The sequence below is a fragment of the Anolis carolinensis genome, unplaced genomic scaffold (assembly GCF_035594765.1).
Source record: "Anolis carolinensis isolate JA03-04 unplaced genomic scaffold, rAnoCar3.1.pri scaffold_11, whole genome shotgun sequence".
NCBI lineage: Eukaryota > Metazoa > Chordata > Lepidosauria > Squamata > Dactyloidae > Anolis > Anolis carolinensis.
This window is the reverse complement of record NW_026943822.1, coordinates 2084084-2347995: the sequence shown is the minus strand read 5'-3', so window position 1 is coordinate 2347995 and position 263912 is coordinate 2084084. Positions and strand designations below refer to the sequence as shown.

General features: G+C 44.5%; 12 protein-coding genes and 1 long non-coding RNA gene across 32 annotated transcripts in view; 6 read left to right on the top strand and 7 right to left on the bottom strand.

Annotated features, from left to right (window-relative positions):
• Positions 1 to 4050: 4050 nt before the first annotated feature.
• Positions 4051 to 22058, top strand: unc45a (unc-45 myosin chaperone A). Of its 2 annotated transcripts, none has more exons than XR_010000979.1 (19): positions 4051 to 4293; positions 4397 to 4433; positions 8516 to 8691; positions 8896 to 8988; positions 10223 to 10390; positions 11377 to 11548; positions 11760 to 11930; positions 12801 to 12972; positions 13155 to 13455; positions 14914 to 15008; positions 15439 to 15580; positions 16821 to 16961; positions 17222 to 17349; positions 17658 to 17724; positions 17822 to 17935; positions 18682 to 18797; positions 18893 to 19010; positions 19086 to 19257; positions 20286 to 20426. XR_010000979.1 is itself a non-coding variant. In XM_062963532.1 (19 exons), the coding sequence occupies exons 1-19, from the start codon at positions 4099 to 4101 to the stop codon at positions 20547 to 20549; spliced, it is 2826 nt and encodes a 941-aa protein (XP_062819602.1). In that variant the 5' UTR covers positions 4053 to 4098; the 3' UTR covers positions 20550 to 22058. The 2 variants fall into 2 exon arrangements, 1 of the variants encoding a protein (XP_062819602.1); XM_062963532.1 differs by having other exon boundaries at positions 4053 to 4293; positions 19102 to 19257; positions 20286 to 22058.
• Positions 22059 to 25517: 3459 nt separating this feature from the next.
• On the top strand, positions 25518 to 46412 carry rccd1 (RCC1 domain containing 1). Of its 2 annotated transcripts, XM_062963540.1 has the most exons (7): positions 25518 to 25962; positions 37977 to 38133; positions 38241 to 38362; positions 41571 to 41678; positions 41772 to 41909; positions 43659 to 43688; positions 45855 to 46412. In XM_062963540.1, the coding sequence occupies exons 1-7, from the start codon at positions 25533 to 25535 to the stop codon at positions 46034 to 46036; spliced, it is 1167 nt and encodes a 388-aa protein (XP_062819610.1). In that variant the 5' UTR covers positions 25518 to 25532; the 3' UTR covers positions 46037 to 46412. The 2 variants fall into 2 exon arrangements, with proteins under 2 accessions (XP_062819610.1, XP_062819611.1); XM_062963541.1 differs by lacking the exon at positions 43659 to 43688.
• Positions 46131 to 69870, bottom strand: prc1 (protein regulator of cytokinesis 1). 2 transcript variants are annotated; one of them, XM_062963539.1, is made up of 14 exons: positions 69658 to 69870; positions 65916 to 66048; positions 63054 to 63176; positions 61991 to 62230; positions 61734 to 61904; positions 60505 to 60654; positions 60038 to 60185; positions 57213 to 57349; positions 57017 to 57112; positions 56780 to 56926; positions 53857 to 53967; positions 53567 to 53677; positions 49722 to 49824; positions 46131 to 47272 (listed from the first exon to the last, which is right to left on the bottom strand). In XM_062963539.1, the coding sequence occupies exons 1-14, from the start codon at positions 69702 to 69704 to the stop codon at positions 47244 to 47246; spliced, it is 1746 nt and encodes a 581-aa protein (XP_062819609.1). In that variant the 5' UTR covers positions 69705 to 69870; the 3' UTR covers positions 46131 to 47243. The 2 variants fall into 2 exon arrangements, with proteins under 2 accessions (XP_062819609.1, XP_062819608.1); XM_062963538.1 differs by having other exon boundaries at positions 49645 to 49824; positions 69658 to 69867.
• Positions 69871 to 71408: 1538 nt separating this feature from the next.
• Positions 71409 to 89392, bottom strand: vps33b (VPS33B late endosome and lysosome associated). The gene is made up of 23 exons (XM_062963523.1): positions 89157 to 89392; positions 86463 to 86543; positions 86310 to 86371; positions 86167 to 86216; positions 82759 to 82826; positions 81654 to 81699; positions 81319 to 81413; positions 81077 to 81181; positions 79838 to 79934; positions 79481 to 79558; positions 79271 to 79344; positions 77168 to 77254; positions 76990 to 77080; positions 75987 to 76061; positions 75748 to 75812; positions 75581 to 75635; positions 75442 to 75488; positions 74339 to 74471; positions 74141 to 74214; positions 73950 to 74051; positions 73790 to 73865; positions 73104 to 73214; positions 71409 to 71542 (listed from the first exon to the last, which is right to left on the bottom strand). The coding sequence occupies exons 1-23, from the start codon at positions 89385 to 89387 to the stop codon at positions 71463 to 71465; spliced, it is 1983 nt and encodes a 660-aa protein (XP_062819593.1). The 5' UTR covers positions 89388 to 89392; the 3' UTR covers positions 71409 to 71462.
• An 80-nt stretch (positions 89393 to 89472) lies between these two features.
• On the top strand, positions 89473 to 94008 carry LOC134294000 (uncharacterized). The gene is made up of 2 exons (XR_010000978.1): positions 89473 to 89672; positions 92194 to 94008. It is a non-coding gene; the product is annotated as an uncharacterized LOC134294000 (long non-coding RNA).
• ngrn (neugrin, neurite outgrowth associated) lies at positions 91548 to 108813 on the bottom strand. Of its 4 annotated transcripts, none has more exons than XM_062963530.1 (5): positions 108662 to 108778; positions 96898 to 97026; positions 95756 to 95811; positions 94099 to 94339; positions 91548 to 92338 (listed from the first exon to the last, which is right to left on the bottom strand). In XM_062963530.1, exons 2-5 carry the CDS (start codon positions 97013 to 97015, stop codon positions 92208 to 92210), a joined length of 546 nt encoding a protein of 181 aa, XP_062819600.1. In that variant the 5' UTR covers positions 97016 to 97026; positions 108662 to 108778; the 3' UTR covers positions 91548 to 92207. The 4 variants fall into 4 exon arrangements, with proteins under 4 accessions (XP_062819600.1, XP_062819598.1, XP_062819599.1 ...); XM_062963528.1 differs by lacking the exon at positions 108662 to 108778 and adding an exon at positions 101647 to 101795 and having other exon boundaries at positions 96898 to 97055; XM_062963529.1 differs by lacking the exon at positions 108662 to 108778 and adding an exon at positions 101647 to 101787.
• Positions 108814 to 109131: 318 nt separating this feature from the next.
• ttll13 (tubulin tyrosine ligase like 13) lies at positions 109132 to 126530 on the bottom strand. 4 transcript variants are annotated; one of them, XM_062963511.1, is made up of 15 exons: positions 124807 to 126528; positions 121425 to 121749; positions 120630 to 120667; positions 120404 to 120522; positions 118418 to 118548; positions 118105 to 118261; positions 117798 to 117941; positions 117420 to 117505; positions 117058 to 117283; positions 114853 to 115037; positions 113331 to 113519; positions 113054 to 113210; positions 110716 to 110916; positions 110042 to 110387; positions 109605 to 109896 (listed from the first exon to the last, which is right to left on the bottom strand). In XM_062963511.1, exons 1-15 carry the CDS (start codon positions 125081 to 125083, stop codon positions 109754 to 109756), a joined length of 2724 nt encoding a protein of 907 aa, XP_062819581.1. In that variant the 5' UTR covers positions 125084 to 126528; the 3' UTR covers positions 109605 to 109753. The 4 variants fall into 4 exon arrangements, with proteins under 4 accessions (XP_062819577.1, XP_062819578.1, XP_062819580.1 ...); XM_062963507.1 differs by having other exon boundaries at positions 109132 to 110387; XM_062963508.1 differs by lacking the exon at positions 120404 to 120522 and having other exon boundaries at positions 109132 to 110387; positions 118344 to 118548; positions 124807 to 126530.
• Positions 126531 to 126818: 288 nt separating this feature from the next.
• On the bottom strand, positions 126819 to 130989 carry gdpgp1 (GDP-D-glucose phosphorylase 1). Of its 2 annotated transcripts, none has more exons than XM_062963525.1 (2): positions 130851 to 130989; positions 126819 to 129549 (listed from the first exon to the last, which is right to left on the bottom strand). In XM_062963525.1, exon 2 carries the CDS (start codon positions 129496 to 129498, stop codon positions 128428 to 128430), a length of 1071 nt encoding a protein of 356 aa, XP_062819595.1. In that variant the 5' UTR covers positions 129499 to 129549; positions 130851 to 130989; the 3' UTR covers positions 126819 to 128427. The 2 variants fall into 2 exon arrangements, with proteins under 2 accessions (XP_062819595.1, XP_062819594.1); XM_062963524.1 differs by having other exon boundaries at positions 130803 to 130940.
• cib1 (calcium and integrin binding 1) lies at positions 130897 to 140125 on the top strand. The gene is made up of 7 exons (XM_062963526.1): positions 130897 to 131035; positions 131146 to 131180; positions 133483 to 133585; positions 135021 to 135174; positions 137217 to 137335; positions 137421 to 137509; positions 139657 to 140125. The coding sequence occupies exons 1-7, from the start codon at positions 130910 to 130912 to the stop codon at positions 139676 to 139678; spliced, it is 648 nt and encodes a 215-aa protein (XP_062819596.1). The 5' UTR covers positions 130897 to 130909; the 3' UTR covers positions 139679 to 140125.
• A 1630-nt stretch (positions 140126 to 141755) lies between these two features.
• Positions 141756 to 172714, bottom strand: sema4b (semaphorin 4B). Of its 4 annotated transcripts, XM_062963514.1 has the most exons (15): positions 172233 to 172384; positions 171117 to 171314; positions 155583 to 155743; positions 152435 to 152497; positions 152222 to 152320; positions 151685 to 151796; positions 149946 to 150062; positions 149693 to 149841; positions 148314 to 148492; positions 148035 to 148185; positions 146527 to 146728; positions 145760 to 145878; positions 145462 to 145622; positions 145296 to 145375; positions 141756 to 143115 (listed from the first exon to the last, which is right to left on the bottom strand). In XM_062963514.1, the coding sequence occupies exons 2-15, from the start codon at positions 171124 to 171126 to the stop codon at positions 142382 to 142384; spliced, it is 2337 nt and encodes a 778-aa protein (XP_062819584.1). In that variant the 5' UTR covers positions 171127 to 171314; positions 172233 to 172384; the 3' UTR covers positions 141756 to 142381. The 4 variants fall into 4 exon arrangements, with proteins under 4 accessions (XP_062819584.1, XP_062819583.1, XP_062819585.1 ...); XM_062963513.1 differs by lacking the exons at positions 171117 to 171314; positions 172233 to 172384 and adding an exon at positions 172644 to 172714; XM_062963515.1 differs by lacking the exon at positions 171117 to 171314 and having other exon boundaries at positions 172233 to 172375.
• A 552-nt stretch (positions 172715 to 173266) lies between these two features.
• Positions 173267 to 191960, top strand: idh2 (isocitrate dehydrogenase (NADP(+)) 2). The gene is made up of 11 exons (XM_003229897.4): positions 173267 to 173446; positions 179484 to 179575; positions 181006 to 181171; positions 181285 to 181445; positions 183324 to 183467; positions 185000 to 185136; positions 187107 to 187258; positions 189026 to 189138; positions 189241 to 189338; positions 190152 to 190244; positions 191550 to 191960. Exons 1-11 carry the CDS (start codon positions 173341 to 173343, stop codon positions 191635 to 191637), a joined length of 1350 nt encoding a protein of 449 aa, XP_003229945.3. The 5' UTR covers positions 173267 to 173340; the 3' UTR covers positions 191638 to 191960.
• A 142-nt stretch (positions 191961 to 192102) lies between these two features.
• Positions 192103 to 217516, bottom strand: znf710 (zinc finger protein 710). Of its 6 annotated transcripts, none has more exons than XM_008124184.3 (7): positions 217363 to 217516; positions 212630 to 212744; positions 203753 to 203908; positions 194631 to 196130; positions 194082 to 194273; positions 192951 to 193125; positions 192103 to 192823 (listed from the first exon to the last, which is right to left on the bottom strand). In XM_008124184.3, exons 4-7 carry the CDS (start codon positions 196098 to 196100, stop codon positions 192645 to 192647), a joined length of 2016 nt encoding a protein of 671 aa, XP_008122391.2. In that variant the 5' UTR covers positions 196101 to 196130; positions 203753 to 203908; positions 212630 to 212744; positions 217363 to 217516; the 3' UTR covers positions 192103 to 192644. The 6 variants fall into 6 exon arrangements, with proteins under 6 accessions (XP_008122391.2, XP_062819587.1, XP_062819586.1 ...); XM_062963517.1 differs by lacking the exons at positions 212630 to 212744; positions 217363 to 217516 and adding exons at positions 208021 to 208134; positions 210283 to 210716; XM_062963522.1 differs by lacking the exons at positions 212630 to 212744; positions 217363 to 217516 and adding exons at positions 193749 to 193872; positions 210283 to 210729 and having other exon boundaries at positions 192649 to 192823.
• Positions 217517 to 245497: 27981 nt separating this feature from the next.
• anpep (alanyl aminopeptidase, membrane) overlaps positions 245498 to 263912 on the top strand; it is a 43365-nt gene continuing 24950 nt past the window's right edge. Inside the window, exons 1-5 of one of the 2 annotated variants that reach the window (XM_062963071.1) lie at positions 245498 to 245636; positions 257207 to 258078; positions 259795 to 259937; positions 262808 to 262947; positions 263030 to 263156. In XM_062963071.1, coding sequence (XP_062819141.1) covers positions 257408 to 258078; positions 259795 to 259937; positions 262808 to 262947; positions 263030 to 263156 — 1081 coding nt within the window. In that variant the 5' untranslated portion in view covers positions 245498 to 245636; positions 257207 to 257407. Of the gene's footprint in view, positions 245637 to 247554; positions 247693 to 257206; positions 258079 to 259794; positions 259938 to 262807; positions 262948 to 263029; positions 263157 to 263912 lie in introns of those variants that run through there. The other variant, XM_062963072.1, reaches the window with a different exon arrangement.

The window sequence follows — 263912 nt, the reverse complement described above, 5'->3', positions numbered from 1 at the left end:
CCACACCAGTGAAACAACAGAGTTCAATATAGTCACAACTATTGGCTCTTGCAGGGGCTGTTCGCCCAGCAGCTGCTCTGGAACAGAGCCAAGCCCTCCTGAAAGCTTCCTGGAAAGGCTCCTTTATAAATAAAAACTCTCAAGAAGCTGATGTTATTTTGTAGCCAAGTCTGCCCGGTGGGGCACCCTTTTCTTGGAAGGCAACACTCATCAGCTCTAGGAGGGGCTGCAGGCTGCCAGCAAGGGTGGGAAGGAAGCCACTTTTGGAAGGTGCTGGGAGGGCTCTGTTGGCCTGACGGAGGTGAGGTTGGGCCAGTGCACCTCTCTGTTAAACTGCTTTGAAACAGTTATGGTTGGACCCCAGCATCCCTTGCTCATGGGACTTGCGCCTGTTCTTCCAGGAAGGGGTTGCTAGCCTCCAGGCTAAGGGTGGGAATAGGGTGGCTCTCCAAATGTGGGACTGCAGGTCCCATCAGCCTTCATCACTAAAGGCTGCCCTCTTTGGTGATGAGGGAGGGGCATTAAAGCTTGTGCTTACCAGGATGCAGTGAGGGTGGCTCTCCTTCAGAAAAAAAGGTGCGTGCCTTCCCAGCCTGGGCCAGGCCTCCCTTTCCTCCTCCTCTTCCATTAGTGGCCTTCCTTCCTCCTGTAATGGATCCTTGGCTTGCTGGCCTTGAGCCTGGCAAGTTCCCTGCAGAGGGGAGCTCTAATGCATCAGTTGCACCGCAGACCTAATGGCTTTGGGGAGGGAAGGAGGGGGGCGGTAATGGAGGGGGAGATGGGCAGGAGGCTTCCTTCCCCAGAAGAAGGCAGAGAGAAGGAGACAGAGCTGCTTCTCTGCTGGGAAGGAGGAGGAGGAGAAGATGCCATTGTTGCCGCTGCTGCTCCTCTTGTGGGCCGTGACAGGTAGGAAAGTCCCTCTGGGCTGCTCCCTTGCTCCCGCAGGCCTGCTCCAAAGGCCCTTGGCTGCCCTCAAAGTGGCTCCAAGGCAGCAGGAGGGGGCCAATATAACTTTATTTTTGTACCCTGTCAACCATCTCCCTGCAGGGACTCAGGGCAGATTACAATTGGGACCAAGCCCAGAACATACAACAAAATACACCAACTAAAACAGAGTTAAAAACATAATACAGTAGAGTCTCACTTATCCAACAGAACATTGGATAAGTGAATATGTTGGATAATAAGGAGGGATTAAGGAAAAGCCTATTAAACATCAAAATAGGTCATGGTTTTACAAATTAAGCATCAAAACATCATGTTTAACAACAAATTTGACAGAAAAAGTAGTTCAATACGTAGTAATGCTATGTAATAATTACTGTATTTACGAATTTAGTACCAAAACATCACAATGCATTGAAAACATTGACTACAAAAACATTGACTATTAAAAGGCAGGCTGCGTTAGATAATCCAGAATGTTTGATAAGCGACTGTTGGGTAAGTGAGACTCTACTGTAGCATATAAACAATCCCATTAAAACAATTAAAAACACAGCAGGGTATAAAAAAAATCATTAAAAGTAAAACTCAACAACCAAAACTGGGATTAGGGCATGATTAGACTAAAGAAGGCTGGGCATAGACTTGTGCTAGAGCGGAATTTAGGACCAGGGCTAGGTTAAAGTGCTGAGTATAACATTATCGGTAAATAGGGGTGGGTAGGCTGTTAAGAATGTTGGGAGTTGAAGTCCAAAACACCTGGAGGGCCCAAGTTTGTGCATCCCTGATCTAGCACTAGACTCCTCTGGATGCAGCCCAAAATCCCATAGGCTTTTTGAGCAGTCGCATAACACTCTTTATTTATTTATTTACAGTATTTATATTCCGCCCTTCTCACCCCAGAGGGGACTCGGGGCGGATCACAGTGTACACATATAAGGCAAACATTCAATGCCATATAACAAAGAACAGAGACAGACACAGAGGCAATTTAAACCTTCTCTACTCTTGACTCATGTTCAACTTGTTGTCCATGAAGACTCCAATATCTCTTTCACATGGACTGTTACTGAGGCAGGCATCACCCATCCTGTATCTTTGTATTTCTTCCTTCCTTCCCTCCCTTCCTTTTCTGTTCTTTCTCCTTCCTTCCTTTCATCCCATTCTTCCTTCCTTCTTCCTCCCTTCTCCCTGTAGTGAGGGCCCAGGAAGGGCGCCTGTGTGAGGCCTTCCGGGACCCCAAGGGCCGCCTCCACGCTGCCTTTTTCTGCCCGCGCCTCTCTGACCCCCCGGGACACTCGTTCTGCTGCCGGGGGACCCAGGAGGGGAGCCCTCACCGCTTCCGCTCCTGCTGCACGCGGCCAGATCCTGACGAGGAGGAAGCGAGAGTGGCCAACCGCTCGGGAGGTCCCCTCCAGTGAGTAAAAATACTACATAGTAGGTAACTGCAGTAGGCAAGTCCTGTCATGTCCAACTCTGGGGGTTGGTGCTCATCTCTATTTCTAAGCCGAAGAGCCGGCCAAGGTCATGTGGCCACTGGCATGACTGCAAGGAGCGCCGTTACCTTCCCGCTGGAGCGGTACCTATTGATCTACTCACATTGGCATGTTTTCGAACTGCTAGGTTGGCAGAAGCTGGGGCTAACTGCAAGTGCTCACTCCACTCCCCTGATGGCGTAGTGAACTAAAGCCTTGTGACTTGAAGGTTGGGTTGCTGACCTGAAAGCTGCCAGGTTCGGATCCTACCCAGGGAGAGCGCGGATGAGCTCCCTCTATCAGCTCCAGCTCCATGCGGTGACATATGAGAAGCCTCCCACAAGGATGCTAAAACATCAAAACATCCGGGTGTCCTCTCGTCAATGTCCTTGCAGACGGCCAATTCTCTCACTCCAGAAGCGACTCAAGTTGCTCCTGACATGAAAAAAAAATTAAACCTGCAACCTTTCGGTCTGCAATATCAGCAGCTCAGCGCTTTAACACGCTGCGCCACCTAGAGCTCTATCTAGTACCCTGACCTTAATCTGAAGTGTCCTACTTCTAGCATCGACTGCTGTTTGATACATTGAATAAATAATACCTTTCTAAGAGCAAAGGCTTTTCAGTATCAGCTCTGTTCTAGGAATGAACAAGACATTGCATTCAGTGTATAGCACTGTTGTATTATTTATATTAGAGTCTCACTTATCCAAGCCTCGCTTATCCAAGCCTCTGGATAATCCAAGCCATTTTTGTAGTTAATGTTTTCAATATATCATGATATTTTGGTGCTAAAGTCGTAAATACAGAAATTACAACATAACATTACTGCGTATTGAATTACTTTTCCTGTCAAATTTGTTGTATAACATGTTTTGGTGCTTAATTTGTAAAATCATAATCTAATTTGATGTTTAATAGGCTTTTCCTTAACCCCTCCTTATTATCCAAGATATTCGCTTATCCAAGCTTCTGCTGACCCATTTAGCTTGGATAAGTGAGACCCTACTGTATTATTATTATTATTATTTATTTGCAACATTTATATCCCACCCTTCTCATCCCGAAGGGGACTTAGGGTGGTTTACAAGTATATATACATACAATATATTATATTGTAGGAATGCATGTCATTAGAAGTGAATGTAAATATCTTTATAACACTATTTTAGTCTACTAACCCTAACCCAGCTCTAACTTTACCTCAGGCATGGGCCAATTTGGGCCTTCCCTTGAGTTGTTTTGGACTACAACTCCCACAATTCCTCACAGCCTCAGGCCCCTTCCTTTTCCCCCTCAGCCGCTTAAGCGGCTGAGGGGGAAAAGGAAAGGGCCTGAGGCTGTGAGGAATTGTGGGAGTTGTAGTCCAAAACAACTCAAGGGAAGGCCCAGGCCTGCCCTAAGCACTAACCCTATTCTGAGGTGAATTATACTCTTCCTTCCTTCCTCCCTCAGCGTCCGGGCCCTGCCTGCTCCGCCGGCCCTGGCAGCCGGGCTCTACGGCGTCGTCCTCCTCGCCCTCATGGCCCTCGACGGGCTCCACTTCTGCCACAGCCGACGCCGCTTCCGCTTCCGGCGCCTCTCGCTCCGCCTCCGCTGCTGGGCCGGAAGTGGCGCGCGAGTGGAAAACAACAAGGTAGGGGGCGGGGCCTCGAGGTGGGCGTCATCCGAGCGCGCCATGGCGGAAACTGTGGCGGCTTCTTCGGCCTCGTTCTCCTCAGAGCTTCGCCGCGAAGGGAACGAGCTCTTCCAGGCCGGGCGCTACGAGGAGGCCTTGGCCGTCTACGCGCGCGCCCTCGGCCTGTGCGCCCCGGAGGAACGCGCCGAGAAGGGCCTACTCCACCGGAACCGCGCGGCCTGCGCGCTCAAGCTGGTCAGGGCCCGAAGGACGGGGAAGGAGGGTTGGGAAGGCGAGGCCTCTCTCTGGGCCTGCCTCCTCACCCTCTCCCCTTCTTTCTCTCCGTTGTTTCCGGCAGGAGGACTATGCCCAAGCGGAGCGGGATGCCTCCGAAGGTAAGCCCAAGAGGCTGGATGGGTGTGTGGGTGGCCATCTGTCGGGAGGGCTTTGGTGGTGCTTTTCCTGGACTGGATAGAATCTGGTTTCTACAACTTTACCTGAGAGTAAGTTACTTCAAACTATATTACATATAAAGAAATTACCTTCAGAGTATCAAAAGTAAAGTTACAATTTCCAGGGGCCGGGCTGTGGCGCAGGCTGTTGAGCAGCTGCCTTAAATCACTCTGACCATGAGGTCATGAGTTCGAGGCCAGCCCGCGGCGGGGTGAGCACCCGTCAATTAAAAATAAAAAATAGCCCCTGCTCGTTGCTGGCCTAGCAACCCGAAAGATAGTTACATCTATCAAGTAGGAGATAAGGTACCACTTATAAAGTGGGGAGGCAAGATTAACTAATTTACGACCTGGAATGAGGAAGTGCCATCAGTGTGGATGATGAAGCAGCTGCTCCCCCCTGTGGCCAGAATCGAACATCCCCTCAGAAGAAGGTTAACTTGCCTCTGCGTGTCTCTTTCTGTCTCTGTTTGATGTGTTTATGGGCATTGAATGTTTGCCCTATGTGTGTTATAATGTGATCCGCCCTGAGTCCCCTTCGGGGTGAGAAGGGCGGAATATAAATACTGTAAATAAATAAATAAATAAATGTCATAATCCAACAATCTATATATATAAAAGAGTGATGGCATCACGGCGACCGACAAAACAACAAAACTAAAGGCTCTCCAACCTCGAAATTTGATAACACAACCCATCATCCACGCCTCCAGGTTGATACAACAAAAAGAAAAGAAAAATAAAGTCCTAATTAGAGGGAGAGGAAGACTTGTTTTTATCCAATTGCTGCCAGTTAGAAGGCTAAGCTCCACCCACACATGACCTTGGAGGAGTCTACGGACAACGCCGGCTCTTCAGCTTAGAAATGGAGATGAGCCCCAAGCCCCAGAGTCAGACACAACTGGACTTAATGTCAGGGGAAAAGCTTTACCCTTTACCTTAACTACCACCAATTCCTCAGTACTTTATTTCCCATACCACCAGACTTCGCCACAGCAACGCGTGGCCGGGCACAGCTAGTATATATATATAAAAGAGTGATGGCATCACGGCGACCCACAAAACAACAAAATTACAGGCCCCCCAACCTCGAAATTTGACAACACAACCCATCATCCACGCCTCTAGGTTGATACAACAAAACTAGAAGAAAAATAAAGTCCTAATTTGAGAGAGAGGAATAATTGCTTTTATCCAATTGCTGCCAGTTAGGAGGCTAAGCTCCTCCAACTTGGTCTCCTAGCAACCCAATAAAAAATAATAAAAAACCCTAAAATTAATTCAATAAAATACTATAATAACAGAAAATAACTAAAAATTATACAAGAAAATAATAAAATATAATAAAAATATAACTTACAATAAAATTAATAAAAAAATGCAAATAACGTCAAATAAAAATTACACAACAATTTTTAACCAATACCACCACCACTTTGCCACAGCAACGCGTGGCCGGGCACAGCTAGTAATAAATAAAACATGTATAAGAAGATAAAAGGGTGTAATAGAGAGATACGTAGTAAAGTTGTAATGGAAAAGTCTAAAACTGATAAGAAATATGCATAAAGATGTTTTGATTCTGATTTTTCTTTATTGTTGGATTGCAAACAATGTGATATGTCTGGGATACTGTAAAATGTGGAAAGAATGTATACTTATACATTTTGAATTATAAATTAATAATAATAATATTAAACATGTATGGGTAGATGAAGGGTGTGTAGTGGAGAGATGTATAATGAAGTTGTAATGGAAAAGTTAAAAGACTGATGGGAAATATGCTTGGGGATCTTCTCAATTTTTTTTTGCTGTCGGATTGTATGCAACGTGACGTGTTTGAGATATTGTAGAATGAGGAAAATGTGAGCTTGTACATTTGGACTGATAAATTAATAAAAACAAATTTTAAAAAAGCCAACAAAGGGTATAATGTTCAAGGAGTAAATAACAGACATAAAGAAACAACCAAGTCCATATTATTCCTGGAGCTGCGTGAAATCGTGGGCCAATGTCAATCGTAGTAAAGAAATTCAGTCTCCAAGATAGCCGCTTCAAAGAAATTCTTCGTTTGATATGCAACACCAAGACTGGTACACAACAAGGTCTCCCGGGTTGTTATTTATTTATTTACTACATTTATATGCCGCCCTTCTCACCCCGAAGGGGAGACAGAGCAGCTTACATTACAGTTTACAAATTACATTCACATACAGTACATTATATTATTAGCATAGTACAATACTAGCATTAAATAATTATATTGTACTATATCATTATATTATAATATTATTAGTAATATTACATTTAATATATAACATATAATTAATATTAAATTGTATTATTATCAGTATTATATCGTAATACAGTATAATATCAATATTATATGTATGTAAAATATATAATATTATTATTTAATATTATAAATTTAATTGTATATTATATAATATATATATATATATATATACAATGGGGGGAAAAGCATCCAGCCAGACACCAATTGTACAAGCTCTCCCACTCAAAAAGATGAGAGAGGCCTCTCAATTACAATTGTTCCCCTTGTTTCGGTGTCACTTCTTCGGGTGTTATGCCTGTCTTTATCTTATTATGCTTTATAATGCTAGATAAAGGAGTGAAACAACATACAAACAATAGATATATGAAACTCCCCAAATTAACATTGCTAAGAAATACCCTTTGTTGGATTATGACATGGAAATTGTAACTTTACTTTTGATACTCTGAAAGTAATTTCTTTATATATAATACAATTTGAAGTAACTTACTCTCAGGTAAAGTTGTAGAAACGAGATTTGTGTTACATTCCTTGTGAGTTACACAAGAGTGTATATACACATACATTATTGTTCTGTGTTGTTATAGATATTTGTGCATTATCCATTGGATTGGATGGCCCTTGGGGCCTGTGCAGGGATTTTTTTTTTCGTGTCAGGAGCGACTTGAGAAACTGCATGAGAGAATTGGCCGTCTGCAAGAATGTTTATTTATTTATGTACGAGGGTTATCCAGAAAGTAGATTACGTTTTGGAATTAAAAATGAACAAAGTATAGGAGGAAACATTTACCATATGCAGTTGAAAGCCACACCCAAATACCACTTCTCAACATAGTTGCCATTCAAATCTAGGCACTTATCATAGCGATGAATGAGCTTGGCAACGTCTTCCCCACTAAACTCTGCCACTTGTGTCCTGGATCGCTCTTCTAAGGTTTTGCAAATGCTTTCAAACAATGTCGGCAAGGAAGGTTATGGTGACCGTTTTTTGGGGCAGGAAAGGTGTGCTTCTTGCGGACTTTCTGGAACGAGGCATGACGATAAACTCAGAAAGGTATTGCCAAACAGAAGAGTGATCCAGGACGAGTGTGGGGGAAAGTTGAGCGCAGGGATTTTGCTGTTTCATGGGGACGATGCAAAGCTGCGGGAAGGGGTGACTGGCTGGTTGAGGGCGCAAGTTGAGGACAGTGAAAACGGCACGTGTTTTCTGCCAAATTGCATATTCCTATTATTATTATTAGCTGCTTGTGATTCCTTTATTTCATCACTTTTAAACTGATTTATTATGCAGTGCTGTTGACACAAAATAAATAAATAAATAATTATTATTATTGGGCAGAGGGTGGATGGCCATCTGTCAAGGGCGCTTTGTGTTTTTCCTGCCTGGCTGAAGGAGGTTGGACTAGATGGTCCACGTGGTCTTTTCCAGCTATATCATCTTCATTGTTTTTTTAATTGCTGTTATTATTGAGGGTAGATGGCCATCTGTCTGTGGAGGTTTTTATTAAATAGATTTTTATTACATTTCTTTTCATTTCATTACAAAAAATCTTATCTACAATTCATATAGTTATTTTTTCTCCTTTCCCCTGTTGTACACAATGGGTACCGCAATGTCTGGGGGGCTTTGATGGTGCTTTTCCTGCATGCAGGCAGAAGGGGGTTAGACTAGATGGCCTGTGGGGTCTCTTACAACTCTGTTATTCTGTGATTCCTTCCATTTCCCTAGCCCTCAAAGTGGATGGGGGGGATGTCAAGAGCCTCTTCCGCCGCAGCCAGGCCCTGCAGCAGCTGGGACGCCCGGAGCAGGCCATTCTGGACCTGCAGCGCTGCATCAGCCTGGAGCCCCGGAACAAGGCCTTCCAGGAGGCCCTGCGCAACCTCGGCAGCAGCATGCAAGAGAAGGTAGGAGCAGGCGGGTGAGCAAGGCAGCGGCTGCTGCAGGGAAGGAGCAGCACCCCGTGAGCCACAAGGGAATCCCTCTCCACAGCCGGCCCTCCCTGGCCTTGCCCAAGGGGCAGGGAAGCTCCAGAGAGGGGCTGGCCTCCTTCCCCACACTCCTGCAAGCCAGACAGAGGAAGCAAAGCGTCTTTATTCACTTTGTCTCAGATGAGAAACATGTCCTGCACCGACTCCAAAGTGGAACAGATGTTCAAGTTGCTGCTTGACAACGAAGAGAAGGATCTGGACAAGAAACAAAAGGTGGCTGTTCTGTGGAGAAAGGAGGGGCATGAGGCATTGCCTCACGGGGAGGAGGCTGGGACTGCGCTTGTGCAGACCTGTCTAAAAGCTGAAATTAGGCGGGATTGTGCAAGGACTCGACATGCAGCTCCAGAAGGATATGCCGCTTAGTCAGCTTTGGGTGGATACTTCATTACGCATAGTTTTGTTGCACTGTGATGGCAGAAGCAGCATGGCTGGGGTTCCCCAAGCGGAAAACCTCTACTCTTTCTGGTTTCTCTCTGTTGGTTCTGGAGAAGCCCAGCTCATGCTGCTTTTTGCCCTTGTCATGGATTCCATCAGCTGTTACTGATAATTTCTGAGAACAGCCAGTTTCAAGGCTAGAGAGAGATAGCACCTGAACATCTGCAGGTCTTCCGCAAGAAAAAGACTGACTGGAGCCTGAGAAAGGAAAGATAGTAAGAACTAACAGAGCTGGTTGACCTCTGGTGAACTCTTAAGGGAAGGGGAAGGATTCAAGGAGATAGAAAACTAGAATTTTGGCATACGATCTTCATTCGCAATGATAGTTGAGCTGTAGATATTTTTTCCCGAGAACCTGTTGTGAGTGATTCTAGATTGCTAGAAAGGTTATGCAGTACATCACAGTGTTCTCTTTAGTGTGAACTGTGTTTGCATGTCTTTGCATGGGGGAGGCATGTTAAACCGGGCTGTGGCGCAGGCTGGTAAACAGCTGCTGCAATAAATCACTATGACCATGAGGTCATGAGTTCGAGGCCAGCCCATGGCGGGGTGAGCACCCGTCAATTAAAAATAAAATATAGCCCCTGCTCGTTGCTGACCTAGCAACCCGAAAGATAGTTGCATCTAACAAGTAGGAAATAAGGTACCACTTATAAAAAAAAAGGTGGGGAGGCAAGTTTAACTAATTTACGACCTGGAATGAGGAAGTGCCATCACAGTGGATGATGAAGCAGCTGCTCCCCCTTGTGGCCAGAATCGAACATCCCCTCAGGAGAAGGTTAAATTGCCTCTGCGTCTGTCTGTCTGTTGTCTCTGTTTCGGTTCAATGTGTTTATGGGCATTGAATGTTTGCCCTATATGTACATAATGTGATCCGCCCTGAGTCCCCTTCGGGGTGAGAAGGGCGGAATATAAATACTGTAAATAATAAATAAATGAATAAATAAATAAACGGGAGGCTAGGAAGTAAGTGCAGCTTGCCAGACTGAGCAGCCCTTCTCGTCCTGGCCAGGCAGCTCAGAACCTCATCGTTTTGGCACGTGAGGAGGCCGGGGCAGAGAAGATTTTCCAGAATGATGGCGTGCGCCTGTTGCTGCAGCTCTTGGACACAGGCCGGCTGGACATGATGCTGGCAGCCCTCCGCACCCTCACTGGTCTTTGCCAGGGGCACCGCTCCCGGGTGAGTGCACACAGACACAGGCCTTTCAGCAGGTTCTCTGGAATTATTTAGAAATGTGTTGCAGTGACAGAATAAAAGGCACCCTTATCTAATTGTCAGAATAGGAAGGATAGCTAATACTGCAGATAACAGGATCAGAATTCAAAATGATTAGAGAGCTGATTGGCCAAAACTAACAAAATGAATTTCAACAAGGACAAATGTAAGATACTCCATTTGGGCAATAAAAATGCAATGCAAAGATACAGAATGGGTAACGCCTGGTTCGACAACAGTCCATGTGAAAAAGATCTTGGATAACAAGTTGACCATGAGCCAATAGTGTGGTGCAGCAGATGAAAAAGCCAATAGGATTTTGGCCTGCATCCAAAGGAGTCTAGTGTCTAGATCAAGAGCAGTCATGGTGCCTTTCTATTCTGCTTTGGTTAGACCTCACCTGGAATACTGTGTCCAATTCTGGGCATCTCAAAAGAGATTCCATCAAATTAGCACAGCACACCTGTGCTAAGGAGTCAAGAGGCCTTATCCAGACCTTTAGCTAAACACAAGGCAACATAAGTGCAATTCTAGGCTGTGTTATCAGAAGTAGTGTCCAACGAGGGCAATATCAGAAAGGCTATTCTGCTTAGACAGCATCTGTACTGCTGTATCCATTTCGGGGCATCAAGAAGAGCAACTGAGGGGACTGGCTATATATTTACCTTGGAACAGCGAAGTCTGAGTGGAGTGTTGTGTGGTTTCTGGGCCGTATGGCTGTATTCTAGCTGCTTTTTTCCCCTGCTATTTTGCCTGCATCTGGCTGGCATCTTCAGAGGCATGATAGTCATTTTTAAATACTCGAAGGGAGGTCATGTAGAAGTCGGAGGAAGCTTGTGGTACCTTACATCTGTAAGATCCGGTCGTTCTAAGATGCAGACTCCAGACAGGGCAGAAGGACAGATAGCTCTAGCTGATTCTGATTGATGGCTGTCCTTTTCTTCTTGCAGACAATGGCAATCCTGACTGAGCTGGGGCCTGAGCGCCTCCTTGCAGTTCTGGAGATGGAGGCTGAGCAGGTCTGCTTGGCTACTTACAACCTGCTGCAGGTTGTGTTTGATGCCCTTAAGGAGGGTCTGCAGAAGGAGGAGCTGAGCAAGAAGGACAACGCCTTGGTGCCGGGTGAGGTCTTGAATGGTTCTTGGCAATGGAGGGCAGGGCTCTGCTTCAGCTTCTACCAACTGAGCAGAATGGTCCTCTTTTTCTCCTTTTGAGGCCACCGGCGAGCCAGATTTCTTAGTGGCTGTTGGCTATATGTTTCAGGAAGGAACTGCGAGAGTGTCCCTTGCCAGTTCAGACATTGATAGCTCCTTCTTTGCTGCTGCTTCCACAGATACAGCCAAAGAACTGAAATTGCTGCTCCGGCGGCTTCTGGAGGCTCTGACCAGGGAGAAAATCTCTGGCTATGGCCGGGACAGCCTCCTCAACTTGCTGATCAACAAGGTGCCCCGGAAGTCCCCACAGGACCCCAACAACTGCCTGACTCTCTGGGTCATTGACCAGGGTAGGTGCACTGTATAGGGCAGGGGTCCCCAAACTAAGGCCCAGGGGCCGGATGCGGCCCATCGAAGCCATTTATCCGGCCCGCATGGCACAAGGGCAGAAGAGGGTTGGGCTAAATGATCCAAGGGGTCTCTTCTTCTCTTACAACCCTTTTATTATTATTATTATTATTATTATTATTATTATTATTATTATTATTATTATTATTAACATTGAGGCTGGGTGGCCATCTGTCAGGGATGCTTTGCTTGTGCTTTTGGTGCACAGAGGCAGAAGGGGGTTGGACTAAGGGTCTCTTTCAACCCGCTTTTTAATTATAAGTATGACACAGCAAACAAGATAGATTTGCTGGATTTCGTTTCACAAAATCACAAGTCGAACACTTCCCAAGTGTCTAGGACTGTGTGATGTATTTTTGGATGATGCATGCAGATCCCAGTAGGGTGGCCTTTTGCAGTTGGCAGATCGTAATTTGTCAATGTCTATTGTTTCCAAATGCCGGCTGAGAACTTTTGGCATGGCACATTTATTATTATTGTTGTTGTTATTATTATTATTATTATTATTAACATTCAGTCTGGGTGGCCATCTGTCAGGGATGCTTTGTTTGTGCTTTCAGTGCACAAAGGCAAAGGGGATTGGACTCAATGGCCCAAAGGGTCTCTTCAAACCCTCTTTTTTATTATTATTATTATTATTATTATTATTATTATTATTGCTCAATGGCCAACTATAGTCCGGCCCGCCAACAGTCCAAAGGATCGTGAACTGGCCCCCTGTTTAAAAAGTTTGGGGACCCCTGGTATAGGGGATTGTCTCCTTGTCCTTTGACTTCTCCTGAGCCTCCCAGTGAGCACGCTTCTCTTTGCAGGTCTCAAAGACATCCTTGAAGTGGGGGGCACTGTCAGTCAGAGTCCCGAGGGGCTACAGGTGACTGAGAACACCCACATGACCGTCGCCGTCCTCCTCAACAAGCTCTACGGAGACCTGAAGTGTGATGCGGAGAGGGAGAACTTCCACCGGCTCTGTGAGGATTATGTCAGGTGGGACTGGGCGAAGGACGTGCGTGGTGTGTGAACTCTTGGTGCATTTCTAAGAAGCTGAGCACCGCTGGGGAGCTGGAGGTGCTTCAGCTTCCTCTTGGCCTGCAGCTATAGCGGATTTTGGTGCAACGGGACATGCTAGCAGCCTGCAGGCCTTGAGGTGTCCCTTGTTTCCCTCCCAGGGGCTGGTTCCAGGACCACGGGGTTCCGGGGCAGCTTAGGGCCATCCAGACGGTGTCCTGCCTCCTGCAAGGTCCAGCCGAGGCCGGGAACCGGGTTCTGGAGCTGAGCGGCGTCATGGAAGGCATGTTGGCCTTGTGTGCCTCCTCAAAGGAGGTGGAGCAGCTGGTGGCGGTGGAGGCCCTGATCCATGCGGCAGACAAGGCCAAGCGTGCCACCTTCATCACCACCAATGGTGTGACACTTCTCAAGGAGATCTACAAGCACAGCCCGCGAGACACCATCCGGATCCGTGCCTTGGTGGTGAGAGGAGGGGAGGGTGGGCAGGTGGAGGGTCTTCTGCGTCTTCCCTGAGAATGAGTGGTAGTCCTATGGCAGTGCACCTGTTGCGCTCTTTAGAAGGCTGAGTTCTGAAAAGTGAATTTTACACTAAGAAATTTATCCGTGGGTTAAAGAGAGGGGAGGAGGGAGTAACGAGTGAAGGGATTTGGGAGAGATAAGTACAGTAGAGTCTCACTTATCCAACATTCGCTTATCCAACGTTCTGGATTATCCAACGCATTTTTGTAGTTATTAATCTATATATATATATAAAAGAGTGATGGCATCACGGCGACCCACAAAAAAACAAAACTACAAGCCCCCCAACCTCGAAATTTGACAACACAACCCATCATCCACGCCTCTGGGTTGATACAACAAAAAGCAAAGAAAAATAAAGTCCTAATTAGAGGGAGAGAAATAATTGTTTTTATCCAATTGCTGCCACTTAGAAGGCTAAGCTCTGCCCACTTGGTCTCCTAGCAGCCCAGTGTTAATAAAAGAATAAAAAATAAAATAAATACAAATAATACAATAAAAATAATAAAAAACACTAAAAAATTCAATACAATAAAATACTATAACAAAATAACTAAAAACAATACAACAAAATAATAAAATATAATAAATAAAAAAGATAAGTTACAATAAAATTAATTTAAAAAAATACAAATAACGTCAAATAAAAATTCCACAACAACTTTTAACCAATACCACCACCACTTTGCCACAGCAATGCATGGCCGGGCACAGCTAGTGTTTTCAATACATCGTGATATTTTGGTGCTAAATTCGTAAATACAGTAATTACTACGTACCATTACTGCATACTGAACTACTTTTTCTGCCAAATTTGTTGTATAACATGATGTTTTGGTGCTTAATTTGTAAAATCATAACCTAATTTGATGTTTAATAGGCTTCTCCTTAATCTCTCCTTGTTATCCAACATATTCGCTTATCCAACGTTCTGCCGGCCCGTTTATGTTGATAAGTGAGACTTTACTGTATTTCCAAGTACCGGGGAAGAGATGTGGGTAAAAGGTAGAGGAGAGATCCAGATGACCAGAAGGAGATGAGAAGAAGAGGGAAAACTGAGCAGAAGATTGTTTTGAGAAGGAAACGTTTTTCGAAACAAGATTGTTTAAAGAACAAATAGATGCTGAATTGAAGAATAGAGCGGGCAGGGAGAAGGAGGGAAAAGTGTAGACAGGAAAGGAAAGGGAAAAGGAGATTTGATTGCATGTGTGCGTGTTTGCGTCAGTCTGGAACTATACAACCCTTGATGCAGGGCAGTCAAGGGTGGTACTCCACTTTTGCAATTTGGCAATCGTCCTTTAGTGTTTTTCTACAGAATTGCTGTATTTTTAATCTTGTTTCTAATTGGGAATTGAGACTAGAAATACTTGGGTACTGTGCCTCAACACTCTCTGTTTGCAGGGCCTCTGTAAGCTGGGCTCAGCGGGAGGCACAGACTTCAGCATGAAGCAGTTTGCTGAGGGCTCCACCCTGAAGCTGGCCCGTCAGTGCCGCAAGTGAGTGCATATGAGGATATGGAGGGAGGTGATGTCTTTGCTGGCTGCGTTGAAGCCTGGCTCCCTTCTGCATCCTGCCTTCTGGGCCATGCAGTGAAGACGGGGAGGTTTTCTGTCCAATAATAATAATAATAATAATAATAAAACTTTATTTATATCCCGCCACCATCTCCCTACGGGGACTTGGGGCGGCTTACATGGGGCAGTGGCCCAAACAACATAAGAACAAAATATAAGCAACACAATAAATCACAATATAAAAAGATAAAACAATAATACAATATATCAATATAAATATAATCCGCTCCCTGACTCCATCTCTTTTCCCTCTTGGGTGGTGTTACTGGGGCTGCTGGTGGTGGGGGTTGTGGGGGGGATTGGGGGAGCGAGAGACTGGCTGTAACCTGGCTGCTCCCTTCCCTGTCTCCAGGTGGCTCTGCAAGGAGGCCATGGACCGCGGCACGCGACACTGGGCTGTAGAGGGTCTGGCCTTCCTCACCTTGGATGCCGATGTCAAAGAGGAGCTGCTGGAGGACAAGGCGGCACTGCAGGCGCTCTTCCACCTGGCCAGGGTGAGACTGGAGCTAGACTGAGAGCCACCACGTCTGCTTCCAGATTTCTGCTCCTTTACCTTTGACACAGCTGGGAACCACGCTCTGCCCAGTTGTTGTAGAATGTGACTCTGAGGGAGTTCAGCAGTTGTAGAAGGGGTGTCTCTTTCTGCCCTGGTTATCTCAGGAGTGGCATAATTGCCTCTTCAGAGCCTGTGGGAGATCTTTTCTTCTTACAACTGGCAAAACAAGTGTCTGGTTTTTCCCGTTGTCAAGGGTTGGTGGGTCATGTCCTGAGGAATCCCTCCTCTCCCCCTGAACTGCATCACTGGTAAATTAGTGCTCCAGGGAGAGACACTGGCCAGGGTCTCCTTATCCTGAGCTGTTCTTGCTTTCTCTATGCAAAGACTCCTTTGGTATCTTGGTTCCAATTTGCAGTCCAAACAGGAACAGCCAAGTTATGAAGTGAGATAGAAATACAGGCCAAAGCTGTTTCATTGGCCATTGAACTCAGGCTTTTTTGTCTTGTAAACTAATCAGGAAAGAGCTTGACAAAACGTTCTTGATGCGCTAACCTCCTTATTGCCAACAGCTCAGGTACCGTTTCTGAAACATGTTTGAGGGCTGGCCCACCCAGGCTAGGACGGCTCTCTAGTCTTTAATATGGTGGAAGGGGGTGTGATGATTCCTGGGCACCCCAAAGTAGTGAATCTGTATCGCTTCCCTCTCTCTGCCCCCCCCCCCCCCAGGGGGCCGGGCTGTGGCACAGGCTGGTTAGCAGCCAGCTGCAATAAATCACTCTGACCAAGAGGTCATGAGTTCGAGGCCAGCCCATGTCGGGGTGAGCAGCCGACAATTAAAGATAAAATGCATCCCCTGCTCGTTGCTGACCTAAGCAACCCGAAAGATAGTTGCATCTATCAAGTAGGAAATTTAGGTACCACTTATATGTGGGGAGGCTAATTTACGACACCATAAAAGTCACCTAGCTGCCGTTGGAATGAGGAAGTGCCATCGCAGTGGATGATGAAGCAGCTGGTCCCCCTGTGGCCGGAATCGAGCATACCTTCAGGAAGCTGGAAGCTGTAGAAGGTTTAAATTGCTTCTGTGTCTGTCTCTGTTCTATGTTAAATGGCATTGAATGTTTGCCTTATATGTGTACAATGTGATTCGCCCTGAGTCCCCCTCAGGGTGAGAAGGGTGGAATGTAAATATTGTAAAATAAAAAAATAAAAATCTTTGCTTTCTCAATCTTCCCCAGTCAGAAAACCAGAGCTCCCTCTTTGCTGTGGCCTCCACGCTGGTGAACTGTACCAACAGCTATGACCATGAAGAGCCGGACCCTCAGATGGTGGAGCTGGCCAAGTATGCCAAGCAGCACATCCCTGAGAAGCACCCGAAGGTGACTGGGCCGAGGGGGCGGGTGGGGTTGGGGGGCAAGCCTGGGCTTCATCTCTCCCTGGGCCTCTCTGACTTCTTCAGGTGAGGACAAGATGCTCCTTCAGGGCCTGGGCTGCAGAAGGGATGCACATGTGTCCGTCCAAGGCTTTGCATTGGGGCAACTGCTGGAGAGGGATCATGAAACCTTGGAGTAAAGGCAGGGGGTGGGTACCAGCTACCCGCAGGACTCTGCTCTCATTCTGGATCCCTCTTGTTGCGTAGGACAAGCCAGAGTTTGTGCACCGGCGTGTGAAGAAGTTGCTTGGTGCTGGCATGGTGTCAGCCCTCACTTGTATGATGAAGAAGGAGACCGCAGCCCTGAGCCCCGCCTGCCGAGAGCTCATCTCCAGGTTAGGACCCTGCCCTATTGTGGGCTGCCTTGGAATAGTGGGACCAGGAGTGTCCCAGGGCCATCTATTCCAGTCTCAGGGCAGCGTTAAGGAAGTTTAGACCACCCTCCAGCTGTTGAAAGATTGCTGTGACATTGACTCTGACTGCACCCAGCTCTCTCAACTGGTCTGGAGCACAATCTCTGTGGGACACCTGGTGCAGCACGTTCATTCAATGGGGGGTGGGATTCTGGCCTCAGGGGCCACTTCGTGTGGGCACCTGCCAGCATTTGGGGAGAGGCCTCAATGTGTGCCTGCTCTGTGCCTAGAGTGTTCCTGGCCGCTGTGGAAGATCCGGAGGACCGGGGTGCCGTGGTGGCTGCTGGAGGAGGAAAGGTGAGCACCAGACCCCACTCCCCTCCCCCTCCTTCGGCCGGTGTCACTGCCATGCTGGTGCTGCCATGTGACCACTCGCTTTCTCCCTGACCGCTAGGCTCTCATCCCTTTGGCCTTGGAGGGCACTGACGCTGGGCAGACCAAGGCGGCCCAAGCCTTGGCCAAGATCGCCATCACCACCGCCCCAGAGATGGCCTTCCCGGGAGAGCGGGTTAGTATGGAAGGAGGGGCTGTGCTGCCCAGAGAATGTGTCTCTGTATGGCCATCCCACTAATTAAAAACTTTCCTTTAGTGAAGGAAACTAAGCTGGAGTGATAGGAAACACCATAATGTTTTTGGACTGGAAAAAAATACAATATGATCTGACATGATGCCACAAGAACGTGAATGTATATTGTTGCTGTTGTAAACTGTTCATTGAGCCCCGGTGGCGAAGTGTGTTAAAGCGCTGAGCTGCCGAACTTGCAGACCGAAAGGTCCCAGGTTCAAATCCCGGGAGCGGAGTGAGCGCCCGCTGTTAGCTCCAGCTTCTGCCAACCTAGCAGTTCGAAAACATGCCAATGTGAGTAGATGAATAGGTACCGCTCCGGCGGGAAGGTAACGGTGCTGCATGCAGTCATGCCAATGGCCACATGACCTTGGAGGTGTCTACGGACAACGCCGGCTCTTCAGCTTAGAAATGGAGATGAGCACCAACCCCCAGAGTCGGACACGACTGGACTTAACGTTAGGGGAAGCCTTTACCTTTACTTACTTATTATCAATGTATCAATGGATGGTTGTTTACATGGTGTTACTGTGTTGTCAGCTGCTTTGTGTCCCGTGAGGGAGAAAAGCAGGATATAAATAAATGATAATATTACCTGGCAGACCACTGTTTGGGTGGTGGGCCCAGCGAGCGTGTGAGGGTCAGGGCCCCTCTGAGGCAGCTTCCACCCAAAGGCTTCCCTTCTGCAGGTGTACGAGGTGGTCCGGCCCCTGGTGAGCCTCCTGCACCTGAACCGCAGTGGCCTGCAGAACTTTGAGGGGCTGATGGCTCTCACGAACCTGGCCGGGACCAGTGAGCGGCTGAGGTGAGGAACAGTGGGGCCAGATGGGACGTGAATCCTTCTCTGGTGGTGGTGGGGGCACTTTGGGGGTCCCTGCTGACGGATCTTCTGGGCTGCAGGCAGAAGATCATAAAGGAGAAGGCAGTGCCCATGGTCGAGGGCTACATGTTCGAGGAGCATGACATGATCCGGGTGGCGGCCGTGGAGTGCATGTGCAACCTGGCCCTGAGTCCCGAGGTGAGTGCGGGGAGGGGGAGGCATTGGGGGGGGGGCACCGGGAGGGCATAGCTTCACTTCCCTTCCTTCACTCAGCCCGCTTCCCGCTCAGGTGGGCGAGCTGTTCCTGGCCGAAGGCAGTGACCGGCTGAAGCTGATGGTTCTCTACAGCGGAGAGGAGGATGACCGGCTCCGGCAGGCCGCTTCGGGGACGTTGGCCGTCTTGACGTCGCTGATGCCGGAGATCTGCACCCGCATCCCTCAAGTGGTGAGTGGGGCCTTCCTCCCAGGCGGGCACAACCGTGTTTAGCAAGGGAGGGGTCTGTCTCCAAAGGGCCACGGACCTCACTGGCACATGACCTCCCGCTGCAGCTGGCGTTCAGGGACAGGCAGGTGGGCATGGGGAGACTGCTCATTGAGTTTGCCAACTCTCCGTTCTGTGCCACTCCAGTTGGCTACTGTTGAGGCCCCAAAAAGTGCCCCAAAATCTCTAATATTTTCCAATCAGACACTAGGGATGAGATGACTTATAATACAACTAGCTATGCCCGGCCACGCGTTGCTGTGGCATTGTCTGGTGGTGTTGGTGAGAAATTGTTGAGGTAGTGGTGGTATTGAATGTGTGTTGTATGGTTGTCTTTATGTTTAGTATGCATTTGGTTGTTTGTGTACTGTGAAAGTGGTGAGGGTAGAGGGGGTCTATGTCCCTGTGTAGTATTGTATAGTATTTATACGTTGTCCATGTGTTGGGAATGCTTGGATTGTGTCCTGCTGCATAGTAGAAAGGGTTGGGCTGGATGGCCCTTAGGGGTCTCTCCAAACTCTTGTGCCTGTCCCCTGGGCTGAGTGCGTTGCTAGGAGACCAAGTGGGCAGAGCCTAGCCCTCTAACTGGCAGCAATTGGATAAAAACTATTATTCCTCTCCCTCTAATTAGGACTTTATTTGTCTTTTCTTTTTGTTGTATCAACCTAGAGCCGTGGATGATGGGTTGTGTTGTCAAATTTCAAGGTTGAGGGGCTTGTAGTTTTGTTGTTTTGTCCGCTGCCCTGATGCCATCACTCTTTTATATATATAGATAGTTTAATCTGCAGAATAACAGTAAGGAGTGGGGTGTAATAGAAAGAGCGCCATGTTCAACTGTTGTGCAGATTATTATTATTATTATTATTATTATTATTATTATTATTATTATTATTATTGACTAGACTCAATGTCAGGGGAAACCTACCTACCTAAATAATAACAATAATAACCCACATCTCCTTCCTCCCCTCCTCCCTGCACCTTGCTGTCAGACGGAGGCTTGGCTGGAGATCCTGCAGGCGCTCCTGCTCAGCCCCAACAGTGCCCTCCAGCACCGGGGCTCAGTGGTGGCCAGGAACATGGTGGCGGCGGACAAGGAACTGGCAGCAAAGCTGATGGAGACAGAGACGATGGAGATCCTGTCGGCCCTCTGCGGCCTGAAGGATCAGCCCCAGGTGGCTCAGGCGGCCCAGGAGTGCCTGGCGCAGGCCGTGGGCCTTGGGTTGATCAAGCCGGGCACCAGCGCCGGGGAATGAGAGAGGTCATGGGACTGTGGGGCACAAACGCTGTGGGGCGGGGGCTTTTTGCACACCTGGCAGTGGGGAATGGGGAGGGGCACACTTCCTGGTCTAGCACTGGCCATGCCCTTTGCCTCCTTACCTCCTTCGCTCCCTCCTCGCCTGCACTTTGGGACCATTGTGTTGGGGCTCAGTGAGTCCCTAGTATGTTTTTCCTTCCAATTAGACACAGGGGCTCAAACTACAGCTTTATTTCTGATCAGAGCAAAACGTGAGGGTGACCAGCAAAAGAAAGAAATTCTGCCACCCAATCCGAGGTGCAGCTCAGTCCTTTTTATAGTCCAAAGCAAAAACATGCGCACAGAGTTTTGTTATTCTTATTTAAAATCTGTCCTTTTTGTCCTTCTCTCTGGTGCCTTTTATCTAAGCCATTCCTCACAACATTCCCCCTCCTTTATTATTATTACTATTTATTCATTTCTATCCCATGGGTAGGATTCAAAGCGGTGTACAAAAGTGTACAAAACACAAGATACATTTTATGTATAAATCATTACATAAAAGACATAATCAACTAAAAAAGATATGTTGTCGAAGGCTTTCATGGCCGGAATCATAGGATTGTTGTGTGTTTTCCAGGCTGTATGACTATGTTCCAGAAGTATTCTCTCCTGATATTTCTCCCACATCTATGGCAGGCAACCTCACAACCTGCCGTAGATGTGGGCGTAGATGGGAGTAGACCCTGTGTCTAATATCCAGGTTATCTGCTTTGAGTTGGATTATATGGCAGTGTAGACTCATATAATCCAGTTCAAAGCAGATCATGTGGATTATCTGCTTTGATAACCTGGATTATATGGCAGTGTAGAATGGGCCTAAGACTCCTGTCGTGCTCTGTTCTGTCTAGCAGAGTTTCAGCTTTCTTTTTTACTTGTCCATTCCTCCCTCCTGTCTCAGTCTTACTTTTTTCTAATTTCTTAAAACTCCATTTTTATAAAATCGTATAAAATTCCTATTTATAAAATTTCATTCTCCGCAATTGCATGGAGGGACTCCCACCTCATTGCTGCACTGGCCCCCCATTTCCTCCCAGTTTTGGCTTCTTGCATTCCTTGGCTACTAAGCATTCTCTGCAACTAGCCCGGGTTTCTTTGGGGAATACTGCTGATAGGGGCAAAGGATGTATGGCTGGCCTTTCTTGTAATGCGGGTTTTGTTCATTTCTCCAAAGACTGATATGAAATGGATATGAATATGCAATGGTGCGGAGCGGGGTAGAGGGTGCCCAAGTGCCTGCTTCTTTAGGTGCCCACCGACCAGAACAGGGAGGGACACACTCAGAGCTTCACAAACAAAGCACAAAATATGCTGCAAGCAAACGCATTACAAAAAAGTGTGGTCGGGAACAGTTTACAGGCCGTCGTGCAAGACTCTTTGTGAAACGTGTGTAACAATCTTTGTTTGCAGAGGCCTCTAGTCTGTCACGCGTCTGTCTTATACAAATAAAGGGGCACTTTTTTGCACACTTGCGGAGCCTTGTCTGTTTGGGATAAGTTGCGACAAACAAAATTTGAAAAATGTTCTGTTCCTGGTTTGGAAGTGTTGTTTCCTGTTTTAAGTGTGCAGTCCTTACTTTGAAAGGAGTTGTTCAATTCCAGAAACTTCGTTTTTGTGCCTGCCACAAACTTAGGTTGGTTGAGACTCATTAACTCAAATCCAATGCTTTTCCGTTTTCATATTGACAACATGAAGTGTTGTTATTATATTTATTATTATAATATTTATTATTATAACCCCATTTCCCCAAAAATAAGACATACCCTGAAAATAAGACCTAGTAGAGGTTTTGCTGAATTGCTAAATATAAGGCCTCCCCGAAAGTAAGACCTAGCAAAGTTTTTGTTTGGAAGCATGCCCACCAGGGCATGCAGGATCGGTAAATAATAATAATAATAATAATAATAATAATAATAATAAAACTTTATTTATATACCGCCCTATCTCCCGGATGGGACTCATAAAAGCAACACAAACATTACATAACAACATAGTACACATTATTAAACAAAGTAAAATAATACAATTACAGTAGAGTCTCACTTATCCAATGTTCTGGATTATCCAACACATTTTTGTAGTCAATGTTTTCAATATATTGTGATTTTTTGGTGCTAAATTCATAAATACGGTCATTACTACGTAGCATTACTGCATATTGAACTACTTTTTCTGCCAAATTTGTTGTCTAACATGATGTTTTGGTGCTTAATTTGTAAAATCATAACTTAATTTGATGTTTAATAGGATTCTCCTTAATCTCTCCTTATTATCCAACATATTCGCTTATCCAACATTCTGCCGGCCCGTTTATGTTGGATAAGTGAGACTCTACTGTATAACAATAAATCACACTTACATGACCAGATCAAGGGGACCGGAACCATAAACCTAATATATTAAATGCACGTACCATAGATTGTTGTACATGGAAATAATGGCAGTAACAAGAAATTCTTGATAGGATTCACAGCTTGTCTGGTTATGCTGGTTTGGGATGACAACTCCTGTACAGTATATAATAAACGTTCCTTTTTTTTTTTGTTCAACAATAAAGGTGAATTCTTCTTCATGGAAAAATAAGACATCCCCTGAAAATAAGACCTAGCACATCTTTGGGAGCAAAAATTAATATAAGACACTGTCTTATTTTCAGGGAAAGACGGTATTATTATTATTATTACAGTAGAGTCTTGCTTATCCAAAATAAATGGGCCGGCAGAATGTTGAATAAGCGGAAATGTTGGATAATAAGGAGGGATTAAGGAAAAGCCTATTAAACATCAAATTAGGTTATGATTTTACAAATTAAGCACCAAAACATCATGTTTTACAACAAATGGACAGAAAAAGCAGTTCAATACACAGTAACATTTTATAGTAATTACTGTATTTACGAATTTAGTACCAAAACATCACAATGCATTGAAAACATTGACTACAAAAACATTGAACTACTAAAAGGCAAGACCGCATTGGATAATACAGAATGCTGGATAAGCGAGACTCTATTGTATATGCATTATTATATTTTCCCCATGTTTTTAGGATAGAACCAATTAGGAAGTGACATCTATAGCGCAAGGACCAAAATTGTGTTACATAGAGTTATTATTATATGTACAGTAGAGTCTCACTTATCCAACATAAACGGGCCAGCAGAACCTTGGATAAGCGAATATGTTGGATAATAAGGAGAGATTAAGAAAAAGCCTATTAAACATCAAAATAGGTTATGATTTTACAAATTAAGCACCAAAACATCATATTAGACAACAAATTTGACAGAAAAAGTAGTTCATTACACATTAATGCTATGTAGTAATTACTGTATTTACGAATTTAGCACCAAAATATCGCAATGTATTGAAAACATTGACTACAAAAATGCGTTGGATAATCCAGAACATTGGATAAGTGAGACTCTACTGTATTATTATTATTATACTTTCCCCATGTTTTTATGATAGAACCAATTAGGAAATGACATTTATAGCCAAAATCGTGTTATATGGTGAACTGTATAATAAGTTGAATATAATATTATTAATTACATAGATAATGAATATAATAATAATGATAATATTAACAATAAGGTATAATAATAACAGAATAATTACAACAATAATAGCTGCTTTGATTCCCCTTTGGGGAGATAAAGTGGGGTATAAATAAATATAATAGTAAGAATAATAAGGAGCGCCCATAGGCATTGCGGTTTAATAAACATTTCCCATGTTTTTTTATGATAGAATCAATTAGGAAATAATGACATGCTTGATCATATTGAGTTATAAATATTCAGTAGTATTTCTGTACCTTCATATTACATAAGGATAAGTCATGGGTAAGAATGGGGAACAATACTTGTATTGTTCAAAACTATTTAGCTGTTTGTGATTCCTTTATTTTATCACTTTTAAACTTATTTATTATGCAATGCTTTTGACATGAAATAATTAAATAAATACTTGTATTTTGGTATCAAGATTGTATGTTTCCAGACATGAAACAATCAAGGCCAGCTAACACCTCCCAACAAAGGATTCCGCAGGCAGGAAGCAGCCAGGCATTGAAGCTGAAAGGCTATCCAATGCTAATCAAGGTGGCCAAGTATAACATTCACACTTGCCCCCAACAGACAAGAGTTCTATCTCCCACCCTGGACTTCATTCCACTGATACCCTGTTTCCCCGAAAATAAGGCATCCCCAAAAAATAAGACCTAGCAGAGGTTTTGCTGAATTGCTAAATATAAGGCCTCCCCCGAAAGTAAGACCTAGCAAAGTTTTTGTTTGGAAGCATGCCCGGTGCCCGCCAAACAAAACACCAGAGCATGTAGGATCGGTAAATGCACATACCAGTTGAACATGGAAATAATGGTAATAATATATTAATGTTATATTATTTATATTTATACAGTAGTAACAAGAAATTATTGACAGGAGTCATAGTTTGTCTGGTTTGGTTATGTTGGTTTGTGATGACAACTACTGTACAGTATATAATAAATGTTCATTTTTTTGTTCGACAATAAATGTGAATTCTTCTTCATGGAAAAAATAAGACATCCCCTAAAAATAAGACCTAGCACATCTTTGGGAGGAAAAAATAATATAAGACACTGTCTTATTTTCGGGGAAACACGGTATATGAACCCCACTTGCCAAGTTTCCAAATAGACCTCCCAACCTCTGAGGATGCCTGCCACAGATGTGGGAGAAACGTCAGGAGAGAATGCTTCTGGAGCATGGCCAGACAGCCCGGAAAACATACAGCGACCCAGTGGGAACACAAAAACCAAAGCGTCCCATACTGTCTGTCATCAGGCCGAGCCCGGAGGGGTTTGTGGGCCACGCTTCCGCTTCTGAGGGAATCGGGGAGAGAAGCCCCGCCCAGGGAGAGCGCGTCACGGAGCAGGCCCCGCCCCCGCTTCCGGAAAGATGGCGGCGCCCTGGCGGGGAGCGTGGTTCCGGCTGGGCTTCGGCTGGGGGGCGGCGCGGGGCGCGGGGGCGGCGCTGGAGCCGGAGCCGCTGCGGGAGGAGGAGGAGGAGGAGGAGGGAGAGGCCGTGGTGCGCGTGAGGCCCGGCTGGAGCCTGGTGGCTCTCGTCACCGAGCAGGGGGCGGTGGAGCTGCGCGGACTTGGCGGCGGCGCCTCGCTGCGGCTCCCAGGCGACTGCGTGGCGGCGCTTCCGGGCGAGGGTCACGTGCTTGTGGCGCGGGAGGCGGCGCTGGAGGCGCGGGCGGTGAAGCGGGGAGACGGAGCCGGGCGCCGCCTGGAGCTGGAGCTGGAGCTGGACCCGCAGCCGCGCTGGACGAGGCCTCTCGCGCCCACCGAAGCGCCACGCCTCGCCCGCCGGGAAGGCCGCGGAGGTGAGGCATCCCGTCCGAGCCCTCCCGGCAGATGGCCGTCCGGCCCATGAATCATAAGAGTAATAATAACAGAATCCTAGAGTTGGAAGGGTTCCCCAAAGGCCATCCAGTCCAGCCCCCTCTGCCAAAAAAGAAGGCACCATCAAAGCCCTCCCAACAGATGGCCGTCTAGACTTTCCATAAATAATAATAATAGAATCCTAGAGTTGGAAGGGTTCCCCAAAGGCCATCCAGTCCAGTCCCCTTCTGCCAAAAAAGAAGGCACCATCAAAGCCCTCCCAACAGATGGCCATCTAGACTTTCCATAAATAATAATAATAGGATCCTAGAGTTGGATGGGTTCCCCAAAGGCCATCCAGTCCATCCCCCCTCTGCCAAAAAAGAAGGCACCATCAAAGCCCTCCCAACAGATGGCCATCTAGACTTTCCATAAATAATAATAATAGAATCCTAGAGTTGGAAGGGTTCCCCAAAGGCCATCCAGTCCAGTCCCCTTCTGCCAAAAAAGAAGGCACCATCAAAGCCCTCCCAACAGATGGCCGTCTAGACTTTCCATAAATAGTAATAATAGAATCCTAGAGTTGGATGGGTTCCCCAAAGGCCATCCAGTCCATCCCCCTTCTGCCAAAAAAGAAGGCACCATCAAAGCCCTCCCAACAGATGGCCGTCTAGACTTTCCATAAATAATAATAATAGGATCCTAGAGTTGGAAGGGTTCCCCAAAGGCCATCCAGTCCAGTCCCCTTCTGCCAAAAAAGAAGGCACCATCAAAGCCCTCCCAACAGATGGCCATCTAGACTTTCCATAAATAATAATAATAGGATCCTAGAGTTGGATGGGTTCCCCAAAGGCCATCCAGTCCATCCCCCCTCTGCCAAAAAAGAAGGCACCATCAAAGCCCTCCCAACAGATGGCCATCTAGACTTTCCATAAATAATAATAATAGAATCCTAGAGTTGGAAGGGTTCCCCAAAGGCCATCCAGTCCAGTCCCCTTCTGCCAAAAAAGAAGGCACCATCAAAGCCCTCCCAACAGATGGCCATCTAGACTTTCCATAAATAATAATAATAGGATCCTAGAGTTGGATGGGTTCCCCAAAGGCCATCCAGTCCATCCCCCCTCTGCCAAAAAAGAAGGCACCATCAAAGCCCTCCCAACAGATGGCCATCTAGACTTTCCATAAATAATAATAATAGAATCCTAGAGTTGGAAGGGTTCCCCAAAGGCCATCCAGTCCAGTCCCCTTCTGCCAAAAAAGAAGGCACCATCAAAGCCCTCCCAACAGATGGCCGTCTAGACTTTCCATAAATAGTAATAATAGAATCCTAGAGTTGGATGGGTTCCCCAAAGGCCATCCAGTCCATCCCCCCTCTGCCAAAAAAGAAGGCACCATCAAAGCCCTCCCAACAGATGGCCATCTAGACTTTCCATAAATAATAATAATAGAATCCTAGAGTTGGAAGGGTTCCCCAAAGGCCATCCAGTCCAGTCCCCTTCTGCCAAAAAAGAAGGCACCATCAAAGCCCTCCCAACAGATGGCCGTCTAGACTTTCCATAAATAGTAATAATAGAATCCTAGAGTTGGATGGGTTCCCCAAAGGCCATCCAGTCCATCCCCCTTCTGCCAAAAAAGAAGGCACCATCAAAGCCCTCCCAACAGATGGCCGTCTAGACTTTCCATAAATAATAATAATAGGATCCTAGAGTTGGAAGGGTTCCCCAAAGGCCATCCAGTCCAGTCCCCTTCTGCCAAAAAAGAAGGCACCATCAAAGCCCTCCCAACAGATGGCCATCTAGACTTTCCATAAATAATAATAGGATCCTAGAGTTGGATGGGTTCCCCAAAGGCCATCCAGTCCATCCCCCCTCTGCCAAAAAAGAAGGCACCATCAAAGCCCTCCCAACAGATGGCCATCTAGACTTTCCATAAATAATAATAATAGGATCCTAGAGTTGGATGGGTTCCCCAAAGGCCATCCAGTCCATCCCCCCTCTGCCAAAAAAGAAGGCACCATCAAAGCCCTCCCAACAGATGGCCATCTAGACTTTCCATAAATAATAATAATAGAATCCTAGAGTTGGAAGGGTTCCCCAAAGGCCATCCAGTCCAGTCCCCTTCTGCCAAAAAAGAAGGCACCATCAAAGCCCTCCCAACAGATGGCCGTCTAGACTTTCCATAAATAGTAATAATAGAATCCTAGAGTTGGATGGGTTCCCCAAAGGCCATCCAGTCCATCCCCCTTCTGCCAAAAAAGAAGGCACCATCAAAGCCCTCCCAACAGATGGCCGTCTAGACTTTCCATAAATAATAATAATAGGATCCTAGAGTTGGAAGGGTTCCCCAAAGGCCATCCAGTCCAGTCCCCTTCTGCCAAAAAAGAAGGCACCATCAAAGCCCTCCCAACAGATGGCCATCTAGACTTTCCATAAATAATAATAATAGGATCCTAGAGTTGGATGGGTTCCCCAAAGGCCATCCAGTCCATCCCCCCTCTGCCAAAAAAGAAGGCACCATCAAAGCCCTCCCAACAGATGGCCATCTAGACTTTCCATAAATAATAATAATAGAATCCTAGAGTTGGAAGGGTTCCCCAAAGGCCATCCAGTCCAGTCCCCTTCTGCCAAAAAAGAAGGCACCATCAAAGCCCTCCCAACAGATGGCCATCTAGACTTTCCATAAATAATAATAATAGGATCCTAGAGTTGGATGGGTTCCCCAAAGGCCATCCAGTCCATCCCCCCTCTGCCAAAAAAGAAGGCACCATCAAAGCCCTCCCAACAGATGGCCATCTAGACTTTCCATAAATAATAATAATAGAATCCTAGAGTTGGAAGGGTTCCCCAAAGGCCATCCAGTCCAGTCCCCTTCTGCCAAAAAAGAAGGCACCATCAAAGCCCTCCCAACAGATGGCCGTCTAGACTTTCCATAAATAGTAATAATAGAATCCTAGAGTTGGATGGGTTCCCCAAAGGCCATCCAGTCCATCCCCCCTCTGCCAAAAAAGAAGGCACCATCAAAGCCCTCCCAACAGATGGCCATCTAGACTTTCCATAAATAATAATAATAGAATCCTAGAGTTGGAAGGGTTCCCCAAAGGCCATCCAGTCCAGTCCCCTTCTGCCAAAAAAGAAGGCACCATCAAAGCCCTCCCAACAGATGGCCGTCTAGACTTTCCATAAATAGTAATAATAGAATCCTAGAGTTGGATGGGTTCCCCAAAGGCCATCCAGTCCATCCCCCTTCTGCCAAAAAAGAAGGCACCATCAAAGCCCTCCCAACAGATGGCCGTCTAGACTTTCCATAAATAATAATAATAGGATCCTAGAGTTGGAAGGGTTCCCCAAAGGCCATCCAGTCCAGTCCCCTTCTGCCAAAAAAGAAGGCACCATCAAAGCCCTCCCAACAGATGGCCATCTAGACTTTCCATAAATAATAATAGGATCCTAGAGTTGGATGGGTTCCCCAAAGGCCATCCAGTCCATCCCCCCTCTGCCAAAAAAGAAGGCACCATCAAAGCCCTCCCAACAGATGGCCATCTAGACTTTCCATAAATAATAATAATAGAATCCTAGAGTTGGAAGGGTTCCCCAAAGGCCATCCAGTCCATCCCCCCTCTGCCAAAAAAGAAGGCACCATCAAAGCCCTCCCAACAGATGGCCATCTAGACTTTCCATAAATAATAATAATAGGATCCTAGAGTTGGAAGGGTTCCCCAAAGGCCATCCAGTCCAGTCCCCTTCTGCCAAAAAAGAAGGCACCATCAAAGCCCTCCCAACAGATGGCCATCTAGACTTTCCATAAATAATAATAATAGAATCCTAGAGTTGGAAGGGTTCCCCAAAGGCCATCCAGTCCAGTCCCCTTCTGCCAAAAAAGAAGGCACCATCAAAGCCCTCCCAACAGATGGCCATCTAGACTTTCCATAAATAATAATAATAGGATCCTAGAGTTGGATGGGTTCCCCAAAGGCCATCCAGTCCATCCCCCCTCTGCCAAAAAAGAAGGCACCATCAAAGCCCTCCCAACAGATGGCCATCTAGACTTTCCATAAATAATAATAATAGAATCCTAGAGTTGGAAGGGTTCCCCAAAGGCCATCCAGTCCAGTCCCCTTCTGCCAAAAAAGAAGGCACCATCAAAGCCCTCCCAACAGATGGCCGTCTAGACTTTCCATAAATAGTAATAATAGAATCCTAGAGTTGGATGGGTTCCCCAAAGGCCATCCAGTCCATCCCCCTTCTGCCAAAAAAGAAGGCACCATCAAAGCCCTCCCAACAGATGGCCGTCTAGACTTTCCATAAATAATAATAATAGGATCCTAGAGTTGGAAGGGTTCCCCAAAGGCCATCCAGTCCAGTCCCCTTCTGCCAAAAAAGAAGGCACCATCAAAGCCCTCCCAACAGATGGCCATCTAGACTTTCCATAAATAATAATAATAGGATCCTAGAGTTGGATGGGTTCCCCAAAGGCCATCCAGTCCATCCCCCCTCTGCCAAAAAAGAAGGCACCATCAAAGCCCTCCCAACAGATGGCCATCTAGACTTTCCATAAATAATAATAATAGAATCCTAGAGTTGGAAGGGTTCCCCAAAGGCCATCCAGTCCAGTCCCCTTCTGCCAAAAAAGAAGGCACCATCAAAGCCCTCCCAACAGATGGCCATCTAGACTTTCCATAAATAATAATAATAGGATCCTAGAGTTGGATGGGTTCCCCAAAGGCCATCCAGTCCATCCCCCCTCTGCCAAAAAAGAAGGCACCATCAAAGCCCTCCCAACAGATGGCCATCTAGACTTTCCATAAATAATAATAATAGAATCCTAGAGTTGGAAGGGTTCCCCAAAGGCCATCCAGTCCAGTCCCCTCCTGCCAAAAAAGAAGGCACCATCAAAGCCCTCCCAACAGATGGCCGTCTAGACTTTCCATAAATAGTAATAATAGAATCCTAGAGTTGGATGGGTTCCCCAAAGGCCATCCAGTCCATCCCCCTTCTGCCAAAAAAGAAGGCACCATCAAAGCCCTCCCAACAGATGGCCGTCTAGACTTTCCATAAATAATAATAATAGGATCCTAGAGTTGGAAGGGTTCCCCAAAGGCCATCCAGTCCAGTCCCCTTCTGCCAAAAAAGAAGGCACCATCAAAGCCCTCCCAACAGATGGCCATCTAGACTTTCCATAAATAATAATAATAGGATCCTAGAGTTGGATGGGTTCCCCAAAGGCCATCCAGTCCATCCCCCCTCTGCCAAAAAAGAAGGCACCATCAAAGCCCTCCCAACAGATGGCCATCTAGACTTTCCATAAATAATAATAATAGAATCCTAGAGTTGGAAGGGTTCCCCAAAGGCCATCCAGTCCAGTCCCCTTCTGCCAAAAAAGAAGGCACCATCAAAGCCCTCCCAACAGATGGCCGTCTAGACTTTCCATAAATAGTAATAATAGAATCCTAGAGTTGGATGGGTTCCCCAAAGGCCATCCAGTCCATCCCCCTTCTGCCAAAAAAGAAGGCACCATCAAAGCCCTCCCAACAGATGGCCGTCTAGACTTTCCATAAATAATAATAATAGGATCCTAGAGTTGGAAGGGTTCCCCAAAGGCCATCCAGTCCAGTCCCCTTCTGCCAAAAAAGAAGGCACCATCAAAGCCCTCCCAACAGATGGCCATCTAGACTTTCCATAAATAATAATAATAGGATCCTAGAGTTGGATGGGTTCCCCAAAGGCCATCCAGTCCATCCCCCCTCTGCCAAAAAAGAAGGCACCATCAAAGCCCTCCCAACAGATGGCCATCTAGACTTTCCATAAATAATAATAATAGAATCCTAGAGTTGGAAGGGTTCCCCAAAGGCCATCCAGTCCAGTCCCCTTCTGCCAAAAAAGAAGGCACCATCAAAGCCCTCCCAACAGATGGCCGTCTAGACTTTCCATAAATAGTAATAATAGAATCCTAGAGTTGGATGGGTTCCCCAAAGGCCATCCAGTCCATCCCCCTTCTGCCAAAAAAGAAGGCACCATCAAAGCCCTCCCAACAGATGGCCGTCTAGACTTTCCATAAATAATAATAATAGAATCCTAGAGTTGGAAGGGTTCCCCAAAGGCCATCCAGTCCAGTCCCCTTCTGCCAAAAAAGAAGGCACCATCAAAGCCCTCCCAACAGATGGCCATCTAGACTTTCCATAAATAATAATAATAGGATCCTAGAGTTGGAAGGGTTCCCCAAAGGCCATCCAGTCCAGTCCCCTTCTGCCAAAAAAGAAGGCACCATCAAAGCCCTCCCAACAGATGGCCATCTAGACTTTCCATAAATAATAATAATAGGATCCTAGAGTTGGAAGGGTTCCCCAAAGGCCATCCAGTCCATCCCCCTTCTGCCAAAAAAGAAGGCACCATCAAAGCCCTCCCAACAGATGGCCGTCTAGACTTTCCATAAATAATAATAATAGAATCCTAGAGTTGGAAGGGTTCCCCAAAGGCCATCCAGTCCAGTCCCCTTCTGCCAAAAAAGAAGGCACCATCAAAGCCCTCCCAACAGGTGGCCATCTAGACTTTCCATAAATAATAATAATAGAATCCTAGAGTTGGATGGGTTCCCCAAAGGCCATCCAGTCCATCCCCCTTCTGCCAAAAAAGAAGGCACCATCAAAGCCCTCCCAACAGATGGCCATCTAGACTTTCCATAAATAATAATAATAGGATCCTAGAGTTGGATGGGTTCCCCAAAGGCCATCCAGTCCATCCCCCTTCTGCCAAAAAAGAAGGCACCATCAAAGCCCTCCCAACAGATGGCCATCTAGACTTTCCATAAATAATAATAATAGAATCCTAGAGTTGGAAGGGTTCCCCAAAGGCCATCCAGTCCAGTCCCCTTCTGCCAAAAAAGAAGGCACCATCAAAGCCCTCCCAACAGATGGCCATCTAGACTTTCCATAAATAATAATAATAGAATCCTAGAGTTGGAAGGGTTCCCCAAAGGCCATCCAGTCCAGTCCCCTTCTGCCAAAAAAGAAGGCACCATCAAAGCCCTCCCAACAGATGGCCATCTAGACTTTCCATAAATAATAATAATAGGATCCTAGAGTTGGAAGGGTTCCCCAAATGCCATCCAGTCCAGTCCCCTTCTGCCAAAAAAGAAGGCACCATCAAAGCCCTCCCAACAGATGGCCATCTAGACTTTCCATAAATAATAATAATAGGATCCTAGAGTTGGAAGGGTTCCCCAAAGGCCATCCAGTCCAGCCCCCTTCTGCCAAAAAAGAAGGCACCATCAAAGCCCTCCCAACAGATGGCCATCTAGACTTTCCATAAATAATAATAATAGAATCCTAGAGTTGGAAGGGTTCCCCAAATGCCATCCAGTCCAGCCCCCTTCTGCCAAAAAAGAAGGCACCATCAAAGCCCTCCCAACAGATGGCCATCTAGACTTTCCATAAATAATAATAATAGAATCCTAGAGTTGGAAGGGTTCCCCAAAGGCCATCCAGTCCAGCCCCCTCTGCCAAAAAAGAAGGCACCATCAAAGCCCTCCCAACAGGTGGCCATCTAGACTTTCCATAAATAATAATAATAGAATCCTAGAGTTGGAAGGGTTCCCCAAATGCCATCCAGTCCAGTCCCCTTCTGCCAAAAAAGAAGGCACCATCAAAGCCCTCCCAACAGATGGCCGTCTAGACTTTCCATAAATAATAATAATAGGATCCTAGAGTTGGATGGGTTCCCCAAAGGCCATCCAGTCCAGCTCCCTTCTGCCGAGAAGGAAGGCACAATCAGAGCCCTCCCTGCAGATAGCCGGCCAGCTCTTGAGTTATTATAATAATAACAACAACAATAATAATAATAGAAGTTGGAAGGGGCCCCCAAAGGCCATCCAATACAGCAATTTTCGGTCAGGAATTAAGGCAATATCAAAGCTCTCACTGCAGATGGCCATCCAGCCTCTGAGTATTTATTTATTTATTTATTTACAGCATTTATACCCCGCCTTTCTCACCCGAGAGGACTCAGGGCAGCTCACAGAAATTGGCAAAATTTAATGCCCCAAAATATAATTAAGTAGTAGTAATAATAATAACAATAATAATAGAAGTTGGAAGGTGTCCCCAAAGGCCATCCAGTCTAGCCATTTTCTGTCAGGAATGAAGGCACCATCAAAGCCCTCCCTGCAGATGGTCATCCAGCCCCTGAGCAATAATAATAATAATACAGTAGAGTCTCACTTATCCAACACTCGCTTATCCAACGTTCTGGATTATCCAAGGCATTTTTGTAGTCAATGTTTTCAATACATCGTGATATTTTGGTGCTAAATTTGTAAATACAGTAATTACTACATAGCATTAATGTGTAATGAACTACTTTTTCTGTCAAATTTGTTGTGTGACATAATGTTTTGGTGCTTAATTTGTAAAATCATAACCTAATTTGATGTGTAATAGGCTTTTCCTTAATCTCTCCTTATTATCCAACACATTCGCTTATCCAACGTTCTGCCAGCCGTTTGTTGCATAAGTGAGACTCTACTGTAATAGGATCCTATAGTTGGAAGGGTTCCCCAAAGGACATCCAGTCCAGCCCTTTCTTCCAAAAAGGAAGACACCATCAAAGCCCTCCCCGCAGATGGCCGTCTAGACTTTCCATAAATAATAATAATAATAATAATAATAATAATAATAATAATAATAATAATAATAGGATCCTAGAGTTGGAAGGGTTCCCCAAAGGACATCCAGGCCAACTCCCTTCTGCCAGGAATGAAGGCACCATCAAAGCCCTCCCTGCAGATGGCCATCCAGCCCCTGAGTAGTAGTAATAATAATAATAGGTTACATTAATTGAGGCATGGGTAGGTTAAATGTTTTTGAATATTTACATCAAGCTCAATTTTAAAATAAGACTGTCCAACTCTGATCAAATCATTATTCTCATCTTCTTCAATGTCAATGTGCTTATGTGTCCTTTTAATAATAATAGAGTAAAATAATACATGTAATAATAATAAATGCAGGAAAATAATACATGTAATAATAACAGAGTAAAATAATAAATGTAATAATACCAATAATAATAGAGAAAAATAATAAAGGTACCATATATTCTTGAGTATAAGGTGACCCAAATATAAGCCCACCAGGACCCTCACCCGAGTATAAGCCAAAGGGGGCTTTTTTAGTCCTAAAAAAAGGGCTGAAAAACAAGGCTTATACTCGTGTATATACAGTAATAAGGCCCCTGGTGGTGGCGCAGTGTGTTAAAGCACTGAGCTGCTGGACTTGCAGACCGAAAGGTCGCAGGTTCAAATCCTGGGAGCGGAATGAGCACCCGCTGTTAGCCCCAGCTCCTGCCAACCTAGCAGTTTGAAAACATGCAGATGTGAGTAGATCAATAGGTACTGCTCTGGCGGGAAGGGAATGGCTCTCCATGCAGTCATGCCAGTGGCCACATGACCTGGAGATGTCTATGGACAACGCCGGCTCTTTGGCTTAGAAATGGAGATGAGCACCAACCCCCAGAGTGTGAGTAGATCAATAGGTACCGTTCCAGTGGGAAGGTAACAGCGCTCCATGCAGTCATGCCAGTGGCCACATGACCTTGAGATGTCTATGGACAACGCCGGCTCTTTGGCTTAGAAATGGAGATGAGCACCAACCCCCAGAGTCGGACACGACTGGACTTAACATCAGGGGAAACCTTTACCTATATACAGTAATAATTTTATATGATACTATTTTATATTTATGTCCCATTTTATTTTGCGTGCTGCACCTTGTGGTTCTTTTGTAAGCCGCCCGAGTCCCTTCGGGAAGATGGTGGCGGGATTCAAATAAAGTTTATTATTATTATTATTACTAGCTGTGCCCGGCCACGCATTGCTGTGGCGAAGTCTGGTGGTATGGGAAATAAAGTATTGAGGAATTGGTGGTAGTTAAGGTAAAGGGTAAAGGTTTTCCCCTGACATTAAGTCCATTATAAATGGGTTATACCCTGTTTCCCCGAAAATAAGACAGTGTCTTATATTCAGTTTTGCTCCCAAAGATGTGCCAGGTCTTATTTTCAGGGGATGTATTATTTTTCCACATAAATTCAAATTTATGGTTGAATTTTTAAAAAATGAAAATTTATTATCTACTGTACAGTAGTTGTCATCACAAACCAGAGTAACCAAACTGTGAACCCTTTCAAGAATTTCTATATTATATTTTATTGCTATACTGTTTTTAAATTACTGTTTTAAATTTCAGTTTGTATGTAAATTTATGTTGTTGTTGGGCTTGTCCCTGTGTAAGCTGTTCTGAGTCCCTTCTGGGAGATGGAGGTGGGATACAAGAATAAAGTTATTATCATATTATTATTATTTCTTGTTATTTCCATGTACAACAATCTATGGTATGTACATTTACCGATCCTGCATGCTTCCAAACAAAAACTTTACTAGGTCTTACTTTTGGGGGAGGCCTTATATTTAGCAATTCAGCAAAACCTCTACTAGGTCTTATTTTCTGGGGACGTCTTATTTTCAGGGAAACAGGGTATAGCTATGTGGAAGGGCCTTGAGTCTACACTGCCATATCATCCAGTTAAAATCAGATAATCTGTATTTTATAGGCAGTGTGGAAGAGGCCTAAGTGAGGCCTAACTCTGCCTGTCCCCTGGGCTGAGTGGGTTGCTAGAAGACCAAGTGGGCAGAACTTAGCCTTCTAATTGGCAGCACTTGGATAAAAACAATTATTCTTCTCCCTCTAATCAGGACTTTATTTTTCTTTTCTTTTTGTTGTATGAACGTAGAGGCATGGATGAGGGGTTGTGTTGTCAAGTTTAGTGTTTCTGGGATGTGTAGTTTTGTTGTTTTGTCCTAGGCCGAAATTTCATTACCCTTTTATATATATAGACTAGCTGTGCCCGGCCACGCGTTGCTGTTGGTGGTGTTGGTCAGTCTACATTAGGTTGTATTTATGCTGTGACCTTCTTTATACTCACATTAGTAGTAGTATTTCAAGTCTGTTACCTTCTTCAATTTTTGTGTTGATTGATAATTGCTTGAGATCCCTGTTGTCTTTGGTTTGTTGTTAGTTGTAATGTCTGATTCTGCTGAGTGCGGTTTATATTTTTATTGTGGTACAATAGTCCTTTTTTTGTTTTGCCTGTGTAGGTGTTTATTATTATTGTTGTTGTTGTGGTCATGAAGGTTGGATAAGTTAGATGCTACTGTATTGTTTTTTGGAGGCCCAGTGTAGCACTGACTGGCCTCTCAGCCTCAGTGCCTGGCTGTTTCTTGCCTGTGATGGTGTTGATTCTTATTGTTGTTGTTGTTATTGTTATTATTGTAATTGTTTTTTTGGAGGCCAAGTGTGAATGTAGGGATTGGGGAGGTGGATGAGTTGTGTTGTCAAATTTGGTGTTGTCAAGTTTTATATTTCTGGGGTGTTTAGTTGTGTGCCAAGTTTCGTATTTCTGGGGCGTTTAGTTGTGTTGTTATAGTCACGATGCGTTGTTGTGAGTTTTATGGGTCCGGATTGTGGTTTTGTGGTGTGGTTGTGTTGTTACAACCTGGAGGGAAGGCTTTTGCGTTGTGTTGCCAAGTTTTGTATTTCTGGGGCGTTTAGTTGTGTTGTTATAGTCACGATGCGTTGTTGTGAGTTTTGTGGGTCCTGTGTGGTTTTGTGGTGTGGTTGTGTTGTTACAACTGGGAGGCAAGGCTTTTGCATTGTGTTGCCAAGTTTTGTATTTCTGGGGCGTTTAGTTGTGTTGTTATCGCATGATGCGTTGTTGTGAGTTTTGTGGGTCCGGATTGTGGTTTTGTGGTGTGGTTGTGTTGTTGTAACCGGGAGGCAAGCCTTTTGCATTGTGTTGCCAAATTTCGTATTTCTGGGATGTTTAGTTTTGTTGTTATAGTCACTGCGCAAACAACTTTATCATTTTATATATATAGATTGTTGTTGCCTGAGGTAGGGTGATGGTGGTGGTTTTCTCTTGCTTTGCCCCTCCAGCTCTCTCTCTCTCTCTCTCTCTCTCTCTCTCCACAGACGGCCTGCCTCTGGTCCCGGGGGGTTTTGTGACGCCACGACCGCCCTTCTTCCACCCGCTGCCGGCCTCCCTTTGTGCTCGTCGGCTGGTCCTGGGCCACGAACACATGCTGCTCCTGGACGAGGCAGGGACCCTCTTCTCTTGGGGCAGCGGGAGGTGAGTGGCCCCACAGGAGGGGAGGGGAGGGGAGGGGAGGGATGCACACTGCCCAGCCCCATGCCTCTCTCTGACCCCACTTTCCTCTGCGCACGCACGCACGGCAGGCATGGCCAGCTGGGCCACGGGGACCTGGAAGACCGGCCGGAGCCCCAGGCGGTGGAGGCCCTGCAGGGAGTGGCTCTGAAAGAAGTGGCGGCTGGAGGGTGGCACTCTGCTACCGTCAGCGGTAAGCAGCCCTTTCCCAATAATAATAATTATAATAATAACTTTATTTTTATACCCCGCCTCTATCTCCCCGGAGGGGACTCAGGGCGGCTTACATGGGGCCAAGCCCGAATAAAAACAGTAGCAGTGTAAAACACAGCAATAGACAACAACTTGCACAATAAAAAATAAAAACAATTAAACATTAGCCAATAAAAACAAGAACTAATAAAAACATGGATTAAAACTGAGAGATTGTAAAAGTAGACTGGGTAAGGTGCACCATATAAATATTGTAAACACAAGGTGACTGATAAAGTGCTGCAAATTCTGGAAGTGCAAATTGGGATGGGAATAGACCCATCCCAATTTGCCACCACCACTTTGCCACAGCAACGCGTGGCCGGGTACAGCTAATATTATATATTATAATTATATACCCTGATTATATATCTTATATTTTACATGTAATATTACTAATAATACTAATCTATATATATAAAAGAGTGATGGCATCACGGCAACCCACAAAACAACAAAACTACAGGCCCCCCAACCTCGAAATTTGACAACACAACCCATCATCCATGCCTCTAGGTTGATACAACAAAAAGAAAAGAAAAATAAAGTCCTAATTTGAGAGAGAGGAATAATTGCTTTTACCCAATTGCTGCCAGTTAGAAGGCTAAGCTCCTCCAACTTGGTCTCCTAGCAACCCAATAAAAAATAATAAAAAACACTAAAAAATAATACAATAAAATACTATAATAACAGAAAATAACTAAAAAATAATACAAGAAAATAATAAAATATCATAAATAAAAATATAACTTACAATAAAATTTAATAAAAAATTGCAAATAACGTCAAATAAAAATTACACAACAATTTTTAACCAATACCACCACCACTTTGCCACAGCAACGCGTGGCCGGGCACAGCTAATATTATATATTATAATTATATACCCTGATTATATATCTTATATTTTACATGTAATATTACTAATAATATTACAATATATCGATACTGTACAATATAGTAATTTTATTACCTGTATTGTACTATGCTAATATAATATTGTATGTACATTTAATTTGTAAGCCGCTCTGAGTCCCCTTCGGGGTGAAAAGGGCGGCATAGAAATGTAGCAAATAAATAAATACAATAGAGTTCTGGTTAATAATAATAATAATAATAATAATAATAATAATAAAACTTTATTTATATACTGCCCTATCTCCCGGATGGGACTCAGGGCGGTTTACAGTCATAAAAGCAACACAAACATTACATAACAACATAATACACATTATTAAACAAAGTAAAATAATACAATTATAACAATAAATCACACTTACATGACCAGATCAAGGGGACGTGAACCATAAACCCAATATATTAAAATGTATCATTTTAGGCTAGGGAAATCTTATGCAATATATTCAGGCTCAGAAATCGGCGATAGTCCAATATAATTACTCAAAAACCTGCCGACACCACCAGGTCTTCAGTTCCTGGTTATCCGACTTACTGCATTATCTGACGTGCCAGACCACGTGGCTCAGGATGCTTCCTGGAGGGGCAAGACTCTTTTATTTATTTATTTATTTATTATTTACAGTATTTATATTCCGCCCTTCTTTCTCACCCCGAAGGGGACTCAGGGCGGATCACATTACACATATAAGGCAAACATTCAATGCCTTTTAACATTTTAACAAGACAAACATAGGCTCCGAGCGGGCCTCGAACTCATGACCTCCTGGTCAGAGTGATTCATTGCAGTGATTCATTGCAGCTGCTCTCCAGCCTTTATTTCTTTGTTGGTGACATTTATATCCTGCCCTTCTTTTTTTTTTAACATTTTATTATTTTTGATACATCCCAACGATTTACTATTTTTTGCCATAAATAACTTATTTCAGTATACATTGTTCCAAAAGTAACTATTTATTCCTTAAATTGCTTTTTAAACGGTCCCCTGGTGGTGGCTCAGTGTGTTAAAGCACTGAGCTGCTGAACTTGCAGACCAAAAGGTCCCAGGTTCAAATCCCGGGGGCGGAATGAGCGCCCGCTGTTAGCCCCAGCTCCTGCCAACCTAGCAGTTCAAAAACATGCCAATGTGAGTAGATCAATAGGTACCGCTCCGATGGGAACGTAACAGCGCTCCATGCAGTCATGCCAGTGGCCACATAACCTTGGAGGTGTCTACGGACAACGCCGGCTCTTTGGCTTATAAATAGAGATGAGCACCAACCCCCAGAGTCAGACACGACTGGACTTAACATCAGGGGAAAACCTTTACCTTTATCTAGAAATGTATCAGGTTTTTCAAGTCGCTCCTGACATGAGAATATTATTATTATTATTATTATTATTATTATTATTATTATTGTATGACACAGCAAACAAGATAGATATGCTGGATTTCGTTTCACAAAATCACAAGTCGAACACTTCCCAAGTGTCTAGGACTGTGTGATGTATTTTCGGATGATGCGTGCAGATCCCAGTAAGGTGGCCTTTTGCAGTTGGCAGATCGTAATTTTGTCAATGTCTATTGTTTCCAAATGCCGGCTGAGATCTTTTGGCACGGCACCCAGTGTGCCCATCACCACCGGGACCACCTACACTGGTTTCTGCCAGAGTCTTTGAAGTTCAATCTTGAGGTCCTGAGAGCGGCTGAGTTTTTCCTGTTGTTTTTCTTCAATGCGACTGTCACCTGGGATGGCAACATCAATGATCCAAACCTTGTTCTTTTCCACAACTGTGATGTCTGGTGTGTTGTGTTCCAGAACTTTGTCAGTCTGGATTCGGAAGTCCCACAGTATCTTTGCGTGCTCATTTTCCACAACCTTTGCAGGTTTGTGATCCCACCAGTTTTTTGCTGCTGGGAGGTGGTACTTGAGGCATAAGTTCCAATGAATCATTTGGGCCACATAGTTGTGCCTCTGTTTGTAGTCTGTCTGTGCAATTTTCTTACAGCAGCTGAGGATATGATCAATGGTTTCATCGGTTTCCTTGCACAGTCTGCACTTTGGGTCATCAGCTGATTTTTAATAATAATAATAATAATAATAATAATATTGACCGCTCTAGGTCCCCCTGGGAGAGAAGAGCGGCATAATAAATAAATAAATAAATAAATATTATTATTCCTTGCCTCCCCCCCCCCCCCTTTTGCATTCATGCTGTTGACACGCCTCTCCCTTTGTTTCCTTCCCCAGAGGCAGGCGACTTGTATCTCTGGGGCTGGAACGAGTCTGGCCAGCTGGGCCTGCCCTCCAAGGCCGCGTCCGAGAGCCAAGGGGCCGCAAGGGACACGGATGGCGCAGGTGAAGACGGGGCGCAGGCCCAGGCCAGACCCCCTCCCCCATAAGCCCCCTCCTCTCGGGTGGTTCTCGCAGTAACGGCAGGGCTCTCTTCAGGGGACAGGGCGCAGCCGCAGGGCCCCCCGGGAGCCGACTTCATCTCCATCCAGGCCTTCCCGGCACTGCTGGACCTGCCCCGGGGAGCGGAGGCCCTGAAGGCCGGCTGCGGATCCAGGCACACGGCCGCCGTGACACGTAAGAGCCACCCTCCCCCTGCTTTGCCGGCCATTCTTTCTCTGCCCCTGCTTTTGCTCTAGTCGGCTTTCAGGGCTTTGGGCTGTTGTGTGGATTTCAGGCGGTATGGCCATGTTCTAGCAGCATTTTCACCTGACCTTTCATCTGCATCTGTGACTGGCATCTTCAGAGAATCTGATGGTAGTCAAGCCATTGAAGTATATTAAAGGTAAAAGTAAAGGTTTCCCCGACGTTAAGTCCAGTCATGTCCGACTCTGGGGGTTGGTGCTCATCTCCATTTCTAAGCCGAAGAGCCAGCGTTGTCCGTAGACACCTCCAAGGTCATGTGGCCAGCATGACTGCATGGAGCACCGTTATCTGCCCGCCACAGCAGTACCTATTGATCTACTCACATTGGCATGTTTTGGAACTGCTAGGTTGGCAGAAGTTGGAGCTAACAGCGGGCGCTCACTCCACTCCCGGGATTTGAACCTGGGAGCTTTTGGTCTGCAAGTTCAGCAGCTCAGTGCTTTAACACACCTCACCACCAGAGCTCAAACTGGAGTATATATACCTGTGAAATATCCAGGGTGGGAGAAAGAGCAAGTATTGGAAAACCAGACTCAAGACAGTGATTAATGAACGCCACGCAGACACAGGAGGTCTCTAGGAAGCAAGCAATCAAGGACCAGTGAGCACCATCCAGGCTTAGGATGTCTCCAGGCAGTAAACCATTCAAAGGGAGCAAAGGCCAGGCTACTTCTTTAATGATGATGATGATGATGATGATGATGATGATGATAGGGAGGTTGTATATTTTCGGGCTGTATGGCCATGTTCCAGAAGTATTCTCTCCAGACGTTTCTCCCACATCTACATTCACTGCAACATTCACTGGCTTTCCAACTGACAAAGAGTTCTTCTCACACCCTGGACTTTCCACAGATATATATATATATAAACCTTCCTTGCTTAGTTTCTCCATACCTCACAACCTCTGAGGATGCCTGCCATAGATGTGGGCGAAACGTCAGGAGAGAATACTTCTGGAACATGGCAAGACAGCCCGGAAACATACAACAACCTTGTGATCCCGGCCATGAAAGCCTTTGACAACACGATGTTGGTGATGTCTCCAGGCAGGAAGCAATCAAGGCCAATGAACATCACCCAGGCTAAGGATGTCTCCAGGTAGCAAATCATTCAAAGGGAACAAAGGCCAGGCTACTTCCAAGCAGATGCCCTCACTAATTGACTATGCAATTTTCCCACTCAAGACATAAAAATCTAGCTTGCTAATTGCACCCTTTACATACAATGGTTCCTTCTCCCACCCTGGACTTTCCACAGGTCTGCATACCCCACTTGCTTTGCTACCATCAGATTCTTTGATGATGCAGGCGAAACATCATGAGACAGTATTGCTAGAACACATTGGTCATAGAGCCCAGGAACCACAAAACACCCCAGTGATTCCGGCCTTGAAAGCCTTCAACAGTACATTTTCAGGGCTTTGTCTGATGGTGTTGGCATCTCCTATCGGCCACTGAACCCAGGCCCATTCCTTGCAGCAGTAAGAGCCAAATGCAGGAAGATGAGAGGCGCCCGGGTCCTCCCTTCTGCTTGGCACTGCAGCTTGGAAGGCTTTGGCTGAGGGTCTGCCTGTAGTTCTGGCTGCAGTCGACTTAAAATTTCTGGGAGAGAAACTCTGGGCCTTATAAAGGAAGTCTTCAGGGAAGCCCCCTCCTCACATCCTTCTCTGCCTTTCAGGGACAGGGGAGCTCTACACCTGGGGATGGGGTGAGTAAGCAGTTTTGAAATTGCTTTAAAAAAATGAATCTTTTATACCAGTGAAATCTACCATATATACTTGAATATAAGCCTAGTTTTTCAGCCTTTTTTTTGAGGACTGAAAAAGCCCCCCTCGGCTTTTACTTGGGTGAGAGTCCTGGTTGGCTTATATTCGGGTCGGCTTATAATCAAGTATATATGGTACATTTATTATTTTTTTTTCTATTATTATTGGTGTTATTACATTTATTAATTTACTCTATTATTATTTTATTGTGTCACAGCAAACAAGATAGATATGCTGGATTTCATATCGCAAAATCACAAGTCGAACACTTCCCAAGTGTCTAGGACTGTGTGATGTATTTTCGGATGATACGTGCAGATTCCAGTAGGGTGGCCTTTTGCAGTTGACAGATCGTGATTTTGTCAATGTCTATTGTTTCCAAATGCCGGCTGAGATCTTTTGGCACGGCACCCAGTGTGCCCATCACCACCAGGACCACCTGCACTGGTTTCTGCCAGAGTCTTTGAAGTTCAATCTTGAGGTCCTGAGAGCGGCTGAGTTTTTCCTGTTGTTTTTCGTCAATGCGACTGTCACCTGGGATGGCAACATCAATGATCCAAACCTTTTTCTTTTCCACAACTGTGATTATTATTATTATTATTACATTAGGTAAAAGGTAAAGGTTTCCCCTGATGTTAAGTCCAGTCATGTCCGACTCTGGGGTTTGGTGCTCATCTCCATTTCTAAGCTGAAGAGCCGGCGTTGTCCGTAGACACCTCCAAGGTCATGCGGCCGCTGGCATGACTGCATGGAGCGCCGTTACCTTCCCGCCGGAGCAGTACCTATTGATATACTCACATTGGCATGTTTTCGAACTGCTAGGTTGGCAGAAGCTGGAGCTAACAGCAGCTGCTCACACCGCTCCTGGGGCATGAACCTGGGACCTTTCGGTCTGCAGCTCAGTGCTTTAACGCACTTCACCACCAGGGCTCCATTATTTAAATTAGTTTACTCTGTTATCATTTTACTACTACATTTATTTTACTCTATTTTTATTATTAATACATTTATTATTTCACTGATATGATTATTGCTATATTTATTATTTACTATTTATTAGTATTATTACATTTATTATTTACTCTGTTATTATTGAAAGGATTCATAAGCACATTTACATTGAAGAAGATGAGACTAATGATTTAACCAGAGTTGGACAGTTTAAATTAGTTTAATGTAAATATTCATAGGGCCCCTGGTGGCAAAGTGAGTTAAAGTGCTGAGCTGCTGAGCTTACTGACAAAAAGGTCGCAGGTTCAAATCCCGGGAGCGGAGTGAGCGCCCGCTGTTAGCCCCAGCTCCTGCCAACCTAGCAGTTCGAAAACATGCCAATGTGAGTAGATCAATAGATACCGCTCTGACAGGAAGGTAAGGGCGCTCCATGCAGTCATGTCTATGGCCACATGACCTTGGAGGTGTCTACGGACAACGTCGGCTCTTCGGCTTAGAAATGGAGATGAGTAGCAACCCCCAGAGTCAGACACGACTGGACTTAATGTCAGGGGAAACATTTACTTTTACGTATGTAAATATTCAAAAATATTTAACCTGCTGATGCTTCAAGTAATGTAATTTTATTAGTGAGACTCTACTGTACATTTATTTTACTCTATTTTTATTATTAATATATTTACTATTTCACTCTGACATGATTGTTACATTTATTATTTACTCTATTATTATTAAAAGGATTCATAAGCACATTTACATTGAAGAAGATGAGAATAATGATTTAACCAGAGTTGGACAGTTTTATCTTAAATTAGTTTTATGTAAATATTCAAAAACATTTAACCTGCTGATGCCTCAATTAATGTAATTTTATTAGTATCTGTTTTTATTTCTGAAATTTACCACCCTCGGCTTATACTTGAGTCAATGTTTTCCCAGGGTTTTTTTGGTGGTAAAATTAGGTGCCTTGGTTTATATTCAGGTCGGCTTATACAGTAATTCTGTTTCAATGTTTGCATATTTGTAGATTTTAAATTGCACCAAAATGCTTTTAATGTTAGCCACTTTGGAGAGAAAAGAGGGGCAATAATAATAATAATAATAATAATAATAATAATAATAATAATAATAATAATAAGGGCCATCCCTCTCTGCAGGTCAGTACGGGCAGCTGGGCCACGGGGACACTGCCAGCTCGGACCGGCCAAGGAGAGTGAACCACTTTGTGGAACGGGGCCTTTCTGTGGTAGACGTCACCTGTGGGCTGTGGGCTACTTTTGTTCAGGTGAGGAAGCCGGAAGAGACCCAGGGTCCGATCGGAGCAGAGGTCAAGCACTGACCGCTCCAGGAGCTGCTTGGCCCAAGGACCCTGCGCTTCCTCCTGCAGACAACACTGGCACAAAAAGGACTGGCTTTATGCACAGAGACGTGAGTACAGAAAACACCATTTATTTATTTATTTATATTTTTTAGATGAACACAGAACCATCTTGGTATATTTTTCCAAAAAGCAAAATTGCACAAGACAAAACGGGGTTGAATATATGTTTTAAGTTAAGTTACTGATAATACGTACTCAATATCAGAATCGACTGGTTGATTGACTAGTGTAGAGAGGCATGTATACATCAAAATCGTTACCTGACTATATCGGATATGATTTGTTGCTCTGTTAAGCGTCATAACTATAATAAACTGTTTACCAAAAAAAAAAAGAATACTCATTCCTTGTAGAAAATCGCTGCCTTTTTGGCCAGCAGGATGGACGCAAATCAGGGGGGGATTAAAAGCTATTTACAGCAGCAGACAAACAAAAACCAGAACGATTGCTTGCAGAAATAAATAACACAGGACTGTAGTGAAACCAAGGTGCAAATGTAGCCATGATAATTGGTTATGGGCCCGCCTTGACTCCCACCTCCTTTTCCCCCCCAAGAGAAAGGGAGGCTTGGTCTTCCGTGCCCTTTCCCAGCTTCCTCTTCCTTCCTAAGCATCTGAGCAGGAGACCTTCATATTCCCCATGATTTGGCCTGGAAAGGCTGCTTCCAAGGCCAGCCAAACTGGAAGTTGATATTGTTTTATGCTTGTGTGTTGTTTTATTTTAGTGCTTTTGTGAGCCACCTCAAGTCCCTTTGGGGAGACGGTGGCATGGTATAAATAAAGTTTATTTACCTGGAAAGGGCTGATGCCTGGAAGGAGGTAAGAGGCGGCCCCGGGGTCTATGTTCCCTTCGACACCTATCTACTACTGACTGGCAGGAAAGAGCTCACCATGCAGGTGTATAGATTGCCCCCATCCCCATTTTTTCCTCTTTAATTCTCTTTAAAATACAATTCTAGCCAAAAAAATATAAGGTTCATTTCATTAAAGCAAGTTAAAAGTGGCCCTGGCCCCACCATGAAGCCCATGGAGAGCTATGGGGGGGTGGGCAGGTAACTTGTACCCGGGAGCCGGGAGGAGGCTGAGAAGCAGGCGAGACAAAGGGAATCGATCCTCTTCAGCTCTCCAGGTTCGAAGCCGTGGAGTTCAGGACGCGGGAGCCCAGCTCAGATTTGGAGGCCTTTGCAAGTCCATGCTGCAGAGAGAGACAGAGAGAGAAAGCCCAGGTTGTGTTGGGACCAGAACAGGCATTTATAACTTCATTGACGTAGTGGTTGCTGCTCTAGCTTTTGCCCAGTTTGAGTCCCTGGGTGTTATTGGACGACAACTCCCATCCCTTTTCATTACACTATGGAACACAATTTGTATTCCTGAGTGATAAATGTCATTTCCTAATACAGTATATATCATGATATTTTGGTTCTAAATTAATAAATACAGTAATTACAACAGAACATTACTGCGTATTGAACTACTTTTTCCATCAAATTTGTTGTATAACATGATGTTTCGGTGCTTAATTTGTAAAATCATAACCTAATTTGATGTTTAATAGGCTTTTCCTTAATCCCTCCTTATTATCCAAGATATTTGCTTATCCAAGCTTCTGCCGGCCCGTTTAGCTTGGATAAGTGAGATTCTACTGTAGGTTCTTTTCATAGAAAACATAGGAAAAGTGTATTAAACTACAAACATTTTGTTTTTGTATAATGGACACCCTGCAGCACATTTTGCTCTAATTTTCCAATTACCGTATATACTCGAGTATAAGCCGACCCAAAAATAAGCCGAGGCACCTAATTTTACCACACAAAAAACTGGGAAAGCATTGACTCCAGTATAAGCCAAGGGTGGGACATTTCAGAAATAAAAATAGGTACCAATAAAATTACATTAATTGAGGCATCAGTAGGTTAAATGTATTTGAATACAGTAGAGTCTCACTTATCCAAGCTAAATGGGCCGGCAGAATGTTGGATAAGCGAATATCTTGGATAATAAGGAGGGATTAAGGAAAAGCGTATTAAACGTCAAATTAGGTTATGATTTTACAAGTTAAGCACCAAAACATCATGTTAGACAACAAATTTGACAGAAAAAGCAGTTCAATACGCAGTAATGTTATGTTGTAATTACTGTATTTACGAATTTAGCACCAAAATATCACGATATATTGAAAACATTGACTACAAAAATGGCTTGGATTATCCAAAGGCTTGGATAAGCGAGGCTTGGATAAGTGAGATTCTACTGTATTTACATAAAGCTCAAATTTAAGATAAGACTGTCCAACTCTGATCAAATCATTTTTCTCATCTTCTTCAATGTAAATGCCCTTATGTATCCTTTGAATAATAAGAGTGTAAAATAATACATGTAATAAAATAATAATAATAAATACAGGAAAATAATACATGTACAGTAGAGTCTCACTTATCCAAGCCTCGCTTATTCAAGTTTCTGGATTATCCAAGCCATTTTTGCAGTCAATGTTTTCAATATATCATGATATTTTGGTGCTAAAGTCGTAAATACAGTAATTACAACAGAACTTGCAGACTGAAAGGACCCAGGTTCAAATCCCAGGAGCGGAATGAGCACCCACTGTTAGCCCCAGCTTCTGCCAACCTATCAGTTCGAAAACATGCAAATGTGAGTAGATCAATAGCTACCGCTCCGGCAGGAAGGTAACGGTGCTCCATGCAGTCATGCCAGTGGCCACATGACCTTGGAGGTGTCTATGGACAACGCCGGCTCTTTGGCTTAGAAATGAAGATGAGCCCCAACCCCAGAGTTGGTCACGACTGGACTTAACGTCAGGGGAAAACCTTTACCTAAATATAAATAATACATGGCCATACAGCCCAAAAGACTTATTCAACATTCTGCCGGCCCGTTTAGCTTGGATAAGTGAGACTCTACTGTACTTTCAAAGTAAGGACTGCACAATTAAACAAGAAATAACACTTTTAAATTAGGAACATAACTTTTTTCCAAATTGTGTTACATAGTTTTAGCCATATTGGACTGGGGATGATGGGAATTGCAGCCATTGCGGCTTTATTACAATTTATTTATTACAATATTTATATCCCGCCCTTCTCACCCAACAGGGGACTCAGGGCGGCTTACAATAAAAATAAAATATTATTACAATAATAATAATTTTTTAACTGAATTATATTGCACTGTATAATTTTTATATTATACAGTGCAATATAATTCAGTTAAAAAATTATTATTAACTTATTATTATTAGCTTTGAGGATGGGGAAAGGTTAAAAGGCATTTTAGAGTCAGGCATCCTAGCCACAAGCCTTGCATTGAAATTCAAACCCCACTCTTGACTCAACAGAACAAACGGCAGCCTTCCGGATGTCACTGGATTCCAGTTTCCATCAGCCTCAGTCATGATGTCTAATGATGAGAAATGCAGGAGTTGGAGCCCCAACACCTGGAGAAAAGCCACATACAAGGACACGGAGGGCCAGATTTGGCCCACGGGCCTCACCTTGGACACAAGGGCCTTAGAGGCGTGGGTGAGAGGGAGAGAAGAGGGGGGATTACCGCAAACTCGGAATAGGTGCTGGTGGCAGAATTGGTTCTCCCGGTGAGCTGGAAGGGGGGGCCGGGGAAGCACCCACCGCTCAGCGTCGTCCCGTTGAGCTGGGAGATGTTCTCCTTGTTCTCCAGGCGTCTGTTGCGGGGGGTCTTGCTGGCCGAGGGGATGGGCGTCCGGATGGGCTGCTGGGAAAGAGAGAAGGAGGGCACAAGGGCAGGTCAGTGACGGGACGTCAGCTTGGGAAAATAGGACACTGACGGACAAAATACAATTCAAGGTCTCGTGTGCACTGTGGAGCAGAAGGGAGCGAAGAACCCAAAGGAGGGGAGAGAAAAGTTCAAAGTAATAACACACTATTTATTGATTTATTTATTTTCTAGGCATTACGTTTTCATCATCTCGTGCTTGGTCTAACCATATTATTCACAGTATACAAAGAGCCACAAAAGCAGCAGGTTCCATTTACAAGCTGTACCATCATAGATACCCAGGCACAATCAGGCCTGCCCTGGAAGTCTTTAAGAAAAAAATATAAAGCCAACACTTATAATTGGGGCTGAAATTTGGGGGCACACCAATTTGGCCAAGATCGAAGCCTTCCAAGTTAAGCAGCTTTCACATTCTCCTGGGACTTTCCAGAACCACACTGATGGCTGCAGTAAAGGCAGAGCTAGGAATGCTCCCAGTAAAAGCTCAAATTTTAATGAGACCAATTACTGGTCAAAGGTAAATCGGATGTATTCCAGTAGACTTCCTCGCCTATGTTTAGAGCAGGGGTTCTCAAACTTTTAAAGCAGAGGGCCGGTCCACAATCCTTCAGACTGTGGAGGGGCCGAATTATCATTTGGGGAAAAAATGAACAAATTCCTATGCACACTGCACATGTCTTATTTGTAGTGCAAAACAACAACAACAACAATGAAAGAACAATACAATATTTAAAAATGAAAACAATTGTAACCAACATAAACATATCAGGATTTCAATGGGAAGTGTGGGCCTGCTTCTGGCCAATGAGATAGTCAAGTTAATTAGGATTGTTGTTGTATGCCTTCAAGTCTTTATAATAATAATAATAAATTTATTCTTATATCCCGCCCCATCTCCCCGAAGGGACTCGAGGCGGCTCACAGCAATAATAAAAACAGTGACAAATTACACATTGTAAAATCAACATGAAAAGCAGTCATACAATCAATACATACATCACATGTTAAAAACAAGGAGCTAAACAATTCTAGGCCGAAATAGAGGGCTACATGGAGAAGGTAGCTTCGTGGCAGAAGTCCTCAGCAAGGTATCAATAATCATGGGAAAACACTCTCTAATTAAATGGGCAGACAAATCAACCCCAAAAATTAATCTTTGGGCGAGCCTAAGTCATTCATTCATTTACTACATTTATTTATTAAATTTATATCCCACCCTTCTCACCTTGAAGGAGACTCAGAGCAGCTGTATGTACATACAATATATTATATTATTAGTATAGCACAATATTAGCATTGTATATTACTATATTGAACTATACCACTATACTGTAATATTATATGTAATATAGATCATATAATTAATATTATATGGTATTATTAGTATTATATTGTATAACATGATAATATTATTATCAATATTATATGTATATACAATATGCTATATTATTTAAAATGATATAAAAATATTATATTATAAAACTGAGGGCGGGGGACAGGTAAATGACCTTGGAGGACTGCATCCGGCCCCCGGGCCATAGTTTGGGGACCCTGGTTTAGAGGATCAAGACCAGCGTGCCCACAAGTCATCATGGGCAGTGGCCTTAAACAATGAGATGGCTAAAATTGGCCTTCCTTTACAATTTCTGAATGATCTAGGACCTAGGGCAAAACAAGTGCTCTTGCAACACACTCCTGATATCTATGCTCAATTGGACCTAGCAAGCATAGGTAGGTCTTCTGCCACAAAGTTTTTAGCCTCCCACAAAATGAATATTCATTTAGAACACTATTTGACTATTCCAGTTCTGTTACCCTTAAGAAGAATATAGACCAGGGCCAGGTTTGAACAACTCGGTATTATGATGCAAACTGGTCACTACTGTAACATCCCAAGAAATGAGAGATTTTGTGTCTGGGGAGAACAAATCGTGGAAGATATCGAACACTTTTTGATTGACTGCCCAGCATATGCTGAACTTCAACACAGAAGGAATCTAACATCTCCTCAGGAGAAGGTTAAATTGCTTCTGCGTCTGTCTCTGTCTTTGTTCTATGTGTATGGCATTGAATGCTTGTTTTATATGTATACATTGTGATCAGCCCTGAGTCCCCTTCGAGGTGAGAAAGAAGGGTGGGATATAAGTACTGTAAATAAATAAATAAAAATGGGGGTGGAGAAGGCTCAAGAGACAGGGCAGGACTTTATTACTTAAAGAAAAAGGAGAAACGCAGGAAGACGGAGAAATGGCTGTAATGAAGATAGATGAGAGGTGCGCCCGAGAGAAGGGCAAAAATGCAGCCGTGTGAATGAGAAAAGGCCTCTGTGCACATGTTTAAAAACATTAGAAACTACAATTGCATCTCGGCCTAGTGGCACTATTTTTCCTGTTGTAACCCAATAGCTCCGTCTGACTTAAATAAACCTATTGCATTTAATCGCCTCGCCTCTAGTATTTGACTGAAACCGAGATACTAAAGCAGGGGTCCTCAAACTTTTAAAGCAGAGGGCCGGTCCATAGTCTTTCAGACTGTCGAGGGGCCGAATTATCATTTGGGGAAAAAAAAAGCAAATTCCTATGCACACTGCACATATCTTATTTGTAGTTCAAAACAACAACAATGACAATGAAAGAACAATACAATATTTAAAAATGAAAACAATTGTAACCAATATAAACCTGTCAGGATTTCAGTGGGAAGTGTGGGCCTGCTTCTGGCCAATGAGATAGTCAGGTTAATTAGGATTGTTGTTGTGTGTCTTCAAGTCATTTCAGACTTTGGGCGAGCCTAAGTCTAAAATTATTTATTTATTCATTTACTACATTTATTACATTTATATGCTGCCCTTCTCACGCTGAAGGGGACTCAGAGCAGCTGAATGTACATACAATATTATTATATTATTAGCATAGCATTATATATTACTATATTGAACGATACCACTATACTGTAATATTATATGTAATATATAATTAATAATATTATATGGTACTAGCTGTGCCCGGCCACGCGTTGCTGTGGCGAAGTCTGGTGGTATGGGAAATAAAGTATTGGGGAATTGGTGGTAGTTAAGGTAAAGGGTAAAGGTGTGGAGTCCAGATAATCCAGTTAAAGCAGATAATATAAGATTATAAATGGGTTGTATAGCTGTGTGGAAGGGCCTTGAGTCTACACTGCCATCTAATCCAGTTAAAATCTGATAATTTGTATTTTATAGGCAGTGTGGAAGAGGCCTAAGTGAGGCCTAACTCTGCCTGTCCCCTGGGTGAGTGGGTTGCTAGGAGACCAAGTGGGCGGAGCTTAGCCTTCTAACTGGCAGCAATTGGATAAAAACAATTATTCCTCTCCTTCTAATTAGGACTTTATTTTTCTTTTCTTTTTGTTGTATCGACCTAGAGGCGTGGATGATGGGTTGTGTTGTCAATTTTGGAGGTTGGGGGGTGTTTAGTTTTGTTGTTTTGGCGGTTGCCAGGATTCCATCACTCTTTTATATATATAGATTATTATTAATATTATATTGTATAACATTATAAATATTATTATCAATATTATATGTATATACAATATATTATATTATTTAAAATGATATAAAAATATATTATAAAACTGAGGGCGGGGGCCAGGTAAATGACCTTGGAGGGCCGCTTCTGGCCCCCGGGCCTTAGTTTGGGGACCCTTGTACTAAAGGTTTGGGCAGCACTGAACCACAACGTACCTTCCTTCCGGAAAGTGGAAGCCGAGATGTGGCGGCCGCCGGAGAATTGAAGAGGGATCCCCTGAAGTTTGAGCGCATGGTGCTGTTGGGCGTGGACGCGGTGATGTTCAGCTGGGGAAAAAGGGTTATGGTAATGCCTGAGACACAAGGCTTCTTGGCTCCAGTTTCTTTCAAGCAGCAGAGGAGGGTCTTCTGCTCCTTTCGTCCTCCCGCTGCAGCCCCTCGGCAGAAGAACGAACCAGGGCCACACAAAAAGCAATTACTTCCCCGAGTCCCTTTCCTGCACTCACCTTCCGGACCTTTCCGGGCAGGGTGAAGCCCAGCGCCCGCCTCTTGTTGGGGGTCCGAGGGCTGCTCCCGTACTTCATCTCTTCCTCAATCTCACGTGATTTCTTGAGTTGCTGGAAGAAAGAGAAGCAGGCGGTTTTGTTAATCAGGTTGGAGGGTGCTGTGGTTTTAGCTTCCAATGCGATTTTAATCAGTACACCATTGATCAGGGGTCCTCAAACTTTTAAAGCAGAGGGCCAGTCCACAATCGTTCAGACTGTTGAGGGACCAAATTATCATTTGGAAAAAAAAATCGAACCAATTCCTATGCATACTGCATATGTCCTATTTGCAGTGCAAAACAACAACAATGAAAGAACAATACAATATTTAAAAATGAAAACAATTTTAACCAACATAAATCTATCAGGATTTCAATGGAAAGTGTGGGCCTGCTTCTGGCCAATGAGATAGTCAAGTGAATTAAGATTGTTGTTGTTGTGTGCCTTCAAGTCATTTCAGAATTTGGGCGAGCCTAAGTCTAAAATTAATTAATTAATTAATTACTACATTTATTTACTACATTTATATCCCACCCTTCTCACCCCAAAGGGGACTCAAAGCAGCTGTATGTACATACAATATATTAGCATAGCACAATATTAGCATTCTATATTACGATATTGAACTATACCACTATACTGTAATATTACATGTAACATATAACATATAATTAATATTATTATATGGTATTATTATTAGTATTGTATAACATTATATTTTTATCAATATTATATGTATATACAATATATTATTAAAACTGATATAAAATATTATATTATAAAACTGAGGGTGGGGGCCAGGTAAATGACCTTGGAGGGCCGCATCCGGCCCCCGGGCCTTAGTTTGGGGACCCCTGCCATTGATGTTTAATTGTTTTATGGTTTGTGGATTTTAAATTGTATTAAAATGCTTTTAAACATAAGCCCCTTCGAGTCTCCTTTGTGGAGAGAAAAAGCGTATATCTATATATATAAAAGAGTGATGGCATCAGGGCAGCGGACAAAACAACAAAACTACAGGGCCCCCAACCTCGAAATTTGACAACACAACCCATCATTCATGGCTCTAGGTTGATACAACAACAAAAAATAATAAAGTCCTAATTACAGGGAGAGGAATAATAGTTTTTATCCAATTGCTGCCAGTTTGAAGGCTAAGCTCCACCCACTTGGCCTCCTAGCAACTCACTCAGCCCAGGGGACAGGCACAGTTAGGCCTCACTTAGGCTTCTTCCACAGATTATCAGATTTTAACTGGATTATATGGCAGTGTAGACTCAAGGCCCTTCCAAACGGCTATATAACCCATTTAGAATCTTATATTATCTGCTTTGAACTGGATTATCTTGACTCCACACTGCCATAGAATCCACTTCAGTGTGAATACTAAACATAAAGACAACCATACAACAGACATTCAATACCACCACTACCTCAACAATTTCTCACCAACACCACCAGACAACGCCACAGCAACGCGTGGCCGGGCACAGCTAGTGAATAAACATAATAAGAACAACAACTCAGAAGCTCTGGCAGAAATATTAAAAATTAACTAGGTATTTTTAATTACAAAACTGTGAGTTGAGCACTGAAAGAGTTAAATAAACTAGCATTGCCCTGAGGAGAGTGAGTAGGCTGGAGCCTGTTAGAGATAATGGGCCAAAGCTAGTGTTGTCCTAAGGAGTGTGAGCGAAGCCTCAGCACGAGAAGGCCTCATGTGTAAAGCTCCAGTGTGAAGGCTGCTGTGTGTAAACATACTGTGTGAAGCTCCTGTGTAAGTTCATTGTGAGAGGAGGCTCTGCGAGAGCAAAGCTGTTTATCTGCATGAGAAAGAAGCCCAGCGTGGAAGCAAAGAAGGAAGTACAGTAGAGTCTCAATTATCCAACATAAATGGACCAGCAGAATGTTGGATAAGCGAATATGTTGGATAATAAGGAGGGATTAAGGAAAAGCCTATTAAAAATCAAATTAGGTTATGATTTTAAAAATTAAGAACCCAAAACATCTTATACAACAAATTTGACAGAAATAGTTCAGTACGCAGTAATGCTATGTAGTAATTAGTATTTATGAATTTAACACCAAAATATCACGATGTATTGAAAACATTGACTACAAAAATGCATTGGATAATCCAGAATGTTGGATAAGTGAGACTCTTGTATAAAGGACTTTATTTGTGTTATGGAAACTTTGTTTTTGTAAATAGTGGAACCATATTATTTTGCTATAAAGAAAAGCCTTCAAAGGAAGAGATACCATTGGTCTGTGTTTGTGTGTTTATTTTATCACTTTTGGCTTCTGGCGCTGGGTCACGCTGCTGCTAATAAGTTACTCTGCTATACGTTTATGGGGAGAGTCTTTTGTTAACAAGCCCACTCGCCCAACAGCCTCTTTGCCACCGGATGCGTAACGCAGGTTCCCAATATTTACAGTATTTATATTCCGCCCTTCTCACCCCGAAGGGGACTCAGGGCAGATTACAATGAACACACATATATGGCAAACATTCAATGCCAACAGACAAACAACATATACACAGAGGCATTAAACATTTTTTTCCAGCTTCACGATTCTGGCCACAGGGGGAGCTGTTGCTTCACTGTCCACTGGTGGCTGTACTTCCTCATTCCTTTCCTTGTGTTTTGCTGGAAGTTTTATGATGTTGTAAATTAGTTAAATTAGCCTCCCACATAAAGCGTACCTAAATTTCCCTAACTGACAGATGTAACTGTCTTTCGGGGCTGCATAGGTCAACAGCAAGCCGGGCTATTTAATGGTCGGGGGCTTAACCCGACCTGGGCTTCGAACTCATGACCTCTCGGTCAGTAGTGATTTATTGCAGCTGGTTACTAGCCAGCTGTGCCACAGCCCAACTTACACGTTCCTGCCGCTCGCGCTCTTTCTCCAGGTGGTGGAGGCGCCACTGCTCGGCCACATACTGCAGGAAGGGCTGCTCCTGCACCAGGAAGGGCTCCCGGTGCTCCTGCTCCCAGCGCTCCACCCGGTCCTGCAGCTCTGCTTCAAGCTGCAAAGGGGAGAAACAGAGCCTGGTGCTCAGCCTGGCGGCCTCGGGACCCCCTTCCCTGCTGAGCCCCTCCCCTGGAGTGCCACCTGCCTTGGAGAGAGTCTTCTGCAGCTTCACTCGCAGCTTCTCTTCTTTCAGAAGGTTGCCCCCACGGTTGGTGAAGCGGCTGGGGTCCGATGCCTTTCTCTGGGGAGGAGAAAAGGGGTCCGAGTAGGAACATCCCGCTCGCCCTCCCCATGGTCCCCTTGGCCCAGACTCCATGGGTCCCCCTCCGGCCCACAGCTACCTCAAGCTCCTGAAAGTGGCGCCAGCTGTCTTCCCACTTGCGGACGCCTTCGAACAGCTCCTGGTGGGTCTCGTAATACTGCTTCATCCGCAGGATCTCTGCGTCGTGCTGCTGCAGGAGCTCCTCGGTGAAGTCGTCTGGGGGGCAGGAAATGAGCTCACGAGGGCCGTATGGGGTCAAACCCCTCCAACCCAATTTATAAATATATAATATATTGTATATACATATAATATTGATAATAATATTATAATGGAATACAATATTATACTACTAATAATACAATATAATAATATATTGTATTATTACTATTATATTATTAATATTACTGTATATAATAATAATAATAATAATAATAATAATAATAACAACTTTATTTTAAGGTAGTCTCTTTCTAGATAAGGAACAGATAGTCTGTGATTGAAATTCACAGGGTGACTGCAGTTTAAAGCAGTACAACAACAACAACAACTTTATTCTTATACCCCGCCCCATCTCACCGGAGGGACTCGGAGCGGCTTACATGGGGCCATGCCCGACATCAAAGTACAATCACAGCAATAAAACAGTAAAAACAATTTTTCACATCAATAAGACATCAACATCAGTAAAACAGTCATAAAAATCAATATACTGCATAAAATATTAAAAACGGGAGGCTAAAAACAGATCTGGGCCAAAGTGCAAAAGACATCACACGGGAAAGGTAGTTTCATGGCTAAAATAATCAATAAAGTGCAAGTAATTCTGGCCAGGCATCCTATTGTTGAGTGGGCAGATGAATCAGCCTACAAAATTAATCCTCAAAGGCCTTTTGGAAGAGCCAAGTTTTTAGGCTCTTCCGGAAGGAGAGTAGGGTAGGGGCCTGCCTGATCTCCCTAGGGAGCGAGTTCCAAAGCTGGAGGGCCATAACGGAGAAGGTATATAGTGATCTATATACCGTATATACTCGAGTATAAGCCGACCCAAATATAAGCCGAGACACCTAATTTTACCACAAAAAAACTGGGAAAACATTTGAATATTTACATAAAGTTCAAATTTAAGATAAGACTGTCCAACTCCGATCAAATCATTATTCTCATCTTCTTCCATATAAATGCCCTTACGTATCCTTTTAATAATAATAGAGTAAAATAATACATGTAATAATAATAATAACAAATACAGGAAAATAATACATGTAATAATAGAGTAAAATAATAAATGCAACAATAATAAGATCAGAGTGAAATAATAAATGAATTAATAATAATAATAAAATAGAGTAAAATAAATGTAATAGTAGCAACAATAATAGAGAAAAATAATAAATGTAATAATACCAATAATAATATAGAAAAATAATACAGTAGAGTCTCACTTATCCAAGCTAAACGGGCCGGCAGAAGCTTGGATAAGCGAATATCTTGGATAATAAGGAGGGATTTAGGAAAAGCCTATTAGGTTATGATTTTACAAATTAAGCACCAAAACATCATGTTTTACAACAAATTTGACAGAAAAAGCAGTTCAATACGCAGTAATGTTATGTTGTAATTACTGTATTTACGAATTTAGCACCAAAATATCACGATACAGTAGAGTCTCACTTATCCAAGCTAAACGGGCCGGCAGAAGCTTGGATAAGTGAATATCTTGGATAATAAGGAGGGATTAAGGAAAAGCCTATTAAACATCAAATTAGGTTATTTTACAAATTAAGCACCAAAACATCATATTATATAACAAATTTGACAGAAAAAGCAGTTCAATACGCAATAATGTTATGTTGTAATTACTGTATTTACGAATTTAGCACCAAAATATCACAATATATTAAAAACATTGACTACAAAAATGGCTTGGATAATTCAGAAACTTGGATAAGTGAGGCTTGGATAAGTGAGACTCTACTGTATATTGAAAACATTGACTACAAAAATGGCTTGGATAATCCAGAAGCTTAGATAAGCGAGGCTTGGATAAGTGAGACTCTACTGTAAATGTACCATATATTCTTGTGTATAAGCTGACCCAAATATAAGCCTACCAGGACCGTCATCCGAGTATAAGCCAAGGGGGGCTTTTTCAGTCTTAAAAAGAGGGCTGAAAAACTAGGCTTATACATGAGTATATACAGTATATATTATATATTAAATGTAATATTACTAATAATATTACCATATAATGATATAGTACAATATAGTAATTCAATGCTTATATTGTGCTATGCTAATAATATATTGTATGTTCATTTGATTTGTAAGCTGCTCTGAATCCTGTTCGGAGTGAGAAGAGCGGGATATAAATGTACTATTTATTTTTATTTATTTACAGTATTTATATTCCGCCCTTCTCACCCTGAAGGGGACTCAGGGCGGATCACATTATAACACACATAGGGCAAACATTCAATGCCCATAAACACATCAAACAGTGACCGAGACAGACAGACGCAGAGGCAATTTAACCTTCTCCTGAGGGGATGTTCAATTCTAGCCACAGGGGAGAGCAGCTGCTTCATCATCCACTGTGATGGCACTTCCTCATTCCAGGTCGTAAATTAGTTAAACTTGCCTCCCCACTTTTTTTTTTTTTTATAAGTGGTACCTTATTTCCTACCTGATAAATGCAACTATCTTTCGGGTTGCTAGGTCAGCAACTGAGCAAGGGCTATTTTTTATTTTTAATTGACAGGTGCTCGCCCCGCCATGGGCTGGCCTCGAACTCATGACCTCATGGTCAGAGTGATTTATTGCAGCTGCTCAACAGCCTGCGCCACAGCCCGGCCCATAATAATAAATAAATAAATAAACCCTGGTCAGGATGGCAGGGCGATCACTCACCCTGGAAGTAGGGGGCGAAGGAACGCCTCTGTTGCTCACTGAAGAAGCATTTATCCCAGTAGCCGACCAGCTCCGTTCGGATGGCCTCCACCACGTTCTGAATGTTGTCGCGCTTGAGCTGCTCCAGGCGGTCTTCCTCCTGTTGCAGCTGCAAAGGGGGAACAGGTCAGAGCTTCAGTGGGCGGTGGGCAGTCTCTCCAGCCCCGACCCTTTCTCCCCCCCCCCCCCCCCCCCAGCATTGGCACGCTTGGGATCTGGAGCACCCATAAGGAGCCTGAGCGTGGCTTCTGTTGGATCTGGGCCCCAACCCAGTGCCTGCCTTCTCCTCTAGTCTTGCATTGTGCTGCAGTTGGAGGAAGCCAAGTTCTGCAGCAGCAAAAGGAGCAGCATCTCAGTAGAAGGAAACTCAGAGGGACCAAGGAACCCTGTCCCAAAGGAAGAGCGTTGCTCCACCCAGCGTTGCTCACCGCGTTCATGATCTTGGACCCGAAGCCCACCATGTAGGGGGAGAAGGCCTCCCTTTCCTCCGCAGGGACCTGCAGGCGGTTCCAGAGCACCACGACCCTGGAGCGCAGATCTTCACACAGCGCTTCTTTCTGGCTTCTCTTCAACTCCAGCTGAGAGGCAGAAAAAGAGAAGTACTGCGGCTGCAGCACAGGGCTGGGAGACTGCTGACCCCCTCCCTCCCCACTGCAGAGACTGAGATTTTCATTTTTAAAGAAGGAGGTTTTAAGAATGGGTTAAAGCAGGGGAAGAAGCAAGTGAAGAGTGAAGGAATTTGGAAGAAGTAGTGTTGCCAGGCACCGGGGAAAGGCGTGGGCAAGGGGTGAAGAAAGAGCTCAACACGCTATACTATTTTATATATAATAATAATAATAATAATAATAATAATAATAATAATACTTTATTTATACCCCGCCACCATCTCCCCAACGGGGACTCGGGGCGGCTTACATGGGGCCATGCCCAAAACAATACAATGTAAACAGCATATAAAAGAACAGCACAACACAATACAATAAGCAATACAGTAAATAATATCCATTACAAAATAAAACAAGGAGACAATGAAAACAAGGGCAGACCACATGAACATTAAGTTAAAAGTCGGGTTGAGAAAGACATAAAAATAAAAAATAAATATAGTATATACTCGAGTATAAGCCTAGTTTTTCAGCCCTTTTTTTAGGGCTAAAAAGCCCCCCTCGGCTTATACTTGGGAGAGGATCCTGGTTAGCTTATATCTGGGTCAGCTTATACTCGATAATATATGGTAGGTAAAGGTAAAGGTTTCCCCTGACGTTAAGTCCAGTTATGTCTGACTCTGGGGGTTGGTCATCTCCATTTCTAAGCCGAAGAGCCGGTGTTGTCCGTAGACACCTCCAAGATCATGTGGCCACTGGTATGACTGCATGGAGCGCCGTTACCTTCCCGCCAAAGCAGTACCTATTGATCTACTCACATTAGCATGTTTTCAAACTGCTAGGTTGGCAGGAGCTGGAGCTAACACCAGACTCTACTGTACTTTGATCTGAATCTGGTCGACTATAAATAAAACCCATAGTGCAGAACAGTCAAAGGTAGCACTTTCTTGACTTTAGTGCACCATCCCTTAGTGTTAAACTATTGTATTTTAAATCTCGTTGCTAGTGATTGAAAATAAGACTAGAGAGATTTGGGTACCGAGCCTTCCCACCTGCTGCAGGAGCTCCTTGAGGTTGGCGATGTTCTGGGTGGAGAGGCAGAAGGCGTCCTCGTCCTCGCAGACCACGTCCCGCTCAAAGGTGGTCTCGGGGCTCTGCTCCAGCTCCTCCATGCGCAGCAAGATCTGCTGCTTTGTGTCAAGGAACTCGGCCCAGCGCCGCTCCTGCGGGAAGAGAGGCGTCAGCCGCCAAGCTCCTTCTTTCCACACACACCCCCTCCGCACAACTGACCAATCCGACCCACACTGACCTTTTCGGCCGTGAGCGCAGTCAGGTGTCTGCGGAACGCATCCAGCTGGGCCAGGCTGGGCACGGCCTCGGGCTCCTGGGTGGCGGCAAAGGGCTGGGTGCAGAGCAGGTCGCAGAGGTCCTGGTCCTGCTCCTGCAGGGCCTTCATCTCCTGCAGCCGCTCCCGCTTTTGTTTAATCATCACCTCCACTCGGGTGCGAAGGTCTTTCTCCAGCTGGAGGATGGTGGCCTCCTCGTCCTCCTGGGAAAGAGCGGCAGAGGTGAGTCCATCCCACCCAGCGTGTGCCTGCCTGCTTACCCCCTTTCCCGACCCGGCCCAAAATAATAATAATAATAATAATAATAATAATAATAATAATAATAAAAAAACTTTATTTATACCCCACCACCATCACCCCAACGGGGACTCGGGGCAGCTAACATGGGGCCATGCCCAGAGCAGTACAATATAATAAAATATAAAAACAACATATCATAACACAATTAAAACAATACAATAAATAATAATATACATTACATCAAGAAATCAAAGAACCAGTAAAAACAAGGGCGGGCCGCATAAACACAGAGATAAAAACTCGGGGTGAGAGAGACAAAGGAATACACCACAGGGGACAGGGACATATGAAGGTGGAACAGTCTAGGGGATAGATGTTGGAAGGGAGTAACAAAGAAATATATGGCAGTAGTTACTCACCAAAAGCACAGCGGAAGAGCCATGTTTTTAAGTCTTTTTTAAAAGCTAACAGAGTGGGAGCTTGCCTGATCTCAATGGGCAGTGAATTCCATAATTGGGGGGCCACAGCAGAAAAGGCCCTCTCCCTTGTACCCACAAGGCGGGGCTGGGATATAGGCAGTGACGATGTGGCCCCAAGGCAATTTTTTCCCCCATACCCTGAAACTATAGGCATGTCTTGCTTCCAAGATTCCCTGGCAGTAATAACCCTAAACCTAAGATGGCTTAAAAGAGGACGGGCAAACATATTGATCCAAAGTGAGAGAAATCTCACCAGGATTGTCTCATTTGTTTACAACTCGGGGATGTCCTGAATCCTGTCCCTCACCTCGAAGGGGGCCAGTTGCAGCTCCTTGCAGAGCTCGGCCTGCTTCTTGCGGCAGACGTTGATGCTCTGGAGCAGCCGCTTCTTCAGGCTCTCCTCTTCCGCCACCATCATCTCCAGCAAGCCCTGCGTTTGGGTCAAACAAAATAAGATTGGCTGGAGGCATAATGTATGGCACAGAGCAGAAAGACCAGCCGCTCCCACCACGACACAAAGGACCAAACCCAGGTCATATTTTGAACACCATCAGGTGCAGGTTCAGCATATTATGACAGCTTGGGTATCCACCCCTCCCTGATGATACCGACACGACTTGCACTTTCGGCCCAGTTTCTTTTGGAGCCAACCCAAGATAGGGTTTATCATTATATTTATTGTATGTGATCTTTTATGACCTGTTTTATTGTTGATTGAGTTGTTTTATTGCTTTGTTTTTTATATTGTTGATGTCCAGGCTTGGCCCCATGTAAGCCGCCCCGAGTCCCTTTGGGGAGATGGGGCGGGGTATAAAAATAAAATTATTATTATTATTATCAACACAACGACGTTGTATGGCACAGCAAACAAGATAGATATGCTGGATTTCGTGTGCAGATCCCAGTAGGGTGGCCTTTTGCAGTTGGCAGATGGTGATTTTGTCAATGTCTATTGTTTCCAAATGCCGGCTGAGATCTTTTGGCACGGCACCCAGTGTGCCCATCACCACAGGGACCACTTGCACTGCACTGCCCCCCCCCCCCCCCCGCAGGTGCCACCTTGACGTGGTGGGGGGGCTTAGCTGCTCCAATGATGACTGAGGGCTGTGCTGGCGGTAGTGTAACTACCGGCAGGTCCAACCAAGCCAGAGAGGCCTCAGCTGAGGAGCACAACCAAGAGCACCTAACCCATTAGCATTATGGAGAATCAAACCCAAACGAAGTCTATACTGGCTCGGTCGTCGCCCAGGATAAAAAGGATGCTGCTGATTCTGGACATCCATCGACAAGTGGGCTATGGAATCATCAAAACCCAAATGAACAGTCACAGAAGCGGCAAAAATATACAATGCCAGAAAACCGCACTATTATTATTATTATTATTATTATTATTACAGTAAGGAGAAAACTATATAGGGTCTCATGCAGGGGCACTTGTTCACCATGTGCCCAGAGGGACTAAAATAGCCATGGGCCCCAAGGGACAACAACATTGAGGCATGAAAATCCAACCATAAATTAGACCATCCAGGCCCCAAAAGACAAGGACACTGAGGCATGAAAATCAGACCATAAAGTAGAGAACAATTTGCCAGAGAGAGGATGGGGTAACACATACTTTTAGACTGGTTTGTTACTGTATTGTGATCTATATCAATAAAAATGTAATGCCAGTCAGTGAGGGACCTCATATCTCCCAAACTACTCAACCAATTGCTATGAAATTTGGACACGACATAGCTTTCGATCTACTCTCACAAACCTGACACACCTGAGAAAGGTAAAATCATACCCCTAAGCAACAGCCAATCAGTCTCCTCCCCCCCTTAGCTACTGTCCTAACAGATGGCCCCTCCCTTTAGGGACAGCGCAAGAAACGGCTGAGTAGTTCAAACCCAATTATTGATAAAGTGTCTACCTGAATATGGTTGTGAATAGTATCATCTGAAAGAGAAAAATTTGCTCTACAAGACTGATATGTTTTTGTTTTGCAATGCGACCATTAAGTATCCATTTACTCAGGTCAAATTATGTTATATTGTGTGCATCCCCCCATCACCAACTGATGCTCTGGGGCCAATATACAATATAATACACAATAATATATAATAATATAATATATTGTATGTATATATATAGTACTTGTAAACTGCCCTGAGTCCCCTTCGGGGTGAGAAGGGCGGGATATAAATGTTGCTAATTAATAAAAAAATAAATAAATAAATATTGTATATACACATAATATTGATAATATTATTAGGATGTAATACAATATAATACTATAATAATACTAATTCTATATTACATGTTATTTTACTAATAATGTTACAGTTCAATTGTACATATCTATATATATAAAAGAGTGATGGCATCACGGCGACCTACAAAACAACAAAACTACAGGCCCCCCAACCTCGAAATTTGACAACACAACCCATCATCCACGCCTCTAGGTTGATACAACAAAAAGCAAAGAAAAATAAAGTCCTAATTAGAGGGAGAGAAATAATTGTTTTTATCCAATTGCTGCCACTTAGAAGGCTCTAAGCTCTGCCCACTTGGTCTCCTAGCAACCCACTCAGCCCAGTGTTAATAAAAGAATAAAAAATAAAATAAATACGAATAATACAATAAAAAACACTAAAAAATTAATACAATAAAATACTATAACAAAATAACTAAAAATAATACAACAAAATAATAAAATATAATAAATAAAAAAGATAAGTTACAATAAAATTAATTTAAAAAATACAAATAACGTCAAATAAAAATTCCACAACAACTTTTAACCAATACCACCACCACTTTGCCACAGCAACGCGTGGCCGGGCACAGCTAGTAGTAATATATTGATATATACTATCAATATAGTAATATATTATGCTAACATTGTGCTATGCTAATAATATAATATATTGTATGTACATATAACTTGTTAAGCCGCTCTGAGTCCCCTTTAGCAACCGGTGTGGGTGGGGCCAAATACAATTCCTTATATTTTCTTTACCCATTAACTATGTGAATGCGTCCCCCTCAATTTCAACTCCCAGTTCACCTTAATATATCACTGAGTGTATGTGATTCTCTTTTCAGTGATATCATCTGATAAATATCCATGCCATTGGTAATGAATTGGTTCCCCTTTCTTTCCCTTGGCTCTGCCCACCTTGACGTGCTTCCGGACCACCTGGGTGCGCTCCAGGCGCTGCTCCTCCGGGATGCCAATCTCCTCCCAGATGTCATGAAGGTGCCTCAAGGCCTGGCTCAGGCAGGCCACCGACTCATCCGCCAAGATCTCACTGCAGGGAAGCGGAAGCAAAGTTAGGAGGGAGCCCCAAAGGCCCTCTAGTCTGACACCCCTCTTCCTGCTGCTATACAGGGTGCACCAATAAAGCCCTCCCGACAGACGGCCATCCCCTCCATAGATAGTAGCAGTTTTATGGAAGCCATAGTCAGAGAATCCTCCAATTGGAAGGGACTCCCTTCTGTCAAGCAGGAGGACTCAATACAATCCCTCCTGACAGAGTGCCACCCAACAGCTGTGGAAAAGAAAAAGGTTTGGATCATTGATGTTGCCATCCCAGGTGACAGTCACATTGACGAAAAACAACCGGAAAAACTCAGCCGCTATCAGGACCTCCAGATTGAACTTCAAAGACTCTGGCAGAAACCAGTGCAGGTGGTCCCGGTGGTGATGGGCACACTGGGTGCCATGCCAAAAGATCTCAGCCAGCATTTGGAAACAATAGACATTGACAAAATTACGATCCGCCAACTACAAAAGGCCATCCTACTGGGATCTGCACGCATCATCCGAAAATACATCACACAGTCCTAGACACTTGGGAAGTGTTCGACTTGTGATTTTGTGATACGAAATCCAGCATATCTATCTTGTTTACCGTGTCATAATAATAATAATAATAATAATAATAATAATAATAATAATAATATACATCACACAGTCCTAGACACTTGGGAAGTGTTCGACTTGTGATTTTGTGATACGAAATCCAGCATATCTATCTTGTTTGTTGTGTCATAATAATAATAATAATAATAATAATAATAATAATAATAATATACATCACACAGTCCTAGACACTTGGAAAGTGTTCGACTTGTGATTTTGTGATACGAAATCCAGCATATCTATCTTGTTTGCTGTGTCATAATAAAATAATAATAATAAAAACTTTATTTATATACCGCCCTATCTCCTCAAGGGACTCAGGGTGATTTCCAACACAGCAAGGAAGCCATAACAACTTAAAACCATACAGCAAAACATAATAAAATAATAAGCATAAGTACACTAAACAAAGAAATCAATCAATTAACAATAGGCTTGAGAACTAATAACAATATAACTCCAAATTTGGCACTTTCGGGGCAAATGGTAAAACCAACCAAAGTTCAAAGCCAATTATTGATAAAGTGTCTACCTGAATATGATTGTGAATAGCATCATCTGAAAGAGAAAAATTTGCTCTACAAGACTGATACGTTTTTGTTTTGCAATGCGACCATTAAGTATCCATTTACTCAGGTCAAATTATGTTATATTGTGTGCATCTCCCCATCACTAACTGATGCTCTGGGGCCAATATACAATATAATACACAATAAAATATAATAATATAATATAATATATTGTATGTATATATACTTGTAAACCGCTCTGAGTCCCCTTCGGGGTGAGAAGGGCGGGATATAAATGTTGCTAATAAATAAATAAATAAATATTGCATATACACATAATATTGATAATATTATTAGGATGTAATACAATATAATACTAGTAATAATACAATATAATAATATTAATTCTATATTACATGTAATTTTACTAATAATGTTACAGTTTAATGGTACATATAGTAATATATTGATATATATTATCAATATAGTAATATATTATGCTAACATTGTGCTATGCTAATAATATAATATATTGTATGTACATTTGATTTGTAACCTGCTCTGAGTCCCCTTCGGGGTGAGAAGGGCGGGATATAAATGTCACTAATAAATAAATAAATATTGCATATAACACATAATATTGATAATATTATTCTGATGTAATACAATATAATACTAGTAATAATACCATATAATAATATTATATATTACATGTAATATTACTAACAATGTTACAGTATAATGGTATATATAGGATGACAGTGAATAATGCACTTTAGTTATCAATCTATTATGTACCGCTGCTTTTAGTCTAGTACCCACCCATGAAGATGACAGAAACTGTGTCTGGTTGCCAGTTGATATTATTATTTGTTACAATATTGCTGTTTTTATCCTAATTTTATATTGTGAATTGCTTTTTAAGTATTTTTATTTTCTTTGTGTTGTCAGGCCTTGCCTCATGCAAGCCGCCCCGAGTCCCCTTGGGGAGCTGGTGGCGGGATATAAAAATAAAGTTGTTATTATTATTATTATGCTAATATTGTGCTATGCTAATAATATAATATATTTTATGTACATATACAGTAGAGTCTCACTTATCCAACATAAACGAGCCAGCAGAATGTTGGATAAGCGAATATGTTGGATAATAAGAAGGGATTAAGGAAATGCCTATTAAACATCAAATTGGGTTATGATTTTACAAATTAAGCACCAAAACATCATGCTATACAACAAATTTGACAGAAAAAGTAGTTCAATACGCAGTAATGCTATGTAGTAATTACTGTATTTACGAATTTAGCGCCAAAATATCACGATATATTGAAAACATTGACTACAAAAATGCGTTGGATAATCCAGAACGTTGGATAAGTGAGACTCTACTGTATTTTTATTTTCATTGTGTTGTCAGGCCTTGCCTCATGCAAGCCGCCCCGAGTCCCCTTGGGGAGCTGGTGGCGGGATATAAAAATAAAGTTATCATTATTATTATCATTATTATTATGCTAATATTGTGCTATGCTAATAATATATTGTATTTACATATACAGTAGAGTCTCACTTATCCGAGCCTCGCTTATCCAACATTCTGGATTATCCAACGCATTTTTGTAGTCAATGTTTTCAATACATCGTGATATTTTGGTGCTAAATTCGTAAATATAGTAATTACTACATAGCATTACTGCGTATTGAACTACTTTTTCTGTCAAATTTGTTGTATAACATGATGTTTTGGTGCTTCATTTGTAAAAACATAAACTAATATGATGTTTAATAGGCTTTTCCTTAATGCCTCCTTATTATCCAACATATTCGCTTATCCAACATTCTGTTGGCCCGTTTACGTTGGATAAGTGAGACTCTACTGTAGTTCAATATGCAGTAATGCTACATAGTAATTACTGTATTTACGAATTTAGCACCAAAATATCACTATGTATTAAAAACATTGACTACAAAAATGCGTTGGATAATCCAGAACGTTGGATAAGTGAGACTCTACTGTATTTTTATTTTCATTGTGTTGTCAGGCCTTGCTTCATGCAAGCCGCCCCGAGTCCCCTTGGGGAGCTGGTGGCGGGATATAAAAATAAAGTTAATATTATTATTATTATGCTAATATTGTGCTATGCCAATAATATAATATATTGTATGTACATATAATTTGTAAGCCGCTCTGAGTCCCCTTCGGGGTGAGAAGGGCGGGGTATAACTGCAGTAAATAAAATAAATAAACAAGCAAACAAACAAACAAACACCGGACTGCTGCTACAGCTAAAATTTGAACAGAATTGGAGAAGGTTTCGAGCACTTGGCGTGGAATGACTCCACCGGACTCCCAGGGCTGAAAGGGAGCCCTGAAGGCCATGCAGTCCAGCCCTCTTCTTTCTGTCAGGCAGGAGGACACCATTCAATCCCTCCCGACAGATGGCCACGCCAAGGATAGGGGCCCACCTCTCCCCTCCCCTTCTCGCTACCTTTTCCGCATGGCTCTCGGCCTCCTGACCCGCTCCGGGCCCTGCATCCTCCTCTTCTTACGGCTCAAGAAGCAACAGCGGCGGCGGCGGCGAAGGCAAAAAACGACGCTGACCGTTACACGCGCGGCTCCGCCTTACATTCAAACGCTCCGCGACGCTTCCTGATTGGCTCCGCGTCCGATCACGCGCTACTTAGCCACGCCCGCCGCCGAGAGGAAGGCCACTGTCGCTTCTTGATTGGCTCCACCGAGGGAAAGGCGTCCCTTCTGGCCAATCAGAGGGCAGATGCCGGGGAGCGTGACTCCAGGCAGTCCTTGAACTTGTTGTCGAAGGCTATGTTTCAGAAGCATTCTCTCCTGACGTTTCGCCCACCTTATGGAAAGCATCCTCAGAGGTGAGGTCTGTTGGAAAAACTAAGCAAGGAAGGTTTATATATCTGTGAAAGTTCCAGGGTGAGAGAAGGAACCAGTGTGGATGTTGTAATTAATCACCTTGATTAGCATTAAATGGCCTTGCAGCTTCAAAGCCTGGCTCCTTCTTGCTGGGAGAATCCTAAGGGTACTCTCTCCCACCCTGGACCTTCCACAGATATATAAACCCCACTTGCCTAGTTTACAACAGGCCTCACAACCTCTGAGGATGCCTGCCATACGAAACGTCAGGAGAGAATGCTTCTGGAACATGGCCACACAGCCCAGAAAACTTACAGCAACCCAGTCCTTGAACTTCTCAGTTGCTGCCAGAAAAACCTCCCAGGAGGCTAATGCCCCATCCTTATTTTAATAGGAATTATAATCAAATTATATATATACAGTAGAATCTCACTTATCCAACATAAACGGGCCGGCAGAACGTTGGATAAGCGAATATGTTGGATAATAAGGAGAGATTAAGGAGAAGCCTATTAAACATCAAATTAGGTTATGATTTTACAAATTAAGCACCAAAACATCATGTTATACAACAAATTTGGCAGAAAAAGTAGTTCAATATGCAGTAATGTTACGTAGTAATTACTGTATTTAATAATTTAGCACCAAAATATCACGATGTATTGAAAACATTGACTACAAAAATGCGTTGGATAATCCAGAACGTTGGATAAGCGAATGTTGGATGCGACTCTACTGTATATGCATAATTATGTTATATAAACAAAATTATATTATTGTAATGTCATATTAAAATGTTTAAAATCAATGCTTTTGGGTTGTTTTAAGGCTACAGACAATGTGGTCGCTGTTGCCCATTTTTAGTCAAAAGATATTTCGCCACTTGTGCTTCTATTTTTATCAGTTTTATACTAATTTATGCAATGTTTTGGATACGAAATAAATAAATAACTTGTACATATCTATTTAGAATCAAAAGAGCTAAAAGTGGCTGTTGTATCAAAAGAGGAGAAAAGCCATCTATCCTTTCGTTTTAATTATAACTTTATGTCATTAACACCTTAGCTTTGACGTGATTATGTAATTAATTACAAGGAGCTAATTATTTTCTCTAACTGATCAATTCCACATTATGTTACAGCCTTATGCCAAGTAGAGATCTCCAGGCATTTCGCGTAATACGTTTTAACAACATTAAAATAAAGATTTAAAAAATATTACTTTAAAGAAGTAAACAAAGACCAAGGCTTTTAAGATCAAGTCTGGGTCAGCTGTAGAGCAGAGGAAAGGCAGGGTCTACATTCAGTAAATAAATAAACACATGGAGAGAGAGGGAGAGAGAGACAAAGAGGCATGTGCTGGAGGAGTTTGTTGTTTGTTTATGAATTCAATAAATAAATACAAATCAGCTGATCATGCTTTGGCCTCCATTGTGGCCTCCAGCAGCCGGACGCTGTTGGTGATGGCTGTGGTCAGGAACACAAACCGGAGCCCTAGGAGGAAGAGGAGGAGAATAGAATAACTGTATTGTCATTGTAATAATAATAATAATAATAATAATAATAATAATAATAATAATAATAACAACAACAACAACTACTACTACTACTTTATTTTTATACCCCGCCCCATCTCCCCAGTGGGGACTCAGAGCAGCTTACATGGGGACCAAACCCGAAACATACAACAATAAAACGATAAAACAATTATTCCAACAGTAAAACATCAATATCAATAAAACCATCATAATAATCAACATACAGCATAAAGTATTAAAAATAGGAGACTAAAACAAGGATCTGGGCCAAAGTGCAGATTATATCAAAATGGGAGAGGTAGTTTCTCAGTCAAAATAGTCCATAAAGTGCAAAATAGTAGTGGCAGAAAATCCTATAGTTGGATGGGCAGATAGTTCAACCTAATAATTAATCGTCGAAGGCCTTTTTGAAGAGCCAGGTTTTTAGGCTCTTCCAGAAGGAGAGGAGGGTAGGGGCTGCCTGATCTCCCTGGGGAGCGAGTTCCAAAGCCGGGGGGCCACGACGGAGACATTGTACATTGTACAGCAAAATTAAAGCCCAGCCCCAATGCACATTATATATGTAGAGCAGGGGTCCCCAAACTTTTTAAGCCGAGGGCCGGTCCACAATCCTTCAGACTGTTGAGGGGCCGGATTATCATTTGAAAAAAAAAATACAAATTCCGATGCACACTGCACATGTCTTATTTGTAGTGCAAAAACAACAACAACAACAACAACAAAAGAACAATACAATATTTAAAAATAAAAATAATTTTAACCAACATACATTTATCAGGATTTCAATGGGAAGTGTGCTCCTGCTTCTGGCCAATGAGATAGTCAAGTTAATTAGGGTTATTGTTGTTGTTGTTGTTGTTGTTGTGTGCCTTCAAGTCATTTCAGACTTTGGGCGAGCCTAAGTCTAAAATGTATTTATTTATTATTAAGTATTTTATTTACTACATTTGTATCACACCCTTCTCACCCCAAAGGGGACTCAGAGTGGCTTACAAATTATATGTACATACAATATATTATATTATTAGCATAGCACAATATTAGCATTATATATTACTATATTGAACTATACCACTATACTGTAATATTATTACAGTAGTAATATTATATGTAATATAGAATACATAATTAATATTATTATATGGTATTATTATTAGTGTTATATTGTATTACATTATAATATTATTATCAATATTATATGTATATACAATATATTATATTATAAAACTGAGGGCAGGGGCCAGGTAAATGACCTCGGAGGGCCGCATCCGGCCCCCGGGCCTTAGTTTGGGGACCCCTGATGTAGAGTTACAAAAACAAAGCAACCATCTTTCCACATTCTAATGGCTATTGCACAGCCCCTAATGCCACATCAGTGTGAACCCATACAGTTCAATAGAGTCACCGTTCTGGTCTCACTCAGCCTATTCGTCCTTGTTTTCATCCTCCTCAACCATCTGGCCCGATGGGAGTTGCAAGCCACCCCGTCTTCTCCCCAAGAGAGAGAGCGCCAGTACCTTTTTCTCTGCCCAGGAAGCGAAGAGCCGAGATTTCAGAGAAAGTGCAGCCTCCCAGGAAGACGGCCAGGACCACGCGCTGGGAGTCCCAGGCAGGGCTCTCCTCTCCAGCTGCAAGGAAGGAGAAAGATCTCAGCCGGCATTTGGAAACAATAGACATTGACAAAATCACGATCTGCCAACTGCAAAAGGCCACCCGACTGGGATCTGCACGCATCATCCGAAAATACATCACACAGTTCTAGACACTTGGGAAGTGTTCGACTTGTGATTTTGTGATATGAAATCCAGCATATCTATCTTGTTTGCTGTGTCATAATAAAATAATAATAATAATAATAATAATAATAATAATAATAATAATAATAATAGCAGCAGCAGCAGCTGTAATGAGGGCAGGAAAGCCACAGAATCAGGAAATGGTGAGCTGACTCTTATATGGTTCTGTGGCTTTGATCGCCTTTCAAATGTTTTATGGAGGCTTTGTCCTCATCCCACTAGATGCAGGATTTGCATAGATCCCAAAGCCCTGTGGCCAGGAACAGAGGACGCCTCCAAGGGAGCCTTGGCTCTGGGAACTCCCTCCCTTGGTGCTTCTGCAGCATTCAAATGGAGCAGACAGAGGGAGGGAGGGAGAGAGGGGGAGGGTGGCCTTGTGGAGAGCAGCCCTGGGATGCCCCACTGACCTGTGGCCAGGAATTCATTGGCCCCAAGGAGCCGCGTCACCTCCTCTAGGCCCAGCCAGCTCTTGCGCTCCAAGACCTGCGCAAGAAAGACAGAGAGCGGTCAGGGAGGGGGTCCTGGAAGCCACACAATCCTTGGGGGGGCACCATCTCCCCAAAGCACCTGCTCTATAATCTTGCAGCTCAGGGGGACGTAGGCTCCGCTGAAGACGTAGGCCATGTCCCGGGGCGCCTTCAGGTCGTACTCGCCATCCACTCGCGGGATCTGAAGGAGGGGCACAGGAGGGGAGGGCTGTCAGCTGCCTCTGCTGCTCTCCCTGCCGCCCCCTCTGCCGCCCCCCAAGGAGGACCCACCAGGCCCAGCTTCTTGCTGATGCTCCGGAAGTGGCTCTTCTTGGCCAGGGAACTGAAGGCGTCCGAGAGCTTCCCTGGGGGGGAAGAAGAAGAGGAGGGGCTGCGGCGGCGGCTTCCTGGGGCAAAGAACATCCCCTTCCTTCCTTCCTTCCTGCCACCCACCCCTGCCCCAAAATGTGCAGGCGCCTCCCCCGGTACCTGCCGCTCGGTCGGTCACCAGCCGGCTGACCTTGTTCTCCACGGCCGTCACGGCTTCCCCCGGAACCTGCTCGGTCAGGATGCCCAGGCTCTTCAGGTTGTGAAAAGTCAGCAGGTGCTCTGGGCCATAGCTCTGGGGCAAAGAGGGCAGAAGCATCAGCAAGAGAGGTGCAAGAAGGGGGAGGGTGGCCCCAAAAGAGAAAACGTTGTGGTTCAACTAGACGAAGATGAAGGGAATGTGATTCCAGAGTCTGGGAGAGCAGTGGATGGTCTTTCACTGAGGGAAATGAGGGGATTTTAGATCACGATTCTGTCTGTGAGACGGGGCTTGAAAGTGAAATTGTTTAGGAGTTCAGCAGACAGGGAGAGACAGTGAATGGTAGCGATAACTTTTAAACTACAAGTAGCGGAGCAACTTCTGACAAAGGCCCGAAAGGCCAAGATCGCTCGGCTAAGACAGCAAGTGTGTTCGACAGAGGTATCAGGCTTGATCTTAGGGAGGAAAACATCCAGCTCAGGAAATCCATGAGAAGGAAGAGATGAGAAAGTCACACAAGCCAGAGGGTCAAGATCAAAGAAATGCCATGCTTTGCAGCCCTAAAATTAGAGTGTTTCTTTGAGGATTCAGATCATGCAACGCTGCTAGATAGCGTGGATCTCAAGTCCTGTTTCCTGTTCATATTTTAGCCAAAGTTTGTGCGTTTTCTGGATCAATGTCCATTTTTTGATTCTTGTTTCCCTGTATTTATGCTCATGTTATGACTCTTGTTTTCCTGTACCTTTTGGATTATTTGAATTCTTGCCTTTGAAGTGTTTGACTGCTCACCAGCTTGGTTGGGCTTTTTACTTATGGGTTACCTTTTCTGATTAACTGTTGGATTTTGTCTTTCTTATCCCTTTTGGTGATTTTTTCCCCCTTTTTATATGTACTTTCTTCAATGAACGGTTTTATTACTGCTTTTGGAGTCCTTGTTGGTGCTATGGGCAAGGTGAACTCAGGCTGAGGTGCAACAGAAAGAACCATTTGGGGGGGGGGGGGTGGAGAAAGAAAGGGATGGCTGCCCAGAGAAAGGGCGAAGAGGGAGGCTGGCCTCCTGTCTCACCTGGAGATACTGGGTCTTCAGGGAGCGGTAGTCCTTGGGGGGCAGCCCTAGAGAGGCCAGGGACAGAAAGAGGGGTGTCAGCGTGTGTCTTGCAGAAGCTCCAGCCCTGCTCCCGCTTCTGGACACAAGGCAGACCCACCGTTCTCTGTGATGGACAAGAGGCACAGCATTCGCAGGCTCTCGATGGGGGAGACCTGCTCCAGCCAGGAAGGAAGGAAAGAACGAAGGAAACACACCAATGGTCAGTGTGAGCCCCTGCTGCCCCCTCCCCAAACACACACACACCTAGGTCAGCCCCTCACTCACCTGCCGGTTAATGTGCTCCTCAATGAAGCTGATGCTCTCGCGGATGTCAAAGCCTTCCAGGAGGGCTGCAGGGGAAGAAGCCCAAGTGGCAACCAGAGCCTGACTGTGTTTTGGGGGGCACAGAGAGATTGCCCCCCTCCCTCCACATAAATACATAAATACCCCCACAACCCAGGAAAGCCTGTGGCAGGAGCCAAGGAAGCAAGACGGTGCCAGGAAGGGGTGGATGCCATACTCACCGTGCTCCGTCTTCAGGAGTTCTTGGAAATCCTGCTTAGTCTTCTTCTTCATAATGGACTCACAGGCCCCAATATCTGGAAAGCACAACACAGGGTTCTGAATGAAGGGACCAGGAACCCATTGCACCCCTTAAGTGTATTTATTTTATTTTAACCTGTTTTTACCACACTGTATGGAGCCTCCGGTGGCCTAGGGGATAAAAGCCTCGTGACTTGAAGGTTGGATTGCTGACCTGAAAGCTGCCAGGTTCAAATCCCACCCGGGGAAAGCGCGGGTGAGCTCCCTCTGTCAGCTCCAGCTCCATGTGGGGACATCAGAGAAGCCTCCCACAAGGATGGTAAAACATCAAAACATCCGGGCATCCCCTGGGCAACGTCCTTGCAGACGGCCAATTCTCTCACTCCAGAAGCAACTCCGGTTGCTCCTGACACACACACGCAAAAAACACTGTACTATTGAATTGTTTTTAACTTTTGCATTGTGCTTTTTAAATTTTGACTAAAGTGTGGGATTATTAGCTGCCTTGGGTCCCCACAGGGAGAAAGGCAGGATATAAATAAAGTTAACAATGATGATGATGATGATAAGTTATGTAAGTTAATTTTTAACTGATTTATAGTGTATTGTACAGGTTTTATATGTGTGTTTTATTGTAAGCCGCCCTGAGTCCCCAGTTGGCTGAGAAGGGCGAGATATAAATGTTGTAATAAATAAATAAATAAATAAATAAGGGCACCCACAAAAGAACATGACCCTCAGAGAGAGAAATCCCCATTTAAACTCACAGGAAATCCCCACAACCCCGTTCCCAGCAACAAGAGTGCCTTCTCTTTGTTGCATCCAAACAGGCAGGCTGTGGGTCAGTTTTTGGCCCCTGGATGAGGGCAAGGGGCTTCGTGGGGATCCCCAGAGGTAGACCCCTCCTTTGCTCCCCTGTCTTCACGTACACAGAGTCCCTTCCCCCATTTGCACAGACCAGGACAGCATTGCGAAGGGACCTACGGAGGCTGAGCAGGCGGTGCTCCTGCTTCAAGCCCTTCAGCTCCTGGGAGACAAAGTCCTTCATCTGCTTGATGTCCATCCCGCGCCGCCGCTGCCAAGAGAAGGAGCACCAGCAGGCTGAGCACCCTGGGGCTTCCTGTCATCCTTGCCCTTTGCCCGCTGCCTGGCCCCCACTCACGTCATACTGGGACTGGAGGTTCCGGGCCTTCTGGCTCAGGAAGCCAAAGACGCTGGAAAAGTGCTCGTTGCGGATCTGGCTGAATACCTGCAAGGAGGGAGAGAAAGAGGGACAGAACGGTTGGTGGGAGAGACTCGGAGCAAGCCCTGCTCCTTTGGCCAGACCTTTGCTGCTTTGAGTCTCTTGTGGAGAGAAAAGCAGCCTATAAACGTAATAATAATAATAATAATAATAATAATAATAATAATAATAATAATAGAGTCTCACTTATCCAAGCTAAACGGGCCAGCAGAAGCTTGGATAAGCGAATATCTTGGATAATAAGGAGGGATTAAGGAAAAGCCTATTAAACATCCAATTAGGTTATGATTTTACAAATTAAGCTCCAAAACATCATGTTTTACAACAAATTTGACAGAAAAAGCAGTTCAATACGCAGTAATGTTATGTTGTAATTACTGTATTTACAAATTTAGCACCAAAATATCACGATATATTGAAAACATTGACTACAAAAATGGCTTGGATTATCCAGAGGCTTGGATAAGCGAGATTTTACTGTAATAACAATAGATATAACAATAGATATAACACCATTGCTCAGATGATTCATTGGAACTTGTGCCATTTGCACAGACCAGGACAGCGTTCTGCTGATGACCCAAAATGCAGACTGTGCAAGGAAGCTGACAAAACCATTGATCGTATCTTCAGCTGCTGTAAGAAAATCGCACAGACAGACTACAAACGGAGGCACAACTATGTGGCCCAAATGATTCATTGGAACCTATGCCTCAAGTACCACCTCCCAGCAGCAAAGAACTGGTGGGATCACAAACCTGCAAAAGTATTGGAGAATGAGCACGCAAAGATACTGTGGGACTTCCGAATCCAGACTGACAAAGTTCTGGAACACAACACACCAGACATCACAGTTATGGAAAGGAAAAAGTTTTGGATCATTGATGTTGCCATCCCAGGTGACAGTCGCATTGACAAAAAACAACAGGAAAAACTCAACCGCTATCAGGACCTCAAGACTGAACTTCAAAGACTCTGGCAAAAGCCAATACAGGTGGTCCCGGTGGTGATGGGCACATTGGGTCTCAGCCAGCATTTGGAAACAATAGACATTGACAAAATCACAATCTGCCAACTGCAAAAGGCCACCCGACTGGGATCTGCACGCATCATCCGAAAATACATCACACAGTCCTAGACACTTGGGAAGTGTTCGACTTGTGATTTTGTGATATGAAATCCAGCATATCTATCTTGTTTGCTGTGTCATAATAAAATAAATAATAATAATAATAATAATATTAGGCATAACACCATTGCTCAGATGATTCATTGGAACTCGTGCCACAAACACCATCTGCCTGCAACAGAACTGGTGGGATCACAAACCGAAAAAAGTTACAGAGAATGAACATGTCAAGCCACTCTGGGACTTCCGAATTCAGACAGACATAATGAAGACATGATTGTGTTAAAAAACAAAATATGGATTGTCGATGTTGCAATCCCAGGTGACAGCAGGATTGAAGAGAAACAACTAGAAAAGCTGGCACGATATTATTATTATTATTATTATTATTATTATTATTATTATTATTATTATTATTATCATCTTCATTTCTATCCCGCTCTTCTCACCCCGTAGGGGACTCAGAGCAGCATACAACATACATCTAGGCAAAAATTGAATGCATTATACAAAGCAAATAAAACATAACATAAAATCAATAGAAACAATCAACATATAAATACAATTTAAAATCATTAACATTAAAATGTTAAAACAATGAGGATTTAAAGATCGAACTGCAAAGACTGTGGCACAAGCCAGTCAAGGTGGTCCCAGTGGTGATGGGCACACTGGGTGCAGTGCCTCAAGACCTTGGCCTGCACTTGAACACAATCGGCGCTGACAAAATCCCCACCTGCCAGCTGCAGAAGGCCACCTTACTGGGATCTGCTCGCATTATTGCCGATACATCACACAGTCCTAGACACTTGGGAAGTGTCCGACGTGTGATCCAGTACAACAGCCAGCAGAGTGTCTGCTGTGGACTCATCTTGTTGTGTATCAGGTAATACCTTGTCCTGGGCATTTAGCAGCACCTTGATGCTCCGGTCAGAGGAGGTGATCTCTGGGCCAAAGTCCACGCTCCCTGTGGGAAAAGGAGCAGCAGGAGATGGGTCCCAAAGACTGCAGGCCTCTCAGGGGCCGGAGGGGCCAGAGCGGGGAATGTGGAGTTGCGGTTTGCCCATGCCTGGGATAGAGGCAGGCAGGGAAAGGGGACTCACCACACTTGATACGGAAGGTGTCGTCCACCAGGCCCTCGTAGACCACCTGGGAGCAAAGGGCCGTGACGTAATCCACATCTGCAAAGAGCCAGAAGGTAGGTGGGTGGGTGGGTGGGAGGGGGCTGGAAGAAGCCTAAGTGGCAGAGCTGTAGGACTCCGTTGCCCAGCGGTCACCCAGCCTATTTCTCCAGGTAAAATGGGAAGGAAACGCACCTGGGCCCAAAGATGAGTGTGTTTGCAAGTCAGCACTTGCAAATGGTGATTGAAGAGAGCCAGGCTGGATCCGAGCCGTTCCCTCCACTCTCCAAATCAATGTGCCTCCCCAAATACATGTGCACACCCAACCAGACCCCCTACCTCTGTCCATGAGGAATACAGAGCCCATCTCTGGCTTCCGGCCCACATTGTCCACCTCGCTCTCTTCCATGATGTCACGCCAGAGTTCTTGGGTCATCTGAAAGAACAGGAGACACGTCTGTTCCCTTGTCCCACTGCTCCCCAACACTAACACGGAGCGCTCCAGAACACCCCCCGAAACTCCCCAATACATTTATTTATTTATTTTGTGTCAAAAGCCTTGCACAATAAATACATTTTAAAATGTGTTGTCGAAGGCTTTCATGGCCAGGATCACAGGGTTGTTGTATGTCTTTCAGGCTGTATGGCCATGTTCCAGAAGCATTCTCTCCTGACGTTTCGCCCACATCTATGGCAGGCATCCTCAGAGGTTGTGAGGTATGGATAAACTAAGTAAGGAAAGGAAAGAATATATATATCTGTGTAGAGTCTGGGGTGTGGCAAGGGTCCTTTGTCACTGGGAGCCAGCATTAATGTTTCAGTTAATCACCAGTTAATTAATTAACATTAATGCTGGCTCCCAGTGACAAAGGACCCTTGCCACACCCCAGACTCTACACAGATATATATATTCTTTCCTTTCCTTACTTAGTTTATCCATACCTCACAACCTCTGAGGATGCCTGCCATAGATGTGGGCGAAACGTCAGGAGAGAATGCTTCTGGAACATGGCCATACAGCCCGAAAGATATACAACAACATTTTAAAATGATGAAATAAAGGAAATCACAAGCAACTCAATAGTTTTAGACCAAAAGCAGGCTAAGGAAGAACTATTAGCCAAAATGTCTCGAGGACATTTCATGTGACAGCTTATGTATACAGGAAACGCACAGAGACATCACAATGAGGAGACCAAAAATTCTTGGAACGCAACTGGCAGTGGAACGACCGCACAGACAATATGGCAGTGCCATTTTTGGGCTCGGGCTGTGGCGCAGGCTGGAGAGCAGCTGCAATGAATCACTGCAATGAATCACTCTGACCAGGAGGTCATGAGTTCGAGGCCCACTCGGAGCCTATGTTTGTCCTGTCTTTGTTCTATGTTAAAAGGCATTGAATGTTTGCCTATATGTGTAATGTGATCCGCCCTGAGTCCCCTCCGGGGTGAGAAAGAAGGGTGGAATATAAATGCTGTAAATAAATAAATAAATATTTTTTGTATGATCTGGTGTAGCAAACTCTGCAACTTCCCAATACATGGAGATGCAGAAGAGTCTTCCTACACACACACACACCTTGGCACACCGGCCGATTCCATAGATCCTGGTGAAGGGGCCGAAGAGGGAGCTGAGCAGGTGCAAGGCCTGGGCCATAGTGTTCATCCAGCGCTGGTTCCCTTCCTGCAAAAGCACAGCAGCGGAAGCAGCAACAGGAGGGATTAGCAGCACAAGGTTCCCATTTCTCTCTGCGCAAGGCACCCGTCCCTACAGAGCTCCCACTCTCTGGGCAGAGAGCGAAGAAGCATCACAGGACTGACCAGGAAATAGTCGCGGAAGAATTCCGGCAGTTCCATGCTGAGGATGTCGTCGTCCAGAGGGAGAAGGTAGAAGTTCCACTCATCCCAGGTCACGTCTGGGGGAAAGATCACAGGTGGAAGCGGCTGGGCCTAGTTGACTCACAAACTCACCCACCTTCCTGCCCACTCTTCATGTCAGCATGAGCAAAGCAATGGCCCTGGAGCTTCTGAGCCCAAAGAAGGGGGGGGGGGGCTCGGAAGGCAGCCCACTGGTGAATTGTGAGCCCATGGCCTTGTCCCGGAAAACAGCATGCTTCCCCCATCCCCACATTTCCCCTCCTCCCAAAACCACTCACCTCCATAGATCCCTTCTTCCTCCAGCACCATCTCGCAGGTATAGAACTGTAGTGGAAAGGAAAAGCCAAAAATAAAGTTATTATTATTCCAGTCATTATTGTTGCTTAAGTTTTAATTGGTTGTTGATGTTGTGTTATGTTTTTATGTTTATTATGTTTTAAATCTATTGACCTGTATTTTAATCTGTATTTTAATCAGGCCCGGGCTGTGGCGCAGGCTGGTGAGCAGCCAGCCAGCTGTAGCCAGCTGCAACAAATCACTCTGACCAAGAGGTCATGAGTTCGAGGCCAGCTCAGAGCCTATGTTGTCTTTGTTCTATGTTAAAGGCGTTGTCTTTGTTCTATGTTAAAGGCATTGAATGTTTGCCTTATATGTGTAATGTGATCCGCCCTGAGTCCCCTTCGGGGTGAGAAGGGCGGAATATAAATACTGTAAATAAATAAATAATCTGTTGTTGTCTGGGCTTGTCCCCATGTGAGCTGCCCCGACTCCCTTTGGGGAGATGGCGGCAGGATACAAAAATACAGTTATTATTAATTAATAATAATAATAATAATAATAATAATAATAATAATAATAATTAAGAGCAGTCAGTTCCTTGCAGCTGGGGTCCCCTAATTCTATCCCCTTGCACACTTTTTAAAATCATTATTCACCTGTTTCTTGGAAATTAACACATGTCAATGGAGACACATTTTGTCTGCTAAAAAACTGATGCTTCATCTTGAAAGATACATTTTCTTTCCAGAAAGTTATTTTGGGCTTCAACTCCCAGAAATCCCAGCAAGGAGAGAAGGCAGGCCTCTACATGCACATAGGCACCTGGCACCAATGGGGGAAATAACAGTAACACTGGAATGAGAGTGTGGCCATCACTAAGATCCTCCTGGATGAAAGCAGCGGCCCCAAGGAAGGAGGACCCTTCCAAACAGGCCCTATATCCTAGGATGTGATCCCAGGTTTTCTGTTTATCCCAGATTACTGGTAGTAGAGACTCATATAACCTAGTTTAAAGCAGAAAACCTGAGATCAGATCCTGGGATATAGGGACTGTCTGGAAGAGCCCTAAGTCTCTTCCTGGATAGCTAACTAGTAGCTACCTACCTTCTGAGGGCTGAAGATAATCTTGTACTTGCGAGTCCGTCCAGCAGCCTTATCGGCATTGACTATGTCTGGAAAGAGAGTCAAGTCTCAATACAGGAGCAGCTGAGCCCAGCCCGGTCTGTCCTGGTTCTCATCCATCCCAGAGACACAGCTGCATAATAATAATAATAATAATAATAATAATAATAATAATAATAATTGAAAGTGAGGGCATAAATATGCCTAATGGCCAAACAATAAAGTGTCACCAGCCTATAAATATCTGGGCATATTACAGCTGGACAACATCAAGCATGAACATGTGAAGACTGTGGTCAGTAAAGAATACACACAAAGGGTCAGAAAAATTCTCAAAAGCAAGCTCAATGGAGGCAACACCATCAAGGCCATAAACACCTGGGCCATGCCTGTCATAAGATATACTGCTGGCATTATAAACTGGACACAGATGGAACTGGACAATTTGGACAGAAAAACAAGAAAACTCATGACCATTCATCACTCACTGCACCCTCGCAGTGATGTTGACCGGCTATATCTGCCTAGAAGATCAGGGGGCAGAGGACTCTTACAAGTAAAACAAGCAGTCAAAGAAGAAGAACATGCCCTGGCAGAAGATGTAAAGCAAAGTGAAGAACCTGCTTTGATTGAAGTCAAAAATCAGAAACTCCTCAAAGCACAGCAGACAAAAAACCAGTACAAGAAAGCCACACTACAAACTAGAGCTGACAGCTGGCACAACAAAACATTGCATGGAAAGTTCCTTGACAAAATTGAAGGAAAAGCTGACAAGGAGAAGACCTGGCTCTGGCTCACGAATGGGACCCTGAAGAAGGAGACACAAGGCCTGATCCTTGCAGCCCAGGAGCAAGACATCAGGACAAAGGCAATTAAGGCCAAGATTGAAAAATCAGCTGATGACCCAAAATGCAGACTGTGCAAGGAAGCTGACGAAACCATTGATCATCTCCTCAGCAGCTGTAAGAAAATTGCACAGACAGCCTACAAACAGAGGCACAACTGTGTGGCCCAAATGATCCATTGGAACTTATGCATCAAGTACCACCTGCCAGCAGCAAAGAACTGGTGGGATCACAAACCAGCAAAGGTCGTGGAAAATGAATACGCAAAGATACTGTGGGACTTCCGAATCCAGACTGACAAAGTTCTGGAACACAACACACCAGATATCACAGTTGTGGAAAAGAACAAGGTTTGGATAATTGATGTCGCCATCCCAGGTGACAGTCGCATTGATGAAAAACAACAGGAAAAACTCAGCCGCTATCAGGACCTCAAGATTGAACTTCAAAGACTCTGGCAGAAACCAGTGCAGGTGGTCCCGGTGGTGATGGGCTCATTGGGTGCCGTGCCAAAAGATCTCAGCCGGCATTTGGAAACAATAGACATTGACAAAATTACGATCTGCCAACTGCAAAAGGCCACCCTGCTGGGATCTGCACGCATCATCCGAAAATACATCACACAGTCCTAGACACTTGGGAAGTGTTCGACTTGTGGTTTTGTGAAACGAAATCCAGCATGTCTATCTTGTTTGCTGTGTCATACAACATCGTTGTGTCAATAATAATAATAATAATTATTATTATTATTATTATTTATTCTTATATCCCGCCCCATCTCCCCAAGGGGTGGCTTACAAAGGGACAATGCCCAAACAATAAAAAATACAACAGTAAAAACAACTTCAAACACAGCAATAAATACATTTAAAAAAAGCATACAACAACAATTTAAAAACAATAAAAACATGTTCAATGCCCTGGAGCAGTACAGTTGGTACTTCAATCTTCAGACTAAGGGCGAAGAATAAGTTTAACAAGATGCAATGCATTATAACTTCTAGTGGAATGGTATAGCGATAAGGTGCAAAGTGTTGGAATAAAAAGCAGTAGGGGCTCACTTTGATGTTCTTCTTAATTAAAAATGGTTTGAAAAAAGCAGGTTTTCAGATCTTTCCTGAGACCCAATCCCTACTGTTTAATTTGAAGATGCGTGGTTGTCTTTTCAAAGAAAGTGGCAGGGCTGCAAGAATTAAATCAATGTCAATTCTCTCTCTCATATTCACTCCCTTCCCAGCCTGTTTCTTATCATCTATGTTTTAAACTCTGTCCTGTGTATTTTACAGAAATATATTTTAATATGTATCTTTTATAGAAATACATTTAATATATGTCTTTATAGAATTTTTGCAATGTTTGTGTGTTTTGACTGTGCTATGACCTGCCTCAAGCCACGAGGAGAGGCAGGTAAGAAATAAAATAAAATAAAATAAAATAAAATAAAATAAAAATTATTATTATTATTATTATTATTATTATTATTATTATTATTATTATTATTTTCTATCTCCAGCCTTTGTCATGATTTTTTCCCTCTTAGGAAGCAAAGAACACAGTCTTCCATTTCCTCTTTGATTAAAAAAAGTCAATCTGTGCTTCTGTTTGATGGAACTCAAACACATCCTGCACAAGTTTATAGTCCTCAAAAAGGAGATAGGGAGTTCAGCTGGTAGGAAAAGCCCTTCCTCTTTGTCTGCCTCTCCCTCTATTCTCTCCTCCAATTTTTCTGTTTGTGAGACTGATACTTCTAAGGGAGACGCCTTTTTTTATTAAAAGTATCCAGCCACATGGCAAGCCCCGAATCCTCCTTTTTGTTCTTCTCTTGTGAGCATGGGGCGACACAAGATGTCTGCTTCAGAGAGACATATAGTTAGGCCCTAACTTTCCTATATAGAAATGTATTTCTTTGAATTAAGGGTTTCATAACTTTTAAAGCTTGACTCTAGCACAGTGGTTCTCAACCTGTTGGTTCCTAGATGTTTTGGTTTACTAGCTGTTAGGATTTCTGGGAGTAGAAGGCCAAAACATCTGGGGACCTACAGGTTGAGAACCACTGCTCTAGCAGGAGCTACATAATTTGCAACTGCAAGTATTGCTGCAGTTTGAGCATGCCTGCAATAGACTTTCAAACAGGCCCAATATCCCAGGATCTGACCCAAGGTTTTTTGTTTATCCCAGATTATCTAGCAATGCGGACTCATATAATTCCAGTTTAAAGCAGAAAACCTGGGAACAGATCCTGGGATATAGGGCCTGTCTGGAAGGGCCCTAATACAAAACCAACTCTCGCAGGAGCTACATCACTTGCAGCTACCTTTTTATTCAGGCAGGCTTTTCAAGAAGGTTTTTAAGATTGTCAGGGGCTGCTGTGATTTTAAATGCTCTTAATGATGTTCAATGCTGTTTTAATACTTGTATATTTGTATAATTTAAGTTGCATTGCAATGCTTTAGTTGTGAGCTGCTTTGAGTCTCCATATGGAGAGAAAAAGTGGGATATACATAAACATAATAATAATTATTTTTATTATGATTGCTCCGCTCACCTGCCACATATTTCACAGTCTTGATTCGCGGCCGGATCAAAAAGCACAATCTTTCGGGAAAGATACAAACAGATAGTGAAAGTGGCAAGAGAATTGTGAGAGGACCCCCACCCTTCTTGGTGACCCTGTTTCCGATCACTCACTGGTCACTGTTGCTGTGGGCTGGCTTGCTCTCCACTTTGTAGAGCTTGTCCACTTCGTGTTGCTATGCAAAGAAAAGACACCGGAAAATGAGTAGCTCCATCTCCTGCACTGCACTCTCCTTTAGTTATGAGGAAAACATAATAAACAACCACCTTGAGGATGGAGACGTTGGCGATGCGGTCCAAGGGGCTCATGAGGTCGGCCTCGATGAAAAGGTCCTTCTTTCCAGGGAGCTGTGGGGGAGAAAGTCAGAGGTGAGGCCAGGATAAGGTTTCCCTGATGTTAAGTCCAGTCATGTCTGACTCTGGGGGTTGGTGGTCATCTCCATTTCTAAGCTGAAGAGCCAGCGTTGTCCGTAGACACCTCCAAGGTCATGTGGCCACTGGCATGACTGCATGGAGCGCCGTTACCTTCCCGCCAGAGCGGTACCTATTGATCTACTCACACTCTGGGGGTTGGTGCTCATCTCCATTTCTAAGCCAAAGAGCCAGCATTGTCCGTAGACACCTCCAAGGTCATGTGGCCACCATGACTGCATGGAGCGCCATTACTTTCCCACCGGAGTGGTACCTATTGATCTACTCACATTGGCATGTTTTCGAACTGCTAGGTTGGCAGAAGCTGGAGCTAACAGCGGCCGCTCACGCCGCTCCTGGGGTTTGAACCTGGGACCTTTCGGTCTGCAAGTTCAGCAGCTCAGCGCTTTAACGCATTTCGCCACCAGGGCTCTCCTAATAATAATAATTAATAATGATAATGATAATAGTAATATTATTATTACTAATAATATTACTACCCTGTTTCCCCTAAAATAAGACATCCCCAGAAAATAAGACCTAGTAGAAGTTTTGCTGAATTGCTAAATATAAGGCCTCCCCCAAAAGTAAGACCTAGCAAAGTTTTTGTTTGGAAGCATGCCCAATGAACAGAACACCAGAGCATGCAGGATCGGTAAATGTACATACCATAGATTGTTGTACAGGGAAATAGTGGTAGTAACAAGAAATTCTTGATAGGATTTAGTTTGTCTGGTTATGCTGGTTTGTGATGACAACTACTATACAGTCTATAATAAATGTTCATTTTTTTTGTTCAACAATAAATGTGAATTCTTTTTCATGGAAAAATAAGACATCCCCTGAAAATAAGACCTAGAGCATCTTTGGGAGCAAAAATTAATATAAGACACTGTCTTATTTTCGGAGAAACACGTAATATAATGATATAGTACAATATAGTAATTTAATGCTTATATTGTACTATGCTAATACAGTAGGGTCTCACTTATCCAAGCCTCACTTATCCAAGCTTCTGGATAATCCAAGCCATTTTTGTAGTCAATGTTTTCAATATATCCAACATATTCGCTTATCCAACGTATTATCCAACATATTATCCAACATATTATCCAACATATTCGCTTATCCAACATTCTGCCGGCCCATTTACGTTGGATAAGTGAGACTCTACTGTATAATAAATGTTCATTTATTTTGTTCAACAATAAATGTGAATTCTTTTTCATGGAAAAATAAGACATCCCCTGAAAATAAGACCTAGAGCATCTTTGGGAGCAAAAATTAATATAAGACACTGTCTTATTTTCGGGGAAACACGGTATATAATGATATAGTACAATATAGTAATTTAATGCTTATATTGTACTATGCTAATACAGTAGAGTCTCACTTATCCAAGCTTCTGGATAATCCAAGCCATTTTTGTAGTCAATGTTTCCAATATATCGTGATATTTTGGTGCTAAATTCATAAATACAGTAATTACAACATAACATTGCTATGTATTGAACTACAGTAGAGTCTCACTAATCCAAGCTTCGCTTATCCAAGCCTCTGGATTATCCAAGCCATTTTTGTAGTCCATGTTTTCAATATATCGTGATATTTTGGTGCTTAATTCATAAATACAGTAATTACAACATAACATTACTGTGTATTGGACTACTTTTTCTGTCAAATTTGTTGTATAACATGATGTTTAGGTGCTTAATTTGTAAAATAATAACCTAATTTGATGTTTAATAGGCTTCTTCTCAATCCCTCCTTATTATCCAAGATATTTGCTTATCCAAGCTTCTGCCGGCCCGTTTATGTTGGATAAGTGAGACTCTACTGTATAATAAATGTTCTTTTTTTTTGTTGAACAATAAATGTGAATTCTTTTTCATGGAAAAATAAGACATCCCCTGAAAATAAGACCTAGAGCATCTTTGGGAGCAAAAATTAATATAAGACACTGTCTTATTTTCGGGGAAACACGGTATGTAATGATATAGTACAATATAGTAATTTAATGCTATGCTAATAATATATTGTATGTTCACTTGATTCGTAAGCCGCTCTGAGTCCCCTTCGGAGTGAGAAGAGCGGCATATAAATGTAGTAAATAATAATAATCTGGATTTTATATGGCAGAGTAAAAGCGTCCTAAATCAAAGGGTACTTATGTCATAAATCAGACCTGGGCCAGCTTGGGCCCTCCTCCTCCAGGGGTTTTGGACTTCAATTAACAACCAGCGGGCTGTTAGGAATTGTGGGAGTTGAAGTCCAAAATACCAGGCCTGGGCCAACTTCGGCCCTCCCTCCAGGTGTTTTGGACTCCAACTCCCAGCATTCCTCACAGCCTCAGGCCCTTTCCTTTTCCCCCTCAGCCGCTTAAGCGGCTGAGGGGGAAAAGGAAGGGGCCTGAGGCTGTGAGGAATGCTGGGAGTTGGAGTCCAAAACAACTCAAGGGAAGGCCCAAGTTGGCCCAGGCCTGCTCTAGACGGAGGCAATGCAAATCATCACCCCCAAACCAATGGGGTGATCCTTTCCCTTTCTCCTCACCTGCTCCAGGAGGTAGACCAGCTGGTCCCGGGCCAGGCGCTTCAGGAGGCCGAAATCCGGCAGCTCCGGCGCGTCCCGGTGCCCGGGGGAGGCCATCGCGGAGGCGGAAGCAGCAGCGAGGAAATGGCCCGGAACGTCGTCCTGCCCGGAACCATCCGCAACGGTCGCGGGATCCACCGGACCGGCTTTCTGGAGCACCCACTTTCCGTTATGTTGTGAAATGGGCCACATCCGGGTATGCTGAGGGTGCGATCTGCGCCTGCGCTGTCTGCTTCCTTCGCTGTTTGGGGTTCTACGGAGGCCCCTTGAGGTCAATGTTATCTAAATGCAACTGTGTCCCTTTTTTTAATGATTCAGTTCACACTTCATGTTGTTGTTATTGCCCCAACTTTATTTTCCATTTTCATTGCTATGATATTTAATCTTGTTGATGGGAAGCTTCCCACAGGAGTGGAAATCATCTATCGGACCGATGGCAAGCTATTCAACCTCAACAGATTGAAAGCCAAAACCAAGGTCACAACATCATCTGTTATAGAACTCCAGTATGCCGATGATAACGTATATATAATTTTACGTATTTTATTTTACACTAGCTGTGCCCGGCCACGCGTTGCTGTGGCAAAGTGGTGGTGGTATTGGTTAAAAATTGTTGTGTAATTTTTATTTGATGTTATTTGTATTTTTTAATTAATTTTATTGTAAGTTATCTTTTTATTATATTTTATTATTTTCTTGTATAATGTTTAGTTATTTTTTGTTATTATGGTATTTTATTGTATTAATTTTTTAGTGTTTTTTATTATTTTTTATTGGGTTGCTAGGAGACCAAGTTGGAGGGGCTAATGGCAGCAATTGGATAAAAGCAATTATTCTTCTCTCTCTAATTAGGACTTTATTTTTCTTTTCTTTTTGTTGTATCAACCTAGAGCCATGGATGATGGGTTGTGTCGTCAATTTCGAGGTTGGGGGGCCTGTAGTTTTGTTGTTTTGTGGGTCGCCGTGATGCCATCACTCTTTTACCGTGTTTCCCCGAAAATAAGACAGTGTCTTATATTAATTTTTGCTCCTGCGCTAGGTCTTATTTTCAGGGGATGTCTTATTTTTCCATGAAGAAGAATTCACATTTATTGTAGAACAAAAAAATGAACATTTATTATATACTGTACAGTAGTTGTAATTACAAACCAGCATAACCAGACAAACTGTGAATCCTATCAAGAATTTCTTGTTACTACCAATATTTCCATGTACAACACTCTATGGTACGTACATTTACCGATCCTGCATGCTCTGCTGTTCTGTTCGTTGGGCAGACTTCCAAACAAAAACTTTGCTAGGTCTTATTTTCGGGGGAGGCCTTATATTTAGCAATTCAGCAAAACCTCTACTAGGTCTTATTTTCTGGGGATGTCTTATTTTAGGGGAAACAGGGTATATATATATAGATATATAATTTTACATATTTAATAATAATAATAATATTAATATTACATTATATTGATATAGTACAATATAGTAATTTATTGCCAGTATTGTAATATGCTAATAATATAATTTTGTATGTAAATTTAATTTGTAAGCCGCTCTGAGTCCCCTTCGGGGTGAGAAGGGCAGCATATAAATGTAGCAAATAAATAAATAAATAAACGTAGTCTGCGCATTCAGAAGACCTATAGGCCACTCTAAACAGCTTTGCAGAAGCATACGAGAAGCTCAGCTTCTCATTGAACATCAAGAAAACCCAAGTGCTCTTCCAGCAAAAGGCTCCAGCCAATCCTTCTGCAATGCCAGAAATGCAGTTGTAATATTATAAAATGTTGATCATTTATTTCCGCTCCCTTGGCAGCCACCTCTCCATAAAAGTCAACATTGAAACTGAAATACAACACTGCCTGATACCATTTGTAACGGATTGGCTAACCTTGCAGGGTTGGTGTGCAGAGGCAATTCAAGGACTTGCTTGGAAAAACTAAGCCAAGAAGGGGGAGGAGTCATCAGGCAGCTTCAAGTGAGGAAGTGCGGCCTGATTGGTTGGTAAAATTGGGAGTTGCTTAGCAACCGGAGATAGGCGGAGCCAAATAGACAGTTGGAGCTATTCAGTCAGAGAATTGGTAGATAGGGTTTTTGGTGTTTGCACAGCTAGGAAGATAATTTTAAGAAGGAAGAAAGCAAGGTTTTTAGGAACTGTTTGAGACAAACCTCTTTGAGAGAAAACTGATTAGCCTTCAGGGAGAAGTGCTAAGAACTGTAGTGAGCCTCTAAAGAGATAGAGTGCTTAAGTCTGGAGCCCCTGGGAAGAGGTCTCTAAGGTTTGAAAAGTCTGTTAATATTTCCTTCATGAGGGAACAATCCATTTTCAAGAAACTCCTGTTTAAGAACCATTCACTGTTAAAGCAAAGCCTGTTATTTTATTGAAACCAATACACATTTCTGTTCAAGTACAAATAAACAGCATAATTCTGTTTTACTTCACTTCAAGTGTTTGTCTTCCTGATAAACATTATAAAGAGGTGGCTTATTTAACCATCGCTCTGCAAAACAGAGTTTCCCCCCATCTTTGGGTCTTTCTGCGTGCTGGCCATGGAGAGCGGTGGCACATACATGTTATAAATGGTGGCAGCAAAGTACATAATTATTTGTGGCAGTAAGGAAACAAATAATATAATTTGGTGGCAACAAACGGCCGCGTCCCTTGCACTGTTCAAAGGTAATTATGAATTTCAGCTACCACATGACCTGCACAGTGGTAAGAATAAACGAAGGGCCTGGATCCAGTCTCTTCTCTTCCAGGCTGTGATTTAGGCACTTGCTCTCAAAGATGGAAAAGTTGTAAGCCAAGTGGGGCTTTTTTTTTTTTTTGCAAGTAAGCAGAAAATTCAATGCAGTGAATGGCACAAGATAAGGAGGAGTATATGGTGAACTAACTTTTTGCCAGAATCATTTGCGGAAGTATAATTGAAGGTCCTCCTCCTCCTCCTTGTGATTATATCCCTCCTTTATTTCTTGATTCTCCTCCTTTCTGATCTCCCATCAGGATGTTCTGCAGCGTCACTCTGGAATCCCTCGCTCCCTAAAGAGCAGCCACAGCTTCTCCTCCAAGGCCGGATGAGTCCCACGCAAGCCCTTCACCACCTCCGAGGCCCAGAGAAAGTAATCCTGGACCCGCTTTTCAGACCAACCTGTCCAAAGAGAGACCTCGCAGTCAGAAAGTGACAAACGTGTTTGTCATGTGTCTCCTGTCAGAGCGACTCTGTCTCATGGCTAGGAGGCACGGAGCTTCTCAGAGCCAGAGACTAAAGAGGCTAAAGCTTCAGCTGGAAAGATACATTTTCTTTCCCTGTGATCCAAGGAGTCACAGGAAAGGTGTTTTGGACTTCAACTTCCAGAAAGCTGGCTTCTTTAGCAACTACTGTCCAAGAGATGCTATCCAAAATTGCACAGCTGATCTTGAGAACTCCCTTCTTGGGCTGCCATTGCAATATCGTTCCCTGAACCCTACTTTCAAAATTCCACACAGTTCCCATTTGGAGAAGCTTCATTTCATATTGCTGCATTCCACTTTGAGGATGTATTTGTTGCAATTTGTATATAAATTAAGTATATTCATGATTAATTATGAAGTCAGAATGACTAAAGCAGTGGTCCCGTGGGCTCCACGAAGCATACTTAGGGGCTCCACAGTGTCCTCCTCCTTCCTCCCCCTCCAAGCTTTCCCTCCTCTTTTCTGCTCCTCCCCCCCCCCCCTCACTGCCAAAAGCCCTTTTTCTTCACCTTCCAGATACTTTCCCCCTCACATTGCTTGCTTCCAAAACCCTATTTCCCTCCCACAGCTTAGGGGGTGCTTTGATTGTGTTTTTCCTGCAAGGCAGAAGAGGGTTGGACTGGATGGTCCCTGGGGTCTTCCACTGATATACTATTAAGTCTCTAATAGTAAAAAAAAAGTTTGCCACTGCCTGATACATAGGTATTTTATATATAATATAATATAAAAAAACATTTCTTGGGGTGCCACAAGAAACTTTTGCTTCACAAAGGGCTCTGCAGCTGAAAAAGCTTGAGAACCCCTGGACTCGAAAAATCTCAGTGGCTGATGTAACCATGAAGAGTCATAGAATAATAGAGTTGGAAGAGATCACATGGGCCATCTAGTCCAAATCCCTGCCATGCAACTATGTACAGTAGAGTCTCACATATCCAAGCCTCGCTTATCCAAGCTTCTGGATAATCCAAGCCATTTTTGTAGTCAATGTTTTCAATATATCGTGATATTTTGGTGCAAAATTCGTAAATACAGAAATTACAACATAACATTACTGCGTATTGAACTACTTTTTCTGTCAAATTTGTTGTATAACATGATATTTTGGTGCTTAATTTGTAAAATCATAACCTAATTTGATGTTTAATAGGCTTTTCCTTAATCCCTCCTTATTATCCAAGATATTCGCTTATCCAAGCTTCTGCTGGCCCATTTAGCTTGGATAAGTGAGACTCTACTGTACATAATCCCAGGCAGCAGGGATGATAATATAATAATTTAGTGTAATAGTCGATTGGTTAATATTTGTATGAATTTGGACAGCAAATGTAACATTTTACCTTGGTGTTGCTGTAGATTGGTATCATTGCTGTTTTGTTGGGGGAAAGAGAGATGTGAAAGAATTTGTTGTGCAATTGTGCTTTGTACAGACTGCTTGTGTTTTGTATTACTGTACAAGAGATAGAGCCTTCCTGTTTTAAGAAGTATACTTCTGCTGTCTGCCTTTCTGCTGTTCAAATCGGGCAAAGTCCAGAGTTGCTAAGAACCGGAGCTGCTTGTACACTGAGTAAATATGCTAAGTTAAAAGTACCTAACAGTATTCTGCTTTTTGAAACACATTAGGATGCAACAGGATAGAAATCTGGATAGATTGGAGGGGCAAACGGCCAGAAGACGGACCTTGGGGAGTGCAGCGGTTCAGGTCTCGCAGGTTGTAGAGCTTGTCGGCTAGCTTGATGAGTCTGGCGCCCGGGCTCGCACCAGCTGCGTGCTCGATCTGCAGGCGCTTGCGTTCCATCCTGGGCAATGCCTTGTCATCGGTCACTTCCTCCACCATGCGCCTGACCTCCGTGCCAAAGCGCTCCTCGATCTCTGAGAAGGTGGTTTCCGTGTCTTCGACCGTGTCGTGCAGAAGGGCAGCCTGCGGGGAGACAGGCACTAGATGGCCCCAAGAGCACTGCCTGAGTGTCAACTGCAGACCTTTGCTCCTGCCTCAGAGATAAACAAACCCCCTTCATTCAAAAAGTTCATGCACAGGCTGTCACCAGTGGTTATTGTTAGGTCTGATAGCTTTTGTGGCATTAAAAGGTGTATAAGTTTTACATTTGAACATTTGGTGTGCATTACATTTCCTTCGTCCAACAGCCTGGCCCATTAGACTCTTTTGCAGTCTTCTCTTTCATTCATCAAGTACCAGTAATTCAAACCTTATCTCATTCCCATCTTTCACATGAGAAAAACCTTGGGCTGCAATTAGCTAATTGTACTAGCACTTAGCTTCAGCTATTGGTTTTTAGAATATACCTATATTCCCATTAGCAAAGTATACCTTTATCAAGAGCACATAGCAACACAACTACTGATGGATATATTTATTTATATATTAAGTCTGAAGTATCAATATGCAATACAGTTAGTCCCCAAGTTACGAACAAGATTGGTTCTGTAGGTTTACTTTTAAAGTGGATTTGTATGCAAATTGGAACAGGGACATTTTTTAAGCGTAACTCCAGTCAAATATATATATATATATCTTTTAGCTTTGGATCGCATACGGAAAGGCAACACATCTGTGGTATTTGTTTTGCTGTCTGTGCCCCTGTTCAAAAGATTTCACATTACTTTCAGTTGCTGTTATTATTGGATTTTGAAAAATTTGGCTTGTTGTGGGAACAAGGATTGGAGATAAAGCTTCAGTGGAGACATCTTTCCCCCATAATAATAACTTTTAAAGGGGTGGATTTCCCTTCCGAGGAGCAGATTCCTCTCACTTCTTGTTTCACTCTGTTCTTAACTAGAGCCCCTTCTATACTGCCAGATAAAATCCAGATTATCTGCTTTGAACTGGGTTCTATGGCAGTGTAGACTCACAATCCAGTTCAAAGCGGATGACGTGAATTATCTGATTTGATAATCTGGATTATATGGCAGTGCAGAAGGGGACTAGGACTTATTTGTAAATTGGATGTTTGTAATTCAGGGACTGCCTGCAATGGCATGACTATAATGAGGATGGCAGATCCTAACCCTAGGACACTGAGGTTGGATATACACTGCCCTATATCGCGGGATCTGATCCCAGGTTATCTGCTTATTCCAGATATCTGCCAGTGTAGACTCATATAATCCAGTTCGAAACAGATAATCTAGGATCAAGCCCTGGGATATAGGGCAGTGTAGAAGGGGCTTAAGACCTCTAGCAGGAATCGAGGACATTGGCTGGCGGTACATCCCTGCCTTTGAGGGAACTGGTGCTCTATGTGTGTGCTCAGCCTTATAGCTTGAATGGCTTTGGCTGCAGCTTGAATGCCGGAACCATGGGGCTGCCCTGACTCACCTGCAACACCGCGAGGTCTGTGATGCCACCCTCCTGTGCCAGGATCTGGGCCACACCTGAATAGAATAACAGAATAGAATAACTTTATTGTCATTGTACATTGTACAATTAAATTAAATGCCACCCCCAATATACATTATATATGTAGAATTACAAAACAAAGCATCCATCCTTTCACAATCTCATAACTATTGCATAACCCTTAATGTTGTGTCAGTGTGAAACCACAGAGTTCAATGTAGTCACAACTATGGGATAAAAGCTCTCTCTCAGTTTATGCGTTTTTATCATCTAATACTATCTGCCAGATGGAAATAATTTAAAAAAAAAGAATATCCAGGGTGAGATGGATCCTTAAGAATATTCTGAGCTTTCGTAAGGCAGTGGGGATGAGAAAATTCTTCCAAAGAGGGGAGAGGGCAGCTATCATTCTCTTGGCAGGAGTGCCTTCATATCTATAGCCTCTGTGCAACCGGAAAACTATATGCAGATGCAGTAGGTTAGAACACTCTCTATAACACAGTGTTAGAAAGACACTGACAATTTTGCATTCATTTGTTGGTTCCTTAACTCCTGGTGGGAGGGCCGGTTTTCCCATGCCTGCTTAAGAAAGTCAGATAATAATATAATCCCTGCTGGGCCCCAGGTCAGGTCTTCCGTAACAATGCAGCACCAGGGAACTTAAGAGTAGTGCAGGTAAAACTGGCCACCTGTGCCACTCTATTTCCATTTAAAACCAAAGGCAGAATTTCCGATCTATTTCTTCTGTAATCTACTATCAGCTCCTTGGTCTTATAGATTTTTTTTCATATAAGAAGCAACTTGAGAACACACTGCAAGCCCAGATGTACTGCTGGGAGGCTTCTCTCATGTCCCCGCAAGCTAGAGCTGACAGAAGCTCACCCCATCTTGCGGATTCGAACCAGCAACCTTCAGGTCGGCGACCCAACCTTCAGGTTAGCAGTTCAGCCGGCACAAGCATTTAACCCACCATGGCTCCTGCCTTACTGATGTTAAGAACCCAATTATGGTCCCTGCCTCCCCGAGGTGGTGAATGGGAGAGGGGCAGGTGTGTTTCTAAGGGGAGAAAGTGGCCTCTCCCTCCCGCCCTGGCCTCTGCACGTGCCCAGGGATTCACTGACCGATGGGGTGGTTGATGTACGGTGTGCACTCGGGGTCCTTGCGCCGCTGGCTAGAGTGCTTGCAGGCCGCAAAGTGGGCAGCGTCTAGCAGCTGCACGGCTTCCGACATCCCCGACATCCTCCGTGGCACTAGAAAGTCACAACACAGACTCCTAGAACTGGAAGAGATCCCCAAAGAGGGCCACCCAGTCAGACCTTCTTCTGGCAGGAAGGACACCATCTGTTCCCTCCCAACAGAAGGCCATCCAGCCATAGATAGGATCAAGAGAGATTTATGATAGATGAATAATAGAATCCTAGTTGATAGGGATTCTGACTAGCACAACTGGGGATCTCAGCCAGATACAGTGAAGACATCTGTCCTTGTGCTTTGCTACTCAGCTGCTGAATACACATGCCCAACATGGAAAACAAGGCTGTGGCGCAGGCTGGAGAGCAGCTGCAATCAATCACTGCAATGAATCACTCTGACCAGGAGGTCATGAGTTCGAGGCCCAGCTCGGAGCCTATGTTTGTTTGTCTTTGTTCTATGTTAAAAGGCATTGAATGTCTGCCTATATGTGTTATGTATATGTCTGCCTCCCCTCCAACATCTATCCTCTAGACCAGGGGTCCCCAAACTTTTAAAGCAGGGGGCCGGTCCACAATCCTTCAGACTGTTGAGGGGCCAAATTATCATTTGAAAAAAAAAAAAACAAATTCCTGTGCATACTGCACATGTCTTATTTGTAGTGCAACAACAACAATAACGAAAGAACAATACAATATTTAAAAAATGAAAACAATTTTAACCAACAAACCTATTAGGATTTCAATGGAAAGTGTGGGCCTGCTACTGGCCAATGAGTCAAGTTAATTAGGATTGTTGTTGTTGTGTGCCTTCAAGTCATGTCAGACTTTGGCCGAGCCTAAGTCTAACATTAATTATTTATTTACTGTATTTATTTACTACATATATCCCACCCTTCTCACCCCAAAGGGGACTCAGAGCAGCTGTATGTACATACAATATATTATATTATTAGCATAACACAATATTAGCATTATATATTACTATATTGAACTATACTATTATATAATATGTAATATATACAATTAATATTATTATATGGTATTACTATTAGTATTATATTGTATAACATAAGATTATTATCAATATTATATGTATTTACAATATATTATATTATTAAAACTGATATAAAAATATTATATTATAAAACTGAGGTCGGGGGCCAGGTAAATGACCTTGGAGGGCCGCATCCGGCCCCCGGGCCTTAGTTTGGGGATCCCTGCTCTAGACTGTTCCACTTTCATATGTCCCTGTCCCCTGTGGTGTATTCCTTTGTCTCTCTCACCCCGAGTTTTTATCTCTGTGTTCATGCGGCCCACCCTTGTTTTTACTATTTCTTTGACTTCTTGATGTAATGTATATTATTATCTATTGTATTGTTTTAATTGTGTTATGATATGTTGTTTTTATATTTTATTATATTGTATTGCTCTGGGCATGGCCCCATGTTAGCCGCCCCGAGTCCCCGTTGGGGAGATGGTGGCGGGGTATAAATAAAGTTTTATTATTATTATTATTATTATTATTATTATTATTATTATTAAAACAGTGGATGCGGCGGCTCTTGATGAGACATGCTGCCTTATCACAGGATGCCTGTGCCCTACACCGCTGGAGAAATTATAAAGTTCTAGCCAATATTGCACCACCTGATATCCATCGGCAAGTAGCAGCCAGTAATGAAAGGACCAAGGCATTGACATCTCTGGCCCATCCTCTGTTTGATATCAGCCAGCAAGCCAACGCCTTAAATCAAGAAATAGCTTCCTAAGATCTACAGAGATACTTGGAGTAACAACTCAGCAAGCAAGAGTCCAAAAGTAGTAGGATAAAACCTGGAACCTTGATCAGTGGCTGAGACCGGATGAGAAACTCCCTCCTGGGCACATAGGAGGTTGGGCGACTTGGAAGGCGCTGAACTGACTGCACTTTGACACCATGAGATACAGAGCCAATCTTAGCACATGGGACCTCAAAGTGGAGTCCACGACATGCAAGTGTGGAGAAGAGCAAACCAGACCACCTACTACAATGCAGCTTGAGCACAGCCACATGCACAATGGAGGACCTTTTTATGGCAACATCAGAGGCACTTGAAGTGGCTAGCTTCCGGTCAAAGGAAATTTTGTATAATGCCAAGTTTTTAAATTTTATTTGTGGTTTTCTATACATTATAACTGTATTCTCAACTCGCTTCTGACACGACAAATAAATAATACAGTAGAGTCTCACTTATCCAACATAAACAGGCCGGCAGAACATTGGATAAGCGAAAATGTTGGATAATAAGGAGGGATTAAGGAAAAAGCCTATTAAACATAAAATTACATTATGATTTTACAAATTAAGCATCAAAACACCATGTTATACAACAAATTTGACAGAAAAAGTAGTTTAATATGCAGTAATGCTACATAGTAATTACAGTAGAGTCTCGTTTATCCAATGTAAATGGGTCGGCAGAATGTTGGATAAGCGAATATGTTGGATAATAAGGAGAGATTAAGGAAAAGCCTATTAAACATCAAATTAGGTTATGATTTTACAAATTAAGAACCAAAACATCATGTTATACAACAAATTTGACAGAAAAAGTAGTTCATTACACATTAATGCTATGTAGTAATTACTGTATTTACGAATTTAGCACCAAAATATCATGATGTATTGAAAACATTGACTACAAAAAAGCATTGGATAATCCAGAACATTGGCTAAGCGAATGTTGGATAAGTGAGACTCTACTGTACTATATTTACGAATTTAGCACCAAAATATCACGATGTATTGAAAACACTGACTACAAAAATGCGTTGGATAATCCAGAACATTGGCTAAGCGAATGTTGGATAAGTGAGACTCTACTGTACTGTATTTACGAATTTAGCACCAAAATATCACGATGTATTGTAAACATTGACTACAAAAATGTGTTGGATAATCCAGAACATTGGCTAAGCGAATGTTGGATAAGTGAGACTCTACTGTACTGTATTTACAAATTTAGCACCAAAATATCACGATGTATTGTAAACATTGACTACAAAAATGCGTTGGATAATCCAGAACGTTGGCTAAGCGAATGTTGGATAAGTGGGACTCTACTGTACTGTATTTACGAATTTAGCACCAAAATATCACGATGTATTGAAAACACTGACTACAAAAATGCGTTGGATAATCCAGAACGTCGGCTAAGCGAATGTTGGATAAGTGAGACTCTACTGTACTGTATTTACGAACTTAGCACCAAAATATCACGATGTATTGAAAACATTGACTACAAAAATGCGTTGGATAATCCAGAACGTTGGATAAGTGAGACTCTACTGTACTGTATTTACGAATTTAGCACCAAAATATCACGATGTATTGAAAACATTGACTACAAAAATGCGTTGGATAATCCAGAACGTTGGATAAGTGAGACTCTACTGTACTGTATTTACGAATTTAGCACCAAAATATCACGATGTATTGAAAACATTGACTACAAAAATGCGTTGGATAATCCAGAACGTTGGATAAGTGAGACTCTACTGTACTGTATTTACGAATTTAGTACCAAAATATCACGATGTATTGTAAACATTGACTACAAAAATGTGTTGGATAATCCAGAACGTTGGATAAGTGAGACTCTACTGTACTGTATTTACGAATTTAGTACCAAAATATCATGATGTATTGAAAACATTGACTACAAAAATGCGTTGGATAATCCAGAACGTTGGATAAGTGAGACTCTACTGTACTGTATTTACGAATTTAGTACCAAAATATCACGATGTATTGAAAACATTGACTACAAAAATGCGTTGGATAATCCAGAACGTTGGATAAGTGAGACTCTACTGTACTGTATTTACGAATTTAGTACCAAAATATCACGATGTATTGTAAACATTGACTACAAAAATGTGTTGGATAATCCAGAACGTTGGATAAGTGAGACTCTACTGTACTGTATTTACGAATTTAGTACCAAAATATCATGATGTATTGAAAACATTGACTACAAAAATGCGTTGGATAATCCAGAACGTTGGATAAGTGAGACTCTACTGTACTGTATTTACGAATTTAGTACCAAAATATCACGATGTATTGAAAACATTGACTACAAAAATGCGTTGGATAATCCAGAACATTGGATAAGCGAGACTCTACTGTAGTTGGCAATTTGGAAAGTACATTTATATTGGCTCAGCCATTTTGCTGTATTTGATAGGAATCCGACCCCCTCCAAAAAAGGCCACCCAGCCCAACCCCCGTCTGGAAGGAAGGACACCATCTGATCCCTCCCAACAGATGGCCAGGTGAGACTGGATGAATGTCCCTCCCGCCAAAACGAAGTTTGCGCAAATTAATAAACTTTCCCCCCACGTTTTGATGATAGAACCAATTAGGAAATGGTATTTATAATTACCAAAAATCGAAGAGTGTTACAGAGTGTAGGCCAGGCCTGGGCAAACTTGGGCCCGCCCTTCAGGTGTTTTGGACTCCAACTCCCAGCATGCCTCACAGCCTCGGGCCCTTTCCTTTTCCCCCTCAGCCGCTTAAGCGGCTGAGGGGGAAAAGGAAGGGGCCCGAGGCTGTGAGGCATGCTGGGAGTTGGAGTCCAAAACACCTGAAGGGAGGGCCCAAGTTTACCCAGGCCTAGAGCAAGCTCTTCTTACCTTTAGTTCTTCCTAATCTTCAGTTTGAATCTCTTTCCCTGCCCTTCTCTCTCTCTGTTGACGCCGCTCACGCAATTAGCGCCGCTTTGAGGCCTAGGGGCGCCACTGCGCATGCGCCCAGATCATTTGCACAAAGCTGACAGTTTGACTAGTTTGGCGCGAAAAACTCTCTTGATTGGTTTAGATACAAAAAGTACAACGAATGTCACGTTTAATATTAAAAAATTCACAAGAATTGCTTCATCAATCATCAGGTTGTGCAAGAATGCACGGATTTTGCATATTTTTTTCCTGCAGCCCACAAAGGATTGATGTTTATTCCTGGGTAATCAATGCTATTTCCTAATTAGTTCTGTCCTAAACACACTGTATTATATTTACCGTATATACTCAAGTATACGCCTAGTTTTCCAGCCCTTTTTTTAAGACTGAAAAAGCCCCCCTCGGCTTATACTTATACTCAAGAATATACGGTACATTTATTGGGGTTGTTGTATGTCTTTCAGGCTGTGTGGCCATGTTCCAGAAGCATTCTCTCCTGACGTTTCGCCCACATCTATGGCAGGCATCCTCAGAGGTTGTGAGGTATGGATAAACTAAGTGAGGGTACATTTATTATTTTTCTCTATTATTATTGGTATGATTACATTTATTATTTTTCTCTATTATTGTTGCTACTATTACATTTATTTTACTCTATTTTATTATTATTATTAATACATTTATTATTTCACTCTGATCTTATTATTATTATTACATTTATTATTTTACTCTATTTATTATTACTTGTATTATTTTCCTGTATTTATTATTATGATTATTACATGTATTATTTTTCTCTATTATTATTGGTATGATTACATTTATTATTTTTCTCTATTATTGTTGCTACTATTACATTTATTTTACTCTATTTTATTATTATTATTATTAATACATTTATTATTTCACTCTGATCTTATTATTATTGCATTTATTATTTTACTCTATTTATTATTACTTGTATTATTTTCCTGTATTTATTATTATTATATGTATTATTTTTCTCTATTATTATTGGCATTATTACATTTATTATTTTTCTCTATTATTGTTGCTACTATTACATTTATTTTACTCTATTTTATTATTATTAATACATTTATTATTTCACTCTGATCTTATTATTATTACTCTATTTATTATTACTTGTATTATTTTCCTGTATTTATTATTATGATTATTACATGTATTATTTAACTCTATTATTATTAATAGGATACCTAAGCACATTTACATTGAAGAAGATGAGAATAATTATGATTTGATCAGAGTTGGACATACTCGGGTGAGGGTCCTGGTTGGCTTATATTTGGGTCAGCTTATACTCAAGAATATATGGTACATTTATTATTTTTCTCTATTATTATTGGTATGATTACATTTATTATTTTTCTCTATTATTGTTGCTACTATTACATTTATTTTACTCTATTTTATTATTATTATTCTTAATACATTTATTATTTCACTCTGATCTTATTATTATTATTGCATTTATTATTTTACTCTATTTATTATTACAGTAGAGTCTCACTTATCCAACATAAACGGGTCAACAGAACGTTGGATAAGTGAATATGTTGGATAATAAGGAGAGATTAAGGAGACGCCTATTACACATCAAATTAGCTTATGATTTTACAAATTAAGCACCAAAACATCATGTTATACAACAAATTTGACAGAAAAAGTAGTTCAATACACAATAATGTTATGTTCAATACTGTATTTACGGATTTAGCACCAAAATATCATGATATATTGAAAACATTGACTACAAAAATGCGTTGGATAATCCAGAATGTTGGATAAGCGAGACTCTACTGTACTTGTATTATTTTCCTGTATTTATTATTACTATTATTACATGTATTATTTTACTCTATTATTATTAAAAGGAGACATAAGCACATTTACATTGAAGAAGATGAGAATAATGATGATTTGATCAGAGTTGGACAGTCTTATCTTAAATTTGAGCTTTATGTAAATATTCAAAAACATTTAACCTACCGATGCCTCAATTAATGTAATTTTATTGGTATCTATTTTTATTTCTGAAATTTACCACCCTCGACTTATACTGGAGTCAATGTTTTTCCAGTTTTTTTGTGGTAAAATTAGGTGCCTCGGCTTATATTTAGGTCAGCTTATATTTGAGTATATACGGTATATTTCTTATATTACTAGCTTGGGTACCTGGCATTGCCCGGATTATTTGAAAAGGGCCTTGTTTGTTGTTGGATGTCAGGTAAATTTAATTTCATCATATTTATTTATTTACTATATTTATATCCCGCTTTTCTCACCCCGAAGGGAACTCAAAGCAGCTTACAAATCAAATGAACATACAATATTATATTAGCATAGCACAATGTAAGCATTAAATTACTATATTGTACTATATCATTATATGGTAATATTATTAGTAATATTAAAGGTAAAGGTTTCCCCTGCCATTAAGTCCAGTTGTGTCCTACTCTGCTCATCTCCATTTCTAAGCCGAAGAGCCGGCGTTGTCCGCAGACACCTCCAAGGTCATGTGGCCGGCATGACTGCATGGAGCACTGATACCTTCCCGCCAGAGTGGTACCTATTGATCTACTCACACTCTGGGGGTTGGTGCTCATCTCCATTTCTAAGCCAAAGAGCCGGCGTTGTCCGCAGACACCTCCAAGGTCATGTGGCCGGCATGACTGCATGGAGTGCTGTTAGTAATATTACATTTAATATATAATTAATATTAATATATAAATATTAATATATAATTAATATTATTATATTGTATTATTAGTAGGATAATATTGTATTCCATTATAATATTATTATATTATATGTATATACAATATATGTTATGCTACGCTATGCCTTAAAAAAAACTCGCTGGTGCTTGCAGATACATCTAAGGGATTTCTAGTTCAATGTTTCCTGTTGCTCATGCTCCATGCTTTCAAGTGTTAAGGATTGTCCCAGAATCTCCTGAGGATGCCGAAGCCTGTTAAGAGTTAGTGGGCCAAAGCTAGTGTCGTCCCGAGGAGAGTAGGCCGAAGCCTGTTAGAGTAGCAAAATGTTTAATTATAGTGTAAATTTTAAATACAGTAGTCTCACTTATCCAACATAAACGGGCCGGTAGAACGTTGGATAAGCGAGTGGGACCAAGAGCTTGTTAGAATATAGGAGGGCTTTAAAAAACTGAATGGCCACTCCAGGAGATTTCCCAAAGAGACAATTCACTTTTTTATTTCTACAGATAGCAAGGGCTGCAAAAATAGTTGTTGGGGACATGCTATACCCAGCCCCATGCTAAAGGCAATGGGAGAAAGCCTGTGGTCTACAAAGGAGGCAAAGTCTGGTAGGATGCGGGGGGGGGGGGGGGTGGTGGTGTGGGGTGAAGTGCTTACCACTGGGGCCCTGCTTCAGGCAGAGGGAATGTGAGCGGGAGAGAGAACGAGAAATCTCTCACTTCCAAGAACCAAGGTTTGAGCTGTCGGAGTATTTGCAGCGCAGCAGTAGTTGGATGGAAGCAGTGGAACGCAGAACAAAGAGACACTCAAGAGACGTTGGTAAAACTATTTACAAAGTTTTACTGTAGGCAGCAATAATCAACACAAACAGACTTGCAGATGACAGACGAACACGGGACTGTTGTGTTCTCCAACAGAACTTGACTCGAACTCTAGGCAGACAGAACTCAACTGAACTGAACTGATGCAATCGTTATGCACAAACACTTGTGTCTGGATACTCCCTAGTTCCAGCCACACATCAAGGTCATCATAGCTTCTTGGCAATTAACTCTTTCCACATTATGGTACATTCTGGATGATGCAATCAGTTGCAATACAAGCATGGCACAAATTGCATGTAAACACTATCAATACACAAATCCCACATTAACATGAGCTTCCTGTCGAGGAGGATGTCAAAGCCCAGGATTTTGAAACGGGCAGTCCGAGACATGGTTGGGGAAGCAGGTGCAGTAGTTATGCTTCAGCACCGGATGGGCAGCATGTACTGAACTCTACGTGGCAGCATGTACTGCAATCTACATGGGGCTGCCCTTGAAGACGGTCCAGAAACTACAGTTGGTACAACAGTCGGCAGCTAGGTTACTAACCGGAGTTGCTCACAGGAAGTGGTCAACCCCCGTTCAAGCAGCTCCACTGGCTGCTGATAATGTTCTGGGCCCAGTTCAAGGTGCAGGTTATTACCTCTAAAGCTCTAAACGGTTCGGGACCTGCCTATCTTTGTGACTACGTCGTTCCCTATGAACCTATGCGCTCTCTGAGATCTTCCGGGGAGGCCCTCCTCTCTTCCACCCTCCTCACAACTGCATTTGGTGGGGACAAGAGAGAGAGAGAGAGAGAGAGAGAATTACTGTTTTATTTTTTTTATATTGTGACTTGTATTATGTTGCTTATATTTTGTCTTTACGTTGTTTGGGCCTCTGCCCCATGTAAGCCGCCCCGAGTCCCCACGGGGAGATGGTGGCGGGGTATAAATAAAGTTTTATTATTACTATTATTATTACATGTACTGAACTGCCTTTTCTGTCAATTTGTTGTAAAACATGATGTTTTGGTGCTTAATTTGTAAAATCATAACGTAATTTGATGTTTAATAGCCTCTACTGTAATTTGAATTCTATGGACTACCTCTGACATTTTGACGTTGGTTTTTATTCTGTTTTGCTTTTCTGCTTTTTATATACATTCTTCAATAAACTGCTTTCCTATTTTACCCTGCACTGAGTGTGGTAAGTGGAGAGCTGCTTCCCAGCCTTGGAGTACAACCGTTCTGCCATGATCACACTTTGTGCATTTACTGGCCCAGCTTCCGGTTCCGTCCCACGCCTGTCCCTGCTTTTCATCCCCAAGGGCTACTTGGGACGGGCCTTTCTCCCGGGACCAAGGGCCACCAGGGGTGGGGGGCTCGCTTCAGGGATGCGGTAGAGAAAGTTCCCCGTGGCGTCAAAAACCTCCCTGCCCCTCTGCTGCTCCTTGCGCGTGGGCCCCTCGCTCTTCCCGGTGATGGCGGCTGCAACCACGGCATCCTGTTTGGTGGCGCGCGAAGGCGAGGGATGGAAGCGGCTGCGGAGGACGCGGCGGACGACGTCAGGCGGCACCTGGAAGCCGCGGGCCAGGCGCTCCACGGGCCACTCCTCCGGCGCCTCCCGCGAAAGGAAGCTGAAAGGGAAGGGTTCAAAGGGGGGCTCAGCTTCAGCCAGGCTCACTTCCGATGCCCGATCCCGCACTGTAATGGCTCCTCACCGGATCTGCTCCATGGCCTGGCGGCTCAGGGTGCGCTGGGGGGGTCCCCGTGGCTCCATCTGCCTCTTGATCCGCTGCTCCCGCACCGCCTTCGCCTGGCTCCGCAGCGTTCTGCAGGAAGGAGGGGCCCCCAAGGAGGCCGTGGGTATGCGGGCCACGAAACAGAGACGCTCTGCAGAAGGCCTGGGCCAACTTGGGCCCTCCAGGTGTTTTGGACTTCGACTCCCACCATTCCTAAGCGGCTGAGGGGGAAAAGGAAGGGGCCTGAGGCTGTTTGGAATGGTGGGAGACGAAGTCTAAAACACCCGGAGGGCCCAATTGGCCCAGACCTGCTCTGTAGGCTTATCCTTCTGCTGAATTTGTATTCAAGGGACATTGAACAGGGAACAGGTACATTTCTTAAGTGTAACACCAACCAAAAATATACATCTATATCATCAGAAATATTAAAAATTAACTAGGTATTTTTAATTACAAAAATGTGAGTCAAGCACTGAACGGGTTAAATAAGCTAGCGTCGCTCTGAGGAGTGAGTAGGCCGAAGCCTGTTAGAGTTAGTGGGCCAAAGCTAGTGTCGTCCTGAGGAGAGTGAGTAGGCCGAAGCCTGTTAGAGTTAGTGGGCCAAAGCTAGCGTCATCCTGAGGAGAGTGAGTAGGCCGAAGCCAGTTAGTTAGTGGGCCAAAACTAGTGTCGTCCCGAGAATGAGTAGGCTGAAGCCTGTTAGAGTTAGTAGGCCAAAGTTAGTGTCATCCTGAGGAAAGTAGGACGAACCTGTGAGAAATAATGGGCCAAAGCTAGTGCCATCCTGAGCAGTGTGAGAACGCCTCAGTATGAAGAACGCCTAGTATGAGGAAGCCTCAGTGTGTGAGAAGGCCTGGTGTGTAAAGCTTCATGTGTGAAGCCCCAGTGTGAAGGCTGCTGTGTGTGAAGTTACTGTGTGAAACTTCTGTGTGAGTCTCATTTGAGATGAGGCTCTGTGAGAGCGAAGCTGTTTATCTGCATGAGAAAGAAGCCCAGTATGGAAGCAAAGAAGGAAGTGTTGTCGAAGGCTTTCATGGCCGGGATCACAGGATTGTTGTATGTTTTCCGGGCTGTGTGGCCATGTTCTAGAAGTATTCTCTCCTGACGTTTCGCCCACATCTATGGCAGGCATCCTCAGAGGTTGTGAGGTATGGAGAAACTAAGCAGGGAAGGTTTATATATATCTGTGGGAAGTCCAGGGTGAGGGAAGAACTCTTGTCAGTTGGAGGCCAGCGTAAATGTTTTATTTACAGTAGAGTCTCACTTATCCAAGCTACATGGGACGGCAAAAGCTTGGATAAGTGAATATCTTGGATAATAAGGAGGGATTAAGGAAAAGCCTATTAAACATCAAATGAGGTTATGATTTTACAAATTAAGCACCAAAACTTCATGTTATACAACAAATTTGACAGAAAAAGTAGTTCAATACGCAGTAATGCTATGTAGTAATTACTGTATTTACGAATTTAGCACCAAAATATCACGATATATTGAAAACATTGACTACAAAAATGGCTTGGATAATCCAGAGGCGTGGATAAGCGAGGCTTGGATAAGTGAGACTCTACTGTATTTATTTTATTTATTTAAACGGAGAAACGTCAGGAGAGAATGCTTCTGGAACACGACCACACAGCCCGGAAAACTCCAAGCAACGAATTGCTCCCCGCCTTGCTTACCTCTCCAGGTCCAGCTCGGGATCCCCGCTTGCTTCCAGCCTCGTCCCCAACCGAGCCAACCCCCGCAGGCCCAGAAGCAGCTGCCGCCCCGCAGGCCCCATCGCGAGGGAGGAGGAGGAGGAGCTAGAGAAAGCGGCACACACGTGGCCTCGGGGGCGTGGCTTCCGGGTCCGAGGCCACGCCTCCCGCCGACCCCAGGCTTTTGAGCAGAGGCTGGATGGCCATCTGTTGGGGGTGCTTTGCATGCGATTTCCTGCTTCTTGGCAGAGGGTTGGACTGACTGGCCCATGAGGTCTCTTCCAACTCTACTATTCTATGATTCTATGCCGGCTTCTAGGAAGCACCCACTTTTGCGTCTGTCTGTGGAGTACATTATTGGCCACTGGCCATCGCAAGGCCCTTCTTTTGTCCTGACAAAATCCCTCCTCCTGAACCTGGTGATGCAAAGGACAGGCAGACTCCCAAGCGCATAACTGTATAAAGCTTTAATAGAAAGTGGGCTATAAAAAAGTCCCTACCCGGCCCGCAGTCCCCCTCTGTCCGGTTGAGCAGCCTTCTCGGCGTGCTGAGGGGGCCGGGGTGGCCGGCAGGCAGATGGGCCCCGGGGGCTGACGCAGCCGGAAAGAGGCCACTGGGCAGAGTGCACTCTTCCCTCCGGGGTCCGGGGCCACAAGGGCTGCAGCTCAGCAGGGCAGCCTCCAATGCCCCTTGGCCCCTCTTGGCATGGCCACGGTGCCCTCCCAGCAGGCCCCGCTCTTCGGGCTCCTCCAGTCGCCAGGGCACTTAGGACTCCAGTCAAGCCTCCTTCCTGCGCAGGAGGAGGGAAAGGGGCCTGCAGTGAGGAGGACGGGGCCCCTTTTTCCATGGAGGGCCGCTACCTGGGCAGGTGGAGGTGCTGGGAGGCGGCCACCGTGCTGGAGCGGTGAGGGCTGCTGCGGCGCAGGAGCGGGGCTGAGGCAGAGTTGATGGTCAGCCCTCGCAGCAGCTCCGGGTGGTGATTGTGGGGTTTGAGGGGGGCAGGCATGGAGGAAGGGAAGGAGAAGCTGCCAACGCTGCCATTGAGCGCTTTCCCTCCGCCGTGGGAGAGGCAGTTCAGGGAGCCGGAGCCCAAGTACAAGGGCCGCTTGTAGGCAGGGCTTCCCGGAACAGAGGTCGAGGCGGCGACACCGGAGGCAGCGTGGGGGGCCCGGGCCCAGCCCAGGAGAGGCGGCGGCGGCGGCGGCTGCGCTGTGGCTCTGTGTGGGAGGGGAGAGGGGTGGCTCCGGGAGGTGCTCTTCTGCGACCGAGCGGCCCTGCTCCTGGCGGCGCTGCCCCACTCGAGGGTGCTCCCTTTGGCGGGCGCCAGCTCCAGCACCCGGGGGCTGACCGCGGTATACTCACCGCCATCTGCCTTGCTCATGGCGCTGCCAAAGCGCCGCCCTCCGGCCCGCAGCATCTGGGCCAGCGTGCAGGGCTGCCCCACCATGCCGCTGCCCAGCCAGCTGATGTTCCTGGGGGGCAGCGAGAGGGTGCTGCCATCGTGGTGGGCCCCCAGACCGGACAGGGTGCCCAAGATGGTGGGGATAAAGCCTTGGTTGCCCAGGAGCTGGACGCGGGCGGCGGGGGGCGGTGGCGGCACGGCCTGATGTCTGAAGCGGGAGACGGTGCTCCCCAGGAAGGAGACGGGGACCAGCGTCATGGCACTCTGGGAATCGCGGTTGTTGAGCACCTCCTGGATGAAGTGGGACTGGAGCAGAAAAGTAGCAGGTTGAGCAGCAGGAAAGAAAAGGTTGCTCCCCAAATGGCTCAGGGGGGACCCACTTCCCTCGGGTTCCTTCTCAAGGGCTCTGTACTCTCCCCAAAATAGACCCACATGACCCCCTTGACCTGCGGGCCCCACCTTCCAGGTTGTGTCCCTGTGCTCCCTAAAGAGCTATCCGGTGTTTGCATACCACTGTTGGCCCCGGGAGCCCAGGCACCCAGAGCCCGGCTATGGTCAACAGGAAAGAGCACCACAGTCAGTGACCCCAGAGGAGGGATTTGAGGTGGAGCCTGGCTCCAGAGGGAGGGCCCACCTGGCTTTCAGCGAAGTTGATGCGGGGCTTCTGGATGTCCAAGGGGCTGGGCTCACTGTGGCTCAGCAACCGGGTCAGCAGGTTGATGACGCCCAGACCTCGGATGAGGTTCTCCCGTCTCAGGAGGGCCTTGACCCGCTCCACCTCCTCCTCCTCCACAATGGCCTGAGGGGTCATGCTGTCGTAAGGCACGGTGGACACCTGGGGAGCAAAGCCAAGACAGAGCTGATGGGGATGGGTTCGCCTGAGGCTCCTGCCCCCGTTTTCATCTCTCTGAGACCCTGAGGCAGAATGCCCTCCCTCCAAACTCCCATCTCTCTTCCCAAACCCCCATCTCCCCCCCGAACCCCCCCCCCCCCCCCCCCGGTCACAGGCAGGGTTGCTGGTGGGATATAAAGGAAAAGATTTCCACCCCTGTCTGAAAGGACCTTTGTGAAGTGGGCTTTACACCAGGGTATAAAAATAAAGTAGTTATTATCATCATCGCCATCATCATCACCATATCTCTCTTATGTCATCTATGTAAAGTATATGAGAGGATACTATTCAATCAATTAGGACCTGTTATCGAACCTAAGCTTATTGCACAACAAGCAGGTTTCAGGCCAGGGTAAAACTATACAGGTCAAATTCTCCATCTGACTGAGCATATCGAGGAAGGCTATGAGAAAGGATGCATTATGGGAACAGTTTATGTGGACCTTATGACAGCCTATGACACAGAAAAAATGCTGCACAAAGTCTACCATATCACCCAGGACTTTGACTTTAGAAAAACTGTCCAGACCCTCCTGGAAAACCGCAGCTTCTATGTGGAGTTTCAGGGCAAGAAAAGTAGATGGAGGCAGCAAAGGAATGGTTTACCCCAAGGAAACGTTCTTGCATCGACCTTGTTTAACATCTTCATGAATGATCAGCCACAAACATCACTCGCAAAGAGCTTTATATATGCTGATGACCTTGGCCTTACAACACAAGCAAAATATTTTGAAACAGTTGAAAACCAGCTCACTAATGCCTTGAAAGATCTCTCCAGCTACTACAAAGAGAACCACCTGAAGCCGAACCCTTCCAAGACACAAGTGTGTGCTTTCCACCTACGTAACTGTGAAGCCAACAGGAAACTGAAAGCTACTTGGGAAGGCCAAGAGCTCGAACACTGTTTCCATCCTAAATATCTTGGTGTCACCTTAGATCGAACACTAACATAGGAAACACAAAGTAGCTGCACGCAACAACATCCTGCAGAAACTGACTGGCAGCGCATGGGGTGCAGACCCACAAGTAATAAGAACATCAGCCCTGGCCTTGTCTTTCTCGACTGCTGAGTACGCCTGTCCTGTCTGGCACAAGTCTGTCCATGCGAAGCAGGTGGACATAGCACTGAACGAAACATGTAGAATAATCACAGGATGCCTTAAACCTGCACCTGTTGATAAATTCTACATTGCTCCTCCTGATGTGCGATGGGAAGATGCTGCTAACGGTGAGAGAAATAAGGTCGAACATTGTGAAAGCCACCCACTGCATGACTATCACTCTCCTCCCAGTAGACTCAAATCAAGGAAAAGCTTCATGAGAACCACCACTCCTCTTGATGTTCCTCCAGCAGCAGCAAGAGTGTCCCTCTGGGCAGCTAGACCAGGCAATCCCAACTGGATGGCCCCCCATGAAGGTCTTCCTTCCTCCAGGGGCAAACCAAGAATGAGCAACTTGAAAGTCCCTAAATAGACTGAGAAGCAGAGTGGGCAGATCAAAAGACAACCTGGCAAGATGGCATTACCTGGAGGAATCCTCCACCTTGTGTGACTGTGGAGCAGAACAAACAACTCCGCATATGTCTGCTTGCCCACAATGCCCTGCCTCATGTACGGAGGAGGAGTTGTTCAAAGCTACGGACAATGCGGTTGCTGTTGCCCGCTTTTGATCTAAAACTATTTAGCTGTTTGTGATTCCTTTATTGTATCGCTTTTAAACTTATTTATTATGCAATGCTTTTGACACGAAATAAAATCAATAAATCTATGGGCTCCCCTTTGAAGCCCCTGGGCACAGGCTGCAGGGGGGAGATGGCACATAGGAATTGGGCTCCCTCTGAATGTCAGGGTTCAGAAGGAAACAAAACAACAGGACGTTTTATGGGGATGGAAATAAGGTTGCATCCCCATAGAGGCAGGAAGCATGGGGGTGCATGTGTGTGTGGGAAGGAAGGAAGGGGGTCAGTGGAGAACCGCACTGAGCAGCCTTTGGGGGTCCACCTGCAGAAGAATCAGCTCAAACAGAAGCACTGGGTCCCATGTCCCACTCGGCTCCTCCAAAATGGGTGGGGGGCTAGTACCTTTGGGTTCCAGGTCTTGGCCTTGGCCTTGATCTTCTCCTGGTATTTCTCCCCAGCGGATTCTCCCTGCGGGTTCTCCTTCCCCTCCTTCCGCTTCTTCCCGGCCGCACTCTCCCGCTGCTGCTCTTTCTTCTGCCGGATTTCTTCCAGCTGTTGCCTGGCAGAGGAGGGGGAGGCTGCAGTGCATTGCAAGGGTCACCTGGGGCTCCCCAAAACAAGGGAGACAGGCTCTTCATCCGGAAATAATGTCTTTCCCTCCCGCTCCCAGGGCGGGTACCTGGCGCACTCCTCTCTAGCCTTTGAGGCCACCGTCTCGTGAAACAGGGACCCCCTGTGATTGAAGAAGTGTGCATACTTGTCGGTGTTGCCAGTGGGGAAGATGTGGCGGTACCCACCCAGGTGGCTCCTCTCGTGCATGTCTGCCTGGGCCAGCCAGGCCGCCTGGTTGCTCTCCATCTGCTCCCGCCTGCAAAGCAAGAAGGGTCTGGTTGTCCTCCCCCCGATTTGAGAGCACTTGATAATTCCCATTGCTTTAAGAAAGTTCAAAATATGCTTAAGGATCAATCTCACCATGGATATTCTTCTTTTTTAAAATTACAGTAGAGTCTCACTTATCCAACACTCGCTTATCCAACGCATTTTTGTAGTCAATGTTTTCAATACATCGTGATATTTTGGTGATAAATTCGTAAATACAGTAATTACTACATAGCATTACTGCGTATTGAACTATGTTTTCTGTCAAATTTGTTGTATAACATGACGTTTTGGGTCTTAACTTGTAAAATCATAACCTAATTTGATGTTTAATAGGCTTCTTCTTAATCTCTCCTTATTATCCAACATATTCGCTTATCCAATGTTCAGCCGGCCCGTTTACGTTGGATAAGTGAAACTCTACTGTATCTACCATCTGGCAGGTGATATAAGTTGATAAAATCAATGACAAATAGGCTGAGAGATAACTTTATCCCAGAGCTGTGACTATATTATTTTAGCCATGAAACTACCTCTCCCATGTGATGTCTTTCTGCACTTTGGCCCAGATCTGTTTTTAGCCTCCCGTTTTTAATATTTTATGCAGTATATTGATTTTTATGACTGTTTTACTGATGTTGATGTCTTACTGATGTGTAAAATTGTTTTTACTGTTTTATCGCTGTAATTGTATTGTTGTGTTGGGCATGGCCCCATGGAAGCCGCTCCGAGTCCCTCCGGGGAGATGGGACAGGGTATAAAAATAAAGTTGTTGTTATTATTATTATTATTATTATTATTATTATTATTATTATTATTATATGGAACTCTATGGTTTTACACTGATGTGGCTTTAGGGGCATTGCAACAATGATAAGAATGTGGAAGGATTGGTGTTTTGTTTTGTAATTCTACATATATAATGTGTAATGGAATAGCATTTAATTTTGTTGTACAATGTACCCCTGGGCTGCAGGGGGGGGGGCAGGAAGGCACGGCTCTGCCCACCCCTCCTTTGGTTTGCGGGCAGTGAGCCCCCTTGCCCTCGGAAACCAACTTCCCAGTCTGGCCCTCGGATGTTGCCGAGAGGAAACAAGAAAACGGGGGCGGTGGAAGACTCTTACTTTCTGCTCACTCCATTGTCTCTTCTCTCTTAAGGGGGGCAATGCAATGGTATAAGGGAGAGGAACTAGGCCACTCAGAGGTGCCAGAAGCAGAGGGCAGCTCCAAGGCTGGAAGAGGCGCCTCCTGTGCCCAGTCTCCTGAGCTCAGGTTGCGCTTCCCCACATCCGCAATCCCTCCCTGCCCACCTTCCCATGTACCTGGCCTCCCGGGGTGGCTGGTGGGGCTGGAGCAGGCGCTCCTTCACCCGCCTCTTGTCTTCCTCCAGCACCTTCCTCTTGTCACAAGCCCGTAGGTTGATGAGGTTGAGGGTGTCGCAGAGCAAGGCATCCTTCACTTCCCGGTCCAGCCGGGAGTCCGTGGTGAAACTGGGGGAGTGGTTGACCTGAGGACGGAGATAGGGATGCGGCCTCAGCCCACCATGAGGAGGGAAAGGATGGGAGAACAAACCCTATGAGGAGCGGCTTAAAGAGCTGGGTATGTTTAGCCTGCAGAAGAGAAGGCTGAGAGGAGACATGATAGCCATATACAAATATGTGAGGGGAAGTCATAGGGAGGAGGGAGCAAGCTGCCCTGCAGACTAGGACGCGGAACAATGGCTTCAAACTACAGGAAAGGAGATTTATTTCCAATATTTATATCCCGCCCTTCTCACCCAAAGGGACTCAGGGCGGCTTACAACACTGGCACAATTAGATGCCTATACAAAATCAATCAGCAATACATAAAATCAGTTTAAAAACAATTAAATACAATATAAAATTACAGTATATAAATTTTTAAAAATACTGTACATATACTCAGATCCGTTCATCCGAAAACCTCGTGCCATATCCATAGGTCATTTTAGATATTAAATTTATAATCTTATATTATCTGTTTAGAACTGGATTATATTTAGAACTGATGTTTGGCAGTGGAACTCTCTGCCCCAGACGGTGGTGGAGCCTCCTTCTTTGGAGGCTTTTAAGCAGAGGCTGGATGGCCATCTGTCGGGGGTGCTTTGAATGAAATTTTCCTGCTTCTTGGCATAGGGTTGGACTGGATGGCCCATGAGGTCTCTTCCAATTCTACGATTCTATGATTCTATGGCTGTGGGCGGTCTTTCAAGTCTCCTTCGCCGGACTTCCCAGCCCTTTGGCAAGACTGTTTGCATGTCTCTACACAGCTAAAGGGATGGACAGGGGTGCTTCTCCTTAAAGACAGCACAGCAGGTCCTCCCCTGGGACCCTCCAGGGCTGAATGGACAGCCAAAAACCAAAGGTGGAAGTGGAGAGGGACCACCTGTTTATGGGCTTGAACAAAAGAGGAATTTATTTATTTATTTACTGTATTTATATACCACTTTTCTCACCCCGAGGGGAACTCAAAGCGGTTTACAACATAATATTGGCAAAATTCAATACCTAATATACACGTAAAACCAAATCATAAAATCTAAACAAGAAACATATAACTGTGCATTAAATATCAATAGGACCATTAAACATAAGACATAAACAATATTTAGACATGAAAACATAGAATTAAAAACTAGTAATGTAAACATTAAAATCACATGATCCAAAATCGTAGACTGGGGCCATTCCAGTTGTCAATTGCACGTACAGTAGAGTCTCACTTATCCAACATAAACGGGCCAGCAGAACGTTGGATAAGCAAATATGTTGGATAACAAGGAGAGATTAAGGAGAAGCCTATTAAACACCAAATTAAGTTATGATTTTACAAATTAAGCACCAAAACATCATGTTATACAACAAATTTGACAGAAAAAGTAGTTCAATATGCAGTAATGTTATGTTGTAATTTCTGTATTTACGAATTTAACACCAAAATGTCATGATATATTGAAAACATTGACTACAAAAATGGCTTGGATAATCCAGAGGCTTGGATAAGCGAGGCTTGGATAAGTGAGACTCTACTGTATTTCCTATTTATTTCTTGCACTGGATTACTTTACTGTTCAAAAGCTTGGTCCCACAATCATGTCTTTGTTTTCTTTCTGAAGGCCAAGAGGGGGGAGGGCAGTGATCTAATCTCACTGGGGAGAGAGTTCCACAGCCAAGGGGCCACCACTGAGAAAGCCCTGTCTCTCATCCCTATTAACCGTACTTGTGAAGCAGGTGGGACTGAGAGCAGGGCCTCCCCAAAAGATCTTAACCTCTGAGATGGTTCACAGAGGGAGATATGTTCAGACACATAAGCTGTTAGAACTTAGAAGAGTTGTTAGAACATTGGAGGGCTTGAAAAACTGAATGGCCACTCCAGGAGATTTCCCAAAGAGACAATTCACTTCTTTATTTCTACAGATAGTAAGGGCTGCAAAGAGCTTGAGAGAGACTGAGAAATCTCAGAAATCTGAGCAAAGAGCTTGAGAGAGACCGAGAAATCTCACTCACCTCCAAGAGCCAAGGTTTGAGCTTCCTGTCCAGGAGGATGTCAAAGCCCAGGATCTCGAAGCAGGCGCAGCCTGAGATGTGGTTGGGGAAGCAGGTGCGGTAGTTATGTTTCAGCACCGGATGGGCAGCAACAAGGGTTTTGATTACGATGTCCTCGATGTTCCTCCACAGCTCGGATGTGTCATAGCTGTGCTCCCGCATCCAGGTGTTCAAAGTGGACAGCTTCCTGTTTGGTCCGAGAGAGGGGAGGGTGGGGGAGGGTCAGTTGGGTGGTGCCAAGGCCTGCCTTGGGAAAGAGCAGCCAGTGGCTTTCTTTGCCCAAAAGCATGATGGGAAGCAGGGCAGCCCCAATCCCCCAATACCTCTTGCTCCCGGAGTAGTCATCACGCACAAAGTTCTCGTTGTGCTTGTTGATGGCATAGTTAGTAAGGTGCATGCAGATGTCCTCCTGGGGAGGGAGGGAGGGAGGGAGGGAAGGAGAGCGGGAGGGTCAGTCTCCAACCACCCAGCCTCTCCTTCCACCTTGGCTGAACATGGGTGGATACTGGGACAGCCAGTTCCAGTCTCTGTCCCAGATGGGCAGAGTCTGAGACCAAACCCGTGCTGACCATGGGTAGGTACATCACAGGCGCTCTGCCCATCCTGCACAAGACTCACAGGAGGAACCCCGCCCGGCAACAAGGGAGAGCGTATTACCCTACAAAGCATATACAAGTTCCTGGGAAATGTCCCTTCTTTACCAGGTTGTTGCTGCTGGGCTCGATGTATCTCATGGTGGCAAAGCGGGCCAGCCCCTCCTCGTATACAAAGATTCTTAGTGGGTCGCAGGAGGTGACCAAAACATAGATGCGCATGTCGAACTTAAAGCCATCAATGAGGAAGGGCTGCAAGGATATGGGCAGAGTGAGATGGATGAGCAAGGAAGGCGGGCTCAGCAGCGGGGCTTTAAGGCCAAGCTTTTTCCACTGGGCACAGACAGCACCACTGTGGCTGAAGACTAAGCAGGAAGGGGAAATGTTGTTTGTCTTTTCCCTTCCCTGGCCCTACCTTGGTGACATACTGTTGGCAAATCATGCGCTCCCCATGCTTGATCTCCTTTGGGTTGCGTGTGATGAAGATGCCTCGCCCTTGGCAGCCGCTGTCTGGCTTGCAGATGTACGTCCGGTTCTTCCGCATGCGGCCATAGGCCTGGAAGTCCCCGTAGCTGCACCGAGAGAGGAGAGAGGTCAATGTTTTGAGTAAGACTTACTCCTCACAATGACTTACTCCTCACAACATATCCTCACAATGTCAGGAGTGTGTGTGTATTGGTGGGGTGTGGGTCATCTGCTTCCAGGCTCCAAAGCGTCCCCTCACTCACTCTGCTGGCAGGCACCAGGTGCGAGGGAAGATGCTGTACTCTTTGGGGAAGAGCTTGAGCATGCGGTTGAGGTTGCGGGCAAGCAGGTCCTTGCGGCAGATCTCCGCCATGCCTGGGAAGTGGTTGATTTTCTGGAAGAATGGAAGAGGGTGGTGAGATCCCTGAACCCTTTCAAGTATTCTCGCTAGTGTCTCCCTAGGTCAATGATGGGCAACCTTTTGCACTTGGTGTGACAAAATTCACCAAAAAACCTAGCATGACTTGGGTGGTGTGTCTCTTCGAGAAAAAAACCCCATAATTTCACAATATATATAATTTAAATAACAAAAATATATAATTGTAATATATAACTGTATTTAATAAATCAAAAACTATTTACTACCATTATTTCCATGTACAACAATCTATGGTACCTCTTGCAGTTTCCACGCTGATTTCTCTCTATTGTAGTTTCAATGTAGTCATGAATAATGAATAATATAATAATAATAATATAATAGTAATAATATAATAATATACTACAATAATAGAATAATCATAGAATGATATTAGATAGATAGATAGATAGATAGATAGATAGATAGATAGATATAGATATAAATGTAATGTGCATAATTCCCATGGAGTAAACAACAAAACCACTGGACCAAATCATACCAAATTTGGCATTAGTCATCCAATCAATCTGCATGCGGCAGCGTGTCAGCAAAAATGGCTAGGCGTGTCAGTGCTGACACGCGTGTCATAGGTTGGCCATCACTGCCCTAGGTCGTCATCTCACACACCTACGACATTGTAATTCCTGAAGTCTTACTTGAAACCTTCCATCTACAAGCAGAAACCATTGCCATTTTTGTCAATAAATGACAATAAAATTATTCTATTCCAGTGATTCCCAAACTCTAGTCCTCCAGGTATTGATTTAAACTCGCTTTCTTGGCCAATGATAAGGGATGCTGGGAGCTGAAGTCCAAAATGGTTGTAAAATCAGACTTTGGGAAACACTGTTCTATTCTGTTCTGTTCACCTGCTGGAGTGCCCTGTTCCGTGGCCATCGCCACTGGCCAGCCAAGCTGTTTCTCCCCACAAAAGCCCAACCTTCCAACTCCTGTGAAAAAGATCTTAAGAGTCCTTGTGGACAACAAGTGAAACATGAGCCTACAATGTGATGCGGCAGCGAAAAAAGCCAATGGGATTCTGGCCTGCATAAATAGGGGTATAGCATCTAGATCCAGGGAAGTCATGTTCCCCTCTATTCTGCCTTGGTCAGACCACACCTGGAATACTGTGTCCACGTAAGTGTGATTTATTGTTATAATTGTATTATTTTACTTTGTTTAATAATGTGTATTATGTTGTTATGTAATGTTTGTGTTTGCTTTTATGACCGTGAGTCCCATCCGGGAGATAGGGCGGTATATAAATAAAGTTTTATTATATTATTATTATTATTAATTCTGGGCACCACAATTGAAGGAAGATGTTGACAAGTTGGAATGTGTCCAGAGGAGGGCAACTAAGATGATCAAGGGTCTGGAGAACAAGCCCTATGAGGAGCGGCTTAAAGAGCTGGGCATGTTTAGCCTGCAGAAGAGAAGGCTGAGAGGAGACATGATAGCCATGTACAAATATGTGGGGGGAAGTCATAGGGAGGAGGGAGCAAGCTTGTTTTCTGCTGCCCTGCAGACTAGGATGCAATGGAGCAAGGGCTTCAAACTACAGGAAAGGAAAGGAGATTCCACCTGAACATCAGGAAGAACTTCCTCACTGTGAGAAGGGCTGTTCGGCAGTAGAACTCTCTTCCCCGGACTGTGGTGGAGGCTCCTTCTTTGGAGGCTTTTAAACAGAGGCTGGATGGCCATCTGTCTGGGGTGCTTTGAATGAGATTTTCCTGCTTCTTGCAGGCAGTTGGACTGGATGGCCCGTGAGGTCTCTTCCAACTCTACGATTCTATGATTCTATGATTCCTGCTTCCATGGCAGGTACCTGAAACCTTTTCATCTCCATGACGCGCTCCAGGGAGACAGAGCAGTCCGTCCAGTAAAGGGTCCACTCCTCGTCCTCCCCGACTTCTTTCAGGCCACAGCGCCGAGCAGCACGCCTGACTGCAGCACAAGAAGCAGAGGTTCCCAAGGCCAGTCTAACACGACGACTCCCCAAGAGCAGCCCGGGAGCCTCGCCTCCCAGGCCCTGAGAAGGAGCCTTCACTTACCGCTCTCATATTTGCAGTTGGTCAGGTTGATGCAGAGCCTAAGGGGAGGAAGAGGTGACCAAACACAGGAGCTTCAGGCTGGATCTACACTGCCCTGTATCCCAGGATCTGATCTCAGAGTATCTGCTTTGAACTGGATTATATGACTCTACACTGCCAGATTATTTATTTACAGTATTTATATTCCGCCCTTCTCACCCCGAAGGGGACTCAGGGCGGATTATATTATACACATACAGGGCAAACATTCAATGCCCATAAACACATCAAACAGAGACCGAGACAGACAGATGCAGAGGCAATTTAACCTTCTCCTGAGGGGATGTTCGATTCTGGCCACGGGGGAGCAGCTGCTTCATCATCCACTGTGATGGCACTTCCTCACTTCCTCATTCCAATGTTGTAAATTAGTTAAATTTGCCTTCCAACTTTTATAAGTGGTACCTTATTTCCTACTTGATAGATGCAACTATCTTTCAGGTTGCTAGGTCAGCAACGAGCAGGGGCTATATTTTATTTTTAATTGACAGGTGCTCACCCCGCCACGAGCTGGCCTCAAACTCATGACCTCATGGTCAGAGTGATTTATTGCAGCAACTGCTCTCCAGCCTGCGCCACAGTCCGGCCCCTTATCTGGGATAAGCAGAAAATCCGGGATCAGATCCTGGGATACAGGGCAGTGTGTAAGAGGCCTCAAAGAGGCCCCCAGACAGAGCTGATCCTGCAAGTGAAACGGGCAATAGGCAATAGGGGAAAGGTCCCACACCCGATCCAACATCATGGAAGATGACCCACCTGTGCTTCCTCCGCCTCTTTCGTCTTGTCTCCTCCAAGTCACACTCTTCTGCCAACTGCTCCTCCAGATCGATCAGGGAGAGCCCTGGCTGAGCCCCCTTTTCGCCTTTCTGCCCACAGTTCGGGGTCTCCTCCTTGTCCTGGGAGCGGTTCTGCTGGGAGGCTTTCTCTTCTGCCTCCAGGCGCTTCAGGCATTTGTTGGCAGACTCATCAGACAGGCCTCCCTCATCGTCGTCATCGTCTTCCTCTTCTTCCTCCTCATCGTCGTCAGTTTCGTTCTCAGACTCGCTGCTTTCATCTCTGTTGAGCTTCATTCTCTCAGGGACTTTTGCAAAGAGAACAAGGAAGAGTGGGGTCAGCACAGGTGTCCGCTACAACATTTGCTATGATTTAAAGAGCAACAAAACCCTCGGGATTGGTCTCCTTTATCTCCGTGGTCTTTCAGACCATACGTTTTCTACAGAATTATGTGACTGAAACCACAGCTTTTTCACAAGGGACCGAATCAATTTAATGATATAATAATATAGAATAATATTATTCTATACTAATATTATAATATATTGTATATACATGTAATATTAATAATAATGTTATGATGTAATACAATGTAATAATAATTATAATTCACTATTACAATTGTATATTTATATTACATGCAATATTACTAATAATATTGCAATATAGTCATATAATATAATATATTGCATATGTATACAGTAGAGTCTCACTTATTCAACGTTCTGGATTATCCAACGCATTTTTGTAGTCAATGTTTTCAATACATTGTGATATTTTGGTGCTAAATTCATAAATACAGTAATTACTATATAGCATTACTGCGTACTGAACTACCTTTTCTGTCATATTTGCTGTATAACATGATGGTTTGGTGCTTAATTTGTAAAATCATAACCTAATTTGATGTTTAATAGGCTTTTCCTTAATCTCTCCTTATTATCCAACATATTCGCTTATCCAATGTTCTGCTGGCCCGTTTACGTTGGATAAGTGAGACTCTATATTGTATATACATGTAATATTAATAATAATATTATGATGTAATACAATGTAATCATAAAAATAATTCATTATTATAATTTTATATTTATATTACATGCAATATTACTAATAATATAGTAGTCATATAGTCGTATAATATATTGTACAGTAGAGTCTCACTTATCCAAGCTAAACGGGACGGCAGAAGCTTGGATAAGCGAATATCTTGGATAATAAGGAGGGATTAAGAAAAAGCCTGTTAAACATCAAATTAGGTTATGATTTTACAAATTAAGCCCCAAAACATCATGTTATACAAAAAATTTGACAGAAAAAGTAGTTCAATACGCAGTAATGTTATACTGTAATTACTGTATTTATGAATTTAGCACCAAAATATCATGATATATTGAAAACATTGACTACAAAAATGCGTTGGATAAGCGAGGCTCGGATAAGTGAGACTCTACTGTAATTGTAATACACTATTATCTATATATATAAAAGGGTAATAAAATTTTGGCCTAGGACAAAACAACAAAACTACACATTCCAGAAACACTAAACTTGGCAGCACAACCCTTCATCCTTGCCTCTACGTTCATACAACAAAAAGAAAAGAAAAATAAAGTCCTAATTAGAGGGAGAGGAATAATTGTTTTTATCCAATTGCTGCCAGTTAGAAGGCTAAGCTCTGCCCACTTGGTCTCCTAGCAACCCACTCAGTCCAGGGGACAGGTAGAGTTAGGCCTAACTTAGGCCTCTTCCACACTGCCTATAAAATACAGATTATCAGATTTTAACTGGATTACAGTATATGGCAGTGTAGACTCAAGGCCCTTCCACACAGCTATATAACCCATTTATAATCTTATATTATCTGCTTTGCACTGCATTATCTTGACTCCACACTGCCATATAATCCACTTCAGTGTGCATTTTATATAATCCAGTTCTAAGCAGATAATATAAGATTATAAATATAATATGTAATAATTACTGTGATATAATAATACAGAGCAATATAATCTCTAAAATCAGGACAGTAAATTGAGAGCAACACTCTGAAAGCATAAGCCACAGCAACGCGTGGCCGGGCAAAGCTAGTACTGTAGAGTCTCACTTATCCAACATAAACGGGCTGGCAGAAGCTTGGATAAGCGAATATCTTGGATAATAAGGAGGGATTAAGGAAAAGCCTATTAAACATCAAATTAGGTTATGATTTTACAAATTAAGCACCAAAACATCATGTTATACAACAAATTTGACAGAAAAAGTAGTTTAATACGCAGTAATGTTATATTGTAAATACTGTATTTACGAATTTAGGACCAAAATATCATTATATTTTGAAAACATTGACTACAAAAATGGCTTGGATAATCCAGAAGCTTGGATAAGCGAGGCTTGGATAAGTGAGACTCTACTGTAATTGTAATTCACTATTATAATTGTATATTTATATTACATGCAATATTACTAATAATATTGCAATGTAGTCGTATAATATAATATATTGTATATGTACAGTAGAGTCTCACTTATCCAACATAAACGGGCCGGCAAAATGTTGGATAAGCGAATATGTTGGATAATAAGGAGGGATTAAGGAAATGCCTATTGAACATCAACTTAGGTTATGATTTTACAAATTGAGTACAACAAATTTGATAGAAAAAGTAGTTCAATATGCAGTAATGTTATATTGTAATTACTGTATTTATGAATTTAGCACCAAAATATCACGATATATTGAAAACATTGACTACAGAAATGGCTTGGATAATCCAGAAGCTTGGATAAGCGAGACTCTACTGTAATTGTAATTCACAATTATAATTGTATATTTATATTACATGCAATATTACTAATAATATTGCAATATAGTTGTATAATACAATATATTGTATATGTATATATACTTGTAAACTGCCCTGAGTCCCCTTCGGGGTGAGAAGGGCGGGATATAAATGTCGCAAATAAATAAATAGATAATCCAGATTATCAAAGCAGGCAGTGTGGATCAGGCCTGGGCAAGCTTCGGCCCTCCAGGTGTTTTGGACTTCAACTCCCACAATTCCTAACAGCCTTCGGCTGTTAGGAATTGTGGGAGTTGAAGTCCAAAACACCTGGAGGGCCGAAGCTTGCCCAGGCCTGATTTACATTGCCTGCTTTGATAATCTGGAGTATATAAATCTGCACTGCCATATAATCCAGGTCTGGATTTTATGGGGCCTATGTCCTAGGATTTGACCCCAGATTATCTGCTTGAGGAGTCTACACTGGGATAAGCGGATCCTGGGATTATAGGCCCAGTGTTGAGCCAGACTGTGAACTGGGCGAAGAGGGCACGTCTGGCCGGCAAAAGGCCCCTCACCGGTCGCCAAGGCTGCTTCTTCCCCTGAGGCGGCCGCGGCGATGGCGCCTGGGCCTAGAGGCCTCCTTGAGGCCCGACGCGGTCTCCATGGCGACAGCGCGGCCCCGCCCCCTCCCGAGTACTGTGACGCCATTGGCCTCCTTATGAGGCGCGAGAGCGAACGTGCGTGCGTGCGTGCGTTACGTTGGTGGAATCTGCTCTGTTGACATTCAGGCCAGGGATCCAGTTGAGAAGCCAAAGGAAAGATGTTCAGGTTGAAGAGACCCCCAGGGGCCATCTAGACTAACCCCTTCCTGCCTCGATTTAGGCCCGGGCTGTGGCGCAGGCTGGAGAGCAAGCCAGCTGCAATGAATCACTCTGACCAGGAGGTCATGAGTTCGAGGCCCGCTCGGAGCCTATGTTTGTCTTGTCTTTGTTCTATGTTAAAAGGCATTGAATGTTTGCCTATATGTGTAACTAGCTGCGCCCGGCCACGCGTTGCTGTGGCAAAGTGGTGGTGGTATTGGTTAAAAATTGTTGTGTAATTTTTATTTGACGTTATTTGCATTTTTTAATTAATTTTTTGTTGTAAGTTATATTTTTATTTATTATATTTTATTATTTTCTTGTATTATTTTAGTTATTTTCTGTTATTATAGTATTTTATTGTATTAATTTTTAGTGTTTTTTATTATTTTTTATTGGGTTGCTAGGAGACCAAGTTGGAGGAGCTTAGCCTTCAAACTGGCAGCAATTGGATAAAAGCAATTATTCCTCTCTCTCAAATTAGGACTTTATTTTTCTTTTCTTTTTGTTGTATCAACCTAGAGGCGTGGATGATGGGTTGTGTTGTCAAATTTCGAGGTTGGGGGGCCTGTAGTTTTGTTGTTTTGTGGGTCGCCGTGATGCCATCACGCTTTTATATATATAGAAGAAGAAGATGTGATCTGCCATGAATATCCTTTGGGGTGAGAAGGGCGGAATATAAATGCTGTAAATAAATAAAAAAATAAAAAATAAAAGCACAATCAAAGCCCTCCCCAGATGGCCACCCAGCATGATAGTAATAATAAGAGTTGTGTTGTCGAAGGCTTTCATGGCTGGGATCACTGGTTGCTGTGAGTTTTCCTGGCTGTATGGCCATGTTCCAGAAGCATTCTCTCCTGACGTTTTGCCTGCATCTATGGCAGGCATCCTCAGAGGTTGTGAGGTCTGTTGGAAACGAGGCAAGTGGGGTTCATATACTGTGGAATGATGCCCAGGGTGGGAGAAAGGGTTCTTTGTCTGTTTGACACAGGTGTGAATGTTGCAGTTGGCCACCTTGATTAGCACTGAATGGCCTTGCATCTTCAAGGTCAGGATGCTTACTGCCTGGGGGCCATTCAATGCTAATTAAGGTGGTTAATTGCAACATTCACTTATCTGTATATTTATTTTTTTATAAATAATTTTTATTGAAATTTTGTTACAGTCATGTGTCTAAAGGGAGGAGTGAGGTAAGTATGGTTAGGTAGGTAGATAAGGTAAGGTTAGGAAGGGTAGGAAAGGGATCTACTCTCTATGGATATCAGGGAAAGGTTTCTAACTATATATATGGGGTAATATGGGTAAGGGGAGGGTATATTTATAAGTATATTTATAAGTGTATTTTTATGAATGTTTGATGTATTTAATTTTAATTGATTCACAATGTATTGTATTATTTTTATATACAGCAGAGTCTCACTTATCCAACATAAATAATATTAATTATATGTTATATTATATTATTCATTATTAAATAATATTAATTATATGTTATATATTAAATGTAATATTAATAATGATATTACCATATAATGATATAGTACAATATAGTAATTTAATGCTTATATTGTACTATGCTAATAATACATTGTATGTACCTTTGATTTGTAAGCCGCTCTGAGTCCCCTCCGGGGTGAGAAGAGCGGGATATAAATGTAGCAAATAAATAAATAAATAAATAAATGGGCCGGCAGAACGTTGGATAAGCAAATATGTTGGATAATAAGGAGGGATCAAGGAAAAGTCTATTAAACATCAAATTTGGTTATGATTTTACAAATTAAGCACCAAAACATCATGTTATACAACAAATTTGAGAGAAAAAGTAGTTCAATATGCAGTAATGCTATGTAGTAATTACTGTATTTACGAATTTAACACCAAAATATCACTATGTATTGAAAACATTGACTACAGAAATGCGTTGGATAATCCAGAATGTTGGATAAGCGAATGTTGGAGACCCTACTGTATGTGCTTTTATTGTAAGCTGCCCCGAGTCCCTTATTGGGTGAGAAGGGCGGGATATAAATACTGTAATAAATAAATAAATATTTCACAGGTTACTGAGCAGCATTACATAAATAAATGTGTGAACCACGCTGCCCCAGAACTCCTGAATATTGAACTATCTGGCAAAAGGGGTTTCTGGGTTCATGTTCGTTTTACTCTTTTGAATGATGTCCTATCTGACCGCATGGGATTTCTCTTATTTTATTTCACCACAAGACAGAAGGAAATCCCATTTTACTCCTCACTTTATTGGACTTATAACTTCAACCTGGATTTGATTTACCAAAACTACTTTTGAGCCTGTTTTTGTAAGCAGATTTCTTTTTTAAATCTCATCATTTTGGTTGGTTTTTTTTTTTGGTCTTTGATACATTTATTAGTGTGTGTTATTTTCTGTCGTTTTATCAATGCTGGAACCTTTCAAAACACGCTCTATACAAAGTCAACCATTTAAACTTTGTGGCTTTCTGCTACTCTGCTCATTGAACAAAGAGGCTGTGCTTTGATTCAAAGGCAATCTTGGTCAAATGGCCAGAAACCTTTGCCCTAGGCATACAATGAACTCCATTAACTCTAACCAAATTTTAACAAAGCAATGCAAGAAGAATCTGCAGCAGAGAGGCTGCAGTGTATTTATAATGTTTAGATGGTTCAATAAATGTCTTTAGCCATGAAAATAACGTCTAATCTCTTTGTCAAAGCAACACAGAATAATTACACTTTGGAAAATCTTTGCCTTCCCAGAATACAGTGTTCCCTCACTTATTGCTGGGGTTAGGTTCCAGGACCACTCGCAATAAGTGAAAATCCACAAAGTAGGGACACTATATTTATTTTAGTATTTATACATTATTTAAGTAGTTATACACTATTTTAAGTCTTTATCAACCAATTGTGTGTTGATAAATCACTTCCTTTTCCTCCTGTTGCCACTTGGGCTCCTTCTCTCTCCCTTTGGCTTCTCCTTCCTCTCTTCCTTAGGCTGTAAATTGTAATTTTTAATGATTTATAATAGTCTTTTAGAGTAATTGAAAAACCGCATAACAGCGAATCCGCAAAAAGTGAACCGCGAAGTAGTGAGGGAACACTGTATATCTCTTATTTCTTTTGTTAAAACATGTTTATGGGCCACCAGCTCTCACTGCAACTGAGCAAACTCAGTGTCTGAGAGGAAACCCTCCCAAATAATTTGGAGGGCCGAGGCCTTGGTCAGAGCCTGGAAGTCTCAGGCAGTTTTGAGTTCATGGCCTTGCGTTCATGTTTGAGTGGGAAGAGCGGAGAAAGAGGCCTGCCAACCTGCAGCACACTTGAGCCCCACAGATGTCACCCCAAGAGGGCCACCAGCTCTCGCTGCAGCTGGGCAAACTCAGCATCTGAGAGGAGACACTCTCGAATTATCTGGAGAGCCGAGGCCTCGGTCAGGGTCTCAAAGTCCTGGGCGGTCTTGATGGGCAGATGCCCTGCCAGTTCACAGAGCGCCACATTGAAGGCAGAGGACTCCTTGGCCCCAAAGCAGGCCCTCCGGGGCCAGACAATGATTCGAAGCCCCGGCCGCGATGCAGCGCAGAAAGATCCCTTATTTGGGTCCGCTCCCCGGGTGACAAAGAGATTGTGGGCCACCCCTTTCTCTGCCAGGAAGCTGGTCAGCTTTGCTACTTGTCTGGCCATCTCCTCCAGCTGCGCCACTTTGGAGAAGAAGAAGAGGAAGCCAGGTGCCGGGGCCCCATCCTGCAGCAAGTAGAGCCCTGCTTTGGGCAGAAGGGCTTGGCAAGGGGCAGTCTCCACCGGCAGCTTCCTGTCCAGGTAATAGCCATGCAGATGGAGGTGGTTGACGGAGGCGCAAGCCCCCAGGCTATTGAAGCCCACGCGGAAGCCCGGCTGGGTGCTGAGCAGGACGGCCTCCAGGCCACAAAGGAGGGCCTCCGGGGTCAGCACCTGCGGCAGTTCACAGCCCGGATCCGGCACCAGGAGCACATGCCCGTTTTCCAAAGGGCTGACGTTGATGACCACCAGAACCTCCTCCGCGGAGCCTTCCCGCCTCAAGGCGAAGAGCACCTCCTCTGGCCGGATGCGGGTAAAGTTGAACCGCTGCGGGTCGAAGGCCTGTTGAAGGCTGTGGATCTCCTGGGGGGCCCTCCGCCGCGCCCCGCGCTCCACGTTCAGCTGTGCCACCAGACCCATCACGCCTGGCAGGACCCGGGTGGGCAACGCCTCCAAGCGGTAGCGGAAGAAGCCCTTCTCCATGCGGTCCCTCCAGCCTTGCAGCAGGGCACGATCAAAGCGGGACAGGCCCTTGGATGGCCACTCTACCCCGCTGAACACCAAGTCCCGTTCCCCATAGGAGAAGGCCTCCGCAGATGGGGTCCCGTTGAGATCCTGGCTGTTGGAGTTCATGCTGGGTGCAGAGAGACGGAAGGAGATCCTTCTGGGAGCCTAAAAAATGATCTGTAGAAAATTATTATTATTATTAATGTTTAATTATACCCCAATTTTTCTCTCCAGGAGGAGACTCAAAATGGTTATGTGCCTATTATTAGTATTAAAATGTATTATTATTCTGTTTATTTATACCACACATTTCTCTCCAAAAAGGAGTCAAAGCAGCTATGTATCTATTATTTGTATTATAATGTATTATTATTATTATTATTATTATTATTATTATTGTCGTTGTTTATTAATACAGTAGAGTCTCACTTATCCAAGCATCGCTTATCCAAGTTTCTGGATTATCCAAGCCATTTTTGTAGTCAATGTTTTCAATATATTGTGATATTTTGGTGCTAAATTTGTAAATACAGTAATTACTATGTAGCCTATTGAACTACTTTTTCTGTCAAATGTGTTGTATAACATGATGTTTGGGTGCTTAATTTGTAAAATCATAACCTAATTTGATGTTTAATTGGCTTCTCCTTAATCCCTCCTTATTATCCAAGATATTTGCTTATCCAAGCTTCTGCCGGCCCGTTTATGTTGGATAAGTGAGACTCTACTGTACCTCTAGAATGGATTACTGAAATGCACTCTACGTGGGGCTGCCTTTGAAGACAGAGTCTTTGCAGTTCGATCTTTAAATCCTCATATTGAGTCTGCCAGTTATTATTTATTTATTTATTTATTTACTACATTTATATGCTGCCCTTCTCACCCCAAAGGGGACTCAAGAGCGGCATACAAATTCCATTCATATACAATACATTACATTATTAGCATAGTACAACACTAGCATTAAATTACTATATTGTACTATATCATTACATTGTAATATTATTAGTAATATTACATTTAATATATAATATATAATTAATATTATTAAATTGTATTATTATCAGTATTATATTGTAATACATTATAATATTATCAATATTATATGTATATACAATATATTATTATATATTATGATTATTAGAGGCAGGAAGTTTGTTTGTCTCAGCCATTAAAAAAAAAGAATGAAATCCTTTAAAATAAGCAGGCCTACAGCTTATAGATCAGGCCTGGGCCAACTTGGGCCTTCCCTTGAGTTGTTTTGGACTGCAACTCCCAGCATTCCTCACAGCCTCAGGCCCCTTCCTTTTCCCCCTCAGCCGCTTAAGGAAGGGGCCTGAGGCTGTGAGGAATGCTGGGAGTTGCAGTCCAAAACAACTCAAGGGAAGGCCCAAGTTGGCCCAGGCCTGAGATAGATGTATAGAACTCACGCAAGCGGAAGCTGCTCGGAGATGCCTTTCCTTCCGGCTCTTCCTCACCTGCGCGTCCCCTTTAAGGGGCGGGGCCTCGTTGCCATGGGAGCGTTGCCCAGTGACGTATGAGAAGGGGCCGGACTCGGAAGAGCTCGCACTGGCTTCGTCGCCCCTTCGGCTGTTTCCGTCTGGCCGCCATGGGGGTCTCCGGCAGCCGCCGACTCCCGCGGGACCTTTTGAGCGAGTACCAGGCAAGGCGGCGGCGGAAGTGAACCGCGGGGAGGGGGGGGAGGCTGCTCTTCCTTCTTCCGGGACCTTTTCCTCTTCCGGGATAATTAACTAGCATCTCCTTCTTCCGCAGGAATTGACCTTCCTGACCGCGCAGGAGATCCTGCTGTGAGTAGGCCGGGAAGTGGGAATTGTTAGGCTGCATCTTTTCTTCTCTCCCTCCTTCCTTGCAGTCCTTCCTTCCTTATATTTCCTGCCTTGGGTTATTATTATTATTGTATGACACAGCAAACAAGATAGATAAGTTCCAATGAATCCTTTGGGCCACATAGTTGTGCCTCTGTTTGTAGTCTGTCTGTGCGATTTTCTTACAGCAGCTGAGGATAGGATCAATGGTTTCGTCAGTTTCCTTGCACAGTCTGTATTTTGGGTCATCAGCTGATTTTTCGATCTTGGCCTGAATGGCCTTTGTCCTGATGTCTTGCTCCTGGGCTGCAAGGATCAGGCCTTCGGTCTCCTTCTTCAGGGTCCATTCGTGAGCCAGAGCCAGGTCTTCTCCTTATCAGCTTTTCCTTCAATTTTGTCAAGGAACTTTCCATGCAGTGTTTTGTTGTGCCAGCTGTCAGCTCTAGTTTGTAGTGTGGCTTTCTTGTACTGGTTTTTTGTCTGCTGTGCTTTGAGGAGTTTCTGATTTTTGACTTCAATCAAAGCAGGTTCTTCACTTTGCTTCACATATTCTGCCAGGGCATGTTCTTCTTCTTTGACTGCTTGTTTGACTTGTAAGAGTCCTCTGCCCCCAGATAGATATGCTGGATTTCGTATATTATTATTATTATTATATTTTGCACCTTGGAATGCCATTGTAAGCCGCCCTGAATCTCTTCCGGGAGATGGTGGCGGGATATAAATAAAGGTTATTATTATTATTATTCCAACGCTATTATCTCTTCCCAAGTGCCGGAGACAGGGTTGAGCACCTGAGGCACCTGTTAGGACACAGGGGGCGGAGCTAGAGGAGTGGGCGTGGCTTCTTCCCAAGAGCCCGAGACAGGGCTGAGGATCTATACCTCTCCTCAGGCGCTTGTGGGGACACAGAGGGCGGGGCTAGGGATGGGGGCGGGGCCTCCTTCCAAGAGCCCGAGACAGGGCTGAGCCTCTATACCTCCCCTGAGAGGCCTTTTAGGACTAAAGGGCGGGGCTAGGGGTAGAGGCGGGGCCTCTTCCCAAGAGCACGAGACAGGGCTGAGCCTCTATACCTCCCCTGAGAGGCCTTTTATGACTAAAGGGCGGGGCTAGGGGTGGAGGCGGGGCCTCTTCCCAAGAGCACGAGACAGGGCTGAGCCTCTATACCTCCCCTGAGAGGCCTTTTAGGACTGAAGGGCAGGGCTAGGGGTGGGGGCGGGGCCTCTTCCCAAGAGCACGAGACAGGGCTGAGCCTCTATACCTCCCCTGAGAGGCCTTTTATGACTAAAGGGCGGGGCTAGGGGTAGAGGCGGGGCCTCTTCCCAAGAGCACGAGACAGGGCTGAGCCTCTATACCTCCCCTGAGAGGCCTTTTATGACTAAAGGGCGGGGCTAGGGGTGGGGGCGGGGCCTCTTCCCAAGAGCACGAGACAGGGCTGAGCCTCTATACCTCCCCTGAGAGGCCTTTTATGACTAAAGGGCGGGGCTAGGGGTAGAGGCGGGGCCTCTTCCCAAGAGCACGAGACAGGGCTGAGCCTCTATACCTCCCCTGAGAGGCCTTTTAGGACTAAAGGGCGGGGCTAGGGGTGGAGGCGGGGCCTCTTCCCAAGAGCACGAGACAGGGCTGAGCCTCTATACCTCCCCTGAGAGGCCTTTTATGACTAAAGGGCGGGGCTAGGGGTAGAGGCGGGGCCTCTTCCCAAGAGCACGAGACAGGGCTGAGCCTCTATACCTCCCCTGAGAGGCCTTTTAGGACTAAAGGGCGGGGCTAGGGGTGGAGGCGGGGCCTCTTCCCAAGAGCACGAGACAGGGCTGAGCCTCTATACCTCCCCTGAGGCGCTTGTTAGAACACGGGGGCGGGGCATAGAGGTCCAGCCTGGTCAGGCACTCGGGAAGAGGCCCCGCCCCCTGTGTCCAGGACAGGGATAGAAGCTCAGCCCTGCCTCAGAGCTTGTAACTCTGCCCATCCCAGTCCTGGCCGCCCATTTGTGGCCCCACCCACCTCCCCCTCCCAGCCCTAGGGGAGAGGCTCAGCCCTGCCCTCTTGAGCAGGAGCCACGCCCACCCCTCTAAGCCACGCCCCCTTTCCAGGGGGCGCTGAATAATATTTTTTCTGGAAAGGGAGCAGTAGGCCAAATAATTTTGGGAACCACTGCTGTAGGCCTTTAAAGGTCCAAACCAACACTTTGTACTTTGTCCGGAAACTAATTGGCAGTTGGTGGAGTGACTTTAGGGTAGGTGAGATATGCTCACTCCTTCCTCCCTTTCCTTCCTTCCTTCCTTTTCAGGGCCCACCGGCGCTTCTGCGACCTTCTGCCCAAGGAGGATCGGGACCAGGCCTTCGCCATCCGGGCGCCCAAGGGAAAGGTCCTGGCGCTGCCCGAACTCAGGGTAAGGGAGCCGAAGGAGGACAACCCTGTGGTCACAGAATCATAAAATCATAGAGATGGAAGGGGCCCCCAAAGGCTATCCAGTCCAACCCTAACCCTAACCCTTTGGCCATGCAGGAAAAAACACAATCACCCCCCCCCCCCCCAATCAGTTTTTCCCAATATTCAGACGGAAATCTCCTCCCCCTGTCATTTGAACCCATTGTTCCATTGAGTCCTCGTCTCCAGGGCAGCAGAAAACATGCCTGCTCCTTTCTTAGGACATCTTTTCAAATATGTAAACATGGCTCTCATGCCTCCTCTCAAACTTCTCTTCTGAGGCTGAACAGACCCAGCTCTTTAAGACGCTCCTCCAAGGGATTAGTCATGGTCTCCGGGGCTTTGACCCTTTTAGTCGCCCTCGTCCTCTGGACCCCTTCCAGCTTACAGTCAATATCCCTCTTGAATTGCGGTGCCCAGAATTGTACAAAGGGTTGTTATTCCAGGATGGAATACTGGCCTCAGATCTCTCTCTCTCTCTGAACTAGAAATCCCAGATCCACAGAACAGAGCTGTGATCAATAAAGCGGCATATAGTGATCTAGACACGTGAAGCAAGTGCAAACCCCACAGAAGAAGCTCAAGCAGCAGATACAGAGCAGGGGAGGGTGGGGTGGCACTTCCTGGAAGGGGGGGGGGGGCTCTGGTCTGGTTCTCAGTGGCCTGGGCCTTGCTTCGGGCAGCTCTTTGACCTCACGGACCTCCTTCCTTTCCTTTCTTCCTCTCTTTCCTTCATCTCTTCCTTTCTTTCCTCTCTTTTTTTCCTCTCTTCCTTTCCTTTCTTTCCTCTCTTCCCGTCCTCTTTCCTTCCTTCCTTCCCTTCCTTTCTTTCCTCTCTTCCCTTCATCTTTTCATTTCTTTCCTGTCTTCCCTTCCTCTCTTCCCTTCCTTTCTTTCCCCTTTCTTCCTTCCTTCCTTCCTTCCTTCCTTTCTTTCCTCTCTTCCCGTCCTTTCTTCTCTTTCTTCCTTCCTTTCCTTCCTTCCTTTCCTCTTGCCTTCCTTTCTTTCCTTTCTTTCTTCCTTCCCTTCCTTTTTTCCTCTCTTCTCTTCCTCTCTTCTCTTCCTCTCTTCCCTTCCTTTCTTCCTTCCTTCCCTTCCTTTGTTCCTCTTCTCTTCCTCTCTTCCCTTCCTTTCTTCTCTTTCTTCCTTTCCTTCCTTCCTTTCCTCTCTTCCTTTCCTTCATTTCCTCTCTTCCCTTCCTTTCTTTCCTCTCTTCCTTCCTTCCCTTCCCTTCCTTCCTTTCCTATCTTCCCTTCCTCTCTTCCACTCCTTTATTTCCTCTCTTCCCTTCCTTCCTTTCCTCTTTTTCTTTCCTTCCTTCCCTTCCCTTCCTCCCTTCGCTTCCCTTTCCTCCCTCCCTCCCTCCCTCTCTTCCTCCCTTCCTTCCTTCTTCCCAGGCCAACCCCTTCCGGCACCGCATCCTCCGCGTCTTCTCCACGGCGGAGGACGGGGAGGGCAGCCTCTCCTTTGAGGACTTCCTGGACATGCTGAGCGCCTTCAGCGACGCGGCCACTCCAGAAGTCAAGTCCCACTATGCTTTCCGCATCTTTGGTGAGTGTCCAAAACCTGTCCACAGAATCTCTGTTAACGTAGCCACTGCTCACCGTCTCATAGTCAAAGGCAGTCCAAAGTCTTACTCAGCAATGAGTCCACCTGGGGCAAAACATACAGAGAGTCCAGAGTTCTTTCCAAGGGTCAAAGCCAAGCAATCTCATCAACTCAAGCCAAAGTTCAGGTCCAATCCAAGAGTTCACCGACAGAGATTTGGGCTGTAGCAGTTCCATAACGTTGCTCGCTGCAACTACTAAGTCCAGCCTCCGACCAGGCTGTGGCACAGCTGGTTAGTAGCCAGCTGTAATAAATCACTACAGACCGAGAGGTCATGAGTTCGAAGCCAGCCCAGGTCAAAGTAAGCTCCCGACTATAAATAGTCCAGCTTGCCGTTAACCCATGCAGTCGAAAGACAGTTGCATCTGTCAAGTAGGAATTTAGGTACCGCTATGCGGGGAGGTTAATTTACAATGCCATAAAAATCTCCAGCAGTGTGCAGAAGAGGAAGAAGTTCCATCAAGGATTGTTGTATGTCTTTCGGGCTGTGTGGCCATGTTCCAGAAGCATTCTGGAACATGGCCACACAGCCCGAAAGACATACAACAACCCTGTGATCCCGGCCATGAAAGCCTTCGACAACACATTCCATCAAGGACTCGGTGTCGCAGTGGGTGATGAAGCAGCAGCTCCCCCTGTGGCCGGAATCGAGCATATCCTCACAAAGCAAAAAAGCTGGAGTATTAAATTGCCTCTGTGTCTCTGCCTATATGTGGTTGTCTATATATGTTGTTTGTCCAATGGCATTGAATGTTTGCCATGGAGATGGGCATTGCGATCCGCCCTGAGTCCCCTTCGGGGTGAGAAGGACGGAATATAAAATGCTGTAAATAAGTACAGTAGAGTCTCACTTATCCAAGCTAAATGGGTCAGCAGAAGCTTGGATAAGCGAATATCTTGGATAATAAGGAGGGATTAAGGAAAAGCCTATTAAACATGAAATTAGGTTATCATTTTACAAATTAAGCACCAAAACATCATGTTTTACAACAAATTTGACAGAAAAAGCAGTTCAATACGCAGTAATGTTATGTTGTAATTGCTGTATTTACGAATTTAGCACCAAAATATCACGATATATTGAAAACATTGACTACAAAAATGGCTTGGATAATCCAAGTGAGGCTTGGATAAGTGAGACTCTACTGTAAGTAAATAAATAAATCTATGTCATTTTCACAAGTGCTCTCACCCGGGGGCCCTCCTTCTGTGATTGGTATACATTTTCATAGATATGTGTGTGTGTTTATTTATTTATCTATGTAATTGAGTACTTTATTGTTATTTTTATGTTCATTTGTTTTTGAACTTGTTGTACCCCTGCCTCAAGCCATCAGGATGTATTACAGTAGAGTCTCACTTATCCAACATAAACGGGCCGGCAGAATGTTGGATAAGCGAATATGTTGGATAATAAGGAGGCATTAAAGAAAAGCCTATTAAACATCAAATTAGGTTATGATTTTACAAATTAAGCACCAAAACATCATGTTAGAGAACAAATTTGGCAGAAAAAGTAGTTCAATACGCAGTAATGCTATGTAGTAATTACTGTATTTATGAATTTAGTACCAAAATATCACAATATATTGAAAACATTGACTACAAAAATGCGTTGGATAATCCAGAACGTTGGATAAGCAAGTGTTGAATAAGTGAGACTCTACTGGCATTGAATGTTTGCCATGTATACGTGCATTGCGATCCACCCTGAGTCTCCTTTGGGATGAGAAGGGTGGAATATAAAATGCTGTAAATAAGTAAGTAAATAAATCTATGCCACTTTCACAAGTGCTCTCACCCGTGGGCCCTCCTTCTGTGATTGGTATACATTTTCATATATATGTGTGTGTTTTTATTTATCTATGTAATTGAGTACTTTATTTTTATTTTTACGTTCATTTGTTTTTGAACTTCTTGCACCCCTGCTTTGAGCCACCAGGATGCATTATTATTAAAAATGTATTATTATTATTCTTCCTTAGATTTTGATGATGACGGGACTCTGGACAAGAAGGACTTGGAGCAGCTGGTCAACTGCCTGACCGGGGAGGGAGAGGACAGCCGGCTGAGCCCCGTGGAAATGGAGCAGCTCATCCAGAACGTGAGTGGGGCGGAAGGGAAGGCCCGGGCTGCCCCCTCCATCCTGTGGGGCCCTCGGCCCTTCTGAGTCTCTGCCGCTTCTGCAGATTTTAGAGGAGTCCGATATCGACAAAGACGGGACCATCAACCTCTCCGAGTTCCAGCACATCATCTCCCGATCCCCAGACTTCACCAGGTATGCCTCCTTCCCCCCGTTTGCATGGGGCAGGGGGTCAATCCCCCTTTCCTGTTCTCTCCCTAAAGAGTCCCTTCCAGAAACAGCCCCTCTGGCTTCTTGCTACAATAGTTTCCAAATTACACTATGTAACAAAAGTTTTGTTCCTGGGTCATAAATGTCATTTTCTAATTGATTCTATCATTAAAAACACAGGTAACATACTAAACTGCAAAAAACTTCGCTTTGCAAGACATCCTGCAGCATACTTTGCTCTAGTTTTTCAGTGAATCTCCGATAGTCCTAACCCGTTCAACCTAGTTTGCAGCAGCCACAAAAACAAAACTTTTGCAGTACAGTGTTCCCTCACTACTTCGCGGTTCGCTTTTTGTGCCCTTGCTGTTCTGTAATAAACACTAAAATAATAGTATAAATCTTACAATAATAGTATAAATCCCTCTTTCTACTTCCTTCCTAAGGAGAAGCCTAAGGAAGGAAGGAAGGAAGGAAGGAAGGAGAAGCCGAAGGGAGAGAAAAAGAGGCCGAAGCAGCTTTGTTTTCTGCGGTTTAGTTTTTTGCTGTTCTGCGGTTTTACAATAAACATTAAAATAATAGTATAAATCTTAAAATAATAGTATAAATCCTTCTTTCTACTTCCTTCCTAAGGAGAAGCATAAGGAAGGAAGGAAAGAAAGGGAAGGAAGGAATAAAAAAGGAAGGAAGGAAAGAAGGAAGGAAGGAGCCGAAGGGAGAGAAAAGGAGGCCAAAGCAGCTTTGTTTTCGCCTCAGAAGACATGCGCGTGCTTGAGAGGCGAGGAGGGAAGAGAGACGCTACTTATTTATTACTTATTTATTTACTACATTTATATCCCACCCTTCTCACCCTGAAGGGGACTCAGAGCGGCTTACAAATTAAATTTACATACAAAATTATATAATTAGCATAGTACAATACTGGTAATAAATTACTATATTGTACTGTATCAATATGTTGTAATATTATTAGTAATATTACATGTAAAATATAATATATAATTGATATTATTATATCGTATTACAATATAATATTATATAATATTAGGAATACTTGCCAGTGAGATTGTAAACAACACAAATATAGTGTCCCTACTTTGCAGATTTTCACTTTTCGCAGCTGGTCCTGGAACGTAACCCCCATGTGTCAATAATAATATTATACTATACCAGGGGTCCCCAAACTTTTTAAACATGTGGCCAGTTCACGATCCTTTGGACCGTTGGAGGGCCGGACCGTTGGAGCAACAACAATAACAACAACAACAATAATAATAAAAAGAGGGTTGGAAGAGACCCCTTGGGCCATTGAGGCCAATCCTCTTCTGCCTTTGTGCACCGAAAGCACAAGCAAAGCACCCCTGACAGATGGCCACCTAGCCTCAATGTTAATAATAATAATAATAATAATAATAAGAAGAAGAAGAAGAAGATTGTAAGAGAAGAAGAGACCGCTTGGGTCATTTAGTCCAACCCCCTTCTGCCCTTGTGCCATGGGGGCCGGATAAATAGCTTTGATGGGCCGCATCTGGCCCCCGGGCCTTAGTTTGGGCACCCCTGTACTATACTATACTAATATTATAATATATTGTATATACATGTAATATTAATAATAATATTATGATGTAATACAATGTAATAATAATTATAATTCACTATTATAATAGTATATTTATATTACATGCAATATTACTAATAATATTGCAATATAGTTGTATAATATATCGTATGTATATATACTTGTAAACCACCCAGAGTCCCCTTCGGGGTGAGAAGGGCGGGATATAAATGTCGCTAATAAATAATAAATGAGGGAACACTGTATAACAACTACTTGCAAAGTCAGTACTGCACAATTAAACAGAAAATAACACTTTCAAACCAGGAACATTTTTTTTCAAATTTTGTAACATAATATTATTCTCAGGATCTTAAGAGTTGGAAGAGGACATCTAGTCATGCCTAATTTTGGCACGCGAAAGAGATGCTCCTCCACCCTTGGCCTAAATGGCTCTAAAATACGGGTGTCCACCACCCCTGGGGCAGACTAGGAATCAAGTCAAGGAATTCTTCCTAATGTTTAGGTGGGACCTCCTTTTTGGTCATCTGACTGCACTGTCCTTTCTCTCCCTCAGTTCCTTCAAAATTGTGCTCTGATTCTTCACCGTTTCGCCTCGCTCCTGCTTCTGTTTTTCTCGCCAACGTGGATGACTGACATCGAGTCAAGGGACCCAAAGCGATGACTTATATGCTCTGGGCAGTGAGGTCTTCTGACACTATGGCCTTTAAATATCTTCCATGATTGATGCTGATCAATCGCGGCCTCCCTGGGAGCCACACCATCTGTGCCTATCATCCGGCATTGCTGTAACTCAAACCTTGGTGCCTTTGCAGGGAATTCTTTGGATCACAGTTTGTTTCTTCCTCGTTTCTCTCTCCTTGCCTGGTCTCAGTCTGGAGGCTTGGGCTACTTCTGTAGCTGAGTTGTGGCATCAGAGCGACGACCTTTTCTCAAAGCCTTACTGACGTAACTTGTTTTTGGCACAGTCTCCATGGCCGCGCCTACGTTTTCTACACCTGTCCTAATAAAGTGTGGAAGTTGGACATTGTCCCCTCCGGTGTTTATTTCTCCCAGCGGAGGTGACGCCGCGTAGTCTGGCTGAGCGGCTGCAGAACAAAACAAAAGGTAGCACTTCCTCCTCCTCCTTTGTCAATGCACCTGAGCCAGGTGGGTGAGACACCCCACTTGGTCCTCCTGGCAGAGAGACTGAGATTTTGGAGAATGGGTTAAAGAGAGAGGAGGAGGAAGGGAAAAGAGGCAAAGTGTGCAAAAAGTGAAGAAAGATTGGAATGACCTGGAAGACGGGGAAGCACAGGAGGATTGTTTTGGAAAACAGGATTGTTTTGGAACAGGGAGAGGCCAAATTGAAGGACGGAGCAGGGAGAGTTTGCACATGTGCGTGCATGTTTACTCTAGTCAACTATAAAACCCATGCAAAGATCAGTCTTTCTATTGCACACACCCCACTCAGTGTTATTCTGCAGATGGAACGATTGTACAGTAGAGTCTCACTTATCCAACATTCTGGATTATCCAATGCATTCTGCCTCCCGCTCAGATCCACAGCTGTTTCTCTAGATTTAATTTTCTGTAAAATGTTGTTACTTGTAAGTTCATTTTATGCCATTCTATCTTTATTTGTCTTCTGCCAACCTAGCACTTAGAAAACATGCAAATGTGAGTAGATCAATAGATACCGCTCTGGCGGGAAGGTAAGGGCGCTCCATGCAGTCATGCCTATGGCCACGTGACCTTGGAGGTGTCTATGGACAACGCCGGCTCTTCGGCTTAGAAATTGAGATGAGCACAAACCCCCAGACATAGACATGACTGGACTTAACGTCAGGGGAAAACCTTTACCTTTACCTATCTTTATTTGTTGTTAATTCGTTAGTAGCCAATGTTTTATAGACAATGTTTTCAATACATTGCAATGTTTTGGTGCTAAATTAGTAAATACAGTAATTACTACATAACGTTACCATGTATTGAACTGCTTTTTCTGGCAATTTCTTTGTAAAATAGGATGATTTGGTGCTTAATTTATAAAACAATGAGCCCCTGAAGGGTGAAGTGTGTTAAAGTGCTGAGCTGCTGAACTTGCAGACTGAAAGGTCCCAGGTTCGAATCCGGAGAGCGGAGTGAGCACCCGCTGTTAGCTCCAGCTTCTGCCAACCTAGCAGTTCGAAAACATGCCAATGTGAGTAGATCAATAGGTACCGCACTGGCGGGAAGGTAACGGTGCTCCAGACAGTCATGCCAGTGGCCACATGACCTTGGAGGTGTCTATGGACAACGCTGGCTCTTCGGCTCAGAAATGGAGATGAGCACCAACCCTCAGAGTCAGTCACGACTGGACTTAACGTCAGGGAAAATCTTTACCTTTTACCTTGTAAAATCATAACATAATTTGACATCTAATAGGCTTTTCCTTAATCCCTCCTTATTATCCAACATTTTCACTTACCCAACGTTCTGCCGGCCCATTTATGTTGGATAAGTGAGACTCTACCGTATTTTAAATCTCATTTTTGTGTCTGGTTGGAAATAGATACTAGAGATTTTTGGGCACTGAGCCTCAACCTTGGAGACAGGGAAGGAGTGATGGAGGCTGCAAAGTAAACAAGCCTAAGGGCAGCCTGAGTCCAGATTCAGCAGCAGGAAGCCAAAGGAGACGGGTCAACTTTTATGCAAAACCACACAAATAAACACAGCCACCACTTGTGCAGATGCACCGAGGGAAGGGGGATATGGTTGTGAGGGCACTCCATGCTGGTGAAGGATTGGGGAGGGGGTTCACAGTGGCCTGGCCTTGGAAAGGCTTCCTCCGTCTCCTGGCCCCGCTTTCCCACTCCTGCACAGACAATACAAAGACAAGGACACCCACATGTCTGGCTCCTGCCCCATCGGAGCACGACCGGAGCCGATCCTGCTCTCCTTGTCCCAAAGGAAGACCTCTTGGAGTCCAGTTCCTTGGGTGGGCCAAGAAAGGGGCGTTGGTCCCACAGGGGCAGCTTCCGAGACCTCAAATCCCCCCCTTTGAACTGTGAGTCGGTCAAGTTGGCCGTCAAAACGTCATCCAAATTGTGCGTTTCATCTCATAGTGCTGCCTTCCAAGAAGCCTCGCCTTCTGCTGAAAGCGCTGTCATGCCCTTCTCCTGACAGGCCCAGCGCTCCAAAAGACATGCAGGCTCCCCCGGCACCACAGCGGCTCCACTGCCCGTTCTGATGCCCGGGGCCAGTTCTGCAGAAGGCTCAGCACAGGAAGGTCTGTCTGTCTCGTTCTTTGCCATCCGGCCTCATACCACCGAGTCCCGGATCTCGGAGCCCAGGCGCACGCGGGGCCGCTGGGAAGGCGGCGACACTTCCACAAGGCTCGCGTGCATGCTTAGCGGGCGGCGGCTGGACTCTAGGAAGGCCACGGTCGGGAGGCCTGGGGCGCCGTGGGCCGGGCTGCTGTCGTCGAGCGCGTGGTAGCCCTTGTGGTCGGGCAGCAGGGCGCTGGGGGCGGCCGTGGCGCCGTTGAGGGGCAGGCTCTCCGGGGGCGCCTTGGCCTTGGGGTGGGTGCGGGTGCAGGTGCCCTGCTTCAGGAAGGCCTTCATGGCGCCGTGGTGCCGGCGCAGCGCAAAGAGCGTGAGCAGCGTCACGACGAGGCCGAAGAGGGCGCACATCACCAGGAACTCGGTCCAGTAAGTCTTGTCGTCCGAGAGGCCGGCCGCCTCCGCCGAGGTGCTCCTGGAGGTGCCGACGGTGTCCGGCGGGCTGCGGAAGACCCACGGCCGCCCGGCCTCCACGCAGTAGCTGGCCGTCCGCTGCCGGAAGCCCCCCTCCGAGGACCAGCACTCGTAGCGCCCCGCTTGCTCCGGGCCGCCCGCCAGCACCAGCTCCCCGTCCGGCAGCACCAGCCAGGAAGCGTTGAGGGGGGTCCCGTCCCGCTCCCAGCGCCACGAAGCCAGGTTGGAGAGCGGCGGGCAGCGCAGCGGCGTCACGGCGTTGGGGCGCAGGAGCACCCGCTGGCACTGGGGCTCCTCCCCTGCGGGAAAGGCAACGGGGTCAGGCCACAGGGAAGCACAAGGAACCCCCAGACCACCCCCTCCCCTCCTGGGGCAGTGAACTAGCACTGGGACCCCCAGACATGCCAAGGCCACGGTCCTGCCTCAAGGAGAGGAAAGGGGTGCAACTGGGTGGTGATGGAGTTCGTGTTGGGATTCAACTCTGCTCTACGTTTTTGTTTTGTTTTTTCATGTCAGGAGCAACCGGAGTTGCTTCTGGAATGAGAGAATTGGCCGTCTGCAAGGACGTTGCCCAGGGGACATTGCCCGGATGTTTTGATGTTTTACCATCTTTGTGGGAGGCTTCTCTCATGTCCCCACATGGAGCTGGAGCTGATAGAGGGAGCTCATCCGCACTCTCCCCAGGTGGGATTCAAACCTGGCAGCTTTCAGGTCAGCAACCCAACCTTCAAGTCACGAGGCTTTTATCCCCTAGGCCACCGGAGGCTCCTTGCTCTACGTAAGAAAGCAGATGATAAATGGATAAGGCCAAGAAAGTTAGGGAAACCCATCCCTCAACTTGCCCTCTATCTCAGGCATGGGCCAACTTCGGCCCTCCCTCCAGCTGTTTTGGACTTCCCACAATTCCTGGCTGTTAGTTGAAGTCTAAAATACCTGGAGGGAGGGCCAAAGTTGGCCCATGCCTGCTGTCTCTCACTCTCTTTGAATTGTATCAAATTGCTTTTAATGTAAGCCACTTCGAGTCTCCTTGTGGAAAGTGAGGTATAAACATAGTAACAGTAATAATAATAATAATAATAATAATAATAATAATAATAATAAGAAGAAGAAGAAGAAGAAGAAGAAGAAGAAGAAGAAGACGACTCTGGCAGAAACCAGTGCAGGTGGTCCCGGTGGTGATGGGCACACTGGGTGCCGTGCCAAAAGATCTCAGCCAGCATTTGGAAACAATAGACATTGACAAAATTACGATCTGCCAACTGCAAAAGGCCACCCTGCTGGGATCTGCACGCATCATCCGAAAATACATCACACAGTCCTAGACACTTGGGAAGTGTTTGACTTGTGGTTTTGTGAAACAAAATCCAGCATGTCTATCTTGTTTGCTGTGTCATACAACGTCGTTGTGTCAATAATAATAATAATATAATTAATTATTATTATTTTGGATCTGCGCGCATCATCCGAAAATACATCACACAGTCCTAGACACTTGGGAAGTGTTTGACTTGTGATATCTATCTTGTTTGCTGTGTCATACAATAAAATAATAAAAATAATCTCTGTCTGTCTTGCTCCTACCTGGCCACTCCAATGCTCAATCCTGGCCACTGCATGTGGATTTATTGAGTCCTGTTATTAGGTTTGTAAATGTTCGATTATGTATTGTATGATTATCTGTTTTATGCACTTCTGTTTATGTTTACAATGTTTTAATTGCTGTATGTTTTAACTGACTGTATATTTCCTGATATGCTGGAAACCACTCTGAGTCTCCTGAGTTGATAGGGCAGTATATAAATAAAGTTTTTATTATTATTTGACATGTGGACTGATATTCTCAGAGCAACTCCCCACTCAGGTTTCCAGCCTTCCATTCCTTTGTCCTGAGAAGACTGAGCCAAGACCAGCTAGAGGTAGGACCTCAGCGGTTTCCTTTCCTATTGGTTATACAGTTCTTTTGAATAAAGCTTTTGTAACTTTAACTGCTGGCCTAGCTCCCTAAGTGTGATATATCTAATGCTTCCTTGGACACCTTGCCTTTGCTGCTATGCTCTTGTTAACCATGCTACCTGTTTAGGAGACGCCGGTGGCGCAGTGGGTTAAACCCACTGGATGGATGGATGACTTGAAGGTTGGGTTGCTGACCTGAAGGTTGCTGGTTCGAATCCGGGGAGAGCACGGATGAGCTGCCAGCTCTAGCTCCATGCAGAGACATGAGAGAAGCCTCCTACAAGGATGGTAAAAATATCAAAACATCTGGGCAACGTCCTTGCAGACGGCCAACTCTCACACACCAGATGCGACTTGCAGTTTCTCAAGTCGCTCCTGACACGAAAAGAAAAGTAGCCCACTGCAGAAACACAACCACGTACAATGTTCAAAGAGTGCCACTGCAACACAGTGTGTTTCCGTGATGCAGAACTGAAAACAGTCCTTGGCATCAGACACAATGTCCACAGTCCCCGCATCCCTTTACCTGCCGAGTTGCCAAGCTCCCTGCCGGTCTCAGGGCAGAGCCGCACGGCATCCACACCTTCAATATCCTGGACCCAGGAGCTGTGGGGAGAAAGAGGATCCGTCACAGCGGAGGAGCAAAGGGAAGCCCCCTCCCCGTCCACCACACTGGTGGGAGAAGCACTTACGCCGCTGAGCGGGGGTCCCGGGCAAAGGGGCGGCAGGCGCTTCCGCTCCAGGCGCAGAAGGGGTCCTGGGCCAGGACGCACTCCCCGCAGGTGCGGTGCATGCTGCAGTTGGCGAGAGGGACCTGCACCAGGGCGGCAAAGGAGGCGGCGTAGAGCAGGCCCTGCAGGAAGGAGGCGAGAGGAACACGTGGACCATCATCCCCAGCTCCATGGCCTTGGGATTGAGACCCACGGCCAAGGAGGGGTGGCTGGGTGCGGGTGCAGAGGAAGGGTCTCCCACAACGGTCCTGGGCCTTGCCTGCGTGGCGTCCAGCAGCAGCTCCAGGACGGGCTGCCCGGCGGGGAAGAGCTGGATCTCCTCAATCAGGTGCACCTGGTTCTGCCCTGCGACCACAGCCTTGTGCAGCTGGCCGTCCTCTGAAAGGCAGAAGAAGCGGGAATCTGAGGACGGAGCCCCTGGGAACCTGGCCTGCCCCACGGAAATAAGACTCTCCAACTGTACCCGCTCTTTGTCCGCCAGAACCCAGACCAGAACCAGAACCAAATCCAGAATCACAACCAGGACTGAGCCAGAAGCCAGACCAGAATCAGAACCAAATCCAGAATTACAACCAGGACTGAGCCAGAATCCAGACCAGAACCAGAACCAAATCCAGAATCACAACCAGGACCAGGACTGAGCCAGAACCCAGACCAGAACCAGAACAAAATCCAGAATTTCAACCAGGACCAGAACCGAGCCAGGACTCAGACCAGAACCAGAACCAAATCCAGAATTACAACCAGGAGCAGGACTGATCCAGAACCCAGACCAGAACCAATTCCAGAATTACAACCAGGTCCAGAACCAAGCCAGGGCCAGCCTGCTTCAGGAGTTCCTTTGGGGCACCAAACAACGACAGCCCACTGATCCCTGGAGCCCAGTCCCTGCCTCCCCTGAAGAACGGGAGTTTCCCAGATTCCCACCTGGAACCTGCTCCCACTCGTCTTTGGAGAACGTAGGAGAGGTGAGCTCTCACCCACCCGCCCTGCTCAATCCGCCTGAAGGCCCCGGCGCTGGCCCACCTGTGCCCAAGAAGAGGACGTCGTAGGCCCGGTGCAGACCCTGCACCCTCTGGACGGACACCTGCCGGTAGCGTGAGTGTCCCTGCAGGAGGAGGGGCTGGCTCCGGACGGCGCTGTCCATCAGGAAGTGGTCCTTGAGGTAGTTGAGCACCCGGTCGGGCATCTGGAGGGAGGAGGCGATCTTCATTTGGCGGCTGATGCACTGCGGAAGGAAGGAAGGAAGGAAGGAAGGAAGGAAGGAAGGAAGGAAGGAAGGAAGGGGCTCTTAGAGGGCCTGGCCAGTAGTCCTGGGCCCAGGGGCTTCGGGGAGGACTCCACTTGCTGCCTTCCCTGGGAATCCAGGGACAAAGGAGGTAAGAACCCAGTAGGTTTGGTCCCAAGCCCATTGAAGCATAGAAGGGACCCCCAAAGGCCATCCAGTCCCAACACCCTCCTTTTTGCCACGCAGGAAAAGCACCACCAAAGTACCCCTGACAGTTCCAGCCTCTGTTTCAAAGCCTCCAAAGAAGGAGCCTCTACTACAGGAGGCATCGCCCAGTCAGTGTTTTGACTGTGATGTGACACAATAATAATCATCATCATCATCATTGTCATCATCATCACCACCATCTATTAATTATTAATTAATAGCCATCTGTCGGGGGTGCTTTGAATGCGATTTCCTGCTTCTTGGTAGGGGGTTGGACTGGATGGCCTGTGAGGTCTCTTCCAACTCTACTATTCTATGGTTCTATCATAATAATAATAATTGGACTTCCGAATCCAGACTGACAAAGTTCTGGAACACAACACACCAGACATCACAGTTGTGGAAAAGAAAAAGGTTTGGATCATTGATGTTGCCATCCCAACAGGAAAAACAACAGGAAAAACTCAGCCGCTATCAGGACCTCAAGATTGAACTGCAAAGACTCTGGCAGAAACCAGTGCAGGTGGTCCCGGTGGTGATGGGCACACTGGGTGCCGTGCCAAAAGATCTCAGCCGGCATTTGGAAACAATAGGCATTGACAAAATTACAATCTGCCAACTGCAAAAGGCCACCCTACTGGGATCTGCGCGCATCATCCGAAAATACATCACACAGTCCTAGACACTTGGGAAGTGTTCGACTTGTGATTTTGTGATACGAAATCCAGCATATCTATCTTGTTTGCTGTGTCATAATAAAATAATAATAATAATAATAATAATAATAATAATAATAATAATAATACATCACACAGTCCTAGACACTTGGGAAGTGTTCGACTTGTGATTTTGTGATACGAAATCCAGCATATCTATCTTGTTTGCTGTGTCATAATAGAATAAAATAATAATAATAATAGTCACCATCAATTAATTATTAATTAATGGCCATCTGTTGGGGGTGCTTTGAATACGATTTCCTGCTGGATGGCCCGTGAGGTCTCTTCCAATTCTACTATTCTATGATTCTATGATAATAATAATAATAATAATAATAATAATAATAATAATAATAATAATTTATTGTATTGATACGTACTGCTCCAGGCCGGGGCTCTGGCACAGGGCGGGTATCGGTATACCACTGCTGTGTCTCCCGGTTGACCTCCTTGTAGAGTCCATTGAAGGCTTCTTCCACGTCCTGAATGGAGAAGGCGCACACGGCCGCCCCCCCGGCCCCCTTCCTGTCCCTGGGGAGACATTGGAGGGAGGGAAGGGGAGGTCAGTTCTTCCAGCTGAGAGGCTGGTCTGTACGTTGCGGTGGGCACGGCCCCCTGCCCCTTGTGTGCCCCCCAGAGCTTTGTCCCCAGATGCTCACCACTGGGAGGTGAAGACCCCATAGAAGACCGTCTCCCTCCAGTCCTGTCCGGGGGTCAAGACAAACATGTCCTGCAGCACGTTGAAGGGGAAGCCGTCCTCGGGGTGCGAGCAGAGCAGCGGAGCCTTCAGGAAGGTGGTCCACCGCCGCTGCAGCACCCGCTCGCCCCCCACGTCGCCCTACAACGAGGAAGAAGAGGAAGAAAAAGGGGGGAATGAGCCTTCCCTGGCGTCTGCGGCGGGAGAGCAAGTGTCGCACCTCAGGTTAGTTTCACCTTGCTAAAGACACCAGAATGTACACCAGATGAAGTCTTTTGTAGTTTATTAGGAAATAGGGAAAAGATAGTTCATAAAAGGCAAAAGTTCAATTCCAAAAGGTAGTTACAAAAACAAGGCTGTAAGAACAAATCCATAGAAACATTAGGCATGAAACAAGGTCCTTAAAGCGAAGCCAAAGTCCCAGAAACGAGGAAACAAACAGGCTATAAGATAATGGGCTCGGGCTGTGGCACAGGCTGGAGAGCAGCTGCAATGAATCACTGCAATGAATCACTCTGACCAGGAGGTCATGAGTTCGAGGCCCGCTCGGAGCCTATGTTTGTCTGTCTTTGTTCTATGTTAAAAGGCATTGAATGTTTGCCTCTATTTTTTTTTTTTATTTGCGACATTTATATACCGCCCTTCTCACCCCGAAGGGGACTCAGGGCGGTTTACAAGTACATACAATATATTATATTACACAACTATATCGCAATATTATTAGTAATATGTTTAATGTGTAATGTGATCCGCCGAGTCCCCTTTGGGGTGAGAAGGGCGGAATATAAATGCTGTAAATAAATAAATAAATAAATAATATAGGAAAGCAGACTTAGTTCTTGACTCAAGCAAGGAAATTGCTTTGACGAAGATTTCCCTCTCAGCAGACTGTTTTAATAGCATAACATGAAGGCATTTCTTTGCCCTTTGACCTCCCTCTTATTTGCTATTCTGATAATTCCAAACGACTAGCCCGATCTAGAGAAGTGGCCTTGTTGCTTTCAAGGCCATAGGGCTCGTTAGCGTTATCAGGCTGAGGCTGAGAGCTGCTCTCCCTTTCTGCTTCTTGCACCTGAGTACCATCATCAGTAACAACATCATTTCTTCCCATGGGAAAGCCTCCTTGCTCCTCATCTCCCACAGCAGGGACATTCTGCACCTGAATCCCATAATCCCCATCAGAGCCCCTCAAAGGCCTTTTCCCCGGGTCTTATTGATACCAACAACAACTACACAGGGTGCTAACAAAACACCACGAAGATGGTGCTGCGTCAGGAGGGGACCCTGATTGCCCACAAATGCCAAAAAGCTTGTGTGTGTCAAGGATGCGCCCAAGCTCACCTTGCACACGCGTGCAATGCGTGACACGATGGTGTCTTCAAAGAAGTCGAACTCCTTCCCGCTCTCGCTGAAGAAGAAGTAGATCTTGTCGTCGTCGTCATTGTTGTCGAGGCTCTGGCGCAGGAAGGCGGAGCCCACAAAGAAGGGGTCTGCAAAGCGGAGCCAGAGAGTGGGACCCCACCAAGGCCCAGACACACACGAGCCCCCACCTCTTGCCCCGAGCCCCCGACACCACCGCAGCCCCACTGCCCACCTTGTAGCCAGTTGAGAGAGTTCTCCGTCTTGATGGCCGGCCGGCTGCCGTGGCTCCGGAGGATGGAGGGCTCGTTGCCTTGGAAGTTGCTGACGGTCCCCGTGTAGAGCTCTCCCTCTGCAAGGAAGCGGCATTCAGGGAGGGGGCAGGAAGGAGAGATGGGGAGGAGGGCAACCTCCCAAGCCCCACACTATTTGTTTATCAATATATATATTTGCTAACCTATATTCTATGTGTATGTTGATTTGCCAGTTTGACTGTACCTCTTTGGTGTGGGTTGTAGACATGCTGAGCATGTCAGACACAGAACTCCATTTTGTATTCAGTGTAGTTTTGCATCAGACCTCAGTGGAGGTGGATGCATGTTGCTGCTTGGTCTTCAATTTAGTAAGTTTGCTTTAGACCTCAGAGGAGGTGGATGTGTGTATGTTTATGGACATAAACAACTATACTTAAAGACTATGGACTATTGATTAAGAAGGATACCCTGTATTCCCAACACAGAGAGAAGCTACATCCTATCCATAACTGAACTTTAGTAAGAAATGTGCCTGTATGGTAAATTAATATTATAAAATTATTAATAATATTACAATATATAGATATAGTACAATATGGTAATTTATTGCCAGTATTGTGCTATGCTAATAATTTAATATTGTATGTAAATTCAATTTGTAAGCCACTCTGAGTCCCCTTTGGGGTGAGAAGGGCGGGATATAAATGTATTAAATAAATAAATAATTTAATGTGAAGATAACTAATTTTAGTGTTTATGTATATTTATGTTTTATTTTATGTTCCGGCACTGAATGTTTGCCGTATATATGTTGTGCTCCGCCCTGAGTCCCTTTCAGGGCGAGAAGAGCGGAACATACATAAACAAATAAGTAAATACATAATGCAAGATGTTTATGAGTAAACAAGATATGTTATTTTTCAAAGAAGACATTGTTTTTTATCTCTGAGTGCATATTTTAAACTAAGTGGTTTGAAGGGCGTGTACATCTTATAACTACAATTGCAATTTCAACTTCAAAGAAACAACCGTCCTCTGCTAACCAAATACAGGGTGTTTGAAAAACGACTCCCTATTCACCATTCAATTTAAATGGTGAATAGGGAGTTCTTTTTCCAAACACCCTGTATATATTTTTGTAGTGGCATGTCTTTGTCCTTGGCGGTTCAAAGGCACGGCTCTTCAGTTTAACAACCGAGTAACCTGGGTGCCATTACATAAATGCTTATGAATATCACTCCGAACATGTCTTTGTCCTTGGCAGTTCAAACACATGGTTCTTCAGTTTAACAACTGAGTAACCTGGGTGCCATTACATAAATGCTTATGAATATCACTCCGAACATGTCTTTGTCCTTGGCAGTTCAAACACATGGTTCTTCAGTTTAACAACTGAGTAACCTGGGTGCCATTACATAAATGCTTATGAATATCACTCCGAACATGTCTTTGTCCTTGGCAGTTCAAACACATGGTTCTTCAGTTTAACAACTGAGTAACCTGGGTGCCATTACATAAATGCTTATGAATATCACTCCGAACAAGGTCATGCTTTTCCTGACTGGTGGTTTTCAAAAATGTTCATGGAGATTCACATTTGCCAAACGGATGCGACATCATTTTTCCTTTTCGATAAGGTTACGATTGCCATTTATTTCCAAAAGAATATGCCCCTAGAGAGTAAGTACAGTTATTTTTCACAGCCCAGGGAGCTCCTTACCGACCATGATGGCGGTGGACTTGTACTCGGGGTCAAACGGGCAGCGCCCCTTCCCGTCCTCCAGAACCAGCCGCCCAGATGTTTCCCGGACCAAGGTGAAATCCGGGATTTTCTGCAGGGAAGACGAAAAAAAAAAGCCTTGAGGAAGGAGACGGAAAGGCGGAGGATTGCTTTCTCAAAGTAAGAGAAGCGGGACCACAAACTTAAGTCAATGACAGGTTTGTTGTATGTGTTTCCGGGCTGTATGTTCCAGAAGCAGCATTCTCTCCTGACGTTTCGCCCACATCTATGGCAGGCATCCTCAGGCCCCTTCCTTTTCCCCCTCAGCCGCTTAAGCGGCTGAGGGGGGAAAAGGAAAGGGCCTGAGGATGCCTGCCATAGATGTGGGCGAAACGTCAGGAGAGAATGCTGCTAGAACATGGCCAAACAGCCCGGAAACACATACAACAACCTTGTGATCCCGGCCATGAAAGCCTTCGACAACACATTAAGTCAATGACACCCAAGAGACCCCCGACTTCCCCAACGTCCCCTCACAATGTAGGCGCAGGCGGGGCTGAAGGCGCTGGTCCCGCAGGTGTACAGGTGGGTCTCGTTCAGCTGCAGGAGGATCTTGATGTAGTTGTGGCAGTCCCTCTGCAAAGCGAAGAAGAGGAGAAAGGGGACGTTATGGCTTGACCGTTGGCTTGTGGTCGCCCCGCTCTCCCCGGATGACTGACAGGTGACCGATCCAAGGGGTCCGTCACTCACCTGGGGGTCTTTACCCTTGAAGACACACTGGCGCTTCTTCTCTTCCTCGGCCTCCCACGACAGCTGCAGGGCACAAAAGGGACACTCGATTTACCCAGTTTTAATGACGCGTTCTAAATTTCCACTCTCTAACCTTTCTGTGTATTTTATAGAAATACTAGCTGTGCCCAGCCACGCGTTGCGGTGGCAAAGTGGTGGTGATATGGGTTAAAAATGGTTGTGTAATTTTTATTTGACTTTATTTGCATTTTTTAATTAATTTTATTGTAAGTTATATTTTTATTTATTATATTTTATTATTTTCTTGTATTATTTTTAGTTATTTTCTGTTATTATAGTATTTTATTGTATTAATGTTTTAGTGTTTTTTATTATTTTTTATTGGGTTGCTAGGAGACCAAGTTGGAGGAGCTTAGCCTTCTAACTGGCAGCAATTGGATAAAAGCAACTATTCCTCTCTCACTAATTGGGACTTTATTTTTCTTTTCTTTTTGTTGTATCAACCTAGAGGCGTGGATGATGGGTTGTGTTGTCAAATTTCGAGGTTGGAGGGCCTGTAGTTTTGTTGTTTTGTGGGTCGCCATGATGTCATCACTCTTTTATATATATAGATGTTTTAATACTTAAGACCCAACTGAGAGAGGGAGATGAGCACTCAGTCATCTGCATGCATCTGTTCCTGATTACTGGAGAAGGAGAGTCAATTGTATTTATTTATTCATTTATTTACTACATTTATATCCCGTCCTTCTCACCCCGAAGGGGACTCAGAGCGGCTTATAAATAATATTTACATACAGTGTATTATATCACTAGCACAGCACAACACTAGCACTATACACCAGCATATTGCACCACACCACTATACTGTAATATCACTAGTAATATTACATGTAATAAGGTAAAGGTAAAGGTTTCCCCTGACGTTAAGTCCAGTCGTGTCCGACGGTGATCATCTCCATTTCTAAGCATGATGTATTGTATGTGTTTTTATAACTTGTTTTATTGTTGTTTGATTTGATTTGTTTTACTGCTTGTTTTTATATTGTCGTGACCGGGCTTGGCCCCATGTAAGCCGCCTCGAGTCCCTTCGGGGAGATGGGGCGGGATATAAGAATAAAATTATTATTATATTATTATTAAGCCGAAGAGCCGGCATTGTCCATAGACACCTCCAAGGTCATGTGGCCAGCATGATTGCATGGAACGCCGTTACCTTCCCGCCGGAGCGGTACCTATAGATCTACTCACATTGGCATGTTTTCGAACTGCTAGGTTGGCAGGAGCTGGGGCTAACAGCGGGCGCTCATTCCGCTCCCGGGATTTGAACCTGGGACCTTTCGGTCAGCAAGTTCAGCAGCTCAGCGCTTTAACACACTGAACCACACCACTATACTGTAATATTACCAGTAATATTACATGTAATAAATAATATATAATATTATTATATTGTATTATTATTAGTATTATATTGCATTACATTATAATCTTAGTATCAATATTACATGTATATACAATATATTAATTATTATTTACCACACCACTATACTGTAATATTACCAGTAATATTACATGTAATAAATAATATATAATATTATTATATTGTATTATTATTAGTATTATATTGCATTACATTATAATATTATTATCAATATTACATGTATATACAATATATTAATTATTATTTAACACACCACTATACTGTAATATTACCAATAATAATAATAATAATAATAATAATAATAAACTTTATTTTTATATCCCGCTCCATCTCCCCGAAGGGACTCGGGGCGGCTCACAACAGGGACAAGCCCGAAACAACGACACAACGTATTTGACAAAAACTTAAAACATTTCAACGATACACAAAATAAAATAATGGACAATACATTAAAATCCAAGCAGATAAAATCAGAGTAATTAAAAGCAAACCAGCGGGGACAGGTTTCATAAAGTATCATGGAAATGAGTAACAGTGATAAAGTAATATTACATGTAATAAACAATATATAATATTATTATATAGTATTATTATTAGTATTATATTGCATTACATTATAATATTAGTATCAATATTACATGCATATACAATATATTAATTATTATTTATTATTGTAAATAATAAACTAAATCATTCATCTAGATCAGGGGTCCCCAAACTTTTTAAACTGGGGGCCAGTTCACGATCCTTCGGACAGTTGGAGGGCCGGTTGGTCACCAAGCAATAATATAGTTGGCCACCAAGCAATAATAATAATAATAATAATAATAATAATAATAAAAAATAGGGTTGGAAGAGACCCTTTGGGCCATTGAGTCCAATCCCCTTCTGTCTTTGGGCACCAAAAGCACAAGCAAAGCACCCCTGACAAATGGCCTCCCAGCCTCAATGTTAATAATAATAATAATAATAATAATAATAATAATAATAATAATAATTGTGCTGTTTTCTGGCATTGTATATTTCTGTGACTGTTCATTTTGGGTCCTAGACACTTGGGAAGTGTTTGACTTGTGATTTTGTGATATGAAATCCAGCATATCTATCTTGTTTGCTGTGTCATAATAAAATAGTAATAATAATAATAATAATAGTTGGAAGAGAAGAAGAGAACCCTTGGGTCATTTAGCCCAACCCCCTTCTGCCTTTGTGCCGTGGGGGCCGGATAAATGGCTTTGATGGGCCGCATGTGGCCCCCGGGCCTTAGTTTGGGGACCCCTGATCTAGATGTTACAAAGAGTGGGGGCCAGTAAGCATCCCTGTCTTACTCCCCATGTTGTTGGAAAAGCTCCTGCCAGAGAACCATTTCTGCTAGCCCTGACCCTCACTTCTTGTCTGTTTTAGGCACTGAATGTTTGCTATTTTTGTTAGTCATTAGAAACCACTCTAACCCTAACCCACCCACTCCCCTTAAGCCACAGCAGAGCCCTGCCTGCGTCAAGACCAATGTTTGTGAGCGGCTCCCAGATTCTGGGCGTGGAACCAAATGCGCCTGTTGCACAAGGAGATGGCAAGAGATACGGGCCACCCACCCACCCGCCACCCACCTGCCTCCTTGCCAGCTGCTTGCGCTGTCTCTGGGAGACGGAGGGACTCTTTTCCTTCCCACCCAGACCAGCCAAGGGCAAGCGGGTGCCCACCCCTCACCTTCCGGTGCTGTGGCCCCGGGGCAAAAGCGCTGGTGTCGAGGGCCAGGAGCGCCTCGCGGGCTCCGACGTAGAGCAGGCCTCCATCCGGACTCAGCATCAGGGCCGTGAAGTTGGTGGTCCCCGGCATCGCAAAGCGGCCCAGTCGCCTCTGCGGGGAGTCTGTGGGCAAAAGAAGGGGGTGCAAACCATGAATGATAGAGTTGAAGACCAAAACACACAGGTTAGGAACCACTGCTCTAAGCTGTAAGGGGTCCCGAAGAGTGTGACTAAAATGCCCATGAATAATCCCTGTGAGGAGCGTCTTAAAGAGCTGGGTCTGTTTAGTCTGCAGAAAGAGAAGTTTGAGAGGAGACATGTATAAATACAGTAGAGTCTCAATTATCCAACATAAACGGGCCAGCAGAACGTTGGATAAGTGAATATGTTGGATAATAAGGAGAGATTAAGGAAAAGCCTATTAAAAATCAAAATAGGTTATGATAAGCACCAAAACATCTTGTTTAACAACAAATTTGACAGAAAAAGTAGTTCAATACGCAGTAATGCTATGTAGTAATTACTGTATTTACGAATTTAGCACCAAAATATCACGATGTATTGAAAACACTGACTACAAAAATGCGTTGGATAATCCAGAATGTTGGATAAGCGAGTGTTGGATAAGTGAGACTCTACTGTATCTGAAAGAATGTCATAAGGAAGAGGGAACAGGCTTGTTTTCTGCTACCCTTGAAACTAGGACTCAGTGGAGCAATGGGTTCAAATGACAGGAAAGGAAATTCCACCTGAACATTAGGAAGAACTTCCCGACTGTACAAGCTGTTCAACAGTGGAACTCTCTGCCTCAGTGGAACCCATGGCTCCATTGAGTTCTAGCCTCCAGGATTCCTTTTTGCTGCCCTGGAGGCTAGGACTCAATGGAGCCATGGGTTCAAATGACAGGAAAGGAAATTCCACCTAAACTTTAGGAAGAACTTTCTGACTTTATGGAGTGGAACTTATTACGGATTGGTAATGATAAATGGAAGCTCTTACGTGTGCCCACAATCCAGAGTCACTTGCAGAACAATAACATGCCACTCAGGTTTGCAGAACAAAATACAGAAACTTTACTGATTCCAAGAGATCAAAAACAGTCGTATTTACAATGGTCCGTGTGATCTCTTACAGAAGTCTACAGTCATAAACAGTCCTTTCTCAGTCCACAAATCTGCTTCAGAGAAGAATACAGTCCTAGTTCTTCACCCTCTTTTCTCAGCAGCAAACAGGCCTCAAAATAGCAAGGCCTCTCTGAGTACACTGCTCTCTTCACTAGCAGTACTCAGTCAGCAATGAAAACCTTGTCCAAAATGGTTCTGCAGCAGCAGAACAGAAACAGTATCAAACCAATGCCCAGGTCTATAGTCCTAGTTCTTCACCCTCTTTTCTCAGAAGCAAACATGCCTCAAAATAGCAAGGCCTCTCTGAGTACACTGCTCTCTTCACCATTAGTACTCAGTCAGCATTGAAAACCTTGTCCAAAATGGTTCTGCAGCAGCAGAACAGAAACAGTATCAAACCAATGCCCAGGTCTATAGTCCTAGTTCTTCACCCTCTTTTCTCAGAAGCAAACATGCCTCAAAATAGCAAGGCCTCTCTGAGTACATTGCTCTCTTCACCATTAGTACTCAGTCAGCAATGAAAACCTTGTCCAAAATGGTTCTGCAGCAGCAGAACAGAAACAGTATCAAACCAAGCCCCAGGTCTTTGCAGGCCCAGCCAATCGGCTTCATACACTTCATCTTCTAGCACAGCGCCTTTGCAAACCATGACAGAACTCTCTGCCTTGGAGTGTGGAGGAAGCTCCTTTCTTGGAGGCTTTTAAACAGAGGCTGGATGGCTATCTGTTGGGGCTGCTTTGTGTTTTTCCTGCCTGGCAGAATTGGGGTTGGACTGGATGGCCCATGGGGTCTCTATGGTTGTAGGGGTTTCCACTGCGCAAGTCAGGAGGTGCATGGCAGCCAGCTGGGTCCGTACGTGGCAGCAGCCACTCAGTCAGCCCATCGTCCTCCGAATAGGAGGCTTAGAGGGGCAATTTCTGCCTCTCTTGTGAACACAGGCCACAAGAAGACCTCCCGGCACATTCCAGCCTGTCAAGCCTTTCAGTGTGACTGACGACTGGCAGGTGCTGTTCTAAGTCCGTATGTGTTACATTTCCACTCTTACTGAGGACATGAACATAAAATATTAACTCGGGAAACGAAACTGTCCCTGACCCAGAAAGGCCCTTCGGGGTGAGATGGGCGGGATATAAATGTCATTAATTAATTAAAAAAATAAATACATGGTTTTTGGGGGTCTCCAGAAGTTTCAAAGCCCCCCACGATCGCGGCTTGGGGTCGGACCAGGAGGCCAAGGGAGAGGGTTTCCAGCCTGTGGTCAGACACGGAGACCCACTGGGCGGCCTTGGGGAGGTCACACTCTCTCAGCCTCTGAAGAGAGAAATGGGAAGAGAAACATGTCTGGCTTGGGGGCAACTCCAGGAAGGAGTCCCAGCCGGTGCCTCCGATCAACGTGGCTCTTGCTCACACACAGGAAATGAGCCAGACGCCGCAAAGAGGGAGGCTCGTGTCTCTCTGCCAACACCTTGGTGACTCAGAGCGAGGCGAGGGAGCGAGTTGGGAGAGCCCCGAGCCACAGGCGGATCAATGGCAACAGGAGCCCATCCGGACTGGCACACACACGGCTAGTGCTCGGGGCACTCGATATTCTAGGAAAAGCTGCAATAGAGAACGGTCAAGACACGTCTGCTGGACATTTTGTCCCAACGCCCCTTCCGCTCGGCGCCAGGGCAGCTTTCCACCTCGGCGCTCCCATGCCTTTCTGTCCATGCGCTTGGGAAGGAGGGTGGCACTGCCACAATGGGCCGCTGGCAACCCAGGTGACCTCGAATGACCCTCCTCCGATCCCGTCCCGTTCTCCCAGGGAGCCGGTCCTGTTTGTTCAGAACAAGCCTGAGCCTGAGCGAGGCAGCCACTGGACCGGTTCCAGGCCGCCATGGCTGCCACCACCGCCGGGGTTGTTGTTGTTGCTGCTGCTTCTGCTCCGGCAAGGCCTGGCACGCTGGGACTGGCAAGCGCAGGCAGTGGCCCTGATCCAGCACACGCACACACACGCACACACACACGGAAAGGGCACCAAGAGGGAGGATGGCCCCCTCAGAGGGTCACTTGAGTGCCAGCCAAGCTCTCCTTGCAGGGAAGCTCTCCAGCCCGGAGTTATAAACTTCTGACTTACAAATGACTCCTGGGGAATTGGGAGAAGTTTTCCCCTCGGAAGGAAAATGAATCCACTCCTGGAAGAGTTATTATCATGGGGAAAAGAGGTCTCCAGTGAGGCTTTGGCACCAATCCTTGTTTCCACAGCAAGACAATTTTTGCAAAGTGAGGTGGAATTTTCTGAACAAGGGTACAGAGAGCAAAGGAAACACCGCAGGGGTGTTCACCCTTCCCTATGCGAGCCAAAGCTATATATATATATATATATATATACACACACACACACACACAGTAGAGTCTCACTTATCCAAGCCTCGCTTATCCAAGCTTCTGGATAATTCAAGCCATTTTTGTAGTCAATGTTTTCAATACATCGTGATATTTTGGTGCTAAATTCATAAATGCAGTAATTACAACATAACATTACTGCGTATTGAACTACCTTTTCTGTCAAATTTGTTGTGTAACATGATGTTTTGGTGCTTAATTTGTAAAATCATAACCTAATTTGATGTTTAATAGGCTTTTCCTTAATCCCTCCTTATTATCCAAAATATTCGCTCATCCGAGCTTCTGCTGGCCCGTTTAGCTTGGATAAGTGAGACTTTACTGTATATATACTGGTATAAGCCTCCGGTGGCTCAGTGTGTTAAAGCGCTGAGCTGCTGAACTTGCAGACCGAAAGGTCCCAGGTTCGAATCCTGGGAGCGGCTTGAGTGCCCGCTGTTTGCTCCAGCTCCTGCCAACCTAGCAGTTCGAAAACATGCAAATGTGAGTAGATCAATAGGTACTGCTCCGGCGGGAAGGTAACGGCGTTCCATTACCTTATGCCAATGGCCACATGACCTTGGAGGCCACATGACAGTTATGCCAATGGCCACATGACCTTGGAGGTGTCTACGGACAACGCCAGCTCTTCGGCTTAGAAATGGAGATGAGCACCAACCCCCAGAGTCAGACATGACTGGACTTAATGTCAGGGGAAACCTTTATCTTTAAGACCCAAAGCTTGTATATATACCAGTATATATATGCTATGATACTATATCTATTCCATTCATATATATATATACCCCCAGAGTTGGACACCACTGGACTTAACGTCAGGGGAAAAGCTTTACCTTTACTATATCTATCTAATTCGTGATACTCTATAATACACTATATATATATATATATATATATATATATATATATATATATAGTGTATTATAGAGTATCACGAATTAGATAGATATAGTAAAGGTAAAGCTTTTCCCCTGACGTTAAGTCCAGTGGTGTCCAACTCTGGGGGTTGGTGCTCATCTCCATTTCTAAGCTGAAGAGTCGGCGTTGTCCGTAGACACCTCCAAGGCCATGGAACACCATTACCTTCCCGCCGGAGTGGAACCTATTGATCTACTCACATTTGCATGCTTTCAAACTGCCAGGTTGGCCGAAGCTGGGGCTAACAGCGGGAGCTCACTCTGCTCCCCGGATTCGAACCGCCGACCTTTCGGTCAGCAAGTTCAGCAGCTCAGTGGTTTAATCTGCTACATCACCAGGTGCTCTCCATGGAGAGATAAAGTGGGATATATATAAATAAAAAATAAAACCTCCACTATTTAATTTAATAATAATAATACTATCAATAGTATATCCTAGACCAGGGGTCCTCAAACTTTTTAAGTGGCGGGCCGGTTCACAGTCCCTCAGACTGTTTGGGGGCCAGACTATGATGAAATCGTCCAAAATTAGGATTGTTGTTGTTGTGTGCCTTCAAGTCTAAAGTTTAGGACAGGGGCCAGGTAAAGGACCCTGGAGGGCCTTAGTTTGGGGACCCCTGTTCTAGATGATGTCATAAGACCACAGGTAAGCAAAGAGACCTCCAAAGACCATCTAGATGGTCTCCATAGATAAGGAAAGGGACCTCAAAAACCATCTAGATGGTTTCATAAGACCATAGGTAAGGAAAGGGGCACCCAAAGGCCATCTAGACAATCTCATAAAACCATTGGTAATGAAAGGGACCCTCAAAGGCCATCTAGACGGTCTCATAGAACCATAGCCAAGGAAAATGACCTCCAAAAGCCATCTAGATGGTCTCATAAGGCCATAGTTAAGCAAAGAGACCTTCAAAGACCATCTAGACGATCTCATAAGACCATAAGTAAGCAAAGACACCTCCAAAGACCAGGTAGACTTAGGTCAACCCTAAGTCTAAAGTTTAGGACAGGGGCTGCATCCAGCCCCTGGGTTTTAGTTTGGGGACCCCTGTCCTAGACCCTTGGGAAGGGCCTGATATTCAGACACGAATCTGAGGTAGGAAGCAGCCAGGCTTTGAAGCTGCAAGGCCATTCAATGCTAATCAAGGTGGCTAATTGCAACATCCACACCTGCCTCCAGCAGATAAGAGTTTTCTCCCATCCTGGACACAAGTCCACAGATATATAAACCCCATTTGCATAGTTTTCCAACAGATCTCACAACCTTGATTAGCACTGAATGGCCCATACGTGCCCAAGAGCATGGCATCAAATGGCTTCAAAAGGCTCAAAAGGGGCCCAGTGAGGAGGAAGGCAGGCAAAAAGGAGGGCCCCGCTCCTGTGGCCCTCTCTGCCCCCAAGCAAGGAGGGAGCTGGGTTTGGCCGGGCAAAGCCTTTTTTCTTTCTCGCTCAGCAAGGAGCCTGTTGGGACAGGCCCAGCGAAACCGGTCCAAAGAAGAAAGCGAGGAAGGGAGGGAGAGAGGGAAGGAGGTGCGGATCCGGGCCCCTGGGAGGGGAGGGAAGGGCCTCAGACCCAGAAGCATGGGGCGCAGTGGGGCAGAGGGGAGAGGGAAGGGCCCCAATCCCTCCACCGATCTGGATGGGCATCTGTCGGGAGGGCTTGCATTGCATCCTCCTGCTTTCCTAGGCAGAAGTGGGTTGGGCTGGATGGCCTTTGGGGGACCCTTCCCACTCGACTCTATAAAGCCTTTCTATGAATTTGGATGGCCATCTGGAGGGTTCTGATGGTGCCTTCCTGGGCAGAAGAGGGGTGGGCTGGATGGCCTTTGGGGACCCCTTCCAACGAGGATTCCATGGCTTTTCCATAAACCTAAAATCCCATATACAACCATATGTCTGCTATTTATGAGACTTATGATCATCTATCTGGAGGGCTTTGATTGTGCTTAAAATCCCATATACGACCATATGTCTACTATTTATGAGACTGGATGATCATCTATCTGGAGGGCTTTGATTGTGCCTAAAATCCCATATACGACCATATATCTACTATTTATGAGACTGGATGATCATCTATCTGGAGGGCTTTGATTATGCCTAAAATCCCATATATGACCATATATCTACTATTTATGAGACTGGATGATCATCTATCTGGAGGGCTTTGATTGTGCCTAAAATCCCATATATGACCATATGTCTACTATTTATGAGACTGGACATTCATCTATCTGGAGGGCTTTGATTGTGCCTAAAATCCCATATACGACCATATGTCTACTATTTATGAGACTGGATGATCATCTATCTGGAGGGCTTTGATTGTGCCTAAAATCCCATATATGACCATATGTTTACTATTTATGAGACTGGACATTCATCTATCTGGAGGGCTTTGATTGTGCCTAAAATCCCATATACGACCATATGTCTACTATTTATGAGACTGGATGATCATCTATCTGGAGGGCTTTGATTGTGCCTAAAATCCCATATACGACCATATATCTACTATTTATGAGACTGGATGATCATCTATCGGGAGGGCTTTGATTGTGCCTTCCTGGGCAGAACATGGGTGAACTGGATGGCCTTTGGGAGACCCTTCCCACTCTAATATCCTACAGCTTGGCTTCTCCATAAACTTACTATTTATGGGATTGAGTGGCCATCTGAAGGTCTCCCATGGTGCTTTCCTGGGCAGGAGAGGGGTCGGCTGCATGGCCTTTGGAGGACCCTTCAAGCTTGAGGATTCCATGACTTACAGCCTGGCTCTATTCTACGGCCATATGTCTACAGCCTGACTGCTCCATAAAGCCTACTTACTATGAGACTTGATGGTCATCTACCTGGAGGGCTTTGATGGGGTCTTCCTGGGCAGAAGAGGGGTGGGCTGGATGGCCTTTGGGGGACCTTTCCAACTTTAGGATTTTACAACCTGACTTCTCCATAAACCTACTATCTACGGGACTGGACGGATATCTACCTGGAGGGCTTTGATGGTGCCCTCCAGGGCAGAAGAGGGGTGGGCTGGATGGCCTTTGGGGAACCATTCCAACTCAAGGATTAACTTCCCCATAAAGCTTATCTATGAGATTGGGTGGCCATCTGTCTGGAGGGCTTTGATGGTGCCTTCCTGGGCAGAAGAGGGGTGGGCTGGATGGCCTTTGGGGACCCCTTCCAACTAGGATTCCATGACTCTACAGCCTGGTTTTTCCATAAACCTACAATCTCAAATACAACCATATATCTACAGCCTGACAGCTCCATAAAGCCTACTTTCTAAGAGACCAGACAGCCATCTATCTGGAGGGCTTTGATGGTGCCTTCCTGAGCAGAAGAGGGGTGGGCTGGATGGCCTTTGGGGCTCCCTTCCAACTCCAGGATACTACAGCTTGACTTCTCCATAAAACCTAAGCATGAGATTGAGTGGCCATCTGTCTGGAGGGCTTTGATGGTGCCTTCCTGGGCAGAAGAGGGGTGGGCTGGATGGCCTTTGGGGAACCATTCCAAATTAAGGATTCTATAGCCTGACTACTCCATAAAACCTAAGCATGAGATTGAGTGGCCATCTGTCTGGAGGGCTTTGATGGTGCCTTCCTGAGCAGGAGAGGGATGGGATGGATGGCCTTTGGGGACCCCTTCCAACTTAAGGATTCTACAGCCTGGCTATTCCATATGAGATTGAGTGGCCATCTGTCTGGAGGGCTTTGATGGTGGGATGGATGGCCTTTGGGGCTTCGAAGACCCCCCCCCCCCTCCCAGGCAGCCCCTCCCTCCCCTCCTGAGGCTTCTTGGGGGGGGGGGGGTCTCCATGGGCGTGTCTCCTGCAGGCCCCGCCCCCTTTTGGGTGGGTGGGGGGAGAGAAAGGAGTGAGGGCGAGAGGGAGGGGTCTCCTTGCTCTGGGCGCCCCCTCCCTCCCTCCCTCCCCACGAAAGCGAGGCTCACTCACCGAAGCGGAGGCTCAGCCTTGGCACCGACGCCCCTCCCGGGGCCAGAAGCAGGAGGGCGGCGCCCAGGAGGGACCCCAGACCCGCAGCCATGGCCAGGACCACCACCACCAGCCTCCTCTTCCTCCTCCTCCTCTTCCTCTCTCTCTCTCTCTCTCGACGGGGCGGGCGGGGCACTGGCCCCTCCCTCCCTCCTCCGACTCTTTCTTTCTTTCTTTCTCTCTCGTGAGCGACAGGTCCGGACCTGCGGAGGGAGGGGCCGGAGGGGGCGGGGCTACAGCCCAAAGGGGGCGTGGCCTCCCCCTCCTTTTCAGAGCCCAGGACTTTGGACTCTGCTCGGATTGGTTCAAGCCAGACGCCCCTTTTCCCTCCCAAGCCCCCGCCCTCCGTGCCTAGGCCTTCTTTCCAGAGCCCATTAGGAAGCATTGAAGGGACTGTGTGTTTTCAGGGCTGTGTGGCCATGTTCCAGAAGCATTCTCTCCTGACGTTTCGCCCACATCTATGGCAAACATCCTCAGAGATTATAAGGTCTATTGGAAACTAGGCAAGTGGGGTTTACATATATATATATATATATAGTACAATATAATAATATGTAATACTAATAATATAATTTATTGTATGTACATATTACAGTAAAGTCTCACTTATCCAACACTCGCTTATCCAACGTTCTGGATTATCCAATGCATTTTTGTAGTCAATGTTTTCAATACATCGTGATATTTTGGTGCTAAATTCGTAAATACAGTAATTACATCATAGCATTACTGCATATTGAACTACTTTTTCTGTCAAATTTGTTGTATAACATGATGTTTTGGTGCTTCATTTGTAAAATCATAACCTAATTTGATGTTTAATAGGCTTTTCCTTAATGTCTCATTATCCAAGATATTCGCTTATCCAAGCTTCTGCCGGCCCGTTTAGCTTGGATAAGTGAGACTCTACTGTATTATTATTAAGCAGGGACTAGATGGCCATCTGTCGGGAGGGCTTGAATTGTGCTTTTCCTGCCTGGCAGAAATAAGGAGGTTGGGCTGGATGGCCTTTAGGGGGTCACTTCTAACTAGAATTCTATGATTCTATTATTATTATTATTATTATTAAGCAGGGACTAATGGCCATCTGTGGGGAGGGCTTGAATTGTGCTTTTCCTGCCTGGCAGAAATAAGGAGGTTGGGCTGGATAGCCTTTAGAAGTCCCTTCGAACTAGAATTCTATGATTCTATTATTATTATTAAGCAGGGACTAGATGGCCATGTATTTATTTATTTACAGTATTTATATTCCGCCCTTCTTTCTCACCCCGAAGGGGACTCAGGGCGGATCACATTACACATATAAGGCAAACATTCAATGCCTTAACATAGAACAAAGACGGAAGACAAACGCAGGCTCCGAGCTGGCCTCGAACTCATGACCTCTTGGTCAGAGTGATTTGTTGCAGCTGGCTGCTCAACAGCCTGCGCCACAGCCCAGGCCATCTGTTGTGAGTGCTTGAATTGTGCTTTTCTTGCGTGGCAGAAAGAAGAGGGTTGGGCTGGATGGCCTTTAGAAGTCCCTTCAAACTAGAATTCTATGATTCTATTATTATTATTATTAATAATAATAATAATAATCATAACTTTATATTTATACCCCGCCCCATCTCCCCGAAGGGACTCAGGGCGGCTTACATGGGGCCTTGCCCGATACAACAATATAATAACAATAACAATAACACAATTATCCCAACAATAAAAACATCAGCATCAATAAAACAGTCATTAAAATCAACATGCAGCATAAAGTGTTAAAAACAGGAGACTAATTCATAGATCTAGGCCAAAGTGCAGAATATTCCGAAATGGGGAGAGGTAGTTTCACAGCTAAAATGGACAATAAAGTGCAATGTAATAATGGCAACGCATCAACAATGGAGCTATTTTAGAATATTAAGCAGGAGTTGGATGGCCATCTGTTGGGAGGGATCGGATGGTGCCTCTCTTCATGGCAGAAAGAAGGGCCTTGGACTTGATGGCCTTTGGGATCCAAAGGGAGGGGCACTCAGGTGGTCAGAGAGGTGGGGGGGGGGGGAGAGATGAGAGATCTTGACACACTTACACCCAAACAAGTCCCACCACAGAACCTCCCCCCCCCCAAATAAAGGTGGCTGGGGTCTTCTTCAAGCTGGCCACCCTGCCCTCCCCATCTCTGCCCCTCCCCCACGCCATGCGCGCTGACCCACACCTTGACCCCCGGCCAGTCCTTTGCATGTGCCACAAAGAAGGGCCCGTTGCCATGGCAAAGGAAAGAGGAAGAGAAGGGGAGGGGAAATTGAGGAGGGGGCTCTCCCTGTCTTCCTGCTCCCGCCCTCCATGCTCTGAGTCCCCCAGTGCCCCCCACTCCACTGCAGGGGTCTTGCAGGAGGAGGGAGAGCCCACCCAAGGGACGACAATGCACAACTTGGCGGGAGAATCCACAAACACAACCTGGGTGCCGTGGATCGAGCGCATTTGGTGCAGTGCTGATGGGTGGGTGCGCCACTCTATGCGAGGGGGGGGGGGGTCCTTTAATAAATCCTAAGGAGCCGCCACTCACTACTTACCAGTGTTGTAGCTGTGGGAATTTCATGTCTGTGTTTGGTTGGAGGGTATGGTTATGAAAACATACAAAATATCTATCTATCAGAAGGTGTTCGGGACTTGTGTACTGACCCGGTAACGACAACGTTGCGCCCTGAGGCCCCTTCCTTTCTCTGGCCGATTGTACAGATTGAAAAGATGTGTTCTCGAAGGCTTTCATAGCCAGAATCACTGGGTTGTTGTACATTCTCCGGGCTGTATGGCCATGTTCCAGAAGCATTCTCTCCTGACGTGTGCCGCTTTCCAACAGACCTCCCAATCTCGGAGGATGCCTGCCATAGATGTGGGTGACGCGTCAGGAGAGAATGCTTCTGGAACATGACCATACATCCCGAAAAACTCACAGCAACCCAGTAAAATCCTAGATTTGGAAGGGACCTCTAAAGGCCATTGAGTCCAACTTTTCTCCTTTCTACCAGATGGGAGGGCACCATCCAATCCCTCTTGACAGATGACCATCCAGCCTCTGCTTAAAATCCCCAAGAGAAGCAAGGAGACACCTCAGTTTCCCCAAAAAAAGCATATCCTGCTGCTGACCTGACTGCGAAGACGTTCTTGCTAATGTTTAGGTGGCATCTCTCTTCCTTCCTGAGATTTGAATCCATGGCTCTGTGTCATGGATTAGCCTGAGGGGCACCATAATTCACATAACGACCGGAAAACAGCAACCAGCCCTGCAAGTGCCTCTGGGCTTCGCTCCCTGAGAGACAGAAGAACGTGCCTGCTTCCGTCTGGCCGAAGAGACCCAAGCCCGACCTCAGGGCCAAAGCAGGCTCTGGTCAAGAGGTCAAGGCCCCATCATGGATTGTTGTGCAGCGCTTTGAAGCTCAGCCCAGACTCGGAGCTGTCTGGGCTGCACTTCCTTTCCAAAATAATAATAATAATAATAATTTATTTATTTACATCACTTTTACCCCGCCTTTCTCCCCGAGGGGACTCAAGGCAGCTTACAATAAATAGGCAAAAATTCAATGCCTAATAATAATAATAATAATTACATCACACAGTCCTAAATGCTTAGGAAGTGTTTGATTTGTGATTTTGTAATACAAAAAACATATCTATCTCATTTGCCGTGCCATACTATCTTTGTGTCAATAATAATAATAATAATAATTATTATGTCTTTGTGTCAATAATGGTGATGGGCACACTGGGTGCCATGCCAAAAGATCTCAGCCGGCATTTGGAAACAATAGACATTGACAAAATCACAATCTGCCAACTGCAAAAGGCCACCCTACTGGGATCTGCATGCATCATCCGAAAATACATCACACAGTCCTAGACACTTGGGAAGTGTTTGACTTGTGATTTTGTGATATGAAATCCAGCATATCTATCTTGTTTGCTGTGTCATAATAAAATAATAATAATAATAATAATAATAATAATAATAATAATAATGTATTAGTAAGATCTCTCCCAAAAGAAAAAAGGCAGCGATGAAAAGGAAGGGCCAGCAATGGAAGCAGGGGTCTTGTGGGGCCATCTCTGCCAATGGAGAGAGGGGCACCTCAGTGGCCAGGGGTCAGTGCAGGGGGGTGAGGCTGCTGGAGACCCCCAGAGTGCTAACACTATGCAGATGATACCCAGCTACTCTTGCATCTCGAACCTGGGACAACCACGATTCCTGAGAACTTTAAGCTGTGTTTGGAAGCAGTGATGAGTTGGCTGCGAGCAAGTAGACTAAAAGAGAATTAGACGTCGATCCAGGAGCAAGTTCTGACCTATTTTAAGAATGACTGTAACTCATTTCCCTAAAGCAAAGACGGGAGTCAAACTTTACATCTCCATTTTCTGATTGAGAAGCGTGTTTTATTCAGAGCAGATGGGCAGGCAGCAGAGGTGTTTTCAGGGAAGAGAAAGGAAGGCGTTGCAGTCAACAGGCAACAAGTGCAATGCTTGCTGTGACATGTTGAGTTTGTTTGTGTTGACGGTGGCAATTGTTGAAATCGAGCCATTTAGAGCGGCCACGGATAGTGAGATCCGGGCCGCGGATAGCGAAACCTGAAGCGTGGATACCGAGTCCTGTTAAGCTGATACCGGTACTAGCTTCAGGCTGCCTGTGGATCTATGAGCCTGGCGAGACGAAGAAGCTAACCCAGTGTTCCCAAATGAAAATCTCACCAAGTTGAAGAAGAAGCCACCGAGGTATTTATTTCAAGTCAGCTCACGGTAATCTGCCAAAATAAGCTGAGATGCCATAAAATTGAAAAACAGACATTTTTATACAGTACAATCCTTTGAAATTCCTGCTCGTGCCCCAGCTCTGCCATGATTGTCTGAGCTCCACTGATGTCAAAGAGGATTCCTCAAATGAATGGATCCAGCGTCTGTGGCATTGCTGTCCGTTGAGTTCCAACAATAGAATATTGTCCATATTGATAGGATTAAGTAGTCTGGTCCTGGGAAAGGGGAAATGTCATTATGGGATAACGGGCATGATCTCCCAGTGAACGGATGGTCATGTCAGGTGATGATTGGCATTGTAATGTCCAGGTGACGGGGACAAAGGGCGGATCCTTTTGTTCTCTGCCCCGTTGGGGTCTATGGGGCCTGTAGAGATGGACTGGCTTGAAGATGATGGGTGCTTGGATCCTTTTTGATTAAGATGATGCCCAGGAAAAGGACTGGAGGGCATTTCCTGAGTCATGAGGTGCTGGCAATGTTCTCCAAGTCTTATGGGTAAAGGTAAAGGTTTCCTCCTGATGTTAAGTCTGGTCATGTCCGATTCTAGGGGTTGGTGCTAAGCCAAAGAGCCGGCGTTGTCCGTAGACACCTCCAAGGTCAACGCAAAGGTGAGGTTAATATAGGGAAAATGGGAAGAGCCCCGCTCCGAGGGCCAGGAAAGCCATGATGTCCATGTGGCCTGTGTGTAAGTGAAAGAGAAAGGAGATACAAAGTAGGCAAAAGTAGAGGATAACACACCAAGGTGCAATTTTGTTGAAGGTTTAGAGGACAATATAACTAAAAAGGGAAAGATTGTTTCAAAAAGTCTACCGGTAGTTGCTGCTGGGCTCCTCCGTTCGGACGTTTGCAAAATAAATATTCAAAACAATAAAAGGTCATCGCTGGTCTTGGCTTGTCCCCATCGCAGTCCTTGCGGGACAACTTAATATAATTTGACCTGGGGGGAGTGGGAGTTCGTGCACAACAACACTGTCATCAAAACAACCATCCTAGATTATTATTATTATTATTATTATTATTATTATTATTATTATTATTATTATTGTATGACACAGCAAACAAGATAGATATGCTGGATTTCGTATCACAAAATCCCAAGTCGAACACTTCCCAACTGGAAGGAAGGATGGATGGGAGGCTCCAAGGGTCGAGGGGCCTTCAAGCCCAACCGAGGAGGGTCAGAAAGGCGCCCCATTTTAAGCCCAAACCCAATCCAGTCCAGACTACAATCCGCTTCTCTGTTTGTCTGAGGATCCCTTCGGAGCCCTGGGGCCAATTCCCTTATTGACAGTTCAAAGGCTGGCCATAAAAAGCTGACCGCTATAGATAACAGTGTCCGGAGGGGAAGGAGAGCAGCTGTGACAAACACCATTGAGCAGAATTAATAGACTGAGATATGTCTTTTCTTTGGTCTGTGAGATTGGGGCATTTGATGGAGCTACAACATCTAATTGGTGAAATGAATTCTGTCAACTATAAAATTAGAATATTGCAAAATACAGTAGAGTCTCACTTATCCAAGACTCGCTTATCCAAGGTTCTAGATTATCCAAGGCATTTTTGTAGCCAATGTTTTCAATATATTGTGATATTTTGGTGCTAAATTCGTAAATAAAGTAATTACAACATAACATTACTGCGTACTGAACTACTTTTTCTGTCAAATTTGTTGCATAACATGATGTTTTGGTGCTTAATTTGTAAAATCATAACCTAATTTGATGTTTAATAGGCTTTTCCTTAATGTCTCCTTATTATCCAAAATATTCGCTTATCCAAGGTTCTGCCGGCCCGTTTAGCTTGGATAAGTGAGACTCTACTGTATATGCTTTTTAAAATGGTAAATGCCTTATTTAGACCCAACATATGTATCTGTGTTTAAGAAAACTATGAGTCGACAATGAAGATGATGGGAAGTGAGAAGACTACACTGAAGGCGGTTGGTGTGCTTATAGTGATAGCGTATGGAGTGTTTACTCATAGATTTGTTTATAGTTTTACAGTAGAGTCTCACTTTTCCTTAATCCCTCCTTATTATCCAAGATATTTGCTTATCCAAGGTTCTGCCGGCTTGTTTAGCGTGGATAAGTGAGATTCTAATGTATATGGTTTTTTAAGAACCAATGTATGTATCTATGAGTCGATAATGAAGATGATGGGAAGTGAGAAGACTACGCTGAAGGCGGTTGGTGTGCTTATAGCGATAGCGTATGGAGTGTTTACTCATAGATTTGAATATAGTATTACCAATAAAAATGATTTTTTAAAAAACACAAGAAGTCAGATGCGATATGTACCTGGTCCCATGAGGATTTAAAACAAGGCCTGGCTGGCCATCTGTCCGGGGTGCTTTGGTTGTGCCTTCCTACTTGGCAGAATGGAGGCCTTTGGTGATCTTTTCCATCTCTCTCAAAGCCCTCCCCAGGCAGCAAGGCTGGCAGTGGAGCCTGGCTTTGGGGATGCTGAGGAGAACACTCCTTCGGTTGCTGAAGCGGCTGAGGAGGAAAAGGAAAGGGCCTGAGGCCAGGAATTGTGGGAATTGAAGTCCAAAACACTTGGAGGGCCAAAGTTTGACTATGTCTGATAAATACCTCATGTGAAACCTCAATCGGTGTGCCACTCCTTTTCATGATGGTCACTGGCAGCTCTATTTGCAAATAAATCTGTGTATTTCTATCTCCTCTGCCTTCTAGTTCCTTCATTTGGAGTGTGGTTGGTTGGTGTGCTTATAGTGATACCGTATGTAGTGTTTACTCATAGATTTGTTTATAGTATCATCAATAAAAACGATGTTTAAGAAACACAAGAAGTTAGATGCCATGTGTCCCCGGCCCCTTGAGGTTTTGAAACAAGGCCTGGCTGGCTGACTACGTTTGGAGGTTGGTTGGTGGGTGTGCTTATAGTGATACCGTATGGAGTGTTTACTCATAGATTTGTTTATAGTATCATCAATAAAAACAATTTTTAAGAAACACAAGAAGTCAGATGCCCCTTGGGATCTCCATTTTCTGGTCAAAATAATAGAATCATAGAGTTGGACGAGACCTCACGGGCCATCCAGCCAAGGTTAAAACTTGGTTGTGGGGCCAGGCTTTCAAATAAGAATCAGCAGCGCCAATTATTATTATGTACTCCAGAACCCAATTGACAGACCCAGTCTTTTGAACCTGAACATGCCCATTTGTATTTTAGAATGTTTTTATGAATGTTGATGTAAATTAATATTTTTTAATCTGATTTATGTGTACTGTACAATTTTTATATGTGTGTTTATTGTAAGCCGCCCTGAGTCCCCTTTCGGGTGAGAAGGGCGGGATATAAATGTTGTAATAAATATGTACCTGGCCCCATGAAGATTTGAAACAAGGCCTGGCTGGCCATCTGTCTGGGGTGCTTTGGTTGTGTCTTCCTACCTGGCAGAATGGGGGCCTTTGGGGATCTTTTCCATCTCTCTCAAAGCCCTCCCCAGGCAGCAAGGCTGGAAGTCGAGCCTGGCTTTGGGGATGCTGAGGAGAACGCTCCTTCGGTTGCTGAAGCGGCTGAGGGGGGAAAAGAAAGAACCTGAGGCCAGGAATTGTGGGAGTTGGAAGTCCAAAACACCTGGAGGGCCGAAGTTTGACTATGTCTGATGTGCCACTCCTTTTCATGATGGTCACCCACAGCTCTATTTACAAATAAATCTGTGTATCTGACTACGTTTGGAGGTTGGTTGGTGTGCTTATAGTGATACCATATGGCGTGTTTACTCATAGATTTGTTTATAGTACTGTATTACCAATAAAAATGATTTTTAATAAACACAAGAAATCAGATGCCATGTGTACCTGGTCCCATGAAGATTTGAAATAAGGCCTGGCTGGCCATCTGTTGCTGAAGCGGCTGAGGGGGGGGGGGGGGGGGAGAAAGGCCCGAGGCCGTGAGGGACGGTGGGCGTCGGAGTCCAAAACACCTCGAGGGACGGCCACTAGCAGAACGCCAATTCTCCTCAGCCCCGGTTCTCTCAGAGTCCCGCTCAGGCAGCAAGGCTGGCAGTCGAGCCTGGCTTTGGCGATGCTGACGAGAACCATCTTTCAGTTGCTGAAGCGGCTGAGGAGGGAAAATAAAGGCCTGAGGCTTTGAGGGACGGTGGGCGTCGGAGTCCAAAACACCTCGAGGGACGGCCACTAGCAGAACGCCAACTCTCCTCAGCCCCGGTTCTCTCAGAGTCCCGCTCAGGCAGCAAGGCTGGCAGTCGAGCCTGGCTTTGGGGATGCTGACGAGAACCATATTTCGGTTGCTGAAGCGGCTGAGGAGGGAAAATAAAGGCCTGAGGCTATGAGGGACGGTGGGCGTCGGAGTCCAAAACACCTCGAGGGAACGCGAACTTTGCCTCAGCGGTGTCCGGGAGGGAGGGGGGTCCCCAAAAGGGCAGGACAAAGGGTCACGTGACACACGGGGAGGGGCGTGGCCTCCGCCGAGGCTCCTCCCCCTCCTCCTCTGGTCCCGCGCCGGCTCCTCTTCTCCTCCGTCTCCTCCACCGCCATGGCCCTCCGCTTCCTCCGGGCTTCCTCCTCCGCTTCCTGGGCTTCCCTCAGCCGCTGCCCGCCCGCCTTCCTCCCGGCCTCGTCTTCTGCTCCGCGGAGACACTGTGAGTGCGTGTGTGTGTGTGTGTGTGTGTGTGTGTTCCACCTCACAGCAGACGCCTCGCTCCCCAAAGGGAGTGCCACGTGACCTCCATGGGGGGAGGGGGGAGGGGGAAGGCCCCGTCGTCGGCGTCCTCTGGGGGTGACCTTGTCCCTTGACCGCCTCTGGCCGAAAGGGAGCCGGACAGACGGAGGGAGGGAGGGAGGGAGGGAAGGCCTGCTGCCCAATGGAGAGACAGGGAGGAGGAGGAGGAGGAGGAGGAGGAGATGGGACAGCGCCAGCCGGGCTGAGCCCAGGATGAGCCGGATTAAGGCCGGCAGATTTAATGGATGCACTTTCCCTTTTTCATCTTCTTGGCCCTGGGATTGGCCAAGGCCTCCCCCCATTGCTTCCTCTTCATCCTGGAAAGAAGTGACCATCGGCAGGGTTCTCTCCTGGGCTCAGTTCTGTTCAGGATCTTCATTCATGACTACCATCGGCAGGGTTCTCTCCTGGGCTCAGTTCTGTTCAGGATCTTCATTCATGACTACCATCGGCAGGGTTCTCTCCTGGGCTCAGTTCTGTTCAGGATCTTCATTCATGACTACCATCGGCAGGGTTCTCTCCTGGGCTCAGTTCTGTTCAGGATCTTCATTCATGACTACCATCGGCAGGGTTCTCTCCTGGGCTCAGTTCTGTTCAGGATCTTCTTTCATGACTACCATCGGCAGGGTTCTCTCCTGGGCTCAGTTCTGTTCAGGATCTTCATTCATGACTACCATCGGCAGGGTTCTCTCCTGGGCTCAGTTCTGTTCAGGATCTTCATTCATGACTACCATCGGCAGGGTTCTCTCCTGGGCTCAGTTCTGTTCAGGATCTTCATTCATGACTACCATCGGCAGGGTTCTCTCCTGGGCTCAGTTCTGTTCAGGATCTTCATTCATGACTACCATCGGCAGGGTTCTCTCCTGGGCTCAGTTCTGTTCAGGATCTTCTTTCATGACTACCATCGGCAGGGTTCTCTCCTGGGCTCAGTTCTGTTCAGGATCTTCATTCATGACTACCATCGGCAGGGTTCTCTCCTGGGCTCAGTTCTGTTCAGGATCTTCATTCATGACTACCATCGGCAGGGTTCTCTCCTGGGCTCAGTTCTGTTCAGGATCTCCATTCATGACTTAGACCCAACCTGTGGCCCACAACTCCCAGAAATCCCAGCCAGTGGTGCAGTGGGTTAAACCACCGAGCTGTTGAACTTGCTCACCGGAAGGTTGTTGGTTCGAATCCAGGGAGCGGAGTGAGCTACGCTGTTAGCCCCAGTTTCTGCCAACCTAGCATTCCAAAAACATGCAAATGTGAGTAGATCAATAGGTACTGCTCCAGCAAGAAGGTAATGCCAGTGGCCACATGACCTTGGAGGTGTCTACGGACAACGCTGGCTCTTCAGGTTAGCAATGGAGATCAGCACCAACTCCCAGAGCGTGAGTAGATCGATAGGTACTGCTCTGGTGGGAAGGTAACGGCGCTCCATGCAGTCATGCCAGTGGCCACATGACCTTGGAGGTGTCTACGGACAACGCAGGCTCTTTGGCTTAGAAATGGAGATCAGCACTAACCCCCAGAGTGTGAGTAGATCAATAGGTACTGCTCTGGTGGGAAGATAACAGCGCTCCATGCAGTCATGCCAGTGACCACATGACCTTGGAGGTGTCTGTGGACAACACCAGCTCTTCAGCTTAGAAATGGAGATGAGCACCAACCCCCAGAGTGTGAGTAGATCAATAGGTACTGCTCTGGCGGGAAGGTAATGTGCTCCATGCAGTCATGACCTTGAAGGTGTCTACGGACAACGCCGGCTCTTTGGCTTAGAAATGGAGATGAGCACCAACCCCCAGAGTGTGAGTAGATCAATAGGTACTGCTCTGGTGGAAAGATAACAGCGCTCCATGCAGTCATGCCAGTGGCCACATGACCTTGGAGGCATCTGTGGACAATACCAGCTCTTCAGCTTAGAAATGGAGATGAGCACCAACCCCCAGAGTGTGAGTAGATCAATAGATACTGCTCCGCCAGGAAGGTAATGGTGCTCCATGCAGTCATGCCAGTGGCCACATGACCTTGGAGGTGTCTACGGACAACGCCGGCTCTTTGGCTTAGAAATGGAGATGAGCACCAACCCACAGAGTCAGACATGACTGGACTTAATGTCAGGGGAAAACTTTTCCCTTTAACTTTACTAGAATTTCTGGGAGTTGAAGGCCAAAACATCTGGGAGCCACAGGTTGAGAACTACTGATGATGTATCAGTGAATAATGCATGCAGATCCGACTAGGGTGGCCTCTTGCAGCTGACAGATGAAGGGTCAGAAGGCACGGTCATCAAGTTTGCATCAAGACGATTGGGGAGGGAGAGCCAGTACTCCAGGAGACAGGAGCAGAATTCCACTTGTCACTTCTTTCCAGGATGAAGAGGAACTACTGGGGAGAATCACCCATTGGGTTGGTCGACTTAGCCAATTACAGATCCACCTAACCATAGTTTTGCCTAGCCCACATGGGAACAAACTGGACTTATTTTGGGAAATGCAACCCAAAATAAGTAAAGAAGTAGCCCAGGAATACCTGGCTACTCTAAATGAGTTCAAGTCCCCAGGGCCAGATGAAATACATCCAAGAGTATTGAAAGAACCAGCAGAAGTCATTTCAGAACCATTGGCAATAAGATTTGAGAATTCTTGGAAAACAGGAGAAATCCCAGCAGACTGGAGGAGGGCGAATGTGGTCCCGAACTTCAAGAAGAGAACAAAAGAGGACCCAAACAATGACCGCCCTGTCAGCCTGACATCGATACCAGGAAAGATCCTGGAGTAGATCATGAAGGAGGCAGCCTGCAATCACTTAAAAAGGAAGGCTGGGATTACTAAAAGTCAACATGGGATTCTCAAAAACAAGTCATGCCAGACTAATCTGATCTCAGAATGAGGGACGCCTGACTCAACAATAGTCCGTGTGAGAAAGAGCTTGGGGTCTTCTTGGAGAACAAGTTGAACATGAGCCAACAGTGTGATGCAGCAGCTCAAAAAGCCAATGGGATTTTGGGCTGCATCCAAAGGAGTGTAGTGTCTAGATCAGGGGTCCCCAAACTAAGGCCCAGGGGCCGGATGCGGCCCTCCAAGGTCATTTACCAGGCCCCTGCCCTCAGTTTTATAACATAATGTTTTATATCATTTTTAATAATATAATATATTGTATATACCTATAATATTGATAATAATATAATGTTATACAATATAATACTAATAATAATACCATATAATAATATTAATTATACATTATATCTATATATATAAAAGAGTGATGGAATCCTGGCGACCGCCAAAACAACAAAACTAAACACCCCACAACCTCGAAAATTAACAACACAACCCATCATCCACGCCTCTAGGTTGATACAACAAAAAGAAAAGAAAAATAAATTCCTAATTGGAGGGAGAGGAATAATTGTTTTTATCCAATTGCTGCCAGTTAGAAGGCTAATCTCCGCCCACTTGGTCTCCTAGCAACCCACTCAGCCCAGGGGACAGGCAGAGTTAGGCCTCACTTAGGCCTCTTCCCCACTGCCTATAAAATACAGATTATCAGATTTTAACTGGATTATATGGCAGTGTATACTCAAGGCCCTTCCACATAGCTATATAACCCATATAATCTTATATTATCTGCTCTAACTGGATTATCTGGACTCCATACCTTTACCTTAACTACCACCAATTCCTTAATGGTTTATTTCCCATACCACCATACTTCGCCAAAGCAACGCGTGGCCGGGCACAGCTAGTATTAAATATAATATTACATTATAGTGGTATAGTTCAATATAGTAATATATATTGCTAATATTGTGCTATGCTAATAATATAACATATTGTATGTACATACAGCTGCTCTGAGTCCCCTTTGGGGTGAGAAGGGCAGAATATAAATGTAGTAAATGAATAAATAAATAATTTTAGACTTAGGCTCGCCCAAAGTCTGAAATGACTTGAAGGCACAACAACAACAATCCTAATTAACTTGGTTATCTCATTGGCCAGAAACAGGCCCACACTTCCCATTGAAATCCTGATAGGTTTATGTTGGTTACAATTATTTTCATTTTAAAATATCGTATTGTTCTTTCATTGTTGTTGTTGTTGTTTTGCACTACAAATAAGACATGTGCAGTGTGCACAGGAATTTGTTCATATTTTTTTTTCAAATGATAATTCGGCCCCTCCGCAGTCTCAAGGATTGTGGACCGGCCCTCTGCTTTAAAAGTTTGGGGACCCCTGGTCTAGATTGAGGGAAGTCATGGTGCCTTTGTATTCTGCTTTGGTCAGACCTCACCTGGAATACTGTGTCCAATTCTGGGCCTCACCATTCAAAAGAGATTGATCCTAACCTAGAAAGAGGAAGAGGGCGACTAAAATGATCAAATGTTCAAATGTCTGGAGAACAAGCTCCTTGAAGAACTGCGTCTGCTTAGCCTGCAGAAGAGAAGGTAGAAAAGAGACATGCGAGCCATGTATAAATATATGAAAGGATATCATAAGGAAGAAGGAGCAGGCCTGTTTTCTGCAGCTCTTGAAACTAGGACTCGGAGCAATGGGTTCAAATGGGTTCAAACTAGGGCACGCTCCAACACACTGGCAAGACTGCTAACCCATAGATATCCTGGCTCTTTAACTCCAATAATCAAAGTTTATAAAGCAAAAATCCTCCCCATGATACTATATGGAGCAGAAATCTGGGGCCTAAGCAAACTACCAATACTAGAACAAACACAATCAAAAATTTTAAGACAGATACTTGGTGTTGACGCTAAGACCACCGCTGCCGCAGTTAGAGCAGAGTTAGAAATACATTCTATTGAAGGTCTCGCCAAAATCAGGGCCTTTAACTATTGGGCTAAAATAAAAAATCTTGAAAATAACAGACTGCCAAAATTGTGCTTCTTAGAACAATCTAATGGCTTTAACCAAGACTCCTGGGCTGAACAACTATCAAGGTTTCTTTGCTCCTGTGGATTACAATTTACTTCATCAGACCACAATAGGGATGCTGAAAAAAGAACAGTAATCCAAAGAATTCTAGATATTGAAGCCCAAAAAGACATAGCCACCCTGTCTAATACAGGATCTCTGAAGTGGTTAGGATGCTTTAAACGTAATTTCCAGAGGGCTCTGTACCTAAAAGCAGATAGGCCAAGACACCTAAGAATCACTTTCACTAGGGCAAGATTCGAACAAATGGAGTCCATGGAGAGACACGGCAGATTCAATCATATCCCGTATGAAGAAAGATTATGTATTTGTGGCAGCCCTGAAGTTGAAAATTTGAACCACATTTTGCACAACTGTAACCTATATAAAAAAGAAAGGAAACAATATTTATGGCCTTTTATTGGTAATAAAACAAGCTGGATTATTGAGGCCAAAACTTCATTTTTGTTGGCCAGTTATAACCCCACTCTGACAACAAAAGTGGCCCTGTATTTGTTTAAAGCTGCTAAAAGGAGATCAGAGTACATAGATTAGATTGGGGTGCAGTGCAGGGGAGATGAGGATAGTTGATGCATAGATCTTTAGCTAAACTACATTGGCACCAAGCAGGCAGACACCTGTATATCTGTATTTTATTTTAAGTATGTTGTATGTTGTTTTTGTATTGTCTGTCTTTGATAAGGCCAACTGGCTAATCAATAAATTGTTGTTGTTGGGTTCAAATTACAGAAAAGGAGATTCCACTTGAACATTAGGAAGAACTTCCTGACCATAAGTCAACTTCAACAATTCCTAACAGCTTGCTGGATGTTAGGAATTGTGGGAGTTGAGGTCCAAAACACCTGGAGGGAAGGCTGAAGTTGGCCCATGCCTGATATTCGAGAACTGGCACCACTTCCTGTCCACTCATTGCTTTTGATGTTTTTGGGGGCTGCAAAGGGGGTTTGGCTTTCCATGGAAAGTATCCGTCCAGTCTTTGGCCTCCCTCTCAGGCCCTTGAAGGTCATCTCCCCTCTCCCGCAGATGCCGACCGGAGAATCAAGGTGGCCAACCCGGTGGTGGAGATGGACGGGGACGAGATGACCCGCATCATCTGGGCCTTCATCAAGGAGAAGGTATTTTTATTTTATTTTATTTTTATACCCCGCCACCATCTCCCCAGAGGGACTTGGGGCGGCTTACAGATATAAAACAAGCATGCAATGGTATCAAATACAAAAAACACACAAATAAAATTAAAAGGCATAAAATAAAATCACAATCATTGTAAGACACATGTTAAAACACAGCAATGAAATCATAAAATGAACTGGGCAAAGTGCACAGAGTGAAACTTGTAAACATGAAGGAAGTTAAGGTGCTATAAGGTCATGGGGAGAACCTTAAACTGGGGTGAACCCTGTGGCTATGTCGAGGAGTTAACCAACAGGTACAACTGGTCAGAAGTAACCGCTAGTATAAGGCTTAATATAATAATAATAATAATAATAATAATAATAATAATAATAATAATAATAATAATAATATGCTGTATATAATAATATAATATATATATATAATAAGTGTTATGATTGAGCCTCATGGCTCTGCTACTGGGAGATATATATATATATATATATATATATATATATATATATATATTAATATAATAATATACAGTAGAGTCTCACTTATCCAACATAAATGGGCCGACAGAATGTTGGATAAATGAATATGTTGGATAATAAGGAGGCATTAAGGAAAAGCCTATTAAACATCAAATTAGGTTATGATTTTACAAATGAAGCACCAAAACATCAAGTTAGACAACAAATTTGGCAGAAAAAGTAGTTCAATACGCAGTACTGTTATATTGTAATTACTGTATTTATGAATTTAGCACCAAAATAACACTATATATTGAAAACATTGACTACAAAAATGTGTTGGATAATCCAGAACGTTGGATAAGCGAGTGTTGGATAAGTGAGACTCTACTGCATGTAATATATTAATATATATATTAAAAAGGTAAAGGTTTCCCCTGACGTTAAGTCCAGTCATGTGTGACTGGGGGTTGGGGCTCATCTCCATTTCTAAGCCTAAGAGCTGGCATTGTCCGTAGACACCTCCAAGATCATGTGGCCGGCATGACTGCATGGAACGCCGTTACCTTCCTGCTGGAGCGGTACCTATTGATCTACTCATATTTGCATGTTTTCGAACTGCTAGATTGGCAGAAGCTGGAGCTAACAGTGGGCACTCACTCCGCTCCCCGGGTTTGAACGTGGGACCTTTCGGTCTGCAAGTTCAGCAGCTCAGCACTTTAACTCACTGAGCCACCGGATGCTCCAATATATATATTAATAATATAATGATGATGATGATGTGGGCTGGGACCAAAGGTGCAGAGCCTGACCATGGGCAACCCATCCTTGGCGTTGCTGTGCCTGCAATAAGAGGAGAGATGAAGCCAAGGGAGAAGTGTGGCCAGACATTTGATTGGGGAGGGGTCTCGGCGGGTGGCAGCTGCCATTCCCACCAGCTTCCTCTTCTCTCCCTGCAGCTTATCCTGCCCAATGTTGACGTCCAGCTGAAGTATTTTGACCTGGGGCTGCCCCACCGCGACCAGACGGACGACCAGGTCACCATCGACTCGGCCCTGGCCACCCAGAAGTACAGTGTGGCCGTCAAGTGTGCCACCATCACCCCGGACGAGGCCAGGGTCGAAGGTGGGGGGCCGCCAAGGCACTTAAGGGTGGGGGGTCTCCGTCTTTCCTTGGGTCGGAGTGGGAAGTCCCGTTATGGAAGCTTTTCCTCGAGGGTCCCCTCTCTGCCTTTCCAGAATTCAAGCTGAAGAAGATGTGGAAGAGCCCCAACGGCACCATCAGGAACATCCTGGGCGGGACGGTCTTCCGAGAGCCCATCATCTGCAAGAACATCCCTCGCCTGGTCCCCGGGTGGACAAAGCCCATCACCATCGGCAGGCACGCCCACGGCGACCAGGTGGGCCTGACGTGAGAGACATTTTTGGGGTGGGGGGAGGATACAAGTTTTAAAGGCCATTTTAGGGCATTTGTTGTATTTTAATTCTGTTTTTCCACATTGTTACTATTTAATTGTTTTGCAATAATAATAATTTATTTTTTATAATATAATAATAATAATTGATTTAAAGATCGAACTGCAAAGTCTGGCACAAGCCAGTCAAGGTGGTCCCAGTGGTGATCGGCATACTGAGTCCAGTGCTTAAAGACTTCGGCTTGCACTTAAACACAATTTCCGCTGACAAAGTTACCATCATGTTGTTGTATATTTTCTGGGCTGTATGGCCATGTTCCAGAAGTATTCTCTCCTGACGTTTCATCAGGAGAGAATGCTTCTGGAACATGGCCATACAGCCTGGAAAACATACAACAACCCTGTGATCCCAGCCATGAAAGCTTTTGACAACATAAAGTTACCATCAGTCAGCTGCAGAAGGCCATCCTACTTGGATCTGCATGCAGTATTCACAGATACATCACATAGTCCAGTGCTACACATCCTTTGCGTCCCCAGATATTTTGGCCTTCAACTCCCAGGAATTCTAACAGTTGGCAAACTGGCTGGGATTTCTGGGAATTTTTGGCCAGGTTGAGAATCCAGGCATCGGCACGATTGATGAGAAGCAACTGGAAAAGCTGAAATGATGCAAGGATTTAAAGATCAAAATGCAAAGAGTCTGGCACAAGCCAGTCAAGGTGGTCCCAGTGGTGACTGGCACACTGGGTGCAGTGCCTAAAGACCTTGGACTGCACTTGAAAATCACCAGCGCTGAGAAAATTACCACCTGTCAGCTGCAAAAGGCCACCCTATTCGGATCTTCACTCATTATTCACCGATACATCACACAGTCCTAGACACTTGGGAAATGTTCGACGTGTGATCCAGTACAACAGCCAGCATAGTGATCTTGTTTGCTGTGGACTCATCTTGTTGTGTATCTAATAATGATAATAATAATAATAATTTTATTTCTCACCCGCCTTTCCTTGTGACTTGAGGCGGTTACAGAATAATGAAAACACATAAACATTGTAAAAATACTACTTTTGAAACTCGCCTAGTGTGGATTGTTAGCTGCCTTGAGTCCCCACGGGGAGACAGGCGGGGTATAAATAAAGATACTACTACTACTACTAGAAAGGTAAAGTCCAGTCGTGTCCGACTCTGGGGGTTGGTGCTCATCTCCATTTCAGAGCCGAAGAGCCGGCGTTGTCCGTAAACACTTGTTTACTGATGTTATGTTTTTATTGATGCGACATAGTTTTATTGTCGATCTTTGTTTTATTGTTTTATTGCTGCTATTGTATTGTTGTTGGGCATGGCCCCATGTAAGCCGCTCCGAGTCCCTCCGGGGAGATGGGGCAGGATATAAAAATAAAGTTGTTGTTGTTATTATTATTATTATTATAAGGTCATGTGGCCACTGGCATGACTGCATGGAACGCCATTACCTTCCTGCCGGAGTGGTACCTATTGATCTACTCACATTTGCATGTTTTCAAACTGCTAGGTTGGCAGAAGCTGGAGCTAATAGCGGGCGCTCACTCCGCTCCTCAGATTCGAACCTGGGACCTTTCGGTCTGCAAGTTCAGCAGCTCAGCGCTTTAACACATTGCGCCACTGGGGGCTCCACACTCTACTACTACTACTACTACTACTACTACTACTACAATAATAATAATAATAATAATAATAATAATAATAATAATAATAATGCACAGAGTTACAGGCCTCACAAACCAGGGGTGGGGGTGGGAGAGACAACAATAGTAGGAGTGATGTTGTGTAGCCGAGGTGCTGGAGCAGCCTCAAAACCGTGCGGGTCTTGTTTTCCAGTACAAAGCCACCGACTTCGTGGTGGACAAGTCCGGGACCTTCAAGATGGTCTTCACCCCGAAGGACGGCAGCGGCGCCAAGGAGTGGGAGGTCTACAACTTCCCCGGTGGAGGAGTCGGCATGGGCATGTACAACACGGACGAGGTGGGGGCCTGCGTGGGGTGGAGTTGGGGGGCTGGCTTAAGAGGGAGGGGGTCCCCTTCTTCCTCTCTCCTCCCCAAAGTGACCATAGGGACTGGGATAGATAAAGGAAAGTGGAAAAATCACAAGCCAGCAAAAGGTTTTAGACAGGAAACGGCCTGATCGAGAGATAGAAAACACAACCAAGGAGAAAGTTCAACTGGCTTAATTTATGTACAGTAGAGTCTGACTTATCCAACATAAATGGGCCGGCAGAACATTGAATAAGTGAATATCTTGGATAATAAGGAGGGATTAAGGAAAAGCCTATTAAACATCAAATTAGGTTATGATTTTACAAATTAAGCTCCAAAACATCATGTTATACAACAAATTTGACAGAAGAAATAGTTCAATACGCAATAATGCTATGTAGTAATTACTGTATAGTAGAGTCTCACTTATCCAGGCCTCGCTTATCCAAGTTTCTGGATTATCCAAGTCATTTTTGCAGTCAATGTTTTCAATATATCATGATATTTTGGTGCTAAATGCATAAATACAGTAATTACAACATAACATTAGTGCATATTGAACTACTTTTTCTGTCAAATTTGTTGTATAACATGATGTTTTGGTGCTTAATTTTTAAAATCATAACCTAATTTGATGTTTAATAGGCTTTTCCTTAATCTCTCCTTATTATCCAAGTTATTTGCTTATCCAAGGTTCTGCCGGCCTGTTTAGCTTGGATAAGTCAGACTCTACTGTATTTATGAATTCAGCACCAAAATATCATGATGTATTGAAAACATTGACTACAAAAATGCATTGGATAATCCAGAATGTTGGATAAGCGAATGTGGGATGAGACTCTACTGTATTTATTTAATTTAATGGCCTGAAAGAGAGAATCATAGAATCATAGAATAGTAGAGTTGGAAGAGACCACATGGGCCATCTAGTCCAACCCCCTGCTAAGAAGCAGGAAATCGCATTCAAAGCACCCCCGACAGATGGCCATCCAGCCTCTGCTTAAAAGCCTCCAAGGAAGGAGCCTCCACCACGGCCCCGGGGAGAGAGTTACACTGTCGAACAGCTCTCACAGTGAGGAAGTTCTTCCTGATGTTCAAGTGGAATCTCCTTTCCTGTAGTTTGAAGCCATTGTTCCGTGTCCTAGTCTGCAGGGCAGCAGAAAACAAGCTTGCTCCCTCTTCCCTATGACTTCCCTTCACGTATTTGTACATGGCTATCATGTCTCCTCTCAGCCTTCTCTTCTGCAGGCCTTGAAAAGATACTGCTAAGAGAGAACAAAGGGAAAAATCCACTGAACTTTGCTCAAAAAGTTCTGACTTATAAAACCGAATCGCACATCAATTCAGTAAGGCACTTTCCTTTTGTTCACCTAGCAAGGTGACTTGATCAATTAAACCTGTTGTAAATGGGTCTCCTGCTTGGGGGAAAAGATGCTCTGAAGGTTTTGTAGCCCAATTAATGAATAAGGGGACGTCAGCAAGCCCCAACATGACCCCAACCCGTCTCCTTGCCTCTTGCAGTCCATCTCGGGCTTTGCCCACAGCTGCTTCCAGTACGCCATCCAGAAGAAGTGGCCTCTCTACTTGAGCACCAAGAACACCATCCTCAAGGCCTACGACGGGCGCTTCAAGGACGTCTTCCAGGAGATCTTTGAGAAGTGAGCCCTGGGGACGGGAGGTGGGCTGGGATGAGACTTAGCCCCTGCTCGCACCGTCACTCCACTGGCCTCTCCGCTTCTTGGTAGCGCCTTCTTGGTCTCGCCATTGGGGTGGGAGATTCCCAAGACAGAACGGGTGACGCCAGGCTCGACAACAGTCCATGTGAAAAAGGTCTTGGAGTCTTCATGGACAACAAGTTGAACATGAGCCAAGTGTGATGCAGTAGCTAAAAGAGCCAATGGGATTCTGGCCTGTATCCAAAGGAGTGTAGTGTCGATAAGGGTTAAATCGTAACTCCTCAACAGATGGCAGTCCTGGCTTGTTCAGTAGACTCCTCTAAAGTTCCATTTGGAGGAAAGCCTTAGCATTGAACAGTTGTGTTGTTAAAGTGCCAAGTATGGAACCCTGCGCAGATGGGGAAGCCTTAGCATTGAACGGTTGTGTTGTTAAAGTGCAAAGTATGGAACCCAGTACAGACGAGGAAGCCTTAGCATTGGACGGTTGTGTTGTTACAAGTGCGAAGTATGGAACCCTGCGCAGACGGGGAAGCCTTAGCATTGAACGGTTGTGTTGTTAAAGTGCGAAGTATGGAACCCTGCGCAGATGGGGAAGCCTTAGCATTGAACGGTTGTGTTGTTAAAGTGCCAAGTATGGAACCCGGCGCAGATGGGGAAGCCTTATCATTGAACGGTTGTGTTGTTAAAGTGCCAAGTATGGAACCTTGCGCAGACGGGGAAGCCTTAGCATTGAACAGTTGTGTTGTTAAAGTGCCAAGTATGGAACCCTGCGCAGACGGGGAAGCCTTAGCATTGAACAGTTGTGTTGTTAAAGTGCCAAGTATGGAACCCTGCGCAGATGGGGAAGCCTTAGCATTGAACGGTTGTGTTGTTAAAGTGCAAAGTATGGAACCCAGTACAGACGAGGAAGCCTTAGCATTGGACGGTTGTGTTGTTACAAGTGCGAAGTATGGAACCCTGTGCAGATGGTTCCATTTGGCTGGAAGCCTTAGCATTGAACGGTTGTGTTGTTAAAGTGCAAAGTATGGAACCCTGCGCAGACGGGGAAGCCTTAGCATTGGACGGTTGTGTTGTTAAAGTGCAAAGTATGGAACCCTGGGCAAATGGGGAAGCCTTAGCATTGAACAGTTGTGTTGTTAAAGTGTAAAGTATGGAACCCTGAGCAGACGGAGAAGCCTTAGCATTGAACGGTTGTGTTGTTAAAGTGCAAAGTATGGAACCCTGCAGACGGTTGGTCAATGCGACTTAAGTAACGTGCAGTCAGAAGGTGTCACCCCAAAGGAGATTCATCAGAGAATGCAAGCTGTTTGTGGTGATTGTGTTGATGCGAGTCCTGTGCGTTGTTGGACGAGTAAGTTTAAAGATGTTGAGGTGGGAACATCTGACTTGCGTGACAAACAAAGAGTTGGACGTCCTGCGACAGCAACCACCGAGTTTCACAAGCAAAAGGTTGACTGATTCAGGATGATCGTGGTTTCAATTTCAAGCATAATCGGCATTTTACAAGAACGTGTGGGTCACATGATTGCTTTGCTTGGCTATCAGAAGATGGGGACTGTGAGACGCCGGTTCCGGAAACAGAGTGTCAACTTCTTCCGTGGCAGCTTCAGAAAACGTATTCATCGTTGGCAGAAATGTATCCAATTGTCTGGTGATGATGTCGAAAAGTGAATTGCGGTCGTTAAAGAGAACATCTTAAGGATTATTTCTGTGTTTATTAAAATATTCCCATCCAAACCAAAGTACCGAAGGTGGAGGATTTCGTTTTCGTTCAACCCTCGTAGATCAGGTATGGGTAAACTTTGGACTTCAACTCCCACAAGTCCTAACAGTTAGGACAAGCATAATCTCAAGATCTTTTTCACATGTTATCACCCTGAGTCTCTGTGGCCTGAGTCTGGGAATTTTTCCCCTGGTTCCCGGTCACCCTCTGCTCTGCCCTCTCCCAACAGGCATTACAAGACCAATTTTGACAAGCTCAAGATCTGGTACGAGCACCGCCTCATCGACGACATGGTGGCCCAGGTGTTGAAGTCCACGGGGGGCTTCGTGTGGGCCTGCAAGAACTACGACGGGGACGTCCAGTCCGACATCCTGGCCCAAGGTACTGTTTTGGGGATCCGGAGTGGAGCTGCAGGTTATCCACCAGCATGAAAACTGGTGATTCTGAACATGCATATCTGTTACTCTCAAATCTGTCATTCTTTCTCTTCTCCAGGTAGATTTTTGCCCTTCTTAAATGGAAACTCTGCAGGGATTCTAATCCAGATCCATAATAGCATAACCATGCCTTGGGTTTTGCAATGTAACCATCTTTGCTTTCAATATCTGTAACGCTCACCACAGTTAGTGCTTTTTTTCTCCTTATGTAGGTAGTGGAGATGATGATGATGATGATAATAATAAGTAAAACTAAAGGTTTCCCCTGACGTTAAGTCCAGTCGTGTCAGATTCTGGGGGTTGGTGCACATCTCCATTTTTAAGCCGAAGAGCTGGCGTTGTCCGTAGACACCTCCAAGGTCATGTGGGTAGCATGACTGCATAGCCACCTACCTATTGGAGCGCCGTTACCTTTCCCGCCGGAGCGGTACCTATTGATCTACTCACATTTGCATGTTTTTAAACTTCTAGGTTGGCAGAAGCTGGAGCTAACAGCGGGGGCTCACTCCGCTCCTCGGATTCGAACCTGGGACCTTTCGGTCTGCAAGTTCAGCAGCTCAGTGCTTTAAAACACTGTGCCACCGGGGGCTCCACAATAATAATAATAATAATAAACTTTATTTCTAGACCGCCCTCTCTCCCCAGAGGGAGACAATCTAGATATATAAAAGAGTGATGGCATCACGGCGACCCACAAAACAACCAAACTACAGGCCCCCCCACCTCGAAATTTGACAACACAACCCATCATCCACGCCTCTAGGTTGATACAACAAAAAGAAAAGAAAAATAAAGTCCTAATTAGAGAGAGAGGAATAATTGCTTTTATCCAATTGCTGCCAGTTAGAAGGCTAAGCTCCTCCAACTTGGTCTCCTAGCAACCCAATAAAAAATAATAAAAACACTAAAAATTAATACAATAAAATACTATAATAACAGAAAATAACTAAAAATAATACAAGAAAATAATAAAATATAATAAATAAAAATATAACTTGCAATAAAATTAATTAAAAATGCAAATAATGTCAAATAAAAATTACACAACAATTTTTAACCAATACCACCACCACTTTGCCACAACGCGTGGCCGGGCACAGCTAGTATATATATATATATTTTCAAGGTTTTCAGTGAATTTGTCTGTTAATTGTGCTATGTTTTGTTTTGTTTCCACCGTCTCTTTTTTCTTTCTGGTGTTATGTATTATTGTTATAAGACACCTTGAGGGCACTTATGGAGAAGGTGCTCAAAGGCAGTATGTAAAACAATTTAGACAAACACTTAAAACACTCGAATTCATTAAAAAATAATAATTAAATAAGTGGGGGCCGCAGAAGCAAAGCGAGGATCCTTTGTATGCCCTTCTCTCCCCACCATTTAGAAGAGGCTTTCAAGCTGCAGTGCTTCTATTGCTAAGCAGGATGGAGATGGGTATCATCCTGGCATCTTCGCATAGTGTACATGTAGGACATGTGAGAGATTTTTAAACGTGGGTGTTTCCCGTTCCAAGACAGGCACAAGGTGTTCCTCCATCTGGAGTGCGCTGGACAAGCGGTGCCTTTTTGCTGGCAGTGAGGGCCTTCTAGAGCAGGCCTGGGCAAACTTGGGCCATCCAGGGGTTTTAGAATTCAAATCCCGCCATTCCTAACAGCCTCCGGCCCTTTCCTTTCCCCCCTCAGCCGCTTAAGCATCTTGCTTTTGTTTCCAGGGTTTGGCTCGCTCGGCCTCATGACCTCCGTCCTCGTCTGCCCGGACGGCAAGACCATTGAAGCCGAGGCTGCGCACGGCACCGTCACCCGCCACTACCGGGAGCACCAGAAGGTGGGTGAGCCGGGAGCATGGCACATGTCCATGTACAATTTGCCGCCTCCTACTCCTCCTACTTTGGCTGGCGCTCACTTGTTTCCTTTGCCCTCCCCGCAGGGCAATCCAACCAGCACCAACCCCATCGCCAGCATCTTTGCCTGGACGCGAGGGCTGGAGCACCGAGGCAAGCTGGACAGCAACCCAGACCTCATCAAGTAAGGCCACAGCGGGACCCTCCCAGCGCTGCTTCTGGAGAGTCACTGCAGACCCAATGAGGGAGACGTGGGTTTAAAAAGAATTTTCAAAGATACAGTAGAGCCTCGCTTATCCAACGTAAACGGGCCGACACAACGTTGGATAAGCAAATATGTTGGATAATAAGGAGAGATTAAGGAAAAGCCTATTAAACATCAAATTAGGTAATGTTTTTACAAATTATGCACCAGAGCATCATGTTATACAGCAAATTTTACAGAAAAAGTAGTTCAATACACAGTAATTCTATGTAGTAATTACTGTATTTACTAATTTAGCACCAAAATATCATGATATATTGAAAACATTGACTACAAAAATGTGTTGGATAATCCAGAACGTTGGATAAGCAAGTGTTGGATAAGTGAGACTCTACTGTACTTGTAATGACTATAAGTCCCATATGTTTTGATTGACCTAAGTTGCAAAAGGCCTATGTTTGAGGAAGGCCTGCACGTGAGAGAAAATGCTGATGTTTGGGAAAAGAGTTGTTCCAGAGAAAAGAAGTTACTTTCAAATAATAACAATACATCAAGTCATAACTGGTTCCCATACCGGGAGTCGAACCCGGGCCGCCTGGGTGAAAACCAGGAATCCTAACCGCTAGACAGAGGTCTGGGGAGCCATGGATCAGGATTTGTGGGGAGGGCACGCAGTTCCCTCGAGTATATATGGTACTGCGGCTGCATTGCTTGGGGACTGAGCTGGGGGGCTTCCACTGCAGATGGGTCTCCCTTGCCCCGGCTACTACTTCTCCCTTCCTCTCATACCAGGTTTGCTCAGACTCTGGAGAAGGTCTGCGTTGAGACGGTGGAGAGCGGTGCAATGACAAAGGACCTGGCCGGCTGCATCCACGGACTCAGCAAGTACGTGCTCCTCCTTGTAGGGTCGGGGGGGGGGGGGGGGGCTCTGCTGGGGCTCGGAGATATACCGTATATATTCGAGTATAAGCTGGGTTTTTCAGCCTTTTTTAGGACTGAAAAAGCTCCCCTTGGCTTATACTCGGGTGAGGGTCCTGGTTGGCTTATATTTAGGTCAGCTTATACTCGAGTATAAGTGACCATTTTGTACTGGTTTGCACTTTTTACCTTTGTCAACTTGATATAGACATAGGGTCTACTCCCATCCCAATTTGCACTTCCAAGAATTTGCAGCACTTTTATCAGTCACCTCGTGTTTACAATATTTATATGGTGCACCTTACCCAGTCTACTTTTACAACCTCTCCATTTTAATCCATGTTTTTATTAGTTTTTGTCAGTTGTTTTTATTGGGTAATGTTTAAATTTTTGTAATTGTGCATGTCTCTTGTCTCTGGTTGTGTTTTATATTGCTGTTGTTTTTATTCGGGCTTGGCCCCATGTAAGCCGCCCTGAGTCCCCTTTGGGGAGATAGAGGTGGGGTATAAAAATAAAATTATTATTATTATTATTAGTATTATTATTATTATTACAGTAGAGTCTCACTTATCCAACATAAACGGGCCGGCAGAACGTTGGATAAGTGAATATGTTGGATAATAAGGAGAGATTAAGGAGAATCCTATTAAACATCAAATTAGGTTATGATTTTACAAATGAAGCACCAAAACATCATGTTAGACAACAAATTTGGCAGAAAAAGTAGCTCAATACACAGTAATGCTATGTAGTAATTATTGTATTTATGAATTTAGCACCAAAATATCACGATATATTGAAAACATTGACTACAAAAATGTGTTGGATAATCCAGAACGTTGGATAAACAAATGTTGGATAAGTGAGACTCTACTGTATTACATTTATTATTTTACTATATTTATTATTATTATTATTAGTTATTATTTTACTCTATTATTATTAAAAGGATACATAAGCATATTTACATTGGAGATGAGAATAATGATTTAATCAGAGTTGGGCAGTCTTATGTTAAATTTCAGTTTATGTAAATATTCCAAAACATTTAACCTACTGATGCCTCAACTAATGTAATTTTATTGGTAGCTATTTTTATTTCTGAAATTTACCACTCTCGGCTTATACATGAGTCAACGTTTTCCTAGTTTTTTGTGGTAAAATTAGGTGCCTTGGCTTATATTCGGGTACATACGTTAAGTGCCTCTCCCTCTGCTTCCCTGGCCCACCATCCTTCGTGAGACCATTTTCCTCCCTTTTGCTCCTTTCCAGTGTGAAACTGAACGAGCACTTTGTGAACACGACCGACTTCCTGGACGCCATCAAGAACAACCTGGACAAAGCCCTGGGCAAGCAGTAAGAACAAGGAGCCCTCCGGAAGGCAGGCTGTCATGGGAAGGGGCGGGAGGCCCAGCGTTGCCTCTTTTTAAATGTGAACAAGCTCTGGCCCTTCGCACCCTCAGCCAGGGAAACCAGGGGCCTGGAGCTGTTTTTTTCTATCTAATGGCTGTTTTTAAAGGAAAACCCCACGGACACGGTCCACTTGAAGCTGCTGCGGCCGAGAGGGGAAAGCCCCGGACCCAGGCAGCAGCCACAGTGGGTTTTTGTGCTGTAATTTGTGTACTGTGGTTTGGGCCTCACGGTGCCAAACGTGACGATTAAAATATAGCTTCCATACATCGACCTGCGCTTGGCTTTGCTTCCCTTCCTTCTGAGCGGGAGCAGCCCATCCCTGGGGAAGGAGAGCTCCCTTTCCCTCTCTCCTCCCCCTCCTCTTGCTCCAGGAGCAACCCCCCCAACCACCCACCCACCAAGCAGCCAGCCCTTCTTCTGTCAAAGGATAATTCGTTTATTGCTGAACGCCGTCAGAACAGGAAAATAAAACACAGTAGATCTATGCACAAGTGGTACAATCCTCTGTGGGAGTCCATGTAATAATTTAACAGGGCTGCTCTCTAGCTCTCTGCCAGGAAGGTGGGCAATTAAGTGGCCTGTCTGGTGTCGCTGGGCTCTGGCTTCTCCCACCGACCCGAGGAAACAGGGAAGGGCAGGCCACCCAACCTCCTGCCTGGCTCCGCAATGCGCAGACAGGCGCCTGCTCCATCTCCACCACCATCCCCTTTGCCAGTCTGGTAGGAGGTAGAGTGAGGCGAGGGGCACTTCTATCCCCTCACGGAAGGAGGGATGGCAGGGAACGTGGGACCAGCCCAGCGGAGCAGCGCTGAGCGGAGGGAAAGGGGGCCGAGGCTCCCAGAGGTCAAGAGTAGCCACCAGAGAGAGGTGCGGCCCCTGCTTCCCCACTAGAACCCAGTCGGAGGGGTAAGGAAGATACCTGCCTGTCTCTCTCCTCCTTGGACATTCCTTCCGCTACAACATGTTGTAGTAGGCCATCTCCTTCATGGCTTGTTCTGCCAAGGCAGAGGTGTCCGTGGCGTTCCCCACCCCCCTGTAGTTGTATGCGTTCTCCTCCTCGTAGTCCTCCATCTCCCGCTGCCGGTGGTGGTCCATCTCCGCCTGCTCATTGCCCGCCAGCTCCAGCAGAGGATCTAGGGGACAAGACAGACACTGGGTAACAAAAGCTCCAAAAGCTTCTTTCCCAGCAAGGCCCCCGGCGGGCTGCAGAGGGCGCTGCTGCACAGCGAAGGGAAGACCCCAAAGCGGCCCAAGGCTTACCTTGGTTGTCCAGGTTGATGTCCATCACGCCGTGCTTGACCTTCATGTGGCGGCTGAGGTTCCCCTTCAGGTTGAACTTGCTGGAACAGTAAGGGCACTTGAAGGGCTTGCTGCCTGCGTGGAGGTGCATGTGGCCCAGCAGGTTGTACATGCGGTTGAAGGACTTCCCACAGACCTGGAAGGGAAAGAGGCCGGTCAGCGGGTGGCCTGGGCGCTTGCTTGGGTCTGGCCAAAGGGGCAGCTATTCCACTCCAGCTTTGGGAAGGCCACTTTTGGGCTCTGTCTAAAGCAGGCATGGGCCAACTTTGGCCCTCTCTCCAGGTATTTTGGACTTCAACTTCCACAATTCCTAACAGCCTTCCATCCAGGTGTTTTGGACTTCAACTCCCACAATTCCTAACAGCCCGACCGTTAGGCCCATGCCAGGCCAAAGGGAAATTTCAGGGGTGGATGAAGAGAGAACATGACCAATAACACTATGTAACACTATTTTTGTTCCTAGGTTATAAATGTCATTTCTTAATTGTTTCTAGCAGAAAAACATGGCAAAACTTAATTTAATTGCAAAACTGTTTCTCTTTGCGGGTGGGATATCCTGCAGCACATTAGGCATTCGTTTTTCAATGAATATCTCATTATAGAGTTTCAATCAACTGAACATAGTTTGTAACAAAAACAAAGTTGCTGGAGTAACAATTCTTTTCAAAGCAAGGACCGCACAACAATTCTTTTCAAAGTAAGAACAATTCTTTTCAAAGTAAGGACCGCACAACGAAACAGGAAATAACGCTTTCAAACCAGGAAGACAGAAGGGTTGTTGTGTGTTTTCCGGGCTGTCTGGCCATGTTCCAGAAGCATTCTCTCCTGACGATTCACCCACATCTATGGCAGGCATCCTCAGAGGTTGTGAGGTATATATAGTCTGGAAAACACACAACAACCCTGTGATTCTGGCCATGAAAGCCTTCAACAACACAGGAACAGAGAATTTCTCAAATGTTACATAGCGTAATAATAGCAACCACCACCTCCCAGATTTCCCTTTGAAAGGGGCGGCCTCGAAGGCGTATGTGAGGGCTCTTGGCTCCAGGCAACCCAACTCCTCCCTTGGAGGCCTCTCCACACCTGTACCTTGCACTTGAAGGGCTTGACCGGTGAGTGGACGATCATGTGCGTCTTCAGCGTCTGCTTCTGCACAAAGGTCTTGAAGCAGATGTGGCACTGGTAGGGGCGCACGCTGGTGTGGATCAGCATGTGCCGCTTCATGTTGGCCTGCAGCGTAAATTCCCGCCCGCAGACTTCACACTTGAACTCCTTCACGCCCTGAAAGCGACAGCCGGGGAATAGGAGGTCAGTCATGCCCGTCTCCCTGAACGCTTCCATTCTCAGGAGCATTGGGGCAAAGCCCTCAGAAGCCACTGGCCGGCCGTGGCCCAAAAAGAGGGGCAGAAGCATGTCCAGAAACGCCAATGTGCCTGTAAAGAAGCAGTCCCTGGGCAGGGATGGGCAACATGGGGTTACACCGGCCAGAGATGCCGTCTAAGGGCCTCTGAAGGCTCACCCACCCCACTCTTCACACGCTCTGCTGTTAGGATTGTCAACAAGGGCCCCAGAGAGCCCCACTTTGGGGAGAGGCCCTGGCTGCCCCTCACAGCCTCACTGGAAATGTGACAGGCCTACCTTGTGGGTCAGGGCGTGCTGCTTGAGGTGGTGGATCTGGCTGAACTCCATGCCGCACTCAGTGCAGACGAAGGGCCGGACATTCTGGTGCTTGAGCAGGTGGTTCTGGAGCTGGCTGCGGTAGTGGAAGGCCTTGTTGCACTCGGGGCAGGGGAAGAGCGTGGGGCCCTGGTGGGTGCCCAGGTGGCGCTTGAGCTGGGCCAGGGAGGAGAAGTCCAGGCCACACTCCACACAGACGTGGCATCGCCCACTCTGGTGCTTCCCCTCGTGGGCCCGGAGCTCGCTGGGGTAGGCAAAGCCACGGCCACAGAAGCGGCAGCTGTAGGGCTTGATGTCTGAGTGGAGCAGCATGTGGCGCTTGAGGTGGCTGGTCTGGGTGAAGGCTTTGTGGCAGACCTGGCACTTGTGGGGCCGGGTGCCCTGGTGGGTCAGCAGGTGGGTCTGCAGGTGGCTGGGCTGCTTGAAGAGCTTCCCGCAGTGCGGACACGAGTGGGGCTTGATGCCGTTGTGACCCAGAATGTGCGTCACCAGGTTGTACTTGGAGGTGTAGGACTTCTCGCAGAGGCGGCACTGCCAACGCTTCTCCACCAAGTACGAGTCGTCGATCTGCACATTGATGTCCAGCCGGTCCAGCTGCATCTTCTTGCTCTGCTCCCCGCCGTAGCTCTCCGCCTCAAAGTCCTGCGGCTCCTGCCACACGAAGCCTGCCTCGCGCTTGCCCGGATGCTCCAGAGGAGGAGGGGGAGGCTGCGCAACACGGTGGTGTCTCAAGGGGGGAACGGGCAGCGAGGGCACACACAGGGCGCCCGCCTGGAAGCCACAGTCCCTGGCAAAGGGGGGTTCCTCAGCCCTGGGCTGCATGGGGCTGGGGAGCCTCTCCTCGTAGCCCCCTCCTCCCAAGGACAGCCCTTCCGGCCCATGTCTCCGCAGGTGCCGGAGCCGCCGAGGCCTCCTGCCAAAGGCGCTGAGGTCGATCATCCTGGTGGCGCTGCTCTGGACCGTCTGCTCACAGGTGTGCTGAGTCTCCAGCTGCTCTTGGTGCTCTTCGCCGGGGGCGGGCCCCTCGTAGCCGGCCTCTTCCTCCTCCTCCTGCCCGGCGGCCTCCCCCTTCTCGTGCTTCACCTTGGGCACCAGCCTCACAGGGGGCCGCTTCCTCCTCCGCGCCTGCCTCCCGAAGGAGGAGGCATCGGCCTCCAGACCCTCCTCCTCCTCGGGGCTTCCTGCCACTGCCGGCGGACCGTGACTTCCATTCTCCAGCAACCGGATGCCCTCTGGCTGCCTTGGCGGTACGGCAGCTGTCACTGTGGGGCTGTCGATCTTGTTTGTGAAGCCCGAGAAGAGGCCTCCAGGGCTGACTGTGGTGGCGCCAAAGACTTCATTTTCCGCGACCAGGCCCAGGACGGCCGCCTGGGCCAGAGAGAGCACCACCACGGCCTCCGTCTGTGTCCCAGAGCTGGCAAAGCGGTCCATGCTTCACAGCATCAAGCGTGGCGCCAAGGCCTGCAGGAAGGGGAGAGCGGGAGAGAAGCGGTTCATGATTCTTCCTTTGCCTAAGAATAGACTTTGAACCAAGAGATCCCCAAGAGCTCCAGGGCCTATGACAGCACCAGCAGCAAGTACCAAAGCCATCACTGAGGCAGGCAGAAAGCTCAGCCCCAAGGAAGGAAAGAGAAAGAGAAAGGGAAGGAAAGAAAGAGAAAGATTGGGACTTCCCAGAACACAGAGTTCAATATTCTTTTCAGGACTTGAAAAGGAGGTCCCAGAGTCATTCTAAAAATAAAAAAAAAGAAAGAAAAGGGGGGGGGGCTTTGGACTTTTCAAATAGGGCTGAATGCATATGAGGAAGGCCAAAGTCACGCAATCCTGTTGGTTCTGTGCTGAATAATTTTTTATCCGTGTCAGGAGTGACTTGAGAATCTGCAAGTCGCTTCTGTTGCCCGGGGGATGCCCAAATGTTTTGCCATCCTGTGGGGAGGCTTCTCTCATGTCCCCACAGATGGGAGCTCACCCTGCTCCGCGGATTCGAACTGCCAACCTTCAGCTCAGCAGTCCTGCTGGCACCAAGGTTTAACCCATTGCGCCACCGAGGCTCCTGTGCTGAAAATGAACACTGGTCTCTTTCAGAATCAGAGAATCATAGAATACAATCATAGACTCCTAGAGTTGGAAGAAACCCCAAGGGCTGTGTGAGCAGCTTACACTGGGGAGTCATTGTACAAAACTGATGATCCTTGCGCAAGAAATTAGTGCCCAGAGGAATGCCAAAGAGGAATCCCTAAATGGCTCCGGTCCAATTTATCTATCCGAACGTATCTCCTCCTATGAGCCCATAAGAACTTTAAGATCATCTGGGGAGGCCCTGCTCTCGATCCCACCTGCTTCACAGGCGTGGCTGGTGGGGACGAGAGACGGGGCCTGCTCGGTGGCGGCTCCTCGGCTGTGGAACTCCCTCCCCAGTGACATCCGGCAGGCTCCTTCCCTTCTAGGGTTCAGAAAAAAACTAAAGACATGGCTATGTGCTCAAGCGTTCAATGAATGAACTTTCGAGCTTGGCACGGTCGGTTTTTAAGACTCTGGATTAACAAGGTCTAGTGAATGAAAGGACATTACCTCGGTGCATGGTAATGTTTTATTATTGTATATTGGTTTTTATGATGTTTTAAATGTTTTTAGTTTTTAATGCCTTTTGTATTGTATTGTTGATGTGATAGCATTGTGTTGCCAATTTGTAAGCCGCCCTGAGTCCCCCAGGGGAGAAGGGCGGGGTAGAAATACCGGAAATAAATAAATAAAGTGAGACCCAGGAAACTGAAACGCAACAAGGGAGGGGCGGGATCAAAGAGCAGAGACGCCTTATTTGCCCCCAATAATAAAAAATAAAATGGAGCTGGAGCTGGAGCTGGAGCTGGAAGGAAGGAAGGAAGGAAGGAAGGAAGGAAGGAAGGAAGGAAGGAAGGAAGGAAGGAAGGAAGGAAGGAAAGTGAATGTGCATAAAAGCCAACTCAGGAAGTAGAACTCCCTCTAGGGAGCGGCACAGAAGACATTCTTCCTGGAACAGTTAATAACCTCACTTCTCTCGTCTGGGGGAGGGATATTTCCCACCGGGACCCCAAAAAGCACAAGGAATAAGGCTCCGGCTCTTTTCCTGTGGAAAAGGAGAGCAAAAATAGGGTGCTTTGTCCCTACCGCTTCTCCCATGGGCCTCTTCTGGTCCCTTCGGAGGCAACTGCATGTTGCTTGGAGAGAGCAGAGTCTCCCGTCCCTTGCCAAGGACATGAGTTGGTCTTCTTGTTGGTACCAAGGGGCACACCGCTCAGGACATCTGCCTTGTCACCTCATGTGTCCAGTCACTCACTTTCTCTACCTTGCCTGGGAGACACTGAGGTTATATGGGTGAAAGCGTGTGCGTGGGATCCTGAAAATTGTGCTTTTAAAAAAATCATTGAGAACATACTGCAAGTCACTTCTGGTGTAAGAGAATTGGCCACCTATAGAGACGTTGCCCAGGGGAAACCCGGATGTGTTACCATCCTTCGGGGAGGCTTCTCTCATGTTGCCTCAAGCTAGAGCTGACAGACGGGTGCTCACCCTGTCTCAGGGATTCGAACCAGCAACGTTCTTGTCAGCAATGCAACTTTTAGGTCAACAGTTCAGCCAGCACAAGGGTTTAACCCACTGCACTATCGTGGCTCCTGCAACCTTGGAATAGAGTCAAGCTAGGGCTGTGGTCCCTGCTACCCAGGTGTGGCTCCTCCATCCCTCCATGAAGGAGCAGAGCTTCTCCCTTGCTGGGAATTGGGTGGCAACGCAGGTGAGATTCAGGCCCAGGAAAGCTCTCCTCTCGAAGAAGCCAACCAGAGTGATGACGCCCAACAAAACTGGACCACTGGCATCACGGCGGGAGGGACAGGAAGGAAAATGCCAGCGCATGGAAAGAAGGCACCTGCTATTGGGCAAGAAGCATGCTCTCCTGTGTGTCCCCAGGGTCTCCCTCTGAGCCTTGCTTGCTGCCACGCGCTCCCTTCCTGGCTCTGATCTGTTGGGCACTCACTCATTGCAGCAGCAAGCCCAAGCCCCTGCCCTCTCCATGTCACCTTTGTTCCTGACTGGAAACAGCAGAGAGGCAGGCTCCTTGGATTGGGAGCAAAAGGACAAGCCTAAAAGACTCTGCCTAAAATGGGAACCAAGTCAGGATTTCCTAATTCTGCTTCTATGGGAAGCAACAAGCTCCACCCACTATTGCAGAAGAGCGCAGAAACCTTAGGTTGGTGGGTTGCTGTGTTTTTCCGGGCTGTATGGCCATGCTCCAGAAGCATTATCTCCTGGCGTTTTGCCCACATCTATGGCAGGCATCCTCAGAAGCTGTGAGATCTGAAGGAAACTAGGCAAGTGGGCTTTATATATCTGTGGAATAATGTCCAGGGTGGGAGAAAGAAAGAACTCTTGTCTGTTGGAGGCAGGTGTGAATGTTGCACCTGGAATTAATCACCTTGATTAGCACTGAAAAGCTCTGCAGCTTCAAGGCCTGGCTGATTACTATCCTTTGTTGGGATGTGTTAGCTGGCCCTGATTGTTTCATGCTTGGAATTCCCCTGTTGCTCTTTATTTGCTGTCCTTATTTTAGATTTTTTAAAATACTGATTCCAGAATTTGTTCATTTTTATGGTTTCCTCCTTTCTGTTGAAAAATCTAGTATAAAGACCGTAAATAAAGAACAACATTGAGAAGGCAGGGGAATTCCAGAAAGGAAACAATCAGGGCCAGCTAATACCTCCCAACAAAGGATTCTCCCGGTCAGAAATCAGCCAGGTCTTGAAGATGCAAGGCCTTTCAATGTTAAGCAAAGTGATTAATTGCAACATTCACACTTGCCTCCGTTGGCGTAATATGTGAAACCGTTGTGCTGGCAAATCTGCTGACTTGAAGGTTGGGTTGCTGACCTGAAGGTTGGGTTGCTGACCTGAAGGCTGCCAGTTCGAATCTAGGGAGAGCATGGATGAGCTCCCCATGTGGGGACATGAGAAGCCTCCCACAAGGATGGTAAAACATTAAACATCCGGGCAATGTCCCCTGGGCCACATCCTTGCAGATGGCCAATTCTTTCACACCAGAAGTGACTTGCGGTTTCTCAAGTCACTCCTGTCACGAAAAAACCCCCAAAAACATTGCCTCCAACAGAGAAGAGTACTTTCTCCCACCTTAGACATCAGATATATAAACCGCACTTGCCTAGTTTCCAACAAACCTCACAACCTCTGAGGATGCCTGCCATAGATGCGGGCAAAACTGTTGAAAGTATTGTTTGCAAAATTATATAGTTCATGTTTAGCCAGTAGGTCTGTACCTTTAACTGGTAGTGTGCTTGTACTTTGAGCTTTATCAATCAGATACAGGTGGAGCTATGTTTTTCATTTATATATTCTCTGCATTCTGCCTGTATTCTCTCTCTGAGTTTTTTATTCCTGTATTATGCTTCTGTTACAGCGATAAAGTAAGATGACTTTATGCTACAATGTAGCTTCTTATTTGACCACATTACTTTGGGGCTTTGTTTCTGTGCAGCTTTATTATATTCTTCTTTTGATACTATGCAACCTAAGATTTTTACCTTTGCTGACATCAGGAGAGAATGCTTCGAGAACATGGCCATACAGCCCAGAAAACTCACAGCAACCCAGTGATTCTCACCATGAAAGCCTTCGACAACACCATGGGTTGGTGGGTTGCAGGCAAGAGGGAGACATGAACAAAAAAGGAGAGAAGGAAGGAAGGAAGGAAGGAAGGAAGGAAGGAAGGAAGGAAGGAAGGAAGGAAGGAAGGAAGGAAGGAAGGAAGGAAGGGGGAAATGGAGGGGGTGCTGGAGGAAGGCAGAAGGAGTGGAAGGCAGGGGAAGGAGGGAAGCAGAGCTGTGGAAGGAGACAAAGGGGGTGGGGAGGCAGGAAAGAGGGGAGGGGGCAGGAAGAAGGAGGAGGAGAAGGATGCAAGCGCAAGGAGTCGTGCAGAACTCTGGCCATCCAGGAAAAGGCCGAGGAGAGAAACCCTTTGTGCAAAAAGGGCCCCATTTCCTGAGGAGGGGAGAGCACCAAGGCCTTCCTTTTCCTCTCCCTCCTCGGCATCCATTCACCCCACAAGGGGAAATAATTGGGGGGCAAAGGGCTGAAAACATATCACACCGTTAACAGAAACCAAGTCCTCTGCCTCCTATCCAGGAGAGAGCTGGAGCACAAGGCCCTGATGCTGCTGCTGCCCTCGAGGAGCCCACCCAGGACGGTCCCACGGGTCCCTCCACCCTCCTTCCCCAGCCATTGGGGCCCCTGTCCCTTTAAGACCTCTCCCTCCCTCCTCCCTACATCCCTTTCCTTCCCTCTATTTCTGAGTCTTGCCTCTTCTCTCCTTCTCTCCCTCGCTCTCTCATTCTTTCCGTTTCCCTAGCAACGCTGCTCTCAGCCTGCTGGTTTGGTCCTGCTGCCTCTTCTCTTATCTCTCCCTTTTCTCTTTCATCAATCTCCTGATCTCCTCCTGTATTCCAGCAGCAGCCCCCCACCCCACCCCACTTCCCCATCTCCTCTTTCTCTCTCCTTCCTTTTCTTTCATCTTCTCTAAGATCCCACCACTGTTTCCTGCGCCTCCTTCTGGAGTCTCTTGAAAGCCTCAGTAGACGGACGACCAAAAAACAGAGAAGGATCTGGACCGCCCTTCCAAGACCCCCACAAGTGACAGCCCTGCACCCCAGAAGTCCGCTGGGATGGAAGGGACGTCCCAGTAGAGTCCATCTCCCTCTCTTCCAGGCCAGATTCCCCTTGTGGAGTAAAAAGCATTTATAAATAAACATAATAATAACAATAATAATAATAATAATAACCCAGACTGACAAAGTTCTGGAACACAACACACCAGACATCACAGTTGTGGAAAAGAAAAAGGTTTGGATCATGGATGTCGCCATCCCAGGTGAAAGTCACATTGACGAAAAACAACAGGAAAAACTCAGCCACTCTCAGGACCTCAAGATTGAACTTCAGACTCTGGCAGAAATCAGTACAGGTGGTCCCAGTGGTGATGGGCACACTGGGTGCCGTGCCAAAAGATCTCAGCCGGCATTTGGAAACAATAGACATTGACAAAATCACGATCTGCCAACTGCAAAAGGCCACCTGACTGGGATCTGTGCGCATCATCCGAAAATACATCACACAATCCTAGACACTTTGGGAGTGTTCGACTTGTGATTTTGTGATACGAAATCCAGCATCTCTATCTTGTTTGCTGTGTCATAAAATAAAGTAATAATAATAATAATAATGATGATGATGATGTGTTGTTGAAGGCTTTCATGGCCGCAATCACTGGGTTGCTGGGAGTTTTCCGGGCTGTCTGGTCATATTCCAGAATCATTCTTTTCTGACGTTTCGCCCACATCTATGGCAGGCATCCTCAGAGATTGTGAGGTCCGTTGGAAACTAGGCAAGTGGGGTTTATATAGCTGTGGAAGGTCCAGGGTGGGAGAAAGAACTCTTGTCTGTTTGAAGCAAGTGGGAATGTTGCAATTGATCACTTGCAGTTTCTAGGCCTGGCTGATTCTTGCCTGGGGGTAACTGTAAGAGTTCTTTCTCCCACCCACAAATATATAAACCCCACTTGCCTCATTTCCAACAGACCTCACAATCTCTGAGGATGCCTGCCATAGATGTGGGCGAAACTTCAGGAAATAATGTTTCTGGAACATGGCCAGTCAGCCTGGAAAACTCACAACAACCCAATAATAATATTAATAATCGCTGTATAGTTGATCTCCCTCTCTTCCAGGCCAGGTTCTCCTTGTGGAGATAGAAGTGGAGTATAAATACACATAAACATAGTAATAATAATAACCCTTGCACCTGTCGGCAGGTGTCTAACCACAGTTCAAGGGGCAGAGGTGCATGCATACAAAGGGGCCTCTGAGGCCAAAAGGAGAAATGGCAGCATGAGCTTGTGTAGACTGATCTCCTTCCTGCGGTGTATACTGCGATCCCAGAAGGGGAGCTGGTTCATTCAGAGGCCTGGCTGGTGCTGTTTGTGGGCGAAGAGGCAGTATCCCCAAAGCAAGGGGAAACCAGGCTTCCTGTCCCTTCAAAAAGATTCCTAGCTTTCTTGTTGGGGAAAAAACACAACTTTCTGCAGAAGAAAATGGAGAAAAGACTTTCAAGTTCCTCCTTTCTGAAACGACTTCCCTTCCTACATGTTCCCTGTCCTCTCTGAAAATAGAAACGCTATTTAAGAAGAGCGACAAAGACAAAAAAAAGGGGGAACCGAATAGAGGAAGGAGGAAAGGGAAAAAAGAGCCTCAAGGGGGAGGAGAGAAACAGAATGAAAAGAGATGAAAAAGAAAGGAGGGGGGAAGAGAGAGAGAAAGGCAGGAAGCTTTGAAAGGAGAGAATGGCTTCTAGCCTGAATAGAATGTGTTTGGAAGGGAGAAAAGAAAGAGAGAGAGAGAGAAAGAAAAGAAGGAAGGAAGAAAGAAAGAAAACGTTTGAAAAGAAACAGCTACACAAAATGACCCCGTTCCCTGGTGGTGCCAATCACCACCACAATGTGTTTTTATCTGAAACACACTCACCTCAAAACCCCTTTTTCTTTCCCCCCCATTCTTCCTTTTTCCAGAGGAAGGAAGGCTAATTCCCAATAGTGGGAAATGGGTCTGACCGAACGCTTGAAGCCCCTTTCAACAAACCTCAGTTTCGAAAAATCACATAGACCTCTAACAGAAAACAAACATGTTCTAAGAAGGAAACTCATCATTTCACAAACAAAGCATTCCATGGACTGAAAGAAAACACTTTCTCCCAGAAATGCTTGGGCTGCTGTTCAGACACCCAAGGAAGCCGCTGCAAGGGCCTGATAGGAGCCACATCCATCCCAGGAGCACAGAGTGGGACGCCACCTTTCCAATGCATTCCCCATACCTAAGATACCTAAGCTGGTGTGCATGGGCTTTGGGGAAGAACAGAAAAGTTTAGCAAGTCCTCCAATGGCCCAGATCCTCTGGGACAGCTCCCTGGGGCTTTAGGCTCAATGCCATGGGATGTGCAGTTGCTTCTTTGGCATGGGAGGGCTGTTGTCCCTGCAAGGACACAGCTTACCTGTCACGCAGCACAAGGGCTTCACGACACAGCAGCAGCAGCGGCGTTAGTGGGGTGGTTGGCTGTGCTCTGAGAAGGGAATGTCAACAGTGGCCATCATCACAACTCAAAATGGGGCAGCGCTTGTAGGACAAATGTCAACCGGAGGCTCTTCCACTGTTTAAAAACAAAATCAAAAACATTTTGTTGGCTTAATCTCTTTAGAATTCAACAATGAGGTCTGCTAGCACAAACAGCATCATATACTGTATTTATTTACTTGAATCAAACACTCACCTGTTTGCCTAAATCACCTTGCCAAATTTAGGATGCACATTAGATTTGCACCATAGTCAATCAAACCACAGACCACCATATGCACAATGGAGGACCTTCTTATAGCAACACCAGAGTCACTCCAAGTGGCCAGCTACTGGTCAAAGGACATTTAGTATCATGCCAAGTTTTTAACTTTGTTTGCATTTTTAAATACATTACAACTGTACTCTTGGTTCACTTCTGATTAAATAAATAAATAAATACCATACAGTAATCTTAGTGCTAAGCCAAAGCAAAAGGCGAAGCTGCTTCAGGAGCACCTGGAGCTACTATTTGAGGGATGTCATCTGTAATTTAATTGTATTAGCTCAATGCTATGCCATGTTGGGATTTGTAGTTTGGTGAGGCATCAGCATTCTTGAAAACATAGCCCCCATGACTCCATAGCATTAAACCGAGGCAGTTAAAGTGGATTCATTCCAAGGTTTTCTTTTCAGTCGCTGGAAGCTTTGGTGTTCTAACACTTTTGCTTTTAAAGAAGGAATTCTAAGCAGGCAGCAAATGTAATGGCCATATTATAAAGAGTGCACCTTTATACATTCATCAGCAAATACTTTTTTGGTTTCAGGGTTTTGACCATTGAGGTGCACATTAGATTAAATGGCGCATTAGACTCGAGTCAATACGTAAATGAATCCCAACAGATACCACATTCCTCTGCTCTGGTGAGCTCTTATCTCATGGCAAGTGAGTCACCCCTTGGGACAGAGAGGATGAAGTCCACCCTCAACCATCTCTCAAGACCTTGAAACACAAATGCATTATGCCATTTCTCCACTATGCCATTCCCAACTGGCTCTGTACACTTAGAGCCCTCTTTATCATGGAGCCATGCTGAACGCTCTTGGATCATGTCCATGACAACTGGTAAGCAGCAACCCGGTGTCCCCATCTATTTAGAAGTGGAGTCTGGGTTCTCGCCCATCTCCCTCTTGGACTCCTTATTTCCTTTCTTAGCACACAAAAGATTTGGCTAAGGATGGAGATGCATTACTTATGAAAATTCTGAATGGGTGAGGAAGATGGAAGTCCACATTCTTTTAGAAAAATATAGACATTTGGGAGAAACTGAGATGTATACTCTTCATTTGTTTTCTTATCAAGGCTGAACTCATTTACATATATGCACAATAGATAGATGGCACAATGCACATGAGTGCTCTTAAGAGTGCAGTCTGAGAACTCTAAATGCTTTTTAGTTTGCACAACCAACATTGCAAGTATACCCAATATGCCTGCGAGGGGGAGACCAAAATGAAGAAACGGCAGTTCTCTAAGTTAGTGAAGCACATACACCTGAGCTTTGCCATCTGAGGCAGAAGGGGAAAAACTCAACAGAAACCGCAACTCTAGTAATCAAGTCAAGATCCTGCATTAATTACTTGGACAGAAACAGTCTCATTCAGGCAAGCAGTCTCATAGGAGAGCACCCTCTAGTGCAGAAATGCAACTTGGATCCAGGTGTTGCATACAATATTGGTAATAAAGAGTTATTGTTGGTGCCTTCAAGTCATTCCTGAACTACAGAGCCCACAAGGCAAACCTATTCCAGAGTTTTTCTTTGCAAAGTTTGTTCAGAAGGGGATTGCCTTTTTCTTCCTCTAAGCTGGAGAGAGTGTGACTTGCCCACATTCAGTGGGTTCTTCAGCCAAGCAAGGATTTCAATCCTTGGCTCCAGGGTCATCGTCCAATGCTCAAACCGTTACAAAACAGGGGCTTTAGATAACTGATCAACAGTGAGGCTTATAAGACACCCAAGACTTGATTTCTCATCCTAAAAATTGATTTCTAAGATCTCTGCCAGGAGTCATGAGGAGGATCAAGAAAGCCTTTCAGACTCTCTGCAAGACAACTTGAAAAAGCAAGCTGCAAGATCTGCTGGGCTCATGAGATATACCCAAGCACCAGTGGTTTCGACATTCCACATGTTTGTTTGGGAATCGCCTTCTCTGAACCAGGAAGGAGGCTAACTTGCAAGACAGGACAGCCCTCCTCCTCGGCAGGTGCGGAGATAGCTGCAAGACTCCCGGCCACACCTTTGCTAAATCACCTTTGCGCCTCCCAGCCTTTAACATCTTGTGGAGTGAGTTCCACAGGGCAACAACCTGTTCCTCTGATCACATTGGCAATCCCAGGCATGGGCCAACTTCGGCCCTCTCTCCAGGTGTCCAAAACACCTGGAGGGAGGGCCGAAGTTGGCCCATGCCTGGGTTATCTCTTTGCTTTTTCCAGCCCCGCAGCCCCCTTTTTCAGACACCAGGATATCCTAATGGGGCAGTACAATAGGGAAGCATATACAACAGTTGCAGTTTTATTTTCAGTTCCTTTTATGCTTAGCACAAAATTAGACTTTTTAAAAAGACAACCGTCACATAGAGTTGACATTTTCCTTCAAGTCTCATTGCAGCCCCAAGTTCCCTTTCTTGGTCAGTCTGGAATCCCTCCTCCCAATTTGGCAGGTGATGCAAAGCAAAGGTTGACAGGCAACACCAGAAAGGAGAGAATCAAGATTCAGAACTATCCTGAGAGGCTGGAACATTGGCCTTAAAAAGCAAAGACAAAACACAGGAGACACACAGAATGGGTCCTGCTTTTAAGGGACCAAATGATGACCAGAGGTAATGGGTGAAGCGTTTTGCACACTGTCGTGCAAGCCTCAGAATGTTTGGAAACATTATAAGAACAAGCAGGAGCCCTTGTGTGTGGCGGAGTGTGCTTGAAAGTCCCATAAGAAGTGGAATTAGAATTATGAATCATTATTATGAATGCTGAGGGAAGTAATGTGAAATTCAAGAAGGAAGGAAGCCCTAAGAGGAAAAACCGCTGTAAATGGGTACAACAGCAAGGAAATTAGACCAAAGTACACAATTAAGAGCTTATAGGAAGGTAGAGCCAACATCTGTGAAGATGTATATAAGGTTATAAAATATCAGTGAATACATATTGGTGTGTGCATGTGTATCTGGGTGTGTGCCTCCCCCCACAACAGACTGAAACAGGAAGGATAAAATTAGAAACAGCCAACCCTCTTTCCTCTGTAACTCTAGCCTTCCTTCCTGCCTTCCTTCCTTCCTTTGTTTCTTCCTTCCTTCTTTTCCTGCCTTGGATCACCTGGAGCTGGTCATCACAAGCAAACGGCTGCTCCTGCTCCATTATCCTCAGATGAACAGAAAGTCAATGCACTTTAACCTGATTCCTCAGTTAAAGGGAGATTTTGAATTGTCTAAATTGTTTTGAAAGCCCCAAATAAATCCAACTACATGTTTCACCTGCTAGTTGCTAAAGTTTTCCACATGCCATCAAAGTATAGAGCTAAGAGTGTAAAGCAGGCATGGGCAAACTTCAGCCCTCCCTCCAGCTGTTTTGGACTTCCAACTCCCACATTTGTCCAAAACATCTGGAGGAAGGCCAAAATTGGCCCATGCCTGATGTAAAGGCTCCAAGGATCAACCCAAAGTGAAACACTCATGGCATTTGGATATCAAGAGGAGACATGCTCCTTAGGCTTTTTCAGTAAAGTGACCCCTTTTCTCTAAGCTGGGGCCCTTTCTTCCTGCTCACTGCACCAACCCCATCCCCACCATTTTGCCACAGGAGAAGCGCTTGAGGAACCGGAGCCTACTTTCTGTGGACCATGATTGCAAGTGAATCTCATCTGTCCCTCATCCAGAAGACATTTTTAAACATTTCTGACCTGGAGCCCCTTTCTAAACATATTCTGTCTCTTAAGTTCCCAAACGTCCACATGTTTTTAGTGGGGCAAGAACATGCACTGCCCAAATCCTGCTTCTAGAACTGCTGCTCTTTCTAATTAATCACAAGCCAAGATCATTTGTAGCCTTTGGAGGCAGAGATGAAGCATTTCCAAACCTCTAATGAACTTGCAATATCATCCTTTCTTTCTCATATGCAAAAAATACCCCAAATACTCTCCAAAGATAAGGCTTTACCTAAAGATGGGAGAATTTTAGAAGAGGAAAGGTTGCTTGTGGGGTGAATGCTTTGGGTGAGATCCATCTCCTTTTGTATCACTGAGAATGCCGTGGTTCAGCCATTTCAAAGACCTGGGGAATAACCACCAAGTTATTTCACACAACAGAGAGCCCACCTGAGCAGCCTCTTGAGCAAAGACACCTGTCGTGTTGCTCCCTGCCTCTAAGAAGTAGCAAAGGAGGTAAAAACTATGTGCTGTTACCTGTACATTGCACAATGGCTGGCATCGGGATAGCATCACAAGCAAGATGGAATCCTGGGCTACCTTGATCTAGGAGAACTGATCTTTCCATGGGGCATTCCTCTTTTGCGCACACCATGGAGTACCCTCTCCAAACAACCTTTTCTACTGCCATACAAATGAAGCTTGAAGAGTTACAGATGCTCCTCCAAAGGGAGCGGTAAAGCCCCATTGAGTCGAAGGTGCCTCTGTGCCTGGTCTACTTTGGCCAAGTCCCTTCCTGCTTGCTGTGATCCATCTGGGCAGGACAGAGAAGTCCTGCTCTCAGCGCAGACTTGGCCATTATGAGTAAGAAACAACATTCACAGAAGAAGAACTTGCAGTTGAATTGAAAAGGAATTAAACAACAGACCAAAAAAAACCCCAATTTCAACTGGGGATGGCGCATGAACAACTGACGCATTTCTGAAAAAAATCTCCATTGTCTACCCCGCCATTAGGAACTTCTGAATTCTTAAATACCATTGTCATTGGAGAGGTCATCCCCAAGATCTATATCAACTGTTAACTTTTTTGCAAACCTGCCTATCATGACAGCACCTTTTTTTTGCATGGAGAGTGGACAAGAATGGAAGGTAACCGAGATATCAGGCAAAGCATTTCAAGACCCAGAAGGGATGCTAAGGCATACGACGCCTCAGCTATTAAGATACCGAGAAGGGAGCATCCAAACTCAAGTATCCAGCACAATTTCCTTGCAGTGCTTCCTTTGCTTCCATTAAGGGAGAAAGAACTCAAGGCAAACCCAATGCAAATAACAAAAGTGTGAATTTTTTTATAAGACTGGAGCAAAAAGCAAAGTGCTCAGTCCAAGGTGGCCTATATAGACTTCCCCAGCAATGGAGAGAAGAATTCCACTTTAAGTATGGCCATGTTCCAGAAGCATTCTTTCCTGATGTTTCACCCACATCTATGGCAGGCATCCGCAGAGGTTGTGAGGATGCCTGCCATAGATATAGCTGAAACATAAGGAGAAAATGTTTCTGGAACATGGCCATAAAGCCTGAAAAATTCACAGCAACCCAGTGATCCGGCCATGAAAGCCTTCGAATTCCACTCTGCCACAGCTGGCTGAAAGGGGGCAGCAGCAGTTGGCCAGTCTCTTACTGGGATGCTGCATCTGTCAAAGGTGCTCAGCCCCGTGGAGTTGCTCAGGACTTACTCCCTAAACAGCCAAAAAGCATGGGATTGGGCTACAAGAGACCAGGCAGCTCTCTGTCATTTCCCTCCCAACCCGTTTCCCTTGGCCAATAATTGCTAAAGGGAAAGTTCATTGCAGCAGCAGCAGCATTAGGCAAGCAGCAGAGGTGCTGGCAAGACAAGGAAGAGGAGGAAAAGGAAAGCAAAGCCTCTCAGCACTGTGCTCAGGCTGGCAAGATTTGGGAGGCAGTCAAGGGGAGATGCAGCAACAGGTAACCTGCTGGATGACTCCCGGCAGGATGACTAGGGAGGGTCAGGTCCACAGACCCCCTCCTTCCCTCCCTCACCCCCATCGCTGGAACTTTGCAAGCCAAGGCAGGTGGGCAAGCAGAGGTGAAAGTTGCAGCCCAAGAGCTGGGGCAAGGGTGGCCTCAGGCGGGCCACTTTCACGTGCACCGCACTGCACGAGTCAGGCTCTGTGCGCATCTGCCTGCTTGCCTTCTTCCTTCCTTCCCTCCTTCTCTTTCCTCCCTCCTCCTTCTCCTCCCTCCCTGCTTCTCTCTCTTCCCCTTCTTCTCCAGGCGCCATCACTCTTTTCTCTTGCTCCCTCCTTCTCCAGGATGGAGAAAGTAGGCAGTCTTGTCAGAGGCAAGCAGGCAGCCCAGGGTCTGCTACTCTGGGGGCATGCTTGGGGGTATCCTTTGCTCCCCCTCTTCCCTGGTGAGAAAGAGCCCAGCGCCTCTCTCTCTCTCTGGCTCAAAAAGCACAAGGGGGAGGGTTGGTCTGTCTTGGCTCTGCTTGACCAAGCTCAGCTGTCTAAGGCACCCGGCGAACTCACCCTGGGACTCCTGAGGAAGGAGGCTTGGCAACGGGGGCGGGCAACCCTACTTCATCAGAAGAGGAGGAGGAGGAAGGAAGGAAGGAAGGAAGGAAGGAAGGAAGGAAGGAAGGAAGGAAGGAAGGAAGGAAGGAAGGAAGAAGGAAGGCAGGCAGAGAAGAAGGGGCATTTAAGTCTCTCCCCCTCCTCTCCTCTCTTGCCAGGGCTGATGGTGGTGGTGGTGGTGGTCTTGGGTGCCTCGGCTGCTGCCCACCGCCCGCCCGCCGGCTGCTCCTCGCTGGCTGGCTTGCTGCCTCTTTCTCTCTCTCTCTCTTTCTCTCTCTGTCTCCCTTCCCCCTCACAGTTCCCTTTCTCTTTTCTCTCTCTAGCAGGAAGGAAGGAAGAAGGGAATGAGGCAGGGCTGACGTGAAGGGATGCAAAACAGCCCCTCCTAACCCAGCTCTGAGAAAAAAGGAGAGAGAGAAAAAGAAAGAAAGGCGCAGCGGAGGAGGGAGAGCGGCTGCAACGCTTTTATCTCGCTTTTGTTTCCGCACTTCCTCTCTCTCTCTCTCTCTGGCCAAGTTTTCTTTGCTCTCCCTCCCCCCTTTTCTTCTAAAACCCTAAGAATCCCTTCTCCCCTCCATCCTCCTTTCTCTTCCTTCAAAGGGGGGGGGGGGGGTCTGAGTCTGCTACAAGTGAAAGGAGCCAGGCCTGAATGGTGCTGCAGCTGAGCCACCTCTCGATCCCAAACTAGTCTCTTCCTGGCTCAAGGAGGGCTGTCAGGGAAGGAGGGTGGTTAGGGACACTTTGGGTACGATAGGGCACAAGGTGTGTGTGTCTGTGGGGGGGAGGGATATATCCCTCTCCGCATAGACCTGTCCTGACCAGACTCTGCCTGCCTGGAGGGGAAAGGATCCTTTCACCTTTCTTCCCATGAACCTGCTGCCATTGGATGCTGCCCAGCCTTAGTGAAAGTGAAAAAGTCTCTATCAAGTCCCATTGATAAATTTAGCAAACTGCTTGCAATCCCTACAGGTTCAAATCTTTCCTCCACAAGAAACCTCTTGATGATGTTCCAAGCAAGCATCACTGCCCTCCAAGGTGTGCCATAAACCTACTACTGCTCAACCAATATGTTTAATACAGAATTGCTATTGCAACCAAATAGTCTGTGTCCTTTCAGCCTTCTTTCCGCATCCTCCCAATGCCAATGCTGCTAAAAAGCTTTCAACTAGGCATCTGCCTGTGACAAAGAACTGGTGAGATCCCAAACTGGACAAAGTTACAGAAAATGAACACGTAAAACTACTCTGGAATTTCCGAATCTAGACTGAAAGAGTTTTGGAGCACAAGAGTCCTGACCTCACAATCGTGGGGAAAAACAAAGTATGGATCATCGATTTTATAATCCCAGGTGACAGCAGGATTGACAAGAAGCAACTGGAAAAGCTGACACAGTATGAGGATTTAAAAGATCGAACTGCAAAGACTTTGGCACAAGCCAGTAAAGGTGGTCTCAGTGGTGATCGGCACGCTGGGTGCAGTGCCTAAAGACCTTAGCCTACACTTAAATACAATCGGTGCTGACTAAATTACCATCAGTCAGCTGCAAAAGGCCACCCTACTCAGGTCTGCACAAATTATTCACTGATACATCACACAGTCCTAGACACTTGGGAAGTGTCCAACCTGTGATCCAATACAACAGCCAGCATAGTGAACTTGTTTGCTGTGTACTAATCTTTATCAAATAATAATAATAATTTTTATACTGATATGGCCTAGACTTGAACACTGCCAGCAGAGTATAAACAGACATAATACACATGTACATAATCATGTTAATGCTGATGTGGCCCTAGACTTGAGCACTGCTTCACTCTTCTCCAGGTCAAACGTACACAAGAGCTCCGTTTTCCCAGGATTTTTCTATCCCCAAAATGGACCTCCTGATAGAAATGTTTTAAAGCAAGGCTATCACCTACCCAACTCTCATATCTTTCCTACACAGCTGCAATCCAGGCCAAAGCAGGCACCAGGTAAGCCTAAGAGCCCTTCCACACAATCATATAACCCAGAATATCAAGGCAGATAATCCACAAAATCTGCTTTGAACTGGGTTATCTGAGTCCACACTACCATATAATCCAATTCAATATGGATTTTATATAGCGGTGTGTATAAGGCACCGTCTACACTGCCATATAAAATCCAGATTATCTGCTTTGAACTGGATTATATGACACTGTAGACTCAGATAATCCATTTCAAAGCAGAGAATGTGAATTATCTGCTTTGATATTCTGGATTATATGGCAGTGTAGAAGGGGCCAAAGACACGGTATATATCCCCTTGTGCCTTACTTACACTTGGAGGCCCATCTTCTGGTGCCTTTGGCCAGGCGATGTGCGTTCTGCCTTTTCCCCGGTCCCTCGAAGAGGCCGGAAAAGTGCGGTGAAGGTGCTGTGGTTTTGTACTGCCTCTGCCAAGAAATGAGAAGGTCAGTGAGAACAAGATTCCTACAGATTCATTCCAGGTCCATGGCTTTTAAGCAGGCATGGGGAAACTCTGGCCCTCCCTCCAGTTGTTTTGGACTTCAAATCCCACAATTCCTAACTGCCTGTTTTAAAGAGTTTAAAATTTACAACCTATATAAACCTGCCAAAAATCTGCTAAAATTGTTATTTGGATTGCTTTGAGCCCCTATAAATGATATAGGCCCCTTCTAGATAATCCAGACTATTTACTTTGAACTGGATTATATGGCAGTGTAGACTCATTTGATCCGGTTCAAAGCAGATAATCTGGATTATCATCTGCTTTGATAATCTGGATTTTTATGGCAGTGTAGAAAGGGCCACAGATTCTTCATCGGCTAAAAATCCACTTAAATTGTTATTTGGATTGCTTTGAGTCCCAGCCTTTGGGGACCAATTTATGGATTTGTGGGTTTTAGATTGCGCCATTCTTTTTTTTTTTAAGTCATGAGATGCTTTATATGTTAGGTTGAGAGATAAAATGGGATATAAATAACAATAACAATTCATGATGCCTGATGGCCCAACACCTCATTTGTCGCTGTTCCCATCCTCAGGAAAACTGCCTGGCAACCCTAGGTGCTTTTAGCGCAATGGCAAAAATAACTCTCAAACAACCAGAAACTCCATTTAACCAGCACTGACCAATCATCAGGGATGCCAGTTAACTGAGAGTCTATTGTATTATTATTATTACGTTTATTTATATTCCACTTTTCCATTTATTTCTATCCCAGTTTCCTTCTGGGAGCCCCTGCTGGCGCAGCGTGTTAAAGCACTGAGCTGCTGAACTTGCAGACTGAAAGGTCGGCAGTTTGAATCCAGGGAGTGGAGTGAGCTCCCACTGTCAGTTCCATCTTCTGCAAACCTAGCAGTTTGAAAACATGCAAATGTGAGTAGATCAATAGGTACTGCTCCGGCAGGAAAGTAACAGCGCTCCATACAGTCATGCCGGCCACATGATCTGGGAGTTGTCTACGGACAACGCTGGCTCTTTGGCTTAGAAATGGAGATGAGCACCGACCCCCAGAGTTGGACAGGACTGGACTTAATGCCAGGGGAAAATCTTTAACTTTACCTAACTTTCCTTCTGATCCTGGGGGATTTGCTTTCTTTTTAAAAAAACATTTTAATTAAATTTAAAACAATTACAGTTGTCTCTCAGGGCCCTTCCACACAGCCATATAACCCAAGGCAGAAAATCCCACAATATCTGCTTTGAACTGGGTTATCTGAGTCTACATTGACATATATCCCAGTTCAAAGCAGATAGTGTGGGATTTTATTCAGCTTTGTGGAAGCGGTCTCATTCCACTGGAACTCAAACAAGTGGCAAAAAAATCTGAAGGCATACTTTAATTTTTGTTTGTTTCAGGAGCAACTTGTGAAACTGCAAGTCGCCTCTGGTGTGAGAGAATTGGCTGTCTGCAACTATGTTGGCCAGGGGACACATGGATGTTTTGATGTTTTTACTATTCTTGTGGGAGGCTTCTCTCATGTCCCGAGCTGGAGCTGACAGAGGGAGCTCATCCACGCTCTCTCCGGGTTGGGTTTGAACTGGCAACCTTCAGGTCAGCAATCCAACCTTCAAGTCATCAATCCCGCCAGCACAAGGCTTTAACCCACTGCACCATTTGGGGGGGGGGGGGGCTCCTATACTTTAAACTTTAAATGAACATTGCAATAAAAGCATTGTTTACTGAAATGTTATTATCAGGGCCTCACCTACACTGCCATACAAAATCTGGATTATCTGAACTGGATTATATAGCAGTGTAGACTAATATAACCCAGTTCAAAGCAGATATAATCTGGATTTTATATGGCACTGTGGATAGGGCCTCAACTGCCTTTATTTCTAATATGCTTTCAGTTGTTGCATTTGAATATTACACTAGAATCTCACTTATCCAACATTCTGTATTATCCAACCCAGTCTGCCTTTTAGTAGTCAATGTTTTTGTAGCCAATGTTTTCAATGCATTGCAATGTTTTGGTGCTAAATTCATGAAGACAGTAATTACTACATAATGTTACCATGTATTGAACTGCATTTTCTGTCAATTTGTTGTAAAACATGTTTTGGTGCATAGTTTATAATGACTGTGATTTGATTTTATGCCTTTTATTTGTGTGTTTTTTGTATTTGATACCACTGTATGCTTGTTTTATATCTGTGAGCCGCCCCAAGTCCCTCTGGGGAGATGGTAACGGGCTATAAAAATATTATTATTATTATTATTACTAATTTATAAAATCATAATGTAATTTGACGTTTAATCGGCTTTGCCTTAATCCCTCCTTATTATCCAACGTTCCGCCAACCCGTTTATGTCGGATAAGTGAGACTCGACTGTAATACCAAGTCAGCAGGATAGTATGAGTTAGGCCTGTTTTTAACAGTAACTCTCAGGCAACCAGAAACTACATTCAGCTCATTGGTGCCTGTTAACTGAGAGCCTACTGGATCATGGTTGTTATTATATTTTTGTCCCCCTATATTTTTAATATTTATATTTTATATATAAATATAATATAAATATAATAATATATAAATACGCTCTGGTTGCATCCCGTTTGGACTACTGCAACGCTCTCTACGTGGGGTTGCCTCTGAAGACGGCCCAGAAGCTCCAACTAGTACAACGGGCGGCAGCCAGACTAATAACTGGGGCGGCTTACAGGGAGCGTACCACCCCCTTGTTAAGCCAGCTCCACTGGCTGCCGATAGGCTACCGAGCCCAATTCAAAGTGCTGGTTTTGACCTATAAAGCCCTAAACGGTTCTGGCCCAATCTACTTCTCCGAACGTATCTCCTCCTATGAGCCAGGAAGATCCCTGAGGTCATCTGGAGAGGCCCTGCTCTCAGTCCCGCCTGCCTCACAGGGCCTTCTCGGTGGTGGCTCCCCGGCTATGGAACACCCTCCCCAGAGATATACGGCAAGCCCCAACCCTTTTGAGTTTTAGAAAAGCCTTAAAAACATGGCTTTGTGCCCAGGCTTTTAATGAATAAATGATAAAGACGACCCAGATTGTTATATGGATAAAGTTGGAGGATATTGGACGAACGGATTTTAAACACGTTTTGTTTTATATTTTATACTGTACTAGCTGTGCCCGGCCACGCGTTGCTGTGGCAAAGTGGTGGTGGTATTGGTTAAAAGTTGTGGAATTTTTATTTGACATTATTTGTATTTCTTTAATTAATTTTATTGTAACTTATCTTTTTTATTTATTATATTTTATTATTTTGTTGTATTATTTTTAGTTATTTTGTTATAGTATTTTGTTGTATTAATTTTTTAGTGTTTTTAATTATTTTATTTTTATTATTTTTTATTGTATTATTTGTATTTATTTTATTTTTTATTCTTTTATTAACACTGGGCTGTGTGGGTTGCTAGGAGACCAAGTGGGCGGAGCTTAGCCTTCTAAACTGGCAGCAATTGGATAAAAACAATTATTGCTCTCCCTCTAAGTAGGACTTTATTTTTCTTTTCTTTTTGTTGTATCAACCTAGAGGCGTGGATGATGGGTTGTGTTGTCAAATTTCGAGGTTGGGGGGCCTGTAGTTTTGTTGTTTTGTCCGCTGCCCTGATGCCATCACTCTTTTATATATATAGATTTAATTGGCTGTATTTTTTATATGTTGTTGTTTTTAATGATGTATCGGCATCGAATTGTTGCCAATTGTACGCCGCCCTGAGTCCCTCCGGGTGAGAAGGGCGGGATAGAAATATTTGAAATAAATAAATAAATATGTTTATATTAAATATATATACAGTAGAGTCTCACTTATCCAAGCCTCGCTTATCCAAGTTTCTGGATTATCCAAGCCATTTTTGTAGTCAATGTTTTCAATATTTCATGATATTTTGGTGCTAAATTCTTAAATACAGTAATTACAACATAACATTACTGCGTATTGAACTGCTTTTTCTTTCAAATTTGTTGTATATTTTGGTGCTAAATTTGTAAATACAGTAATTACAACATAACATTCCTGCGTATTGAACTGCTTTTTCTTTCAAATTTGTTGTAAAACATGATGTTTTGGTGCTTAATTTGTAAAATCATAACCTAATTTGATGTTTAATGGGCTTTTCCTTAATCCCTCCTTATTATCTAAGATATTTGCTTATCCAAGCTTCTGCCGGCCAGTTTAGCTTGGATAAGTGAGACTCTACTGTGTATATATATATATATATATACACACACACACACACATATGTTTATTTATAAACATTAAACAGCTCAAATGATACCAAACCAATCCCCTCCCTTTGTTTTTTAAGTGACTTGGTCTGCCCCAGGGGATTCTGGGATTTGTGGTCCTAAAGGAGGCAGGGCCAAACTTGGGCCCTCGTGTTTTGGACTTCAACTCCCATAATTCCTGGCCTCAGGCCCCTTTCTTTTTCCCCTCAGCCGCTTAAGCGGCTGAGGGGAAAAAGAAAGGGGCCTGAGGCCAGGAATTATGGGAGTTGAAGTCCAAAACACCTCCAGGCCCCAAGTTTGTCCATGCCTCCCCTAAAAGTATGTGTAACTAAGCTCAGGAAAAGTTACTTTTTACGAAAGACAAGGCCCAGCTTCGCGCCTCAGCCCTGCCACGCCTCATTCGTCGTCGTCGCCGCCGCCTGGCCTCCCTCACAGGGCCGTCGTCCATTTGGGCCTCCGCCTGCATCTACATGTGCAAATAAGCGCCTCACGCCGTCCCGCCTTTTTTCTTTCTCCTCAGCAAAGGAGGGCGTGGCCACTTTACACCTTCAGCCAATCGGTGCCGCTGCAGCTCGGATGGACAGCTCGTTTCACCAATCGCTTGCTCTCCTCGCTTACTCCCGCCCCTTTGTTGCTTTTGGCCCGTTCCCAGACAGACAGTGGACTACATAATGCGCAGGCGGCGAAGGAGCCGAGGAAGGGGGCGGGGTCTCATTTAGCCACGCCCACCCCGCTGAACGCTGTACACTGGCCGCTCTGAGTCGGGAGCCTGGCAGAGATGCGCGCGCACAAAGGGGCGGGGCCAGGCCGATTTGGGGGCGGGGCCACGAGCAGCTTCTGTTTCCACGAGCCTCTGAGCATGGGCAGAGTGGGAAACGGGAGCCCGCCGCACAATACTAATAATAGGGACTCAAGGCGGCTAACAAACAAACAAACACATCTAATCAGAATGTTAAAATAATACAAATTTACACAAATTTAGAAATAATAATAACAATAATGAACTGGATTATATGAGTCTCCACTGTCTAGGTAATCTGGGATAAACAGATAATCTGGGATCAGATCCTGGGATAGAAAACAGTGTAGAAGGGGCCTGATGCTGAATCTACACTGCCATATAACCCAGATTATCTGCATTGAACTGGATTATATGAGTCTGCTTCCAGATAATCTGGGGTAAGGAGATAATCTGATCCTGGGATATAGGACAATGTAGAAGGGACATGAAGTTGAATCTACGCTGCCATATAATCCAGATTATAAAATCTGACAATCCAGATTATCTGCTTTGAACTGTATTATGAGTCTCCGCTGTCAGATAATCTGGGATCAGATCCTGCGATATAGGGAAATGTAGAAGAAGCCTGTGACTGAATCTACACTGCCGTATAATCTGGACTATCAAAGCAGACGATCCAGATTATCTGATTTGAACTGGATTATATGAGTCTACACCAGTGATTCCCAAAGAGGGCCCTACCGCCCCCTGGTGGGCGCTGGAGTGATCCGGGGGGCGGTGATGGCACCTATTAGGACACAGGGCGGGGCCAGAGGAGGGGCGGGGCCTCTTCCCAAGTGCCAGAGACAGGGCTGAGCACCTGAGCCACCTGTTAGGACACAAAGGGGGTGGAGCTAGAGGAGTGGGCGTGGCTTCTTTCCAAGAGCCTGAGACAGGGCTGAGCACCTGAGCCACCTGTTAGGACACAAAGGGGGCGGAGCTAGAGGAGTGGGCGTGGCTTCTTTCCAAGAGCCTGAGACAGGGCTGAGCCTCTATATCTCTCCTGAGAGGCCTTTTAGGACTAAAGGGCGGGGTGGGGCTCCTCCCAAGAGCGCGAGACAGGGCTGAGATTCTGTATACCTCCCCTGTGGCGCTTGTTAGACCACGGGTGTGGGGTATAGAGGTTCAGCCCCATCAGGCACTTGAGAAGAGGCCACGCCCCCTGTGTCCTGGCAGGCGCCGCAGGACAGGGATAGAAGCTCAGCCCTGCCTCAGAGCTCGTAACTCCGCCCATCCCAGTCTTGGCCCCCCATTTGTGGCCCCGCCCACCTCCCCCTCCCAGCCCTGCTTGTTGGACTAGGGGAGAGGCTCAGCCCCGCCCTCTTGAGCAGGAGCCACGCCCACCCCTCTAAGCCACGCCCCCTTTCCAGTGGGGCACTGAGTCATATTTTTTCTGGGAAGAAGGCAGCAGGCCAAATAAGTTTGGGAACCATGTTGTATTATACGTGGTACTAGCTGTGCCCGGCCACGCGTTGCGGTGGCTAGAACTTAATTTTTCTTTTCTTTTTGTTGTATGAACGTAGAGGCGTGGATGAGAGGTTGTGCTGTCAATTTTCAAGGTTGTGGGGCGTTTAGTTTAGTTGTTTTGTCCAGTGCCGTGATCCCATTACCCTTTTATATATATAGATTTAATTCTACCATTGTGTAAGACCGCTCTGGGTCCCCCTGGTGGAGAAGAGCGGTATAGAAATAAAATAAAATAAAATAAAATAAAATAAAATAAATAAAATAAGTTAAAGATGTGGAACAACCTCTCTGTTCTTCGCACACACACACACACACACACACACACAGATGCTCCATCCCAGCATAGAGACCCCTTCCCCGCTTCCTCCTAAGACTAGGGCAGCCAAGGGGGGGGGGGGGCTTGAGTTGATACTCACCTGCCTCCGGGTGGAACCCCCCACCCTCACTCCATGAACACTCGCAGAAGGCCCAGGGCTGGTCGTTGGGGCAACCGTGACCACATAGAAGGATGCCGGCGGGCCGGGGGTTCCGTTGGTGTGTCCGGGATAGTGGACATGCCCTGATCGAAACACGAGGGTTGAATGAAAAGTTATGCCTCCACCTTCGTCACTTGGGTTTGGATGGGAATATTTTAATAAATCAAAGAAATAACCTTTAGAATGTGCTCTTTAACTCCCATTATTCACTTTCCCACATCATCACCAGGCAATTGGATACATTTCTGCCAACGATGAACAAGTTTTCTGAAGCCGTCACGGAAGAAGTCGACACTCTGTTTCCGGAACCGGCGTCTCACAGTCCCCATCTTCTGATAGCCAAGCAAAGCAATAATGTGACCCACACGTTCTTGTGAAATGCCGACTATGCTTGAGATTTCTTTCCGAGTGATACGACGATCATCCCTAATCAATCTGCCAACCTTTTTCTTGTGAAACTCTGTGGTTGCTGTCACAGGACGCCCAACTCTTTGTTTGTCACGCAAGTCAGATGTTCCCATCTCAACATCTTTAAACTTACTCACCCAACAATGCACAGTACTCTCACCAACACAATCACCTTTGGGGTGAATCTCCTTTGGGGTGACACCTTCTGCTGTCAAGAATTCAGCGACTCTGCACATTGCTTAAGTCGCATTGACCGACCATCTGTGCAGGTTCCATACTTCGTACTTTAACAAAACAACCGTCCAATGCTAAGGCTTCCCCGTCTGCGCAGGGTTCCCTACTTCGCCCTTTAACAACACAACCGTTCAATGAATCATAGAATCATAGAATAGTAGAGTTGGAAGAGACCTCATGGGCCATCCAGTCCAACCCCTTTCTGCCAAGAAGCAGGAAATCGCATTCAAAGCACCCCCCACAGATGGCCATCCAGCCTCTGTTTAAAAGCCTCCAAAGAAGGAGCCTCCACCACAGTCCAGGGCAGAGAGTTCCACTGCTGAACGGCCTTTCTCACAGTGAGGAAGTTCTTCCTGATGTTCAGGTGGAATCTCCTTTCCTGTAGTTTGAAGCCCTTGTTCCCTTGCGTCCTAGTCTGCAGGGCAGCAGAAAACAAGCTCCCTCCCTCCTCCCTAGGACTTCCCCTCACGTATTTGTACATGGCTATCATGTCTCCTCTCAGCCTTCTCTTCTGCAGGCTAAACTTGCCCAGCTCTTTAAGCCGCTCCTCATAGGGCTTGTTCTCCAGACCTTTGATCATTTTAGTCGCCCTCCTCTGGACGCTTTCCAGCTTGTCAACATCTCCCTTACTGTGGTGCCCAGAATTGGACACAGTATTCCAGCTTGTCAACATCTCCCAGAATTGGACCCAGTGTGATTCCAGGTGTGGTCTGACCAAGGCAGAATAGAATAAGGGGGATCAGGACTTCCCTGGATCTAGACGCTATTCCCCTATTGATGCAGGGCAGAATCCCATTGGCTTTCTTAGCAGCCACATCATATTGCTGGCTCATGTTTAACTGGTTGTCCACGAGGACTCCAAGATCTTTTTCACATGTACTGCTGTCTAGCCAGGTGTCCCCCATTCTGTATCTAAGGCTACAGGCTTCCCCGTCTGCGCAGGGTTCCATACTTGGCACTTTAACAACAAGAAATATGCCAATGGTAGCGTAGTCTGTGCATATTCAGAAGATCTACAAGTGACACTAAACACCTTTGCAGAAGCATACGAGAAGCTCAGCCTGTCACTGAACATCGAAAAAACCAAAATTCAGGAGTAAACCTAGTTGTTTATTTTTCCTGGAAAATGTTGGGAGTGATTTGAACCCCTACACCACCCCCTTGGCTATGGCTTGGTGTTACATAGTGTTACACAGGCAGCTCTTCTGAGATGGAGCTGGTGGCTTGTCTTCTTTCTTGCTTTGAAGAAAGCGCTTCTCAAACAGGGCAAAGAGTGGCTTTGCCGGGCGGTGGCGCTCCTCACCAAGCGGCCAGCTTCTAACACAGCAACAATGGCCCAGGACCAGGCTTCTCAAAGGGCCATGTTGCAAAAGCACATTGGTTTGCAGCCGCAAGGCCCACTGGCCAGAGTGCTGGCACTTGCCCGGCCTCCACTGCTCCCAAGGGTCTCTCCGTCCCACTTGACTCTTGCTTTGCTCTGGTTCTGTTTGATGTGTGATGTTTTGTCTTATATCTGACATAACAGGTTGTGTTTTTTTTATTTAATTTCACTTGTCAAGTCATAATTTGTTTTTATATCTTGGGTTGTCAATGTTCATTATTATGGGTGTGTAGTTGTTATGTTCGGGCACTAAGTGCTTGCCTTTTATCTTTGGAACCCGCCCAGATTCCCTCCGGGGATATACGAGGGTTGAATGAAAAGTAATGCCTCCACCTTCGTTGCTTGGGTTTGGATGAGAATACAGCAGAGTCTCGCTTATCCAACATAAAAGGGCTGGCAGAACATTGGATAAGCAAAAACGTTGACTAATAAGGAGGGATTAAGGAAAGCCCTATTAAACGTCAAATTATGCTATGATTTTACAAATTATGCACCAAAATATCATAACGGTAATGTTATGTTATTGCTGTACAGTAGAGTCTCACTTATCCAACATAAAAGGTCTGGCAGAACATTGGATAAGCAAAAATGTTGGATAATAAGGAGGGATGAATGAAAGTCTTATTAAACGTCAAATTATGTTATGATTTTACAAATTATGCACCAAAATATCATAACGGTAATGTTATGTTATTGCTGTACAGTAGAGTCTCACTTATCCAACTCTATTTTATTATTATGAATACATTCATTATTTCACTCTGATCTTATTATTATTATTACTGCACTTATTATTTTACTCTATTTATTATTACATGTACAGTAGAGTCTCACTTATCCAAGACTCGCTTATCCAACGTTCTGGATTATCCAACGCTTTTTTGTAGTCAATGTTTTCAGTACATCGTGATATTTTGGTGCCAAGTTCGTAAATACAGTAATTTCTACATAGCGTTACTGCATATTGAACTACTTTTTCTGTCAAATTTGTGGTATAACATGATGTTTTGGTGCTTAATTTGTAAAAACATAATCTAATTTGATGTTTAATAGGCTTTTCCTTAATCCCTCCTTATTATCCAACATATTCGCTTATCCAACGTTCTGCCGGCCCTTTTATGTTGGATAAGTGAGACTCTACTGTATTTACGAATTTAGCACCAAAACATCACAATGTATTGAAAACATTTGCTACAAAAACATTGGCTACTAACAAATTTACTACAAATAAAGATAGAATTGCATAAAATGAACTCAAAGTACAGTAGAGTCTCACTTATCCAAGACTCTCTTATCCAAGGTTCTGGATTATCCAATTTGTTGTTGGAAATTAAATGCATAAAAAGTTCAGTCCTTGCTGCCTAGAGAAACAGCTCTGGATCCGGGGGGTGGGGGTGGGAGGGGGTGGGAGGCAGACTGCATTGGATAATCCAGAATGTTGGATAAGCAAATGTTGGATAAGTGAGACTCTACTGTATGTACGTATTTATGACATTTATATCCTGCCCTTTTCACCCCAAAGGGGACTCAGAGCGGCTTACAAATACAGTAGAGTCTCACTTATCCAACATTCGCTTATCCAGTGTTCTGGATTATCCAACGCAGTCTGCTTCCCGCCCAGATCCACAGCTCTTCCTCTAGACAGCAAGGACTGAATGTTTTATGGATTTAATTTTTAACAGTGTTGTTACTTTAAGTTCATTTTATGCAATTCTAACTTTATTTTTAGTCAATTTGTTAGTATTCATGTTTTTATAGTCAATGGCCCATTTATGTTGGATAAGTGAGACTCTACTGTATTCTCATCCAAACCCAAGTAACGAAGGTGGAGGCATTACTTTTCATTCAACCCTCGTATATCCCAGAATATCCAGGACACAGTATCTGCTTTGAACTGGGATATCTGAGTCCACACTGCCATATATTCCAGTTCAAAGCAAAAAATAACAATAATGTGGGATATTATTCATCTGTGTGGAAGGGGCCGCAGCCTGCAGAGCGGCCGAAAACAAGCCCTGCTCCCTCTTCCTTGGGACATCCTTCCACATATTTGTACGTGGCTCTTCTCATGTCTCCCCTTTTCTTCCAGAAGCTAAACAGATCCAGCTTTTTAATCTGCTCCTCAGCGTGATTCCTCGTGGTCTCCAGACCTTTGATCGTTTTAGTCGCGCTCCTCTGGACAGATTCCAACTTAGAGTCAATCTCTCTCTCGGATTTTGCCCAGAATTGGACAGTTTTCCAGGGAAAGAGGTCCAACCAAGGTAGACAAGAGGGGCCTGGTCAGCTTAAGCCCTCCTTAGATGCCTTGCCATCGTCTTCTTCTGAAGATCTATCTCAGTGGTTCGTATCACAAAATCACAACTCGAACACTTCCCAAGTGTCTAGGACTGTGTGATGGATTATTATTATTATTATTATTATTATTATTATTATTATTATTATTATTTTATGACACAGCAAACAAGATAGATATGCTGGATTTCGTATCACAAAATCTCAAGTCGAACACTTCCCAAGTGTCTAGGACTGTGTGATGGATTATTATTATTATTATTATTATTATTATTATTATTTTATGACACAGCAAACAAGATAGATATGCTGGATTTCGTATCACAAAATCTCAAGTCGAATACTTCCCAAGTGTCTAGGACTGTGTGATGGATTATTATTATTATTATTATTATTATTATTATTATTATTATTATTATTTTATGACACAGCAAACAAGATAGATATGCTGGATTTCGTATCACAAAATCTCAAGTCGAACACTTCCCAAGTGTCTAGGACTGTGTGATGGATTATTATTATTATTATTATTATTATTATTGTTATTATTTTATGACACAGCAAACAAGATAGATATGCTGGATTTCGTATCACAAAATCTCAAGTCGAACACTTCCCAAGTGTCTAGTACTGTGTGATGGATTATTATTATTATTATTATTATTATTATTATTATTATTATTATTATTTTATGACACAGCAAACAAGATAGATATGCTGGATTTCGTATCACAAAATCACAAATCGAACACTTCCCAAGTGTCTAGGACTGTGTGATGGATTATTATTATTATTATTATTATTATTATTATTATTATTATTATTTTATGACACAGCAAACAAGATAGATATGCTGGATTTCGTATCACAAAATCTCAAGTCGAATACTTCCCAAGTGTCTAGGACTGTGTGATGGATTATTATTATTATTATTATTATTATTATTATTATTATTATTATTTATTTTATGACACAGCAAACAAGATAGATATGCTGGATTTCGTATCACAAAATCACAACTCGAACACTTCCCAAGTGTCTAGGACTGTGTGATGGATTATTATTATTATTATTATTATTATTGTTATTATTTTATGACACAGCAAACAAGATAGATATGCTGGATTTCGTATCACAAAATCTCAAGTCGAATACTTCCCAAGTGTCTAGGACTGTGTGATGGATTATTATTATTATTATTATTATTATTATTATTATTATTATTATTATTATTATTATTATTTATTTTATGACACAGCAAACAAGATAGATATGCTGGATTTCGTATCACAAAATCCCAAGTCGAACACTTCCCAAGTGTCTAGGACTGTGTGATGTATTTTCGGATGATGTGTGCAGATCCCAGTCGGGTGGCCATTTGCAGTTGGCAGATCGTGATTTTGTCCATGTCTATTGTTTCCAAATGCCGGCTGAGATCTTTTGGCACGGCACCCAGTGTGCCCATCACCACCGGGACCACCTGCACTGGTTTCTGCCAGAGTCTTTGAAGTTCAATCCTGAGGTCCTGATAGCGGCTGAGTTTTTCCTGTTGTTTTTCGTCAATGCGACTGTCACCTGGGATGGCGACGTCAATGATCCAAACCATTTTTTCCCCACAACTGTGGTGTCTGGTGTGTTGTGTTCCAGAACTTTGTCAGTCTGGATTCGGAAGTCCCACAGTATCTTTGCGTGCTCATTTTCCAAGACTTTTGCAGGTTTGTGATCTCACCAGTTCTTTTCTGCTGGGAGGTGGTACTTGAGGCATAAGTTCCAATGAATCATTTGGGCCACATAGTTGGGCCTCTGTTTGTAGTCTGTCTGTGCGATTTTCTTACAGCAGCTGAGGAGATGATCCATGGTTTCGTTGGTTTCCTTGCACAGTCTGCATTTTGGGTCATCAGCTGATTTTTCGATCTTGGCCTGAATTGCATTTGTTCTGATGGCTTTATTGACACTTTATTGTTTAGCCATTAGGCATATTTATGCCCTCACTTTCAATGATTTTTCCGTTCTTCAATGCCACTGTCAAACATTTGTCCAAACCAAACTCCATGCTGATATCAGTGCTAAAAATTGCCTTTGTCCTGATGTCTTGCTCCTGGGCTGCAAGGATCAGGCCTTCTGTCTCCTTCTTCAGGGTCCCATTTGTGAGCCAGAGCCAGGTCTTCTCCTTATCAGCTTTTCCTTCAACTCCATGCTGATATCAGTGCTAAAAATTCGGACAGTGTTGGTCAGAGACTGAATTTCAGTTTCCGTTTTCCCATACAGCTTCAGGTCATCCATGTACATCAGATGCAAAATTTTGTGAGATTTCTTAGATGTTTGATAGCCGAAGTTTGTTTTTTGTAAGATTGTTGACAGAGGGATCATGGCAATAATGAAAAGCAGAGGGGACAATGAATCTCCCTGGAAAATTCCTCTCCTGATGTTGACAAGTCCATAGATTTCATTTCCAACAAACAATTCAGTTTTCCAGTGCTCCATCATGTTTTCAATAAAGGTGCCAACGTTTTTACAAATCCCGATGGCGGGTCCAGGCATTTTCAATGATTTTTCCCTTCTTCAATGCTACTATTTTTTTTTATTATTATTATTATTATTATTATTATTATTACCCAACATTTTCGCTTATCTACAGTTCTGCCAGCCCGTTTATGTTGGATAAGTGAGACTCTACTGTAATCGCTTTCGTGTATCCAGGAATTGGAAGTTTTGTCTCTTTTGTTGTAGGGTTATACTTTTTTTGGCGCATTCTTCTCAAAGTGCTGCTTCTCAAAGTCATGTAAAGAGGTTATGAGTTAAACAGAGATTATTGGTATGATTTTATTTGTTTGTTAAAGGAAAAAAGGAGTTATATATTAGCAAGGAAAAGCCTAACATGGAAACCAGCTGGAAGCAGCATTTGGTAGGTTGCCATGGTAACACAGCTTCCCTTCGGAGAAGAAGGGGGTGTGGCTAAGTTGACAGTTGGAGCATATTCCCTTTTTAAAAGTTCAGTTGCTGATAGGGTTTGGAGAGGATAATTTGGCTGTGAGGTTTTGAAGAGATTAGGAGCTGTAGGAATCAGCTAAGGACGGCAGCTTATTGTTCACTCAGGGGAAAGGCTGGTGATATAAGTTGACCGGGTGTTTTATTTACTGTTCGAAAAGAAGTTATTTAAGATATATCCATTCAAGCAAGACTACATTGTAACTTAAGATCCGGAACGTTTACTGATTGAAACCACACGCTTATGTACCAAAATAAACTTGAGTTTTATTGTTCATAAAGATTAGTCTCCTTGCCTCTCTGTAAGCCTGAAGGAAGACCATTACCTCACGTTGGTGGCAGTTACCGTACCTATCTATATAAGTTACCATCTCTACTCATTTAAACCCATCAGTTCTGTTATCCTTCCTTATCCACTAAATCCTCCCAGTCATACATTCACGCATCCTCCATCCCTCCTTCTCACACGCACGCACATCTCCTCAATTGGAGGGAGCGGTGGGATTGAAAAAGGATTTTCCCTGCCTGAGTTGAGTTTCACAAATTGGGCTTCTCTTCAAGTCACTTCTGGGAAAGATGGAGAGAAAGAAGGAGAATCCCTGGGTGGTCCGGCTCTGCTTTCCCGGCTGGCCGCAAAGTCTTCCAGACCGGGCACCGGGAGGAGGGAGAGGCCCTTTGCGTTGGGAGCGAAGAGCCAAAAACCCGGGGAGAGGCCGAGCACACCTGCTGCCTTTCCACTCACCTGACAAGATCTCCCCCGAGGACAAAGATGTGCCTATTGATCGCCCAGTGATTACGCTATGTCACAGCATTTGAACAAAATAAATCTGTTCCTGGTTTGAAAGTGATATTTCCTGTTTAATTGTGCGGTCCTTACTTTGAAGGGAGTTGTTCGACTCCAGAAACTTTGTTTTTGTGGCTGCCACAAACTAGGTGGAATGGGTTGAGACTTGATGATGAGAGAGCCATTGAACAACCATCACAAAATGTGCTGCAGGGTGTGTCCTCTTACAGAAAACAAGGTTTTGCAGTGTAATAATTTTTTTCCATGTTTCTATAAAATAATAAAACTGTAATATTATTATTTATTTGCGACATTTATATCCCACCCTTCTCACCCTGAAGGAGACTCAGGGCGGCTTACAAATTATATGTACATATATTACCATATATACTCGAGTATAAGCCGACCCGAATATAAGCCGAGGCCCCTAATTTTACCACAAAAAAACTGGGAAAACATTGACTCCAGTATAAGCCAAGGGTGGTAAATTTCAGAAATAAAAATAGATACCAATAAAATTACATTACCGTATATACTCGAGTATAAGCCGACCCGAATATAAGCCGAGGCACCTAATTTTACCACAAAAAACCTGGGAAAGCATTGACTCCAGTATAAGCCGAGAGTGGTAAATTTCAAAAATAAAAGTAGCTACCAATAAAATTACATTACCATATATACTCGAGTATAAGCCGACCCGAATATAAGCCGAGGCATCTAATCGTACCACAAAAAAACTGGGAAAACATTGACTCCAGTATAAGCCGAGGGAGGTAAATTTCAAAAATAAAAGTAGCTACCAACAAAATTACATTACCATATATACTCGAGTATAAGCTGACCCGAATATAAGCCGAGGCATCTAATCTTACCACAAAAAACCTAAGAAAACATTGACTCCAGTATAAGCCGAGATAACAATAAAATTACATTAATTGAGGCATCAGTAGTTCAAATGTTTTTGAATCTTTACATCAAACTGTAATTTAAGATATGACTGTTTAACTCTGATTAAATCATTATTTTCATCTTCTTCAATGTAAATATGCTTATGTATCATTTTAATAATAATAGAGTGAAATAATAAATGTAATAATAATAATACATGCAGTAAAATAATACAGTAGAGTCTCACTTATCCAACACTCGCTTATCCAACGTTCTGGATTATCCAACGCATTTTTGTAGTCACTGTTTTCAATATATCGTGATATTTTGGTGCTAAATTCATAAATACAGTACAGTAGAGTCTCACTTATCCAACGTAAATGGGCCAACAGAACGTTGGATAAGTGAATATTTTGGATAATAAGGAGGGATTAAGGAAAAGCATATTAAACATTACATTAGGTTATGATTTTACAAATTAAGCACCAAAACATCATGTTATACAACAAATTTGACAGAAAAAGTAGTTCAATATGCTGTAATGCTATGTAGTAATTACTGTATTTACGAATTTAGCACCAAAATATCACGATGTTTTGAAAACATTGACTACAAAAATGCGTTGGATAATCCAGAATGTTGGATAAGCGAGGCTTGGATAAGTGAGACTCTACTGTAATTACAACATAACATTACTGCGTATTGAACTACTTTTTCTGTCAAACTTGTTGTATAACATGATGTTTTGGTGCTTAATTTGTAATAATATGTACATGAAATAAATTATATTATTAGCATTACATATCATTATATTGTACTATATATATATATATATATACACACACACAGTAGAGTCTCACTTATCCAACACTCGGTTATCCAACATTCTGGATTATCCAACGCATTTTTGTAGTCAATGTTTTCAATACATTGTCATATTTTGGTACTAAATTCATAAATACAGTAATTACTACATAGCATTATTTCATATTGAACTACTTTTCCTATCAAATTTGTTGTATAACATGACGTTTTGGTGCTTAATTTGTAAAATCATAACCTAATTTGATGTTTAATAGTCTTCTTCTTAACCTCTCCTTATTATCCAACATATTCGCTTATCCAACATTCTGCCGGCCCGTTTATGTTGGATAAGTGAGACTCTACTGTACCAGACAAAATGAAAAGGAGCAACAGCTCTAACACAAAAGTTATCTAAGTCTGATGTTGATTCCAATGTATATTGGAAAAAACTATTATCCCAAAAGGAAATGTACTGGATCTTTAAGTTTGAAACCTTTTCCCCTCAGGGACTTAGTGAATCACTCAATTTTAGCTGTTTCCTTTAAGTTACCAAGCACTCTTTAAAAACCTTTGAATGAACCTCCAGAATCACTCGCAGTTGAATCACCACAAGCAGAGTCACTCCTTGTAAGCAATTAGGCACTGTCTATCTCTATATATAAAAGAGTGATGGCATCAGGGCAGCAGACAAAACAACAAAACTACAGGCCCCCCAACCTCGAAATTTGACAACACAACCCATCATCCACGCCTCTAGGTTGATACAACAAAAAGAAAAGAAAAATAAAGTCCTAAGGCTAAGTTCCACCCACCTGGTCTCCTAGAAACCTACTCAGCCCAGGGGACAGGCACAAGAGTTTGGAGAGACCACTAAGGGCCATCCAACCCAACCCTTTCTACTATGCAGCAGGACACAATCCAAGCATTCACAACACACGGACAACGTATAAAAATTATACAATACTACACAGGGACATACACCCCCTCTATCCTCACCACGTTCACAGTACACAAACAACCAAATGCATACTAAACATAAAGACAACCATACAACAGACATTCAAGACCACCACTACCTCAACAATTTCTCACCAACACCACCAGACAACGCCACAGCAACGCGTGGCCGGGCACAGCTAGTGTAAGTATAATACTGTTATATGGGTTACCTTTACTTCTGTTAATACTGCTGGTAAAATACTTGTTACTCTATGTTCTGTTTTAGATATAAGTTCATTGTTGCTGATTATAACAACTCCTGAAGAAGGGGATTTTTCCCCTCGAAACAGGGTACAAAAATACCCGAGTACCCCTGTAGACTTTACTTGGGATTTTATTTGGACTTTTTTGAGAGCGGTGCTCCATCATTATTTTCTTCATTCTGTATACAGCAACATGACCAACCGTCTGTTTACTTCATTTGGAAGATATTTTCATTGACTATGTATCTCTGAAGCCTAAATACATTGGAACCAACATCAGACTTAGATAACTTTTGTGTCAGAGCTGTTGCTCCTTTTCATTTTGTCTGGTACAGTAGAGTCTCACTTCTCCAACACTCGCTTATCCAACGTTCTGGATTATCCAATGCATTTTTGTAGTCAATGTTTTCAATACATTGTGATATTTTGGTGCTAAATTTGTAAATATAGTAATTACTACATAACATTACTGTGTATTGAACTACTTTTTCTGTCCAAGTTGTTGTATAACATGATGTTTTTGTGCTTAATGTGTTAAATCATAACCTAATGTAATGTTTAATATGCTTTTCCTTAATCTTTCCTTATTATCCAACATATTTGCTTATCCAACATTCTGCTGTCCCGTTTACGTTGGATAAGCGAGACTCTACTGTACTACCGAATTGAGCTTTGTACTGGGAACTTTAATACAGTATTATTATTGGGATGTTGTATGTCTTTCGGGCTGTGTGGCCATGTTCCAGAAGTATTCTCTCCTGACGTTTCGCCCACATCTATGGCAGGCATCCATACCTCACAACCTCTGAGGATGCCTGCCATAGATGTGGGCGAAACATCAGGAGAGAATACTTCTGGAACATGGCCACACAGCCCGAAAGACATACAACATCCCTGTGATCCCGGCCATGAAAGCCTTCGACAACACAGTATTATTATTATTATTAGTATTATTATTGCATTTATTATTTCACTCTGATCTGATTTTTCTTCTTCTTCTTCTTCTTCTTCTTCTTCTTCTTCTTCTTCTTCTTCTTCTTCTTCTTCTTCTTCTTCTTCTTGAATTTATTATTTTACTCTATTTATTATTACTTGTAATATTTTCCTGTATTTATTATTTACATTTACATTGAAGAAGATGAGAATAATGATTTGATCAGAGTTGGACAGTTTTATCTTAAATTTGAGCTTTATGTAAATATTCAAAAACATTGAACCTACTGATGCCTCAATTAACGTAGTTTTATTGGTATCTATTTTTATATCTGAAATTTACCACTCTCGGCTTATACTGGAGACAATGTTTTCCCAGTTTTGTTGTTGGTATCTATTTTTATATCTGAAATTTACCACTCTCGGCTTATACTGGAGACAATGTTTTCCCAGGTTTTTTGTGATAAAATTAGGGGCCTCGGCTTATATTCGGGTCGGCTTATACTCTAGTGTATATGGTAATTTGTAAAATCATAACCTAATTTAATGTTTAATAGGCTTTTCCTTAATCTCTACTTATTATCCAACATATTTGCTTATCCAACGTTCTGCTGGCCTGTTTATGTTGGATAAGCGAGACTCTACTGTACTACTGAATTGAGCTTTGTACGGGGAACTTTAATAATACTGTATATACTATTTGGACATTATATTTTCTTTATACATAGACCATCTTGTGTTTGTGTAGATGAGTTGAGTAGCCCATCATCCTGGTTCGGGGGACATGCTGCTTGGGCTCCTGGCCCGACTCCTCCGCTCCTCTTGGAAACCACTTGTGAACCAGCCAAGCAAGTGCAAGGAAGGCAATGCCACACCCGCGGGAGGTGATTGCCCAATTTGATGGCTGGATGCCTTGGTGCCAACATCTTTCCACAAAACTGTTCCTCGTTGAGAGCAACCAGCTGCCGGATCGGTCGCTCGTCTTGGATCCGGTCCCTGCTGGCCCAGAAGCCCTCTCCCTCCTGCCTTGCCAGGTAATTGTCCGGGGTCCACAAAGGCATGTGTCTGGGGACCAGAATGGGGTGCTTGCCCACCTGTCCCCCTTTGCTCAACACCCAGGAAGAGGGGCTCGTCTCCCTTTGGGACTCGGCTGGCTCCCTCCTTGTGCTCCTTGGATCCTCTTTGCTTCTGCAGACCTTACGCTTTGCTTAGTTTCCAGTTATGACCTGTATTCATTGCATTGTTTATGGTCTGAACCCCTCTGAGAAATGGCTATATTCATGAAAGTGTTATATTTATTTGTTTGAAAGATTATTATTTTATTTTATTATGACACAGCAAACAAGATAGATATGCTGGATTTCGTATCACAAAATCACAAGTCGAACACTTCCCAAGTGTCTAGGACACATTATTATTATTATTATTATTATTATTATTATTATTTTATTATGACACAGCAAACAAGATAGACATGCTGGATTTCGTATCACAAGATCACAAGTCGAACACTTCCCAAGTGTCTAGGACTGTGTGATGTATTTTCGGATGATGCGTGCAGATCCCAGCAGGGTGGCCTTTTGCAGTTGGCAGATCGTAATTTTGTCAATGTCTATTGTTTCCAAATGCCGGCTGAGATCTTTTGGCACGGCATCCAGTGTGCCCATCACCACCGGGACCACCTGCACTGGTTTCTGCCAGAATCTTTGCAGTTCAATCTTGAGGTCCTGATAGCGACTGAGTTTTTCCTGTTGTTTTTCGTCAATGCGACTGTCACCTGGGATGGCAACATCAATGATCCAAACCATTTTCTTTTCCACAACTGTGATGTCTGGTGTGTTGTGTTCCAGAACTTTGTCAGTCTGGATTCGGAAGTCCCACAGTATCTTTGCGTGCTCATTTTCCAAGACTTTTGCAGGTTTGTGATCCCACCAGTTCTTTGCTGCTGGGAGGTGGTACTTGAGGCATAAGTTCCAATGAATCATTTGGGCCACATAGTTGTGCCTCTGTTTGTAGTCTGTCTGTGCAATTTTCTTACAGCAGCTGAGGAGATGATCAATGGTTTCGTCGGTTTCCTTGCACAGTCTGCATTTTGGGTCATCAGCTGATTTTTCGATCTTGGCCTGAATGGCCTTTGTCCTGATGTCTTGCTCCTGGGCTGCAAGGATCAGGCCTTCGGTCTCCTTCTTCAGGGTCCCATTCGTGAGCCAGAGCCAGGTCTTCTCCTTATCAGCTTTCCCTTCAATTTTGTCAAGGAACTTTCCATGCAATGTTTTGTTGTGCCAGCTGTCATCTCTAGTTTGTAGTGCGGTTTTCTTGTACTGGTTTTTTGTCTGCTGTGCTTTGAGGAGTTTCTGATTTTATTATTATTATTATTATTATTATTATTATTATTATTATTATTATTATTTATTTCCATCCCACCGGCATGCACAAGGAGGCCTTGGAAAATATACTTTTGGGACTCATGCTGCCTGCACCCCATTGGTAGCAAGGTTGGTGGCCCCAAAAATGGGATAATGTGTTCGAAGCCCCAGTCAGATGCCGTGACCCTGAGGGGAAGCCCATAAAGCAATCCATGCGCAATAACCCCTCAATGTGCCGCAATAAGCCCCTCGATGTGCTTCCGCCTGGGACGACCTTGCCTTGGGAATCGCTCCGGGGAATGCTGCTGAGTCAGGCAGGTGGGGCTCACCCTCCGGCACTCCCAGCCCAACCAGTGCCAGGGCTTTTTGCCACAGAAAGCGGTGGGGTTTTTCCATCTTGCTCAGGACCGTCCCCTTCCTTGTGCCCGTTGGCACCCGTTCCTCTCCTGGAATATTACCAGGGACCATGTTCAGATATCAGCCAGCATGCCAACGCCTTAAATCAAGAAACAGCTTCTAAGATCTACAGAGATATTTGCAGGGACAAATCAGCAAGCGAGAGTCCAAACATGGCAGGCTAAAACCCGGAACCTCAGTCAGTGACTGAAACTGGATGAGAAACTCCCTCCTGGGCACACAGAAGAATGGGTGCCGTGCCAAAAGATCTCAGCCGGCATTTGGAAACAATAGACATTGACAAAATTACGATCTGCCAACTGCAAAAGGCCACCCAACTGGGATCTGCGCGCATCATCTGAAAATACATCACACAGTCCTAGACACTTGGGAAGTGTTCGACTTGGGATTTTGTGATACGAAATCCAGCATATCTATCTTGTTTGCTGTGTCATACAATATAATAATAATAATAATAATAATAATAATAATAATAATAATAATAATAATAATAATAGCTTTATTTATACCCCCACCATCTCCCCACGGGGACTTGGGGCGGCTCACATGGGGCAAGGCCCAACCAGCATAATTTACAAAAACAACAGCATAAATACATTGCACAATATACAAAAATTAAAACACACAGTAAAACAATAAAACAGGAGTTAATACAGCGGTAATAATATCAATCAACCACCAAGTACAATTCAGTTGATTTCATTGGTGGGAGACTGCAGCAGCAATATAAAAATATCCATAACATCATCAGTTAAAATACCCGAATAAAAGGGACCTAATAAAATTCAGGATAGAATTATATAATGTTGGCAGATGGTCCCTGGTTATTTATTTATGTATTGTCTCAGAAGTAAACGTGTTTATTTATTGTGTCAGAAGATCTACAGATACTTGCAGGAACAAATCAGCAAGCGAGAGTCCAAACATGGCAGGCTAAATGCAGAGCCAACCTTTCTTATAGCCACACTCCAAATCGCCAGCTACTAGTCAAAAGACATTTAGTATAATTCCAAGTTTTTAAATTTGTTTGTCTTTTCAAATACATCACAACTGTAACCTCGGTTCGCTCCTGACACGGTAAATAAACGAATTCGCTTCTGAGACGATACATAAATAAATAACCAGGGACCATCTGCCAACATTACCGTATTGACTTGAATCAAATGCACCATTGACTCGACTGCACACACCTCCATTTTCAAAACCCCAAAAAGGTATTTGCTGTTGAACGCCATGTGCAAAAGGCAACAAAAAGTGCCCAAAAGATCTGCATTACTGTTGTTGGCTGCTTGCTTAGGATTCCATCATTATACACACACACACACACACACACACACACACACACACACATATATATATATATATATATATATACACACACACTAGCTGTGACCGGCCACGCGTTGCTGTGGCAAAGTGGTGGTGGTATTGGTTAAAAATTGTTGTGTAATTTTTATTTGACGTTATTTGCAATTTTTTATTAATTTTATTGTAAGTTATATTTTTATTTATTATATTTTATTATTTTCTTGTATTATTTTTAGTTATTTTCTGTTATTATAGTATTTTATTGTATTAATTTTTTAGTGTTTTTTATTATTTTTTATTGGGTTGCTAGGAGACCAAGTTGGGGGAGCTTAGCCTTCTAACTGGCAGCAATTGGATAAAAGAAATTATTCCTCTCTCTCTAATTAGGACTTTATTTTTCTTTTCTTTTTGTTGTATCAACCTAGAGGCGTGGATGATGGGTTGTGTTGTCAAATTTCGAGGTTGGGGGGCCTGTAGTTTTGTTGTTTTGTGGGTCGCCATGATGCCATCACTCTTTTATATATATAGATATACACACACACATACATACACACGTACACACAATATTTATATTCCACCCTTCTTTCTCACCCCAAAGGGGACTCAGGCCGGATCACAATGTACATATAATAATAATAATAATAATTATTATTATTTTTCTATCCCGCCACCATCTCCCAGCTGGGACTCGGGGCGGCTAACACGGGACAAAGGCCTGAAAACAATAACCAAAGTACAATAATTAAACACATATTACAAAGAGTAAAAACACAATAAAAACAACATTTTGCAGAGCACTACAACATCCATAAAAGCTCATTTAAAACATAAAATGAGTAACAATACAAAAAATAAAATGGACCACCAATTTGGTGGAGGGGGATAGCATGGAGGGGCCGTTTGAACTAAAGTGCAATAGTATGGTTATATATGGTTATATATGGCAAACATTCAATGCCATTTAACAAACAACACACAGACAGACAGACACAGAGACCATTTAACTTCCCAACTTCTGGCTTCCTGAGGTTATGCTCGATTCCGGCTACAGGAGGAGCTTCTGCTTCATCATCCACTGTGACACCGAGTCCTTTTGATGGTGTACTTCCTCATCCGGTACGCAGGCTGCTGGACATTTTCTATGATGTTGTAAATCACATAAGCGGTCCCTAAATTTTCCTACTTGACAGATGCAACTGTCTTTTGGGTTGCTTAGGTCAACAACGAGCAGGGCTATTTTTTATTTTAATTGTCCGGTGCTCACTCCAACATGTGGGTGAAACGCCAGGAGAGAATGCTTCTTGAACACGGCCATACAGCCCGGAAAACACACAACAACCTCATAAATAATTCCACAATGGAAAAAGAAACCTTGGGTTGCATCTGTGCAGTAGAATGAATCCACTTTAATTGCCAATTGTTCAGTGCTATGGGATTACGGGGACTGTTGTTTGAGCCTTCTCTGCCAAAGGATGCAGATGCCTCATCAAACTACAAATCCCAGGAACGCATCAATGCGAGATAAAGTCCCTCAAAGAGGTGCAGCTCCCGAAGTCATAAGATGACGGTATGATGCCAATCTAACGCACACCCTGATTCTGGCAAGGCCGTTTATCCCAAACGAGGTGAGCGTTAGATTCGAGTCAACAGAGTGCGTGGACTGGCACCACGGAAGTTGGTTTCGCCCTGGGTGGCTCTTGGGCTGCTCGCAAGGCGGACCCGACCTGGGGCTGTGCCATCCGCACCCGGGCCAAGGAGGAAGCAACCCAGCTTTAAGAGATGCAATTGTATTTTAGACATATGGATAGACAGCTTTAGAGGATCTGTCACGCCACAGGCAGGTCAGCGCTGCCTTTGAACCCAACCCACAACATTCCGGATCACAGCTGGCAAAACGACTGAGTGCCCACAGAGGCACCTGCGCTCCGCAACCTGCCCTGCAAGTAGAGACAGACCGCTTTTTTTTTTTTTTTTTGGCTCTCCGTGCCTCTTATCATCAAGATTGCCCTCACCTGAACTTGGTCCTAACTTGTCTCAAAATGACTCACTCAGGACCGAAAGTGGCCCTCCAGGTGAGGCTTGGCCACCAGCAAAGAACATACCGAGCGATGACTATGACTCCCGTTGATTTGCAAACTGTGCTTCCAAGTCTCTCTTCCGAAAGAAGGAGGGAAAGTGGAGGTGGGTTTGGCGGAAAGGTGATGGCTGGATCTCACTTATTTATTTATTGACAGCAGGGGTCCCCAAACTAAGGCCCCGGGGCCGGATGCGGCCCTCCAAGTTCATTTACCTGGCCCCCGCCCTCACTTATAATATAATATTTTATATCAGTTTTAATAATATAATATATTGCATATACATACGATATTGATAATAATATTATCATTTTATACAATATTATACTAATAATAATACCATATAATAATATTAATTATATGTTATATATATTACATATAATATTACAGTATAGTGGTATAGTTCAATATAGTAATATATCATGCTAATATTGTGCTATGCTAATAATATAATATATTGTATGTACATACAGCTGCTCTGAGTCCCCTTTGGGGTGAGAAAGGGCGGGATATAAATGTAGTAAATGAATAAATAAATAATTTTAGTGTGTTGTCGAAGGCTTTCATGGCGGGGATCCCAGGGTTGTTGTATGTATTCCGGGCTGTATGGCCATGTTCCAGAAGTATTCTCTCCTGGCATTTCACCCACATCTATGGCAGGCATCCTCAGAGGTTGTGAGGCATGGATGCCTGCCATAGATGTGGGTGAAACGTCAGGAGAGAATACTTCTGCCATAGATACATACAACAACCCAAATAATTTTAGACTTAGGCTCGCCCAGAGTCTGAAATGACTTGAAGACAGACAACAACAACAACAGTCCTAATTAACTTGACTATCTCATTGGCCAGAAGCAGGCCCACACTTCCTATTGAAATCCTGATAGGTTTATGTTGGTTAAAATTGTTTTGATTTTTAAATATTGTATTGTTCTTTCATTGTTATTGTTGTTGTTTTGCAATATAAATAAGATATGTGCAGTGTGTGTAGCAATTTGTTCGTTTTTTTTTCTTCAAATTATAATTTGGCCCCTCAACAGTCTGAAGGATTGTGGACCGGCCCTCTTCTTTAAAAGTTTGAGGACCCCTGATTTACAGTATTTCTATTCCGCCCTTCTTTCTCACCCCGAAGGGGACTCAGGGCAGATTACAATGAACACATATATGGCAAACATTCAATGCCAACAGACAAACAACATACAGTAGAGACAGACACAGAGGCATTTAACATTTTTCCAGCTCCATGATTCCAGCCACAGGAGGTGCTGTTGCTTCACTGTCCACTAGTGGCTGTACTTCCTCATTCCTTTCCTCGCGTTTTTGCTGGCAGTTTTATGGTGTTGTAAATTAGTTAAATTAGCCTCCCGCATAAAGCGTATCTAAATTTCCCTACTTGAGCGATGCAACTGTCTTTTGGGGCTGCATAGGTCAACAGCAAGCCAGGCTATTTAATGGTCGGAGGCTTAACCCGACCCGGGCTTCGAACTCATGACCTCTCGGTCAGTAGTGATTTATTGCAACCGGTTACTAGCCAGCTGCGCCACAGCCCGGCCCAGTATAGTCTCACTTATCCAACATAAACAGGCCAGCAGAACATTGGATAAGTGAATATGTTGGATAATGAGAGATTAAGAAAAAGCCTTTTAAACATCAAAATAGGTTATGATTTTACAAATTAAGCACCAAAACATCATGTTATACAACAAATTTGGCAGAAAAAGTAGTTCATTACACATTAATGCTATGTAGTAATTACTGTATTTACGAATTTAGCACCAAAATATCACAATGGATTGAAAACATTGACTACAAAAATGCCTTGGATAATCCAGAACCTTGGATAAATGAGACTCTACTGTATACCGAATGAAGTACAATCAGTATAGAATTTACAATGTGATGTTAATGTTCCATACATCAAAATGAATATATAACTGTACAATGTTTGCTCTTTACATAAGTTTTCACTCGTTAAATCAATCAGTTGAAACTGAAGAGCATGTAGAACACAAGACCGGTTTCAACTTAATCTTCTTCAGCTGTGTTTATCTGAAAAATTTATAATGAATTAACAGGAGTATATAACATAGCCACGTAAATATACAGTCGAGTCTCACTTATCCAAGGTTCTGGATTATCCAAGCCATTTTTGTAGTCAATGTTTTCAATATATCGTGATATTTTGATGCTAAATTCGTAAATATAGTAATTACAACATAACATTACTTCGTATTGAACTACTTTTTCTGTTAAATTTGTTGTATAACATGTTTTGGTGCTTAATTTGTAAAATCATAACCTAATTTGATGTTTAATAGGCTTTTCCTTAACCCCTCCTTATTATCCAAGATATCCGCTTATCCAAGCTTCTGCCGGCCCGTTTATGTTGGATAAGTGAGACTCTACTGTAATTATAAATCTGATATAAGTACACACCTGAAGAAGACTAAGTCGAAACCGGCCGTGTGTGTGTGTGTTCTACATGCTCTTCAGTTTCAACGGATTGATTTAACGAGTGAAAACTTATGTATAGAGCAAAGAGTTGCTGAGAGCGCTCCAGAGAGCTCTCAGCTGCTCCGTGCCGTCCTCCCCCATCTTTTTGGCATAAGGACATCTAACCCTCTTTATTATTATTATTATTATTATTATTATTATTATTATTATTAACATTGAGGTGGGGAGACCATCTGTCAGGGGTGCTTTGCTTGTGCTTTTGGTGCAAAAAGTCAGAAGGGGGTTGGACTCAATGGCCCAAAGGGTCTCTTCTAACCCTCTTTATTATTATTATTATTATTATTATTATTATTATTATTATTATTATTATTATTAACATTGAGGCGGGGAGACCACCTGTCAGGGGTGCTTTGCTTGTGCTTTTGGTGCAAAAAGGCAGAAGGGGGTTGGACTCAATGGCCCAAAGGGTCTCTTCTAACCCTCTTTATTATTATTATTATTATTATTATTATTATTATTATTATTATTATTAACATTGAGGCGGGGAGACCACCTGTCCGGGGTGCTTTGCTTGTGCTTTTGGTGCAAAAAGGCAGGAGGGGGTTGGACTCAATGGCCCAAAGGGTCTCTTCTAACCCTCTTTATTATTATTATTATTATTATTATTATTATTATTATTATTATTATTATTATTATTAACATTGAGGCGGGGAGACCACCTGTCCGGGGTGCTTTGCTTGTGCTTTTGGTGCAAAAAGGCAGGAGGGGGTTGGACTCAATGGCCCAAAGGGTCTCTTCCAACCCTCTTTATTATTATTATTATTGCTTGGTGGCCAACTATAGTCCGGCCCTCCAATGGTCTAAATCAGGGGTCCTCAAACTTTTAAAGCAGAGGGCCGGTCCACAATCCTTCAGACTGTTGAGGGGCTGAATTATCATTTGAAAAAAAAAACCCGAACAAATTCCTATGCACACTGCACATATCTTATTTGTAGTGCAAAACAACAACAATAACAATGAAAGACCAATACAATATTTAAAAATGAAAATAATTTTAACCAACACAAACCTATCAGGATTTCAATAGGAAGTGTGGGCCTGCTTCTGGCCAATGAGATAGTCAGGTTAATTAGGATTGTTGTTGTTGTGTCTCTTCAAGTCATTTCAGACTTTGGGCGAGCCTAAGTCCAAAATTATTTATTTATTTATTTACTGCATTTATTTACTACATTTGTATCACACCCTTCCCACCCCAAATGGGACTCAGAGTGGCTTACAAATTATATGTACATACAATATATTATATTATTAGCATAGCACAATATTAGCATTATATATTACTATATTGAACTATACCACTATACTGTAATATTATATGTAATATATAACATATAATTAATATTATTATATGGTATTATTATTAGTATTATATTGTATAAAATGATAATATTATTATCAATATCATATACAATATATTATATTATAAACGAGGGCGGGGGCCTGGTAAATGACCTTGGAGGGCTGCATCCAGCCCCCCGGCCTTAGTTTGGGGACCCCTGGTCTAAAGGATCATGAACTGGCCCCCTGTTTAAAAAGTTTGGGGACCCCTGGCTTAACGGATGTTTGGAACTGTAGGAGTTGAAGTCCACAACACCTAGAGAAGGGCCGAAGTTGGCCCGTGGAAAGTGGTTAACATACAGCTGTATGTGCGCTATAATCATAGAATCATAGAATCATAGAATAGTAGAGTTGGAAGAGACCTCAAGGGCCATCTAGTCCAACCCCCTGCCAAGAAGCAGGAAATCTCATTCAAAGCACCCCCGACAGATGGCCATCCAGCCTCTGCTTAAAAGCCTCCAAAGAAGGAGCCTCCACCACGGCCCCGGGGAGAGAGTTCCACTGTCGAACAGCCCTTCTCACCGTGAGGAAGTTCTTCCTGATGTTCAGGTGGAATCTCCTTTCCTGTAGTTTGAAGCCATTGTTTCATGTCCTAATCTCTAGGGCAGCACTAAACAGGCTTGTTCCCTCCTCCCTATGACTTTCCCTCACATATTTGTACATGGCTCTCATGTCTCCTCTCAGCCTTCTCTTCTGCAGGCTAAACATGCCCAGCTCTTTAAGCCGCTCCTCATAGGGCTTGTTCTCCAGACCTTTGATCATTTTAGTTGCCCTCCTCTGGACGCTTTCCAGCTTGTCAACATCTCCCTTCAACTGTGGTGCCCAAAATTGGACACAGTGTGATTCCAGGTGTGGTTAACTAATGATCAACTAACTCCGCTGTGTTTTTGCCCGCTTTGGGTTGTGTCCAAAGGTGATGTGTCTCAATAGATGCTCTGAAGCTGTACCGAAAGGTGCGATGAGAACGGCAGGGATTTTCTGCACCGCTCCCTATTTTTATCTCCAACTTTCCATTGACCAGGAAGGGCTTGAGGAAGTGATAGGGGAGGCCAGGCCGGTGCTTCCCCTGCTGAGACAGCTGGGCTGATAATCCCTCTCGGCAGGACCTTTGCCCGCTTTTATAGCGGCCCATTTACGGCCCCTTTGCCGCCTGGATGGGCATCTCGCCTTTTGATCTCCACGGAACCCGTTCTCTCTCCCGGTTTCTCTCTCAGGGACTTTGCCCTTCGTCGGCCTGTGTTGACCCCTTGGTGACATCCTTGGTATAAATAACATTAAATGGGGAACCATGGAGGCCCGGCCTGAGTTATTGCCGGCTCTGACTCAGCGGAATTCTGATTCAGCTCAAGGGGGAAATGGGCCCTGCCGGGAAAGTCCGAAGTGCTGTCACAATTGGGGAAAAACCATGAGTGACAAGACTGTTTCTGCAACTGAAAGGGGTGTGAAGCAGAGCAGTCTAGGGATCTTATCACAGTCCGTCCCCAAGTTACAAACACCCAACTCACAAATGACTCGTACAGTAGAGTCTCACTTATCCAAGCTTGGATAAGCAAATATCTTGGATAATAAGGAGGCATTAAGGAAAAGCGTATTAAACATCAAATTAGGTTATGATTTTACAAATTAAGCACCAAAACATCATGTTTTACAACAAATTTGACAGAAAAAGCAGTTCAATACACAGTAATGTTATGTTGTAATTACTGTATTTACAAATTTAGCACCAAAATATCACGATATATTGAAAACATTGACTACAAAAATGGCTTGGATAATCCAGAAACTTGGATGAGCAAGGCTTGGATAAGTGAGACTCTACTGTAGTTAAAAATAGGGCTGAGACAACAAGAAGGGAGAGGAGTCTTCCCCAATGGTGCCTTCGAGGGGAGGTGGGCGGGGCCACAAATGGGCTCCAGGACTGGGATGGGCGGAGCTACGAGCTCTGAGGCAGGGCTGAGCTTCTATCCCAGGACACAGGGGGCGGGGCTAGAGGAGGGGGCGGGGCCTCTTCCCAAGTGCCTGACCGGGCTGAACCTCTAAACCCCGCCCCTGTGTTCTAACAAGTGCCTCGGGAGGTAGACAGAGGCTTAGCCCTGCCTTGCGCTCTTGGGAAGAGGCCCCGCCCCCACCCCACCCCCACCCCTTCAGTCCTAAAAGGCCTCTCAAGAGAGGTATAGAGGCTCAGCCTTATCTCAGGCTCTTGGAAGGAGGCCCCACCCCCTTCCCTAGCTCCGTTCTCTGTGTCCCAACAAGCGCCTCAGGAGAGGTATAGATTCTCAGCCCTGTCTCAGGCTCATGGGAAGAGGCCCCGCCCCTGCCCCAACCCCGCCCTTTAGTCCTAAAAGGCCTCTCAGGAGAGGTATAGAGGCTCAGCCCTGTCTTGGGCTCTTGGGAAGAAGCCACGCCCACTCCTCTAGCTCCACCCCCTATGTCCTAACAGGTGCCTCAGGGGCTCAGCTCTGTCTCTGGCACTTGGGAAGAGGCCCCGCCCCTCCTCTGGCCCCACCCCCAAATGCACTTGTGGCCATCACCGCCCCCCTGGATCGCTGCAGCACCCACTTTGGGAATCACTACACTACGCCGAACCCTCAATTCCAAATGCTCAGCTCTATCTAAGGAGCCCATCCCATCAAGGTCAACTTGCTCGTCATTTCGCTGAGACTCATTATTAAGCTGGGAACCTTCCATCTGTCACGCCCGAGGCAACAGAGCACCAAGAACCAGACGCAGAGGCCAATATCTATCTAATATCTTTATTAAGTAAATATATAAAAGTAATAAAAACAAGTGAAGAATATAGTTCAGAAGCTGACCTTTCAAATGAGGCCAAATATAGTCCAAAAATGTATTGTCCAATAAATGATATTAGAGTTCAAAGTTTTAAATCCAATAACCGAAACACACACTATTGCCAAGCAATAGTGTGGGGAAAATGCCCAGAGTCTTTGAAGTCCAAGGTAGCTTGAGAACAAGGCTGGAAACAAACTTGAATCATTAAACAAGGTCCGTAACTAGGAACAAGGCGAAACAGAGATTCTAAGAACTAGGTCCGTGGCTAAAAACAAGGCTAGACAAATCTTGAATACTTGATCCCGAAGGCAAGGAACTGGGATTGCGGACTTTGCGAAGTCCACACAAGGCTGGAAACACGAAGTTGCTTCTGAAGCTGCTCAGTTGACTCCGCAACAATTCGAACGTGCTAGGCACCTATATTGGGGTCTCGTTTTCCCGCCAAACAGGTGTTCAGCGTCCTCTTTCCCTAGAGAACAGGGAACGAAACCTAACTTTGCAGATGTGAGACTCTCTGGATTTTCCCAGGGGAAACATGGCTAATCAGTGTCTTGTTTGGCAGCAATTCTCAAACTCCTGCGAACCCGCTCTTTAACTCCCCTGTCTGCAGTAAAGGAATGTCTCCTAGCGAAGGGAGGTGAGAGCTGTTCAAGGTCGGTTTTAATTGGTTTTTGGGCAAGAACATCAACATCTGGCATCTTGAAGGAGTCCGGCTGTTGTTGATCCGGAGAAAACCCCATGTTTTCATCCTCATCTGCCACAGTGACACTAGGAACGGGACTACAAGGCCCATGAGGCATCACACCATCCTCCCTTCCTCCGTTCCCATGTCCGTGTGCACCTGGCTGGCTTCAGTGGCTTCAGGGTCATCAAATCCAACCCTCCCTGTGGGAAACTGAACCTGAATCCGAGTCAATCCTAGATTCAAGCTGTGTCACAACAGCTGATTTCACGGTGTTCCCATTAACAGGACACGGAGCACAAGGTGTCCATTAACTCCCGGAAGGAGGGGAGTGATGCCTTCAGGGCAAAGGTGGGCAGAAGCCTCACTCAATAGGGCCATTGATGGGCAGCGCTCTGGGAGGCTCGTGGCGCAAAGAGCATTGTCTGTGTGACTTGCCAAAGACAGGACTGAGGAGGAAAGACGGCATCCAGGGCAGATCCGTGTCGGAGAAGGTTGGTGGTCTCAGTCCCAGTCGTGCCCATTGGTGGCTGACACATGGAGGGGAGACATGTGGGTGGAGGGCACGGGCTTGGCTCCCTGATACCTTCATCAAACGTGAAAAAATGACGGCAGAAATCCGTTCTGGTTTTGTTCTGTTTTCGTTTCGAATTTCGGGAAGATGATGGGAGCTTGGGGGTGGGGATGTTCGGATTCATAATTCGGGATCTGGAGTTCAATTTCAGAATCTTCCTGAAAACAGAACCAGGGAAGGAGGCACCTGAAATTAGATATAGAATCCTAGAGTTGGAAGAGACCTCATGGGCCATCCAGTCCAGCCCCATTCTGCCAAGAAGCAGGAAAGTCACATTCAAAGCCTCCAAAGAAGGAGCCTCCACCCCATTCTGCAGCAGAGAGTTCCACTGCCAAACAGCTCTCACAGGCTGGCGGATAGCAACGTTGGACCTCGTGATGAGATTCCTGCCTGCTTCCAATGCCTGTGTTCCCTTTCAGTCCGTTTTTTTTTCCTGTGTTGCTTTGTTTGCCTTTGAGGCAGAGCGGAGGTCTTTTCCTGTTTGGGGAAACGTGTCCTCTGGGGCACTTCATTGGATGTGGGATGGATCGGGGCTCCTCTCTCGAGCCACACATGGACGGTGCTTCTTGCCAGTACCAGCCCTAGGTAATTTCGCCTTATAGGCGAACCTAGTTGCCGTGCCCCCCCCCAAATTGCACCCCCCAAGGCCCCGCATATACGTGCCATTTTGGGTAATGGGACTCCTCTGCGCATGCGCAGGAGTTTGCTCGCTCGTGCGGTGACGTAAGGCACCGATGGGATTCCTGTGCACAGGACTTCCATCACTTGAGCGGACGGGTGGCTTTTGTGCCCTACATCACCGCGCGAGTGAGTGAGCAGCCATTTTGGGCAATGGGACTCGTGCACATGCGCAGGGGTTCGCTCGCTTGCGCAGCAGGTAAGGCACCCAAGCCGCCCGTCCGCACTAGCGATGGAAGCCCTGCGCACCGGAGTCCCATCAGTGCCTTACGTCACCGCACAAGCAAGCAAACCCCTGCGCATGGGCAGAGGAGTCCCATCGCCCAAAATGGCCAATGGGACTCCTCTGCGCATGCGCAGAGATTCTGAAGCGGAAAATTTATTTATTTTATTTATTTATTTCCCTCATTTCTATCCTGTCCTTCTCCCCCGAAGGGACTCAGGGCGGCTCACAATCTGGCAAAAATTCAATGCCAATGTACAATACAAAAAGATAAAACATAAGCAATTAAAACAATTGGATAATTTAACAAAATACAATAAATACATGTAAAACAATAGAATATGAAATACTTGAACCATTCTTGAAAAAAATACTTGAGAAAAGAACAAGAGATGGCGGCGGGTGATGGCGGCACCGTGGCGGCACCATGTTTACATGGGGGTGCCTCGAGTGCGCCCCCTGTTCGTGTGCGCCATCGGCGGCTGCCTACTTTGCCTCGCGGTTGAACCGCCTCTGGTTCTTGCAGAGGAGCCTGTGCCTTCCCTTCGTTGTGCCCTCCGCGCATGAGTGCATGGGAAGGAGGGTGGGTGCCACCACCGAGAGGGCCGGTCTCCCTGGCGTCTTTCTTCCAGAGGTGCTTCCTGCATGACGAGCATCCACCCACTAATGCTTTCCAGATGTGGAGAGGATGGCCGGCGGGAGGAGGGACGCGCAGATGTGGTCACCGTGGGCCTCTTTCGGGAATGTCCCGGAGCCCTTTAAGAGCCCGAGGGCAAGAGGGCCGTGGAGTGACCGCAGGGCACCGTCCCGGCCTGGCCTGAGTGTATTGTCCGGATGGGACGGGTGTCCGGCTGCCTTCTCCCCCCTCGCTGGCCTTCCCGCCCTTTGCTGGGCCAGCAGCCCAAGGGTTAAGCCAGGATCAGAGAAGGCGACTTCCTTTCAGGCTTTGGAAGGAGCTCACTTTCCTTGTGACCGGTTTGGGGAGAGGGAAGGGGGGAGACGGCAGGAAAGAGCCCACAGCGGAAGGGAAGGAGGGAGGAAGGCAGACGCCGCGCCTGGGATGGGGCCCACCAAGGTGAGTCGGCCCTGCAGACCCCCCACCTTCCCCCTTGCCCCCTCCCCACCCGCATCCCTCCCTCCCTCCCTCCCTCCCTCCCTTTGCAACCTTTCCTGGAAGACAAGGCCACCCTCCACTATAAGGACTGTCTTATGCTATTCTAAGGCGCCCCTTCATTTAAGCACTAAGGTCAATTAGCCCAAAAAAGTGAGCATTACATTTGAGTAAATAGAGTAAATTTCCTCTGCCATTGCAACCCTCAAATAATCCTTTCCCCAGCCATCATGCACATACAGTAGAGTCTCACTTATCTAACATAAACGGGCCGGCAGAATGTTGGATAAGCTGTTGTCCATAGACACCTCCAAGGTCATGTGGCCGGCATGACTGCATGGAGCGCTGTTACCTTCCTATTGATCTACTCACATTTGCATGTTTTCGAACTGCTAGGTTGGCAGAAGCTGGAGCTAACAGCGGGCGCTCACTCCGCTCCCCGGGTTTGAACCTGGGACCTTTTGGTCCGCAAGTTCAGCAGCTCAGCACTTTAACACACTGTGCCACCAGAGGCATATGTTGGACAATAAGGCATATGTTGGATAATAAGGAGGGATTAAGGAAAAGCCTTGGGGGGCTCTGGTGGCACAATGTGTTAAAGCACTGAGCTGCTGAACTTGCAGACCGAAAGGTCCCAGGTTCAAACCTGGGGAGCAGAGTGAGCGCCTGCTGTTAGCTCCAGCTTCTGCCAAGCTAGCAGTTCGAAAATATGCAAATGTGAGTAGATCAATAGGTACTGCTCCGGCAGGAAGGTAACGGCGTTCCATGCAGTCATGCCAGTGGCCACATGACCTTGGAGGTGTCTACGGACAACGCCGGCTCTTCGGCTTAGAAATGGAGATGAGCACCAACCCCCAGAGTCAGACACGACTGGACTTAACGTCAGGGGGAAATCTTTACCTTTACCTAAGAAAAAGCCTATTAAACATCAAATTAGGTTATGATTTTACAAATTATTATTAATAATAATACAGTAGAGTCTCACTTATCCAACGTAAACAGGCCGGCAGAATGTTGGATAAGCGAATATCTTGGATAATAAGGAGGGATTAAGGAAAAGCCTATTCAACATCAAATTAGGTTATGATTTTACAAATTAAGCGCCAAAACATCATGTTATACAACAAATTTGACAGAAAACGTAGTTCAATACGCAGCAATGTTACATTGTAATTACTGTATTTACGAATTTAGCACCAAAATATCACGATGTATTGAAAACATTGACTACAAAAATGCGTTGGATAATCCAGAACGTTGGATAAGTGAGTGTTGGATAAGTGTGACTCTACTGTAATAATAATAATAATAATAATAATAGTAATAATAATACATCACACAGTCCTAGACACTTGGGAATTGTTCGACTTGGGATTTTGTGATACAAAATCCAGCATGTCTGTCTTGTTTGCTGTGTCATATAATAAATAATAAGTTTATTTATATCCCGCCTCCATTTCCCCCAAAGGGGACTCGGGGCGGCTTACAGCAAAATCAGATACAAAACAATGATAAAATATGAAACATCAAAGAACAATAACAAAACCAATAATAATATATACACAATAACTGAAAAAACAGAAACGTAGTATTAAAACAGCCAATTAAAAACAATGAGGTTGCAATAGTGGATACGCAAAATGCTCATTATGAGTTACAAATTCATAGCTAGATAAAGTGCAACAGATTCATTTAAGGTCACATTGGAGCCCTGAATTAATGTCGTAATCAAGAGAAGTGCGACCAATACAAATTAAGCACCAAAACATCATGTTATACAACAAATTTGACAGGAAAAGTAGTTCAATACGCAGTAAGGCTATGTTGTAATTACTGTATTTACGAATTTAGCACCAAAATATCATGATATATTGAAAACATTGACTACAAAAATGCGTTGGATAATCCAGAACGTTGGATAAGCGAGACTCTACTGTACATCTTCACTGTGGAGAGGGACTTTTCAGGTGCAGACCAATATTTTTTTAATCACGCAAAGGCATTGTTTTTGGGGGAGTGTCCTTGAAGAAGACGTCCTAACTGTAAGAGATGTTCAGCTGTGGAACTCACTGCCTCAGAGTCCAATGGAGGCTCTTTCTTTTGAAAAAAAGAGGCTGCATGGCTATCTGTTGGGAATGCTTTGATTGTGCATTTCCTGTCTGGTAGAACAGGGTTGGGCTGGATGGCTTTGGGGTCTCTTCCAACTCTAGGATTCTATCATTATTATTATAAAGCAGAGGTTGGATGGCCATCTGTTTGGGGGGCTTTGATAGTCCCTTCTTCTTGTGGCAGGAGGCTGGACTGGATGGCCCTTGGGGTCTCTCTTCCAACGGTGATTCCCAATGTGTTCCTCCAGATGTTGAGTCCCAGTATCCCTCTCCCTTGTTGTTGTTGTTGTTGTTGTTGTTGTTGTTATATTTATACTAGCTGTGCCCGGCCACGCGTTGCTGTGGCAAAGTGGTGGTGGTATTGGTTAAAAATTGTTGTGTAATTTTTATTTGACGTTATTTGTATTTTTTAATTAATTTTATTCTAAGTTATCTTTTTATTTATTATATTTTATTATTTCCTTGTATTATTTTTAGTTATTTTTGTTATTATGGTATTTTATTGTATTAATTTTTTTAGTGTTTTTAATTATTTTTTTAGTGTTTTTTATTATTTTTTATTGGGTTGCTAGGAGACCAAGTTGGAGGAGCTTAGCCTTCTAACTGGCAGCAATTGGATAAAAGCAATTATTCCTCTCTCTCTAATTAGGACTTTATTTTTCTTTTCTTTTTGTTGTATCAACCTAGAGGCGTGGATAATGGGTTGTGTCGTCGAATCTAAGGCGCATGTTCATTTTCAAAACCCTGAAACAAAAAAAGTACCATATATACTCGAGTATAAGCTGACCCGAATATAAGCCGAGGCACCTTATTTTACCACAAAAAAACTGGGAAAACATTGACTCCAGTATAAGCCGAGATACCAATAAAATTACCGTATATACTCGAGTATAAGTCGACCCGAATATAAGCCGAGGCACCTAATTTTACCACAAAAAAACTGGGAAAACATTGACTCCAGTATAAGCTGAGATACCAATAAAATTACCGTATATACTCGAGTATAAGCCGACCCGAATATAAGCCGAGGCACCTAATTTTACCACAAAAAACTGGGAAAACATTGACTCCAGTATAAGCCGAGATACCAATAAAATTACCGTATATACTCGAGTATAAGCCGACCCGAATATAAGCCGAGGCACCTAATTTTACCACAAAAAAACTGGGAAAACATTGACTCCAGTATAAGCTGAGATACCAATAAAATTACCGTATATACTCGAGTATAAGCCGACCCGAATATAAGCCGAGGCACCTAATTTTACCACAAAAAACTGGGAAAACATTGACTCCAGTATAAGCCGAGATACCAATAAAATTACCGTATATACTCGAGTATAAGCCGACCCGAATATAAGCCGAGGCACCTAATTTTACCACAAAAAAACTGGGAAAACATTGACTCCAGTATAAGCCGAAATACCAATAAAATTACCGTATATACTCGAGTATAAGCCGACCCGAATATAAGCCGAGGCACCTAATTTTACCACAAAAAAACTGGGAAAACATTGACTCCAGTATAAGCCGAGATACCAATAAAATTACCGTATATACTCGAGTATAAGTCGACCCGAATATAAGCCGAGGCACCTAATTTTACCACAAAAAAACTGGGAAAACATTGACTCCAGTATAAGCCGAGATACCAATAAAATTACCGTATATACTCGAGTATAAGTTGACCCGAATATAAGCCGAGGCACCTAATTTTACCACAAAAAAACTGGGAAAACATTGACTCCAGTATAAGCCGAGATACCAATAAAATTGCATTGATTGAGGCATCAGTAGTTTAAATGTTTTGGAATCTTTACATAAAGCTCTAATTTAAGATACATGGTTATACAGCCCGGAAAACTCACAGCAACCCAATACAGTCATTTCTAAGGCTGCCCTTAGGGGATGCTGGGGCTGCTCATCCAGGAAAGCGACTCTTCCTGGCGCAGGCCGTTCCTATCAGTTCGCCATCTGAAACGTCCCTTTGGGCAGGCTCCAGTGCGTTTCCCAAGGCTATTGTTTAAAATGAACGTGGCCGCAATTCAGCGACAACGTCAAACCTGAAGGAACACTTGGCGAGTCTCTGGCAACAGCAAGAGGAAGCGCAGGCGGGGAAAGGCAGCCTCGGAGGGCAAAGTCTTGCAGGGCCCTTGCGGAGGGGCCGTCCGCCCTGGCCAAAGTGGGGGGTGGGCAGCAAAGAATGGGCCTCCATAGGGCTTTAGCCAGAGCCCCCCACTTTTAGGCATAAGCCTGGCCTGGGCACACAAGGACCACCTGTGCAACACCTGTCCTACCTTGGCAGCAGGTGAGGCTTTGGGGAAAGGACCCTTGGGCGAGGGGGTTTGGGCATCAAAGGGGGCCATGGCACCCATCGCTCACAATCATTGCATTTCAATTACCGTATATACTCGAGTATAAGCCGACCCGAATATAAGCCGAGGCACCTAATTTTACCACCAAAAAACCTGGGAAAACATTGACTCAAGTATAAGCCGAGGGTGGTAAATTTCAGAAATAAAAATACTATATATACTCGAGTATACGCCTAGTTTTCCAGCCCTTTTTTTAAGACTGAAAAAGCCCCCCTCGGCTTATACTCGGGTGAGGGTCCTGGTTGGCTTATATTTGGGTCAGCTTATACTCGAGAATATATGGTACATTTATTATTTTTCTCTATTATTATTGGTATTATTACATTTATTATTTTTATCTATTATTGTTGCTACTATTACATTTATTTTATTCTATTATTATTATTATTATTATTATTATTACATTTATTATTTTACTCTTATATTATTACAGTAGAGTCTCACTTATCCAACACTCGCTTATCCAACATTCTGGATTATCCAACGCATTTTTGTAGTCAATGTTTTCAATATAACGTGATATTTTGGTGCTAAATTTGTAAATACAGTAATTACTACATAACATTACTGCATATTGAACTACTTTTACTGTCAAATTTGTTGTATAACATGATGTTTTGGTGCTTAATTTGTAAAATCATAACCTATTTTGATGTTTAATAGGCTTTTTCTTAATCTCTCCTTATTATCCAACATATTCGCTTATCCAACGTTCTGCTGGCCCATTTATGTTGGATAAGTGAGACTCTACTGTATTATTATTATTATTATTACATTTATTATTTTACTCTTATATTATTATTATTATTATTATTATTATTATTACATTTATTATTTTACTCTTATATTATTATTATTATTATTATTATTATTATTATTATTATTATTATTGCAAGTATTATTTTACTCTATTTATTATTACAGTAGAGTCTCACTTATCCAACATAAACGGGCCGGCAGAATGTTGGATAAGACAATATGTTGGATAATAAGGAGAGGTTAAGAAAAAGCCTATTAAACATCAAAATAGGTTATGATTTTACAAATTAAGCACCAAAACATCATGTTATACAACAAATTTGACAGAAAAAGTAATTCAATACGCAGTAATGCTATGTAGTAATTACTGTATTTACGAATTTAGCACCAAAATATCACGATGTATTGAAAACATTGACTACAAAAATGTGTTGGATAATCCAGAACCTTGGATAAGCGAGTGTTGAATAAGTGAGTCTCTACTGTAACATTAAATTAATTGAGGCATCAGTAGGTTAAATGTTTTTGAATATTTACATAAAGCTCAAATTTAAGATAAGACTGTCCAACTCTGATCAAATCATTATTCTCATCTTCTTCAATGTAAATGTGCTTATGTATCCTTTTAATAATAATAGAGTGAAATAATACATGTAATAATAATAATAATAAATACAGGAAAATAATACAGTAGAGTCTCAGTTATCCAAGCTAAACAGGCCGGCAGAACCTTGGATAAGCAAACATCTTGGATAATAAGGAGGGATTAAGGAAAAGCCTATTAAACATCAAATTAGGTTATGATTTTACAAATTAAGCACCAAAGCATCATGTTTAACAACAAATTTGACAGAAAAAGTAGTTCAATACGCAGTAATGCTATGTAGTAATTACTGTATTTATGAATTTAGCACCAAAATATCACGATATTTTGAAAACATTGACTACAAAAATATGTTGGATAATCCAGAACGTTGGATAAGCGAGTGTTGGATAAGTGAGACTCTAGTCTATTTATAGTGTATTGTACAGTTATTATATATGCGTTTTATTGTTAAGCCGCCCTGAGTCCCCTGTTGGGTGAGAAGGGCAGGATATAAATATTGTAATAAATAGATAAATAAATACTCTATGGTGTCTTTCACTTGCAAAATAGTTGTGTAAACTTCTCGAAGGCTTTCATGGCCGGGATCACAGGGTTATTGTGTGTTTTCCGGGATGTGAATTTTTTTAAATTTTTTAAAACCGATTTATAGTGTACTAGCTGTGCCCGGCCACGCGTTGCTGTGGCAAAGTGGTGGTGGTATTGGTTAAAAATTGTTGTGTAATTTTTATTTGACGTTATTTGTATTTTTTAATTAATTTTATTCTAAGTTATCTTTTTATTTATTATATTTTATTATTTTCTTGTATTATTTTTAGTTATTTTCTGTTATTATAGTATTTTATTGTATTAATTTTTAGTGTTTTAAATTATTTTTTAGTGTTTTTTATTATTTTTTATTGGGTTGCTAGGAGACCAAGTTGGAGGAGCTTAGCCTTCTAACTGGCAGCAATTGGATAAAAAGCAATTATTCCTCTCTCTCTAATTAGGACTTTATTTTTCTTTTCTTTTTGTTGTATCAACCTAGAGGCGTGGATGAGGGGTTGTGTTGTCAAATTTCGAGGTTGGGGGGCCTGTAGTTTTGTTGTTTTGTGGGTTGCCGTGATGCCGTCACTCTTTTATATATATAGATTGTACAGTTTTTATATGTGTGTTTTATTGTAAGCCGCCCTGAGTCCCCTGTTGGGTGAGAAGGGCGGGATAGAAATATTGTAATAAATAATAAATAAATGTATGGCCATGTTCCAGAAGCATTCTCTCCTGACGTTTTGCCCACATCTATGGAGGTTCGTACACCTCTGAGGATGCCTGGCATAGATGTGGGCGAAACGTCAGGAGAGAATGCTTCTGGAACATGGCCATACAGCCCGGAGAACACACAACAACGTAGTTGTGTAAATTCAGTGTGTCTGGGATGCTCATTTTGCAAGTTGTTTGGCTTTCGCGGCTCGGGTGTGAATGAGTCACGGTTTCCTTGCTGCTCCTTCAAAGAAGTTCTTCCTCAAAGACACATGACGGGGTTATTTGGGATGCCTGTCCAGTGACAGCGCTTTCATAGCCAGCCATAGAGGCACCTGCAAAGGCTTCCCTGGGCATGCGCAAAGTTGTATTCTGGGGAATTCCCACCCATGAAAACAACATACCTGCTTTCGACTTGATGCCCCTCTTGAAACAGCCTCCTGCCATTGCTTGCCCCCCAGAAAGTGGCTTTTCTCTATATTGTGTGTTTGGGATGGCCAAAGACGAAACCAAGGGATCATTCATTATAATCAAATATGTGGTTTTTTTCTCATGTAACTCAGCATTTGCACAGTGTTTGAAAAATTACTCTTTGAAGGTTATTTTCCCCCCGTTATTCAATGTTTCAAAAGTAATCTGTTCCCACTAACAATAATTAAACATTAATTTGTTGCCCTTTTTGTTACTGTTTGGCCTCTGTGTGTGTGTGTGTATCTATCTACCGTATATACAGTAGAGTCTCACGTATCCAACACTCACTTATCCAAGGTTCTGGATAATCCAAGGCATTTTTTTAGTCAATGTTTTCAATATATCGTGATATTTTGGTGCTAAATTCGTAAATACAGTAATTACTAAGTAGCATTACTGCATATTGAACTACTTTTTCTGTCAAATTCGTTGTATAACATGATGTTTTGGTGCTTAATTTGCAAAATCATAACCTAATTTGATGTTTAATAGGCTTTTTCTTAATCTCTCCTTATTATCCAACATATTCGCTTATCCAACATTCTGCCGGCCTGTTTATGTTGGACAAGTGAGACTCTACTGTACATACCTACTAATCTTATAAAAACATTTCCCCCAGAAATATCTGTTAATCTCTGCTACAGATATGTAGGCATTTCTCCCTGCAAGCCTTTGCAATCCCTATGTACCTTTATATTTGTATCTATCTATCTATATACATTAATTTTATATATGAATTTTCCCCCTCATATGTTTGCAGGTCTTTGCAAATCCTATATACATATAGATAGCTAGAGATTTCCATGTACCTGTATATCTGTATCTGTGTGTATACATTATTTTATATATGAATTTTCACCATACATTGACAGAAAGAAGAGCAAGATTATGGTAAATATATACATGAATATAAATTGCTTGGATAGACAAATAAGATAAGAGCTTGGATGGGACAAAATCTTGTAAGACTCTAATCCAAGTGTAGGATTACACTACAAATAGGATACACATGTTTTGCTATTATTAGAAGGTGTAAAATTTACTACTGTTAATGGGTGGCTTTGTATCAAGCAGGGGCCAACTTTGGACCTCCCTCCTGGTGGATTGGACTTCAACTCCCACCATTCCTAACAGCCTGCTTTATGTACCAATAGTTACCGTATGTTATAATGTATACACTTTGGAAATAATAATAATAATAATAATAATAATAATAATAATAATAATAGTGTCCAATGTGTGATCCAGTACAACAGCCAGCAGAGTGTCTGCTGTGGACTCATCTTGTTGTGTTTCAAATAATAATAATAATAATAATAATAATAATAATAATAATAATAATAATAATAAATCGATCTGCCAACTGCAAAAGGCCACCCGACTGAGATCTGTGTGCATCATCTGAAAATACATCACACAGTCCTAGACACTTGGGAAGTGTTCAACTTGTGATTTTGTGAAATGAAATCCAGCATGTCTATCTTGTTTGCTGTGTCATAATAATAAAATAATAAAAATAATAATAATAATAATAATAATAATAATAATAATAATAATAATAATAATAATAGCCGGCATTTGGAAACAATAGACATTGACAAAATTACGATCTGCCAGCTTCAAAAGGCCACCCTGCTGGGATCTGCGCGCATCATCTGAAAATACATCACACAGTCCTAGACACTTGGGAAGTGTTCGACTTGTGATTTTGTGATATGAAATCCAGCATATCTATCTTGTTTGCTGTGTCATAATAAAATAATAATAATAATAATAATAATAATAATAATAATGGGGAATAATATATCCAAAGAGGAGGGAGAGGTGGGAGAGCCGGCCACTTTTTGGAGCCACTGACCGCTTTCTTTCTTTCTTTCTTTCTTTCTTTCTTTCTTTCTTTCTTTCTTTCTTTCTTTCTTTAGGGACAGGAACCGGACTCCCCGTGCCCCGTTGGCCTTCTCTCCTCGTCGGGGCAAAGGAAGAAAAGCGGCCACGGCCTCCTCTGCTGCGCACCTCTCTCTCTCCGTGGTTTAATGATTGACTAGCCAATTGGGCGAATAAATCCCCAGAGCCACGGCGTGTTCAAAGCCATTTCTTGCTCAGCGTGCTTCTTTCCCGCAGCCATGGCCAAGGGCTTCTTCATCAGCAAGACTCTGGGCATCGTGGGCATCGTGCTGGGAGTGGCCGCAGTGGCCACCATCATCGCCCTCTCGGTGGTCTACTCGGAGGAGAAGCAAAAGAATGCTTCGCTGTCCAGCGTGGCTACCACAACTAGGCCCACAGTGACAACAACGACGTCGACCGCCGGGACCACAACCACAACTACAACTACAACCACAACCACAAAAATCCCCGAAACAAGCCCTACCACATCCAGCCCAAGTTATCCTTGGAACGAACTGCGGCTGCCGGACACCTTGGAACCGATTAACTACACGGTCACCCTGCGGCCTTTCCTGACCCCGGATGACCGGGGTCTCTACGTCTTCCAGGGGAACAGCACGGTCCGGTTTGTGTGCCTCAAGCCCACCGACTTGATCCTCATCCACAGCAAGAAGCTCAACTACACGGACCAGGCGGGGTTCCTGGTCTCCCTGAGCGGCGTGGACGGTGCCACGGTGCCCGCCATCGTCGCGACCCGGACGCAGGAGGACACCGAGTACCTGGTGGTGCAGCTGGCGGGGAATCTCCAGGAGGGCCAGTCGTACGAGATGCTCACCATCTTCACCGGGGAACTGGCCGACGACCTGGCCGGCTTCTACCGCAGCGAGTACCAGGAGGACGGCAAGGCCAGGTAGGCGGGCAGGAGGGGCGCAATAATGGTCAGGGGAGCACCGGAGGGTCCCGGAACAAGGCGGAAGAGCGTGGGAATCTCTGTCTGAGGCTTTCACGGCTGGAATCACTGGGGTGTTGTGTGGCTTCCAGTCTGCCTGGCCGTGTTCTAGCAGCATTTTCTCTGGCTGATGTTTCGCCTGCATCTGTGGCTGGCATCTTCAGAGGAAAGGAGCCCCCAGATGGCGTAGTGGACTAAGTGACTTGAAGGTTGGGTTGCTGACCTGAAAGCTGCCAGGTTCGAATCCCACCTGGGGAGAGTGCGGATGAGCTCCCTCTATCAGCTCCAGCTCCATGCGGGGACATGAGAGAAGCCTCCCACAAGGATGGTAAAAACATCAAAACATCCGGGCGTCCCCTGGGCAATGTCCTTGCAGACGGCCAATTCTCTCACTCCAGAAGCAACTCAAGTTGCTCCTGACACGAAAAAAAAAATCTTCAGAGGATCTGATGTTTGTAAAGCAAGTGGAGTATATACCCTGTTTCCCCTAAAATAAGACATCCCCAGAAAATAAGACCTTTTGGGAATCACCCTGGACTACTCAAGTCTAAATGTAGTCAGACAGATGATAGAGTTAGATTGAGGGAATCCTTTCCTTTAGATAGGATTCACCATTGTTTCCTGCTTCCCGTCCTATTTAGGTCAGCCCACCCTTTGAAGTTTCTAGAAATGTGACCTCTCCTAGGGCTTTGATGTAACTTCCCCAATTTGGCGTTTGGAATGTTTATCGCCCTAGAGAAGAACAGCCCCATGAGGCTTGGTCGCCATTCCAGCTTCCTGCTTTGTTCCAGAGAGGACGCGCCTCTGTCCTCTATTAGTCAAGATGTAGTTATCTATAGAGCTTTGTTATTTTAATCCTTCTATGTGTATTAGAACAGGATAGATTAGCTAGTTAGCTCCAAACCTTTTCTATCCATCAATGGATTTCTTTTTACCTCAATAAATGCTTTTAAACTTTAAAGGAGGTATAGATGCTCAGCCCTGTCTCACGCTCTTGGGAAGAGGCCCCGCCCCATCCCTAGCCCCTCCCTTAGGGATGTATATTATCATTTATTGTATTGTTCAATGTGTTATGATTTGTTGTTTTTTATATTTTGTTATATTGTATTGTTCTGGGCATGGCCCCATGTAAGCCGCCCCGAGTCCCTGTTGGGGAGATGGTGGCGGGGTATAAATAAAGTTTTATTATTATTATTATTATTATTATTATTAGAGGCTCAGCCCTGTCTCGGGCTCTTGGAAGGAGGCCCCGCCTCGTTCCCTAGCTCCGCCCTCAGTGTCCCAACAAGCGCCTCAGGAGAGGTATAGATCCTCAGCCCTGACTCAGGCTCTTGGGAAGGAGCCACACCCACTCCTTTAGCTCCGCCCCTGTGTCCTAACAGGCGCCTCAGGGGCTCAGCCCTGTCTCCAGCACTTGGGAAGAGGCCCCACCCCTCCTCTGGCCCCGCCCCCGTGTCCTAATAGGTGCCATCACCGCCCCCCTGGATCGCTGCAGTGCCCACCAGGGGGCGGTAGCGCCCACTTTGGGAATCCATGAAGTAGACGCATGTCTATGAACGCTTGGCCTCAGAAGTGCTACAAGATCCCTTTGCATGCCTATATCCCAGCCGAATGCATCGATGTTCTTTGAATTGATCCCAGCCTGTCACTTCATTGATCCCTGCCAATCTTTTGCAGGGTGGTGGCCACCACGCAGATGCAGGCGGCCGATGCCCGGAAGGCCTTCCCTTGCTTTGACGAACCTGCCAAGAAGGCCACCTTCTCCGTGGTCTTGATCCACCCTTCCGACCACGTGGCGCTCTCCAACATGCCAGTCTCCGGTAAGGAAGCCATGGGGGGGGGAGGGGGGCAGGACCCCAATGTGGGTGTGGGCAGCACCCCATTGTCCCCTCCTCTTATATCTGCTTTGATGGCACATTTTGAGCGCATTGTTATTGTACTTAATTGCTGCAGAAAGTCTTCTGCAGTTGATGCTTCATGAATAAGGACCTGACGTTGGGCGAAAGGGGGCTTTGAGTGCGACCCCCCCCCCAAACTCAGCTCCTTGTCCTTTGAGTTTTGGGAAGGCTGATACCACAATCCCGTTCTAAGTCCTCTAAAAACAAAGTACATTTGAAGTAGTAATAACTAGGTTATTGGGGTCAAAAGTGGAAAGGCCTCATGGGAGCATCAGGATTTGTTGTTGCAACACTATATAATGTGATTGTCCCATGTTGTGGGGCGGGTCTTTCGGCCATGGGGCACAGAGCTATTTTTCTGGCTCCAGTGGGGACCTTTTGGCTCAATGGTGAGGTATAATGCTTATATTATTAATATTATTTATTATTTACAGTATTTATATTCCACCCTTCCTACCCTGAAGGGGACTCAGAGCGGATCACAATGTACATATACATGGCAAACATTCAATGCCATTACACATACGACATATATAGACAGACACAGAAGCAATTTAACATTTTCCAGCTTCCGGCTTCATGATGGTCTGCTCGATTCCGGCCACAGGGGGAGCTGCCGCTTCACCAGCCACTTGTGACACCGAGACCTTGATGGAGTACTTCCTCATTCCTTTCCGCATGATGCTGGAAGTTTTTATGGTGTCGTAAATTAGTTAAATTAACATCCCCGCATAAAGCGGTACCTAACTTTTCTACTCGACAGATGCAACTGTCTTTTGAGTTGCTTAGGTCAACAACGAGCTAGGCTATTAATGGTCAGGAGCTCATTCCGACTTCGGCTGGCTTCGAACTCATGACTCTCAGTCAGTAGTGATTTATTGCAGCTGGCTACTAACCAGCTGCACCACAGCCTGGCCCTATATAGATATGTGTGTGTATGTAACGATTTATTCAGAAGGAAACAAAACAACTAAGAAACAATCAGGATTAATAGATAATAGATAATAATAACAGCATAACAGCAAAGCATAATAGATAAGGCTAAAATGACACAGTAGCCTGTAAAGATTAAAAAATAAAATAAAGTACTGATGCCTCAATTAATGTAATTTTATTGGTATCTCGGCTTATACTGGAGTCAATATTTTCCCAGTTTTTTTGTGGTAAAAATAGGTGCCTCGGCTTATATTTGGGTTAGCTTATACTCGAGTATATATGATAATTTTATTGGTATCTCGGCTTATACTGGAGTCAATGTTTTCCCAGTTTTTTTGTGGTAAAGTTAGGTGCCTCAGCTTATATTCGGGTTGGCTTATACTCGAGTAAATATGGTACTTTATTTTTTCTATCCCGCCACCATCTTCCCAAAGGGACTTGGGGCGGCTAACATGGGGCCAAGCCCAGAATAAAACAAATACAACAGTTAAAACCAATGTAAAGAGGGATAAACAATTTAACAAACATTCAGGAGCACTGCGCCACAATTATGTGGCGCAGGCTGGTTAGCAGCCAGCTGCAATAAATCACTCTGACCAAGAGGTCATGAGTTCGAGGCCAACCCATGTCGGGGTGAGCACTCAACAATTAAAATAAAATATAGCCCCTGCTCGTTGTTGACCTATGCAACCCGAAAGATAGTTGCATCTATCAAGTAGGAAATTTAGGTACCACTTATATGTGGGGAGGCTAATTTACGACACCATAAAAATCATCCTGCCGCTGTTGGAATGAGGAAGTGCCGTCACAGTGGATGATGAAGCAGCTGCGCCCCCTGTGGCCGGAATCAAGCATACCCTCAGGAAGCTGGAAGCTGGAGAAGGTTAAATTGCCTCTGCGTCTGTCTCTGTCTCTATTATATGTTTGTATGGCATTGAATGTTTGCCTTATATGTGTACAATGTGATCCGTCCTGAGTCCGCTTCGGGGTGAGAAAGAAGGGCAGGATATAAATACTGTCAATACAGTAGAGTCTCACTTATCCAAGACTCGCTTGTCCAAGGTTCTGGATTATCCAAGGCATTTTTGTAGTCAATGTTTTCAATATACAGTAGAGTCTCACTTATCCAACATAAATGGGCCGGCAGAATGTTGGATAAGCAAATATGTTGGATAATAAGGAGGCATTAAGGAAAAGCCTATTAAATGTCAAATTAGGTTATGGTTTTACAAATGAAGCACCAAAACATCATGATATACAACAAATTTGGCAGAAAAAGTAGTTCAATACACAGTAATGCTATGTAGTAATTACTGTATTTACACATTTAGCACCAAAATATCACGATATTTTGAAAACATTGACTACAAAAATGCATTGGATAATCCAGAACGTTGGATAAGCGAGTGTTGGATAAGTGAGACTCTACTGTACCTTGATATTTTGGTGCTAAATTTGTAAATACAGTAATTACAAACATAACATTACTGCGTATTGAACTACTTTTTCTGTCAAATTTGTTGTATAACATGATTTTTGGTGCTTAATTTGTAAAATCACAACCTAATTTGATGTTTAATAGGCTTTTCCTTGATCCCTCCTTATTATCCAAGATATTCGCTTATCCAAGGTTCTGCCGGCCCGTTCAGCTTGGATAAGTGAGACTCTACTGCAAAGGAAGAAATAAAAGCATGAGTAGCAAACTATCATAAAACAGATAGGGAAGGTAATAAAACAAAGAGTCAAAGCCCAAAACACCTGGAGGAGAGTTTACAATCGGCCCGTGCCTGATTTAGAATCATAGAGCCAGAAGGGACCCCCAAAGGACATCCAGTCCAACCCTCCTCTCCCTCCAGATACGAAGCAGATGACCCTGGAGGACGGCCAGTCGTGGAACAGGACCGAGTTCCTCCCGACCCTCAAAATGTCCACCTACCTGCTCGCTTTCATCGTCAGTCAATTTGAGTCGGTGGAGGCTGACCAGAACGGCACCCAGGTAAGTAAGTACGAGGAGGGGTCCCCACTCTTCATGGGCAGCCCCCCCCCCGACTGAGCCAGCCCCGCCCGCTCTCTTGCAGATCCGGATCTGGGGCCGCCCCAAGGCCATTGCGGAGGGACAAGGCGACTACGCCCTCAACGTCACGGGCCCCATCCTCAGCTTCTTTGAGAAGCACTACAACACGACCTACCCGCTGCAGAAGTCAGGTAAGTCGGGTCCGGTGGAGAGGGACATCCTGCAATGGGTAGCAGTTAATATAATATAATAATAATAACTCATGACCATTCATCATTCACTGCACCCTCGCAGTGATGTTGACCGGCTATATCTGCCTAGAAGATCAAGGGGCAGAGGACTCTTACAAGTCAAACAAGCAGTCAAAGAAGAAGAACATGCCCTGGCAGAATATATAAAGCAAAGTGAAGAACCTGCTTTGATTGAAGTCAAAAATCAGAAACTCCTCAAAGCACAGCAGACAAAAAACCAGTACAAGAAAACCGCACTACAAACTAGAGCTGACAGCTGGCACAACAAAACATGGCATGGAAAGTTCCTTGACAAAATTGAAGGAAAAGCTGACACGGAGAAGACCTGGCTATGGCTCACAAATGGGACCCTGAATATCTGTATGTATGTATTTTTATCCTTTACAATTTTATTTTGTAAATCGCCTAGGGCATCTTGGATGGAGGGTGATTAATAAGTAATTAAATGATGGTGATGATGATGATGAAAAAGAAGAAGAAGAAGAAGAAGAAGAAGGAGACAGAAGGCCTGATCCTTGCAGCCCAGGAGCAAGCCATCAGAACAAAGGCCATTCAGGCCAAGATCGAAAAATCAACTGAGGACCCAAAATGCAGACTCTGCAAGGAAACTGACTAAACCATGGATCATATCCTCAGCTGCTGTAAGAAAATCGCACAGACAGACTACAAACAGAGACACAACTATGTGGCCCAAAT

Bases quoted from the DNA above. Each gene is read 5' to 3' on its own strand.
- unc45a (XM_062963532.1), top strand. From the start codon at position 4,099: ATGGCGGAAACTGTGGCGGCTTCTTCGGCCTCGTTCTCCTCAGAGCTT. The intron at 15,009-15,438 runs GTGAGTGCATAT...CCCTGTCTCCAG, and splicing joins CTGGCCCGTCAGTGCCGCAA to GTGGCTCTGCAAGGAGGCCA. The intron at 16,962-17,221 runs GTGACTGGGCCG...CTTGTTGCGTAG, and splicing joins TCCCTGAGAAGCACCCGAAG to GACAAGCCAGAGTTTGTGCA.
- rccd1 (XM_062963540.1), top strand. From the start codon at position 25,533: ATGGCGGCGCCCTGGCGGGGAGCGTGGTTCCGGCTGGGCTTCGGCTGG. The intron at 41,679-41,771 runs GTGAAGACGGGG...GGCTCTCTTCAG, and splicing joins AAGGGACACGGATGGCGCAG to GGGACAGGGCGCAGCCGCAG. The intron at 41,910-43,658 runs GTAAGAGCCACC...TCTGCCTTTCAG, and splicing joins GCACACGGCCGCCGTGACAC to GGACAGGGGAGCTCTACACC.
- prc1 (XM_062963538.1), bottom strand. From the start codon at position 69,704: ATGCAGGGCCCGGAGCGGGTCAGGAGGCCGAGAGCCATGCGGAAAAG. The intron at 63,177-65,915 runs GTGGGCAGAGCC...ACCCAAACGCAG, and splicing joins TGGTCCGGAAGCACGTCAAG to GGCTTGCTGGAGATGATGGT. The intron at 53,678-53,856 runs GTGAGTGCAGGA...CTTTTTCCCCAG, and splicing joins TGCCCGGAAAGGTCCGGAAG to CTGAACATCACCGCGTCCAC.
- vps33b (XM_062963523.1), bottom strand. From the start codon at position 89,387: ATGTGGCCCATTTCACAACATAACGGAAAGTGGGTGCTCCAGAAAGCC. The intron at 86,217-86,309 runs GTGAGTGATCGG...CTTTCCCGAAAG, and splicing joins GCCCACAGCAACAGTGACCA to ATTGTGCTTTTTGATCCGGC. The intron at 74,472-75,441 runs GTGAGACAGGAG...TCTTTGCCCCAG, and splicing joins TGAAGACCCAGTATCTCCAG to AGCTATGGCCCAGAGCACCT.
- ngrn (XM_062963530.1), bottom strand. From the start codon at position 97,015: ATGTCGGGGATGTCGGAAGCCGTGCAGCTGCTAGACGCTGCCCACTTT. The intron at 95,812-96,897 runs GTCAGTGAATCC...TATTCTATTCAG, and splicing joins GTACATCAACCACCCCATCG to GTGTGGCCCAGATCCTGGCA. The intron at 92,339-94,098 runs GTCCGTCTTCTG...CTCTTTGGACAG, and splicing joins GAACCGCTGCACTCCCCAAG to GTTGGTCTGAAAAGCGGGTC.
- ttll13 (XM_062963507.1), bottom strand. From the start codon at position 125,083: ATGGCCCCTGGGGGTCTCTTCAACCTGAACATCTTTCCTTTGGCTTCT. The intron at 120,668-121,424 runs GTGGGTCATCTT...TCCTCCCCTTAG, and splicing joins AAGAGGCGGAGGAAGCACAG to GCTCTGCATCAACCTGACCA. The intron at 117,284-117,419 runs GTATTGGGGGAT...CGGACCAAACAG, and splicing joins GACTACTCCGGGAGCAAGAG to GAAGCTGTCCACTTTGAACA.
- gdpgp1 (XM_062963525.1), bottom strand. From the start codon at position 129,498: ATGAACTCCAACAGCCAGGATCTCAACGGGACCCCATCTGCGGAGGCC.
- cib1 (XM_062963526.1), top strand. From the start codon at position 130,910: ATGAGAAGGGGCCGGACTCGGAAGAGCTCGCACTGGCTTCGTCGCCCC. The intron at 131,181-133,482 runs GTGAGTAGGCCG...CTTCCTTTTCAG, and splicing joins ACCGCGCAGGAGATCCTGCT to GGCCCACCGGCGCTTCTGCG. The intron at 137,336-137,420 runs GTGAGTGGGGCG...CCGCTTCTGCAG, and splicing joins TGGAGCAGCTCATCCAGAAC to ATTTTAGAGGAGTCCGATAT.
- sema4b (XM_062963512.1), bottom strand. From the start codon at position 164,092: ATGGCTGCGGGTCTGGGGTCCCTCCTGGGCGCCGCCCTCCTGCTTCTG. The intron at 155,744-164,001 runs GTGAGTGAGCCT...TTTTGCCCACAG, and splicing joins AAGGCTGAGCCTCCGCTTCG to ACTCCCCGCAGAGGCGACTG. The intron at 152,498-155,582 runs GTGAGGGGTGGG...TGTGCCCTGCAG, and splicing joins CGGGGCCACAGCACCGGAAG to CTGTCGTGGGAGGCCGAGGA.
- idh2 (XM_003229897.4), top strand. From the start codon at position 173,341: ATGGCCCTCCGCTTCCTCCGGGCTTCCTCCTCCGCTTCCTGGGCTTCC. The intron at 185,137-187,106 runs GTGAGCCCTGGG...CTCTCCCAACAG, and splicing joins TTCCAGGAGATCTTTGAGAA to GCATTACAAGACCAATTTTG. The intron at 189,339-190,151 runs GTAAGGCCACAG...CTCTCATACCAG, and splicing joins AGCAACCCAGACCTCATCAA to GTTTGCTCAGACTCTGGAGA.
- znf710 (XM_008124184.3), bottom strand. From the start codon at position 196,100: ATGGACCGCTTTGCCAGCTCTGGGACACAGACGGAGGCCGTGGTGGTG. The intron at 194,274-194,630 runs GTAGGCCTGTCA...TGTCGCTTTCAG, and splicing joins AGCACGCCCTGACCCACAAG to GGCGTGAAGGAGTTCAAGTG. The intron at 193,126-194,081 runs GTACAGGTGTGG...TTTCCCTTCCAG, and splicing joins TCAAGCCCTTCAAGTGCAAG to GTCTGTGGGAAGTCCTTCAA.